The sequence below is a fragment of the Manis javanica genome, chromosome 12 (genome assembly GCF_040802235.1).
Source record: "Manis javanica isolate MJ-LG chromosome 12, MJ_LKY, whole genome shotgun sequence".
Lineage (NCBI taxonomy): Eukaryota > Metazoa > Chordata > Mammalia > Pholidota > Manidae > Manis > Manis javanica.
The window spans coordinates 9,713,485-10,001,842 of NC_133167.1; the positions used below are offsets into that span (position 1 = coordinate 9,713,485).

Consider the following 288,358-nt stretch of genomic DNA (forward strand, 5'->3'; position numbering starts at 1 on the left):
ATGACCCTTCTGTTCTTACTCTAAAGCCATAGGTGATAGTTACATCCCTAAAATTAGAACCATTGACATATTTCTCAGAAAAAGAAACCCTCAAGTATAAATTTATTTTGGTGAGAGTCAAGTCATTAAAAAAAATACTTATTGACAACTATAGTGACAAAATGATAGCTTCTTTGGCAAACTTTGAAGACTCATTATTTTAATATGAAACATAAAACATTTTGCTTATAGTGTGTTGAACTATCTGTATCTACGAGTGTTTCCCTTGTGTGCATATTAGCTACTGAATTAAAAGTTAACATTTGATTTTGCATAGGCTTATCATGTAACATATGCCCAGGACATTCTAAGACAGCAATAAATACTTACGGAATGAATAAACAAATGGATGGGTGGAGGGATAAAGAACACGAGCATCTTGCAAGTACTTGACTTTACACTTCAGCTTATACTTTCACATTTACTTCTGATCCTTACCAATGTAAACAGTCCCATCTATGTTAGAGAGTTTTAATAAATATGCCTATGCAACATTAAGTAAATCTAAATTTTAACTGGTAGTTATACATTTCAACATCAGTTCCTGTTTTGAAATATTGTAATTCAACCTATGAGGCCAACTTCTATGATACAACGAATAAGTACCTGCAAAAGTTACCTTTTGACGTAATTGTCAAAAGTACATCATAATTATTTAAATCATTACTACACAGCTCATATTCCCTTAAATTCAAACTAAACCTCACTTTATTTTCTTTAATGCCTATTTTTCCAAGGCTTGACTTAATTCATTGTGATTTTTAAACAGAGTAAAAATCAATGTTGGGTAAAATATCAGTTTCCTGAAATATGGAGTTTTTAAAGGTTCTACTGAACTTTTTATAAATTATCAGAAACCTTTGATATTATGAAAATTTGCTTTTTTCATATATGTTACAACTATTTAGGCAGTTTATAATTTGTTTGCCTTTTAAAATAATAATTTTGCATGAAGGTTTTATTTTTAACTAGTTGGACTTATAAATATGATTTTGTGGCTTGACATTTTAGTGACTGCTTAATCCAAGATTTTAAGGAAAATATTTCTCACAGTTTCTTCTAATGATTTTTGAATTTACTTTTAAGAAACATTTTTAGAAATAAATGTGATTTATTTATAATATGTTTTGGACTTCTTCAAATAATTTAAGATTAATATAAGATTTATTAAGATTTATAATATTTATTATTTGAAACATTTCATCATATTTCTTCAAATGCATATTAGATTTTTTTTTATAATTGAGTTTTGGCCACCTAGAATTTCCTTCAATGGGTCAAATGCAATAAAATGTTTTTACTTTTCTTTCTAAATAGCTAACCAGTTATACCTATATTAATCATTAATTAAATCCATGTTTTACACCAATAGTTTAAAATGTCAGTCATTATATATGAAATTTACTTCTCTTTCTAAATAGCTAACCAGTTATACCTATATTAATCATTAATTAAATCCATGTTTTACACCAATAGTTTAAAATGTCAGTCATTATATATGAAATTTTGACATATTCATATCATGGTCAGAAGTCCTCTTTCCAAGTGTTTTAGTTAATGTAAAAATTTAATGTAAGTCTAATCAAACCAGTGCCCTGCTCATGTTACTCCTCATTTCATAGTAACCCTGGATATTTTTGCATGGTTCTTTTTCCAAAAAACTTTTAGCTTCAATTTTTCTTTCTGAAACCCCATAAAACAAACAAACCCCTATAGACACTTTAACTGGGATGGCTTTGAATTTATGGACCATTGTAGGGAAAACTACATCTTTCCAAAATTGAATTTTCTGTTCTATGATCAAATATGTTTTTCCAGCTACTTCTATAATACAGTAAAAATGCCAATAGACTGAAGCCAAAACAGAACCTACCTTGATCTAATCTTGACTATGTTTGGGGGTGGGTTTAGAACAAGTCTGAAAATCTACTTATCTTAGACAATTCATTCAATGAAAATTACAGTGGTCAAGGACTTCTGTAATAATACTCTTTGGTAGTAAAGGGTTGACAAAATAACCTCTAAAAATGGACTGCAACTTTATATATTGAAGAAATGTTTCGATGATAAATTGTGCCAAAGGACAATATTGCTTCTCCTCATACATAAAGCAATTACTGACGCCCCTTTCTAAAGTGCAGGGAGCTCTTTCCTCCACAGCTGACTTGAATTTCACTGAACCAGCCACACTTTGTCACTTGATTCCCATTACAAACAACGATATGCTTTTGTCAGGAGGCTGTTTGGGGCTTGTCTGGGCAGGCAACTTGGGGCTCTGGAATTGATCATAACTAAAGGGCTACTAAGGGATTAAGCTGTTTCCCAGGACAGCAGTAGCTCTATTTTCTAACCCACTGAGCTAACCAGCCATGGATATCTGCTATAAAATTTTCTTTTCCTTCTTATTATACCACCTAAAATTTTCTGAAATAGGAATGGATGCTAACTTCCTTTGATCCGTATCCAAGTTTGTACAGAACTGTGAAGTTCAATAGATTCAATAGGATGCAGTGAAACATTTTTAAAATGTCAGTCATTGGAATTAGAAGAGTTACACATGCGTATTTTAATGATTCAAACCATAATTGCTTGAATCAATAAAATAATAAATGAATTTGGAAGATCCGAATTCATGCTGACCCTCTGAAGTACCCAGCTATATACTTGATTTAGATGCAAAAACATACACACATATAAAGATATAGACTTTCCATATATTTCACGAGGCATCACAATACATGTACTTAAAGGAGAGAACAACCAATAGGGATGATCTGCTGGCTGGTCCCTCACCCCTGGGCCCCTCATCTTTTGCACACTGCTGAGGCAATTGCCTTCAGCGCTCACAGTACAGGGCCAGAACCACAGCAGCCCTGAGATTTGAAATCCTTTTATGGTATTTTCCTGCTTCTGAGAGAAGGTACACATTCTCTGCTTTAAAAGAGACTATATGGTCAATCAACAGGCTTTTCAAATTCTAGAATCATACCACCAGATTGAGGATATACTGAAGAAAAACAAAGATATAGACCCTTCCAGTGAGAGAGTGGGAACCCCACTCTCTTCCTCTTTGAGGAGCCTCAAACCCTTTAGCCAGTCTTTCCTCTCTTGGTCTGATTAGGCACCCCCAAAACTCCCCTTATTATTCCCAGTCGCAGGAATGCACGACATTTATTATCTCTCAGTTACTTGATACTTGTCCTCAGTCTTTTGGAACTGCTTGCACTATCAATTTTCAATTTTATTTAACTTCCTGCATGTCTCTTTAGGATATAAACTCCCTGAGAAAAGGAACCCTGCATTTCACTTCTTTATATCTGTCACAAAGTCCAAGACACTATTATGCTCATAATAAGTGCTCAATAAAAAAATACATACAAGTAAGTGATCTACTGTTTAACATACGCACACACCCACTTGGGTGTGAGTCCCACTTTAACCATGGAATTTTAAGAGTCATTCAGTTTCCTCCTTAATAATATCAGGATAATATACCCACTTCACAGAATTGTTGTTGAGGTTAAATATTGAATATAAACACTTTACTACTTACTATATAAATGCCAGATACAAAAGTGGTTGATAATATTTGTTCAAAAAATATATATAGATCCTACTTTGTAATGATTAACATAATAAAAGTACCAGAATTGAAAGTAATTTTAGAGATCATCTATCCTAATCTTGTTTTATAGATGAGAACATATGCAGAAGTGGTATGTTTCAAGGCTACATGAGCAGTGTACTGCTATACATATTTAATAAAAGTTTTGTTAAATAAAATCCCACACCATCAAGTACATTTATTGCTATTCAAAGAAACCTTTTATTCATAATTAACCTATAGCTGATGCTTATAATCATTTTAGTAATCTCCCTGGTTAACTAAACAAAAAACTACAAATAGAATTCTAAGCAGTGAATTCGCTCAGTATCTTTACCTACTGCAGACAATAGGGCAAAGCTTTGTCTCTGAGCTGTTAAGTAAACACATAAAGCTAGGAAATGTGAGCATAGCTGATGGTAAATTAAAAATTGTATTTATATAACATCTAATTTATGCAGATTTAAACATATGTATTGTGAAATCAGCCCTATCTCCCTGATGCTGAGGAAGAAATACACTTTAAAGGATAAACAATGCCCTACAGAATACCCAGCTGCTTGTTATATAATAATTATATAACTAATTATAATATTGAAGTTAAAAAAAAAAACAGGAAAGAAACCTATTGTCTAGTTCTTCTGAATGTGTGGTTGAGAGCCCTAGGCAAGATATGCAGGCCAAGTATGGAGATGATGGACCCCTAAGAGGAGTGGCAACTGCTCACCCATTTGACAATTACGTGCTTTCTCTTGCATGCTCTAATCTGCATGATTAGAGCAGAGGCCGGCCAATGGAAAAGGGCTGGCCAAGTGCTCTGACAACGGCACATTCAGCCAGCCGGGAGTGCCCATGCGCGCTGCGGGATCTGTCGGCACTCTCTCATTTGCCAGGAAAAAGGGCAAGAAATCTGATCATTAAATACCAGGCTCAGAAAATCATTAGGTCATCAGCCCATTTTCATGAATAACAGACATGCCTTTGCCAAGGGAAAACAAAGCCTTCATCTTCAGATTTGCCTTTTAAAACTCTTTGATGAAGTCATTGTGAGGAATGTCTATTATACCACCTCATAAAAATTCTGGCTTCTGAAATCAGATGGAAGATAATTCCTGGGAGACTCATTGGAACAATTTTACATAAACAATCTCTGTTTCCAGGCCCAGGCTACCTGGAGAGTTTGGCTCTATTTTTTAAATACGAATCTGGACAGTGAACACACAGGAGGCACAAATGCAAATAGAAACGTCCAAGGACCATAGGAAGGGTCTCCCAGCCAAAATGCTACTGCCCCTCCTACCTTCCTACGGCCTGGCTCCTAAATCTTTTTTTCTTTTCTTTGTTCTCATAATTCAACATGACTACAATAGAAAAGGGATTTTTGAAGGGGGGGGGGAAACAAAGGCAAAAACATTGAATGAAATTTGATTATGCGGGAATGATCCCGGATCCATCTGTCTCTGCCTCCCCCTTTTTCTGAAAGGCAGTTGAGGCAGTAAAGAACCCACTTGGTGCTGGCGGCGTGCGTGCAGGTAATGGCTGCCCCCCAGGTAGGAGAAACAGCTGCTGAAAAGCCTTGCTGACAACAGCACAACCACATTTTGTCTGCTTTCTGATTCCTCTCAGACCCGGCACTGTCCAAAATATTTCTTTTCCAACGCAGCCTTCCATTCAGGGTTGAACTGAGGCCTGCAACGGTCTGGAAGGAGTGGATTAACTTAAAAGGGATAAAGGCAGCTGTCCTTTGTTTCCACGCTATGAATTCACCTTTCCAAAAGCAGGTGGTAGTTACTAACGGCAGCAATTCCTCTTCTCCTAGCCAAAGAGGAATTCCAAATTCAAAAGTCAAATTGAATGGAAAAACACAGACTTCATTTCATTCTGGATTTGAAAGGTTTATTTCATAAACAGGTCATCATCTCTGTTGTAGTTAAAACCATAAATATCCAGATGTTGTACAATCCCAAGGGCTGATATTGTGAGACTTTAAAATCAGGATCATTTGGGGTTATTTCTTAGGGAAATAGCAGCACACTCCTTTTTTTTTTTTTTTGGAATTTTTTTCACTGTATATGAATTATTCATAAGTATAAAATACTGAGATTTATTCCTCAGCATGAACACACACAAAAAGGAGGGAGGAAATGTATCTTAAGCCCCTGAATTTACATCTTCATAAATAGCTTGAGATCTCAAAGGATTTTTAAGGAAGAAAAACAGGACGATTTTCACATGACTTTTTACTGGATATTTCTACAGAAACTCCTGAGCAGCTCATCGGTATAAACAGACTCACAGAGGAAATTAGTTCTTTGTACCAAAAGTGAGATCAGACAAGGGTCAGAAACCACAGTACAGCTTTTCAGGTTTGTTTGGATGAAAGGAACAGATAGAAACGCAGCATCTGAATCCCATTGTGTATTGCTAAGCCAAATTCTTCTTTCATCAGTTGTTTCTCAGGGTTTTGGTGCCCATGGAAATATAAATATCTGGGAGGTCACATAAAAAATACTCCTTAGCTGCCCCAATCCCAGAGATCCTGCCTTTATAGGTCTGTAGCTGTGCCTGGCAATCTGTGGTCCCTAAGGGCCTCAGATCATTTCTTTCTTTTTTTAATAATATAAGTTATCTACTGGCCTCAGATAAATTTGATGCAACAGATCCCTGGACCAAATTCTTAGAACCTCAAAAGCATAAGAGCTTGAGACTTGGGTGCCATAGTCACAGAGGGAAAAGGGGGAGGAAAAATAACACCCTTTGTTCTTTTAACAAGACCTTCCCAGGAGGTATAAGCATTAAAGGCTTGCTGTAGGCAGAGCCAGAATCGACTATGACCCAAGTGAGGGGGTGCTGAGGATTGCAAAGCTCTCAGCAGGCAGTGACAGAGTGACAATGGTGCTGGTGTGGGGGACGGGGAGGAAATGGGGGGAGGTGTGCATCACTGATGACAGCAGCCAGGAAGTGAAACTGCCCATTCTGCCACTCTGGCCAGAAGCACACACTGCCTTATTGGTAGTAACGTTTACATTGGTACACAAATCCTTAAAAATGGAATCCTGCAGAGCATTGTAAAACCATCCCTAATACTTGGTACCTCCTAAGTACAAAGGGCAAGTCGTCAAGCCTTAAGAATTTCAATATCCTGTGATTCAGAAATCAATTGGGAATGAAGTAGTGTGAGCATATTACACTCTAGGGGAGGTTATCATGTAAGGTGTCAGGATCAACTTTTCCGGAAAGATTAAAAAGTCCAAGACACACTTATTTGTACGCTGTCAGATTCACTTCCCAGACATCTATGTGCTCCTCAGGCAGTGAATGTGCCGAGAAGAGGACAATACTTTCCTTAAGTTTTCCTTCTCTCTAGATTCCTTGACCATCTCTGTCGAAGTTGCCTCCGTTCCTAATCTGCCCATGGTGATACTCCACTTGACATGAAATAGGTGGAGAAACATTTAGAATTTCTCTATCTGGGTTCTTTCTTCTTAGAAAAAAGTAATGTGTTATGTGCTGTCAAGAAGATGGGAGGCACAGCTGACGATATTTCTGTCTTTGAGCTTCGTGTTTAGGGGGAAGTGGAATGGTTTACCCATGAGGAAAGCTTTGGGGGACATCATCTTCAAGTTATGGCTGTTTTAGTATGGCAGCATTTCAAAAATTCAAGAAGCCTTCATTAGCAGAGTAAAAAGAGGACAATGGAGGTAACTTTTAAGAGTTGTGTGCAGCTCTGTAGATGGTCAGGAACAGTTGATTCAGATTGTGTTTTATGGTTGAATGGAACCTTCTCTCCTCCCACTACAGTTCGACTTACTGAATAGAAGTTGATGTATAGTGACATAACACCAGTTATATTAATTAATGCACTAATTTAATAAATGTATGATGGGTCTTTGTTATAAGCCAAGTACCTTTCTAGGTATTAAAATTATATCAGTGAAGAAAGCAAGAAAGGAAGAAATACTTGCTTTTGTGAAATTTGCAAGACAGGATAAGGAACAGGAAAATATGGTAAGTAGGTAAATACTATACAACATGAAAGTGTGATAAATACTATGGTAAAATACAGCAGTTTCGAGGATCCATTCACCAGTAACTGCCTTTTGACCATGTTCTCAGTTAGGTACTGTGTTAAATGTAAGGGGTTCAACAAAGTCCAAGACAGGAGCCTGTACCCCTAAGGAGTGAATGCCACGTGCTGTCACTGTCATCATCCAGAGCTGACCAAGATGAGCATGTGCACTGCCACTCAGCTTGACCTGGCCATGGAGGGTGTTGCTCATAGATCGGGGCAATACACTCACTGGGCTTCACAGTTCACCCCAGTACAGTGTTCCAGGGAGTCATGACACATGAATCAGAGCGAGCACTTGAGAGGCATACAGTTTACACCCACATGAGGAGGGGAGCTGCGTAGTGCATGAATGTATCCAAACAGGAAGCCACACCTATCATCCCATTTCCCCACTCACAGAAATTAGCCCTTATTAATCTGTTAATATTTCATGATACTTAGTCAACTAGAGCTTTCTTTTAGTTACTCTGTTAATGAGGTTTATTAAAATTTTTCTTGAGTGATGAACACTATTCCAGGAACAAATTGCTTTCCCAAAGAATATATCTTTAATTATAAAATGATACATGATGAACTTATGAAGTCCAATTTACCAAAAATTCAAAATAATAAAAAGAACACTTTCCAGCATATGCTATATTCCGTAACAGAAGGGATGTTAGCAACATGCAATAAACTGTCTGACATTTTTTTCAACTGCTAAGGAACAGTGATGGTTCTGCTTGAGTTCAGAAACTGCGTGATTCGGTGGAGCCTCTACATATATACGTAAACACAACAGGGGAGGGACTTAAGAGAATTAAGAGACAGTTATCACGAATCAATTATTTTTAACAAAAGCATGGGACCTGGCTCCTCTAAATATAATAATAATAATAATAATAATAATAATAATAATAATAATGATAATAATAATAATAATCGGCAAAGCATACTATCAGATTATCAGTAGTCCATATCCAGGGGCAAGATCTGGTTTTGCAACACCTAAAACCCATTTAAAAATTGCAGAGGTCTTCTTTACAAAGAGATTAAGAACTTAGAAATACAAAGGTACATTAGAAAGGGAGTTGTTACTAAGAATAAGAAAATACAAAGCTGCATATTTTTAAAAGCAGGTGTATCCCAAACATCATAAAAATATGTAAAATAACATATTTTCATTAATCAGTTAAAAGTTTAGGGACCAAGGGTCATCTCCTGGGAAGTAGATGTGGACACAGCCAGCCACAAATACAGCATCATTTCACAAAGTTCCACCTTCCACTTAGTCATTGCCATGATAATGTATGGTCTTGGACTGAAGTTGTTATGATATATCTAATATTTTGACCTAGAAGGGAAACATTTTTAAACGGCCCTTTCCCATTAACCAATGAGGACACATTTTAAGCCCTTTTCACATTCTGATTTAGGCCAACGTGTTCTAGAATCAGATTGACTAAGCCCAAATCTCTAATTTCTCATTTAATTGGGGTCATAGAATAATAGAATTTCTGCATTTTTTAAGGATAATCTTCCACAGTTACTTTGTTTTTAATTTGTAGTTTTCAAGGAGGACGTGACTTCTAAGATTCTAATTTTAAAATAATCTTTACAGATATGCAGTTATTTTATTAGCTCTAGTCAGATCAGGGAGTGAATAATGAACTGACTTTCAGAAGGTTTGTGGATAAAGTCATTTCGGTTTGGAAGACACAGTTCACAACTTTGTGTAAATAAATTTTAACAAATCCAGTTGTCTTTAACAGGTATTTTCAATGTTAATAAAAAACAGCCCTTGAAATTATTTAAACAAACTTTTAGTCATACAAAAAATTCCTTTTTCTTTTCTTGTAAAAAAAAAAAAACTTCAGTAGAAGCTGAAATGTGTGCTTAGACAAAACAAATATGGATTAAAATAATTGCTGTAGTAATTTTATATAAATATTCACTGACCTTTTCCTTATCTATTTAGACAAACTATTATAGCTGGCCAAGTATTTTGTCTCCTGGAAGCACCTGTTATCAACAGCTTTCCTTTGTTTTGAATCATGCAAAGGATTATAGCTTATAGTCTCTGATATATTTTCTGGCCAAGACTGAATTTTTAAATGCAGATTTATTATTTTCTATTTCTATTAGCAATGGGACCCTGTACAAGTTACTTAACTTTGTTAATCCTTAGTTTCTCCTCATTTAAAGTGGGGGTGCTTGTAGTACTTATACCATAAGATTACAGAGAGAATTAGATGAGAAAATATTCCATGGTAGCATTTATCTTGGTGTTTTGAACACACAAAGTGTTCAATAAAAGTTGGCTCTAAAAGTTAATTACTCTAGGATATGCAAGAAATTAAAGCATGTAAAAATGGAGGAATTAATACAAAAAATATCTAACTGACTGGGACGATAGCAACATATAGTAGAAAGAAAAAAACATACTGTAAAACCGGGGCTCCAGGGCAAGTAGAGCCATGAATTGTGTGAAGTTAGAAATGTTTCCTAGCCACTCTTCAGCAGTTTGCTCCTCTTTAAAGAAAGTGAGACTATATGCTTTTAAAAATTCTTGCTAGTTCTGAAATTTAGCATCTCTCAAGAAGCATATGATATAACCAAATGAACTGTATAGACACTATCTAAAAGAGGACATCAGAATAGGAAAAAGAATCTACATTTGCAGTTATAAAATTAGATTACCTACCACCATTGTTCCTATAAATTATTTACTAGAATATTATTCCTGCAAGATATTCCATGGAAATGCCTCAATTTTGTCTCTCTTGGATATACACTTTAGTATATAAAAGCTCAGGAAAATACATCCTGTACTATTCTTATTTTTCGACTGGGTCTAAGGAGTAAGACATAGATAAGGTAGGACTTGATTAATGAGAGGACAGCAGGAGGTGTGACCTAGAGCTTCTTTGAAGGCATTTGGAAATAAAGAACTAGAAGGAAGGACCCAGACAGGGAATGACTTCATGTCATTTTTGTCATGGTCTGACCCTGTTACACATTCTACCCACACTTGGGTAGGAGATCATCTAATTTACCACACATGGGGGTAGAATGTAACAGGCTAGTGGGTCTTTTTGCCATGTTTCACTGATGAGATTTTATTACAATTGTATATTATTCTCATACCTAAAAAAAGAATTCCTTTTTTCCTAGTATCAAAATAATTATCTTTTAAACAAGACCTTGAAAAATTGTGATATAATTATTTTTGTTGTATTCTCTTAAAATCTCAATCAATTCTCTCCCATTTGTCTCTCAAATCTTGCCTTTATTGTCACTCCCACCATTTTTTTGTATCTCTCATGATTTATCCCAGAGAAACATGAAAAGGCAAAAAAGATTTTTCTAAGTCCACTATTTAAAAAAAAAAGATTTGAAAAGCAGAAGACAATGACATATTTGAAATGATACTGAAGATTCTTACTAACTAGCTTCACTAGTTACACATCTTTAGGCTAACAAGTTACAGAGTGGAGAATTACTTCCACTTCAGGCCAAGATGTAGTTACTGACTAGGTTTATCGTTCTGCCTGAACCAACTGAAAAACTGGGCTGAATATGTAAAACAATGGTTTTAAACATTGATATCAGGCACACCAGGAGGGTGGTCACTGGGAGGGAGGTAACAGGCTGTGTCCTGCAATGGCCGGGGAGAGTTTCCAGGTCACAGCATGGGGCCAGTGGGGTGGTGGGGATCTCAGCCTAGTGGTCTTCCTGAGTAGAGAAAGTGGGGTTGGCAGGCAGAGAGGACAAGGTGCCTAGACTCTGTGGGTGAGAGCATCTGAAAGGAGAGACCTACACAGAGAGAGCTCTGGAGATGTGTAGAGTTTTCCCCTTGAGTCTTCAGCTGAGTATAGCTAGGTGCATGCATGCAAGCAAAATGTCCTTAAGACAGAGAAAGAGCCATTCAAAAGAATTAGGGGGAGCTATAGGCAGAAATCACACTGAGCCAGAATAGCTAGTGTCCCCACCAGCCAGAGTGGAAAAACTTCGTAATATCCCATTCATGAGCTAAAGTATTCAGGGAAGTATTGCCCAAGCATAGTGGCAAATTAGCTCTGGGATGAAGGTGGCTCTAATCCCATCTGACAAAGTTTGAAAGTGTCAACAGATTAAATTATTTGCATGTGATTTAACTGCATCCCAGAACAGAGCAAAAGAATATTATAGGAATACCAAAGAACTCAGCACACAATAGGGTAAAGTTCACAAGGTTTGTGATTCAATTCAAATTCCAACATGCAGAGTAAGAAAAAATATGACCCACAATGAGGAGAAAAATCAATAAAAAAAGATCCAAAAATGACACAGATGAGAGAATTATTAGAAAAGGACATCAAAAGTTATTATACTTATATTCTGCATGTTAAAGGAGTTAGAGCTAAGACCATGTTAAATAGATACCTGGAAGATTTAACACTTTTTGTTTTGAGATAATCTTTAGATTCAGATAGGGTTATAAGAAATAACAGAGAGAGTCCTTAATAACCTTTACCCAGTTTGCCCCAGTGGTAATATATTGTAAAACTGTAGTAAAAAATATTACAACCAAGACATTGAGATTAAGGTAGTCAAAGTACAGAACATTTCTGTCACCACCGGATTCTGCATGTTGACAATTACAGGCACACTCACTTCCCTCCCTCCCCAACTTCTTCTAACCCTGGTAACTACAAATCTTTTCTCCATTTCAAGAATGTTATATAAATGGAATCATATAGTGTTAGCCTTTTAGAATTGGCTTTTCTCATTAAGCATAATTCTCTGCAGATTATCCAGGCTGTTGCTTATAACAGCAGCTCATTCCTTTTCATGGCTGAACAATATTCTATGCAATGAATATAAAACAATTCAACCTCTCACCCACGAAATACATCTAGGCTGTTTTTAATTTGGGGTTATTATGAGTAAAACTGCTATAAACATTCGTGTAAGAATTATCTGTGAACTAAGATTTTATTTCTCTGAGATAAAAAAAATGCCTATCAGTTCAATTGCTGGATCATATGATGGCTGCATGTTTAGTTATTTTAAAACCTGCCAAACTGCCTTTCAAAGTGACAGTACTATTCTACATCCCCACCAGCAGTGGATGAATGATCCAGTTTCTTCACAAGCCTGTCAACATTTGATAGAAATTATATTAAACCTGTATATCAACTTGGGGAAAACTGAAATCTTTGCCATGATGTTTTTCAATCCATGAACATGGCATGTCCCTTCATTGATTTCAATCTTTAATTTCTTTCATCATAATCTTGCAGTTTTCAATATACAAATCCTATATATGTTTTATTAGACTTATACCTATGTACTTCACTTTTGAGTGATTACAAATGCTGTTTTTAGAGTCCAATTTTTCATCACTGAAACGTAGAAATAAAATAGATTTTTCTATGTTAACTTTGAATCCTGTGAATTTGCTGAACTTAATAGTTCTAGGATGTTTTTTGAAGATTCTTTGGGTGTTTGTACATAGTAGTCATGTTCAAATAGATTCAGCTTTCTTTCTTTTCTGATCTGTCTGCCTTCTTCCCACATCCCTTTTCTCGCTTTATTTCTCTGCCTAGAACTTCCAGCACTATGTTGAAAGGGTGGTGAGATCAGATATCATAACTGTGTTTCTGATCTTAGGGAAGAAGTACTCAATTTTTCTTCTTTAAATATGATGTTAGCTGTAGGTTATTTGTAGATGTCCTTTGTTTGTTGAGGATCTCCTCTATTTCTATTTTTCTGAAGTCTGTATCATGAATGTGTGTTAAATTTTGTGAAGTACTTTTCCATATTGATTTATAGGTCATGTAGTTTTCCTTCATTTGGCTATTAATATGGTCGATTATACAGATTGATTGTCATATACTGAACCACGCCTGCATCACTAAAATAAACCCCACTTGGTCATGGTGTTGAATTTCTTGTATATGTTACCCAGATCTATTTGTTTAGATTTTTAATAAGGATTTGTCCCATCCTTTATTCATGAGGTATATTACTCTGTAGTTATTTTTTATTGTATTTGATTTTACCAGGGTAATACTAGCTTCATCAAATGAATTAAGTTTTCATTCTTCTGTTTTCTGGAAGAGATTGTATTGGACTGTTGTTAATTATTCTTTAAAAATTCAGTATAATTCTTCAGTAAAGCTATCTAGGTTTAGAGGTTCCCTTTATAGGAGTTTATCTTCATTATTAATTCAGTTTCCTCAGTATTTATAGGGATATTCAAATTATTTCATTTTGGGTCAACTGTGGTACCTCGTGTGTTTTAAGCAATTGTTTCATTTTATCCAAACAGTCATATTTTCATGTACAGGGTTATTTGTGGTTTCATTTTATCTAAACTGCCATATTTTCATGTATAGGGTTTATTCCCTTATAACTAAAAAATATAATAAACACAAATCAATAATAGAAAGATAAAGAAACTAATAAAAATAAATCTTCAAAATACATGAACAAGCACTTCACCAAAGAAGATCATTGGGTGGCAAATAAACACATGAAAAAATGTTCAACATCTTTATTCATTAAGAAAGTTCAGATTTAAACCACCATGAGATGTCATCTCACCCTTACATTGGCTAAAATTAAAAAAGACTGACTGTACCAAGTGTTGATGAAAATATGGAGGACCTAGAACTCTCATATTCTTCTAGTGAAACCATGAAATGGGGCAACTACTTTGAAAAATGGCAATTTCCTACAAATTTAAACACATATCTATCATATAACCTAACTATTCTACTCCCATGAGTAACAAACACATATCTCCACAGAAAAACTTGGATACAAGTATTCATAGCAGCTTTATGTAGTAGCTACAGGTTTGAAACAACCCAAATATCCATCAATAGGTGAATAGATAAACATAGGGTGATAGAGCTACACACTGGAATACTTACTCACAAAGAAAAAAGGAGTTAGCTATTGGTCCATTCACTAACACAAATGCATTTAAAAATAATTATGCTGAGTAAAAGAAACCAGTCAAAAAAAAAAGTACATACCATATAATATCATCTACATAAAATTCTATAAAATGCAAGCTAATCTCTAGTGACTAAAAGAACATCAACTGCTGCCTGGGGAAGGTGGCAGGCGTGGGGCAATCAGGGATGAGGGGATTACAAAGAGGTCCAAAGAATTTGGGGGCGATGACTCTTCATTAACATGATATCTCATGGATGTAAACTTATGTCACAATTTATCAAACTGTATACTTTCAATATGTGCAATTTATTGTATTCCAATTATACCTCAACAAAGCTGAATAAAAAACTTTAAAAAAAAAAAAAGCGTGCTTTAGGAGGTATACATCAATCTCCCTTAGAATCCCTTCCTGGCCAGATCCCTTCTTAAAGAAAATTTATGTGAAATTGGAGCTACCAAAAGTTTTTTAATAAAATGCACATGTTCATCTCCAGCAGCTAACAACTCAGCCACCCTACCTAAGAAAAGACATCATGCAAATAACAGCCAGAAAATAGTCTGATCATATTTCTTTTACTTGGTATTGTGATATTTCCTCTTTTTGCTAACTTGCCTAATAGTAAGATACAAATAGGAGGATGGAGTGTCTTGAACAAAACTTTTACTTAGGAAGATATTTTTACAGTCTGGCATCAGATTTTGGCATATGTGACATTCTTGAAACACAATGAGTGCCTTGTCGATCCTGTTTCAAAGTAGAGAGAAGCCTGAAACATTTCAGGTAAGACAGATAAAAATGCAAATGAACATGAGAAAACAGTATTATCACATTTCTATTTCAAAGATTAGTCATAAGAAAAGCTAGTTTTTATCCTAAGGGTTCTACTAACCGGGACTCAAAAGTATACATATATATATATATATATATATATATATATATATATATATATATATATATATATATACCATAAAACTGCTACCTAAGTGATTATTTTAAAGGCTGATGGGGATTCTATTTTACATTTCTACAGAAAATCCTTTTTCTTTAAAAAGTTCTTTTGAGATTTACTAGGTATCATATTGCTAACTGAAAACATGAATATGTATTTTCATTTGGGATGCCCTTGAAAGAAATAATAGATGAAAAACTATGTGAAATTTTCAGCATAATTATCCAAGCTAATACTATTCACCCATTTGAGGATAAAGGATATACTAACTTTCTAGTCATTATTATTCAGGCTATCCAACTGACCCCATATTCTCCCCCTGTGCACTTAAACTGCCTCATGAGTATCTTCCCTTCAGTTATCAGCAATTTCGCTTTCTTCCTCAAAGGTTTTCATAAGCCCCTGTATCATCGCCCTCGCCTAATGGCTCATCTCATACTATATGGAGATGGTTTCCTTACCGGGCAGGAGGAATGCGACCCTAGCAAATGAAATCAATCTTGGTGCCTGCAGAACTGATTTTGTGCATATCAGGACATCCAGGTGGTCCCCCAATCCCTTCTCAAAGTGTTAGCCCTTTTCAACCAGCAGTGATTCAGTGGAATTCTCAGGTTCTCTTTCTGGGTTAAACCTCTTCTCTAAGTTTTGGTAGCTCCTTGCCCTAAGGCAATCTTAGTATACTCTAATCATATCCATTAGACTTGATCATTGCTAATCAAAAAATGCAGATATCCAGATCTACCACCAGTGTCAAACCATTGAATATTCACTTTTAACTAAGATACAGGTGAATCCTGAGCATGCTGGCTGCCTGAGGTCTGTCAGAGTCCTAGGAAGCTTGATGAAGTCCCTCATATCCTTACTCTCACCTCACCCTATAGACAGCCACAGGTATTAAGAGCATTTTAGTGTCAGAGAGACCACGGACCATTTTCAATTCCAAGGATATGCATTCAATGGAAGATAAACATCACAGCAGGGAGGGAAATCCATAGGTCAGAACAATTCTGAATAAAGCAAAATTAGAACACGATTCTTTTCTCACCATAACATTGTTGAGTGTGGTACAGGTAGAGGTGAAGTGACTTTTTCCACTGGACTATTCATTGTCTCATGTATGAATATCAAGTGGACAATGTTATATAAAGAAGAGAAAATTGTGATAGTGTGAAGATAGCACAAAATACTTCAAGATTTCCAACATCACAAATTTTGTAAGACTATGGAAAATTTCCTCTTATTTCTCACAGTAATTTTTAGTTTTTATATTCATGTTTTATTGGAGAAAAATTCTGTTTCATCATATATAAATCCGGAGAGGGGAAAGTCTTGGAGCAAAATGCCTTTGAAACCAAAATCAGTCAAAGGGAGAAATAAAGTTTAAAATCAGTTTATTGCTTACAAGAAGTTGTCCTGCATCTCTCTCTCTCCTGCTGTGGCAGAAGTGAGCAAATATGACCCCACAACCTCTCAGGTCCAGGTAAGCCCTTGCTCACCCTTGTAATTACCCATTGATATGGAGATGGTACATCTCTCCCCCTCTTGGAAATGCCTGTTGATATGTAGATGCACTAAAGCCAGGTGAGAGATTCTGGAAATATTGCCATTTTTACCCACACCATATAAATGCCAGGTCTCTTTACTCAGCCACTGTGGTGAATAAAACCTTAAACTATGGGCCAAGGAAGGCTGTGACTCAGTTCCAGCTCTTCCACTTAAAACTATTGAACCCTGAGCTTTTTACTTCAATTCTAGTCTAGTTCTAATTTTTATCAATAATAAAGAAGGTCATGAACTGTTTCCTAAAGTCATGGTGAAGACTAAAGTAGGTCACCAAATAAAAGCAACTACCACAGCCCTCACACATTACCGCTCTCAGATCCTTGTAGTTACCCTCCCCTGCCTACGTGCAGCATCCTGAGAAGATTGCAGGAAGCCATTCAAGAATCTTATTCTTACCATTCATGAAAATCTATGGATCTGAACTAGATTCCAAAAGGTTAACTGAGATAATGACTTTTTTCCCTTATAATGAAGCTGAATATGATGCATATAAATATGCAATGACAGCGAAACCGTGCTTGGCTATTATTTGCTTCATGAGGAACTACCAAGTGGATAATGGCATAGTGAATACACAGTTGACTCTTGAACAATGTAGGGGTTAAGGGTGTCAACACCCTACCTGCAGTTGAAACTCCATGTATACATTTTGGCTCCTCTAAAACTTAACTACTGATAGCCCACCATTGACCAGAAGCCTTACTGATAACATAAGCAATTAATTGACACATCTTTTGTATGCTACATGTATTACATATTGTGTTCTTACAATAAAGTAAGCTACAGGAAAGAAAATGTTTTTTCCGAATTATTGCAAATCTCCGAAATATTTTCCAATATATTTACTGAAAATATCCACATGTAAGGATCATACTCAGTTTGAACTTAAGTTGTTCAAGACCAACTATTTATATATATATATACACACACACACACACACACATATATATTTGTGTGTGTGTGTGTGTGTATTATCTCCTTAATTTGTGCTATATATTATAGGACCATAATTAGAGTTTAAGTTAAATATTATAATTGAAGAATTGAGAGCTATTTTGGACTCCTTCTGAAATTTAGTGTATAAAGATACATTAAGTAATGTTATAGGTTTAGACCATGCTACTACAGTGCCCTATTTCAAACTTACTCAGGAAGTGAGGGTTAACCATTTATACTATAATTCTTGTATTTAATACCCGGAAGTAACTGCTTTTCCTTCCACTAAATAGGGAGAAAAATAATTTTTCTTTAAAGTATCCATGGTCCCCAAACTCTGGGCCTTAGCTAAAAATTATAGAAGCATGTACCATCTGGAAAGCAGATTATGCTAATTAAATTCCATAACCACCTTGTAAAACCTATTTTCTTCTTGTCAGATATGTTTATTATCTATACAAGTTGAGAAAATCCAAGAAACATAAAGAGTAGACGGTAACATCTTTCCAACTTAAAGCTGAGGAATGCTTATTCCACCACTTTATAGTACCAATATAACCAGCTTTGCTTTGAAAATTCCCAAATTAAATACTTGTTACTGGCTTCCATCATATCACCAACTCCATTCTTCTCAAATACTTTCTGTCAAGTTGTGACATGTACTACATGTACCTTTTTTATTAGTTTTTTATTTTCCATCAGCCTCTTAAATATAATTGCCTACCCAGATGTCATGATCATTACACCTTCATACTTATGCCAGCTAAAATAATATTTAAAAATTGTAAAATGAATGTTATTCACTAAAGTATTTTATTCTAGTTTTTTAGTGCTTTTCTAGAGATATTAAAATTTTGTCAATTTTTAAAATTTACAAGTCATACTTCAGTTACTACACAAGTTGTGTACAGTATCAACCTGAAATAATTACAAAATAAACTTGAAATATTTTGACCAACTAAATATGTAACATATAAGAATAACCGTGAATAACTATTACTTAAATGGCAATCTACTGTGCAGAAATCAGGGAAAACATCATGTCTGGGTCTTTTATCTTTAGAAAAGTCTGCTTTCAAGGTTGACTCTTGGCTAGCTCTTGGCTTGGCTTCTGAAACTTTCCCTAACTGATAGGGTTGTTTTGTTATGCTTTGACAGTTTGTACATACAATGTAACATACGGTTACTATCTGCTGGGAGTCAGGAATTTTAGCTGCTAGACAGAGAATGCCTATGAGACCATCTTCTAATGGCTTCCCCTTGGCAGAAACATCACACACACATTGCTGCCTTTTTGTGCTCTGTGTGGCCACTCACAGAACGGAGAGGACATAGAAAGGTGAATGTGTATTTATCCAGACGGCATTATTTTCCCTTACGGACCCAGCTGCGTATGTTTGCTGTGTTGATGTAATCAATCTTACGTGTACGTGTAACTGTGCTGAGTCTCTGAGCTCTCCCAGCAGATCACTTTTGGGCCTTGGGGACTTCCAAAAGAGTTCCCTAATAAAATAAAATACTGATCAGTATAAATAAAAGTAGCCTTTTCCAATCCCTCAGGACAATACCAACAACTTTTCCTCTTTTCTCCCATACCACATATGTTACTTCCCTGCTTAAAATCTGCTGTTACTACTCGCTGCACTCAAGATCCAAATTCTTCATGAACACCTGCTAATACTGTCCCCAACCTCATCTCAATTCCCTTATTCCTTTGTTCACTGGAATTCAGCTGTGCTCTCCACCCCAGAAGAGTCCTGCGTTATATCCACTTACCAGATGGGCCAGCCTCTCTCTTCCATTCTCCTAACGCCATCACAAGTCCACCGCTCTGCCGCGACCCCTAAAATTCCTTTATCTGAAGCACAGTTTAAAAATGCATTGGATAATAAAACTAACCTCTTAATCTGGATACTTTCCTAATAATTATTTATGAGCTATAGGATATCTGTGCTAGTTTAGTTGGCAATCTCTTTATCCACCACTGCAGTTGGTATGTCTGCCCAAATGTCAGCATACACCGTTTTTATCAGTCAAGATTTATTGACTGAACATAAAGGAACACATGACTACCCATGGCTTAAACCACAAAGATATTATAATTTACCTATCAAGAACTCTGGGATAGGTGGTCTCCAGGTCTGCTCGGGAGTTCTATGCTATCAGGCCAGTGAGCTGGTGTCCCTGCATTTCCCGTGGCCTTCCCCTTTTAGATGCAATTTGGCAGGTGCTCATTTCAGACATCACACAGCTATATTCATGCAGAAAGCAGCGGGTAGGTGATGTGTTGGTGGTAAAAATAGCTTATTCACAGGGCTGGCTCTCTCTTTTATCAGGGAGCAAAATCTTTCCCAGAAGAGGAAAGTTGGCTTCTCTTATAATGTACTGGTCAGAACTAGTTGGCATGTCCTCCTTTATGCCAATCCTGGAGGAGGTAAATAGCATTCACGAGACTGGGTAAGACCAATTATGACTTGTCTCCAGTAACAGGAGGGAAGACTTGAGCATGTTGCTACTTAAACAAAGTAGGAATGATGTTAGCAGTAACTGCTGGATAAGCCAATTGTTTGAATACCACATAGTACATGAGAATCACCTAGAGTACTTATAAAATCACAGATTTGGGGGCTGAACCCCTTGAGTTTCTGCTTCAGTAGGTCTGGTGTGGACCTTGAGCACCTACATTTCTAGTAACCTCCCAGGTAAGGGTGATGTGATGCTCTGGGGACCACAGTTTGAGAATGAAAGGGGGAGGCAAACCTCAGCTCTATCACACAACTCCATAGGTTCCAGGTGAAGTCAGGGACTATTTTTGGCTTATTCACAGGCACAGATAAGGATTAGTGTTGATCTCATCCCAGAGGTAGACAGAGTTTAGCCCTGGCCTCACCACGGTTGCAGGCAAGGATTAGTATTAACCACCATTTGGAGTGGAAACATGAACAGAATCAACACCAGTCTTCATAGTTTTAAAATCAATTTTGTGATGTGCTTCATCATGTCAAATATATACGGAAATCAACCATAAAATAGCAGACACTATTTGTGCAAACCAAATCAACTCTTTACATCAAAATATCAACCAGTCCAGATTATTCAAAATAAGAATTTCTAAGAAATGTAAATGCAATATAATATTTGTGTCTTCCCCAAATGTCTAAAGATATAAAGTAGAAAGGATAATAATGTTTCACGTTTTCTAAAATCATAACCTGGAAAATTGACTCTTGGCATGGATTAATCTCAAAACAATTAAAGGGCTAGGAAATTAATCTAGTGAATACATTTTTATGGACAAAGTTTAGGAAACCTGAGATATCATGTCTAAGAGACGACAGAACATATGCAAAAAGAATGATTTTATTAAAATATGTGTGTTTTTTAATTACAGTAGGCAGATATGAAAATAACAGGTAACAGTATTAAATAATATCAAATATGGCAATAATGTCCTGTTATGTGTGTGTGGACAATATATAGAGGCAAGAAGGTTGACTCCCATGAAGTCCCTAAGCAACAAAGAAAGGTACAAGGAAATAGGCGTTTCAATGGCCACAGGTCCAAGCACCATAATAAAGAGGATGTACATACCCTGGAGCACATGCGAAAGCCCCAGAGAGGAAGGTTCTGCCTCAGGTGGGATAGTGATTTAGAATTAAGAGGAAGGGAGGGAATGCCAAGTTAGAATAACAGAGCAGGGTAACAAAAAATAGGCAAGATAATATGTATGAAGTCTGGCTGATTCTAGGGTGAGAATTATAATTAAGAGAACACTAGCTTTTGAACTATTTGCTTTATCCTGGTGTGGGGACAAGCACTGTCCACTTGCAACCTTTTGTCCCAGAATAAACATGTGTCCCTATAGTCCCTTCTTCAGACCTTACACTAAGTATACGGTATGTTGACGGCCAGGGGCTGCCCAAATTCAGGCCCGCCTTATCAGTAGAAACATTTTATTGGGAGGCAGACCCCTCTGACCAAGGTTTTGTTCCTTGGGGTGCTGGTCACACAAAAATGATCCCTTCTAGCAAAGCATGTAGTCTTTGTCCCCTTGCCCCATATAAGTGATTTCCTTTCTGTCTACCACAGTGGCATGCAACCTGGTCCAGCCAGCTGCTCCTAAATTCCCTGTCTCAGTAAGCTTTCATGTTTCCTACACCTTGTCTGGGTCTTTTCTCTAGTCTTTCAACCGCTTTCCCATCACAACTCATCATTTGGGTGTGAGGTCAGACTTGTGATCACACACTTGGTGAACTACAAATGTGAGTCAACAAGCCTAAGGTGAAAACCTAGTTAACTAAGTGTTTTCACAGAGCAGATTTCTAAGGTTAAAATTTTAAGATCAAAGAGTTATTGAGTGCAAAAATAAGTTCTATATAAAATAGAGAAATGCTTTGCCATGCCATAAGGGACTGTCTTATAAACACACATCACATTTTATATGCGTGAGGAACCAAAAAGGCCCATCTGTGCTCAAGAAATTAATTAACCATCTAGAAAGAACTCAAGCTCTGCCTGAGCCCTAGAATTGGATAAACATTTATGATCCTGTATAACTAATTGCTCTTTTAACATGTATGCTTTTGTCTTTCTCTCTTTAATTGAAGCATTGTTGATATACGATCTTATATTGGTTCCAAGTATACAACACAGTGTTCAACAGTTACCCATATTATTAAATACTCACCCCACTACTGCAGTTACTGTCAACATAGGAAGATGTTACAGAACCATTGGCTATATTCTCCTTGCTCTGCCACCATCCTTGTAACCAACTTATATTATGATTAAGAATTTTTGTGCCCCTTTATTCCCCCAACCCTCTCTACACACCCACCCTAACTCCTCTCCCTGGTAAAGTCACTTGTCACGTCTATGAGTCTGCTGCTATTTTGTGCATTTTGTTTTTTTGTTTTTAGATTAGAAAAATAAGTGATACCGTATGGAATTTGTCTTTCTCTGCTTGGCTTCTCTCAGCACAATAGCCTCTAGGTCTGTCCATACTGTCACAAATGTCAGAATTTCCTTCTTTTTTATGGCTGAATAATATTCCATTGTGTATATGTACTACATCTTCTTTACCATTTATCTATTGATGAACACTTTGGTTGCTTCCATATCTTGGCTATTGTAAATAATGTGGCAATAAACATAAGGGTGCATATCTTTCCGAATCAGGGATTTTGTTTTCTTCAGATAAATTCCTAGAAGTGGAATTATTGGGTCATATGTATTTCTACTTAGTTTTTTGAGGAACCTCCATACTGCTTTCCACAGTGGTATCTTTCTACATCTCATATTTTTGTTAATTTTTACTAGCACTTCCTACACATTGCCTGTGCTCTTTACTTAAGAAGTCTGGGCTAATATCATAAAATTGGTTTAAATCCTAATCATTTCAAAGATAAAGAATCCTTGGAGGATTTAGTCAGGGAAGTGAAGCATTCGCCTTTTATTTTTTGCACCTCTGTAATGTTTGAAAATTTTAACAAACATTATTTTTGAAAAATATTTAAATAACTTTTCACTGTGATAAAATTTATATAACATAAAATGTATCATTCATTTTTCAGTGTGTAATTCATTGGCATTAAGTGCATTTCCACTGTTGTGCAACCACCGTGACTATCCACATTCAGAACTTTTTTCCAGACTGAAGCTCTATACCCATTAAGCAATAACTCACCAACCTTTCTCTGAGTTCCCAGAAACTATTATTCTGCTTTGTCTCCATGAATTTAAACCATCTATGTACCACATACAAGTGGAATCATGCAATATTTATCTTTTTGTGTCTGGTTTATTTCACTTAGCATAGTATTTTGAAGATTCATCTGTGTTGTATCACATACCAGAATTCCTTCCTTTTTAAGGCTAAATATTCCATTGTATATACCCCATTTTGTTTATCCATTCATTCATCAGTAGACACTGGGGCTACTACTACATTTTGGTTATTGTGAATAATGCTGCTATGACCTTAGGTATACAAGCATATGTTTATGTCCTTGTTTTCAATTCTTTTGAATATATATATATATATATATATATATATATATATATATATATATATATATATATATATATATATATATATATATATATATATATATATCCTGAAGTGAAATTTCCAGATCATATGATAATGCTATGTTTAATTTTTTGAGGAACATCTATACTGTTTTCTATAACAGCTGCACCATTTTGCATGACCATCAGCAATGCACCAGGGTCCAATTTTAACTCATCCTCACCAACACTTGTGATTTTGTTTTTCTGTCTTGTTTTGTTTTTAAATAGTAGCCATTCTAATGGGTGTGAAATGGTATCTTACTGTAGTTTTGATTTGCAGTTCTCTAATAGTGATATTGAGCACGTTTTCATGGGCAAATAGACCTATTTGTCTATCTTCTTTGGAGAAATGTCTATTCAACTTCTTTGCATATTTTTTTATTGGATTCTTTGTTATTTTGTTGGTCTTCATTCTCTTGCATGTGGATATCATTTTCCCAACACTCTTGGTTGAAAAAATTGCCCTCCCCCCATTGAATGGTCTTGGTACCCTTGTCAAAAAGTCATTTGACCATGTATGTGTTTTATTTCTGTGCTCTCTAGTCTTTTCCTTTGGTCTAAATGTATGTCTTTATGTCATTACACTGCTTTGATTATTGTAGCTTTTTGGTAAATTTTGAATTTAATGAGTTTGAGCTCTTTTTCCTTTCTTCAAATATGTCTTAGAAAGTAATAACTTCTGTCATTTTACCATTGGATTTCTACATGTCTTGTTGCTTTTCTGTCCCTCATTTCCTGCATTATTTGTGTTTGATTTTTTTTAATAGTTATATTATAAATTTCTTTTTCCTTTTTATGTATATCTGTAGCTATTTCCTTTGTGGTTCCCATAAGGATTACAGTTAATGTCCACAGTTATAACACTCCTATTTGAATTGATATCAGCTTGACTTCAACACAAACAAAAAAATTCTACCCCTATACAACTCTATCACCACTCCCTTTCAGTTACTGATGTTATAAAGTTATATATTTAGGCTTTGTGTCTCCAAAATATATCCTAATAATTTAATGCATTTGTTTTTTAAATCAGGTAGAAAACAAAAAGTCAAGTTAAATAAACCAAATATACAATAATACTAGAGTTGCAGTAGTTGACTCTAATATTTATACTGAGGATAAATCTATAAATGATGTACAAGCATCATTTATAAACATTTGATTTAGAAAATATGATATTAATTAATATCTATATTAGAAATTAAATATGAAATGGCAGTTGAAGCTTTGAATAGCTATTTATACAATTATTTCCTACTTCACTTGAAATTACATAATTAATAGAAATAAGCTTTTATTGAAAATATTTCCTCAGAACATATTTCCATATAAATAGTGGTCAGGTCCAATCACTCTATCAAAGTAAATCGATTATGTTTTAGTTTTAAATCTCTTCTGACAGGATGATTGACTTTTTTCTTTAACTTTTAATAGTAATATTGAAGATCTGCAAAATGTTTTCAGTTCTGTGAGAAATATCTTCAATATGTTTTGAAGTGTTAGGAACAAGTTATAAAAATTATATTAAAAGTCACTAGGAAAGAAAAAGTACTGAAATATGTATTATATTAGAGCTACAGTTCAGAAGGATAGTTTGACTTCGATGAATATTTTTCTATTACAGCAAACAGTTCTTTTTTAAATAAATTCCTAGTTTTAATTACTTGCCCCTGTTAAAAAGCTAATTCATTTTAGTTTCTTCCCTGTTTTGAAACATATGACAGTAACAGTAACTCAATATGTTTTTATGAGACTTCTGGTTGAAATATGTACATTTAGACCATTTTTATTTCAGAAAACTGCATAACTTAATGGACAAGTAGAATTGAGTCCTAACTTTTAATTTAGGCATTCCATCCATGAGTGTAATTGGAAAGTGGACTAGGAAGTAAAATCCTAATCCAGGATGAAAATATATTGTTTTCTAAAGGGAAATGCAAACAGGGATGTTCTATCACTGAATCAAAATAGAAATGTCAAAAAGCAGCTATCAAAGTCAAGTAATTTTCATAGAGAGTATTCAAATCGTATTAAGGCTGATAATTTAAAAAACCTTCACCTTCCAAAAACCTAGAACATTAATGGCACAAAAGAAAGATTATCATCAGACCCACAGTTAATAATGGGATGCCAGCCACATCCACAGATTTTCTTCCAAAGTTGAGTATATACACAGAGGAGGAAGAGAAATACATAAATATGGCTAAGATTCTAGGACTAAATTTCAATATAGGGGAGGAGGGAATACACACATACAAGCAATTCTCCAGACAGAAGCTGGGTGTCTCACGATCAACTCAGTTCTGATACTATCTACCTGGAGGCAGTACCAGATCCACATGTTAGGGGCTCAGTCCTGCAAGACCGCCACCCATTGCCTTCCAGATGCTAATCACCAATCCAGGTTGTTACCTACCCTTTTATGGATTGGAGGTTCCAACAACCCTTCCTTGGGTTTTACTAATCTGTTGGAGTGGCCCAGAAAACTAAAGGAAACATTTATTAACAGATTACTGGTGTATTATAAAAAGATATATCTCAGAAACAACCAGCCAGATAGAAGAGATACCTGGGGCAAGGTATGGGGGAAGGGCAAGGAGCTTTCTTCTTGGAATGTGTCACTCTCTCCAAATCTCCACATGTTCAACAACCCAGAGTCTTTCCAAGCCCCGTCCTTTTGGGTTTGGGGAGGAGGCTTCATTGCATAGACATGATTGATTATATCATTAGCCATTGGCAGGTGACTCCATCTCCAGCGTCTCCCTTCCCTGAAAGTCAGGGAAGTTTCAACGTTCTCATATAGGGTGGTTTTCTTGGCAACCAGACCCCATTCTTAGATGTGTTACAAAAGTAACCTTATTGACATAACAAAAGGTACATTTGTAGGTCTCATCACTTAGGACATTCCAAGGGTTTTAGGAGGTTTGTGCCATGAACAAGAAGACAAAGACCAAGTATATGAATTCCCCTTAAAAATCATAGTGTCCCAGCAGCGCTGCACAGATGTTCAGAGACAATGCTGAGTGTGGACTTTTCTTGCTCTATGACCTTGATCAATTTCTTAACCTATTTGTGCCTTAGTTTTCTCATTTATCAAATGAGCATAACAATAGCATCCACCCTAAACATGGTAAGAATTAATTAGTCAATATATATAACATATTTAAAAGGTGGCTCAGTATACATACTGGTGTTTCTAAAATGCAAATTTTATTATTATTAATTATTATTATATCTGAGGTAGATATTATTATATCTGAGTTTTGTTATTTATTATTAGTATTACATCTGAGGAGAAACACTTAAGAATGGAAGGGGGTAAACTGTTATGGGTTGAACTGTGTTCCCTAAACATTTTTATGTTGAAGTCCTAATATGTCAGAATGTAAAAATGAAATTCTGAATTTAAAAATTCAGTAGATAGTCTAAGTATCAGTTCAGAAATAGTTGAAATATTTAATAAATTAGAAGATACATCAGCAATTGCACAGGAAAAAAAATACCATATGATCTTTCTTATGTGTGGAGGCTACAAAAGATAAAAATAAGCTCATAGATACAGAGAAAAGATTGATTGTGGTTGCCAGAAACGGGTGTTGGAGGAGGAGGAAATGGGTATAGGTGAGTAAAGAAAAGAAGGTGAGTCAACAAAAAAATTCTTAGTAGATGCATTAGATGGAAACTTAGCTACTGGGAACACACAACAAACTTAATACTTAGTGTGTAAAAGCAGTATTCCACAAAGACTGGGGAAAGATAGTATTGTCTTCGATCTCTGCTACTATTCCAAAGTCTACTTCAAATCATACTAAACCAATAATCTCAGTACAAGAAAACAGAAAACTAGTCTACAGGTTGAAAGAAAGAATTCAGCTGTCACTATTTGGAAACAGATAGATACAATGTAAAATGAGTAGGATAGTGTCTGGCATACAGGAAGTAATCATTAGATGTTATTATTATGATGACATAATATAATTTTATAAACAAACCCTGGTTAGAAACCTGTGGATCTGATGCTCTCTCCAGGTACGTAGTATCAGAATTGAGTTGAATTGTTAAGACATCCAGCTTGTGCCTGGAGAATTGCTTATATTTAGGCACACCCCCTCTGCTCTATTGGAATTTTGGTTTTTACAAATTTAAACAGAATTTTTAACTGCCTTTATGCATTTCTCTTCTTCCTCCAAGTGAAATGTTCAATTCTAGTAAGGATAAGAGCTGTGGATGTGGCTGGCATACCATGGTATACCACAGTGTATGGAAAAATGTACAGAGATAGAAAGGGGGCTATGGTCAAAAAACAGCACAAATGATAGTGGCCTGGACTAGGGTGGAAAGAAAGGGGACAGATGCAAAGGATATTTGGTTTTCAGGCATTGATCACTAGATGGATATGAGGGGTGAGAGAGAGAGGGAAGTTAAAAGTCCATCCACTGGAATAAGGAGCCAAATAAATTTTTGTATCATCATCATGGAATATTATACAGCAGTGAAATGGACACATTTCTCCTACAAATGACTTAGATGACTTTGGAAAGTATCAAATTGAGTTAAACATATAAGACTGCATATGTCTCTCAAAGGGAAAACTAGGCATTGCATTGTCGAGCATAATTACATATGTGGTAAAATTATTTTTAAAAGCAGAGAACTGATAAACATAACACTAAAGATACTGATTGCATATAAGAAAGAGGCGGGAATGAGATGAGGAACCCATGAACAGATGGAAGATTTTATTCAAGAATATCAATCATACAATCACACCTTATTAGTTACAAGGGGAAAAAACCCTCTCATTTAAGAATCCTACATATTGGATTCCCATTCCTAAACACAGAAAATAGAGTTAGTATTTGGTTCCCATTTGGTAGAGTGGGAAACTCAGCCAAATGTTAGAAGAAGAAATCACCCCTTAAAGTGGATACATCTAACCAGCCTTCTTACTCCATCATGTGACATAATAGTATAAAAAGGCCAATACATTCAGGGAAAAAACATATGCCTTCCTAGAAAACCTACTTAAAATGATAGCATTTTCCTAGTGTTTTAGTTGGTTTTTCCAATTGGAGGCCACATGGTTTTAAGTGGCAATTAGTCTGGTCAAAGAATGCTGGCTCCAGGCCCGCATTATCAAGGATTACTTAAGACTGCTCATTTTGATAAAAGTCAAATATACCAAAACCATGGATGACTCACTGGGTTGGCCAGAAACGTCTGTCCCTGAAATAGTGGAATGTGGGGAGATGGAGTTCCTCCAAAGATTAAAAAAAAATTTCTATGGCTTTCAACAGGAATGTGTATAGCATGCAGTTGAAACATCAGTCATTTTATGAGAAAATCCATTGAAGCAACCTATAAATCATTTCCCAGATTCAAGGTTATATTTTAAAAACTTCAACTACAGAGCAAGAAGGGAACAAGGGCCTTAGTATTAACTTGTTAGGAATCACTGATTAATCTCCCTTTTTTACATTTCTCTCATATTTGGGGGCAATGATTTTTCTGTTGTTACTGCTCAGAAAATCATAGGGAATTACCCTTTATCTACCAGGCCTGGCATCATAGCTATCTTTCTTTCAAAAAAAATATTTATTTTAAATCACTTAGTGAAAATACAGATACTTTCTGAAGCAAGTAAACAAAACAATAAAAAGTACTTCTGTTCTTAAAAAAAAGTACAAAATTCTGAACACTCAGGAATAATTTTATATACAGTAAGAGTTTTTTTAAAATATAAATTTCTAAAATTAAGATTAAACTATTGGAAGCTTGCTTTGCAATATATATATATAATATTTAAATATTTTTTATTAAATATTAACATATTGGCTTATTGAATTCTAGTGTGCTCAGTGTTATTAAAAGACCGTCTAGAATTGTGCTACAAATCTCTGTAGAAAATATATAAATTTGCTTTCCAGGCTTTTTAAAAGTCAGAAAATTATGGGCATTTATAAACTTTAGAAGGCAAACCACACCATCATGAAAAGAAGTACCATATTTGAAAAGATAATTAATTATGCTGGTCACTATATATGGTGACGTTTTATTTATAAAACAATTCTTAGAAATCATCATTATTAATCACACTTTACAGATAAGGAATTCCAAGCTCAAAAAGAAACAAAACTTGTGTTTATAGTTTTTCAATACAAAAATGTGGATTCAAACCAACATTAGTCTTATCTCGAGACACATCTTAATTGTTCCATAATTAGGATGGATGTCAACACATTCTTACCAACGCAAGTCTCTAAAGGACTCATTTCTGACTTTGCTTATCTTCTGTTTATTTCATTTATTTGTCCCATACTTATTGAGCACTTCCTCTCTGCAAGTCACCACTTCATGGCTCAAGGATGGAGAATTGAAAATTATAGTCCTTTGGATTAGAGAGTATTTATGCATAGCATAACTCTGGGGTGAAAATCCCAGGGCAAAATACCTTTGAAACCAAAATCCGTCAACGGGAGAAAAAAGTGGGAAAAACCCATTTATTTCTTACAAGCTGTTGTCCACTTCTGCTCTCCTGTGTCTCTCATGACTACCCGGCTAAGGAAGAAGGGCCCCACCCAACTTCTCAAGTCCAGATATGCCCTAGCTCACCCTTGTAATTATCTACTGATATGGAGACGGACTACTTCTCTCCACCCCTTGAAAACACCTATTGATATGGAAATGCGCTAAGGCCAGACAAGAGATTCTGGAATTACTGCAATTTCACCCACATACAGCTGCTGGAAAATCTCTACAGGAGGGAGACACCTGGGACTCTAATTGCCCACAGATGACAGGCTGGCTGCCAAGAAGACCTCAGAAGACTGGCAGCAGGCATTCTCTGGGCAGTGAATAATGAATAAGCAGTTTGAAATAAGCAATAACCAGCTATAAAGGGCAGAAGGGGTAAGGGATGGTTCTGGAGTGGGAAACATTGGGTTTGAAATTGGAGCTCTGCCATTCACAAGGTGGGCAAACCTGGGCAGCCGAATCTCTCCATGTTTGTTTCCTCAGCTGTAAAACAGGAAAATGAAAATACCTAATTCTTGTAAAAATTAGAAGAAAACAGAGAGCACCAGACACACAGAAGCTACTCAAACAGTACTATTACTACTATCATTTTTATTGTCCCTAACCTTTCCCATCACATACCCAAAACTTACTCTAATATAATAGAACATCATCCACTCAGTTAAAGGGGAAAAAATATATATACAACCTGCTAAATAACAGCAGTTCCAAATTTTCCATTTTTGGAAATACAGATATGGAATGAATTTAAATGATAAAATACACGTTTCTTGAAATTATTTTTTTTCTCTTTTACATGCTGAAACACACAATCGGTACATTTGAAGTTGGTTCTCATCCTTTAGAAAAGTATAAGGGGGTTTTGTTGTCTCATTCTGTTTGTCACTAGGCCCCAGAGGTGGGTCACCTTGGAACTGTGATGTGGAGCGGAGGTCTCCCCTTCCCTCTCTCCAGTGAGACATCAGCAAAAGCTGGCCCCAGACGAGGGAGCACCAAAAAGATTTTGAAGACCTAAGTATTGAAGTTTCACTAATTCTGGAAGTCTCAAAATGGCCACCCTTCAAAACCCAAACTTTCTAACCCTATAGTACCATCTATTAATTAATACCAAGTTCAAAGCTAAACAAAGTATGCATTACCACGTCTGCTCTTTGCCCTCTGATTCCCGCTCCAGGCCGCCAGCGGAGCAAGAATGTTGGCCCTTCCTCTTAACACCCTTTGGTGCCAAGATGTATTTCAGTGCCCAACCCTTATTTTGGAGCATCCCATATTTTATGTAAATGTAATGTAACCCTTTGAAATTCTTTCTTTTTTTGCCTGTATCCCCAAGGGTATAAAAATGTATGTATGACTTCGGCTCCTTGAACCACTTCTCCTATCCATGCGAGTGCATGTTTCTGGGCTTGTAAAACTCTGTCTTTACTTCAAGGTGACTTTAATGAATTTTTTGTGGACACCAGAAATCCTCACGATCAGCTTCCCATTGAAATCACGCACAGAGCTTTTGAAATCACTGGTGTCTGGGTCCTCGTTCTCAGAGATGCTGATTAAATTGACTGAGATGAAGGCTCAGCACCATGACTTTCAAAGCTTTCTGAGCTACTCTACATACAGTCAAGACCAAGAGTCACTCCCTTGCTCATCTCTAAACAGCTTCACGATATACCTGACATTGACAAGTTAAAACCCCATGGGTGGCTTGTACTCGAAGAGAAGTGAACTATGTAACTATATAAGAGAGATGAACTACATACAATATAAATTATCAGAATGTAGCACAGAAAAAGAAAAGGAAAAAAATGAATTCAAGATTCATAGACATGGAGGATAAAATGACTGGCTCAATATGTTTTATGTTTCAGAATAAGCAGACAAATATAATAGGGTAGGCATCAGTACAGCTAAGAATTGTTCAATACAGCTAAGAATTAATCTTGAAGGAAGATTAAAAACCTTCAGTTTGAAGGTTTGCATCAAATTGGAAGAGGTAAAATCCTCAAGAGGACAGGATTTGACATCCTGAGATGCATTTATATCCAAAAGGGGTCATATCTAGATAGTAAATAGGATGTGTTTGTAATTTAGTCATAAATAGATAATATATACCATTAAATGGAGCAATAAAAATGATACCATCTATGCCAGATACCACATTAGGTGTTTATATTTCCACTTTGTTATAATAAAATCATTATTATTTCCATTTACAGTTCATAACACTAGATTAAGCAACATTAAATGTAGATGATAGAGGTTGAACACAACAGAAGCATAATTTGAGCCTAGATATATCTGGTTCCTGCAGCAAATGAGCCAAAGAATTAACTTAGCTCTGAGTCAGTGAGAGGACAATGTCTTTTGGAGATCACTGGCTACACAAAACAGAAAGAAATTGGATTTTCTCATTAAGTCACCAGTGCAACTCTTTGGAAAGCTAGTGGAAAACTAATGCCACTCTTCTTTCCAAGCATACTAATCTCACGTAGGACTACTTAAAGCTCTATCACGGTAGACCACACATCAGGTAAATAGCTTCAGGACAGAATAAAACTAAGATTGCATATTATATTCTGATTACTGGAAAGTTACATGACATTCAGGAAACACTTGGGTTTCATTATGATTTTTTGGCAATTCTTTCTTACAAGGGAGGTGAAATGGAATAAAATAGTCTCATTTTAATACATAAAAAAGAGCTGAAAATAAAGTGAAAAAAATTCTCAACAAAAAAATACAAAAAAATAATTCAAAACATCACTGGGAGACTGGCTGTTAGGTTGTAGCGGCGCATTGGGGATGGTTTTATTTAGTTTTGAGAATCCATTGCATCTAGACCCTTCGTATTTTTGTAGTCCTGAAAGCTGAACTGCATGCATAAATGTTTTTGTATGTGCTAAAATATTGCATATGTGTTGGAATTTCCTAGCAATAGAAATGCTGACTGGGTGTATATCTGGAATGGACAAACGGATCAACCACAAGTAGCAATAGATACGGAAAATTTGTCTTCAGGAGCCTAGCTATCTATGAGATTTCTTTCACAGCAAAGCTCTCTCTGCCTCATTCCCTTGGGTGTGGAAGTAACCTGGTGCTCTTTACCCCTCTGCATCACCTGTCCCAGGGCTGCTGCATTCCACAGCCCAGGAGACACTGTTTACAGTTGAACCGTGATCTACGGGTACCATTTCTGTCATGTATAGCGTGGAAGGTCCTCCCTGGGATTGTGCTACTTGCTGACTCTGACCTGGTCTCCTGCTACCTTCTCAGCCTCTTCTGGTACCATACTGGCTCTTTGCAAACTTGCCACATTGATCTCCTTTCAGTTCCTCCAATGTGCCATAGTGGCTCTGCTAGACGCTCTGCGCCTACTGCTCCATCATTCATTCATTCAACAAACATTTAAAAAGTGCTTTCAGCATGCTGTGTTCTGTGCTGGGCACTAAGTGTGGTAACCAAACATCAATGATATTAAGAAGAATTATTCATTTCTTGCCTGCATGGAAAAGTGTTGCCACATAGGCAAATGAAATGATCCCAAAACAAATATATTCAGAGTCCAAATAAAGTTAAGCGTCAAGCATATTATAAAATGGAACACTGTATTTTATATTATTATATTTTTGTCAGTATTTGCTGAAGAGAAAGCCCACCTGAGGAAAGAGTGTGCAGGGTAATCAGGACTCCTTATCTTTAGTAACAGAAATCCATCTTAAACTGGTTGAGTAGAAAAGGTTTGGAGAAATGCTCAGATAACTGGGAAAACCAAAGGTTGTATCTAAGACCCAGCTAGACCCAGGAGCTCAAATATTATATTCTGAGTTTTCCTCCTCACCCTCCTTTCCCTTTTATTTATCAGTTCCTCCTGGGATTGGCTTCTCTTTTCTCGTTGGTATTATTCCTCTCTGCTTCACACAGCTCTTGGTTTTGGGAGGTCATGACGTACATCTTTAGAGACTGCGTGCATCCAAAAGGAAGAGAGGCCTACCTCTCGATCAACCATGTATCGAATGTATGGCTAGACTGCTTGGCTCAATCACTGTATGAAGGATTAGGTACAATGCTTAATCAGGCCTGGGCCACATGCCTGTACCATTAAACTGCACAAGGCTGAGAGCGCTGTGACTGACAGTTCCTCCACAAGGTGGGGCATCTGTGGCTTCTCTTCAGAAAGGTGATACTCTTATCAAAAGCAGGGAAATGAAAAAGCATACTCTGGAAAACCTTCTGGCATTATCTCCTAAAGTTAAACATTCATATACCTGAGGCCTACCAATTTCACTCCTGGAAATAGCCCAAGAGAAATTTCTGCACAAGGACAGGAGGAATCAGTACAAGAATATCAATAGCAGTACTGTTCACAATGACAAGACCTGGGGACAACCCAAGCATCCACCCAAAGAGAGTGAATGAATAACTATTCACAGACGAACACTCAATAATGGTCAAAATGAATCAATTGTAACAACATGCAACAACATGGAGGAATCTTAGAAAATAAGAGTGGACAAAAATGAGTCCCAGAAGATCAAAAGATTACATGCCACATACAATTTTTATAAATTAAAGACAACCAAAATAAAATATGCCTACTTTTTAAGGAGCACCTATAGATGTACTCATACTCAAACTAGACAAAAAGGAAAGCAAAGAAATGATGGATATGAGACTCAAGATGTTTATATCAGGATGGACTACAAGGTTAGATGTAGATTACATCAAGAACTTCACTTTTTTTTAAATGATGAGCTTAAACATTCTCATACTATTCAAAATAATTGCTAAATAAATAAAAGGGAGCCATGCATTGCCCAAATGAAGAGATTATGTCATGATTACAGAATTTGTGATCACCCAATTCCATGCACATTAATTCCAAAGAAGTAGGAACAAGAAACAAAAATTAGGGTCCTTGCGGGAGCAAAAGATACTAAGACTGAGCAAAGAATAGAAAAGGACATTCCAAACTAAGGGCAGTGGAAGACACTGGCATGGTTTTTCTGGATTCTCTATGGTAATACCAGCTAGCCTTTTTCTCAGTGCTTAGGATGATAGATGGGTTTACATGTATCATCTCATTTAATCCTTGTTACTAGATACGTATCACTTTTTCCATTGGATAGACAAGAAAACTGATGTTTGAAGAGTTTATCTTGTGTAAGGATCAAACCCAAAATGCAGCAGAGATGGCCTTTCAGGGGCATAAACAATAGCTGTGACTGGGAGACCCCGAGGTAGGCAGATTGGGGCTCTTATAATGGGACCACTGAAAGAGAATGAAAGGCACTGCATTCATCAGAGTCCCAGCAGGAGAAAGAAGACATTTTCAGCTGATATTGTATTCAAACTTAATGAATGGAATATCAACAGAATTATAAGCAAGGAGACCAACAGGGGATGCAGAGTTTCTCTGGCAGTAGCAAGTTCTGCCCTTATTAGGAAGATCATCAAAAGCAGAAGACTTTGACATGTGGGACCACCTGACTGGGGTCGTAGTCTGAGAGAACTGCTACGGAGGCAAGTATTCCCCAGTCTCTCCCCCTCCTACACTCTGATCTCCTGCCAGCATCTTCTGTTAGCTAAACACAATATGAAGCAGGGTTAAGGGATCTGGATAGCCAAGGTAGTCCATTAGCAGTCAGTGCCCTTGGGCACTGACCAGGGCAGAGGAGAGAATGGATGTCAGAGAGAAGGGAGAACAAATGGAGAGTAAACAGCACAGACGCCTTAAATAAGCTGCTAAAGACTGGCTGTGGTTAGAGATTCCTTGTTTGATAAATACATAATGTTTACCCCAAAACCAGTCAACGGTCCATCAGGCTTGCTCCCTCTCTCTCCTTCATTCTCCCAGACACACACACAAATATTATGGTCCATTATTTCAAAATACACACTCAGTTCATAGCACATACTGCAATACATTTTCCTTTACTTCAAAGCCTGACCCTAAAGAGCTAGAAAGCTTACATTCTCTATTTGTCTTGTCACAAAATGACCATATGATAATTTAACAGCATGGAGTTAAGAATGGGAAGACTACCCTCTGATTCAACATTCTCAATGTATTTTAATTTTTGACATTTACACTTTGTGAGGGGAGAATAGTTGATAAGGGATTGGAAAATACTTTGCAGCTATAGAAGCAGCTAAGTTTGTAACCATTGTATTGAATCATGATAGTTCACAGGAAAAGCCTATCATATTTTTCCATTCATTGCACGTAGCCTTGCTCTGTTATATCTTTCTTGTCCATCTCTTGATGACCTCTCAGGCAGATCCTATAGCTTTCTGACCACTTTAAGTTACAACAGTCTCATTTTTGTGATAATACCAATCTTCAGATAGAAAGAGGTGCACTTATCTAAATCAAAAACTTCCTTTGCACATGCAGTTCAAATCTACCCACTTGCAGCTGAAGCCAACCATCTAGGGGACACGTGGTGGGCAGAGGCAGTGGGATGCCGTGAGCAAGGACGTGAGAAAAGCCTGCTCAGGATGTGGGCAATAAAATCGCTGACTAAAGGTCAGTTTGGTTTTTTATCATCACCATCCATAAGCAATTTTAAACAATGTTAGCAGTGGAATACTCCTCCCCGAAAAAAAAAAAACTTTTCTATAATCCTACGGTAAACACTTGCCAGGGTTACTGTTGAGTTTGAATAATACACACATAAGCTTCAAATGAGCACCTTTATCTTACTTTCCCTTTAATAAATGTAGTGTTCTACAGCTAATTTAGGGAACTTCCCGTTGCAGAGCTGACCTCCAACACACACAACCTCAGCAATACATACTAATTTCAAAAGCAAGTTAGCAAAGGTTTAGATTCAACCAAGCTCAATTAGGCACAGTTCATGTCTCCCACCCCTATGTATTCTTGAATGTAGACAGGAGATTCAGAATAAAGTTATAACTGTATAGTTTTTTCTTTTCTGAATTATTTTTTTTTTTGATGTGAAGTTTTAGATGAGGATAATCGGACACAAGTTTGCAGAAGGCCAGAATCAAACTTAAACAATGTGCAATGACATACTGGGCTTTGAAAACTGTTCCATGGGGAGAGTGCTCTTGACAATGCAATAATAAAATGTAAGGAAACAGAATTCAACAGAGAAAACAATCAAATTTTAAAGAAGAATGCCAGGAGAAAAAGACAAAAGATGATAGCCTGTATAGCCAGATAATCAAAAAGGCGATGTTTGAATGCCTCGATCATTTTCACCAAGAACTAGACACTTGTTCTAATCAATGAATAGTCAACCAACCATTTACTCTGATTTTTTTCATGAGAGAAAAAGTAAGAGCTGGGGTCTCCTTATATAGGCAGAGCATCCTGTTGGGGAAGAAACCTGCTGTGTCTCACTGCGTCCACAAAGCCCGAGGAAAACCCATGAACTCTTGCCGTCCCAAATGGCAGGAGCAAAGGCTGCCTGGATGTTGCCTGTTCTCCTTCTCCCGCTTACAGAATTCTCCAGAGCATCAGACACTTGTCTTGATTTTCCTGTCCACCCCAACCTCAGGATGATCCTATGAGGCTCTTCCAAAATTCCATGCACACTACTTTGTTCCATGGCAGCCCCAAATGGACATAAGTGATTTTCTGCAGCATGAGTTTCTAGCCAGAGAACAATGCTGTTGGTCTCCCATTCCGGCCCACAATCCCAGCCTTGCTCAGAGGTTTGGTGTGAGTGTTCATAGGGTCCCTCACTAAGCTGTTCACTCTCCCCTGGCTGAGTTCTCCTGGTCAGGCCAATTGGGCAGTGAGAGTCTCAGGGTTGTTATGATCAGCAGTTAGTACACCAGAGTGGTGAGTTTGTATATGCTCAAATTAACACGAGGGAGAACATCTCCACTTGTTCTGTTTTGTTTTTAAGCTTTGGGACCTTAGTACTCAACAGAGAGGAGCAGAGAACAGCCTCTTCCATAGGAACAAGAATGGCAGTGACTATTGGACTAGTGTGGACTCAGACTAACTCAGGTTTTAGGTGGGAATGGGGGAAGCTCTGATTTCATTACTTCTGTTTTCTCTGTGAAATAAAAGATGATCCTGGCTGGGAAAAGTGTGAAAGGAGAGGGAACATTAAGAGTGTTTTTGTAAAATTTGTGAAGATTGGGAGAACGAGCTAATATGGAAGAACACATCTAATTCTATAAATTGTCGAGCACCTGCTATGTACAAATACTACCCAAATGGAAGGAGTGAGTGGCTGCAGGGCTGCAACAATGAACCCCATTACCCAACATGGCCTCTGTAGACAGCTGAGGGGTCACATAGCCATACATGGAATTCCTGAAATTTTTCACCCAAATTATCCCCAGAAACTCATTTTTGAAATCAGATTATGAAAGGACACAGTAAAAACAATAAAATGAAGATAGAGTGCTCATTTTTAGTAACACAACTGTTCCTTTACTTTCAATAATAACATGGCTTCTTAGACATCACTCTATATATATACATCTACATGTATATATTTATATACACAGATATGCTTATTTATATTTATATATATGGTTTTCCTTCACTGTATTTAAAACTTAAAGCTTTCAGTTATGTTTTAAGGAGCCTATAGCATAGCTTAACTCTGGCAGCCAAATGGATCTCAGGTAGATGATTGGAAGGAAAAGCTCTAACTTTTTTTCAAGTTCAAGTGATCAATTTTCATATAGAGCTTCCTTTTGGCTGCCTCAGAGGTATTTACAGAACATGTTATGATCTCTTCTTAAATGCAACACTTCGCCTCTTCTATTCTTAGTCTCCTAATTCTCTTTTCAATTGCTGGGTCTATAGCTTGACACATCTTTGGAAATGATCCCTTGGTGGGCTTAATAGTTTATAAATAAGCAGAAAAGAAAACTTTTTATTTTCATGCTTCACATATGAGCTTCCCACACCTTAGATTTGAAATAAATAGCAACCACTTCCCATGCTCTAAGCGCCCATGATAACCAGTCTTGTCCTCATTTGCTTTTCATCAACAGCCAGCTCTGCACATTGTCAACAGCAGAGGCATCTTATTTTCACACATAGGAATGGGCACGCAGACCTTTCATGTTGCTCTCTTCAGTGACAAATGCTACTGTTAAAGAAATGCTATTTGTTCCTGGTTGACTTCCTTTCATTTGCAGGGAGAATTTTCTTTCATGAGTCATCTAGTAGGACTAGCACATTGCTTTCATTTGACACCTCAAGTAAAAGGCTGTAAATCCCATTTTCACAGAGGAATAATTTGCAGACGTTTCCTAATGGTAGGTCGGCAGCTATATTCTAAACCTCCTGCCTACAGGTACACTTTCTTTTCCGTTTGGCAGAAATATCACTCCAATTACCTATGGTTTCACTTCTAAAACTGTCTGTTGTGCAAGTCTCCAAACAGAAAAAGATAAAAATGAAAGAGGTCGTCTTTCTTTAAGCAATGGGCAACCAGAGTTATTCAGGTGAAAGGGACGATAGTGCATGGAAAGATGAGGAAATGAGAAAAAAAAGGCTGATGAAACAAGAACAAAAACTTGGGCCCAGAAAGGATAAAGACTTTGCTTCCTGGAGGCATTTAGGATAAAATGGTGCCCTGCCCTACTACTACCATAAGTCTCTATGTGGGCCCCAGAAAACAACATTCAAACCTTGGAGTTCAAATCCAAGAGGACATAGTGGGAAAACCTGAGGATTAAAATCTGCTTCCAATGTATTACACCTTGACTTGAGAGGTGGTTAGATAGGTATACATTTGTCAAAGCTCCCTGAATTGTGCCCTTTAAAGGAAGGTTTTATTATTTGTGTATTAGACCTTAATAAAGGTAATTTTTAAAGTATTTTTTTCAAAAACTATCAGCTATGTAGATGTTAGAGTCTATAGAATATGCTGGGATACAATGTTATTTTGTGAATTTCAATTAAGATACCATTTTTTTCTTTAGAATTTAGAAACAGTTGCTTAAGATAATTACTTCTGAAAAAAGTACCATATTCCTGATGTAATCAAGAGCAACAGAATTATCTCTTCTGGTGATTAAAAGAATTAATATTAAGAATTTTTAAAAATATGAAGCTTGATTTCAGTTCTGGGATCACTATTGAAGTTAATTTCTGACCCTTTCCTCATCCATGAAATGGGAATTAGATCTGTTTTACTAAGGTTACAAGGTACTTGTGAACATCACAGGTAATCCTGTGTATGAAACATCTTTATAAAGTGACTTAAAAATGTTTCTCTTTAAATGTGTAACCCATGTAATGATCTAATTAGATGAAAAGCCCTTTCTAGTCTTGGACTGGGTCTCATCCACATGGTAACCTATCTATTGAAATTCAGTGAGCATATACAAGGTGCTCAATAAAAGAGCATCCATTAAGCACCAACTATTGCCAGGGACTATAGCAGGCACAAAAGAAAATATATATATTAATCAAATCAAGATTCTATGTGAAAAAATAACATATGTACACATTCTTAATATTCAGTTCTTAGTCCTTTGAAAGGAACATCACCTGAACAACAACAAAAAAGGATTAACATGGAAAGAAACTGAACCGTCCTGACTCTTGGCTAGGAACATGATCTTTAGAGGAAAAAGGTAAGGATATAGGAGCAATGAGGTTTGTATTGTCCAAAATGAAAATGGCAAAGACCAGAAGGACCATTCATTCAATGCTAGCCAGACATACAGATCTCTTGTTTTCTCTGTGTCTCCACACAAACCCACACACAGAAAACTCATTTTCTCTGTATCTCTGAATAATACTAAAGAATGTCAACAGGGAAACACAAAGTTTATTGAAAAAGTATTAGTAAATTATTGATTTAATAACTATATGATTCCCGAGGGCATCTTCGAATCTCATATAAGTACTGCCAATAGGTTCTTTTCAAATTAAACCCCTAAAGAGTTATCTTTCATTTCCATTAAAAACCAAGCATTTCCTTTTCCTAAGAAGGAAGGAAGTCTTCTAGGACAGAAGGAACAACTCTTTTGTATTGAATTTGTCCACATGTTGGTACCTCTGGCTAAGGAGTTAGAGCTGCCAGCCTGCCAGCTGTGGCACAAGTTGCCACTGTTCTCAAATTCAGTTCAATGAGGACATTAAATTTGGACAATGGCTTCCTCGATTCCACCAAAGGCGTTTCCAATAAGGAATTTATGTAGCGCTTGGAGCCACAGATGAGTGTTTCAACTGATAGTAACAAAATTCCAGGAGTCCACAAGCAAATCCTTTTAGTGATTTTTCACAAAATTTTCATAGACATGCAAAGTGCGGTAATCCCTCTAAATCACTACATCCAGACCAATCACATTATGTCCTATATTTGGTATATAGGACATTCATGCCCTCTATAAAAACTGTGTTTTGAAGTTTGTATTCTATCAATCATTGTTTCTATAGCATAGTGGGGACACTTACACATTTCTTATGACTTAGTTCTATATAAACTAAGGAATGTCCCTGTTACCAAGAAAAGATCTAGCAGCAATATCCATGTGTACCTCTAATATGAGCTAAACTTTCATGTGGAGCTCAAATATTTGCATGCTGGTCTTCTAACAATTGAGCGCAGGGTGAAAAGTTTATCGTTGTTAGCTCAACAGACCACCATCTGTACTGAAAACCATCCTACACTGGTCAGCAGGTTGTGTTCCTAAGACAGCCTACTCATGTCATCACAAATATTAGGATCTCAGACAAAAATGAAAATCTGAAATTGTATTCAAGATGAGGACGACTCATTTCACTATGAATCCATCTGTGGCATGGAAATCAACCTCCTTTGTCTTGATTTTCAGCCACAGGAGACAGTTTGATGCCCTTGTGGTATTCCTTTGCCAGAAAAGAACCTAAATCTGGGATTTGGCAAGTTGTTCTCTGAGGCAAAACTCGGCTGTCAATTAGGGAATGAAAGTAGTTTACAGATGTGGTAGAGCTGAAGGTGACCTTCAGGGTCTCCGTCAAGGACTCTGGGCTTCATGCTGTCCCATGGGTGCATCTGCACAGCTTCAGTCAACATAAAAACTTTAGTTAAAATGCTCCCCAGTCAATGCTTAAATCAAGAATTTTCAGCTAGAGCAAATAAGAGCAACTTCTGACCTCTATTCCCAAGTAGCCTTGCTATTCATGGAGATTCACTCCATTTTGTGAAGATTTCTAGCATGACTAGTCACAGGATATCTTAAAGGGTCAAGTATTGTGATTTACAGCATTATTGACTTAAAGTCTCCTATTCATCCTCCTGGTCCAACAAAAGACATGAGGGCAAAAATGAACACTTATTGGCCATGTGATAATTTCCTAGGAGTAAATTTGGTTTGGTTAAATGTTCATGAAGCTGAAAGTTTCACAAAATGAAATACTTTTACAAATTAGGCTGGAAATCTTTCAACAACAGAACTTTCGGAAAGGTTTCTCATACTTCCAGATTTGAATGAATGCACAAAATCTGCACTGGTGGCTCCCAAGCTCTTACATCACAGAAGAGCACATTATACTCTTCCTCCCCTGGGGAGTCCAGGTTTGTTTACAGGTTACAGTGCGAGTTTGGGAGTGTGTGCAACACATCCTCCTACCTTGATTGGCTGAGATGAGTGCTCTCACCCAAGAGTTCCTGTCTGAAGACATGAACTATTTATAGATAATATCTCATTAATTTCCATTGAAAGGGAAACCATTTAAAGGAATGTACAGGTGCTGATTATCATACTAATTTGGTTGGGGGTGTATCATTGAAGAATTAGCATTGTGCTGAGAGTTCCCCGAGACTCTTGTTTGCAGATCACTTTCTAGTCTATTCTTCCTGTGCTGGATATAGTGATGGCAATCCCACCGCAATCCTTTCTCTCACAGGGATACCTGTAAACTCTTTCAGAACATCCACCTGTCATCAACCACTTAGCCATATTGAGTGGTTATGGAAATAGCATTAGACTTAAAGTAGAAGACTTATTGTTTTATCCCCACCATTTACCAGGTGCCAGGCACTATGCATTTCACCTGCCTGCTCTGATGTTCAGTCTTGTCATTCATTCATTTGTTCATTATTTATTAAACAAATAGTCATTGAGTGTCTACTCCAGGCCAGGTACAGTTCTAGATACTGACAATAAAATGACCCTGGACAAATTGTGGTAGCTGGCCACCAAGATGGCCACCATCAACTTCTGCCCTCCTCTTGTGCTCAACCCTTTCTCCCACTGCAAGATGGAGTTAATTTCCCCTCCTTGAGTCTAGGTAGACTCTGTGACTGTTTAACAAATAGAATACAATCAAATTGATATTGTGCCCAATGCCAGGCCCAGGCTTTAAGAGAAATGGAGGCTTCCACTTCCTGTTTTCTGGAACAGTAGCTTGTGGAATCCTGAGCCCACCATGCAAGGATTTCAACTATCCTGACATGGCTATTCATGAGACTATTTATAAGCCCAAAGCTAGATACATGGAGACACCATGGAAGAGAGAGTAGCTGGGGGTGGGAGGCAGGCTTGGAAGTCTCTGACTCTTTCAACGCCAGCAGCATAGAGTAAATCAGCTTTGAAATGAGTCTGGTCTCACTTGATATTCAACTTCAGCTATATGAAGGACCCAACACATGAATTTCCCAGTGAAGCCCACCAATTCCCCAAACTATAGGAAGTAATAATAAATCAGTCTTCTAAGCAACTAAGCTTCAGGATGGTCTTTATGCAGCAAACGATGGCACACATACTTGCTGCCCTGCTGGATCTTAAAGTTTGGTAAAGACAGCAGAAGACTAAGCAAATGATCACAAAAATCATTATAAAGTTGCACTGTCATTAGTGTCCTTGAGGAAAAGCATATGGGGCTGCAAACATATAACAGGGGAACATGGCCAAGTTTGGGGTGAGGGAAAGCTTCTGTGGGCAATTCAAAAGGCAGATACCCTGTAACTAAGCAAAGAGAAGGGGATGTTGTTTTAAAACTTTATTGCCTATAAAATTATTATCTATTGAAGGATGCGTGAATATACAGAGGGAAAACATATATCTTTCAGAATTTCTGACCAATTTTTAGCCAAAATTGTATATTGATGACATTCTTTCACTAATTTATCACCCATAAACTATGTTTCTTTCAAAGACTAACAGACTGTTCTTAGCAAAGTCACCAAGTACTTTGTTCTGTAATTTTTTAGGAAACACATCAGAACTGATCACTCTGTCTTATCAGAATAAAATGCTAATACTTTCTATAAAAGACTGACTAGTTCCACTGAAACAAACTCACTGTTAGTTTCTGGACTTAATTTCAACAAGGCCCTTAAAATAATTTATTGTTTTTACATCACCTTATATGCAAGTATCATACACCCTATTGAGAGATCTTTTCCTAAAGAAAGATTGAGTATTATCAAGCTATCTAATGTAGTTTAAGGTTTTCTATGTTTATGATGTCCTCAGTTTAAGTGAAATTTCAGGCCACATAGATCCTTCCATCATTGGAAATTATGTGAGTATGTATGAATAAATAGACATGAATTTCTGTAGAACCCTCTAAGGTCAAAGCTTCCTGCTAGATTAAAGTGAGACACATATGAACAACTTGGCCCCAAGTAGTTTGCAAGTTCACTTGAAAAGCAAACACATATGGAACTAAGTATAATGTAAACCTGATAGGATTATATCATGAAAGGGATGAAGTGCGCTTCCCAGACAGAAAGCATGGTGATGACACACTTCCAGACCCCAGTTCTGCTGCATCGACTCATAGAAATATCTTCAGGTTAAAACATGAGATCAAATTGAAGGACATTATCCAGGGGATAAAACAATATATCAAAGTGGTAATAAAAAGAAAAACCCACAAGTTTTGTATTCATGCACAGCTAGGTTAGTTTTCTCACTAGCATCCCTGATAATAATAGCAAGTTCTGTAATATTCTGGTGCCACAGCTGTAAAATGAGAATGACATACCTTCCTCACTCAGCTATTGGGAGGTAATTTTATTGAGAAAATACATGCACCATAGTTATGATTCCAGGAACATAGAAAGTACTACGTAAGTATTACCTACCAGGATAGTAATGTTGGTAGAATTTCGAAATGACGAGAATTAACATATGCTGGTGTCTTCAGGCCAATTGCAGCATTGCACACAGGTGATCCCTACTCACATGCTTTAGGCAATACGTAAACCAGCATGTTGCACAGGCAAACTCAAGGCCTCTGTTGATTGGACAGAATATACCTCTTGTGGTGGAATTTCATCAGTCAATTAAGAAATAGTGAAGATTATATTCCAGAATCACCACTTACCTGATTTGGTAAAATCTTTCCTCCACTAGTTAGAGAACTAGTCATCTTTCTTAATACCCATAACTTAACATCTCACATGAGCTCTCCTTTTCTTCAATTAAAGCTTTCTCTCAGATACCAACTTGGGAGTATGTATAAACAATTGCTAACCCATTATAGAGCTGTCTCCCCACAAAGATTCTCATTTTAAAAGATCCCAAAATTATAAAAGAAATGAGCAGATCTCTTATAGGCACCAGTTATTGAGTAAATAAGGAATTTTCAATGTTGGGAAGAAGACAGTTTCCCACACATGCTGAAAATTACATGTATTCATCCATGGTTTAAGACAAACTTAGAGACATTTTTTCACAATAACTAAAAAATTAACTGTCCTACTGCATGAAGTCTGAAGATGACATACGCTTACTGATGTATAATATATATAATCATGTCTGCTTAATAAATATTCATTGAAAATGATTCAGTTATTGCATGATGAGTTCTTAGTTGAAGGGGAATAATTCTGCTAGTATAGGTTTCTAGGTTCTAAAGGTAGAAATCCAAGAACCTTCTGGAACTTTTGCCTTATTACACAAATTTTTCATCATTATATAGGTGAAATCCAAATAGCTGTATGACAGGGTGCTGTATTTAAAATCTGCTTTTTAAAGTTATTGGGTTCTTATAAAGCCTCACTTCCATAAAAATGAAAATACACTCAAATTCCAGAAAGAGGATGTAAATGTGCATACCTGCCTGATTAAGTCATTAATCTCATAGAGAACAAATTATCTGAGTGCTTATATGTATGTGTGAATGTTCACAGAGCTGTGTGTAAATGCATTAAGCTGAGAGTTATAACAATAGAACACATGTCTCCCATTTGTCTGTTACCTCAGGGTTAACTGGCACTATCCTAGCTGCTTGGTATACATTCCTTCTCCCCTTTATAAAACACCTTAAGGAGAAGATATTACTGTATTACTGGAAGGAAACTGGACATAAGAGTAATGAATGAACTCCCCCCAAGTCATACAGCTAATGAGTTGCATATCTATGTGTCTCAGTTAGTAGAGCAGCAGTAACAAACACCATAGACTGGGGGGTTTAAAAAGCAAATATTTCTTTCTCACAGTTCTGGAGGCTGGAAGATTTGGTTCCTGGTGAGGACTCTTCCCAGTTTACAGATGGCTGCCTTCCCGCTAAGTCTTCACATGGTGGTGGGCTGGGGGGAGCTCCCTGGTGAATCTTCCTATAAAGACATTCATCTCATTCACAAGGGCTGCACCCTCATCCTCCCAGGGTTCCCACCTCCAAAATCCATCACACTGGAGATCAGGGCTTCAACATATGGATTTAGGGGAGGGCACAACTGGTCAACCCACAGCTCCCCCCACCACCCCGCCACCAGGTTTCAGTGATTTCATGGCATGTGCTCTTCTCATTCTGCCATACCTTCTCCTTATTCCCTTCTGTTAACTACTTTGATTATAACAATTACTTTTTTGTTTAGTTAGAAAAATGAACATTTTGCATATACACTATTACTTGATATCTTAATAAGGTCTTACTTTGCCATATTTTTTAAAAGTCAGGTATGATTTCTTTTAATCTAGAAACCATGCCAATGCTGATGTTAAGAATCTTACATTCCTAGCCAAATTTCAGTCCTTTGTGTCTTGTCATTAAAGATCAGTCTGAGAGACATTACATAGAAGAAAAAAATAACACAAAAGTAGATTTATTGACTTAATACAATAAGGGAAAACTCTGGTGTTAACCAAGACAAGGAGAAGATGTTTTTTGTAAAGTTTGAGTTCCCACTGAATGATTCACAAGTGAGTCTAATAGGAGCAGGATCTGTTCTGGATTGGTTGCTACTTCTTTTCTTTTTTCACTCATTCAGTCAAACATTTATTAAGTGCTTACTGCATGCTTTAACACTAGCTGAAACTTGTTTCTTAAAGATAACATTAGAGTAGTAATTACATAATGACCTATCATAAATACGATAGCAATTTCAAATATAGCAAGGTTTTAAAATTTTTCTTCTAATGTGTATTTTTAGAGATACAATTGACATAATACTGCATTCATTTTAGGTGTGCAACATGATTTGACATACGTATATATTGCAAATGATCACCACAGTCTAACATCCATTACCACAGTTACAAAAAAGGACTCCCTTTGTATACATATGCATATAAAAATGAAGACTTCTTTAATACTAATCCATTTTATTTTGAAAATTTGTTTCAAGAAGCTTATTTATCATACGGATTCCTGCGTATAATTGTTCTGCTATCTCCACCTTTTAAGTGCATGCTGCATTCACTCTAAGTATATAGAGGTCCCATCTGAAATCTTTCATTTACTTTGCATATTTCCAAAACAACTCCTGGTATCAGTCTTCCAGGAAAAAAATTTCCAGAGTTATCATTCTTTTATGTCAATCTCTTGCAACTTCTTAAGAAGTATATTTAGAGTTTGAATCCATTCTAGAAAATTCTAATTCACAGTTGAAAGGCACCTTCAAGTATTTACTATTTCTACTACTGTTTTTGTTCTGTCTCATGTTCTATTCAGTTTGGATTCTTCCTAGAAAGGGCCTTAAAATGTTATTTTGTCTACTTTCTGTATCTGAAGGAATTGGAATTGAGTTAGAGAAATTTCCGAGCTTTATCAAATCAATTATTTTGACAACAGATAAGAATTTTAAATACGAACTTCCTATCCTGTGTTTCTACCTTAGTCTCCTTCAGCTACTAGTAACAGAAGGGCACTATGTACTAAGCCAATCTTCACGGTAGTCAAAGCAAACTCCAATGCTTCCAATGAATGGCACATTGTATTTTTTCACCATCTAGAACACTCACTCACAGTTTCAAAGAAAACAAATTCAGAATCTTAGGTGAGGAAAAGCTTTGAGTTTTACCTAAGCTATCTGTGTCACTTGAAGCTCTTCCTTGAAACCCCACTGTCTCGCCAGTGGGTTTCAGCCCCCGGCAAGTTCACTATGGATTCAATGAGTCAGAGAAATGACAGTGGAATGTTCTTGGATAAAAGGTTTATACCTAACATTTCCATGGTGGCAGGTCAATCACTAAAATCCCATCCACTCAGAGTGGGTCTGCACGCAGCAAGCCAGTCTCTGCACCTCTGGGCCTCTCTGCCTGCGCAGCCATCTCAGTCTCTGTCCTCAGTGCTGCCACCACTCCACTCTCTGCAGCCCTGCAGCTGTGCCACCATGTCACACAGAGCACTGGGCGGAGCTCTTTATGTAGAGTCCATAGCAACGTATTGCCCACACATGTGTAGTGAGGAAGCCAACAGGGCCAGGTGAGAATTTGGGCCACAGAAAACTTCACTTGCTCCACATCCACCCCTCCAGGATTCTCACCTCTCTGTGTGCCCTTAATCTTCTGCAACAGTCCCCATGTGAGGAAGCTAGAACATTGTAACCAAATTGCATAATAAGAGCAGAGGCTACAATATAAAAACAACAAAAATTATGACAAATTATAAAAACCCTCAAGCCTGAGGGGATCCATTGCCACTAAGTGGTCATCCTGGCTGTATCCAAACCAGTTCTACTCAAAGGAGTGAACCAAAGGGCCATGGTGGGCCTTCCAATACCCGCCTTCTCCAGCCTCTGCAGCAGAAAGCCTTGCAGACACACAGGCTGGTCTTGTCGCTTTGTCTCTGGCTTCTGCTTCTTTGTCCTTGGTGGCCGAAATTGCTGCTCTGGTTTGAATTGTTGACACAGCTCCAAGAAGAGTCTATTTTCCTTTCCATCCTGTTTCTTTCTGCTCCTGCCTTTATCCCAAATGATGCCATTTCAGTCACCAACAAATTTTTTACCTCCTCAATGGCACCTCACAGCTCGTGTTCTCATGCCACCTCTTCTCATGCGTCTGACAGGAATGCACCCTTACAGCTTTCCTCAATATTGTGAGAAGAAAACTGCCCCCCATCCCTGCAGCCTCACGGGCACTCTGTTTCTCTAAGGAATTCCCTACTTTGCTGAGAGTCAACTTCACTGCCTCAGGTGTAGCCCCCACCCCTTCCCAGTCCTGGGGAGGGGCCCAGTCCTCTGGGAGGCAAGCCACGTCGGACCACACATCCACTGGGGGACCCAAATGTTTCCCCGTCCATAGGCACAGCCCCTGACACACTCCTCCCGTGAGGGCAGCCTGTTCTGTTCCTGTGACAACAACGGATCCTGCTGACTGTTGTCTTGCGGATGGGTTTCAGCCCCAGGCAAGTTCACTATGGATTCAATGAGACCAAAACGACAAGAGAACGTTCTGGGAGTGAAAGGGTTTATACTCAACTTTATTCCCATGGTGGCAAGTTAATCGCTGAAATTCTGCTCACTCAGAGTAAGTGTGCAGGCAGCAAGCCAGTCTCTGCCTCTGGGCCTCTCTGCCCCCACGGCCGTCTCAGTCTGTCCTCAGCGCTGCCATCACTCCAGCCTCTGCTCCCCTGCGATCCTTCAGCCGCTGCACAGCCATGCCACCACGTCACGCAGATCCCTAGGTGGAGCTCTTTATATAGAGTGAATGACAACTATTGCCCACACGTGTGTAGTGAGCAAGCTGATCTCGGCCAGGTGAGAATCCTAGTCATGGGAACCTTCACTCTATCCACACCCATCGTTTATTCTTCAATCTTAAATAGGCACAAGCACAATATTTTTAAATACATTGCCCTAGTTGTTCATTCTTCTCTGTCTTAGAGCACTTCAGTTTGCTCTCCATTGTCTTGACAGCTTGTTTCCTTCTTACTGTGATAGGAGAGAGGAGCACCGTCTTCTCCACCTTCTTTGTGAAACTCCCTTCCTGCCTACCCACCCCTGTGTTCCCTCCATCTTCCTCATGTTGACGCTCCTGACTTCCTTGAACAATCTAGGTCCCCTCCCAGTTCCTGTGCTGTTTCCTCTGATGAGAGTGTCCCCATCGTCCATCCTTCCTTCAGTTAATTACCTGGGAACATACCACTCATTCTCCATAACCCAGATCCAATACCACTTCTTCTTGGATTCTTCACTGCTTCTTCCAAGCAGAGTTTGTTTCTTTCTTTCCCACAACTCTGTTTATGACCTGTTTTGAAGCCTAAGGCATTGCATTGTAATACAACTATTTTCATGGCTTGTCCCAGCAGCCCCTGAGGGGCAGTGGAGGAGCCTGATGGCACTTAGGGAGCCCCAGTTCTTCACTTCTCCCTGGACTCACACGGCATTAGTCAGGGTTCTCCAGGGAAACAGAATGAGTAGGATATGGGTATGTAGAAAGAGATTTATTTTAAGGAATTGGTTCATGTGCTTATGGACGCTAGCAAGTCCAAAATCTACAGGGTACACCAGCAAGGTGGAAACCCAAAAAGAGCCAATTTTGCAGTTCAAGTCTGGAGACCTTCTGCTGGCAGAATTCCCTCTTGCTGGGGAGAGGTCAGTCTTTTTCTATTTAGGCCTTCAGCTGATTAGATAACACCCACCGACATTATGGAGGGCAACCTGCTTTACTCAGGTCCACTGGTGTCATGTTACTGTCATCCAAAGACACCCTCACAGAAACACCCAGAATAAAGTTTGAGCACATATCTGGGCACCATGGCCCAGCCAAGTTGACACATAAAATTAACTCTTACACAGATCATTTGCCTCTGTGTATGCACACCTGTGTGCAGTCATCTCCTCTTATAAGGGCCCCAGTCAGAATGGGTTAACACAACCTAATGACCTCATTTAGCCTTAATTAACTCTTTAAAGGTCCCATCTCCAAGTCATGGGGATCCTCGGATAGGTAGGAACTATTTGTTGTATACTGAACAATAGCTTCCAGGTGCTTAAATTACCCTGTCTTCCGGTTTGACAGACCTTCTACACCCTGAGGGAAGCACAGCCTCCAATGGTTAAACAGTGAAGTTAAATATTAAAGTTCAGACTGCCACTCCCAGGGAATAGCAAGATCATTCTCATCGTGGTCTCCAGGCATTTCCACAGGATCCAGACAGTATGGTCTTAGGCACCCTAAGGGCAAACCAGGTCCTAAGGAGGAAATCAAGGTATCATGCAGCATAGCATTTAGAGTTGAGTATAGTCTCATTCCAGAGTTTGCATAGCATTTAGAGTTGAGTATAGTCTCATTCCAGAGTTTGGGTTAAGTCAGTCTCAAGAAGTCACATAAGGAAAGCCTTCCACTTGCCATTATTTATCATACAGAGATTCTGGAAGCAAGAGCCTGGCTATGAGAGGCGAGATCCTTCAGCGATAAGAGGAACATAATGCAGGCATTATGCTGAACCATTTCACACACACACACACACACATACCTTTGAAAAAAAATTTTCTTTAGAAATGTTCTATCTACCAGATCATCAAATGACCATCTCAGAGTTGGTGAATTAAGAGGCGGCAAATCTTTAAGGATCATCCCTTTAGAAAAAGCTGGATGTTAGGGGTCTTCAAAATCACTCAGTCTAAATCCCTCATTTTATACATGATTAAACTGAAGCTCAAAGAAGAAGTTGCCTGAGGCCCACAGCTTTATTTAATTACCTTTTCTAATGTGACTGAGAAATGAGAAAATATGGTAAACTGCATCTTTACCATGAATTTCCCAGTTTTACCATCAAATTGTTTAGTTTTCTTGGGGAGGGGGATAGAAAACTATGTGTAAACCAAATATGTTAATTGCATCATTTTGGAGTCTAGAACCGAAGAAATTTCTTTTTCATTTTGTGTTACAATTTTTTGTGAGCTCAAATATGACTGGTATAATGGGCAATTCTAAACTTTATCAGCTAATTCTTTAAAAGGATGGATAGAAGGCAGCCAAGCAACGAGGCTTGTGACAAAGACATGCAGAGTAGCTGGGAAGGTGGGGAAAGAAGAGGGAGAACAGGTGACAGTGGGAAGGTCAACCACGGCTTGTTCACGACTTGCCCCAGACTGATTGGAAGGACAATCACGTGATGAGATACACTTTTCTAAAGTAGGTAAACTAACCAAATGTTGTTTTTGAGCCGAGAAAAACAGCCACACTTTATTCTTCCTGAGCCATCCCAACCTTCCAGCTGTCATTTACTGATACAAGTATTTTTAAGCCTGATTCAAATCAATTGTTCCTGGTCAGGCACACCCCCCACCGTGCACCTGCGGGGAAGAGAAACCACACAGAGACACCTGCTTTGAGGAAAACCTAGGGCAGTCAGGAAGCCCCAACCTGAGAGAGGCACCAGATACACAAACTTGAACTGGGCTAAGAGGTAGTGAAAGGCTTAAAGAATGTTCCTCTCTGCTCCCACCTGGAAAAAGACGATCTCTAATAACCCCATTGCTGTAATGAGCATTTGGTAAGCCCTTAGTATCTGCCAGGTACTGTGGGAAACTCCGTCCCTACCTTCTCTCCTGCAATCTTCTCAGCACTCCTATGAGGCAGCCACAGGGGAATTAAAACTCCTGTCAAGGGGTTGGCAAGAGGAAACTGCGACTCAGAAAAGGAAGGAAAGAGAAAAAGCTCTTTATCACTGAAGCTATTATGACTGGCTGAGTTGAGAAACGTGTTACATGAATATTATGAAAAGTCAAGAACACTCGGTTCTCAACTAAACAATTAAAGGATTCATAAGCAATGAGAGCTGCAAGAAATTTTGCAATCAGACCACTGGGAAGAGATATTTCTTGGAAGTCTGTTACTCTCTCAGAGATACTGAGGTGGCCATTTTTAGACCTGTGATGAGTGTCTGCCTGTGGCACCAGCCCCAGGGCAACTATTACAGATGGTGCACTTTGACGCCTGCCTGTTGAATACCAGACAATGACCTTATAATACTTTCCCCCTTCACTTTACTTTTATTCCTGTTTTTTACATCCACTTTGTCCCACCATCTTGCCATCCTTGTTTTAAACAGAATTCTACAACTGAATATATTAAATGCTCACCATCAGTGTTTTTGCTGAGATTTCTCCAGTTATCTCTTAGAGGATGAAACTCCTCATGTAATAGAATCCTTGGGAAAGGTCTGTGTGTTTTGTATTCCCTGAGTGAATGCATATTTAAAACTGCTTTTCTATGGTCTCAATATTTGAAGTACAGCTTGGCCGGGAATTACATTCTTGGCTTATACTGGCTTTCTTTCTGTTTCTTGAAAATGCTGTTCTACTGTCCCCTGCTTTACATTCAGTTCTTGAGAAATTTAATGCCAGCCTAATTTTTTCTTACCTTTATAAGTAGTTTGATCTTTTCACCAGAAGGCCCTGGGGATATTTTTTTCTTAATCCTTAAAGACTCACCGTTTTATTAAGAAAAGCCTTACAGTTTATTGCCAGGAAAATTTTCTCAGATGAACTTTCAATATCCTATTTCCAAAAAGTGTTTTATTTGATTATAGTTTTGAATATTAGTGCTGATCTATTTTTTATTTGTTTGCTTTGCATTTCTTCTTCAAGGACTCCAATTTCACATACAGTGGAATTTCTTTTCCTGCCCTCTTTTTAAATCACTTTTTCTCTGACCTGTTTTGTTTCTCTCCTTATCTAGTTTTCATTCTCCGGGCTCTTTTCATACCTTTCCTTGGCATGCCTTATTAAATTTTCCTTGGAATCGATCTTCCTTTGAGCTTTCTCTCTCTGACACATGCAACTGGTCTGCCTTTCTAAAGTCTCTGACCCTAGTTTAATTTCCTGCTTGCTCATCTTCATAGATGGCAGTTAAAATATTCTACTGTGACAAATATTATCCAAAATATGACTTCATGAACACACTACTATGACCTCTGCAAGGATGTGGAAAGGACCATTAAGGAGGAAGGGGCCTGGAAGCCTAAGGTTTAGGAGCATTGCAGTAATTCCACCAGTGATGACAGTTGGATGCCAACCACATATGAAGTGCTTTGCATACATTATCTCATCTGGAAGCTTTATGTACTACTGAGAAACCCATTCTTTAGGATAAATAGTGTTATAATTCCCATTTTATTATGAGGAAAATTAGGCTACAAGAGATAAATCCCAAGTAACAAAATTGAGATAGAATGCAGTGCCCATTACTGGAAGGCCTGTGTGTCCTCAGCCACTTTTCTTTGATGCTTCTAATTTAATCATTTCCACTATATCCTCTTGAACCTTGTTTGTTCTTTTCTGCCCCAATTTACCTCTAACTCTCACCTCCTCTCCAGAATTAAAAAAAAAATCCTTTCTAGGCACATGCATTGGGCTGCCTCTTTGAAGTCTCTGATTCTCCTTCAGTTTCCCACTTTCTCATCTTGGGACAGAAAACATTGGACTTTTGCTACTGTCAAGCCTTTATTGTCATCTTAAATGTTCTCAGCACCCTGACACCAGAGTTCTAAGAAATGATAAAAATAGCATGGAAGCTATCAACTCTTCAGCATCTCTCCCCCGATGCACCTCCTTGCTCACTGACTGCCCTCTGCCCATGGCTCCAGAGGATAAAGAAGACAAGGAGAGGGATCGTGGGTCTTAAGCTATTATCTTATCCTTCTGAGTAACTGAGTAACTATGGCATCATTTTCTGAGAGAGAAAGAGAGACAGAGAAAGCAGCTGCTTAGCGTTGGAGAATTTCTTAGTGCCAACAGCCTTCTCTTTAAAATGGAAACCTCAAAAAAGGAGCTAAAAGTTAAGACAGGTGTCTTGCAAGAATGACCACTTACAGAAAGATTTAATTTCATGCTTATTGGATGAAAAAGAAGAATTGAAGGCTGGATTTTAGTGCCATCAATAATCCTAGTAACTTAATTTTTTTTTAACCTGGGAGAATATGGCAAAGGAATTTTAATAATATGTCTTTTATCAGTATGTTTATTTGTTTATGTGTACATTTATTTGATGTTTGGGGTTTGTTTTGGGTTATTTGCTCCCAAACTAGGACATAAAAAATGGAGAAATGACTCCTGACTTCCTTGTTCACTTATGAACCCACACTACCAAGTGCAATGTATTTGCCCATAGTAGACTTTGATAAACTTATACTGAAAGAGAGAATAAAATAGCCATAGCTATCAAATGTTATAATGACTATGAAATATTTATCAGAAAATGGGTTAGATTCTGGGTTATTTGAATACTGGTATCAGTAAGCACTTTCATTACTGAAACCCACATTTAAACTATATTCTCAACAACAAAGTTATCTTTTCTATGGCACTTTACACTTTCATACAAATGCACAGTAAGAGGCTGCCGAACTGCTTGGTGGCTAGATTAATTCTGAGAACTCACTTCATTGCACACGGATCCACTTTCCTCTCTCGGAAAGCCTGGTGAGGTAACATGACTTCAGATATAGTGGAGAGGAGGACAGCAAGGGGACTGGCTGAACCTAGATGGTGGCAGCATCTTTTGCCCATATATATATAAACCACCTCTAGTCTGCTTGAAGATTTTGCTCCAGACACCCACAATGTCTGCAGCAATACTGCTGTATTTTGTACTGAAAGCACTTGTGTCTAGAGGACACGTAGCCGTTTAGTATATTAATACAACAGCTTATAAATTCTCACAGATAATGTATGACTATTTACAGTTGCTATATTCCCCTTTTCCAGAACTTCTAGCCACACCTGAAATGTGTTTAGGAAATATATATACATAGGCTCTTAACTTTTTCAGTTATATTTTTTTAATTACCCAAACTTCTATATGAATAATCTCCTGTGGTAGGTTGAATAAAGGCCCCCAAAGATATTTTTTGTCCTAATCCCCAGAATCTATGAATAATATATTCCCTCATGTGGCAAAAGGGATATTGCAGATATGAATAAATGAAGGACAGAAGAGGGAAAGATTATCCTAGATTATCTGGGTGAGCTCATATGTAATCACTGGGTTCTTGTGACAGACAGGAAGAAAGTCAAAGAAAGGAGAAGGTGATGAGACAACAGATGCAGAAACTAGAGTCATGCGGTCACCAGCCAAGGAGAGCTGGCAGCCGCTACAGAGCAAGAGACAAGGCAGAGATTCAGACTCTCCCCTGGGGGCTCCAGATTAACGAAGCCCAGCTGACACTGTGATTTTAGCCTCATCAGATTCTTATTGGACTTCTGACCTTCAAAATTGCAAAGGAATGTGTGTTGTTTTAAGCCATTAAATCTGCGGTAATTTGTTGCAACAGCAATAAGAAATTAACATATTTGCAATACAAATTGTATTCACACCCAACTGCCCTCTCTCTGCTCCACTAGCCAACTCCCTGGGTTCTCGTATCACTTATTTCTACCTGTGAATAATCTGGGAGCCATCCTAGGCTGTGCTATAAGTTTATTCAAGCAATGGCTTGACAACAGCAAACACCTGCCAGTTTCTCAGAGGTATTTCAGGTGCTCACCATATTCGTCTCTTCTTCCCGTCCATATTCTAATGTCAAGGAGGTCACTTTTCAGCTCATGCCCGGTACTCTTCTGAGAGTGTCCTCTAAATATGCCTTTGCTCACTCAGTCTGCCATTAACTTCTTACAGTATATATTTCTCCTACTGTTGTATTACACACATACTTGGAATGCAAGTTAAAACATGACTTTAGTAAACCTATTCTGGTGCTCATATCTAAGAAAGAAATACAGCCAGCTTGCCAGATCATAATAACTTTAAGATATTCAAGTTCCCGAAGCTGAAGTGTTTTAGGCAATAATTTGACTTATTGGCATACTATATTCCTATTACTTCTCTAACAAATCTCCATAAACTTAGTGGTTTAAAAGGACATACATTTCTTATCTTAGTTATTTTCTCTTATCTCCTTATCTTCTAGGGATCAGAAGTCCAAAAACAGATCTCATTGCTCTAAAATCCAGGTGTTGGCAGAGTTGCATCGCCTCCAGAGGCTTTGGGGAGAGAATCCATTTCCTTGCCTTTTCCAGAGTCTAGGGGACATTGGTCCGTCTCTGCTTTTTCTTTTTTTCCCATTAGGAAAATTTGAGATCTGAACCAGCAACTTGTAAGCTTCTTTGCAGTTGAAACGCTGCAAGAACTGTTTGTATGTAAAAGATGTCCAAAATCTAAAGTACATTCTAGGCTATAAGCAAAATTTGTTTAGGGCAAAGTCAGATTGCAAAGGATTCTGAAGTAACCTCTTACAAGTGAGACCCCCCTTTACTTGTAATTAGAAGCCTAGAAGCCTCTTCTGAATAAAGGTCTGTGGAAACATGAAAAGCACATCCATTAGTATGAACAGCCAATATCTTTTAAGCTGTAGAAATAAATTCCTATGATTGTAAGTTGTCAAAAATGAAAACGATAATTAAATCCCTCAGAAGTAGCAGGCATTGTACATTTGTTGGTGTATGAATTATTTTACATATCACAGGAAGTTAAAAAACAGCAGAGTATTTTCAGAATTACTCCATGAAAGAAAGAACAGAGCAAGTTGAGGGACAAATCTCTCTATCTCAAATCTCTCCATTTACCTGCTTCACAGTATTATAGCTGAGGTTATATTTTCTATTTTTTAGGTGAAGAAACAAGCTCAAAAACACTATAGGATTTGTCCAAGGTGACCTGCTAGTGATGAATAGAATTGGACTAAAGATCTTTTACTTCCAAAGCAATACTGTTTTCTCTACAAAAACATCTCTTACATATTTACCTCCTCCATTAAGTAATGGAGAAAAAACAAATCTGAAAAAATAAAAATAGGTATCCACTGCATTGATTGGTAAAGACAGGGCTTCCACAAGCCATTTCATTGATGGTGAATCAACATTTTGTTCCTGGATTCCTGCCTCTGTTTCAAGCCTGAATTGTTCATTTCTATCATTTGCATGATTTGTACAACAAAGGGTAGGAAGGACTGATGAGTATGTATTTGATTGAGAGCTTTGTATGGGTTAAGAGATTCTTTGGTCCCACGTCCCCAAATGAGTCTGTGCTTCCATGAGAACTCAATTTCCTGGGCTAATATATAAAGTTGTATAAAATGATGTTAAAAAAAGTTGTAGTGGATGATGAACATAAAAACTGATATGAGATTTTAGCACCATGAAGCTTCTTTCTTTATAAACAAACTTGACAAAAAAAAAAAAGAAAAAGGAAATTACATTTAAAGGAGTGTTTGCTTCCTGTTATTTTCTTGCAAATAGGTATATAAAAGTTGCTAGCTAAATTATATTCCATATTGATGGTATGTTATGTTAATTAATCTTAATGTTTAGTGATTAAGAAATAGCTAGTACAAAAATAAATCCTATGTTAAGTTAAATATATATTAAGTACATGAAGATATCTGAGTACACAGGATGAATAACTCTTCTATGTGTGGAACAGGGAGATGGTATCCCAGAGGCACTGGGTCTAAGACCTAAATAAGGGCAGAAGCCAGACATGGTGGAAATAAAGGGGAAGAGGGCGTGCAGAGGTATGGTAGTGACAGAAGAAATTTCCAGACACTTCTTATTTTGTGTCATCTTGATCAGCTCCGCTTGTTCATCAAGTGTCTTCCCAATTTGCTGCTTCCCAGCTGGCCTCCACTGCTTCATGCACCTGAACCAGGAAGAAACTGACACCTAATGTTTCCAGGGGGTGGCAGCCACTGGCTCTGAGGGACGGATCACAACAGCTCATCGTTTTAACAAGTAACCTGCAGGGTCAGTTATCCAGTATGTCCAAGGAGCGAAAAACTGACTCATAGTCTAAAATAAATTCACAGTCTCTCATTTATTGTTTTCTCTATTTTTACATTAAAATAATGCTTATTTTTTTTCTAAGAAAGTAATATGTTAGAAAAAAATTAGAGTGTACAAATCAGCACATAGAAGGAAAATAGGTTCCTTATAAGCCTAGTAGTCAGGATAACCATTGTTAATATTTTTATATAAATCTATCTAGGTTCTAAGACATAGTTTTTCTTTAGAGAGGCGTAGCAAGCTGAGAAGACCCGCATCCCCACTAAGGACAACAAAAGCAGATGAACAGTAAGCTTGCGGCTCTCTCTGAATGCAGCAGAGATCTGCGGTCACTGAGTAATCAGCTGACTTGAGATCTAGGACGAGACGGTACCTGGGGAAGTGGCAGGGAGAAAGCATGAGTTTACCTGGACGGAAGCTGCCAGGCATGGGAGGGAAAGTTCAGCCAAGATAGTTAAGGCATTATGGAGGCCAAGTGGGGTCTGGCAAGAGAGTGTACAGCTCCTGAGACTGTCGACGTGCTGAAAATTCTTACCCTCTTGCGGGCTTTTCTCTGTGGATCCCACAAAAATGTCTGGTGAGAGCCCTGGAAAAATTCCCCTGTGGTACAGGCCCTGGTGAGGAAAAAAAGGGCTGCTGCAAGAAGGTTATGATCTCCTCCAACCCCCAACCCAACACACACACGTTTTCCTCCCCGGCTACTCCAAGGAACAAAACTCATACTATTGCTGGGGATGGAAGGAGGACAAACCCACCATCCCCTGTAGGGCACTGTTGAAATCCATTGCATCTGCGGAAGCGGATAAGGTTTCTACCCCTGAGGGGGGAGCAGGAACACACTGGTGGGCCCAGAACTACCGCTGGGGAGGCAGCACTGAGGCCCAGTACAGAGCTCACCTGAGGCTGAGGCTTAATTAAAATGAGAAGAACACCCTCCTCGCCACCCTACACCACCAGAAAAACAGGTGCAGAGTAGCAGGTAACAGTGGGCTACCGCTTGGACAGTTGAAAGAGTCACAGACAGATCCAGTGAGAGGCACAGTACTAAAGGAAGATGGAAGCGTGAAGCTGGAGCCAACACTGACTGAGGCACTCGGCCAACCAGCCGCAGATACATAAGGCGTCACCACGGGAGAAGAACGGAGATTCCCCAGCAAGGAGGTGGGCGGGGAAGGGGCCACCACTCTCTTCACTCCCTCATGGAACTTCTAGGAATGCAAGAACCTGGCCTCCCAGACATTAGGAAGATACTTGGATCAAATAAGGAGGGAAAACTTGTTTATTTCACAGATTCTTAGATAATTTACCATTGGAACCCAGACATCATGGGTGTGCCTGGGTGGAAGGTGGACTTGCCTAGTGTCATTCAGCATGCTGGACATGGAGGGACAAGATATCCCAGCTTTGGAGCTCTTAGTTTTTGTTTCATGCTTTTTCCTGTATGCCATTCGCTCTCCCATAATTTACCTCAACTGTTTTCAGTACAGAGGGCTGCTGTAGACTCAGCACAGGTCCGTATAGACTTTGCACATTAGAATCACCTCAGAAACTTCTAAGAAATGCTGATGCCCGGACACCATCTCCCAAGATTCTACTTCAGTATATCTTTGTAGGGCTTAAACACTGACATATAGCCAGACCTGAAACACATGGACCCAAAGATCATGGTTCAAGCATGTTCAAGAGCCTTCGTCCACAGGTATAAGTTAATGTGTTCAGGTATTTACTGTTAAAAAAATTACTGCTTGGGTATGTTGGGAAGGAAGAAATTTTCTCTACTGTTCAAAGTTCTTTTAGCTGGTCTAAGAATTGACATAAGACAGATTAACAGGAGAAAATCATGAAGTTCAATTATGTATATGCAAGGAAGCCATAGACACAGGTTCCAAAGACACTCAGGGAAAATGAGGTATATATGCCATCCCGAATCAAGGGGAAGGAGGTATGGCTAGGAGACATCAGAGGAAAAGGGAAGGAATTCACAGGAATATGAAAAGAGTAAATGATAATTAAATTCCCTGCGCCACACAGAAACAATGGGGCCCAAAGAGGAAATTTAACAGACTTGGTCCCATGCCTCCCTGTCTACCCCTAGGTTATGTTATAATATAGCTATCTCGGGTGTTAACTCTCCTCCTCGAGCACGCCCTCTATTTAAATTCTTTTTAAGCTACTGTGGGTGGGAGGTCAAAGTTTCTTTTTGAGTTTTTTGGGACTTGATTGTTTTCAACTCTGAAATAACTGGCATGTCATCATGGCACATCTTGGGGCAGCCTGCCCGTGGTCCCTACAGGCACTCACTGTTACTTAAATGCTGAAGTTGGATGCAGATCACATCAAGTTGACCATATTGATAGGCGGTCCATCTGTTGAGTGGATCAATATCAGCAATATTTCTGCAAGCACCAGGCAGGGATGCTAAGAGGCTGCACAGAAAAAGGGCCCGTAGCTGACCTCTGGGGGTGCTTCTTGTCCTTTCATGCTTTCTCTGAGTACACTGACTCTTGATTTCCAAATTCGTTCAGCTGCTGAGTAAATGTCGCATCTCACTTGCTCCCCTTTTATACTTACAGCCTTAAAACTAAGTAGGGTCACTTGCTTATACCTACAGGTAGATCATGGTCTTTTTCTCACACTCTTGGGAAGTGTGCAGGAACTGTACACTATCCTTTCAAGTTCTATGACTGTCATTGAATCTTTGATCTGAAATGTCAGAATCCTTATACTAGCTTCTCATACTTGTTTGAGTTCCAGAAATCTGAACCAAACCAACTGATTTCTGACTTTGTTTTAAGACAACATTAAAAGAACAGCCCCTGGCACCCTCGCACACCTTTAGAAGCTCAAATTCTGGTGGCTGCCATCCAGAACCATATGCCTAGGCACCCCTCCCTCTTCCTGCTCTCAGAACTAGGAGAAGCCTACTTTTTGGAGAGCAGTGCCACAGGCACCAGAATGGAGATCCCTGGCAAAACTAAGAGATTGGAAGGGAAATTTTCAATCAAACTCATCTTTTAGGAGGTTCCATGATGTCATGTTCTCCATTTGCTTTATTAAAATTTAAATTTCTCAACTGTTCATTTTAACGTGACGCACAAAAAGTTACAAATACCTCTCATTAATTTTTTGGACTGTGGTTGCTTACTTGTTTTGACAGATGCAGTGATCAATGCAATTGCAAAACAGAAGAATGTTCTCCTTTGTTTTGTAAATTAAGACTGAGTCTCTGTCATAAAGGAATTTTTGGGACTGTAAAAGTGCACAGATATTTTCCTTGTCTGATAACAAGTACTCTATACTCTACTGTGTGACATATAATTTACAGACTGAACCACTTCTCTGGAGCAGTGATTTCCTTCCTGATACTTTTAGCTTTTTTCTTTATTTTTAAATGGGGAAATGCATTTTATGCATGTCACAGATCTTAGAAGAAAAACCTCAATGTTAGCCAGCAATGAGTCAATCATTAGATGTAGTCCTGGGTACACAAGGAGACTCACAGGAGGTGTGAGGAGGGAGAGAGGAGAATGCTGTGAGGCTCACTTCTCACACTGGGCTTTGCCTTTGTCCTGGACCTGAGGAGGAAGGGGGAAGTGCAAGCTTTCACTGGCCAAGCCCTACATAGGGAAGAAGGAGAGCCATCACAATGAAGAAAAGGTGTCCCAACTTTTTTTAGACTCCCCAAGCCACTAAGTTCATTGTCACATTGGGGACTGGTTCAGGAACAACTTCAGTCATTTTTCCCTCTTCCTGTTGGCCAAGCTCTTCCCCCTACATCTCTGTACATCTGGCTTCCTCTTGTCTGGTATGAGCTTAAATGCTCCTTTTGAGAAATATGTGCCCCAACCATTCAATCCAAAGTTACCTTGTGGCATGTCATTTATATTGTGCATCACTATCTAAAGGTATCTCATTTAATTTGCTCTCTTCTTCAAAATGTAAACTCCACAGAACAAGAAGAACCTTGCTATTCCTGTTACCCCGGAAATGGCTCAGCACCTACAATATGTTACCTACAGATTATGTTCAGTGGCTATTTCTTGAATGATGTGAACATGAATAGTCAGAGGAAAGGAGTGAAAGGAAGTCAACAGGTATAATTCCTTTAAATCTCCATAATTGGGGGGTGGGACCAGAAATAACCTGGGGATCACTGTAATAGTAGATCACATCTGAGAAACAAAGATCCTGGCATGCCACTGCATTTGAGATGCATTTCCCTTCCCATTACTCCAACACACCAAAATAGCTGATTGTGGAAGACAGAATAACAGGCCCCCAAGGAGGTTCATGCCTCCGTCTCCAAACACCTATGAATATATTACCTTACATGATGAAAGGGCCTTTACATATATGATCAGATTAAGGATTTTGAATTGAAGAGATTACCCTGGATTATGCACGTGGCCCAATCCAATTATGCTGAGTCCTTGTAAAGTGGAAGAGCAGGGCATAAGCGTGAGCCAAAGAGATAGCATAGAAGAAAGATTTGACCCACCATTACTGCCTTTAAAAATGTAGGAGGAGAGAATCAGACCCCCAAGAAATGTGGCAGCCTCTAGAATTGGGAGCAGCCTTGAGTTAACAGCCAGAAAGAAAATGGGGACCAGGGTCCTACAACCATAGGAACTGAATTCTACCAACAACCTGAATGACTAGGGAATGAATTCTTCCCTAGAGCCTCCAGAAAGGAATGAAGATTCCTGATACCTTGATTTTAGCCTTATGAGACCAATACCTAACATCTAACCTTGAGAACTATAAGGGAATAAATGTTTTATTGTTTTAAACAACTAAATTTGTGGTAATTTGTTACAGCAGCAATAGAAAACTAGAGAAACAATATAGTAGAGTGAAATACAAGTAACTGTTAGGCAAGAAAATAGATATGAGCAGGGTGGAAAGAGAATAAGGCCAGGAAAACCCACTAAAAAAGACCCCGAGTTAATGAGTTAATCAGTTAAAGCTCAAAAAGATAGGACTAACTTGGCCTGGAATGTTTGAATATTCCTCAAATAAAGGAGGGTACCTGAGCATAGCCCATGTCTTTATTGTGTTAATCATGACTGCCCAGGTTATTTTTTTTTAACTTTACCTATATCCTGTTTTTTTCTCTCACTGCACTAATCCTTCAGCCCTAATCAAGTAATTTGCAACCTGAGTAACTAATTTAGCGAGCTGGCCCAGTTGTAAACAACATAGGAAGGAGCAAGAATTCCATCTTAAAGATAAGACTGCATTGTAAAACCCAGGAAGTTAAGAAGTAAGATTCCTAACTTACTCTTTAGCAAACAGACAATAGCTCATCCCACCTTGGGGGCTGGGCAGGCAGTATTGTTTGATATACTCCCAAACCAAGAGCCCAGTATCTCAGAGAGAAATCAGAGCAGTAAATTCCTTGTGTTGTTAATTTTAAATATCCAAAGGCCACTTAACAAGTCTGCACCCCCAGCCTGTAGTCACATTCCTGAAAAAATCCTTAAAAGGGGGAACCCCCAACCTTTCAGTACACTCCTCTTTCTGAGGTCACCATACTTTCTAAGTGTGGAAACTTTTAACTTTAAATTTTCTCTTTTCAACCCTTCAGGGCGCTCCTCTCTCTGAGGTTGCTGCACTTTCTAAGTGCATAGACTTTCTCTCTTTCAATAAAACTTAAACCTTTAAGGTACCTCTCCTCCCTGACGTCACCTGCTGTACTTTTTTCTCTTTAACTTAAAAAAATACTTTTACTCTGCTTCACTACTGTGTCTCTGCTTTTCAATTCTTAGCTGTGGCAGGGACAAGACCGAGGAAAATACACAATGCTCCCCCCAACATAACAACATCATATGCATAAAGTTGGATGCAGACACTTAACCTTTCATTTGCTCCTCTAATGCAAAAGACCTATGGTTCAAATTACAGTGGAACTGGCATTTCGTAGACCTGCTCCAATAAAATACACCAAAATTGATAGCTGGAGGGCCTGGGAGGTGTAGTGGGAGCAGCATACAGGACAGGAACAAGGAAGGCCTCAGCACAAAAGAGTTGGGGGAGATTAAAGATGGTGGCATGAGAGGAGAGACAGAGGCTTCTTCCTAAAATGGGATACAATTAGAAAATTTAATTGGCACAACTAATCCTGAGAGAACAACAGGAAAGAGGACGCGTCAGACTGCACACACCTGGAGAAAACAGCAGACCTCAGCAAACGGGGTAACGTACCAGAGCTGTGGCTCCGCGGGACCCGAGCCCCTCCCCCACCCCAGCTCACCGGCGGGAGAAAGAGAAACAGAGCAGGGAGGGAGTGGAAGGCTTGGGACTGCTGAACACCTAGCTCTGGAGGTCTGCTCTGGGAGCACAAACCTACATTTCATGGTGCTTTCATGAGACTCGCATGACTACCGGGTTGGAAAGTTAATACAGGCAGAGTTCCTGGGGAGACTGGGATTCTGGCTGTTTGTGGAAAGCAGGGATCCATATCCGGCTGCTCTGGGACAAAAACTTATACTGGCATGACCAGCCCACTGGCTCAGGCAGTGGAGACAGACACAGCAGCCAGGAAGCGGGGAACAGCTCTTTCCTACCCCCAGTACCACTCCCCTATGACCCCTGACATTGCTTCTAGGGCTCAGCAGCTCCAGAATAGAGCTTCTGGACACTAGACAGCGCCATATACAAACATGAAATGACAAAGGAACCTTGTCCAGAGTAAAATTGTTAATACAACTCCCGAGAAAGATTTAAATGATATGGACCTCATGACTCTTCCTGAAAGGGAATTCAAAATAAAAATCATCAACATCCTAATGGAGGTACAGAAAGACATCCAAGAACTCAGGAATGAATTCAGGTCAGAGATCCAATCCTTAAAAAACACGATGGAGGGTATTAAAAGCAGGTTGGATATGGTGGAGGAGATAATAAATGAAATAGAAACTAGAGAAGAGGAATACAAAGAAGCTGAGGCACAGAGAGAAAAAAGGATCTCTAAAAATTAAAGAATATTGAGAGAACTGTGTGACCAATCCGAGTGGAACAATATTCGCATTATAAGGATACCAGAAGAAGAAGAGAGAGAAAAAGGGATAGAAAGTGTCTTTGAGGAGGTAGTTGCTGAAAACTTCCCCAATGTGGGGAAGGAGATAGTCTCTCAGGCCATGGAGATCCACAGATCCCCCTACACAAGGGACCCAAGGAAGACAACACCAAGACACATAGTAATCAAAATGGGAAAGATCAAGGATAAGGACAGACTGTTAAAAGCAGCCAGAGGCAGAAATAAGATCACATACAAAGGAAAGCCCATCAGACTAACAACAGACTTCTCAGCAGAAACCTTATAGGCAAGAAGGTAGTGGCACGATGTATTTAATGCCATGAAGCAGAAGGGCCTGGAACCAAGATTACTTTATCTGGCAAGATTATCATTTAAATTTGAAGGAGGGATTAAACAATTTCCAGATAAGCAAAAGCTGAGAGAGTTTACCTCCCACAAACCATCTCTGCAGTCTATTTTGGAGGGACTGCTACAGATGCAAGTGTTCCTAGGGTTGGATAGCTGTCACCAGAGGTAGTAAAATCATGGTAGGGAGAGTGGAGCAGCTGATTGTGAGGCAAATGCAAAATTAAACTGACTATCCCCAAAGCCAATCAAGGGATAGAGAAAAAGTATATAATCTGATACCTAATATATAAAGAATGAAGGAGGAAGAAAAAGGAGGAGAAATAGAAAAGAACCTTTAGATTGTGTTTTTAACAGCATACTAAGTGAGTTAAAAGTTAGACTCTTAGATAGTAAGGAAAGTAACCTGGAACCTTTGTTAACCACTAATCTAAAGCCTGAAATGGCAGTAAGTACATACCTATCGATAATTACCCTAAATGTAAATGGACTGAATGCACCAATCAAAAGACATAGAGTCACTGAATGGATAAAAAAAACAAGACCCATTTATATGCTGCTTACAAGAGACTCACCTCAAACCCAAAGACATGCACAGACTAAAAGTCAAGGGATGGAAAAAGATATTTCATGCAAACAATAGGGAGAAAAAAGCAGGAGTTGCAGTACTAGTATCAGACAAAACAGACTTCAAAACAAAGAAAGTAACAAGAGATAAAGAAGGACATTACATAATGATAAAGGGCTCAGTCCAACAAGAGGATATAACCATTCTAAATATATATGCACCCAACACAGGAGCACCAGCATTTGTGAAACAAATACTAACAGAACTAAAGAGGGAAATAGACTGCAATGCATTCATTTTAGGAGACTTCAACACACCACTCACCCCAAAGGATAGATCCACTGGGCAGAAAATAAGTAAGGACACACAGGCATTGAACAACACACTAGAACAGATGGACCTAACAGACATCTATAGAACTCTACATCCAAAAGCAACAGGATATACATTCTTCTCAAGTGCACATGGAATATTCTCCAGAATAGACCACATACTAGCTCACAAAAAGAGCCTCAGTAAATTCCAAAATATTGAAATTCTACCAACCAATTTTTCAGACCACAAAGGTATAAAACTAGAAATAAATTCTACAAAGAAAACAAAAAGGCTCACAAACACATGGAGGCTTAACAACATGCTTCTAAATAATCAATGGATCAATGAACAAATCAAAATAGAGATCAAGGCATATATAGAAACAAATGACAATGCAGCAAAAGCAGTCTTAAGAGGAAAGTATATAGCGATCCAGGCACACTTGAAGACATCCAAGAACTCAGGAATGAATTCAGGTCAGAGATCCCAAATGAACAATCCCAAATGAATAGTCTAATATCACAATTATCGAAACTGGAAAAAGGAGAACAAATGAGGCCTAAAGTCAGCAGAAGGAGGGACATAATAAAGATCAGAGAAGAAATAAACAAAATTGAGAAGAATAAAACAATAGAAAAAATCAATGAAACCAAGAGCTGGTTCTTTGAGAAAATAAACAAAATAGATAAGCCTCGAGCCAGACTTATGAAGAGAAAAAGAGAATCAACACACATCAACAGAATCAGAAATGAAAAAGGAAACATCATGACGGACCCAACAGAAATACAAAGAATTATTAGAGACTACTATGAAAACCTATATGCTAAGAAGCTGGAAAACGTAGAAGAAATGGACAACTTCCTAGAAAAATACAACCTTCCAAGACTGACCAAGGAAGAAACACAAAATCTAAACAAACCAATTACCAGCAAAGAAATTGAAGCAGTAATCAAAAAACTGCCCAAGAAAAAACCCCTGGGCCAGATGGATTTACCTCGGAATTTTATCAGACATACAGAGAAGATATAATACCCATTCTCCTTAAAGTTTTCCAAAAAATAGAAGAGGAGGGAATACTCCCAAACTCATTCTATGAAGCCAATATCACCCTAATACTAAAACCAGGCAAAGACCCCACCAAAAAAATAATTACATACCAATATCCCTGATGAACATAGATGCAAAAATACTCAATAAAATATTAGCAAACCGAATTCAAAAATATATCAGAAGGATCATACACCACGACTAATTGGGATTCATCCCAGGGATGCAAGGATGGTACAACATTTGAAAATCCATCAACATCATCCACCAGATCAATGAAAAGAAAGAGATCATCTCCATAGATGCTAAAAAGGCATTCAACAAAATTCAACATCCATTCATGATAAAAACTCTCAACAAATGGGCATAGAGGGCAAGTACCTCAACATAATAAAGTCTATATATGACAAACCCACAGCCAACATCATACTGAACAGCGAGAGGCTGAAACCTTTTCCTCTGAGATCGGGAACCAGACAGGCATGCCCACTCTCCCCACTGTTATTTAACATAGTACTGGAGGTCCTAGCCACGGCAATCAGACAAAACAAAGAAATACAAGGAATCCAGATTGGTAAAGAAGAAGTTAAACTGTCACTATTTGCAGATGACATGATATTGTACATAAAAAACCCTAAAGACTCCACTCCAAAACTACTAGAACTGATATAAGAATACAGCAAAGTTGCCGGATACAAAATTAACACACAGAAATCTGTGGCTTTCCTATACACTAACAATGAGCCAATAGAAAGAGAAATCAGGAAAACAATTCCATTCACAATTGCATCAAAAAGAATAAAATACCTAGGAATAAACCTAACCAAAGAAGTGAAAGACCTATACCCTGAAAACTATAAGACACTCTCAAGAGAAGTTAAAGAGGACAATAACAAATGGAAACTCATCCCATGCTCTTGGCTAGGAAGAATTAATATCGTCAAAATGGCCATCCTGCACAAAGCAATATACAGATTTGATGCAATCCCTATCAAATTACCAACAACATTCTTCAACAAACTGGAATAAATAGTTCAAAAATTCATATGGAAACACCAAAGACCCCGAATAGCCAAAGCAATCCTGAGAAAGAAGAATAAAGTGGCGGGGATCTCACCCCCCAACTTCAAGCTCTACTACAAAGCCATAGTAATCAAGACAATTTGGTACTGGCATAAGAACGGAGCCACAGACCAGTGGAACAGATTAGAGACTCCAGACATTAACCCAAACATATATGGTCAATTAATATTCGATAAAGGAGCCATGGCCATACAATGGGGAAATGGCAGTTTCTTCAACAGATGGTGCTGGCAGAACTGGACAGCTACATGTAAGAGAATGAAACTGGATCACTGTCTAACCCCATAGACAAAAGTAAATTCAAAATGGATCAAAGACCTGAATGTAAGTCATGAAACCATAAAACTCTTAGAAAAAAACATAGGCAAAAATCTCTTGGATGTGAACATTAGCGACTTCTTCATGAATATATCTCCCCGGGCAAGGAAAACAAAAGCAAAAATGAACAAGTGGGACTATATCAAGCTGAAAAGCTTCTGTACAGCAAAGGACACCATCAATAGAACAAAAAGGTACCCTACAGTATGGGAGAATATTTTCGTAAATGACAGATCCGATAAAGGCTTGACATCCAAAATATATAAAGAGCTCATGTTCCTCAACAAACAAAAGCAAATAATCCAATTAAAAAATGGGCAGAGGAGCTGAACAGACAGTTCTCCAAAGAAGAAATTCAGATGGCCAACAGACACATGAAAAGATGCTCCACATCGCTAGTTATCAGAGAAATGCAAATTAAAACCACAATGAGATATCACCTCACACCAGTAAGGATGGCCACCATCCAAAAGACAAACAACAACAAATGTTGGTGAGGTTGCAGAGAAAGGGGAACCCTCCTACACTGCTGGTGGGAATGTAAATTAGTTCAACCATTGCGGAAAGCAATATGGAGGTTCCTCAAAATGCTCAAAATAGACTTACCATTTGACCCAAGAATTCCACTTCTAGAAATTTACCCTAAGGATGCAGCATTCCAATTTGAAAAAGAGAGATGCACCCCTATGTTTATTGCAGCACTATTTACAATAGCCAAGAAATGGAAGCAACCTAAGTGTCCAGCAGTAGATGAATGGATAAAGAAGATGTGGTACATATACACAATGGAATATTATCCAGCCATAAGAAGAAAACAAATCCTACCATTTGCAACAACATGGATGGAGCTAGAGGGTATTATGCTCAGTGAAATAAGCCAAGCGGAGAAAGATAAATACCAAATGATTTCACTCATCTGTGGAGTATAAGAACAAAAGAAAAACTGAAGGAACAAAACAGCAGCAGAATCACAGAACCCAAGAATGGACTAACAGTTACCAAAGGGAAAGAGACTGGGGAGAATGGGAGGGTAGGGAGGGATAAGGGCGGGGAAGAAGAAAGGGGGTATTTGATTAGCATGTATAATGTGGGGGGTGGGGGAAAGGGGAGGGCTTTGCAACACAGAGAAGACAAGTAGTGACTCTACAACATCTTACTATGCTGATGGACAGTGACTGTAATGGGGTTTGTGGGGGGGACTTGGGGTAGGGGAGAGCCTAGTAAACATAATGTTCTTCAAAAAAAAAAAAAAAAGAGTTGGGGGACCATCGGCCTAAGTTTCTAAACTAGCAGAGCAGTGGACTTGAGACTTCCCCAACTACCAGGTCTTTACTGCCGCACTGCTTTGTTAGGTATACAGTGGAACTTAGGGTACTTTGTAAACAGTTTATAACACACAACTTGGAAGCTGAATTGTGTCACCTTATAAACCTATCATCCCTTCCTCTTTAAAAAAAAAAAATACACCAAAATTGTTTTATTCAAGGTAAGTCATTTAAAAAGTGTTTTAGAATGTTTCACTAGCTGCAAAAGTCATGATAGCCCATCTCTTTATCCACTGTGCTAAGAGGGCTTTGCATTTCTCTCTTGCTTTCTCAATCCCTCTGTCTTGTCCTCTCCATTTATTCCCAAATTGCCATGATTATGGATACTTATGGATTATGTAATCATTTTCTCTCTTTAGTGGAGACAGTATAATCTAGAAGAAAATGTCCAAATTTCTCTAAAGGTTCTATATTACTCTATATAATGTATTAGATGATAATATTAAATATTATATTTTAATTAAACATTTTTATTGTTAGGTAGACATAGTTTCACATGCAGTTGTAAAAGAGTTATCTCAGACACCCTTTACCCAGTTGTTGATTCACACCCTCACACCCTCTGGAGCTTCCCAAGGGAAATATGAAACTTGCCCCCCTATACATGGAGGACAAGGAAAGACTAGAAAAAGAGGTAGATCGCTCCATATCAGTAGGCGGCAGCTTAATGAGCAAGGGAACATACCAACAGGGCTCGTCTTAGGTGGCGATGATGGGGGAGAATACCCAATTTGCAGTGTCAAAGAGCTTTTCCTAACCATGACTGTTTGCCCTCAATAACCATCAGTGGCACTGAGGCGCCAGAAAACTTTCAAGGGTTACCATGTATTAGAGTACATTTGGCTCCAGTGTCCGCCCGAGCTGTCACTTTTTGTTTATTTTGGGAGGACCAGTGAACAGTGAGCTCAACATGAGTCCCTGATCACCTCCAAGGGCCTCATCTGGAGGAAATCTTGGCCTGCATCCTATCCCCCAGGCGAGGAAGGCACCCACTAAAAACAGCCTGCCCCGCCGAAGCCTCTGCTGGAGCAGGTGGGCATCAGGGATGGGAGGGGCAGAGTGGTCAGGTCTGAACTGTCCTTCAGCGTTTAAGGCTTTCCGCAGGCTGACCAAACAGCACTGGGTTGCCAGTCTATCTGTTTAGGTGGGTTCATGGCAGCAATGAAGCCAAACCACATTTACTTTGGGGTTATTTTTCATCAGAACTTTCATAGCCAATTGGGATAACCTCTTGGATTTTTGAGCTCCCTCTCAGTCTTGGGTCTTTCCCACAGCCTGTACCCATTCCCAGGATTTTTCAGTCTTCCCCGGATGAGCAATGGATTGCCCCACATCATAAATGTCTGGTCTCACAAGTGGGCTCAGCCCTGATGTCAGAGGCCCCTACCAGGGGCCACTGTGCAGACTGGAGTATCTTGGCTTTCATTCCTACTGTGCATGCGGCCCAGCTGGAGCCTTCAAAGACAGGGGCATAGATGGGCTATCTCCTTCCCAGCATCCTAAGAATTTATTGTACCTCCTTTATGGATTTCCAGGCTCCCATATGCCCAAGGAGGTCCCCCTCATTGGGGGCCAAGCCTCCTCGAAGGCTAGAATAATCCAATCCACAAGGGAGTGAGAACCTGGAATCCCCCAGTGCCATGCAGGTGCTGCTAGAGAGCAGGGTGACTGATGATACTGCTCATTTTCTCTGCCTCCTGCCCTGTCAGAGAAATGCCATCACCCCCTGTATCCCACCGCCACAGTAACCACACCTGGATACCTCCCCTGGTCTTTTGCTTGAATGTGGCAGCTCCATCAGTAAGCTCAGGCGTGAGCCCTCTCACCACAAACATTTCCTGAACTGGGGGTTGGCCTGCTGGCTGGGACTCTTGTCACTGTTTGGGCTTTCCTTTGTATGAGGGGTCCCAAGGGCAGGGGGCGCTTCCCTGTCTCACTGTCAGTCACCACAACATCTCCCCTTTGTTCTCCTCACTTTCCCAGGGATTCTACCTTTTAGCATCCCAATCAGGCTTTGTCACAAGTTCTCAGACTTTAATCCGTGGCAGTTTGTGTCCTCCTAATTTTGCAGAACATCCCTCTAAGGTCCCCACATTACTATTCTACTTTCCCACCTCATCTTCCAGACCCAGGGCTAGCAGAGAAGCAGAAACTGTGCATCCTGCCCTGACTTCAGCTCTTCTCCCAACTTTCAAAGCCGAGCTTCACCCTCTAGTTGGGCACCGGTGGCCTGCCGAACTGCCCACAGTAGAGGCCAGCCCACTGCGCAGCCACGCATCTCCCTTCTGTGCCACAGAGTGCTCTGCGTGGCTCCTCAAACAAGCGCATAGCTTCTCCCTGTACTCACGCCACCGTCCACAGGATTCTAACATATGGGCCACTTGTCCCCACAGATTTTCCACTCTTGGATTTCCCCTACGGGTGCCTCTCTCCCTGTGCCTGTTTCTTCAGTCTCCTGGCTGGTTTGCTAATTGTTGGGTTGTACCCTCAGGAGCTTCCCGAGTAAAATATGAAACTGGTCCCGTACATGGAAGACAGGGGGAGATGAAAGAAAGGGGCAGGCCTCGCTGGGATGGTAGGTAGCAGGTTTAATAAGCAAGAGAACTTACCTGTGAGGCTTGTCCTGTGCGGCCACAAGGTGAGCAGATCTGCACACTTGCCTGACAAACCTTAAAAGTTTATGTAGAGGTTTAACTGGGTTCAGTCACATATTCAGTCCAGATGGTCTCAACACCACATGACTCTCTCAAGGCTATGTCCTCGGGGCAGCTTCTGCCATAGAAAAGACAAGCAGAACGCACAATCCACAAACCAAGGACTAGAGAGAGTGAGAAGCCTCTGACTGCTCAGGTCCTGATAGTGGGTCAACCAGCAGTCACCACCTCTCGATGACTTCCTTCAACATCAATCTACCCCACTGGTAACATATTACAAACACTATATACAACTAGGATAATAACATATATGTAGTCAAGACATATGTATTTCCATAACCACATAGAAACCAACATGGATCTCTCATGTTGCCATCTGCATCCCACCTACTCCCAGCCCCTCCCTGGCAGCTATTTATCTGCTCTCTATTTCTATAATTCTGTTACTTCAAGTATGTTAAATAAAATAATGCAAACATGTAACCCTGGAATTGCTTTTTTTTCCTACTCAGCATAATTCACTGGAGATTCATCTAGGTTGTTACCTGTATTGATAGTTTGTTCTTTTCAGTTTCTGAGTAGTACTCTCTGGTAAAGATACACCAGTTTGTTTAACTATTTGTCCACTGAAGGACATCTGCGTTGTTTCTAGTTTTTGGTTGTTATGAAAAAAGCCACTGTAAACATTTACAGTTGTGTGAACATGTCTTCATTTTCTGAGCTAAATGCTCAGGAGTGAAATTACTGGGTCATGTGGCTCTAGCATGTTAACTTTTATAAGAAATTGCCAAATTGCTCCCAGAGTAAATTTGATAGTTTACATTTTCACAAGCAATGGATGAGTGGTGAGTGATTCATTTTCTCCACATCCTCACCAGCACTTCATCTTGTCATTATTTTGGTCATTCTGGTAAGTGTATAGTGAAATCCACTGTGCTTTTAATTTGCATAATGGATAATAAGTTGGACATCCTTTCATGTGCTTTGTCATCTGTAAATCCTCTTCAGTTAAATGTCTCTTTATGTCTTTTGCCCAAGTTCTAATTGGATTGTTTTACTACAGTTGAATTTTAAGAGGTTTTAAAAATATATTCCAGATACTAGTCTTATGTCAGATATCTGGCTTGCAAATATTTTCTCCCAAAGTGTAGCTTGTATTTGCATCTAAGTAACAGGGTTGCTTTCAAAACAAATTTAAATTTGATGAAGTCCAATTTATCAAATTTTCCTCCTATGGATTGTGCTTTTGGTGTCAATCTAAAATTTTGCCTAGCCCTCAACCCTAAAGATCTTTTATGTTTTATCTTTTTTATGTTATGAATTTGTATTTTACATTTCAGTCTGAGATTCAGTATGAGTTAATTTTTGTATATAATGTGAGACTTAGTCAAGACCCATTTTTTTTAACATATGAAATTCCAATTGCTCCCACATTATTTATTGAAAAGTCTATCTTTCATCCATTGAATTGCTTTTGCAGCTTTGTTAAAAGTGTGTGGGTCTATTTCTGATTTCTCTGTTTTATTGATCTATCTATCTTTCTACCTGTACTACACAATGTTAGTTAATGTAACAACATAAGTTTTGAAATCAGTAGAATAATTTCTACCACCTTCCTCTTTTCCAAATCGTTTTAGCTATCTTAGTTCTTTTCCCTTTTCATATACAATTTTAGAATAATTTTGACTGTACAAAAAAAACTTGCTGGGATTTTGATAGGAACTGTGTTAAACCTTTATATTTGAATTTGGAGACAGCTGACATTTTTACTATGTTGAGTCTTTCAATCCGTGAGCAGAGTATGTCTCTCCATTTATTTAGAGTTTCTTCAGTTTCTTTCATTTGTGTTTTGTGTTTTCAGCTACAAGTCCTCTATATGTTTTGTTAGATTTACAGCTAGGTGTTCTTTTTTTTTTTTGAGTAAATTTAAGTGGAATTGAATTTTTAATTTCAATGCCCGTGTGCTCCTTAGCAACTTATAGAAATACAATTGATTTATGTATGTTGATCTTGAATCCTACAAACTTGAAATTTTTGAGCTCTAAGCTTTTAAAAAAATTGTTAGTATACATTATTTGGGATTTTTCTGCATAGATAATCGTGTGTTCTGTGATAGGAGCAGTTTTATTTCTTCTACCCATCTGTATGCCTTCTATTTCCCTCTTCTATCTATTGCACTGGCCAGAACTTCTAGCATTATGTTGAATAAGTAGGGAAAGACATCCTTGCCTTGTTTCTGATTTTAGGGAGAATTCATCCTTTCACCATTAAGCATGTTACAGGGTTTTGGCAGATGTCTGTAGTCAAGTTGAGGAAGTCCCACTCTAATCTTTTCCTATTATAGTTTTTTATAAATGGCTATTTAATTTTGTCCAGTACTTTTCTGCTGTGATTGATACTAATGTATTTTTTCTTCTTACCTGTTAATATGGAAGACTGCAGTGATTGTTTTTCAAATTGACAACAAAAGCACAATCCATAAGAGGAAAATTTGATAAATTGGACTTCATCAAATTTAAATTTGTTTTGAAAGAAACCCTGTTTTTCAAATACTGAACAAGATTTCCATCCTGGAAATAATCTCTACTTGGTGTGAAATTCTGTTTATATGTTGTTGAATTCGGTGTGCCAATATTTTGTTAGGGATTTTACCTTTATACTCATGAACAATGTTACTGCAAAGTGTTCTTTTTTTTCCTCTCTGGTTTTGCTATCAAGGCCTATAAATCACACATACATACATATGTAAAAGGCATATAATTCCCCACTGGTTAATTATATCCCACAAATTGTGATATGTTGTATTTTCCTCTTTGTTGAATTCAGTGTGTATTTAAATTTTCTCTGAGACTTCCTCTTTGGCCCATGGATTATTTATAAGCATGTTTGTTTTAGTTTTCAAGTTTGATATTTTCCTCTTATATCTCTGTTCTTGATTCTTTTTCATTTCCACTGGTTGGGGAACACACTATGTATGACTTTAATACTTTTAAATGTGTTGAGGTTTCCTTTGTGCTCCAGGACATTTTATATATCCTACAGACACTTGAAAAAAAAAGTGTATTCTGCTGTTTTTAGGTAGAGCATTCTATTCATGTCCCTTAGACCTTACTGGTTTATGGTGTTGTTAAGTCTTTTTAAATCTTTGATAATTGTTTGTCTACTTTTTTGTTTTATCAGTTGAAGACTGCAACTCTAATTGTGGATTTGATTATTTCTCCATTCTATTCTGTTAGTCTCTTGCTTCATATATGTTATAGCTCTGTTTCTTGGCATGCACACTTTTAGGGCTGCTATGTCTTCTTGATAGATTGACCTTTTTATCATTATATAATCTTCCTCTCTAGTAATTTTGTTTGTTCTCAGGTCTACTGTATCTGATATTCATATACCACTCATATCTTTTGAATAATACTTGCATAATATCTTTTTCCACACTTTTACTTTTGACCTTATTATATAGTTGTATCTGAAGTGAGTTTTTTTTATAGAAAGCATATAATTGGATCATGTTTTTAATCTATTCTGCCAATTTTTGTCTATTTTACCTGTATTTAGACCACTTACATTTTATACATCATTGACATATTAGGGCTTCACACTGACATTTTATGTCTTTTGTTTGTTTTCTCTTTTGTGTCATTGTTTCTGTTTGCATTTTCATATCTTCCTGTGGTTCCTTAACATCTTTATTTCCATTCAGTTCATCTATAATGAGCATATCTATTTGCATAGCATTTTTTTAGTGATTTCTCTACATATTGCATTATATGCACATAACTTATCATAGTCTGCTGGTGTCATCCAAGTGCAGAAATATTATATTTCATGTCTCCTTTTATCCTCACTCCTTTGTGGTATAATTGCCTGAAATGTTTCCTCTACAAACATTTAGAAGCAGAAGGGGAGGCGGAGCCAACATGGCAGCGTGAGTAGGACAGTGGGAATCTCCTCCCAAAAACATATATATTTTTGAAAATACAACAAATACAACTAATCCTAAAAGAGAGACCAGAAGACACAGAACAACAGCCAGAATACATCCACTCGTGCGAGAGCCCAGCGCTTGGTGAAAGGGGTGAGATACAAGCCCCGGCCTGGTGGGACCCAAGCAGACCTCCCCCCAGCTCCCGGCAGGAGGGAGAGGAAGCCCAGGACTGCTAAACACCCAGCCCCAGCCACCCGCACCAGAGCGCAGACACAGTGCATGTGTGGAGGGCTGGAAACTAAGGAAACAGGGCAGCAAGACCTCTGAGCGGGTCCTGAAGCTGATGCCCCTGTGACAAAGAAAAGTGAGTGCTTTTTGAAAGTCCTAAAGGGACAAGGACATAACAGCTGGATGGAAACAACAAAGGTCACAGTCCAGTGGCACAACAGCTCTGAGACCCCTCACGGAGGTAAACAGTTAAACAACCAAACAACCTCCCCCCCCCCCCCCATCCATTACCCCTCCGGGCGCTGCAAAAGCAGAGAAGCAGCCTAAGGCAGGCCACGCCCCCTCAGAAAGGGAGTTTTCTCCATATTGGCCGGACAAGACACAAAGACCCAGTCTACACGCAATTACCCAACACAAGCCACTAGGGGTCTCAGGTGTGGCAGTAAAGAAAGGCCAGTAGCAAGTGAAAAGTATGGCCCTTCCAGCTGACAGTCAATAGCACCTGTCAACATGAAAAGGCAAAAAAATATGATGCAGACAAGACTAACCCAGACAGCTTCGGCATCTGCTACATCCTCCCCTGAGAAGGAATCTGGGGAGATAGATTTAGCCAGGCTTCCTGAAAAAGAATTCAAAACAAAAGTCATAACCACGCTGATGGATTTGCAGAGAAATATGCAAGAACTAAGAAAGGAGAATACAGAAATAAAACAAGCTCTGGAAGGACTTCAAAACAGAATGGATGAGATGCAAGAGACCATTAATGGACTAGAAAACAGAGAACAGGAATGCAGAGAAGCTGATGCAGAGAGAGATAAAAGGATCTCCAGGAATGAAAGAATTCTAAGAGAGCTGAGTGACCAATCGAAAAGGAACAACATATGCATTATAGGAGTACCAGAAGAAGAAGAGAGAGAAAAAGGGATAGAAAGTGTCTTTGAAGAAATAATTGCCGAAAACTTCCCCAAACTAGGGGAAGAAATGGCCTCTCAGACCACAGAGGTACACAGAACTCCCATGACAAGGGATCCAAGGAGGGCAACACCAAGACACATAATAATTAAAATGGCAAAGATCAAAGACAAGGACAAAGTATTAAAGGCAGCCAGAGAGAAAAAAAAGGTTACCTACAAAGGAAAACCCATCAGGCTATCATCAGACTTCTCAACAGAAACCCTACAGGCCAGGAGAGAATGGCATGATACACTTAATGCAATGAAAAAGAAGGGCCTCGAACCAAGACTACTATATCCAGCACGAATATCATTTAAATATGAAGGAGGGATTAAACAATTCCCAGACAAGCAAAAGTTGAGGGAATTTGCCTCCCACAAACCACCTCTACAGGGCATCCTACAGGGACTGCTCTAGATGGGAGCACTCCTAAAAAGAGCACAGAACAGAACACCCAACATATGAAGAAGGGAGGAGGAGGAATAAGAAGGGAGAGAAATAAAGAATCATCAGACCGTGTTTATAATAGCTCAACAAGTGAGTTAAGTTAGACAGTAAGATAGTAAAGAAGCTAACCCTGAACCTTTGGAAACCACAAACTTAAAGCCTGCAATGGCAATAAGTTCATACCTCTCAATAATCTCCCTAAATGTAAATGGACTGAATGCATCAATCAAAAGACACAGAGTAATAGAATGGATACAAAAGCAAGATCCATCCATATGCTGCTTACAAGAGACTCACCTCAAACCCAAAGACATGCACAGACTTAAAGTCAAGGGATGGAAAAAGATATTTCATGCAAACAACAGAGAGAAGAAAGCAGGTGTTGCAATTCTGGTATCAGACAAAACAGATTTCAAAATAAAGAAAGTAACAAAAGACAAAGAAGGACATTACATAATTATAAAGGGCTCAGTCCAACAAGAGGATATAACCATTATAAATATATATGCACCCAATACAGGAGCACCAACATACCTTAAACAAGTACTAACAGAACTAAAGGAGGAAATAGAATGCAATGCATTCACTCTGGGAGACTTCAACACACCACTCACTTCAAAGGACAGATCCACCAGACAGATCCACACAGAGGCACTGAACAACACACTAGAACAGATGGACCTAATAGACATCTACAGAACTCTACATCCAAAAGCAACAGGATACACATTCTTCTCAAGTGCACATGGAACATTCTCCAGAATAGACCACATACTAGGCCACAGAAAGAGCATCAGTAAATTCCAAAATATTGAAATCCTACCAACCAACTTTTCAGATCACAAAGGTATAAAACTAGAAATAAGCTGTACAAACAAAGCAAAAAGGCTCACAAACACATGGAGGCTTAACAACACGCTCCTAAATAATCAGTGGATCAATGACCAAATCAAAATGGATATCCAGCAATATATGGAGACAAATGACAACAACAACACTAAGCCCCAACTACTGTGGGACACAGCAAAAGCAGTCTTAAGAGGAAAGTATATAGCAATCCAGACGTATTTAAAAAAGGAAGAACAATCCCAAATAAATGGTCTAATGTCACAATCATTGAAATCGGAAAAAGAAGAACAAATGAGGCCTAAGGTCAGCAGAAGGAGGGACATAATAAAGATCAGAGAAGAAATAAATAAAATTGAGAAGAATAAAACAATAGCAAAAATCAATGAAACCAAGAGCTGGTTCTTTGAGAAAATAAACAAAATAGATAAGCCTCTAGCCAGACTTATTAAGAGGGCAAGAGAGTCAACACAAATCAACAGTATCAGAAATGAGAAAGGAAAAATCATGACGGACCCCACAGAAATACAAAGAATTATTAGAGAGTACTATGAAAACCTATATGCTAACAAGCTGGGAAACCTAGGAGAAATGGATAACTACCTAGAAAAATACAGCCTTCCAAGACAGACCCAGAAATAAACAGAACATCTAAACAGACCAATTACCAGCAACGAAATTGAAGCGGTAATCAAAAAACTATCAAAGAACAAAAACCCCGGGCCAGATGGATTCACCTCAGAATTTTATCAGACATACAGGGAAGACATAATACCCATTCTCCTTAAAGTTTTGCAAAAAATAGAGGAGGAGGGGATACTCCCAAACTCATTCTATGAAGCCAACATCACCCTAATACCAAAACCAGGCAAAGAACCCACCAAAAAAGAAAACTACAGACCAATATCCTTGGTGAACGTAGATGCAAAAATACTCAACAAAATATTAGCAAACTGAATTCAAAAATTCATCAAAAGGATCGTACACCATGACCAAGTGGGATTCATCCCAGGGATGCAAGGATGGTACAACATTCAAAAGTCCATCAACATCATCCACCACATCAACAAAAAGAAAAACAAAAACCACATGATCATCTCCATAGATGCTGAAAAAGCATTTGACAAAGTTCAACATCCATTCATGATAAAAACTCTCAGCAAAATGGGAATAGAGGGCAAGTACCTCAACATAATAAAGGCCATCTATGATAAACCCACAGCCAACATTATATTGAATGGCGAGAAGCTGAAAGCTTTTCCTCTGAGATCGGGAACTAGACAAGGATGCCCACTCTCCCCACTGTTATTTAACATAGTACTGGAGGTCCTAGCCATGGCAATTAGACAAAACAAAGAAATACAAGGAATCCAGATTGGTAAAGAAGAAGTTAAACTGTCACTATTTGCAGATGACATGATACTATACATAAAAAACCCTAAAGACTCCACCCCAAAACTACTAGATCTGATATTGGAATACAGCAAAGTTGCAGGATACAAAATCAACACACAGAAATCTGTGGCTTTCCTATACACTAACAATGAGCCAACAGAAAGAGAAATCAGGAAAACAACTCCATTCACAATTGCATCAAAAAAAATAAAATACCTAGGAATAAACCTAACCAAAGAAGTGAAAGACTTATACTCTGAAAACTACAAGTCACTCTTAAGAGAAATTAAAGGGGACACTAACAAATGGAAATTCATACCATGCTCATGGCTAGGAAGAATTAATATCGTCAAAATGGCCATCCTGCCCAAAGCAATATACAGATTTGATGCAATCCCTATGAAACCTCCAGCAACATTCTTCAATGAACTGGAACAAATAATTCAAAAATTCATATGGAAACACCAAAGACCCCAAATAGCTAAAGCAATCCTGAGAAAGAAGAATAAAGTAGGGGGGATCTCACTCCCCAACTTCAAGCTCTACTATAAAGCCATAGTAATCAAGACAATTTGGTACTGGCACAAGAACAGAGCCACAGACCATGGAACAGACTAGAGAATCCAGACATTAACCCAGACATATATGGTCAATTAATATTTGATAAAGGAGCCATGGACATACAATGGTGAAATGACAGTCTCTTCAACAGATGGTACTGGCAAAACTGGACAGCAACATGTAGGAGAATGAAACTGGACCATTGCCTAACCCCATAAACAAAAGTAAACTCAAAATGGATCAAAGACCTGAATGTAAGTCATGAAACCATTAAACTCTTGGAAAAAACATAGGCAAAAACCTCTTAGACATAAACATGAGTGACCTCTTCTTGAATATATCTTCCCTGGCAAGGAAAACAACAGCAAAAATGAACAAGTGGGACTATATTAAGCTGACAAGCTTCTGTACAGCAAAAGACACCATCAATAGAACAAAAAGGAACCCTACAGTATGGGAGAATATATTTGAAAATGACAGATCCGATAAAGGCTTGACGTCCAGAATATATAAAGAGCTCACACGTCTCAACAAACAAAAAACAAATAACCCAATTAAAAAATGGGCAGAGGAACTGAACAGACAGTTCTCCAAAAAAGAAATACAGATGGCCAACAGACACATGAAAAGATGCTCTACATCGCTAATTATCAGAGAAGTGCAAATTAAAACTACAATGAGGTATCACCTCACACCAGTAAGGATGACTGCCATCCAAAAGACAAACAGCAACAAATGTTGGCGAGGCTGTGGAGAAAAGGGAACCCTCCTACACTGCTGGTAGGAATGTAAATTAGTTCAACCATTGTGGAAAGCAGTATGGAGCTTCCTCAAAATGCTCAAAACAGACTTACCATTTGACCCAGGAATTCCACTCCTAGGAATTTACCCTAAGAATGCAGCAATCAAGTTTGAGAAAGACAGATGCACCCCTATGTTTATCGCAGCACTATTTACAATAGCCAAGAATTGGAAGCAACCTAAATGTCCATCTGTAGATGAATGGATAAAGAAGATGTGGTACATATACACAATGGAATACTACTCAGCCATAAGAAAAGGGCAAATCCTACCATTTGCAGCAACATGGATGGAGCTGGAGGGTATTATACTCAGTGAAATAAGCCAAATGGAGAAAGAGAAAAACCAAATGATTTCACTCATCTGTGGAGTATAAGAACAAAGGAAAAACTGAAGGAACAAAACAGCAGCAGAATCACAGAACTGAAGAATGGACTAACAGGTACCAAAGGGAAAGGGACTGGGGAGGATGGGTGGGTAGGGAGGGACAAGGGGGGGGAGAAGAAAGGGGGTATTAAGATTAGCATGCATGGGGGGTGAGAGAAAGCGTAGGGCTGTACAACACAGAGAAGACAAGTAGTGACTCTACAACATTTTGCTATGCTGATGGACTGTGACTGTAAAGGGGTTTATAGGAGGGACCTGGTATAGGGGAGAGCCTAGTAAACTTAATATTCATCAGTTAAGCGTAGATAAATGATAACAAAAAAAAAAAGCAGTTCCTGTGTGGTGACCTCCAACGAGTTCTACACAATGGTATAAAGGGCATATAAAAGGGTAGGCAAAGAATTTTTTTGTGCTTATACAGAGGATCAAAGCCTATTTTGGCTACCCCAAAAATGAACTAAGATACGATATGAAAAAGAACTTCCAACATCAGCACTCTCTGGAAGGCTCATGCAAGAAGATGATCATCAAAAAACCCCAAAAAAGATCCACGCGCTGCTATAGGTGTAGATGAACTCATCCCACCGGTTCCTGGACTTGCCATGGGAATGAAGAAGGAGATATCTAAGCTGGCCTGTGCATACAGTAAAACAACAAATTTGACTGGATCTACACTGTTGGAACTTAACCAAGAATTAGGAGAAGTGCAAGTTGTAGCGCTCCATAATCTTACAACTACAGACTATTTACTGTTAAAAGAACATATGGAATGTGAAAAGTCCCCAGGAATGGGTTGTTTTAAATTGTCTGATTTCTCTCAGACTGTTCAAGTTCAGTTGGACAATATCCACCATATCATAGATAAGTTTTCACAAATGCCTAAGGTGCCTAACTGGTTTTCTTGGTTTCACTGGAGATGGCTGGTAATTATAGATCTGCTTTGGTTATGTAACTGTATTCCTATTATGTTAATGTGTGTGTGCAATTTAATTAGTAGTTTAAAACCTATACATGCTGAAGTTACTCTGCAAGAAGATATGTCAAAGAAATAATCAATCTTCCCATGTTTTCTTCCGCCTGCTACTTCTATAGCTTTTCTTCTTCCTCCCTAATTACAACCCTAAATAGAATCCGTGCCTCTTATCGAATTTACCGTGTATCACAATTCTTCCAAGTGGTAAAGATACCTCAAGACAAATGCTGGGCATAGAAGCCACAGGGCATAAATATGCAAAGAAGTAAAAAACTAACCCTTTCAAACAATAAGGCTTCTCTCTCACTTACCAACTTTACATTTCCCTGTATGGCCCCGGAAGATGACTGGTTAGCCAGAGACGGGTAAGATTCCTCAAGGGAGGAACAACCTAAGACAGGCACAGTTGCAGGGGAGCCATCAGATGAGAAATTGGGGATCAATAAAATCTGCTGCATCCGTGGATGTCTTATTGCCCTTGTCTAGCTTGGATTAACACATAGTCTACAGGCACACACCTGATCATCTACATTTGCTCTCTTACAACACTAAACTATGTTTTCTACCTTTATCTTGCATCTACCTAACACTTCAGCATTTTATTAAAAATAATAATAAAGTGAGAAATGTAGTATCCACATATAAATCAAGTATATAAGTCAAACGAATATTTATATTTGAACTGACTGTTTATAGTTCATAATGCATGATCAAAACTGAAAGTTTCTATGATGAATGCCCTTGTACTATTCACCATGTAACTTATTCACTATGTAAGAATTTGTTCTCCATATAAGAACTTGTTCGTTATGCTTCAGAAGATTGGAGACTGATGAAAATTAGGCCTGGGATGGATTAATGATTATACATTGAACATTGAGTCCCCTATACAGAATTTTATTGTTGTTAACAACCATTTGATCAATAAATAGGAGAGATGCCCTCACAAAAAAAAAAAAAAAAAAGTACACACTTCCAATTGTAAAATAAATAAGTAACCGGGATGTAATGTATAGCATAAGGAATATAGTCAAAATATTGTTAACAACTTGGTATGGTGATAGCTGGTACCTAGAATTATCATGTATATAAATGTTGAATCAATGTGTTGTACACCTGAAACTAATGTAATACTGTGTGTCAACTACCCTTCAATAAAAAATAATTATCAAAAAAAATAAAAAAAACATTTAGAAGCACATCAGATAATGTTAAATTTTGGCTTTAAGTGTTAAATATCATTTAGGAAACTCAAGAGGAGAAGCAATCCTGTTGTACTGACATGATTACAGTATTTTTCCTTCCTAATGTTCCAAGATTCCTTCCTTGTGGTTTCCTTTCTGTTTAGAGAATCTCCTTAAGCCATTCTTTCAGAGTACTGATAACAAATTCTCTTAGTTTTATTTCATCTGGGAATGTCTTGATTTCACCTTCCTTTCTGAAGAATGTTTTCACTGGATAGGGGACTCTGTACTGACCATTCTTTTGCTGAGCACTTGAAAACTGTGGTGTCACTTACTTCTGGTCTCCATGGTTTCTGATGAGAAATCCATTGTTATTTGAAATTTTCTCCTGTGGGTAAGGTAGTGTTTCTCTCTGACTGCTTTCAGTATTTATCTTCATCTTTGATTTCCAGAAGTTTTACCATGATGTATCTTTATGTGAATTTCTTTGTGTTTACCATGTTTGGGTTTTGCTCAGCTTCTTGAACCTATTTCTTTATGCCTTTTGCCAAATCGGGGGATTTTTCAGCCATTTTTCTTTACATGTTCCAGAAATTCTGTTCTTTTTCTCCTGCCACTTCATAATGTGTTAAGTCATGCAATTAGTGTTTTGATAACTCTATTTTTAAGTTCTAATATTTCCGTTTGTTTTTTCTTTACACATTGTATTTACTTGCTGAAGACTTTTTTTTTGCCGACTTTCTAATTTTCATTTGTTTCAAGGGCGGTGATAATTGTTCACTGAAGCATTTTTATTACGGCTACTTTAAAATCTTTGTCAGGTAATTGTAATGTCTCTGTCATCTCAGTGTTAGTATCTATTTATTTTTTTTCCCATTCAGTTTGAAATCTTCCTGGTTCTTAGAATGATGAGTAATTTCCTACCAAAGCCTGAACATTTTGGGTATTATGTTGGGAGACTCTGAATCTCATTTAAACATTTGTTTTTGTTGGTTTCTGTTGCTTGTTGCTCCTGCGTGGCAAGGGGCGGGGGGTGCTGTGTCCTTACTGCCAGCTGGGGATAGAAGTCTGGGTTCTCCCCTTGACTTCCTTTGACACTTAGGAAGAAGGATATCGTCCTTAGTACCAGATATGGATGGAAGTCCACGTTCCTCACTAGACGTCCACTGATACCTCCCTCAGTGGAGTGGACGGGGTGCCTAGTTACTGTGTTCCATAGGCCTCATCACTTCCGGGCAGTGGTGGAAGTTCTGACTCTCTGCTCTGTTTCCTCTTACACTCCCCCAGGGGAGAATGGAAGGGGGCCTTGTTACTACTATGCTGAACCACACGTTCCGTAACACCAAGGCCCGGAGGCGGCTGCTTCTGCCTGACAGGGATGGGAATTTCGGCTCCCTACTCAGCTTCTCTGATACCACCTGGACTGGGGGGTTTGGGTGCCTCCTTGGTGCCTAGAAATAGTAGAATCTATGTTCTCCACTTGGCCTTTGATGCTATGGTTGGGATAGAGTCACAGGATTTTTCTTTGGTGTTCTGCCAGCATGGAGCCATTACTGTCTACACATTTTCATCTTGCTAGGCTGCCACTTCCCTGGTCCTGCGGCTAGAGAGGAGAGTTTTCCCGGGATGAAATTAGGTGGACACAGGACCAAGGCAAAGTAACCCCCATTGACATTTCTGATTTGCCAGCTTCTTCAGTTCCATGTCTGGGGTACAGAAGGCAAAAAGAAAGTCCAGGAACTCTCCACCATGTCATTCCTTGAGTTCCCAAAGTCCCAGATTGTCTGCTTTCTTTCATCTGCTTATGTTTGTTTTAAAATCTCCAGTTTTTAGTTGTGCTTACCATGAGGAACAAGGCAAAGCACAGATACTCTCTCTTCCCATTTGTGCAAGTTCTATGGTTTTCTTCTGAAAAAAATTCTTTTTTTAATTTTTTAATGAGAAAGGATCAGAGTCAACAGAACCACATCTGCTAATCATTTGCTACTACCAATGTCTTTCTTCTTAAAACAACTGTCATTTTTGCTCAAAGAGATACTGAAGCAGGCACTTAGGGATTTGCGACAGCCCTTCCTTCCAGGGCCTGGATGCCGGCCTCTGATGGATGACCACTGTTGTAGGTCTTGTGATCTCCATGTGCGCACAGGCTTCTAACAGGCCAGGAAGGAGTCAGTCCCAGTGAGGCAAAGTGTTAGATGACAAAATGTGAGAATCAAAAACAGGAAAGAAAGTCCAAGTAAAGGGAAAAAAAAAATAGTTGGGAGCGCCCAGAGCATTGGCTAGGTGATCAACCATGACATGGTAGAAGACGAACCAACAAAAAAATCAAATCCAGCCACGGGAATGGCCCGCGACCAGCGGGGATGCGGGCATTGCTAGAGTAGAGCGTTAATGTGGGAAAGTGGTGAACAACTTCAGGGCTCAGACCTGCTGTGCCCAAGAGAGACGGAAGGGAGGAGACGAAAGGGAAGGGCGGGGAGAGAGAAATTCAGTCGAATTTACCCCAGCTGGGTGCCAGGAGCGGCAGGGAAAGCTTGGGAGCCGCTAGCAAGCGAGCCGGGCTGCCGCGGGGGAGGGCAGGAGCCGGACACTGCGGCCGGAGCTCTAGCCAAGCGCCCCGCCGAGACCAGAGGGGGCGGCGGGGAGGGGGGGCCGCGCGCAGCGCTTCCCCGCCGGGGAGGGGCGTGGCTCCCGCAGCCGCGGCGCCCCACCTGCGCGCCTCGGTCCGCGCGCCCGCCGGGCGCTGAGTTCTCGGACCCCGGTCCGCTCACCCCAGGCGTGCCGTCCGCGGCCCCAGTTCCTGCCTGCCTTCCCCGCGCGCCGGCGGACGATGACCTGCAACTCGCTACTCTCCGTGCCGAGGTAAGACCCGCTTCCCGTCGCCCAGCCCAGGGCCCCTCGAACTCCGTGGTGCGCGCCGCGTCGCTCCCGAACTTGCCGCGGGCGCCCGGGTCCGAGCCGGGCTCCCGCCGAGGAGGCGGAGGCCCCTGCGCTGGGAACGAGTCCGGCCGCGGCGGGGCGCGGGGGGTCCTGGGAGAACGCGGTCCCTGTCCGCCGCCCGCGGAGCGCGAGGCCGGGTGCCGCCCGCGCGCCGGAGCCGCCCCGGTGGGCACAGCGGTGCCCGCCTCTGGGGCCGGGCCCGGGGTCTCGCTGCCGGCGGGAGCCCGCACCCGCGCTGGCGGCGGAGGCAGCCTGCGGAGGTCCCGCGCCTTGTGGGGAGCCCGCTTCCAAGGTAGGCATGAAAATAGGCGGGCGCAGGACCGAGGCAAAGTACCCCCTTCCAGTCCATCTGGACCTGGGCGAGGGTCGCGGCTGCTGGGGTGGAAAGCGAGGTGGAGAAGTAGAGGGGCGGATGGCCCCTCACCCCATATAGACCGCGCCTGTCCGTGACCCCAGGCAGGAAAGACCCCGGGCGGCTCCAGGACCCCCCGCCCCGGCTGCCCCTACGTCCCCGTCCCCCCTGCTAGCTTCTCGGAGACCTCTCCGGTCGCGTGCGCCCCCTGACCCCACCCTGCCCCGGTCCCTCGCGGGGTGGGTCGCGGACGCCACCTAGACTGCCGGGTGAGAGCAACGTGTTTTCCCGTCCCTCCCTTTGCCCCTGTCCCGCTCTCCTGCAGACTCAGTCCTTTGCTAATTTGAGACGCAGATTTTCTATTTCTTCTCTCCACAAAACCTCAGAGTAAGTTGAGGCTGTAGCGCTGGGTGTGCTCCCCGCGCTGGTCAGGTGGCTGCTACTGGCGCCCTTTGTGCTGCGCCTGAGATGGGGAGAAGGTGTCTCACTGCCGCGCGCACAGCCCATCTCACTAAGAGGCAGGGGGCTTAGTGCTCATCATCTTCATCCCTTATCGCCCCTTTTCCCCCCGCGAGCATCTAGGCAGCTCGGAGCCAAGGAGAACAGGCACTGGGATCAACATCTTAAGCTCACATTCTTGGAGAGCAGCAAACCCCATCCCCAGGCCAGGGCACACAGGTAGCTGACTCTGGATAGCTAAGGAGCAAGCTGAGGGTGGCAGAGGACGACACTGCTTTTCAAACGCGTTAAATGCTGCCATCTAGAGACTTGAAATATTTATATTCAGAAAAGAAACAGCTTTCCCAAGTCCACGGGCACTTCCTCCTTAAGCATCCCTTCGCTGTGAGGGTAGCAGAGGGCTCTGGAAAGGCCCGAGGTGGCTTCCATGCACGGCCTGAAGCTGCTCTCAAGTGAAAACTCTCTAACCCGGGACCCAAATTGGGGCAAACCACTACTGAGCCTTTCCACTCTGCCCTAATGCATGAAAAGGGCAAAAGAACCCCAGGAAGAAGTTTTTTTAAACACACACACACGTATATATTGCCACAGATCTTTGGGTAAAAGTGTTAGGTATTTTGAAAATCAAGCAAACTGGGGGGTCACTTTCTACACCATCCATTCTGCTCCCTAAGATCATTAGAATTGACATCATGAACTGTGATTTCCATACTCCAATAGAGACACTTTTGATAAGAGATTGTTTGCTTTAAATCCACTTTTGCAGATCAATATTGCTGTGCCTGAATCAGGGTTATATTCCTACTCAAAAGCTGGGACTTTTCTAAAATATTAGAAATGCCAATAATTCCTTAAAGTTATTTCTATTGCAGTACTGTAAGATGACCTTATAAAAACCAAACCAATTGCAATGATATCGCCCTGTATCTTTGTAGTACCCTATGAACATGTTAATACAGGTTTAATATCAGCTGCAGCAAATGAAACCATTTGAATATTACTGTTTATTCACCAAGGCACATCACATAGACACGAATCAGTATAGTAATTCAGCTGTTTTATTAGCATCCTTACTCATATAAAAAATTAACTTGAATAGATGAGTTAATTTGATCCTTTATTTCACTGAATACAGGAAACATAATTTCCTTTCTATAATATTTAATTGGAAGCCATAGGTGTCGATATGCAAAAAGGAAACTAGAATTAAAAAATGGTGTGTAGAAATATTGTATCAGTCATACCACTTGTCCACAAAACTTCGAATTTAAAGAATTGATGACTGATATGCAACACAAGCTTTTTAAAGAAAATGGCAATAATCAGGAAAAATTACATTGCTATCAATGTTTCTGTTATCTACATCTAAACCTTTTCAATATCTTTAAAATTAAGTTGGTGTTTATATCACTATTTCTCTTATAAACTCTAAAGCAATTCAAGACATTCTGCTTAACAATTGGACAGAGAAAACAAAATGATTTAATAATATATCAAGTTAATTATAGAACTTTTTGTGTTGCCTTCTACATTTTAAAATTTTCAATGAATCAAAGATGTGACTAAAATTTTAATGAGGCAATACCCTGTGAAGATTGATCTCAAAATTGTATCACATACTTTAGAAACTTCTCAGTGTGGTTTTTTAAAAAGGAATTGTTTATGGTTCTTTGAGTTGTTATACTGTAACACCTTACCTCTGTGAAAGCTCCAGTTGGTTTTTACAATGAATATTCTCATTTTTGAATGTACAGTGAGTTATGTGGATTACATTACAGATTTCTTAAAATCACTGGTTACCAAAGCTGGAAGGTGTCTCCAATAATAAAGCTGAGCTGTGGAGGGAAGAAATGTTCCTGTGTTAGTTTCATGATAGACCGAGAACCAAGGGTGTCTGACTAACAGTCCAGCTCAGGGGGAAAAAATAGAAAGGAAAAAATAAATTTAGATCTAGAAGTTTCAGTAGAGGTTCTTTATTCATTTGTTTTACAAAAAGTTTGATTTGCTAAGGTCACACAGCTAGGTATTATGAAAATAAAAGAGACTCCAGTGTGTTCTAGTGCTATAGTGCAGTTATGGAAGGAAAGTCAATTTCTTTTATATTGGTAGCTGGCATTTCTGTAGTAAGATTCATATTTTATCAAGTGTCCTTTCACATATTAAATTACTTGATCATCACCTCCTTGTGACTTCAAATTATGACAAATATAATTATTTCCACTTCCTAGGTGAAAAATTTGAAGCAAAAGGAAATTAAATGAAGAAAATAATTAGATTTAAAAATCCATACAATAGTATGTTAGCAGAGTTAGGTCATCCACCAAGTTCTTCTGGCTTCAGGTTCAGTTTTCTTTCTTGTCTTGATTGAAAAATTCATACTTCATTTCAAATGTAGGGGAAAAAAAGAAATTCTGATGCACAATTTGGACAAATACTGATATCATTAGAACAGATGGGGGCAGCCTCAAAAAGCAAAATCATCTTTTAAAACCAACAAATTCTGAAAATGTCATTTTTGCAAACAAATGATTTGTCACCTTTACCGTATGTAAGCTTGAACCTGAAGTCACTTGCCCTTTTTATCCTGTATTTTTTGTGGTTATTTTTGTTTTATTTGGCTTACTGGATTCTAGTTCAATAAAAAGGGTTTTATATGTGACTTTGAATAAGAAAATCATCAGAGATGAACTTTTGAAAGAGAAGGTATTTTGATTTAGACTTCCTAACCGAACCTAACTTTAACCTAAAATTAACCTAACTTTAACATTTTACTAATGCCCATGCTAAAGAATCTCAAGGTTTTGTCTCTAAGAAAGTTTGTTCTAGGGGGAAAAAATGGATTCCTTTTTTTAAATGGAGCAAGCATGCTAATATTTTGCAAACTAGACCAAGGTCTTCCACCAATGAGTTTTATTGAAAGATTATCTGTTTTCAAATTCATACAAAAGGAGTATATTTACATTTGTGTCCTATTTATTAAAAACTCTTCCAGGAAAGAAAAAAACCCATCACTCTTAATAAATTGAGGTTTAGGTACAAATATCAGATACTGTCTCAAGTATAAGCTTAAGATCATTCTCTATCCTAGAAGGCCTGCTCCCTCCAAGACCAGCACCGTGGCCACATCCCCCAAAATATAATTCTTTGGGAAACACTGTCCAGGAAGTGCTGTTTCTTTTAGAGAAAAAAACTGGGAACTAGCAAGTCCTGGTGCCCAGGATGCTGCAGGGTGATAGGCATCTGGAGAAGAGATGGGGACTCTGAAGGCAGTTTCCCATAGAAACATTATAAATAGTCTCGAAGCCCACCATTAATGCTTTTTTTCACATACTGACACTTTTAGGGGCCCTTGATCTCCATCCATGTGGTTCCTTGAGTAAAATATGCATCTGCTACCAAATAATCAGTTTGTAAATGAATTATTAGAACTCATCCCATTCACAATAGTCTAGTACTATTCCTTTCCATAGAGTTTTACTCTGTGTGTGAGCATTACAGCCACAACGACTCATAGAGAGGAAGAGAAAAAAGTGATGTATTTGATTCTAGGTGACCTGGTGTTTAGTCCTGTTTTGAAATTAGCTGCTGTGACTGCTGTGGGCAAGTTGCTTGACCTGTTGCCCCTCTGTCTCCTTCTGGTCATAACAGCACCATACCCAGAGTATATTGATCTTCTACAGCCCTTTGGCTTCTGACATTTCATAATGTCACAGCCTTTATTGTAGCAGGGACTTTCAGTTGGGTAGGATATGGATGAACATTTCATTTTCTTGAAAGAAACAGGTGAAGTCAAGGCATTCAAAAGAACTGAAGCAACACCCACCCATCTAAAAGAAAGCGCAGCTTAGAGAATGAGTTGGTTTATTTTTAATGTCCTCACATCGGAAGACCAGCATAAGGCCATAGAAGGCATAATAAAAGCTTACTCTTTTGTAAAGAATACAGCACAGTGATTAATATCCTGGTTCTACCACTTAATAGCTATTTGTTATGTACTCTGGGCAAAATGCTTCTTCGCTCTATGACTTATTTTTTTCATCTGAAAAGTGTGAATAATACAGGCACTTCAAACATCTGAAAAGATTGTTGTAAGGATTGCGATAGCGCCTGTGAAGTACAAGGACAGTGAGCTTTTAGCTATTGCTGACTATCATACTTAATATATTAACTCCTCTAAATATGACTGTTTCATGATAGATTTTTAAAGTCAATGCTGGTGAATAGCCCACATGACTCAGACATGAAGCCTACTTCTTATGTTAGCATAGCTCCTCCAGCTATCTGTGGGTTTACCTTTTCCCACCTATCTAAGTCTTCATACTTAACATTGTTTCTTGTGAAAAGGGTTTGTATCTTACTTCTTCTCCCATCTGATAATCTCTTTCTTTTAATTGGTATTTAGACCATTCACATTTATTATGATTCTCAAAAGTCTATATTAAAATTGACTGACTAGCTATTTTCTATGTATTTATATTTTGTGAATATAGAGTTTTGGGTTTAAATGCTTTTTTCTTCTTGCATTGTTTTAAAAATGTCACTCCTTTGTCTTTTGGCTTGTATGGTTTCTGCCAGGAAGCTGATTTCATTCTTATTTTTGCTCCTTTCTATGTCGCGTATCTTTTTCCCTGCCTACCTTTAAAATTTTCATTTTGTTTTTTGTTTAAAGCAATTTGAATGTGACATGCCAAGGGCAGTGTGTGTGGGTGTGTGTATGAGTTGTATTTATCTCTGAGATTTTTGGATCTGTGGATTGGTATGTTATTAATTTTGAAAAAAATTAAATCATGATTTCTTACTACCTTGCCTACTCTGTTCTCATTCTCTTTTCCTCGTAGAATTGCAGTTGCACATATATTAGGGTATAGCTTTCTTCAGATTGGATGCTTTCTTCTGATTGCTTTTGTTGTCGTTTCTTCATTCTTTTTCCCTTTTGTGCCTGTTTAGGTGACTTGTATTCATTCACCTGCTTCAAGTTCATTGATTGTTTTCTCAGTTGAGTTGATTCTACTGAAGAATTTGTTAAAGGCATTCTTAATCCAGTTAGTGTTTTGCATTTTTAGTGTTTCCATTTTATTTTTCTTATAGTTCTAATTCTCTGCAGAAACTACCCATGTGAGTTTGCATGCTGTCTACGTTTCCCATCTGAACCATTAAATAATCATTATTTTGATTTCCTTGCCAGATAGTTTCAACATCTGTGCATAGCTGAGTCTGGTTCTATTGGTTGCTTTATTCCTTGGAAGTCTTTTTTTTTTTTTCCGTATTGTATGGCTTATAATTTCTTTATTGAAGGCAAGATATCTTGTGTGGGTAGTAGTTTCCCCAAGGAAAAAGTGGAAGTCAGTAATATTATTTTACTTACATTTTAAGAATGAAGAGATTTAGACTTAGGGAGGTGAAATAACTTGTCCAAGATTACTTAGTTATTGAGTTACACTCAGAACTTGAACTCTGATTTTCAAACTCCAGTTCTATGCTCTCAGATTACTTCAGTGTCCCTCTCTATTTCCTAATGCATGTACATTCCCTGTCTGGGGACCTCTGAGATACTGTTGCACACCACATGAATTCATTTATTTCAGACATCTTGACCTCCTGTTCCAAGAAAGTTAATGAAGCATATATAAATGATGGTAAGAAATGGTTTTTGCCCTTGGCAAGTTTGGTATATAATTTTAACATGCCACCTTTTTATGGCTGTCTTTTGATTAAATCTCTGAAAATACTGTCTCTGAATCAAAAGCAGCTGTGAAGACAGGTGGTTGCTATAAGAGATTTAACACAATCATAAGAAGGCAATGGAAACATAGGGTGTGACAGTCAATGGAGTTAAGCACATGAATTAAAATGTTTGTGTCTGTTCCCAAAGAAGTCTAAGAATCCAGGCACTGAAATCTCTCCTGCACACCAAGCCACATTTCTGCTTGAGATAGATGTGATGTATTTGGACATATGGTTTGGGAGAATTTTCTCTTAAAAAAAGACATGTGGGCCAATGTACTTCTTTATATTCCTTTCACTTTTAAAATACACATTATGTGGCCAAATTATGGAACTAGTTAACCACTTCTGAGAGTAGCAATGGTTTTAGAAGTACAAGTTCGTTTAAAAAAAGGAATTGTATTTTTTTTTTGCTTTAACAAATTGCCGCAAATTTAGTGGCTTAGAACAATGCAAATGTATTATCTTACAATTCCATATGTCAGAAGTCTGAGAAGGATGTGTTGGCAGGACTGCATTCTCTTCTGCAGGCTTTGGGGAGAATCTGTTTCCTTGCTTTTCTAACTTCCGGGGGCTACTTACATTCCTTGCCTCCTGACATACTTCCTAAGTCTTCAAAGCCAGCAACGGTGGACTGAGTCCTCCTTATATGACATCACTCTGACTTTTGATCCATCTACATAATTCAGGATCATCTCCCTATATCAAGGTCAGCTAATTAATAGCCTTAATTTCATATTGAACCTTAGTTCTACTTTGCCATCTAACAACATATTCACTGGTTCTGGGGACTTAAACATGGACATCCTTAGGGCCCATTATTCTGTCTGCCACAGGGATTAATTTAACAAAAAAATTCATCATGCTGGCACTCCTGTGGCACTTGAGATTCTACCAGGAATGTCCACCTGCCGTCTTTCTTAAATAAAGGGGAAGAGTGGCGAGACTATTTGTTCCTCCACTGTGATATGTGAGTCATTCTGTGTAGCTGAGCTAGAACAACTGCCCAATTCCTGAAGTTTATTTGAGAACATAGGCCAGATCAGAGAGGACCTGGAGATCTGCAGAATTTACTCTTTGGCACAGCTGTGTGTTGCAATGGTTATCAGCTCTACTGAGCAAGTATTTCCCACTGTGTTCATAAGCGTAGGATAGGATTGCACCTGCTCATCTCCTTGTTACAAGGAATGCCACCTGACTTTCTTGGACCAATATAGAGTATGCAGAAGGGACAAGTACCTCTTCCAAGGAGAACTGTTAAAGAGACCAGGTGTGATTTAATTCATTTCTCCTGCTTTTTGCCGTGGCGTAGAACAAATTTCACATCATGACTGCTCCGCCAACCTGAGTTTCAGGATGAGCACAGCTTGAAGCAGAACCTCAGCCAATCCACTGTGGACATGTAGTGTGAACAAGAAATAAACCTTTGTGATTTTAATCCTCTGGGCTTTTAGAGTTGTTTCATGTGGCTGTATAACCTAGCCCATTGTGCCTGAACTTGCTGCCTTCAGGGTTGAAATGGTAGGTGGTCTGAGAAGCTGTTGACAGTCTCATGAAGGTTTCCAAGGGATCACACAGAATTCTCTAGACTTCCAAAGATCTTCATCACTAACAATGTTGTCCTCGATGTAATGATTTGAGGATTGGGTTGGAGAAAGGGAGGAATGGAATTCTCTCTGTCCAACTGCTGAAGCAAACAGGAGGCAGGTTCTGTGGACCAGCTCCAGATATTAACAGTAAGTACTGTGACCTGTAGGTCTCACCCTCTGGGTACGTGAAGTGTGAACTGGGAATCACACTCATCCTGACATCAATTCACCCATTGCTGATTTTAGTCTCATACATCTGATGCTATTTAGGGATATAATGGTACACCATACACACATTTAACCCATGCATATTCAGTGATACATGTTCATTTTCCTTCTTTAATTTCTCTCTCTCTTACTTGTTATTAAAAATATGGTTAGCTTATATTCAACTTGTGTTTTCTATTACATATTATACATGTATGTATAGTACACACACACACACACACACACATAAAACACATTAAAAGATTTTTTCACAATCCAACATGCCATAATTTACAAGCCTCTTAGGGATTTTCTAAGTTATTTTGACCTCGCACAATTTTCAAGACAGACAATGACATTAGACCCCCAGACCCCACATTAGTTGTTTCTGAGGCTGCACAGTGATTGGCAAGACACTGATTTGATAACATGTGAGCACGAGGAGAGGAGATTGGAGAGTCTGTCATTGGGCAACGATTACTGAGCAGACACTCTCTCCTGACACTTCAAGATTTTGGGATAGAGTAATACTGTGTTCCTGCCCTTCTTGATTATCACCTTGGAGGCAGTTGGGACTGTGAATAGAGGGAGATAGGCTAGGAAATAAGTAACCAGCACACTTTGATTCTAGCTTCTCTTTTTATTTCCTAAGTGGCCTCTCAGGCTAACCAAACTGATCAGTTCTCTTATTTGGTTATCAGCAGCATTTGACATGATTGCTTAATGACCCCCTAGCTTAAACCAATTTCCCCCTAATGAGAAATTTACCTATAAAATATGCCTGTTGAAATATCAAGTGCCTTTCTGTCTGTGCTGGAGAAATGGCAACCCATTGAACATGAGATTATTGGAACTACAGAAGACTTTGGTAAATGTCACCTTGCCTAAGCAACTCCTTTCCTTTACAGATAAAGAAACTGAAGTCAAAAGTTAAATGAATTACTAAAATCAAACAAATACTTAGAGATAGAGCCAAGAATAAAACCCTGATCAATGCACTGAATTTGTTTAAAATTATAATAATAAAAATATCCAAAACATAGTGAGAAGCTACTAGGATTTTTTGGTACAATCAAACATGAATATCACTCATGTCAAAATACCTTCTTTCCTTTTTCTTAAGAAACATAATATCTATATAACTGCTTATGTCTCCATTTCACTTCGGCTGCCAGAAACAAATTCAAAGTTCAACTGTGTAGGAGTTTATTACCTGAATATCTCTTCTGTTCTTAACCATAATACTGACCTCTTGTTATATTTGTTTTCCTTAGCCCTGAGTTTTAACTTACGTTTTACCATCTTATTGTATATATCTTTTCCATTAGTTGTCACAAATTCTTAGTGGAATAAGATGGAATATCCATCATTAAATCAACCATGCAATCAATCAATCATTTCTTTTGTAAGCAATGCAAAAGAATAATTTTCCTGTGTGTTGGAGTAATTTAATTCATCTGTGGCAAATTGGAACTTATATAAAATAATGGTAATTCATATCAAATTAGACTTTCATTAATGATAGACTGTTTGTACCTGAAAAGTTATAAACAGTTTCTTTAAAATGATTGTTACATTATTAAGATTAAAGTAAAACCAACTGCTTTAGAATACATATATAAAAAAATAGAAGTCTGGGGTTTTGAAATGTACTTCTCAATTACTATTAAACATGATTTTGCACATATATTTAAAATATGTATGCACATATAATGGATGTCAATTTGTATGCAAAGTACTAATGCCTAAAAGTGCCATTTTTAATTGGACATTTATATATTTTATTGCTCTTTGCTCAGGTTTTAAAATGCATTAAATAGGAAGAGTTTAAAATATTTAATTTTGCTTCCAAAGATACAAGGAGAATTGAAAATCTCCCTTTAAATTTCAGTAATAACGTAAGCTAACACACTTAATTGCTTTTTGTCCTAAAAATCTGAAATTCTGAACATAATAATAATATGAGAATATGATAAACGACTTAATAGTTTGTACCTATAAATAGACGTATCCTTTCATGTACAATTTTAGTAGCCAATTCTTCCACTTAAGTTATTCAGACATATAAACTAAAGAATTTTTCTCAATAGTTCAAACCAAAAATAAAATTCAGATAAAAAATAAATTAAAAAAAACCAATCAAAGTCATTATTTTCTATGTGAAGTCTTGGCCCCACATAATGTGCTCATTGCTGACTCATGCACTCAGTATAATCCTGAAGATTAATTTTTACTTTTTTTTCTGAATGAATCAACAGTACTTCAAAACAGCTATTTGAACGGTACATATACTTCACTTGTCTAATCATCAATAGGTCAGGGATCTGACCTGGCATTTTGTTGAATCATTTGTCTTCCTCTCTTGCAACGGTGAAAACAATGTGGGGACTTCATTGGAATCATGCCGATTAAAAAATGAGCTGCAGTTTCAGCACATGAGTCACTAAAGAAGAAGTGTCCAAGAAAGAGATTCAGGATCCAGAGAACATGGTACCCAGAGAATGTCATCCCAACCTTAATCACACTCAGCCTTGTAGATCATAGTCATTATTCATAAAGGAGAAAGCAAATATTACCAAGGACACTTTTCCCCAGTATTTCTACTGGTCTGATATTTGCTATAGGGTGGGTAAGGGCATACATATATAAAGAATGAGGTAAGTTTTTCCCTTGGAGTTTTAATCCAAGTTTTAGTTTTATGGGACTGGTATAGATGGTTGGGAGTGGGGAAAAAAATGAAGGGAGAAGGGGAGAATGAGGTTTACTTGCTTACTAGAAAGGACGGAATGAAATCTAGTGACTTGAATGCCATCTTCATCATGTGAGGGTAATTGGAACCTAGCAAAGGACACAGAAAATAAAGTCACTACAAAGAAGGCTAAATTTCATTAAATAGTGAATGAAATTAATATGTTTGATTGGAAATGTATCTTTAAAAGTCATAAAATATATAAAAATGTGTTCATTTTGTCAGTGTTTTAGAAGTATATATAAATTAGAGAACAAACAAATAGAGTTGGGTGTTGATTGGATTGGAAGATCATAATTTTCCCTTCAAATGTTAACATGGCACTTTTCATTACAATATCACGACAGTATCAGTCCTGTGAATATATTCAACAGCCTCTTCAGTTTTGCCAATGCTCCCTTTAATTCTTGGATTCTCAAGTCAGTCTCTTGTGAAATATCTGTCATCATCATTTTTATTGATTTTCTCTTCTTCCATTATTTACTGATCTCACTCTGCCAGATACTCATTTAGCAATGGTTTGACATGTGATAAAGGGTTCTCCCACATCATTTTCTTCTCCTTTCTGAATTCTTGCATCTTCTGAAAAATTTGTCATCCAGTTGATTATTATTTAAATAAAGTCACAACCTCTTAAATCATTAACAGGCAACAGCCACCAAAGGTGTTCATGCAATAGACAGAGAAAAACACTCACATTAAGTAGGAAGGAATCACTACTGGAGACTAATTACTAGCGGTCAGTCCATTTGCTCTCTTACAGTGTTGCCCCTGCAGGAACTGACTAATGAATAACAAAGACGCCTAATCTTTGGGGGGAAAAGTTCCAGTGAATTTTAACTTCACTGGATTTTCTCCCAAGAATGACATTGCTGAAAATCTTTTCCATTTTCACAAATGTTATCAGTAGATGAGTGAATTATCTAATGAAGCAGGTACAATTGAGTATTTCAAACAGTCTTCTGGAAAATAGTTAAGATTGCAGAAGTTTCCTGTTTCCAAAATATCTCACAATTTTTAGTCCATTTTTAATGCACAGATAGAAATTTGAATTGAATCTATGAAAAGCACTACATTGGGTCCCAGGAAGATAGCAAACCCTTTGTAAAGGCCAATCCCTTTCTCTTCCCTTTCTATAGTACCACAATGTTGATCAAAGCCTGAAAGGCAACAAATAGATCAACTGGATCAAAACTGTATGATGGGTCTTCTGACAGTGTTTGTAGTGACCAGAACCTTGGTGTAATAAATTGACGTCTGATCGCTCATAGTCACTGAATCACTGATACTTCTAATGGGTCTCATATGCGTCTCAGGAGGGCAAAACAATTTGCTGCCATGGAAAAATAGCTCCTTTTGTAGAGTTGGTCAAACGTAAGATAGATATAAGCCTTATTCACTTATTTATTCAGTACAGATATTGACCCCTTACTGTAATATCAGCTGGTATGCAATAATGAACACAAATAGAGTCAGCCTCACTGTTGTGGAACTTCAGGACCAGTGAGACAAAAAAGACATTAGTCAAATAACAACATCAATGGATATAAAACAAATTGGCACATGTGCTCCAAAATAAAAAGAACATGGTCTTTTTCAGCCATGAAAGTAACTAACAGGACTTAAAAGGGAGCAGTAAGAAAGGCCTATGAGCAAGAGTGCTTCTGATACTTAGAATAGTGATTGGAAAAGCCCTGGAGCAAGAAAGCAATAGAGTTTTTAAACAACTCTAGGTGTGTGCCTGTAGGAGAGGAAATCAGTAAAAGACAAATGAGACTTGAAAGTTAGATAGGGGCTAGAACACGTTAAGCATTGGGGGACCCTAGGTCTTCATCCAAAAAACAATAGGATGTCATTTAAGTTTTTCATGCAGAATTTGGCTAGAAGCCCAGATTGAGATAGTGCATATAAAGGAAATAATCTAGTGCCTGATTTTTGTAAACAAGAAAGTTGCTATTATTGCCTATTAATTGTTATTTCAATATCACAATGCTTGGAAGCAGAGGTAGGGAGGGGAATAGAGAACCAAGATCACAAGATAACCAGAAAAGGGTTATTCAAAAGTGGAAACTGACATTAAGAGGATACTTTAAAAGTATTAAAGTATTTCTTGAGCTTCCAGATACATAAGGACATCCTAAAACAAGATACATAAAGACATCCAACAAGTTGGTCATACATCATGAAGATAGAGAAGACAGCTCAGAAGATTCCAAATGGCTCCATGATATTGGTTGAGATATTACCATGTTCTTAACTGCATATACAAAGAAGGTGTCACTTCTACCCCTATGATTTGAATAGACATTTTCCCAAAGAAGACATACAGGTGGTCCATAGGTACATGAAAAGATGTTTACCACTAATCATCAGGGAAATGCAAATCAAAACCACAATGAGTTATCACCTCACACTTGTTAGAATGGCTCTTGTCAAAAAGACAGATCACAAAGACTGATAAGGCTGTGAAGAAAAGGGAACACTTGTGTACTGTAAGTGAGAATGTAAATGGGTGCAGCCATTATGGAAATCAGAACCACCACATAATGCAGAAATTCTGCTTATGGCCATCTATCCAAAAGAAATGAAATTACTGTCTTAAATAGATATGTGCATGTCCATATTTGTTGTAGTATTATTTACAATAGCCAAGACATGAGAAAAAAAGCCTGTGTTCATTCACAGATGAATGGATAAAATGTTTTACATATATATATGTATATATAACATACATACATATATACATATGAATATATACATATATGTGTGTGTGAATATGTATCTTATTCAGCCATCAAAAAGAAGAAAGTCCTGTCATTTGTGACAACATGGATGGAACTTGAAAGCATTATGCTAAGTAGAATAAAACAGAGAAAGACAAATATTTTGTCTATAAACTTACTTATGCGTGAACTCCAAGAGAAACAAACTTGCAGAAAGAAATAATAGCCTGGTAGTTGCCAGGGACAGGGGAACCGAGTGACAGCGGAGGAAATGGGTTCCAGTGGTCAGAGGATGCAGACTTCCTGTTATAAGGTGAATAAGTTCTGCAGATGTAAAGTGCAGCATGGTGACTATAGTTAACAATACTGTATCATGTATTTAAAAGTTGCTAAGAGAGTAGATTTTTAAAGTTCTCACTACAAAAAAATAAAAATAAACTATGGTGACTATGTGAGGAGATGGAGGTGCTGTTAGGCAGAAAAATAGATATGAGCAGGGTGGAGAGAGAATAAGGCCAGGAAATCCCACTAAAAGGGACTCAAAGAGTTAACCAGATAAAGGCAGAAAAGATTGACAGAGTTAATGAGTTAGTCAGTTGAAGCTCCAAAGGCCAGGAGTAACTTGGAATGTCCAGATATTACCCAGATAAAGAAAAATATCCAAATAGCTCATGTCTTCATTGTGTCAATTCGATCATGCCATTGTAAGATTTACTTTAGCCCAGCTTATTCTTTAACTTAACCTGTATGCTGTTTTTCCTCCCTCCAGCCTCTAATCAAGTAATTTGTAACCAGGGCAGGAGACAAACGTCATAGTTAACTGCTCCTGCCTCTGATGAAAAAAGCCCAGAGATGAGCAGGCAGGCAGTCTTGATTGATATGTTCCCAGAGGGAGGCCACTCTCCTGGGGTGGAACCGAATCAGTAAATTTCCTGTGTTAAGTTTGCAGAAGTACCTGGAGGACTGATAATAGAGGAGAGGAGACATGGTGTCTCTCTCCTGAGATAAGCATCTTGAGGCCACTTGACGAGTTCATACCCCCTGGCCCTTTGAAAAATCCTTAAAAGAGGGAATCCCCAACATTTCAGGGTGCTTCCTGTCTGAGGATACCCACATTTTCTCTCCCTTTAAGTGTATAACTTCAAATAAATCTTTTACTCTCCTTCACTGCTGTGCCTCTGCCCTCCAACTCTTTGTTGCAGAGGGACAAGAACCGAGGGAAATAAACTCAACAGCTCCCTAACAGTGTTACCTAAGCTTCTTATGATGATCATTTTACAATATATACACATATCACATCATGTGGTACATCTTAAATTTATACAGTGTTGTATGTCAGTTGTATCTCAATAAAGCTGGGAAAACAAGCCTGCCCACAACTGCAAACACTCACGCTGATGTAACCAGATGCAGTTGTATGTGGAGTATCTCCTCTTCAATATTAGGGAAGAGGGGAAGGGGCCAGAGGAGGGAGGTATAAAATGAGAGAAAGAAAGAATATAAAATATAGGGGAGGGTGAGTGAGTTACTTAGGTATCTCAAGCTGTATCTTAAATGATGAGTGCAAAAGCTAATGGAATTCAATCAAAAATATATTGCCCCTATTATTTGCTAAGTGTACAGTATGTTTAAAAAAAATCAATCTCCATCAGTCTTTCTCTCTTTCTCCCCCTATCTCCCTCCATCTCAATCTCTGTCTCTCTTGATCCTCATGCCACTCAAGCAGCTTAATAATCCATCTCAGCTAGTAAAGGTGTTCTCTTCCCCTTTCTGTGGTCACACAGGGATCCAAAGCCTACCAGAAAGAACTGGGTGGTGTCTGCAGTTGCTGCTGATATCCAGTAGTCTACTAATATGCAACTGTTTTTTGCTCACTTTGTAAGTAGGGCAATAGACAACAGACACATAAAAAGATGCTCCACATCGCTAGTCATCAGAGAAATGCAAATTAAAACCACAATGAGATATCACCTCACACCAGTAAGGATCACCACCATCCAAAAGACAAACAACAACAAATGTTGGCGAGGTTGTGGAGAAAAAGGAACCCTCCTACACTGCTGGTGGAAATGTAAATTAGTTCAACCATTGTGGAAAGCAGTATGGAGGTTCCTCAAAAAGCTCAAAATAGACATACTATTTGACCCAGGAAGTCCACTTCTAGGAATTTACCCTAAGAATACAACAACCCAGTTTGAAAAAGACAGATGCACCTCTATGTTTATCACAGCACTATTTACAACAGCCAAGAAATGGAAGCAACCTTAGTGTCCATCAGTAGATGAATGGATAAAGAAGATGTGGTACATATACACAATGAATTATTATTCAGCCATAAGAAAACAAATCCTACCATTTGCAACCAGATGGATGGAGCTAGAGGACATTATGCTCAGTGAAATAAGCCAGGCAGAGAAAGACAAGTACCAAATGATTTCACTCATATGTGGAGTATAAGAACAAAGAAAAACTGAAGGAACAGAACAGCAGCAGACGCACAGAACCCAAGAATGGACTAACAGTTACCAAAGGGAAAGGGACTGGGGAGGATGGGTGGGAAGGGAGGGATAAGGGCAGGGAAAAAGAAAGGGGGCATTACGATTAGCATGTATAATGTGCGGGGGGCATAGGGAGAGATGTGCAACACAGAGAAGACAAGTAGTGATTCTTCAGCATCTTACTACGCTGATGGACAGTAACTATAATGGGGTTTGCAGGGGGGACTTGGTGAAGAGGGGAGCCTAGTAAACATAATGTTCTTCATGTAATTGTAGATTAATGATAACAACAACAACAAAAAGTAGGGCAATAGAATGTTTGTCTCATCTGGGAGCCCCACTGCTTAATGATTCAGCCTCTCTGGGTACAATATAGCCACTCCCTCCAGGGTTTCGCCACCTCCTCGTGGTATTAGCTCTAAGAGCCAGGTTCCCTCTCCTAACAGGTTCTCCCAGCCTCTATACCCTTCCTGTTTCTTGTTACCTCTCAATCTGAAGTTAGAATAGCCACATTGATTATGTGTGCAACACAGTCCCTGTTGTCAATTAATAGTACATAGCTGATTTCATTGAATTCTTCTCATTATATAATGAAAACTTTGGAATGGATGCACAAATATATTTTAATAAAAATGGCAATTCAGTGGTCTTGTCCTTAAACTGTCCTTAAACTTAAGCTTGAACTGAGATGAAACCTACAAATAAGTAATCAAGGGGAAGAATCTAACTGATAGGGCCAATTAGTATAATTCAAATGTAAGAAGCTTTTCCACAAAATATTACCTATGTCATAATTAAAAACTGAAATGCACCCAAATTCCTCCATTTAACTCAAATTTTGATTCTCTAAGGTAGCTATAAAAAGGCCGCAAGCATGAAAATAATTTCTCATTCTGGGGATCTTTGTTTCTCTAACCTCATCTGTTTGGAAGTAAAGTGTATAGAAGTGGCAAACCTCAGCCTCTGAAGAGGCCCAATACCTGACTCTACATGACTCAATAGTAGTTTCTTAGAGAAAGAATACAGGTGATAACAACCAGCATGTATCAAAAATAAAAATAAAGCAAATTCCTAATTTGTAAACACCCTCTATTTTCTATCTACTCTTTCTGGGCCACCGTTGTTCATGATTTGTACTTCTGAAGGAATCTGAGCTATGTAATGTATGCTCTGATACAACACACGTAGCAAACAGAAAACCTAGAAACATTTCTGCATGCAGTCCTGACATTCCTATAAGCAAGGCATTTCAACCGATGTTCACACAGTTAATATAAGGACACAAACTTTTGGAGGTAAAGGTGGAAAAAACAAAGAATCAGGTTTTAATCAGGGGCACTTTGTAAAATTGGATTAGGTGTCAAGAGGATTTGTGCTTTTCAGCAAACATCTCATGAACTTTTTTCTGCTCACTGATGGCCAAAATTCATGGAGCCAGTGACAAATCAACCACTAACATTCTGAAGCAAAATACCGTTGTTTCTAGATTGGACCAACTCAGCAGCCTTCCCCCGAACTCTTGGAATATCCAAAAGGTCTCATCTGGACTCACCTTGGCCTTATTATCCAACCATTTTTTGACTTACATTTCCCTCCCTGTCTGTGCATCAGCCAGATTGCCCTACTTTGAGTCATTTCTACATAACAGGTCTCTTCACCTGGAATGCCCTCCTCTCTTCATCACCTGGTTAATTCCTACCATTCTTTAGAAGCCAAATTCTCAGTGAAGCTTTTCCTGAACTCCCTTTACTAATCAACCCTCCCACCACCAAGCATACCTCGTCCCAGTCCACAGGATGTATACATTTGTATGGTTTATTAGATTATAAGCTTAATGTCTGCCCTCTCTACCCACTGAGTTAGCAGAAAGCAGGATTCAGTAATTGGCACACTATCACTTTGACAACTCTTGTTAGATGCATGTGATTAAACCTAAATTTTACCTAATAGTCCTTGAGCCAAGTTTACCAGTGAAACATTCATCAAAGTATCTTTGACTGGTATACAAATAAATATACTAAAGTATTTAACTGAGAAGGTTCGCTTAGTTTTAACTAAAGAACACTTGAATTTCATGATCACAGATGAACATGATTAATACAATATTCTACCCACTGTGCTTCCAGGCCCACAAATGCCACTAACATCACCTCTGAGGTACACTCGAGACATCTAACTGCACTGAGTTTACTCCTCTTTAATCTGTATTTTGGCTCAGTTTGGTCTTCCTCAAGGTGATGAAGTTTAAATATTAAAGACCTTCCTGGCAGCTGAGGGGAGGGAATGTGAGGTTCCTTGGCTCCTTTTCATGATGAAGAAGATGCCTACAGCTTCGGGCTCCTAGCAGCAGACCACGTTCCCAGCAGCAGTCAACTGATGATAGATTAGTCTGGATGGAGATTTCAGAAACACACTTTTACAGAAATTACTTCCACAGTCATAGTGATAATGGCATAGAAGTGAAACGTGTGATTCTATGAGGTCGAGTAATGAGGATAGAGAGGAAGCAAAGGGCTGTGTGATGGAAGCCTCCACAGCCCACTGGCCAATGGCTTTAGCATTTCCCTTAGCTTGACTACATGTCAGACACCGTATTCCAGACTGTAGGCCCATTCTTCCCTTTTCTTAGAGCATTTTCTTTATGAAACCTGCTGGTAAAACCTTGCAAAACCTCTTGCTGGTTCTACAGCACAGGAATGTCTTTCTTAAGGACCTAGAAGCCATCTGTTTGGAATGCAAGTATCGTGGGAGATAGTAATCTCGTCTCCCAGTTTCCGTGGGAGGAGAGCAACCTAACTTCCTGTGGACACCTTTGCTCCAAATTATAAAACTGTCTCATGTCATGAAAAGAAAGTTAATTTTTCTCTTGGGTAAGACCAGTTCATAAACACAGATGGCTTCTGAGCCCCACCGCCACCCTCTGTGTTCTGAAAAACTCTTACCTTTTGTTTCAATGGAGCTGCTTTAGGCTCCATTCTCGCCAGTCTCCCCTATTTTAATAACTCTGCATAAAGTCTTCCTTACCTGTTTAGCTTTGGTGTAATTTTTGCTTTGCCGTCATGTTCAGGAGCCCGGACTGTGCCTGAATGAGTTAAGAGGCCAGGGGAGGGCTCTGACTTGGGAGTCCCAGCCTGGAATCCTGACTCTATCACAGCTCCTTTGTAAACTCCTTCACCCCTCAGTCTCAGTTCCTCCACCTACAACTCATGAAGAGGCTCTGAATTCTTTCACTGATAATAAGAATGGGATAGGATGCAAGACATATTTAGTAGAACTAAAAAGACAGTAAAATCGGAAGGATCTGGTAATTGATTAGATATTAGGGATGAGGGGAAAAGGACTCAAGGGTAAATCCCAAGCTGTTTTAGTTTAGATTATCTGGGTTGATTTTAACGGTAATAAAGGCTGAACTGAAAATTCATGGGGAAAAGCAGATCAGCTGGAAATAAACTGGATTTGAGATATAGGCAGAATACGTACAGCTGGAGACATCCAGCAGGCTGTTGGTATTCAGCTTAGAAGTTTAAGGGAGAGGGGCTGGAGTAAGGGAGTGAGTCTCGACTAGACGCATCAGTGAGGGGAGATCGGTCAGGTGAGCTGGTTAAGTAAGAATAGCTCCCCTTTTCTCACACCCAATTCTAATCCTCCTGAATTTTGATATTTTTCTTATTTTCTTTGTGGGATCCATGTTCATGCTCTAGAATTGGCAAGAGAATTCAGTCTCTTGGACTTGGATCTTTCACACGCCAACTTATCTTTAGTTCTTTCCACTCCTGGCTATTTTAACCACCTCCAGATCAGACCTGGGGCGGTTGGTCTCTTGGCCCAATTATAAGGGGTAAAATAGCACAGACTTTGCTGAAAAAGAAGTAAAATACAATCACAATTACCTTACACGTGCATATTTTATTTTCACTATATTTCATATTTAGCCCTCTGAGGAGTGAAAAAGGAGAAAGTAGGTGAAAATGCAACTAGTGGACAATTTGAACAATAAATAGGAAGTTATTCAAATGGATGGTCAACACTGAACATCAGCCCTGATTAACTTCACTAGATAATTGCTCGATTCTCCCTGTTTTGTGTTAGTGCAGCCATGGAAGAAACGGACCTGTGACTGTGTTGTCCATTCTGCTGCATGATCCCTGACCTTTTGCATGCCTATGAGTCCTAATTGGTTTCACTAAATGTGGCCGTGCTGTTGTACCCCTGGCAGTGCTACCTCAGTCATGTGCATTCTGCAGCAGGCTCGTAACTGTGGGTTAATAAAAAGCAACATACTTAAAATTTGTTTCCTTGTTTTGCTTGGTAACTTTCCTTTCCTTTCCTTTCAAGAATCACAATTATTCAACTTAGACAAAACAACTCCTGTCCTTCTGTGGCCATCTAAATAGTCTATGAAAATATTTCAGCCTAAGTGTTTATTTCCAAGACTCTCCAAAGAAGGCTTTTCTAGCAATTATCAAAGAGTCAGACTCACTCACATTCCAGGGGTCTCTGTAGGCTATCTCTGCCCTTAGGAACAAATATTGTGCCCTACATTTTTTCCACCACCTCCCCCCAGAATAATACACCTTTTAATCCCATATTAACAGGCCAAAGGAATAGAAGTGTCTGTAATCAGGAAAATTGCAGTTTCTTTAAAAACAGATAGAAAAAGAAAATAACAGGTGGTCCGTTGCTGATCACCCAGCTGCTTCCTTCTCTTCTCATCAGGTCCTGCTTTCTTGGAGCCTGTGAGGGGTGAACCCCGAATATTAGGTACACACTCAGTCTTTCAGATCATTTGGACATTTTCTTTATATGATCCTGAATACACAGCTCTTTGGGAACATTAAATTTACTTTTGATTCTGTGTAGACATGCTTTGTAATGGAAAATTCCCAAGGCATGGAACTGGAAGACCCAGGTTTAAGATCATATTCTTTGATGTATTATGTGATTTGGAAACATTGTTTCACTACCCTGAACTTGACAGTTCATCCATGTTTCTTGACGCAATTCTCATTAGCTGCACGCTGCAAAAACTAAGCAACCTATGGCAAAATTCTTACTTTATAAGAGTAATATTTTCCTTAACACTCTTACTTTATAAGAGTTATTTTCCTTAATCTTTTACATATTTTAATTTTATACATAAAATTTTATACATAACATTATGCATACATGGCATATCTTAGCCTAAATCTTTCACAAGGGAGGATGTCTCTAACTGCTTCTATATAGGACACACTTAGTTCCACTCTGCTGAGAAGCAGGCTAATAAAAGGGATGGCTGCCGAATTGCTTTTTTTGTGTCTCTCCTCCAACAACATAAACTCCATGAAGGTGGGGACTTGTGTTGCTTTATGCACTGCAGTATGCTGGGCGCTTCACACAGTGCTTGGTGCTAAGTAGCTGTTTCTTGAAAGAATAAGAAAAGGGAATGTGCATGCAGATTTCTACTTAGTTTTATGATGGCTTAGAAAGGATTGTGTTCTTTCTGATTTTTCTGCTTACGGAGTGACTAATGGCCTTATTAACACATTGTTAGAAGAAACCCTGTCTTGACTGAGCATTTCAGGAGAAATTGAGGGCTTGTGTGTTTCTAGCAGACCTTAGAAAATGAGCTCAGAAGTCTGAATCAATAAGCAGATGGCCTGGGATATGTAACTGACTGTTCATTGATGTTAGCCCTTGCACTTCTAATTCTGGTTGGAGGGATAAGTTTCATTCCATCTCCAGTGGAAAAGAATCAAGCCATTCATTCACACAGTACCCTTCAAGAAGGCTGCTGTTTAAGCTTTGTTTAAAGCCTCCGTGTGATCCTTGTTTTCCTAGTTTTGTACTTGAAATCAGGATATAGCTACATTTGAGGCATGCATGTGAGAGTCTTTGCAAAGTCATAATGTAGACACCATGTACATAAAAGATAAAATTCTTTTCTCAGAGTAGGTCTTGAGGGGGGAAAAAGAGTCTTGTTCTCTTACTTGGCATATCTTAGCCTAAATCTTTCTTCACAAGGGAGGATGTCTCTAACTGCTTCTATATAGGACACACTCAGTTCCACTCTGCTGAGAAGCAGGCTAATAAAAGCGAAGGCTGCCGAATGCCTTCCCAGAGCTACAATTAACAAGAACTCCTAAACTTTGAGGCTTTTCTCTGCCCTTGTGGCTGTGCCACATAGAAGTTCTATGTCTGTTTGCAACTATGATTTACAGTAAGTGTTGGATTTACAAGATTTTTCTCCGAAGTATGTTCATAGCACTTTTGGACAATTTAGAAATAAGATAATAACTGTTTTAAGGTTCTAAGCAGCTGGCTTTTGAGGCTCTAATTCTCTTTATACAATTTCTCTAGCTGGATTTGCTCCCTATCCACCCTCAGTTCCCTTTTCTCAGTGGCACTGAATGAGGCACTAGCAGAAACCTGCTGGGCCAGTGGCTATATAATCCTGATAATGATGAAACATGTTCATCTTCTCAGCCTCAGTACAATTCTGTGCTCTGATTCCCCTAGAAAGGATGAAATGTGATTTCTAAGCACAAGTCAAGGTTTCTTGAATCTTGGCTATTTGGGAATCTATGAGGTATACAGTCTGAAATGCATATTTATATCATTTATTTTATTGTCTTTTTAGTGAGTAACCTTCTTAGGTTGCTGTGATATGTGGCATCATACTTGAGGTTAATAATAATTGCAGGTTAATTATAGTTGCATATAGATTAAGCTAACAATCTGTGTTCCAATTGCTTTATTTTCATTGCCTACATTAAGAAAGTAATACCTCTAGGAGAACAAGGACAGACCTAGAGGATATTATGCAAAGCAAAGGATTCTCACTCTTGTTTAATTTTATCTCAGAGGTAGCTACAGGTAAATGAATAAAAAGAGTATCGCTAAGCTTCCAACAGAGAGATTGGTCGCAGCTCTAGGCCTTGATTTCTTCTTCTGAAAGCAAAAGGATTGGGCAAAGATAGTTTTTTTTTTTTTTTTGAGAGGGCATCTCTCATATTTATTGATCAAATGGTTGTTAACAACAATAAAATTCTGTATAGGGGAGTCAATGCACAATCATTAATCAACCCCAAGCCTAATTCTCAACAGTCTCCAATCTTCTGAAGCATAACGAACAAGTTCTTACATGGTGAACAAATGCTTATGTAGTGAATAAGTTCTTACATGGTGAACAGTACAAGGGCAGTCATCACAGAAACTTTCGGTTTTGATCATGCATCATGAACTATAAACCATCAGGTCAAATATGAATATTCATTTGATTTTTATACTTGATTTATATGTGAATCCCACATTTCTCCCTTATTATTATTATTATTGTTATTATTTTTAATAAAATGCTGAAGTGGTAGGTAGATGCAAGATAAAGGTAGAAAACATAGTTTAGTGCTGTAAGAGGGCGAATGCAGATGATCAGGTCTGTGCCTGTAAACTAAGTGTTAATCCAAGCTAGACAAGGGCAACAAAACATCCACAGGTGCAGAAGATTTCTCTCAAAACAGGGGGGGTGAGGTTCTAAGCCTCACCTCCGTTAATCCCCAAATTCTCACCTGATGGCCCCCCTGCGACTGTGCCTGTCTTAGGTTGTTCCTCCCTTGAGGAATCTTACCCGTCTCTGGCTAACCAGTCATCTTCCTGGGCCATACAGGGAAATGTTAAGTTGGTAAGTGAGAGAGAGGCAATATTGTTTGAAAAGGTTAGCTTTTTACTTCTTTGCAGATTTATCCCCTGTGGCTTTGAGAAAAGATAGTTTTATGAACTAAATTTAAAAACTATGTGAGTGAAACCTCAATACTTGAGATTAAATTGGATGAGAAAATACAGATGAATACTTTGCTAATGCAGAATGGTACCTGGAAAATGAACTTGTGAGTAGAAATATAATTTATACAAAAAGGAGGAATGTTGCTATACTGTTTTTAAAAACAATTTTTCTCAGGTGTGTTAAATAATAACCTTCCTTTGTAAATGGACAATTGGTTTAAAAACAGTTTACCTATAAATTGTGCAAGGATATGATTTAGCTAGTAATATTGATTATTCCAATTTCTTAAGTGCTGCCCAAATTAAAACTTAATTATTTTTGATAAAAATTTTTCCTCAAATATAAAAGATTAGAGGAATACTATAAAATCTCCCTAATATTCTTTGCAAGTTGAGAATGTCTTACATGTTGCTTTGACCCACATACTTTTTTTCATGAAATGGGAAATGCAGATATATTTTTTTCTTGCAAACTCAATGTCTTTAAGCATAAGACTTCATATGATGATCTGCACTTTGGCTGTATTTTTATTCATTCATTCATTTACTTTTTTAGTTGAATGAACTTAATGAGAAAAGAGAAAGTAGATGTTTGATTCTTTCCTCCATTTGTGCATCTCATTCTAAACCTGATCATTTTTAAGCTGCTTTTTTTTAACTGAACTGGAGTGAAGAGTCATAGTAAAATTGGTCATGCTACCTGTCTTTCTAACATATTGGATTCTTCTCAGCTTCCATTAGGGTAAAATGCTTTGTGAGGAAAGCAATTTAGATCTGGCAGGGAGGAAGCGTGAATCCTATTTGCATTCTATATGTGAGTCACTTAATAAGATTTTTTTTTCAAAATTAAATCTACAAACATAATGACAAAGTATTGTTATAATGAATTTATAACACAAAAATTTAAGTTCTCATGTGATTATCAATACATTTACATATTGTGTTTTCTCTGCCTGGGCATTTTAATATATGGTGTAGAGGTAAACTTCCTCTAAAATATGCCTGTTTTCCAAGCAAGATATTGTGTGCTCTATGTATCTACATATGAAAACCATGTTTTCCAAGCTGAAAATCAAGACACCTTCTCTACCAAGTATTTGTTTTTGAAGTACAGTTCAGCAAATGAATTGAAAGCCAGTCGATCTTGACCAATGTAAGTCACTTCAGCTAAGGATTAACCTTCATAAGAAAATGATTTTATTTGACTTCTAAGGAATGACATATGATAATTATTACTACTGTTGTTATTGTTTTTGTTGCAGCTTGCTTTTATTGTGTGAAATGTCTGAGTAACTCAATAGCTTTAGGTCATTTAATTATCTACTTCCTTTTCCGTCCAACTGCTTCTAATTCTTTATGAAAAGCTTTTTGGGAGACAGGTCAGTTCTTCCTAATTTGGTCTTCTCTCCTCAAAAACATTATCAGATTTGCCTTGTTCTACCCACATTTTTCTCAGTCTTGAAACCCATTGGTACTATTTTTATTTCTGTGTCCTTCTCAACACCACCAGATAACTGTTAAAGTCTTATGAGTTTTAATTCCAGTAAGAAAGCAAGGTTATGTATCAATGTTTTTGCTGAAAATGACTAACATTGTAAGAAAACATTTTTAAATTTACTAAAAGAAGTCAAGAGTTGATAAGACAATAAGAATTACTAGCTAAATATCAGCAGATCATCAAAGATAAATAAAAAATTTTAAAGCAGCAGAAAAAAGACATATAACTTTAAAAACTAACCATTAGATTGGCAGCTGACTTAACAGAAGCACAATGGAATTCCAAAGATAATGATGTGATATTTTCAATGTATAAAGGAAAATAATTGGCAAGTTAGAATTCTAAACTCAATGAAATATCTTGTAAGAATAAAGATATTTTCTTACAGACAAAACCTGGATTGTTACTACTCACTAAATAAAATTATAAAGGATTTTAACTTTAACAGCAGTTACGTTAAAAGTAAATGGACTATGCTCCAAATGAAAAACAAAGATGTCATTGGAATTTGAAAAATCAAAGAAACTAAGACATATTTAAAACAGAAAATACTGAAAAAGATGCAAAAAGATATATGATGCAATAGCTAACCTAAGAAAGCAGATGTATCTTTATCATTATCAGACAAAACAAAATGTAAAGCAAAGAACATTGTCAGAAGTTAAATATGTCACTGAATAATGGAAAAGGATGAATAACCAACAAGATATGCCATTTTCACTTTGGGTTCACATAATAAAATAGCCACAGAAATAAAACAGAAAAAAGAACGTACAAATAAAAAGAAATTATCCACAAATGTCAGTGTACACTTAGAATATCTGAATATCACAACTAACTTAATGTACATAAATAGAATACTGCAATGAAATTACTACAGTAGAATATTACAGAAATTGGCCATATGCTGGATTGTAAAGTGATTCTTAACATCCAGACCATTTTTATCTGAGTAAAATGCAATTTAACTAGAAGTCAGTAATGAAAAGATAAATTAAAATTTTCTATATAAATAGAAATGAACAAAAATTATACTGAAAAAGAGAAAGATGTTTAAAGAAAAAATATGCCACAAAACTTGTGTAATGCAGGTAAAGCTGTTATAAGACAAAAATTCATAGCCTTAAAGGCATACATTTAACAAAGAAAAGTGTAAAGATGATAGTAAGCATCTATCTCCTGAGATTTCAAAAAGAACAACAAAATGACCACAAAAAAAGTAAGTAATTATAAGACCAGAAATTAATACAATAGTAAGTAAACAGAGATTAAAAAGGAATGACAAAGGCAAATCAAATTGGCAAATCCTTGGTGTACTACATTTAAAAGTGGGATGGGTATGAAATACAAAAACATAATCTTTTTGGAGGAACTTCTGAGTGGATTTTTATAGGAGTAAGAAAAAGTGAGCATCATGACAGATACTAGACAAAATTATAATACTATTATAAAGCATTATGTCAATACATAAATATAGACAAGATTTAATGGGCAATTTTGAATAAAAATGTAATCTATCAAAGTAACTCAAAAAGAAATAGAAGCCAAGACAAACATTAAAGGTACAGATTCTCTGGTCAAAACCCTTCAAACAGGGAATCTCTACCCTAAGATAGTTTTGATGGAGAACATTTAATAATAGATAATTTCCATAGTATGCAAACTTCCAGCAAATAGAAAAAGAAGAATACCTTAAATTTACTTGGAGGTTGGCATAGCCTTGATACCAACTGAACAAGGGAAGAAAGGAACTAAAATCAATCTCATTTGTGATCACAGAGGAAAACATTTCCCAATGCAAAATTAGCAAGTTAAGGCCCACAGCATACAAAAAGGGTAATACATCATTTTTCTAATATTAAATCAATCTTGGAATTCCTAAAATCAACTCATTTTGGTAACAATATCAATTAACACTCTAGAGGAGAAAAACAATATGCTTATGTCACTAAATGTAAAAAGACCTTTGATAAAATGCAGTATCCTTTTATAATTAATAAAATAAAATAAATATTTGAAAAATACCAATATACAAGAACTTCCTTATTTATAAAAACTTACAGCAAGCATAATACATAGTTGCATAACTAAGAGTTTTTGCATGACTTGATTCAACATTTTACTGAAGCTCCAAGCCAATGCAGTAAGGCAATAATGAGAAACTAAAAGTAAGCGGCATGAAAAAGAGGAAACCAAACTTTAAGCATTTGCAGCTTATTTGATCGGTATACATTGAAATCCAAAAGAATCGGCAAATTATTAGAGTCAATATATGAGTTTAGCATGTTTGCTGGATATAAATCAAAGCACACATAAAGTACATTCTTCGTATGAGCTATAAACAAAAAGCAAAATTAGAGAAAGGAAATCACTTATATGCTATCAAATATGAGTTTTCTAGGACTAAATCTAAGGAATGCGTGCAAGATCTTTTAGGAGAAAATCATAATCCTTAGTAGATAACATAGACTGGAGATCTTCTTATGTGACCACAGATGTTCTCTCATTCACACCTGGTGCTATGTATTATCCCATGACTCCACACAAGGTATTTCCTGCTTTGATACTATGATATTTTCATGCCTAAATTCTTCTCTGGCATCTTTATCCATGCAGTAAAGTTTTCTTGAATTCTAATTATGTGCCAGTAACTACCAGCAATGGAGACAAAAACAATGTCACTTTATTCTCTTCTTTACCTTTTACTCCTATTAATAGATAGATGAAAAATAGGTAGGTAGGTAGATAGATAGATAGATAGATAGATAGATAGATAGATAGATAGATAGATAGATAGATAGGTAGATAGATAGATAGATAGATAGATAGATAGATAGATAGATAGATAGATAGATAGATAGATAGATAGATAGATAGATATTATTGGGTTGTTCACAGTTTTACAAACTTCATAGCCTTTAAGATTTGAGGTAATAAGCTATTGATTTGCCTTGAAAAAAGGATTTGAGCATGCCTACAGGTAAGCATTGTGTAGAAAAAATCAGAAGGCATTCAAAAAAGCTAGAACAAATGTCCACAAAAATCTGTTGCCCTGCTATTCTCTTACTATTAATTTTAATGTTAAAATATTAAGCTTGAGAAGGACAAACTGTGCTTCTCGCCAAGAAATATCCATAAGCTAAGTTGGAAATCTCTGAAATTCTTATCTTCAAGATGTCAGTGACCTTTTGCTGCATCAAAGATGTGAAGCCCAATCACAGACACAAATCCAGCGTATTGCCCAAGACAGATACTACCTGAAAATAGGCAGTCAGTCTTTGAACCCTTTCCTGAGGTTTGTTTTTTTATTGTTACAACTGCATCATCTAACTACCTTGTTCTTGTTACATGCAGCTTTTTGTGACTGTGTCTTTCTTGGTGAATGACACTAAAACTTCTGTTTCTTTTTCTTCCCCACCCTTCTCCTTACCTGCTTCCTCTCCAAATCTGCTGATGTTTGTAACTACTTTACTGTGGGTGTGGTCCCTCCATCAGCCATGTGGGTAGTTGAACCAAACTCACCTACCTGCCTCTCTGCTGCCTTGTCCACCAGGAGAGACTCCCAGGAATCCAGGTTGGTTGTGGGGTGTGGGATTCTGGGGATTATACAGCCATGCCATGACCTGGGCCTCCTCTTTTCTGCCAGCCCTCTGTGGGCCCCCTGGGTGTCAGCTCTCCAGCTTTAACCCTGACCTGGCAGGCTTCCTGGCTTATGGTGCCCCTTTTACTAAACTGCAAACCATGTTATGCACCTGGCCTCTTTTTTACCATCAAGTTTTATCCCCTCTGTGTCCTGTCTGTTCAAGATCCCGTTACCCTCTTCTCATTTAAGTGACTCTAAGACACTAGTAGGGATTCCAGCCTCAGGGGGCAGAACGTTTTAGTTAGGCAGAGCTTTCCTCATCCCTGAGATCAAAAAGGAGGATTTTTTTTATTCCACCTTCACGGAGGCCTAGGCCTGGTAGTGCGTTTGGTGATGCTCCTCGGTGACTCGAGTCCCCCTCTTCCCTCAACAGGAGTCGCCACCTAACTGGTGCAGCAGCCCGAGACCTCTCCTCGTGCTCACCCTCACCCCTTGTCTGCATTGCTATTCTCTGGGCCCCATGGCACCCATAAACTGGGGGCACCCCAAAGACAAACAATTCTTCAGAAAGTTAGCATGTGACAAAAGCAAGTGGTACAATGTGATGACAGCAGGGCATCTGGGAAAGAGCACAGACTGGGGTCAGGTCCACCTGGGTTTGGAGCCCAAATTAAATTACTTAATTAATGGTGTAACTGAGCAGATGCCAAACCTCTATCTCAGTCTCCATATGCATATATTAGGCTAAAAGCACCTTCCAATCTGTGATGCTGTGAGGATATGAAGAGACAGATGGAAAGGTCATGTCATAATGACTGAGGCGAATTTAAAAAAATCAATAAATATAAGAGCAAATGTAACTCACAGCATAATAATACAATTCTAAATATCTGAAGTGAAAAATACATCAGGGATGTTTGTTATCTGGAGGTCACATAATCAAATATTTTCCAGGCCAACACTTGTAATGAAAATGATTGCGACAGGCTCACAGCACATACTGAATCTAAGGGGGCCCCAAGTTCACCAATTACTGTGCAGTGTAGCTTGATTTATCAATGTTTCAAGAGAAGTAAAAAGCTTAGGCACTATTCTTTTTCCAGTGTTCAGGTGTTCACAAGTAATTCAAAATGTTTTAATGCTGTGCAGGTCGATATGGTTCCCAGTTTGTGAGCTCCATTTATACTCTCATTGCTAAATGTTACTGATGTGAAACTACTTCTGTTTAAAATTTATTCTATTTCAACTTACAACTTTTTGACATTTAACACGTTGTACTTTTGAAAGTCATAACATGGCTGCCTTGATCGAAGTAAGATCTGATTATCCAGAATCAGTGAAGAACCCCACAGAATTCTCCAGGTTAATTTCATTTTGTCAGTTACCTGCATAGACAACTATGAAGTCATTCAACATCCTCAAACCTCAGAGAGATATGGAAAGCAAGGTGTCAGCTCCTAGACGGTTATCTGTGATAAAGGATTCTTCTCTGGCAGCACTAAAGCTTTGCCATGGTGTTAGTTTACCTTTGGTTTAAGACAGCTGGTTTCGTTGGTTTTATTACTTCTACCAGTCAATAGCAATCAATCTAGGAGAACTCATCACTAAAGCAGTCATATGTTAACATCGCAAATTTGGTTTTGAAGGAAAAGGTTATTTAATAATAAGGGAAATTCCTCCTGACTGTAATTACAATAGACTTTTACACCTCCAATGTTTTCATAAGCACTAGGTTTCCAACAGAGATCACACATTTAAAAATAAAGATCTCTTTTGAGTCATACACATACACACTATATATATATATATATATATATATATACACACACACACACATATATGTATATATATATATGCTCAATGTAGAGAATTTAGAAAATGTAAAAAAGAACAAGAAAGAAAATGTCACAAGTCCATTTGCCTAAAGATAACTGCTGTTAACATTTTCGTATATTCCTATGATTTATGTTTTATTAGCTTATTGATGAAACAAACATTTGCCGAGATCCTACAGTATACCAGGCATTATTCTTGGACTTGGAATGCATCACAAAAAGTCAACAAAAATCCCCACCTTTGTGGAGTTTAAAACCTGTGGGGATGGGGGCCAGGGAGGAGAGATACATAATAAATGATAAACTTAGGACCAAGTACATTCTGTGGAATGTTGGAAGATGATACTTATGCTGAGAAACATAAAGCAGGGCAGGAGAGGTTGGCAAGCCAGGGGTAGAGACGCTCGGGGGGTAACTGCAAATAGTATGCTCAGGGAAAGCCACCCTGAGAAGGAGCATTTGAGAAAGACCTTTGAGAGGTGACGCAGTGATGTGTGCAGGTTTCCTGGTGAGGAACATTCCCGGCCGAGGGAAGAGCCAGTCAAGGCCCAAGACGACTGTGCCTGTCCTGTTCCAGGAGAAACAAGGAGGCCAGTGTGGCCAGAGTGCAGGGAGGGAGAGTGCAGAGGGGACAGGGTCCCAGAGGATAGGGAGTCCAGGCATGTCACACCTTGCACTCCACGGCAATGACTTTTACTCAAAGTGAAATGCAGGGCTACTGTAAGGTTTTAAGCACAGAAGTGACCTGATCAGTCTTATATTTTAAAGGCATGCTACCTATAATAGTTATACAGTATAACACTTTGTATTCAACTGTGTTCATTTAATAGGGGAGCATATTCCCATCTCCCCTCTTTGGGAGGAGAGCTATCATCTTAATGTCTACCTATTAACTCCACCGCCTATTGGTGAATACGTTATTTCTTTTCTTTTTTTCTATTAATAACATTGACTGAGTATCTCAGAACATACTTTATTTTGGTGTCTGTCCCCTAGAATCAATTCCCATAAGGGCATTACTGGGTAACAGGCATGCATGAGTGAGAGTACTGAAAAGCATGTCCATATTGTTTTTCATAAAAAGTCATGTAAATTTATGTTCCCAAAAACAATATGTAAAAGTATCACTTGTTATTTTAATTGACAGAATAATGTATCAGATTTCCTAATGTCAGAGATCAACAAAATTCATTCACTTGCTTATTTATTAGCAGATTTTTAAACATCTATGCTCTACACAATCACTAGACACATTAAAAGGACACATGCCAATATTCTTCAAACACATTTTTTCTTCTTTTACTTCCCTTCACTTCATTATGCTATTTTCATAACTGACTTTAAATGTAAATGACCAGCAATGCATGGTTCAATCCAGGTTCCCACCCCTCCAGTGACAATTCTTTACTCAGTTCCAGAATGTGATGTTTGTAATAACCGACACAGGGGTTCCACGGAAGCCTGACTCCCAGAGTCTCTGGAAGAAAGGATTTGCCAAGCAAATTAAGAAGGCAAACAGAAACACACAGGACAAATACATAAAATACCTTAAAAATCATTCTTAGGTATTTATTAATCACTTTTTTCAATTAAAGTAATATTTTAACAATACAACAACTACTTTTCACTAGAACTACTTTCAATTCCCAACAGTGTCAGATAAGTCTTTTATAAGCGTTGGGCCTTGGCTTCTATTATTTCGACATTTTCACCATGTTGAGAGAGAAAAAGCATGTGCCTGAACAGGCCTCATCTTTGTACTATTTCAGACAACTAGAATGAATTCTGTGTCTTCTTGGATTTAAAAAAGCTTTAATTATTCTTTGATTTCAAATCTCATGATAATAGTCAAGAGTCAGCCTAAGTATGGAAATCTTTATTGTATGTATTACAGGGTCTGAGAAGAGAAAACAGACATATTACTATAGCAAGTATTTATGCATTTATTCAAAAGTTTTGCATATGTTACATTTAATATCAAAATGTTGGAAAATCTAACAAGGAGGCTTTGATGAGTAAACAAATGTACAGAGTTTACTGTGACAGGATCCCTCAACTTAATAGTGAGTGAGTGTTTACCCTTTGCCAGCACTATGCTGCAGCTTTACAGGAATAACCCATTTAAGCACAGAATGGTACCATGACAAAGCATCTATTACAATTGGCATTTTACAGATGAGGAAACTAAGGTTTAGGAAGATTTGAGTAATGTGTCCAATGTCATCCAACTAGTAAGGGCAGAGTGGAAACTTGAACTTTGGTTTATCTGGTGCCAAAGCGCTGGGATTTGGCTACTTTAGGACTCACTTAGATGTCATGGCCACAGAAGCAAAGCATTGGAAGGAATATTATAAGTCACAGTAGAAGACAACACTCTGAGAGTCAGGTCAATTGTGAGATAGGTTATTTGCCAGTAATATAACCTTGGATTGTATGTTAACCAGCAATTTTTGATTTCTAATCTGTAAAAGGGTATCATTAAATGACACAGAGTACTTAGCACTGGCTAAGCATTCAGTGATAGCAATTTTTGTTAAAAGTAACAGAGAGAAGGTTTTATAACAGAGTGAGGCACATGGGTGAGGGTTTGGTGGAAGAACACAAATACAAACAGGAAGAACACAAGATGGTTACTGTAACATATTCTGAATGTATCTGAACTAAAGTCTAAATGCAGCAAAATGCAGTGATATACATAATATGCTTTGACGACCCAAACATACACCTAAAACATTTTTATAAGTAAAGTACTTGGAGATAAATTTAACTATTGAAACTGTACATATAACAGTGGTTTCTAAATCAAGGTTTGGATAGTTGTTTCCTCTGATACGTTTGTTAAAATCATGCAGAATTAATGAGGACTTCGTAGGTCTTTCAGCCACTGATGAGCTGGTGACATTTAATTTGCATAGATGACGTGATGAGAAAATCATGCTCTGATATCTTCACCTTAGAAAAGAAAAGCATGAGTATAGAAGAAAAAAAGAGTGAACTTCTTACATACGAGGTAAAAACCAGAGAAGGAGAAGGAGCAGAACAGCACACGAATTCACAGTGTAAAAGAAATTGAAAATGGAAGACTTTGTTTGAGCTCCTGGAGCAGGGAGAGAGACATCCATGTAGAACTGAGCTCAGCTCCAGATACAACAGGGACAAATGAGGTTTGTGGCCAGTGGGCCGAGTGAGGGGCTCTGTGGATGGCAAACTACCAAGCAGAGACATCAGGGGTAGGGGATCCTTGCTGAAAGTCCTAATAGGGTTCTTGCTCAAGGCAGACCTAGACATCAAGGATGAGGAACTTGACCAGATATCAAGGGTGGGGAAATTCTCCCTAGACTGACTCAGCAGGGATTCTTTGCTAAAACTGGGCTCAGCAGTCCAAGAGTGGGGGTGCAGGCCAAGGTCAAGTTCTAACTGAAAAGAAGGCTCAGAGGAGCTTGACTGTAGTTTGGTCAGGGAGAGAGTTTTTGTGGATTGGTCAGAAGAGGAAAGTAAGAAAAACTAACACATCACATGATTTTTTTAAAACCAAACCAGTTTTTTAAACACGAACCTAAAGCCCTGAGCTTCATGTAGCAAGCTGATCCCTTTGGCTGAGGGTAAAATAAGGACATTCACTTGAGCACACTTTCATTTTGAACCACACAGAGGTGTATTTTAAAATCCTCTAAATTCTTAGTTGTAGCATGTCATTAAATTGATTTTAATGAGAGCATCTCAATTCCTTGCTAAAGATCTCTTCTGATAGATGTGAGCTTTTTTTTTTTACCCCCTAGAGTTGAGATGAAAGGATTTAGGATAAAGTTCGGAGTAAATATCTTTAATAGGATAGAGACAATCAAAGGAATGGTAATTACTACATTTACTGAAAGCATTTTGTGAGGGGGAGGAGAAATGAGCAAATCTTATCTTTTAGCATCTAAAATGGTTTAACTTTTCACTGTGTTTACTTGACATTTTAGCAACAATGGCAGCAGGATTTCTTTTCATTAGAACTATCCTGGGAAATTCTTTAAATTATCTGCTCAGATGTGGCTGATCTCATCAATGTCACCCCTGCAGAAAATTTAACTTTAAATTCAAGTACTCTCCTGTGAGTAATCTTGTGAGGTCAACGAGGATACTCAGAAAGATAAGAACAGACAACATGAAGAAATACTAACTGAGCAGCCACCACTGCCAGGTCCTAAAGGGTCCCTGATCTTTTAGCACTTATAGCCTAAATGCGGAGACAGACAAATAAGACAAATTACATGCTTTTGAGAAGTGCTGTAACAGGACATGGTCCTGGGTGCTATCCGAACACACGAGAGTGTCAATGTCACTATTAGGGTTGGGTGGGAGTATGGGGTTGGCAGGGAAGGGTATGAATGTTTGTGTCTGACAGGGCACTGCAGGCTTGTGGGAAGGAGTAGTGGTGCCCTTGGTAGAGGGAGGGGACGAGGAAGGTGTGAGAGGCGATATATAAGTGGAGCCCCAAGGATGGGGTAGGAATAATCCAGGAAGGCGGAGGGGGCCCAGAAAGGGTGTTCCCAAATGTAACATCCTGTGCAAAGACTCAAGGACAAATGAAAAAGTGTATTTAATTCAATATGCCGGATAAGTGCTTCTCAAACTTTAATGGGCATATGAATCATTTAATGGGCACATGAATCACGCAGATTCTGATTCGGTAATGCTGGGGGGGTTGATCTAACACACTTCCTGGGTATCTAACACGCTTCCAGGTGAAATCATACCAGTTCACAGACCCAACTTTGAACAGCAACATAGAAACAATTTGATTTCCAGTAACTGGACACTCTCTCTCTCTGGGGAAATAAGGAAATGTTCCCCAAGACATTTTCACTCCCGTGGATGACCTACTTTTTCACACTGAATGAATCATTAATGATCGCAGAGTGGTGGCAACTCATACCTTCTTTATATGTGATATTTCTCTGTAAAGGAGCCTCCTTCTCTTCCCATAATATTTTTTAAGTCACTACTTCATATTCTGCTTTGGAACCTTCTTTTCTGCCTTGATCTACACCCTCATTGAAACACATTTAGCAGTTTCTGCATGAAGCCAGACTGAAAGGATGTTCTTAATAAATATTGTCAACACTTGTCAAAATCAGAGGAAAATGTCCCAGAAAAGAACTTGCAGCCTTACCCATTAGCAGCAAGTTATTAGGCTGTACTGTATCTTGACAGCAGTTCTTCTAATGTAAATTTTAATTTCTAATGTAAAAAGTAAATTAACTCATTTTAATAAATGCATGTGTTTCATGGTGCTTCTGTCCGTGCCTTGTCCCATGACAGCCAATGTTCTGCTTCTCGAGAGACCAAGACAGCATCTTTGCAAATACTCTTAAAATCCCGTCTCCAACCCAAAAGCATGGGAACAGATTGGGCTGTGGTATAAAGTCACCTAACATAAATTCATACCCATGTCACATGGTTTAGAAGATAAAGCTCTCTACATATAGTTATGGGTATTAGGCATCATTAAACTAATATATAATGTGTATCCAGAGATCAGGAGATGATGCATTCACTTCGAATATTGGCGCAATGTGGTTGCATCCCACTTGTTTTCAAGTAATGCCCTGATTTTAGTCCCACTATGCGACACTACAGCCTCAATTAATTCTCACAACAATAACAGATATATATGCATATTAATATATATAATTTATTTTAATTAATGTTATAAGGTTTAACATTAGAACAAATAGAGTGAACTTTGCAAACATTTAAAAATTCTTTTCTTCACCTTTCACTAGATATAGTTCACTTGACTAGCTCAGCAGTTCTTGAACTTTTTTGTGCATAAAAACTAAAACAGTTCCTTGTCTCCTTGCTGTCATATATAAAGTGCTTTGTGGGAAAACAAGGAATTTCCATGGGTTATCTTTTACTTTTTTTATGTTTCCATTGCCCCCTGATTTGGGACCTAACCAACTCTCCCCAAGTTAGATGGGAATCCTCTCTAGAGCAATCAGAGATTGCTGAAGCTGCATTTCTACTCTATTTTATATCAGGTCTGTCTCAACCTTATTTGTCAGCCTTCCTACTTCCCACTCCTAGGATTGCTAACCCTGTAAAGAGACATGCGAGATGTCCTAACATGAGACAGAAGTCTTGGAATGGCCTGGATGCAAGTGATCCACTAGCTCGCTGGAGGTGCCTGAAGGACATGGTAGCAGCAGGACATGTAGCAGTGTGGGCTGTTCAGCCTGTCCCCCTGTGCACCTGCACACCTGAGCGCCTGCATACCCGAGTACCTGCACACCTGCACAGCTGCGTACCTGCTCACTGCACACCTGCACACCTACACACAGGGCCTCGGCTACCTCCTAGAAGGAATAACACATGATTTCCTTGACTCACTGCCGAGTTATTGCAGGGCGAAGTAAGCTTGGTTGGTGGTCTTCCACATGTGAATGATTTGGAACCTAACAATGATAACTATTTGGCATTTGGGTAAAAGCCAAGTGGGCTTACGGCCAATAAAGCCTCCAGATGAACATCTGCACTTGGGTTTGAGATCCTCTCACACTTACATGGCAGCTTGAACTGACAGGCCCCACGTTGTGAGAAATCTGTAAAACTAAGGCTCAAAGCCTAGCTCGCCATGATATTTTGCAAGTGACTTCTAGAGCTAGGAAGGACCATAGACTTTACCCCAAACATTCATTATAAATAAAGAGAGATCCAGAAAAGCTAGGCAGCTTAGTAGCTGGGAAGTTATAGCCGGATCTGGAGTCAATTACCTTCCTCCCTCCCTGTCTCTTTTCCTTCCCTTTTCTCCTTCCTTCCTTCCTTTCTTCCATAACCTTTTCCAGTTAAGCGAAGATAACATGAATGCTACCTTCTCGCTTAAGTTAGGCCCATTCTAGTTCTTAGGTGTCGATTACTCAGAAAGTATTACATGAAAATCTAAAACAAAACAGATTTTACTTGAATGACTCTATTTTAACTGAATCTACGATCTGTTGCATGGCACCATCAGTAGTCATTTAAAAAAGTGTCATTCACAGTAATTAGCAATGGAAATGCTAACATTCTACGTCCACACACTTTTGACTTATGATTAAATGTGATATAATCAAAATGAACTAATTTAGAACTTAGAACATATATTAGTTAGAAATACATTTTTTATTTAACTGATTGCTATTTGGTGATTCTTTTACAACACAGAGAAAAAGTCTATGTGTTGTTTGATGATTACATAAAGAATCATTAGATCATATTGCAAAAAAAGGTATTGTAATGAACTATACATGGTCTGTGCATTGAACAGGCAGGAAAAATACAATGTATAGATGAGATAACAGTATTTTTTTAATTCCAAATTTTCCTCTTTTTGGAAGAGAAGTATTTAAAAATCCTTAAGATTCAGAGGGCTGTTTATATTTAAATAGGCTCAATTAAGAATCTCCTGGTCATATCATGAAAAGCAGGTTTGGTAATAATTTCACAGTATATCACCCATTGAAGAATGTAGAAATAATTTTAAAGACATAGAAACTTAATATCACTTCAAATACTTAAATAACTTTAAAGATGTAGAAATAATGTAAAAATATATAGATAGCCCCATTTGTAGTCAAACCCAAGATCTGAGAGAGATATTATGTTGAGAATTTGGGGGACAGAAAAAAGATACTGCCTGCAGCCAGAGATGACAAAGAGAAAATCTGTATTTTTTAATACCTACATTCTTTTCGTGGTATCATCCTGTCTGCTGATTAAAATTATGTGTTTTTCCCTCATTTAAAAAAATAAGATGAGTATTTTTGGTTTGGGCCAGGCAGAATTAATGTGGCAATTAACAAGTGTTTTACAGGGCTTAAAACTGGTTGCTTAAGAAAACATGTTATGTTAACAGCTGCTAGAAATCAGGCAGGTGCATCGTGTCCATCTCAGCACTGCGGAGGTCATGGGGTCACAGCTCCATAGTCACAATAGAAGTGTTCATAGTGGCTCCCCTGATCACAACAGGGAAGTCAACCAAGGAATGTCAGCGTCAGCAGGAGGATTTGCAGTGGTCAGCGCAAACTGAAAAGATGATCTTTGACAAGCCGTATAGTGTTTCATCCTTTTTTAGTACAGAGATGACTTACTGGTTGTGTTCTCTTTTGTGTCTCGGGGCACAAACAGCAACTTGGAGTCACCGCTGATGTACGAGGTTTCGGCCCCGCAGCCAGGCAGCGCCAGCAGCCGCTCTGGAAGCAGCCTGGGTGGCTCCATCACGGCGTGTAAGAAGGTAACCTTGCTGAGTGCCACCCTCCTCTCACCGACTGCACTTGAATGCTAGCTTTAGTTTGACTTTCCAGACACTTTCTTTAGAACAGAAACAACGACAACACTAAACAACAGATTGGCCCACAGTTTGCTTGCTTGGATAACCCCTGATGACATTTAAGGCTATAATTTGTGAAAGTGATCAGAAAGCTCAAGCAGTTCAGAAAGGTATGGCTCAAAAATTATAAGCCTCCAGTGCCTCTCCACCAGAACTCCAACCTCTTGTCAGACCCTCTTCCCAAAGTGAGCCAGGGTGACATCTTCTTGGTTTTGAGAAAATCTGCACAGGCTTTGAGTGGCTCACCTTATTATATTAAACTCCCAAGTCTTCATCCAAGAAAACTTTTTGGCTGTTCTCCTTTTAATATTTTCTTCAGGAGAAGAGTATGCTTGGCTTATTTTATTAGGAGAAACAATTGCATTTCCTAAAATAAAGACTTTAGAACTGATAAACAAACCTTGCGTTAACATACTTGCAGAAGGTTGTCATTTGAACAACACAAAATCATCCAATTTAATTACCTCATTTTCCCAGCCAATCCAACTGCAGGCCCAGACACTTAGAGCAAAAAACACCCAGTTTCCCACCTAATGTCTTTGTCACTGTTTGATGCAGAATTCTGAGAAAATGTTTCTTTTCATCCAGAGGATATCCCCTGGATTATTTCATTAACCATTAAAAAAAAGGTAAATCATAAAAAATACTTACATAAATGTAAGTTAAGGCAAATTCTGTTACTAAAGTATTGCATATGTATGTATATATATATATAATGTTCATATACATAATGCACATTATGTATGCATATATATTGACTTGTTGAAACCCATACCCGGTTAAACAGCCTCTTTAAATTCCCTGCTTGTGAGGTTTTTGTAGAATTTTCAAGTACTAAAGAAAATGATAAATTCCTGATTTAGAGAACATGCACTGATTATAGAAAAGTAGCATTAAATGTAATTTTACCAAAGTATTTGGATGCATACATTTATAGCCAAATATAAAATTAAACTGGTCTAATTAATTAAAGGTTCTTATTATGTGCTAATTGATCTAATGTTCTTTCTTCTCTTAAAAAATTCTTATAGAGGAATCTGTGCTATAAATTCCAGTTTTTAATGCAGGAAACTGAGACACTCTAATTCAAAATGATTTTAAGTTACTTATAAAAGAGGTAAACATGCAGTTCTTCAAACCCTAGGCATGCTCCAGTCAACTCTGTGACTCCAAATTATAAAGTCTTCACCAGATGCTCTGTGTTTCACAAGCCTAAGTGAATTTTCATTTGTTCTACTATGCCTATTGGTTAGAATCCATGTGGCATTTTAAGGAAGGACTGAGGCTGGACAGCCTGAATTTAACAGCCAGGTCAGTCATTACTAAGCTGTGGATTTCAATTAAATCACCTTCCCCCTTCATGCCTCGGTTTGTGTGTCTGAAAAAGGAAGATGATGGTGAGGATTCAGTCAGTTAATAGGTATGAAATGTTTAAGACACTGCCTGACATACATCAGCCCTCAAAATAAAAATTACCTATTACTAATGTTATTCTATAGAATAATTTTATCAAGAATAATTTTATCAAGCTAGAAAATAATTCAATGTAGGCATTACCATGCTGAGAGAGTCAGCACTTTGTGATCTGCCATTTCAGCTACAGTTATTGCTCTGTGACAAAGGCGGTCATATTCATTTCTTTAAAAATCATGCCTGGAAGTTACTGAACTAATATAGCTCTTTGGGGTGAAATATTTACTTGAAAAATTAGAGCCAGAAGTCAATCATCTATTCTAAATGATTCATCTATTCTAACTCTGTGTGTGTGTGTGTGTGTGTGTTAAAGTTTTAACCATATTTTTACTCATTCCACAACTATTTTCAGAACAATTATTAGTAGGTTGAACCATATGAAATTTCGTTTTGTACAGATCAAAAATTTTCTTTTTATAGGCGATTTCATGTGATCCAAATGAAGTACATTTAAAATTTTGTTAAGTCTTGAGGAGAGATAAAAGGACAGATAATAAAAAATACTTGTTTCTCATGTAAAAAGTCAAACGGTAATTTATAAGTTAAATAATTATGTAAGATAGCTATACATTAATATATCTAAATGGTATAAATTAGGTGCAAAATGAGTATCATGGGCATTTACAGCTAAGAAGAGAGAGACACTCTGGACCTGCAATAGTTAATAACCTTCAGAAGGAGAAGTGGATTAAGATTTGAATGAGTGAAGAGAGCATCCAATTTAATTTAGGAAGGGCTGATACAAATTAGTGCCGAAGTCAACACCTTTGTGTGCTGGTAATATTTTTGCTAATATTCATAGTGCATTCCTTTCATTTTAACTATTGTCTTAAGCTTACATAATAATTGCATAATAATTACAGAAAGTTCAGTAGCAAATATGCCATACGTCATAGACTTTGTGGGCTCTAATTGTTTTCCTTCCCTTCAAAAGAGTAGCTTACTAATATTTTCTTCTTTGTATCCAGAACATAGGCCCTCCATAAAGAGATATTGAAGATTGAATACTTTCTTGCCTTGATCTGCAAGCTAATTTATGTGATCATTGATTTTCCTAAGCTGGTTAATCACAGATAGTGGGACTGGGGAAGTGAGGATCTATATGTTCATAAGCACATATAATTTACATTCTGCACAAAAGAGACAAAATGAACAAGGACAGCTCTGTCTTCCAAACAGCAAGGCTGTCCAGCTGAATCACCTCTCTTCACAGTCAATCAGGCTTCAGTAAGAGTAACCAGCTTAATTGAAATCTACTGGAAATTCCCCAGATTCATTTCCAGTGATAGCTTCATCTTCTTCCCCATCAAACCTTCTTATCAGAACTGACATATTGCTAAATTAACTGGCTGAAGAAATAAAACAAGGGTCCAGAAGACAGTGCGTTAGTTAGATAATCAGCTTCTGAAAAATTGCAGATTTTTCACAAAATATCTTCACAGTGAATCTCCAAGGCATTCAGGGATCCTACCCAGGTGCAGTGGTTTCAGTTCCGTCTTTTTATTGAGTAGATATGGTCACTGGAAGCATAGCTGTGAATAAGCCATAGCATTGGGGGAAAAAAAGCTTTGGTGGATTGATTTGAAAAAGGAACTCCTTAATACATATTTTTGTCAGTGAAGGACAGCCTTTCCTGAGAGCTAAGGTGACCATGCCATCCAGTCACAGTTTATATAAATTGTCCTGGAGTTTTGTTAATAGACCCCCTTTTGCTTTCAAAAGTTCTCTATGCCCAGTAAGTTATATGGTCATCTGAGCTCCAGCTTCAGAATTATTCCTTCTCTCCCTTCTCTACTTCCTCTATGTGTTAGAAAACTTATCAAGTAAATTCACAGTGGGGGTATTAGTGATTGCATAGCTTAATGGAATTGTGATGAATGAAATCCATTTTTACTTAATGACTGGTACTGCTGAACTAGTACTACTGCCCCCTCCTTAACTGACACTGACAGTAGAGTCGGTTGAACCTGGACACCACACCAGAATTCTTCTTGTTGGAAGGCTCCAAGCAGACACTATGAGTCCATCCACACTGGAATGTCAACTAATCTCTACTCTGTCGAGTCATTTCTCACATTGCCTGATGGTCTCCCTTTCTTAGGACTAGTTCTCCTTATAAGACAAATACAACCATCACTGTTACACTGAATCATAGGGATCTTCCACTGAATGAGCTAAATGATTATAAATGTTATCCTTTTAAATCAGCTAAACACTCAATGCAAGTTTTTTTATATTCTCTTCACAATAAATGAGAATCTGCCACCTCTAGGGAGGTAGTGGGATATTGTGTGACAAACCTCAACCTGGAATCCAAACACCTGAGTTAGAATCCAGGTTTCTCTTCTTACTGTGTGACCTTAGGCCAGAGATATAACTTCTCTGACTAAGATGCCTTAGCGTTGGGGTGATGATTACATACAAAAGATTGTGTAAGCCCTTGGCTCATATAGTTGATGTGCAGTAAATACTAGTTTCCATATACATGATCTTATATACAAATACACAGGGCAAAATTTATTTAAATAGAATTTTAAAACTACTCTGAATATCACATGCAATGTCTCCTCATTAAGTTGAATATCTATTAGATTTTCCTTTACTTTGAAAGCATTACAGTCAACATCATATTTCCACAATAGCTGGACATTTTCAATCCATGCTTTACTTCACAGATTGCAGATTTGCTATTTGGGATATGGTGGAACCGAGTCTGAATAGGATTCATGGGAGGAAAGAATTATTGGAGAAAAATCAATACCCCAAATATCCTTCTTTTTTTAATGTCATATTAATTAAATTTGTCTTACACTTGGACCTATTAAAGGCAGCAAACTGAAAACAATTCAGGTTCCCAGAGGCAGATTCTGAACTTAACGTGACATCTGATCAGCTCTTTGAAGTTTCAAGAACATTCTTTGCCATGACTGGCCTCCTTTAAACTGACTTACATTTGTTTTCAACTGTGGCACAAATACATCTGAAGAATGACAGAATGGATGTCCCTTGATGTTTCATCTTATTCTGTAAGATACACTTTCATCTAAGCCCATATCTTTTTGATGACATATAATTAACAAAAGCAATTCAGTTAATGTGTGCAGGCATGGCATGCAAATTGAGAGGCTTTTTCAGAATCTGATCCATATCTTTAAAGACATTTTATTAGTCAGAATTACATTGCTCTTGGCCAAAAGCCACAATAGTACTTTCAGCAAGCACGGGATGGAAAATAGCTATAATATTCTGTATTTGCAGAAGCTGTTTCCTGAAAGGAAGGACTTAAAAAAAATTAATAAATAAAATTTAAAACACAATCAGCATAATTTGAGTATATTCACCTTTCTGTAGATGGGAGTACACTCTTTCAGCACTCTGTTCTGACCCAGCAACCCTAGCAATGGTCTTCAGGCTCAGCGTCTGATGCCAGAGAATGGCCTAGCTAAATTTTGTCAAATGGCTGGATGTCCTGTTTTATCTCCATTTTGCAGGAGTAACCAGAGGCATTGAAGAAACAGGAAAATTTTTAAGAAAAAATGTAGATAATTGTCTTCTTAAAAGTGATATGTGTATAGAAAGCGAATCTAGTAATTCTAGAAAGAATTCCTTACAGCAAAGGGAGATAAATCTGAGATGTCAGGAAGGATATACTTGGTGTGGATGGGGAAGCGGGGAGAGGACAAATAGGTCCTGCATACGGGCAGTGAGGAGAAAAACCAACTCAGGTGAGATGTGTGTGGAAGTCAAGAGCAGGAGGACGCCATGGCAGGGAGAGTTAAACAGAACCAGGAGCTCTGAATATTTGAGCCAGGACATCCACACGTGGTGGTACCACTGAGGTCACTGGGGAGAGGAGCTAGGCGTCAAAGTAGCAAAGGGAATCCATGGGTTCAGATTCAGCCCAAATACATCCAAACAGCCAGTCACAAAATACCCCTGGGGTCCACTTCAGGGACTGGATAAGGAAACCCATATGCCTGGACCACATCAACATCCAGGAGGCTTCCAGGTTGCCCTGAGGCCAGCACACAGATAATGACGGCACTGGCGGGACTCACGTCATCTGCCCTGGGGAAAAAAACAGGCTGAAATACTGACATGTCCTCTTGCCTTTAGAGGAGCCTGGTGCGCGCGGCGTGGTGCGAGCTCATTCTTTGGAAGATGTCTATTTGGCAGTCCGATGGGAAACTTAGTTTAAAACTATCAATTGTGGTTTATTTTGCAGTTTGAATATGATTTGGCTTCTTTTTTTCCAAAAGTCAGTATTTGAGAATGCCTGTTCAGGCCTCTGCACCACCTCTGCCTCCAGTTGCTGCTCCCCAACTCTTTGAAGTTCCAGCATGCTAGCTTATGCTGTCTCTGTGGCTCCATTCCGGGGCACCCCTTTTGTCATGTGTGAAGAATGCCTGGAAGGGTCTTGCTGTGCCTTTTCTTCTCTTTCTTTTTTTTAACCAAAAAATAGGACTCTGACTGCCTAAAATAGCTTAGGACATTTTATGGAATTAAGGGTGATGCTGTTCTATCAGAATGAGGGAAGCGATCTCTTTTTCCAAATTCTTGTAATGACCCCCAACCCTTATATTATGTATTAACTGTATCTAAAACTGGGAGGGCTCTAATATTTTTTAAAAGTCTAATCTGCCATTCTCCTTTCTGTCTTTGGGGATTTAAGACGAGAATTGCCATCCCTGCTTGCTTCACTCTGTCTTTTAAGCATCCCATCTAAGCAACTCTCTCAGTTTTGGAGTTAAGAGTAGGTACTGCATTCCCCACCATCTCAATGGCATCCCCTTCCCTGCATCCTGCCAGCTTGCCCTTCTGACTAACGTGTCCAGTTTTCAGTTCTGCCAATGTCAGAGCAAGAAAGAAAGATAGGGCTCAGATAGATTTGAACAGCCCTTTGAAGGGGCCACTGGCTCAGGAATGCCTGAGAATAAGCACCCCCATTTTTGTACTCACATTTACTAGGCTTATCTCTGTTTTGACAATGAGACCCACCCTGAAAGACCCATACAAGGACCCTGATCTGCAGGACCTAGAGCATCCAGGAAATAACTGTGTCTCTTAGCAAATTGAATGTCGATCTGCTTACATCTTAAAAGGTAGTTGTTTCCAAGAGCTTCTTCCAAAGAGTCATAAAATGAGAGTTGCCCCTTTCTTATAATTGCCAAAGGCCAAAAGCATGCCCCCATGCTTGTGGTATGTGGGCGTTAAATCCACTGTCCCTTTCACCAGTGGCAAATTTTACACTACCAATGCTTTGCATTCTTACACAAAATAATCCAAAGTCAATAGGAGGCCCTGATGCACATCAAATATTTTAAAAAATCACATTCCTCTTACTGATCATATCAACACTGCAGCACCATACTGCTTCTAAATAGCAATTAAATAGCAATAGTAATCAGCTGTCCTCTATTTATATGATTGATTTGATTCTGTTTAAAACATCGCTGACCATTCATAAAGTATACTATATTTGCATTTCCTGAGTATACTGGTTTTTGTAACTCTTGCATTTTATACTTGAGACTCAAACTCAGTTATTACTTTCACGTGGAAAAAGCTGGATCAACTTTCAAAGCATTCTTCAGCCAGCTGACATCTGTGTGACATGGCAGAAGTAAACAAGCATGGCTTCATGCTTCTGTATTGCTTCTGTGCTTTTACACCATTCTCATGACTGCTAGAGACACGATGTAGTTTCTAGGAGACCAGCAATCGTGTGGCACAAGCAAAACCGGGAGATACCAGAAACTGTCCCTGAAGCCGCTCACTTCCGTTCTTGCCGCGTTAGGATGCACTCTGGCCCTAGTTAACATACAGAATCTCATTATTACACACATGGGGGCATTAATTTCAAAGAAGAGAGACCTTTTGTTAATGAAAAATGTCTCCATTTTATACTCAGAAAGCTACATCCCTATGTGACATTTGTCAGAAGTGAATGCTCCATATATCACTGTATTCTGTGTTTATTTACCGGAGGCAAGCTTAAGTTAGACCAGGTACATATTGCTAAAAGTATTTCATAGATAAGGACTTTCCTGCTATAAAAATACAAGTTATCTGGAGGTCAGTCATTAGTATGTTTATAATGAGGCATGACAGTGTCATCTTTTCTGTTATCTGCGGTGTTCCCCAGGCCTCCCCACAGGAAATAAAGAGAGGCAATGAATTGCAGAATCACTACTAACCATTTCCTTCTCAACCTTGCCAACAAAGTACACCTTTGATCTGGTGCATTCTAGGCTTTTTCCTTTTCCTTGGTAATGGAGCATCGTTTTGTTCCAAGGCCTTGAAAGAACTGTTATTTTCCAATACTTTTCTAATAATCAGTTATAAGATTTCCAAAATACAGTAGGTGTAAATAGTGTAATACAAGAACACTTCTCATCCAACCAAACAGATAATCATGTTACAGAATGCATCCCAGAAATAGTCAAGCCTGAGTATTCATACACTGGAAGCTGTTTCTTAGGTTTGTCAAAGGAGACTAAAGAGACAAGAACTGAGTTATTCAGCCAGTGGAATCATCACTGAAAGAAAAATGTTATCTTAACTAAGTCTTCCAAGAAACTGAGACCAAACCACTGAGTTTTCTATGTTTATTTTTTTCTTCCATACAATTTTATATCCAGTGTGTATCATTGTTTCTTCTCAGGAGTTCAGTGTGTTTTGAATATGCATTATGGTTTCCCTAGGAAATGATGGAAAGGTATTATATCCCAGAGTGGAAAACAAAAGAATACAGAATTCTCAGAAACTTTGCTAAAGCACAGATTAAATCAACACAAAATTAACTGTGTAAAATTACACAAAATCTCTGACCTCTTGTCTAGTGTGTATGTGTGTTTGTGGAAAAGCCATAATAAGATTTAAATTAGCACTGAAACATTATTTAAGACACTGGCTAAATAATCCAAAATTATAATAAACAAATTTTGTAGAATCTCGAGAGGGCCTCAAGACATTAAACAATATCTGACCAAACTCAGCAGTTGTTTTCTTTACAATGAAGGTAAAGGTTCCTTCTCAGCACTTCTCCCACCACTCACTCTGTGCCAGCTACTGTGGTCTCTTTGCTGTTTTTTAAATACAACAAGCACACTCCTGCTTTGAGTCTTTGTTTTTGCTGAGGATCTCTGCCTGGGGTGCTCTTTCTCACCTGGGTGTGTGACTGACACCTCACTTTATTCAGATCTTTGCTCAGTGTCACCCTCAGAAAGGCCTGCTAGAAAATACTTTCCAAAATAGCACCTAGCATTCTTTGCTTCTTTATACCTTTCTCTGGCTTTATTAATCTTCACAGTAGTTTTCATTCTCTCTCTCTCTCTCCATCCACCCCCAACAGAATGAGAACAAGACTGTTTGTTTTGTCACTATTCATGTTTTTGTTCACCACTGATTGCCCAGTTAAATAAGCAACACCTCGTAAAAACAGTGAATGCTCCCCTACATTCATTGTGCGTTATTTATAATAGTCAAGATATGAAAACAAGCTAATGTCCAATGATGGATGAATGGATAAAGAAGATAGTACATATGTGCAATGGAATACTATTCAGCCACAAAAAAGATGGCACCTTGCCATTGGTGACATCATGGATGGACCTCGAGAATATTATGCTAAGGGAAATTAGTAAGATAAAAGGAGATAAATACTGTATGTTTTTAATTATGTCTGGAATGTAAAAAACAAAACAACAAAACTCATATATGCAGAGAACAGATTGGTAGTTGTCAGAGGGAAGTGAGGTTAGGGGTGGACAAAATAAATGAAGGAGATCAAAAGGTATACAAACTTCCAGTTATAAAAAATAAGTGTCATCTAATATACAGCATGGTTACTACAGTCAATAATATTGCATTACAAATTAGAAAGGTGCTAAGAAAGTGAATCTTAAAATTTTCATCAGGGAAAAAATAAATTTGTATGGTGACAGGTGGTAAGTAGATTTAATGTGCTGATTATTCATTAATTCATATAAATGTGGAATCATGTTGTACACCTGAAACTAATATAAAGTTGCATCTCCATCATACATCAATAAACAAAAAACACACAAAAACAGCAAAACACATACACACACACACACACACACACACACACAGGCACACACACACACACACAGGCGCACACACACACACACACACACACACAGGCACACACACACACACACACACACACAGGCACACACACACACACACACAGGCACACACACACACACACAGGCACACACACACACAGGCACACACACACACATACACACACACAGGCACACACACACACACACACACACACACACACACAGGCACACAAAACCAAAGCCAAAACCAAACTGAACAAAAATGAAACCGCAAGAGATGCTCAATAAACAGTTGTTGAATGAATGAGTAAATGAAAACCTAATATGGGCAGCACCCCTTCTGTCATACATGGCATTTAGCATCTAATATGATAGAGTCTAAGTCAGACTTCAGGGTTTTATGACTATGGTTTGCATCAATACAGAATTCAAATTTTAATTATAAGGAATCTTAAAAAGGAAGAAAACTATCTTTCAAAATTAAAAGAAATATAAACCATAATGAAAAACCACTATTCACCAAGTGGGTGACTAAAATTAATTTGAACACAAAACAGAAAACACCAGTCACTGTCAAGTACGTGGATGAACTTGGACTGTCTATACCTTGTTCATGGGGATAGAGAATGGCAAATCCACTTTAGAAGACGGTTTATCAGCTTCTTGCAATTTACCTGCAATCTCACCCCTGGATACTTAGCCAACTGAAATTCACATAAAAACCTGTAGGCGTATGTTTATAATAGCTTTATTCATATTTACCAAAAACTAGAAACAACCAAGTGTCCTTCAACTGGTAAATGAGTTTGAAAAATTCCGTGTCCATTCATACAATGGAATACCATTCAACAATAAAAGGACACCCACTTCAAATACACACAACACAGATGAATCTCAGGCACATTAGGCCAAGTGAAAGAAGCAGAGGACAAAGGCCACATACAGAACAATTCCATATACATGACATTCCAGACCAGGCAAAACTTTAGCGATAGAAATCAAATCAATGGCTGCTGGCGGGTAGGACTGGGGAGGCATTTGACTAAGAGGAGCAGGGAGCAATTTTGGGGGTGATGGGGCTGAACAGTTGTTTTACATTTTGATTGGAATGATGGTTGCACAACTGTGTTTTTCAAAATCACACGTCTTTACAATGAAAAGGGTGAATTTATAGAAATGTGATATCTTCATGAAGAAACTGTTAACTGTGGTAAATACATCATTATTATATTATGGAGCAAATAGGTGATAGTATCTAATGAATAGCTGCCTTCATTCTAATCTGCTGTTTGCCATATTTAGCACCTATTATGTAAATCTAATTGACCCACTCACATTACAGTCTTCATATACATGAAAAATTAGTTGAGTTTCTTAGGAGTCTAGAACAGCCGCCTTCTCCGGAGAGTCTTCTCTGAGCAATGCCCATGACTCTTTTCTAATGGGCTTCTCCTGCCCCCTTTGTTTTACAGTTCTCGCTTTTCCTTTCCTAACCTCCAACACATATTCGTGAAAATTGTGTGTCACATTTGAAAGGATGATTCCTTTAGACAGGGCTTCCAGACTCTTTCCACATCATGACACAGATATTTGAAATAATATTTGTCTGGAACCCCTGAGTAAGCAGATGGCCAGGGGTGTTTGCCCTTGAATGGCCGCCCCAGACCCTGTCCAACTTTAGACAGCTGAGAGCATCAATGTTATCATCCTAGCACACATTAACATCTGTGTATCCACCCCTTTTGGCAGGGGAAGAATAAATCTCTGCTTTTGAAGAAGTGAATTTGTTGTTCTGATGACATTCTTTAGTTAATTTTAAGCAGCATTCCATCACTAATCACAAAGCATACATTAGGCAAATGTAGCATCTGTGTGTGAAATTTTCCTCTTAGAAGTTTTAAGGCTGCTTTACATCACTATACTTAAAATTATCAGAAAATGCAATTTGATAATGTTTTGATAGCAGAGGACTCGAAAATGGGGATCTTGCTCAACATTAAAATTCTTTATTATCCTTCTATAAAATCCTTGAGGGAAATAAAAGCCTTGCAGAAATATAAAATATCATTATCTGCATAGATTTAACTTTTAAATTTTCTTCATATTGAATAGATCACATGGTAAAAAATACAAGTTTTCTTTCTGAAAACAATCATTGGAAAAAGGAATTACAAATCTATACTATAGCAAATGTAAAACGTTTTGGTGCCAAACAACTATATGCCCAGAGATAAATGTGGTAGCTAAACTGAATAAGATACTCATAGTGATATAGGATATCTATTTATAGGTATCTATCTATCTCTATAAAGTGATATAATACTCATCTATCATCTAATGGGAAGGAAAATACAAGTGTGCACATTCCAAAATTGTGAAGTAGAAATACTATTTTCATGTTTAGAAAAAATTCATAGGAAGAGAGAAATATTTGATATGAAGGAGAGGGGCTCAGTGTCAAGGTTTTGATGACTGAGTAAGAAAATTGATGAAAAAAGTTCAGGAGACAGATGTGAAGATATGTGTATTGTACAGACTGTGCTCTTTAGCAAGCTGGTGGACAGGGAAGCAGCTAAATTGGGGCAGATCTGGAAAACAACTAAATTGAGCATACTGCAATATTCTAAGCACTGGAGCTTGATAAATATTCATGAAATGATGTATACATGGGAGCTGAATGAAGAAACTTGAACGATACCCATTTGACAATAATCCCATACGATTTGGGGCTCACCCACAGCAACTATCATCCTTCCTTGCTTCCCAGGGCCTCGCTTAATCTCTGATAGGACTAGAAAGAAAGACACTCATGTCTATGGGATCAGTTAATCAATTGAAGTTAAGATCTTAGGAGAGAATTATCTAATATCAGTAATAATGTTCATGATGATAGTAACTACCTGTTTGTGAACACCTGAAATAATTAGTACTGTGCTTATTTATTATTTCTAATGTCTATTAAAAATCGCTCACTGTGAGTGACAACACCGACATCGTTTTGCAGAGGGACAGTTTGGGAGATTGAGTGAGGGAGTTAGAAGACAGAGACAATCACAGCGCGAATCACAGTTACAGCCTGCGGGTGCTCAGTCTTCCCCAGATGCCCTTCCCAAGTGTCGTCCCCATCCCTGTGCTTCTCTGTCACTGCACCATGTTGAATTTTTTCATACTACTTACCATAATTTATAATTAGTTGTGTATTTCAATGTTCCTCTATTTATGTTTGGCTCCTACGACAGATTTAAATTCCACACATGTGGAGATCTGTTCTACATTTTTCACTGTTGTATCACCCAGAGACTAGTCCCTAGTGTGCACTCAAATGTTAAGTGAATTAGAGAAAAAAATTAAACTTTGGAGAGCAGAATATTAGACTAGAAATAGACAAACAGGTGCTCAATGGCACAGGCATTTTGAGTCAGGGTAACTAGAATTGTTCTGCCTTAACTACAAATAGGGCAGTTAGGAGTCAGGTTTCTTTAAGGGCCTGAAATTGGGGAGGGAGGGAATTTGGGTCTAGACCCACAGAGTCTGATAACAGCAGGAGATCCAAGAGGAATAATTACTAGAAATGTGAAAAGCCAGGCTCTGGAGAATGGGCAAGGCTGAACTGGGGACCAGTGAGTCACCCCTCCAGGTGGTAGTTCATGCTCTGAGAGTCCGTGAGCTCGGCGATGACAAGGGTCAGAGGGAGAGCAAAGAGCAGTACCGTGAGGGCCAAGTAGAGAAAACACTCCCAGTTGGGGCATCAGAGGAGGAAGAGCTAGTGAGGGAGAGAGAGGCGTCCTCCCCACCCCCCACAGCATCCCCAGAAGACTCAGATGCACCTTCGGTCAAGTGCACAGCCACCGGCCCGCCCTCCCACACGTGGACCTGACCACTCCATCCTGGGTGCTGGCTAGCCTGATTGCCACTTACCAAGGCACCTGCTCTCCTCATCACAGTCCTGTGACTGCTTGTTCCCCTCTGTTATAGTTTGATTTCCAAAAGGCAGCTGTTATTTTTGCTCATCTTAATCTTCCCAGTGTTAAACAGCAAAAAGCTCAGCAAACCTTTGTTGACCAAATATTGTTGGAAGGAAGAGATTAGAGAAGCAGGAGGAAAAAATTAAAAATGCACCTCATAAGTACTAAATAAAGAGAAATGATCAGACGTTGTTCAAAGATCAAGTAAATGTTTAGATGGAAAACATTGTCATAACAATAATTCTCATTCGTTTCATAAGTATAGTTGTCCTGTTTACAATCGCCTGCTCTGTTAAGAGGTTAACTCTTTACCTGTTGTGGCTTGAGGCTTTGAACAGCTTTCTGAAGGGTTTCATTGTCCTCATGTAATAAATGCAAAGCACCAAGTCCCACAGAAGTGGTGACTTGCCCAAGTTCACTCATTAAGTGACAAGATGGGATAGAATTTCAATTCTGCCCCCAAAGCTCTGTGACTAATCAAAAGTTAATGCCTTTTCCAATCTAAATTATTATTTTTTTCTTTTATTAATTTGAAGACATTGTTCAGCAACGTCTAGGGCTGTGTCCAGGTTAGTAGGAGTCTGTGTCTCCTCCCCATTCCATAGTAATACTAAATTCCTGCAACTTGGTTCTCTAGATAAAAAAAGGAAAGAAACTGTAAAATAAAGCACATGCATCTTTCTTCATTGTTTAGGGCTCTTGCAAAATTTTAAAAGAAACCATGCCATGATAATTCACACTTTAATAATGAATGTGAATGCACAGCACATTCATTATTAGCTCTTCATCCAAAATAAGGGAACCTACAACTAAAAAGAGCAGATAAATAAATGAGCCATTGAAAGCCTGGTGACTTTTTCTCTTTTCCTCCTCAGAAAGTGACTCTCTCAGCAGGGAGATTTCATCCAGAAAGCTTCAAAATCATTACATTCTCAGGCACCACGTTCTTCCGCCCAGCCTTCCTCTTTTTCAAATGACTTATCGGAACGATTAAACCAAAACCTTTGCACAGGTTCAGACTGCTGAACATATGGTGCCAAGGGCCTCACTGAAGCCTGCCTTCTTCTTCCCTTTGCTTATTTGCTGCTTCATGTATTTGGGACAGGGAGGGGCAGGATGGGGAGCATCACATGCTGCTGGGTGCAGAAGGGGCCAACTGAGATGCAGCAGATGATTGCACCAGAGACAGTAGGATCAGGCCTGGAACCCATGCCTCCTGACCACCCAGGCCAGGGCCCTGAGATGGGGATGGCCCAGACCCGGGTTTGGTAGAACCCAAGGATGCAATATTATGTTATTTTGTCACCTTACAGTGGAGCACTGCCTAATGGCAGCATCAAGGACAGGCAGTCTGGCTCAAATCTGAGTTCTTCACCAAAAGACAAATTATTGACTGCTCAGTCTTTAAGCCTGGGCAAAGAGAATAATATATTTTATGATATCTAGTGTTTATTGAGTGCTTGCTATGTGCTAAGTATTATTTTCCAGCACATTACATAGCCCTTAAACTCTATCTCAAAAGTCTGGAGGTGTTATCCAAATACTATTAGGGCCTTAGCCCTATATCTTTCTATTGAGAGAGTTCTCAATAAATACAGCATCCTTTGGTCAGTAATTAAAGAATATAAGTATTAATTAATAATCACTAAATATTAATAAAGTGTATGGGAAAATGTATTTTAGTTATTGATACAATTGGATGAACTATTTTTTAAATTCAGATGAATAAAAAAATTCGAATTTTAAGGTTACATAGTGAATGCATACTCTCACCACACAAAGCTCTCTTTAGAATATTGCTTCTTGAAGCATCGAACTATTTAGTTTTCATTTTTAATAGCATTTCCTTACTCTACCATTTGTTTCCTCTCAGGCAAAGATGTACCTTAGAGAAGACACCCAGTGTCGCAGGGATATGGAATAGCCAGCTGAGAAGTCTTTCTAGCATTTTCCACTGAGTAAACAGATCAATAAAGCTGTTGACTTTTTCCTCACTCTTAGAAGGAAAAAAGACAGAACAAGGTTTTTATATATTTTTAGTTATTTATTTAAAAACTAGGTGCAAGAGTACCCTTAAAGTCTACTCCTTTACCATAGATTCATACCACAAGTTCTTTCTGTGCTCATGTCCCTATGTTAGAGGCGTTAAATGCAAGAGAAATCTGGTGAGTTAGCCACTCTGCTCTTAGCCAGTCTTGCCATGAGATGGCCTTCTAACACAGCTGCGGGAATCTTCCAGAGTTTAGTGCCAGGCTGATGCCTTTCGGCACCTCCATCTCTGCCTCTCTGTGTTTCATCAGGAAGATACGCCGACCCACATAAACTGTGTGTGAACTCTATGCCCCTTCTTGGGTTGACCTAGAATAAGAATAATTCATATACTTGGCCAAGTGACGTTTGCTTTATTCTGTTGACATATGTTTCCTTGTGACTAGAACACTATGTGCCTTGAATATATTAGAATGTAGAGGAGCTCCAGGGCCTAATTTTTGAAGAGTAGCTTTGAAATGGTCAAGAAGTGATTCTCTTCAGTCAGGATTCTGATTCTAGTCAGAGGATTTAGTAAACTGTATTTTAAAAGTATTATTAACTGGTATGTTCCTTTGATGCCTTTTAAATCTCTAACGTTCTTAGCATGCAGAGTAAATGAAGGCTTTGTTTTATTCACAAGTGTTCAGAATTCTAGAGATCATAGAAAGGCCAGGATCAGAAACATAACAACATCAGCTTGTTTTAATGTTAACTCAGATAGATGTAAAATCATGCTCTCCTTTGAGAAATTAAAATACTGATACTAGCCACATGGATTAATTCAATTATTATAATTTGCATCACAGAGATTTTCTTCTCCTTAAAGAAAAATGTTACCTCAGAGATTCATGAATAAAAAATAACTTTAAAATGAAAGTCCATAAGAAAATGTAGTTGTATTTACAAAAATAAGGTGCACATAGTTTTTCAGAAACATACTCCAAATTAGACTCATTTATACATGGGTATAAATTAAAGCACTGTTAAGCTCATTCGCTCACAGGCCCTGTGTCTTCAAAAACAAACCCCAAACTGGACTCTGAGCAACGTGGGGAAGAAACACTAATCTCTCTGAACCTCAAGGTCTTCGTCTTCAAAATGACGATTTCTGTGAAGATCCTTACTTTTAAAGTAATTCCTACCTCAGAGCATTGCAATAAGGATTACATTAAAAAGTAAAAAAAAAAAACTATGTATATATGAAAAATTTAGCTCATTTCCTAGCACATTTTAAGCCTACAACATAGTAGCTTTAACTATTAATATTACACAATGCAGAACTAAAATTACACCTTAGAGCAGAGTATTTGCTAAAGTAGATTTGTCTTCACATATCTGAAATGCTTTCAATTCACTAATTTTAAGGGAAGGCATCCAATTTTCTATTTTCCTTAGAGTTAGCAGGAGATAGTAACAGGGAAAACCATGTATTGAGAGGCTAGCCTGCCATCTGCTTCTCAGAGTTTGATACCCATAATCTCACTGAATTACCCCAGTGATCCTGCCAGGTGGGTGTTATTGTCTCCATTCATGTGTGTGGAAACTGAAATTCAGAATTTAAGTCATCTGCCTAAGACCATCTTGCTACTAGTGACCAAGTTAGGACTTCAGCCCAGTTAGGCCACCAACACCCATGCTCTTAAAGTTGGAATAACCATATTTTAGGTAAAATCTTTAGGACATTAGAGAAATTCCATCACCAACTTTAATCTGCAGCAATAACCCGAGTTCATCATTCAACTGCCTGTTCATCCACAACATATCCCTTTCTACTCTTTTGGAAAATGATGAAAATTTGTCATCTCTGGGTAATAATAAACATATAATGGAAAAAGATTTGAAAGTATACAGTAGTTTGACTAAAACAAAAAGTTACAGAAAAAATTCAGAGACAAAAATTAATGTATCTTTATCTTTACAGAATAAAATAGCGCAATCCTTTGTTGTACAAATGAAAGTGTCATTCTATTTTTGTGGCATTAACCAAACTAATTAAGTCTATTATGTTGCTTAAATGAAAGTAGTAGTCAAATAGTAGCAGACATGTACCCTAATAAAGTAAAGAGAACTGGAAGAGCTCAGGAAATATTACATAAGGTGAAGAAAACCTTACATAGAATAGTTGGAGAGTGTGAAGACACATTAGAATTTGAATAATTTGGTTATTTATGAGATTCCATCTTCAAAATGTATTGGCTCAAATTTTTCCTTTTTGCCCTAAACTCCAAGCCTAGAAACCACATTTGTAAATCGTGTTTGCTTTTGTTAATTCATGTATACTAGTTTGTTTTGCTTTACTATACTGTTTCTACATGGAAAATGATTGCTCTAATATACTTATTCCTAGTAATTTTTACACTTAACATAGTACCCTAGGTATTCTAAAAGAATTGTGTCCTCTTTCTCAGATGTGTTAACAAAGCTGAAGAACTGAAGAATCATCATTTCAGTAGCAATATTGTGCTAAAAGGAAAAACATGACTTTTTATTGAAGTATAATTAATATACAACATTATGTTAGTTTCAGGTGTACGATGTAGTGACTTGACAATTACATGCATCATGAAAGATATTTTCATCATACAAAGATATTATTATTGACTCTATTCCCTATGCTGTACTTTTAGTTTTTTGAAAATTGAAAATACTAAGTTTTTAAACATTGAAAATACTCACAGAGTGTGAAAGAGCATTAACACTAAAATGATGTGTGTGCCCCACTGCCAATTGAACCATACCCCCAAATAATCACGTGGACTTTCCATGTGTTAAACATTTACTGAAGTTTCCAGATGTTGGATTTGAAGAGAGAAGAAATATCAGTATAAACATTAAGTATCCATCTAAAACCAATTTCTGGTTGAATATTCTGCACATTCTAAAGGTGCTTTTATCCTGCACGTTTTTTCTAATATCCAGATGCTCAGAGGATATGAAAACACGTCCAGGTCTTTCAGAAAGAGCTGCTTGTTTAAATAGAAACCTTGTCAAACAGCACTGAGAAGGTTTTCTCATTTCCTTTAGGTTCTTTGTAGCAATAGCTTACTCGAGTCTACAGACTACTGGTTACAGAATCAGAGGACGCCCTGCCAGATTGGTTTTGTGGAAGACAAGTCTGAAAACTGTGCTTCTGTGAGTAAACACAACTCCTGGGATGCGGTCTGGGAAAGCAGGGAATCGGGCAATGTATTCAAACGAAGGGCAGAGGTTCCATAATTCATTAAATACAAGGTTGGAGAAGTATCCTTTCTAAAATACATAACAGGTTTGTACAGACTGTTGACAAAATAACACACAGACCTCATGTTTCTACTCCTATTTTCCTCATCAGGAGGTGAATTAACCTGATCAATTGTCTGAAAAAGAAAAATGATGTTTATATTTTCAAAACAGAAAAGAAAATTCAGAAATAAAACTGTATCATGAGAACTAGACAATCATTTGAGAGCTCTCTTGGATTCCTTTCAGTGTGTTTTGTAACTGCTGCTAATAGGTATTTTCCAACATGCAAACTGTGTAAAAATGTCCTACCATTATTATCAATTGTAGTCATTATTTGAAAACATTTCAACCTAAGAAATATACAGGCATGCATTTTAGTATATTAGAGCTGAGTTTTACATACAAAACCTTCCTCAAGGGAAGATTTGTTCTTTAAATAAGTACAATTCTTATGACTAAATGTGGTACGTATTGTTGAAATGAGATTCTCCTTCATATGTGAAACCTGCTCCTTTCCATATGTTATACAAAACTGTATGTTTCCTTTTAGTTAAAATCACCTAGCTTTTATGGGTTAATGATTACAGAAATTGGGGGAAAATATTTCCAAAGGAGAGAGAAATGTAATTCTCATGACTAAACTGAGAGCATCAGCTCTGAGCTATTCCTGGAGGTAAGTTGCATGCCAGCATTTCTGTTTAAAGGAAAAAAAAAAAAAGGAAACTGAAAATGGGGTAGAGAAGCTTTTTATATATAATGAGCAGAATCAGAGCTGGCAGACAGAGGATGTAGAACATTTCACACTGCAGTCTCCAAGCACAAGGAAAGCGGAGTCCATTCAGCAGACTTAATTCAGCGTCTTTATTTAGGCAAATATAATTTTGATTCTGCTTTTAGAACTTTTGATCTCTTGTCTAGAAAACTAGCTTATAACTAAAAATCTTTGGGGAAGACAAGAAAGATTAGGCCACAAGTAATTTAATAGTGATACTTCCTCGGCAAATTCAATTCAGAGGTGAGTTGGAAAATTCAGGCATTTGCTGCTACAGATCTCTAGTTACACAGCTATAAACTGTAAAAGGGAGAGAAATGAAGAGTAAAACCTATAAGCAGCTCCACTCGTCTAAGCTGTCATCTGAGCAGCTCCTATATTAAGAAGTCTGATTTATAGCACAAGTTCTGGAGTCAAGCTGCTTTGGTTTGAATCCCCTTCTAGCTTTATAGTCTTGGGCAAGCTACTTAATCTCTCTGTATGTCCGGTTCCTTATTTGCAAGATAGAGATGATAATAGTATTTATCTCATGGATTGTAAGGATAAAATTCATTAGCATTTCTAAAGTGCTTAAACAGCACACCCACATAATATGCTGCAAGAATTCAATAAAATCAACAGCACATAATAGCAAATACCAAAAAGATTTTGCATGTCCCACAGTAAAGAAATGGTTGAAGGAATGGTGGACATGTATACCAGGAAGAGTTATGCATCCTTTACAAACCAGGTTTGCAACAAATACTCAAGCACATGAAAATAAAGGATCACAATACAATCACATGTAAAAATATAGGTTACAAAATTATGCATAATATATTTTAAACAGGACATATTAATGGACTGGGTGAAGGAAAGAGAGTAACCAAGAATGACTCCTGTGATTTTGGCTTAAGCTCCTAGGTGGATGGAAGCTTCATTGACCACAATGGGGAGGACTGAGGAGGAAGGAAAGGCTTGGAGACAAGATGGGTCAGTGATGCTGAATGTATTTAGTCAACCAAGTAGAAATGTCGGGTTGGTAGTTGATGTACACATTGGAGTGGCTGACAAGATCAAGGTGAGAGATGAGAAATTTGGGGATCTTCATGGTGACCCTCAGAGGAAGATCGGTCAAGCCAGGGAGAGTATGCAGGTAGAGAAGAGGGCATGCTCCTGAGTGTGGGGTGCTCTGATGAGGGCTCATAGAGTGATCTCCAAGTCCCTGGGTGCCCTCAAAAGCAAGAGATTATTATTTAAGCATGGAAGCCTGAGTGTCAGATACAAAATAGTTTATGTATCTTGATATTTTTGCTACTAAAAATACAATTAGATGAGTAGATCTTAGTGTACTTTTAAACCTGGAGGCTCATACCATATCTCGTGTTTTTGAAATATATTTTGACAGAAGAATGAATTATTAAAATAGCTCTGAAGAGCTCTGAGTTTCAAATTTCATACAATTCTAGCTATTATAGCCATGTTCCTCTGAGTGGAAAGTCCATCAGTCAAGAAAAGCCAGCAACAATAAACAATGTTTCTCATTAAATATCTTTCAGCTTCAAGGATATTGGCCACATAATTTCTATTTCTTTTTAGTAGGATTATTTGTTTGAATTAACATGTTTTTCTTAGTTAGTTCTTCCAAAATATCAGGAACAAGTTGGAAGTCATAGAATTATTATTTTTTTTTTTTTACTACTTAAGAGTCCCAAGTCAAAAAAAATTTTTTTTTTAATTGGAAGAAATAAACAAATAGACCTGGCTAATGACCACCACAGGACGCCTGTTTTTCAGTTCGGAGCCTCTGGAATATTGTTTCCCTCTTGTAACAGTGAGACAAGGTTTATTAGGAAATAAGAAAATGTTAAAAGCAGAATTTCTACCCCCCCTATTCTTGGGTATTACTCTCTTTAAGATTAGAGGCAGCCCTCACTTTAGTTTCTAGACGGCACCCCGCACATCAGCTGGTACACAGCATCTGCCATGGTGGCTTTAATCAGATTATCTGGGAGAACCTAATTTACTTGCCAGAAGCATCTTAAATGGCTGAAAGGGTGAAGGAAAGTTTGCCCCTCGCTAAGTTATCCCTCAGGTTTGATTTGATACAAACAATCAGCAGGCAGCCTACGTCAGCAGGAGCACCGGTAGTTTTACTGGGCAGCCAGGGACGAATTTCAAAAGCAGGGTCTCTAGACCCTTGGCTCTATTGTTGTGTTAGGGGGGATGATTCCTTGCTGCGGGGACCTGCTCTGTGCATTGAACAGTGTTTGATAGCATCCCTGGCCTCTACCATGACAGGACAGTAACCCTCCTTCAGCTGCAGAAATGCTTCCCGACAATGCCAGTGTCCCCTGGCCAGGGGTGATTGGGTAAAGAGCAAAATCATACCCAGCTGCAACCACTGCCCTCCAGTTTCTCAGACTTTAACCTCTAGTCACCCCTGAGGTATCTCCTATTCGTGTGTTTCAACCCAAGCTGCATCTCACTCACTACTACAAATGCAATAAAGGAAAACAGCCTCCACTTCTCCCAAATGATCCCAGTCCACCTGTTGCTCACTTCAAAGGCCATATGCCTTAGGAGGAAAGAGTGAAAATGAAAGGTTCATAACAGGCAAAACCAGTTCAGGACCACAATGGGGAGGACTGAGGAGGAAGGAAGGGCTTGGAGACAAGATGGGCCAGTGATGCTGAATGTATTTAGTCAACCAAGTAGAAATGTCGGGTTGGTAGTTGATGTACAAATTGGAGTGGCTGACAAGATCAAGGTGAGAGATGAGAAATTTGGGGATCTTCATGGTGACCCTCAGAGGCCTGCAGGTCAAGGTCAATTAATTTATTGCTATTGCCTCAGCCACCAAATAGAAGCCAGTACTGCTGGAATATTGCAAGCAACCAATTCCTAGACTGAGATCTGTTACATTTTTTGTAGTTTATTTTATTTCTTTTATCACATACAATGCAATTACATGGCAGTGAATTTGAAAGCAATCAGACAGAATGGCACTCTCACCCTATTACCTAATGGATCTACTTGAGGCACCCAGGCTTGTCCTTCCACATTTTCTCCCACAATCTGGAAGGAAGACTTGTCAAGTCCCTTCTATTCAAATAGGAATATGAGCCCTGGGTTGAAGCTCTCCTAATTTTTTAAGAAAAGTCAGAAATCGAGTTTTCTGCATGAAATCTGACTTCTAGCTATTGCCAGCAATGAAATTTTCTTTTCAACATTGTGTATGCAAAACAGAGCACATCTATGGGATGAAATCAGCTGGTGGGACTCCATTTCTGACACCTGTGAGTTAATTTTGTGCCCTCCTGGCCTCATTCTTGTTACCTGACAACTTCTCTTTGCATTTAATTTAGCACTTCTGTCACTAAACAATCCCTCAAATACTTTCCAGTTCAAAAATTCTGTGAGTCTAGGACCGACTACATTACTACATCTCCCTTTCGCACTACCTGATTTATCTGGTCCAAATTTCACCTCTCCCCACAAATAAACACCACCCTCTGTGGCCTCACTCCCAGAATTATTTGGAAAATAAAGTCTCACCTAACCAGGAAAATAAAGGACAGTGGATATGAATTACATCAATTTATTTCTTTTATTGTGTGTGTGTGTGTGTGCACACACGTGTGTGTACCCTATCCAGCTTCTGAAAACTAGCTATTTTCCCCATGGCTTCAAAAACATTACTCTCTGTTCCAGTTATTTTCCTGCCTCTGGGATCATACTTCTTTGTCTTGCTCCTGTACTCCTGCTCCTCCCACCTGCACGTAAATGTGGCATTTCCCAGAGGTCGGGCAAAAGCTTGGTCTCTTCTTGGTCATTGCTCCCACGGGATCCTGCATCCATACCTCATCGCTTTAGCCACATCTGTATGACAGGGACCACCATGTCTGGACCATAGGCTGATTTCTAGGTGCCTGTTAGATAAACTTACCTGAACATCTCAGAAATAATCCAATTCAAATAACTGGAGGTAAATATTCAAGAACATGTTCTGCCTCCCAAACTTTCACTTTCTATTGGTGGTGTCATCTATACATTTTCCCCACACTATAATCCTTAGAATCACACTCATCTTTCGCCCTTACTTTTCCTCTCTAATTGGTTGTCAAAAAGCTGTTTTGATTTTGAATTCTGGCTTTGCCTGTTAAGTCCCACTGTCATTATTTCATTGCTCAAAGCTCCACATATTTCTTCCTAAGATTTAAGGTGCAAAAATCAACAGCAAACACAGAAAGAAAAATTCCAGTGAAGAGGAATCTCACAACCATGAAAGGCTCTGGTATTTCCTCTCCTGAAATCCTTTGCAGCACCAAATTCCTAGATTTATGTTCAGGTTTCACTGTTACAAATAATTACATTCCCAGTTCCCCCGCTACCTCAGCATCACATGATTCTCCCGGGGGCTGCTGAGTCAGTTCAGCATCTAATTCAAGACCACGGCTCTAGTTTTAAATTGAACTGAATGTGAATTCCAAGGGAGCTTATCCACCATTGTGATCCTAGTTATTAAAGTGCTACGCTAAATGACAGGCCAATGAAGAAACACTTTGACATTGGTACACTTTGACATTGGAAAGATGCACTCACAGTATTCATTTGCCAAAGTCAGTGGTAGCACCAAAATATAGTGTCAGCTGGCTAGTATATTTACTCCACATTGTAAGCAAACAGAATGTACTGGTCTCCTATTCTGGCAAACTGAGTAATTAAGCTTCCATTTTTTGAAATTGCAGGGCTCAAGAGATAGAATAAACCTGAGAATATATATTGCCCATTCCTCTCACTTTTCAGGTGAGAAAAAAAGATGGCAGTGAAGAGAAGGGATTTCTCAGAGCTCCAGAGTAAAGTAGCTGCAAGGGCAGATCCAAAGCCCAGGTCTTAAATGCTTGCATTATACCTTTTCGAGATTCTGACAGGTTCCCACTCCAGAAAATATTATAGTATTTTATTAAAATGTAATGAAAAGCACAATTTCTTCATTGTAAGATTATATTTTCTTGAGATGTGAAAGATTTGCATTACTAATCCATGATGAAGATCCTAAATTGATATTATCATAAAGATATTTGGCTTTTTGGTTATTTTTAGTAAGCTTAAGATCAACTGTTTGCATATAAATCACTGTCAAATTATGTATGACGCATATCTAAGAATATCATCCATAAGTATAAATGCCATGAGGAGCTGATATATCTATACCACTACGCCAAAGCAACATAGCCCTTGATCATCTCAAGTGGTAATGCCAAAACTTTTGTATCCACTCAGCATTTATTGGGTCTCATGATGTTCAGACTACCCCCAGAATTTCTGAGGGGTATAGAAATATGAGCAAAACTTGTCTGCATCTTAAAAAGTCAGAAGACTGGGCATTTCAAATAATATATCACAGCAACTCTGGGTACTGACTCCCCTCCTACGTACCCTCTCGTACCCTGTCCTGGGCTTGTTTCGTTGTTCTTCAATTTTTTTTTTTTTTTAATTTCACAAGATTGTTTTAGTGAAGTCTGTTTCCCCATCTGAGTATGAAGCCTTTGGTGTCACTGCTCAGAGGCCTGTATCCAGTCCCCTAGGAAGACATTGGTCTTAGCAGGTCTCTCTTTGACTGTGTCTCTCTCTAGTCTTTCGTTAAAGCTGTCTGCTTCATTTGGTATTAACAACCCTGCCTGTCTCACTATTTATCAGCTAATTGCTTTATTAATTTTACAATGCTCTGGAGAATAAATTTCTCAGCAGATCCATCCAATTAAATTTTGGCAGGCTTGGATTTTGAGACCCATTTTGAGTTATGTTCTGACCCCATGAGAGCTCTTCTTAAATATCTTTCCCTGGTTCTCACCAGTAAATTGGCTGGCCTATGGTTTAGCTTGTTGCTCTCAATTAAGAGGAGGTATTGCTTTGTAGGGTGCCCTTAGGCTTGAACTTCACCAGACTCTGTTTCAAATATTCTCAGTTTCTTTGGGGAGAGCTTTTGAACCCCCTTTTCTTACAGACTACCTCTCCTACTGGGCAACCCCTCTGAGCCACTACCTTGGGCCCTGGTGGGGCAGTAGCTTGTGGTGTTCTTGGATTGCCTCTCCCCGTGTGGAACCTCGGCTCTTTAAACAAGCTGAAGTGAGGCCGGTCATGGCCCTAGGAGTCTGCCTGCCATATCTGGGGTAGCGCCTGAGTAGAGCCTAGATGGAGGAAAGAAGCACCCTGTTTCTTGGCTTCATTCATCAGGAATTTAACCCCTTCAGTTTGGAGCTGGAGGGGATGAGAAATGCTGGCAGCCTCTGACTTCCTGTGAGAGCCGGGGACCCCTGTTTGGAAAGTGAGGGTGAGAGAACCCAGCCGGAGCTTCTGCCAAGTTAGTCTGGACCAAAGAGAGGCAGATGGAAGGAGAAAGTGAGCTGTGGTTTACACAGACGTTTTCTGTTCTGAGTTTTAGGAGATTTTCTTGAAAAATTGTTTTGTCATTTTTTATATATTGTTAGGACAATTTCTAGAGAATTAAAATATTTGCTTTTATAGTTTTGCTAGTTTTGCTCACTTCACTGGAGAGATGGTCCCCAGAGCTCCTCACACTGTCATCCCAGACCAGGAACTCACTCTGGTTCCCTATTTCCAACCCATTTCTGTCCATGTCACCTGTCTGGCCCTCGGTGGTGCTCAGGTTTGTGACCCTGGCAGGGCTTGCAACTCCAGAGTCAGGGGTTTCGTGTCTCCAGTTAGCCGAATATCCTTTACCATTCAGCCTTGTGTGTAGAGTTAACATTCATTCATGTTAAGACTGAGGAAGAGAATTCATTCATGTCACTGAGGAAGAGAATCTTAGTTTTATACAAAGTTGACAAGTGAATGTTTGCAAGATGTTCCTCAGAAGAAAAAGACTGGAATTCCTTGTAACTCATGGAGTCCAACTTCAGAAGATGCTTTTCTTAATTGTATTCTGAAAACATTTAACAGGTGTCACTCAAGGTACAGAATAGCCATTAAAAACTTCTTGAACAGCATTGACTTTTAAATTTTAGGGATCTAATTTCAGAATGAGCCCACAAAATAAACTAAAAATTTCCCCTTGATACTATGTAAATTGATTTGCAGTATATTTGTTGGCTGGACTCTATTTAGACATTAAAGGAGATCTGACAAAGAACGACAAATGTCAAATAGCTAAAACTGAGTCAGTCTCTATAGTATTAATTGCCTAACAGACCCACTTGTCTATATATGCCACTCATTTGTTCTCACATTAATTATGTTATCAACCAACAAGAGAATTTAATCATATGTCCTTGAAACCACCAGAATTTCTATATATTTGCAACTAGAAGTTCATGCATAGATATATATCTGTACCAAAGAAAATCGTTGGTCACTGCAGTTATTGTCTAATAGCATTTATAAATAATATGAGGTAGGTGCAGAATAAAACAACTTTTATTAAAATTAAAGGTCATACTTCATTTATAACGATGAATTCCCAAGTGACTTAGCCTACAGGAGCTCAAAAGTTCTTTCCAATTTTAAGACTCTTTTCAAATGCTTATTCATTGTTCTTGACAGTACAATATGGGAAGAAAGTGATATTTTGCTCAATTAGTGAGAGCAGCATAATTTGCCTGCCCCTTTTTGTTTTCAACACTGACCTTCAGCATGGTGTTCTGTTAACTCAGCAGATTGCTGTTATTCTGATGCTTAGTCTGTGAAAACACATTCTGTCTGAGTTATCTAAAAGGCGTAAGAACTAGAGGTAGCTATTTGGCTTACCTGTGTAACCTCACAGGGAACTCATCAATCATTGCCAAGGCTTCAAGCTATTCCCATGGCAACTTCATTGACTCTTTTTCTTCCTTCAGTAAGTTTGTTTGCAAAGATGCCCTTTTCCTCTGCCCATTATAACCCTTTCTTGTAGGCAGAGATCCTTTTGATCTAAAGAGAAGTGAGTTGAAAAAGGAAATGCAAAGAATTGGCCGTGGGCCCTCTTCATGTGCCTGGAAACTGAAGAGGGAATTAATTTGCTTAGGCAAAGTCCGTTTGGGTTTTTAGTTTATGAAAACATTTTCAGAACTAATCAACAGTAACATTTTAGGGATTGCCTAAAATAAAGTTCCACAAGACATTTAAGATGATACAGAAATAATGGATTCCTGTGGTGCATGAAAATTTATATCACTTGTGTTGAAGCAAAGCAAAAGAACCTTGACTAGTTTATGATATGATCTTATGTATGATTTAATTATTTTAATAAATTATGATATAATCTTATGTGTAAAATAGTATTATGTATGAATATATTAAAAAATGAAATGAATGGGCTCAACATTTTCTTAGCATGTTGGTAATTATAAGGAACATTCATGCAGGCTCTAAGCTCCCTTCAAATCAGTTGTGTAGTCATTTGCTTACCTTCCTATTTGTAGGCTTACTCTGTTAATAATATCATCTTTTGGTTAGAATTAAAAAAAATTTCAATACTAATTATCAGTGCCAGGAAGTAATTATTAACGCACACTGTCCATACAAGGTAAAATGGGCATTCATTTGACAGCCAGTCCTTCAGGAGGTAGATGAAAGAAAGCTTCCTAGCCAATGTCGCATTTTACAAGCTACTCCTGTGGGCAACATTTATTAAGATGGCAAGACACAGCCCATTGTTTTACTTGAGCTTAGAAATGTGTAGGAGGAATGGAAATAGACAATAAAACCCAAATACTACCTTATTTTTTCTATGAAGAAATAACTTTACTATATTAATGATTGAACTGTTGGATTCATTACCTGTACTGAGTTCTATGCAAAGTAATGAGCTTTCTAATACAAAGAGTGTTCAAATAGAAGTGGGGTGAAGACAGAACCACCATATCTTAGAGATGACTCCCATGTCTGATACATGACCTCTGTAAGCTCTTCTATTCCGATATTACATGACTTTGTGAAATTTTTAGTAAAAATGAACTGATGCCTATTGAATACTCACGGTCTGCCAGAAATCTCTGCTTAGAACAGGAGGAGGGAGATTCCTCCGTTCAGACACCTCCACAGAGTAGGGAGTAATACTTTCTCCAGACAAGGCTGACTTGCATTGTATTCCCAAGTCACACAGCTAATAAATGGTGGAGCCAGGAATAAGGCACAGGAAATCTATGCAAGAGCCCGGTTTCTCAGCCCTTTCTGCACTGTCTCCCTGCTGTGTGTCGCCATATCTAGCCCTCTGACTCCATGGCAACTGAACAATCTACTGTTCATTTTTATACAGAGACAGAGGGCCCCTTAATTCCAAAGTGACTGTTTAGTGATTTCATACATATGGGTTTTTTTATTGCTACCATTTTAGATACCTATCTAATATTTTTCTACTCACTTATCACCTGCTAATAATGAGAGCGTTATAATGCTTTAGTTTACAAATTGCTCCCACTAATAATATTACTGCATTGAGTTTTTGCAGAAATCCTATGATGTAGCCAGAATAGGTATCGTTAAGTGAAGAAATGTGAATGGGTGTTAAAAGGTTTAATGCTTATCCAGGATCATAAGGTGATGTAGTTGGTGAGTGAAACCAGGTATTTTGATTTACATTTTCCAAGCAACATCTTCCTGGTCATGTCACTTGCCAATGAAAGGATTAGTAAGGAAAGGAAAGTTTTGTGGTTTCATATTTTTTATTTTCTAGAGCAACAGTTGGCAAAATACAGTCCTCAGGTCAAATCTGGCCCACTTCCTGTTTTTATAAGTAAAGTTTTATTTGGACACAGTCATACCCATTCATTTACATATTGTCTATGGCTGTTTCTCCACCATCAAAATGTTGTGGTCTGCCCACTTAAAATATTTACTCTGTGGCCCTTTACAGAAAAAAATGGCCAACCTCTGTTCTAGAAATATGGCTTGCACTTTGGAAGGTAAATACTGATTCCCTCTATTATTGGTGTAGTATGGATAAAAAAAAGACCATTTCTGTTCTCTGGGAGGGATCTCAGGACTTTTTTCATCAAGTGTTTGAAGGACTTTACATTCTACATTCAAGACTTTACATTGATCTCTGCTTCCCATTGTTTAAAGCCATGATGTGTTTTGAATTTTTTGTCAAAATGACCTTTCCATAACAATTTCCCAGTCTTTTATTCTTGTTTCACTTTAGTAAAGTTTTTTATGCTTTACCTCCCATCATCTTCTAATTGAGCTACTCAAAGTGTCCTAAGAAATTACATGTTTCATAGCATTTTTCCCTGACTTACATCTGAGAATTAGATATGTTGCTTTTTCTTTTCCCTTCCGAAGAGTAATCTGGCATTTTATGGGAGAACAGTATTGCTTCCTGCATAAATCTAGCTTTTGTTTTACTCAAAGCTGTAATTACTAACAGCATTTTTAGTTCTGTAAACCCTAATTTGCCATCCCATTTTACTGTAGGTAGCCTGTTAATCACAGCCTACCAGAAATCGCAAAAGTCACGGTCATGACTGTTGAGAAATATTTGATGTGTGGTGTGCAATTCAGACAGAGGATCAACACTTGTCAGCAATCTAGCAAAGGAAAGCCAATCCTTGATTATTCTAAAAGGGTGTGATCAGAGGATCCACTTCCCTATTTCTGGACATAATATTTCAGGACGGAAGTTAACAATGAGATTACACATATACTGGAGCCCTAACTGAGTCATTACTAATTTTGAAAAATAGACACATCTGTATATAGCAAAAGACAATGTGCTAAGAGGTTGCTACCTTCGTGGCACAAGAGAAGAAATACAGATATTGTAAAAAACCTTTCGTCTTTGAAATTCATTTTTGTGATTACATTCTGTTGTTTTAATTTAATTCCATAATTATGTTCTTCCTTCCTTGATAGGGATTTTGTTACTCTTTGGAACTACAAGGGTGACTGAGATAGACATAGTCTGTGCCCTCTTCAAGCCAAATTCTTCTTGGTTTTTGAATAGATAACCTCTTTTTTCTGTGATAGCATTGATTATCTCATGCTGAGCAGAAACTTGATCAATAGGAATACATGAGAGTGAGAAAGAGGGAAGGAAGGAAGGAAAGAAGGCAGGCAGGCAGTCAGGCTCAAATAAAATAAAGGCAAACTCATATACTAGCAGGGGGGCACTTCTGAAGGCTTCAATAACTCAAGATTAATTTTCTCATAAGCATTAATACAGAGTACAGATAATGGACCTGGGATTAAATCAGTTAACCCCCACTATAGAATATTTTCGCATTTAAACACTTTTGATCATAGTATGTATTTACGGTAATTTTTACAATGCTAATACTTTTCAAATTATCACAATAATGTAACCTGCCTTAGTTCAGATAACTATTTAGTAAGGTTATAGGGGCACATCATGGAAACTTCGACCTTGAGGCTAATCTCCAGAAGTTTATCTTTGTCTGCTTGCATGGTGGTTTTTGCCGACTGGACATTGAACCTGCTTGGATTAAAAAAATATATATTGATATTGTCTCTAATATGTCACAGAATGGTTCTCTCATAAATTTACCGTAAGTCACTGGGAATAGTTCCTTGGTCTTCCTCATGGCATATTATCACTGCTAACTTCAGATCCAAAGTCATTGATTTTGTGCTCTAAAAATAGATCTTATATGATAATAGGAGTAACTGCTAAAATAACATATATCAGAGTCACTCACGGGGGAATGAGGCATGTAAACCTTCAGTCCACATGGTTTTGTGGGCAGCAGGGTTGTCTCTGAAAAGATAAAGTAGAGCAACTATGTGGTGATGGTTGAAGAGTTCACAGTGCCTAAAAATTATGTGATTGTTGGTATGTTGATTTAACTTGGAGAATGTCATGGGGCAATACATTCATGTGTGAAAATCTCACGTAGCTCATGCTTTTGTTTACATCACCATGTTTTAGCTCTTTCTGTGTGTTAAGCAGTACATTAATACTACATTTTTTAAAGACTATCCTAAATTTTCCAGACATGCTTCCACCACTGTCATACTTCTGGCTAAATTAGAGTTGGAAAGATTCCTACATTGACCTAACAACCCCCACTTAACACCCATATACTCATTCACACATATGCATAAAATACAGTCCAGACTAGGTCTGCCTAGTATATTATAAGGCATTGCAGTAACTTTGGGGGACCTCAGAGCCATTGGTCCTGTCTTACTACTCTGAGTATCTGGAACTATAGGATCCAACATTCATTCGGAGAGAAGGTCTTATCCCAACCCAGTAACTCATATGGGGTATTTCTTGCCAAACCAGCTCTCTCCTCATATCAAAAGGAGGGAAAAAACATTGCTCTGCCACTAATAAGCTATTAGATGGTGAGTCAACCATTCTGCCCTCTGAGCTAATTTTATCATCTGTAAAATAATTGTTTTGACTAGATGTTCTCAACAGTTTTTTCCCAACTCTGAGAGCCTTTGTTTCTCCAGTTATCTGTTTTAGTTAGTGTAGATGCACAAAAAATTACCCCAAACCTTAGTAGCATAAAACAACTTTTCAATATGCCCATAAATTCTGAAGGTCAGGAGTTCAGACAGGACATGGGATGTGGCTTATTTCTGCCCTATACTGTCTGGGACTCAGCTGAAGACTGGAAGGCTTGCTCTACTGGGCATCAGATAAGTTCACCAGGAGGCTAGGGGCTGGAATCATCTGAAAGCTCATTCACTTATATGTCTGACATCTGGACCAGAAAGCCTCAAACATCAGGGATCCCAAACAGTTGGGCCTTGTAGTTTATATCTTTCTATTTCCATGTAGCCTTTCCAAGTGGTCTTTCCAGCATGCAGTCTTCAGAGTAACCAGACTTCTTAAATGGTGGCTGAGGATTCCAAAGACTTGTGTACCAGGTGGCAGCTGTAATGCCTTTTTAGCCTATCTTCAAATATTGTTAAGATCGTTCCTACTATAGATACATCTTACCCAGATAAAAGAGGAAGGAACACTGACCCTGCCTCTCAATGGAGGAGTGTTAGTGTTACACTGTGAAAATTGCATGTGGAGTGATATATATTGGTATGACCACCTCTAGAAAATACAGTATCATATAAATCAAAAGTAACTTCCTAATATGTTTGATCTAGTATGGGTAGAATTAATCTGTCACAGTTCCCACCTGCATGAATTCTAGCATTAAAAAAACACTGATGTTCAATGATATGCTGCCTACAAAAGACTCACTTTAGCTTTAAGGACACTCATAGACTGCAAGTGAAGGGATCGAAAAAGATATTCTAAGCAAATGTCAAATACAAAAAAGAAGAGGTAGCCATAGTTATATCAAATAAAAGATAATTGAAGCTAAAATATGGTCACTTTTTAGGCATTAAATAAGGATAAAGGAGCTAATTCATCAAGAAGATATAACAATTGTAAGTATTTATGCAACCTGACATAAAAGTACTTATATATATATAAAGCAAATACTAATATAACTAAAAGAAGAGATAAATAGCAATCCAATAATAGTTGGAGATTTAATAACCTACTCTCAACAATGGATAGATCTTCCAGACAAAAAAATAATAAGAAAGCAGTGTATCTGAACAATACCATAGACAAAATGGAGCTAACAGATATTTACAGGACATTCCACGTAACAGAAGCAGAACATATTCTTCTCAAATGCACGTAAAACATATTGTAGGCTAGATCCTATGTTAGGTCATAAAACAAGTTACAGCAAGTTCAAGAAGATAGAAATTATATCAAACATCTCTGACCATGTATGAAATTAGAAATCAGTAACAGGAGAAAAGCTGGAAAAAAAATCACAAATAAATGCAAATTAAATAACACACTTCCTGACCAACCAATGGATTAAAGAAGAAATTAAAAGAGAAATCAGAAAATATTTAGGGACAAAGAAAAATGGAAAAACAACATACCGAAACTTATGGGATACAACAAAAGCAGTTCTAAGAGGAAAAGTCTATAGCCACAAATGAATACATCATGAAAAAAAAAAGAAAGATCCCAAATAAATAACCTAATGTTACACCTCAAGGAACTAGAAAAAGGAGAACAAACTAAGCCTAACATTAGCAGAAGGAAGGAAATAATAAAGATTAGAGCAGAAAAACATGAAATCAAGGACAGGAAAGAAATAAAAAAGATTAATAAAATGAAGAGTTGGTTCTTTGAACATATAAATAAAATTAACTAATCTTTAGCTAGACTAACCAAAAAAAAAAAAAAGAGAGGACTTAAACAAGAAATGAAAAAGGATACATGACAACTGATACTACAGAAAATAAAAGATCACAAAAGGCTACTATGAATAATTATACATCAACAAATTAGGCAGCCTAGGAGAAATGGATAAAATCTTAGAAATACTCGATTTACCAAGACTGAATCATGAAGAAATTGAAACTCTGAACAGACTGATAATGAGTAAGGAGATTGAATTTACCTACCGAAAACCTACCAACACAGAAAAGTCAAGATTTCTCTGGTAGATTCTATCAAACATTTAAAGAATTAATGTCAGTCCTCTCAAACTCATCAAAAATTGACAAGGAGAGAACACTTCCAAATTCAATTTATAAAATAGCATTCAACTGATACCAAAACCAAATAAGGACATTATGAGGAAAAACTATAGATCAATTCCCTGATGAATATAGATGCAAAAATTCTCAAAAAATACTAGAAAACAAAATTCAACAGCACACTAAACAGATTATACAGCATGACCAAGTAGGATTCATCCCTGAATGCAAGGATGGCTCAATACACATAGATCAGTAACTGTGATACATCACATTAATATAATACAAGATAAAAACCATATGATCATCTCAAAAGATGCAGAAAAAAACACTTGACAAAATTCAATATTCTTTTATGGTAAAAACTCTCAACATATTGGGTATAGAAGAAATGTAGCTCAGTGTGATGAAGGCCATATATGATAAGCCCAGCTAACACACTCAACAGTGAAGAGTTGAAAGCTTTTCCTTTAAGATGAGGAACAAGACAAGAAAAGCTACTCTCACCGCTCCTATTCAACATAGTACTGGAAGTCTCAGCCAGAGAAAGCAGGCAAGAAAAAGAAAAGGCATCCAATTTGGAAAACAAAAAATTAATTTGTTTACAAATGACATGGTGTTAAATGTAGAAACCCCTAAAGATGCCACCAAATGTTGTTTGAACTATTAGTTAAAATTCAGCAAAGTTGAGAATGTAAAATCAACATACAAAAAAATCAGTTGCATTTCTGTATGTTAACAATGAAGTACCTGAAAAAGAAAAGAAAAAGACTATTTCCAATAGTATCAACAAAAGCAAATTATTAGGAATAAATTTAACAAAGGCAGTGCAATATTTATGGATTAAAACTATACAACACTGATGAAAGATATTGAAAAAGACAGAAATAAATGGAAAGATATCCCATGCTCATGGATTGGAAGAATTAATATTGTGAAAATGTCCAAACTACCCAAAGCTATCTATAGATGCAACATAATTCCTATCAAAATCACAATAGCATTTTTCACAAAATTAGAAAAAAAAGGTCCTAAAATTTGTATGTACAGCATGGTGCACATACAATACAGTAAACAATAGTGTATTATATACTTGGAAGCTGTTAATCTCTTTGGGAAACACCTTCACAAACACAATCAGAAATAATGTTTAACTTGCTATTATGGCTCAGTCAGGTTGATGCATAAAATTAACCATCCCATTGTTGTCAGAGTTTCTATGACTGCTTAGCATATAAAATCCCTTCCTTTGTTTAGGGAATCTCTTAGTGTTTAATTCCTATAGAGGCAGAAAGGACAGGCAGGTACTCAGTCTCCAGCTAGCACACAGACATGTAACTTAAGCTTGGTCCATCAGAGGTCTTGCTGCCCTGTTTCCCTAGTTTCCAGCCCTCCACGCATGCACTGTGTCTGCGCTCTGGTGCAGGTGGCTGGGGCTGGGTGTTTAGCAGTCCTGGGCTCCCTCTCCCTCCCCTCTCCGACACCTCTCCTCCCGCTGGGAGCTGTGGGGAGGGGCGCTCGGGTCCCGCCGGGCTGGGGCTTGTATCTTACCCCTTTCACCAGGTGCTGGGCTCTCGCATGTGTGGATGTAGTCTGGCTGTTGTCCTGTGTCTTCTGGTCTCTCTTTTAGGATTAGTTGTATTTGTTGTATTTTCAAAAATATATATGTTTTTGGGAGGAGATTCCCACTGTCCTACTCACGCCGCCATGTTGGCTCCAACTAATTTTATGTTTTGTAAACTGTTAGCCTCACATTGACCTTACATCAATTTTATCTCATGTGATTTTAAGAATAGATCCATTTTTACTGTGGCTGGGACGACCCATCAGAATTTCCAGCAGGTATCAGTGAGTCAGCTGGATTCTAATAGTTGCCCTTGGTAGTGCACAACTACAGAAGGCAAATGCTCTGGCATTTCTTAGTTCTTACGCTCCTGTGCTGAAGGGAGAAGCAGATGGGCTGCCCTGATGTCATCACAGATGAGATAAGCCAAGGGCATTGAGTCTTTCTACACATGTTCTGTGGTCTGTGCTTTTTTTATTTTATTTTATTTATTTTTTTATTTTGGTATCATTAATCTACAGTTACATGAAGGACATTATGTTTACTAGGCTCCCCCCTTCACCAAGTCCCCCCCACATCCCTGTTCACAGTCACTGTCCAGTGGTCTGTGCTTTTAAAGTCACATCGATGAAGCTGACTTTTCAAATTAGGTGAAGAAGGACAATGCTGAATACCTTTTCCAAAAAAAGTAAACAGAATAAAGCAGGACAGATGAGTGAAGACATGAAAGAAAGCTTAATGGACAGGATAGTGTGTTAAAAAACACACTCACAGCCTCTAAAATATTGTCCCTTCCATGTACTGGCTTTGTTTAGTTGGATGCTAGAAGCATTGGGTGAATTCTGAGGCTATCTGCCCAGGTCCATTTGTGCTGTGCTGTAATGAGAATATATTACGGCGGGCTGGGTGCTCCTGTTGCTCCAGACAGCTCAGCTAGCTGAGAAATGAGTTCCTGAGAAATGGGGACACTTAAAGAAGAGTGCTTTTTCACCATCTGAACAAAGTGCAGCCTAGAAACTGCTCTGGCTCCATGCCAGGGCAGGGAGGGCCCTGCAGGGTGCCACCAACCTGCTCTGGAAGGGAAGGAGAACTTTACCTCTGCAGATGCAGCTTGACTGTGGCCTGAAAGAGGCACAAGGTAATTGGCTAACCTTTTTAAAAGAGGATGAACTTCAGAGAGGCACAAATTACCATTTTATGGAAAATAAATTACCCTGTGTCCAGGTGAGACCCAACAGAGAGAGGCAAGGATGGGAGATGCCTAGAGGACGTGACCTGTGGCTGATGATGAGGTCAGATGTGAGTACCAGGGTCAGAAGTCTTTGAAGCTTCTGCTCACAGGCATATTTCAACTATCAACTAAAACCACATTTTGCTGGGAAATTGGCTGGGGACAAAATGCAAGGGAAAACATGAGAAAGATGAAAAAGAACCACCTGGAGCTTCTCTGGCTCTCGTTCAATTGTCTCATTATTAGAAAAAGGTAAACGTTCCTCTTCTTGCTGGTACTACCTCAGGTTTTTGTTTTGGTCTTAGCCACCAAGAGCATATTTAAGTTCCTTTGTGGATTATGCCCATCCAGCCTAAACTGGGGAGTGGGGGGGGGGCCTGGCATAAATGCCCTTTGAAGTTTTGCCCCTCTCCTCACGAATCAGTCCCACTCAAAGTCTTTAGCCAAACAATCCCACTTCTCCAAACTGTTCCCCACTTCAGTGGCTAATAGCTCTTCACTGTTCATGTCTTAGCATCTCTCTCCCCAAGAGCCTTCTGGAACATTGAGGGCTGGAAATGCTTCTTCTACACCCATGTGTCATCGGCTGGTACTGTTCCTCGTGCACAGTTGACTCATGATCTAAATTTTGTGGAGTGCAAGCAAGGAGTCATCTTTACCGCTCAGGGCTGTTTGTTAAGTGACAGATTCACCTTGAGTGTCCCCTGAGGCAGTCTTGCCACCCTTCCTCAAATCAATATACTGCTTCTCTCCAGAAAACAAATATTATAACCCCACAGTTCTACCGCGACTAGAAGGTAAATGGCGCTCCCTGGAGTTATTCAGCACACACATTGCACAGCTGCAAGCAGCAAACTTAATAGGAATCACAAACACATCCTGGGGAGGGGACACAATGTAGTCATACATTATGCCAGAGATAGAATTCTCCTTTGACCCCATTTCTTTTTTTTACCAATTATCCTCAGCACTCTCATTATAGCCAAACTTTTTGAAATAGAGTTGACCCTTGAACAACCTGGGGGTTATGGCCCCCGACCCCTGCATAGTGGTAAACCACATAGAACTTTTGGCTCCCTCAAAGCTTCACTACTGATATCCTACTGTTGACCGGAAGCCTTACTAATAACATAAAGAGTCTATTAACATGTATTTTATATGTTATATGTATCACATACTGTATTCTTACAATAAAGTATGCTAGAGGAAAGAACATGTTTTTTCAAGTTGTTGCAAATCTCCAACAGTTTCTCAATATATTTATTGAAAAATATCCACATATACAGAGACCTGTGTAGTTCAAACCTGTGTTGTTCACGGGTCAACTGTAGTTTTAGGCTTGTCTTTTAAGCCCTCAGCACTCCATGGAAACTGTTATTTACCAAGCTTATCCAGGACCAATACATCCTTTTTGATGCTTACCTTTCTTGACCTCGCAGCAATGCTGTTACCACCCTCCTCGAATGAGTGTCAAGGACTGTGAAAAAGCTGATATTTTACTCTACTTTCAAGCTAATAAGCTAGACTGTTACTGTTAAATGAACACTGAGTGAAGACATGGAACTGCTGGGTCAGATATAAAGGGTTTATTACTCACAGCACAGCAGTAGCCAGAGAGTCAGTGTGCTTGTGTCAGCCCCTCGTGCCTCCCAAGAACCAAAGGGGCAACGCAGGTGGGCCCCAGGTATACGCCATGCACACAGGAAGTTTGCCTCACAACCAGGAAGTGCTGAGCTTAGACAATTCGCTGCTTTCATAGAGAGCCATAAGTGAGACTACTCTTTATTGGTGGGGAGGGGAGACATTATCTCATCCTTTTTTTTTTTAGTTACCTTTTTCATTTGATAATTTTAACATGTTACTATTTGTAAATGTAAAGTGTACATATAGAGTGTTACCTTGATACATTTATGTACTGTAATATGATTGCCATTGAAGTAATATTTATCATATTATATCATTATAGTACAGTATTACTATGTTCATTATACTGTGTATTAATGTCTAGCTTATTTGCTACTCGTTATAAGTCTACACAGTTAAATGCCAGCAACTATTACCTCCCTTCCCCCATCCTCTAGTTACCACATAATTTTACTCTGTTATTTCATACTCTTGACTTTTTTAGATTCCACATGTAAGTGATATTATACAGTACTTGTCTTCCTTTGTCTGACTTATCTTGATGAGCAGAATGTACTCAAGGTCTATCAATGTTGTCACAGATGGCAGGATATCTCCCTTTCTCATGGCTGAATAATAATTGTGTATATATCCCACATCATTTTTTATCCATTCACCCATTGAGGGGCATTTGTGTTTCCATATTTTTGGCTATTGTGAATAATGTGATAAACACAGGTGTGCACATACCTCATCAAAATACTGTTTTCATTTCTTTTGGATCTATATCCAGAAGTGGAATTGCTGGATCATATGGTAGATCTATTTTTCATTTTTGAGGCACCTCCATATTGTTTTCCATGTGGTTGGGCTAATTTACATTCCTACCAATGGTGTATAATGGTTCCCTTTTCACCACATCCTCATCAGCACCTGTGGGCTCTTGTCTTTTTGATGGCAGCCATTCCAACAGGTGTGAGGGGATATCTCATCATGGCTTTGTTTTGCACTTCCCTGATAATTAGTGATGTTGAATATCTTTTCACGTGCCTGATGGTCACTTTGATGTCCTCTTTGGAAAAAATGTCTCTTTAGTACTTCCACCCATTTTTTAATTGGGTTTTGTTATTGTTGTTAAGTTGTGGTAGTTCTTTATACACTTTGGGTATCAATCCCTTACCTGATACATGTTGTTCAAAAATTTCCTCCCATTCTGCAGGCTGACATTTCATGTCGTTGATTGTTTCTTTTGCTGTGCAGAAGCTTTTGAGTTTGATGTAGTCCCACTTGTTTATTTTTGCTTTTGTTTCCTTTCTTCTTGTTCCACATATTCTTTCCCCTTGTGATCTCACACTTTGATTAACATCGGTATCAGGGAAGACAAACTCCAAATGCCTACAGGGGCGAGGCAGGTAATGTAAATGACTGACACACACCAGGGATGAAGCCAGCATCTGCCAGAAATGTCATGATTTGCCATTCACTTTTACTGAATAGGGCAATAATATCTATCATAATACAGACATAATTGATACTGAAAATAACGCTTTGAAGTCAAAAATTGAAAACTGTACAAGCATACCTCATTTTATTGCACTTTATTGTGCTTCCAAAATATTGCGACTTTTACAAATTGAAGCTTTGTGGTAAACATGCAACAATGAGGTCTGTTGATACCATTTTTCCAACCGCATTTGCTCAGTTTTTGTCTTTGAATCATATCTTCTATCAAATACGATATTTCAAAATGTTTTATTGTTATATTTGCTATGGTAACCCATGATCAGTGGGCTTTGATGTTTTATTAAAACTGTTTTGGAGCACCACGAACCATGCCCACATGAGCTGGGGAACTTACTTGATAAATGTTATGTGTGTTCTGACTCTTCTGTCAGCTGCCTATTCCCCCACCTCTGTCTTCCTCCTTGGGCCTCCCTATTCCCTGACACACAGCAGTGCGGGACTTAGCCGATGAAGAACACGGCAGTGGACTCTAAGCGTTCCAGTGAAAGGAAGAGCTGCACATCTCTCACTTTAAATCGAACACCAGAAATGATTAACTTGGTGAGGAAGGCATGTTGAAAACTAAGACAGGCAGAAAGTTAGGCCTCTTGCACTGGTTAGTCAAGTTGTGAAGGCAAAGGAAAAGTTCTTAGAGGAAATTAAAAATATGACTCCAGTGAACACATAGATGATGAAAACACAAAACAGCATTATTGCTGATAGGGAGAAAGTTTTAGTGGTCTGGATAGAAGATCCGACCAGCCATAACAGTCCCTCAAGCCAAAAACCTAATCCAAGCAAGGACCTCATTCTCTTTAATTCCTTGAAGGCTGAGAGAGGTGAGGAAGGTGCAGAAGAAAAGCTTGAAGCTAGTGGAAGTTGATTCATGAGATTGAAGGAAAGGAGCGTCTCCATAACATTAAAGTGAAAGGTGAAGCAGCCATTGCTGATGGAGACACTGCAGTAAGCTTTCCAGAAGATCTAAGATAATTAATGAAGGTGGAGACACTAAACAGATTTTCAGTGAAGATGAAACAGTCTTGTATTGAAAAAAGATGCCGTCTAGGACTTTCATAGCTAGAGAGAAGTCATTGCCTGGCTTCAAAGCTTCAAAGGCCAGGGGCTAATGCAGCTGGTGACTCTAAGTTGGAGCCAGTGCTCATTTACCATTCTGAAAATCCTAGGGTCCTTAAGAATTATTCTAAATCAGCTCTATTTGTGCTCTATAAATGGAACAACAAAGCCTGATGAGAGCACATCTGTTACAACAGGGTTTGCTGAATATGTTAAGCCCACTGTTGAGACCGATTGCTCATTAAAAAAAAAATGTCACCCAAGAACTCTGATGGAGATGTACAATGAGATGAATACTGTCTTCGTGCCTGCTAACACAACACCCGTTCTGCAGCCCATGGACCACGGAGTGATTTTTGACTTCCAAGTCTTATTATTTAAGAAATACGTTTTGTAAGGCTATAGCTGCCATAGATAGTGACTCCTGATGGATCTGGGCAGAGGAAACTGAAAACCTTCTGGAAAGGGTTCACCATTTCAAGATACCATTAAGAACACTTGTGGTTCATGGGAAGAGGTCAGCATATCAATATGAACAGGAGTTTGGAAGAAGTTGATTCTAACCCTCATGGATGACTTTGAGGGGCTCAAAGCTTCAGTGGAGGAAGTGAGCACAGATGAGGCAGAAATGGTAAGAGAACTAGAATTAGAAGTAGAGCTTGAAGGTGTGACTGAACAGCTGCATCTCATGATAAAACTTTAAAAGATGAGGAGTTGCTTCTGATGGACGAGCAAAGAAGAGATGAAATTTACTCCTGCTGAAGACGCTGTGAAGACTGTTAAAATGACAACACAGAATTCAGAATATTACATAAACCTAGTTGATAAAGAAGCAGCAGGGTTTGAGAGGATTAACTGCAATTTTAAAAGTTCTACTCTGGGTAAAATACAGTCAGGCAGCATCACATGCTACAGAGAAATCACTCCTGGAAAGAAAAGTCAATCAATGCAGCAAACTTCATTGTTGTTTTATTTTAAGAAATTGCCTCAGCCGCCCCAGCCTTTAGCAATGATCGTCCTGGTCATCAGCAGCCACCTGAAAAAAACTTCCAACTCACTGAAAGCTGAGGTGATGGTTAGCAATTTTTAGTAATAATGTATTTTTTAATTAAGGTGTGTGCATTATTTTTTTTGGACATAATGCTATTGCACACTTAATAGACTACAATAGCATGTAAGTATAACTTTTATATGCACTGGAAAACCAAAGAATTCATGTGAATTTCTTTATTGTGATATTCATTTTATTGTAGTGGTCTGGAACCAACCTGCAGTATTTCTGAAGTACACTTACATAGTTCTAAAAACAGAAAACCTCTCATTATTACATTCTTATATTGGAAGTTAATAGAACTTGACCTGAAACTACAAATCTGAAACCTTCTACATAAGGTGTCCTTGGCAGGTTTCATACTTCAATTTACAATGTGCAATACCAAGATCAGCCATGATTCTCCTGCCTGGGTGTGATTACTTACTTTTTCTACTTTCTATAATGGAAAACAACTGTTCTCAAACACTGCTTCTTATTTTTAAAGCAGTTACATCTTGGGGATATGAAATTATGGTACCCCAATGTTATCATTTTTAGATTCCAGTACTTTTGTTTCTGTATTTCAGGAGCCTCGATTGGAATTCTTCCTTCACAATTTAAGTATTCAGAGAGAGAAATTTAACAATATTAATAATTTGCTTGCAGTTTAACATTAACTAGAGAAATCTTTTCAAACATCAGCCTTCAAAATCATACTTTGGAGAACATGGTTCAGTTTCATTTGGGAAACTGATTTCAGCATATAGAAGTGGACCAGATTATTTCCTTCCAAATGACATCTCCAAATAGATAATTTTAGGAATACTGGACCAATGAAATCTTGCATTCTGGTAACTGTTCAGTGGTTAGATGAGTGGTACTGGCACTAAGTGGCCGAATCTTTAATGCAACTGTGGACACAAGAGGAAGCCGACATCTTCCAACAATTAGAGCTTTCAGCCGCTCTTTGACTTACTGAAGCCACAGAAACCGTGCGGTGATTCCCATCCAGTTCATCCACAAATCTCACCTTGACTCAAGCTATGGGGACATATTGAATTCACGGAGTTCATCGCTATGTTCATAACATTGTCTACTTTTAACTTTTTAACCAAACAGACAAAAACTAGTTCATAATGTACCACATGAACTCAAATTCTGCATTCGTGAAATATGTTGCTGCCATGTATGTTAGTTTTGAAATAAGTCCAACTTTAACACCAACCATGGCTGCACCACTGTCTCTTATTAATTTTAACCGACCTACAATAAGCTATTCAATAAACAAGGTAAATGATTTCCTGATATTATGTCATCAGGAGCACCGTATCCAAAAGTTCTAGGTTAAGTCAATTGCCATCAACGCCAAGAACAAATAGAATTAACTGGATAGGACTACATAGATGACAGAAGGTAGGTAGGTAAATAGATTAAATACATAGATGGATGGATCTAGAACCCAATCTGTGTTTTCAATAGATACCGCAAATAATTTTTCCATGTAAATAATATAAAATCTTAGCAGTAGCTTCAACATGCCAAACAATATTATTTTCAGCCAGAGTTTTATTTGTAAAAACTTATGTTCAGAACACATGATTCAGCTGCACTCAATAGACTTTATTTAATAAACTTGCCCTCTGTAAAGCCACTCCCAGACAAGTTATTTTCCCCAGGCATAACTAATTCCACAGAAACATCAGTTATTTTACTCACATCCAAAACAAGTGCTTTTAAAATTTCAGTCCTTTTTTGCAGGTCACCATTTGTTCCATCATGAGTCCTTTTCTTCACATTTATACAGTTCTTTATGATGGATTGTTTCAATATATTATTTTATTTATTATAAAACTAACATACATGGCAATTGGTGTTAAAGTCAGACATTACAAAACACAGATTGGGTTCTATATCCATATAGACATTGTATTAGTACTAAATAATAGAGAAATTATTTTAGAACTGTTTTGCATATTAAACATGTGGATCCATTATCCACTTTCAAGAAGAAATAGGATCTCTACCAATTTTTCTTAAAACTCAGTCTTGACATTATTATTTTCTCATTTTTAATAAAGACATGGCACAGAGACAAATGCCATTTGCTATCAAACTTCAGTGCCCAGGACATTATAAGAAGTGGTAGAGACTGTGGAGAACAGCGGAGCACAGGCCCCATTTGCAAGGCTCTGGGGCATTGTTGTGATATGGAAATGGAGACTTATTGTCCCAGAGTTTTATCAAGTGGCTAGAAATTCAGACTTTTTATCTGAAATCACCCAATTGTTTAATGTTACCTGATTTTACTTAAAACACACCTGTTCCATACTGAACACATTTCCAGGCTAGATACAAGCTAATATTGGACTGAGAATGCCAGTTTGCAGCCTCTGCAAGAAACTGGGTGATACTCATTATAACATCAGGTCTAGTAAGGCTGAGTCCAGATTCAGTCAATACAAGACTCAGTTTTTCAAGGAACAAAGTTTTGTTTTGGCTCTGTTCTTCTTCTTTTTTGTAGTGGCCACAGCTGATGTGATTTTTCCAAGAAAATACATTTCCTGGAAATTCAGAGTATAAATACCTCAGCCTAAATATCACAGTTATTGCCAAGCAAAAATCCTTGTTTGCATCACATATTGTAAACTGTTATTTCCCAGGCAATGTCTAGCTAGTAGTGATAATGGTGATAATAAAGGTATTGACTTAAGCTCGTATCTCTGATCTTCCTATCCACACGTATATCGAGAACCAGCAGAGTCTATCCTACCTGCTTTTATTAGCCCCTATTATTATGTTGTTATGGATCAAGTTTAACATTAGGAAAAGAATATCCACATTTATATATTTGAAGTACACATATGAAAATGGAGAATTTCAAGTTTCCCCAAATGTTGTGCAAGGTTGGCCCTATATCCAGTAAGGTCCATGGAGCCTCTGTTACCAGCTCCAACCTGTGCTTTACTCTTGGAAATGAGGCCACTGCCTTCCTCTGTCATGGACCTTTCTTAGTAAAGTCTCTTCTCCGTTTCTCAAACATTCATCTTTCAGCCTCCCTGAGAGCTCTCACCTCCTCCCTGGGCAATGCCACTCCCAAGCTCAGCCGCCCATTTTGGTTCCTACTTCAGGCTCTTCATGGATTTATCCAAACCACCAACTGAACACAACATTAAATGCCTCTTGGAAAGAAGAATATTCAACAATGATCATGGATTAACTACAGATATACTGAAGTCCTGGAAGTAAATATCACCTTTCTATCACTAAGCCATGGTTTAAAAATTAAAACAAAAAACAAAACCTTTTTTGACTTTTAGAATAAAATGCTGAAAATGTATCCAATTCTTAATCAAATTAGAACCCTTGGCAGTCTATCCTATTCACCATCTTAAAAACAGCATAGCATAAGATATATAATATATATAATACAGTATGTTACAATATATATCATAGTGTATTATATAATAGATAATATGGCCTATAATTAATTATCTTAAAAGACAGCATAGCATAGCACAGACTTCAAAGACAGACTGCTTGGGAGTGAATCCTATATCTCAGCCTCTCTGTGACTCTGCACAAGTTACTTAACTTTTCTATATCTCAGGCTTTTCACAAGCACTTTGGGAATCATAACATCTTCTTTGTAGGATTTTTATAAAGACCAGATGTCTGGCCCAGAGGATGCATGATACCATATTAGTTCTGAAGGTCTCAACTAAGCACCTGTATAAATTGCCTTGTAACTTTTTCTAATTAATTTATGTGTAAGTATCAAATTTTGAAACTCTGTAGACATTTAATTAATTTTCTCCCTAAAGACTCCTTTTCATCATCAAAAAAAAAACCCCTCAGATGGGAGCAGTTAATTTCAGTTCTGCATAGTTAACACACAGCCAGGTCCAATATTACATGCATTTCGTGCATGACTGTTAGGAGCATAAAAAACACAATCTCTTCTTGGAGGATAACGTGATGGAAACCTTTAAATTGTGAGATTACTAAAAATCCATTTCACACCAGATATCAGTGAAGAGTACAAAATAAGTTCCAAAGAGTAATGTTTTAGAGCAAATCATTTTTGCAATTAAAATCATTAGCCCTGCCTCCCTTCAGGCACTGGTAACAAGGTATGAAACCACAGGTATGCAATACGAGTAAGCTCTAGAAATCTGCTGTCTACCATTGTTTCTGTAGAAGAAAGTAAAATAAGTAAAATCATTAGTTCAGAAGTGTTGATAGACCTATCAATCCCAAGGTATGGTGACCCTTCACATTTTACCCTACTCCATGTTCCAAAAATGCTTTTTGCAGAAGAGTCCATTCCAGGGAACATCTTGGGACATGAAATGTCCCTTAGAGAAATAGTTAGCCCAGCACAGGTCCATCTCCATTGCCAGTAGATTGGAAGGCACATCTAAATATTAGAAATTGTACTATAAGTAACCATCCTTCAAACATCATTCAAACTCCAAATCTGATGGCAAATGTGAACAACATTTTTCAGTCATGTCTTTTGACCCAATTCGCTTGAGAACTCCAGAATGCTGTGAATATCCTACTCGATATGGATGAGTATTTCATACTGGAAAAGACAACTTCCAGTTCTCTGTGTACTCTGAAATAATTAGAGATTTTCTAATAGTCAGAGATTTTCTCATCCTCCCTGGAGAAGATGTCAACTAACTGATTAGCTTTCCAACACTGATGAAAAGTACATTCTCAACTGATCTTTTTTTTAATGTTTAGAATAAAGCTAATATATCCTTCCCTATACTTCATTGAGAAATTGAAATTATGTACTAGATTCAAGTGATTGATCTGTACACATAAAAATTGGTAATTACTCATTCTCATTTCAAGATCTTTTTTTCCAGTAATAGAGGCTCTTGCCTCCAGGTGTGTAAATTCTCTCAAACAGCACAGTTCCTATTCAGCAACTTAATATATGATGATGACTAAGCAGTGGTTGGTGTTATTAATATGTCTACATTTTCATGTTTGTACTTCTGTGTATGTAATTGCTCCCTGTCTGCAGGCTATTGTATCATCCACCAGTTTTCTGACACACGATGACAAGCAGCATCCGTAACAGTGAAGTGCTTTTGGACAAGTGAAGTCATTCATACTTCTGAAAACAAGAAGGGAGGCATTTCATAATTAAATGTTTTCTAGTCCTGAACAACAACGCAGTACTCTGCACTAATACAGATCTGTCTCCAAACATAAGTAATAACAGTTAAAAAAAATAATTGGATGCTTTTCATCTGTAAATAATGTGTACATCATTAAATGGAAACAAATACTTATACCAAGTAAATAAGATTTAGAAAGCAAAGAAAGTAGCTAAAAGCAGGAAGCCAAATTTTAATTGCTTTACATTCTCAAATAGCTGCTCTTTATAAATATTCTATCCCAAATTATTTAGATGGAACCTTATGAAAGCATCATTTTTGTATGAAAAAAATCTAAGAACAGTAATTTCAAATAGTTCCTTATAGACTATAGCTCAAAAATCAATGTCATCTAATTTGCTCTATGTTCTTTAATTTTTTTAAATTAAAGTGTCATGGATATACAATCTTATGTTGGTTTCAAATATACAACACAGTGGCTCAACATTTACCCATATTATCAAGTCATCACCCTCTCCAGTGTGGTTACTGTCCATCAACATAGTAAGATGTTATAGAATCAATGAAAATATTCTCCATGCTGTACTACCATCCCCATGACCAATCTGTATTGTGATTGTGTCCCTTAACCCCCTGCCACCTTCCCCAACCTCTCCCCTTGGTAACCACTAGTCTCTTCTCAGTGTCTGTGACTCTACTGCTATTTTGTTCTTTCTGTTTTGCTTTGTTTTTATACTCCACAGATAAGTGAAATCATTTGTTATTTGTCTTTATCCACCTGGCTTGTTTCACTGAGCATAATACCCTCTAGATCCATCCATGTTATTGCAAATGAGAGGATTTCTTTTCTTTTTATAGCTGAATAATATTCTATTATGTATATGTACCACATCTTCTTTATCCATTAATCTATTGATGGACACTTAGGTTGCTTGCAAATAGTGCAGTGATAAACATAGGGGTGCATATGTCTTTTCAAATCAGGGATCTTGTTTTCTTTAGGTAAATTTCTAGAAATGAACAACGGATGGAGGCAGGATTTGAAGCTAAGCTTGCCAATAAGCAAAACACATCTTTGTGCTACTGCACTCCTGTGTCTCAAAGATGAAAGGATGTTCCAGTCAGATACGGGAGGTACATTCTCCCAAGGGCCAGCTAAAGAGTCACCATGAATAAGTCATTTGCTGTGTCTGGAATTTTCTTCATTGTCCTTTGGTGAAACTCACAGAATTTTAACATTCTGAACAATGAATATGTCCTCTATGTGGAAAACAGGTATTTTTTTTTATGATTTGAAAAAATTAGGTGTTTTTTGCAGCATAGCCTGGTTAGTTCTCCAGTTTTTTGTTGTTAATTCTTTTGTTGTGGTTGTTCTTACACTTTTGGGGGTCAGGAATGGTCCAGGCTTCCAGGATTCGGGGAGAGCCCTATTCCATCTGATATTCTTCCAGTAATACACATGAAGAGGGGTTAAAGTTTTGAACTAAAAGTGTCCAAGAGAGTGGTGAGAGCTTACCAACAAAAAGCAGTTTGAGTACAACAGATTTTGAAAGATGAGATATGAAGAACCATCATATTTAACTTGAGAAGAGGTAAGAATTTCATGTTCTGATCATGAGTGGTTTAGGATCAGGAAACAGAACACCTCACTTAACACCTCCTGAGGTCCTGCTCATCTATTCATGTCAGAAGAATCTTCTGAATATTGCCCACACCTGACAGTGTTCCATGTAGCCCAGAAAAAGATTTTCCCCATTAAGCTTGCTAATGATTACTGTGACTCCCTAAAACTCAGCTTAATTATGGTAGGCAAAGTGGGAAGTTGATTAAAAAAAATTTGTGCTGAATAGAAGATCCCCCACCATCATCCATGATGTCTATAATAATTCATCTACTTGATACTTGACCAACATTTGGATTTTATTTGCCTGCGCTATCCCAGAGCATGACTTCTGAGCCTTCAGAAATTTATCTCAGCTCTTTGTATATTTTAGTAATCTTTAAAATGACCTTTGTGAGAAAAAAAAAATAAGCAAGGTGGAGCTAGGTTTATGTATTCTTTTTCCTTTCAATTTAATGTGCAAACAAGGTGAAACTTCCAGATAAATCCTGTTCCAAGGGAAATTTGACTCATCTTTGCCCCCGCCATCCTTGGACATCATTTTTTTTCTCAACACCACACCTTTGTAGGAGGAGGTGATGAGAGAAAGGAGACATTACCAAGGAGACAAGAGATGACAAAATGACAGTCAAAAATCACTTATCCTGGGATTCCCAAATCCTGTCACCAGGGGAGAGATTTTGAAATATAATTTCCTTGGAAACAACCCAAATGTCCATAAACTGATAAATGGATAAATAAAATTCAATATATTCATGTAGTGGGATACTATTCAACCATAAAAACAAATGAGCTATTTTTAAACCCTGGGTAAATTTTTAAAACATTATGTTCAACCCATCACCAAAAACACATATGATTTTAGCTATATGAACTGTCCGAAACAGGCAAATTTAGACATAGAAACTAGATTAGTGCTTGCCTAGGGCTGGGGAGAGGATTTCTGGGGAGACTGACTACTAATAGAGAATATTTTCTTTTGCGGATGATGAAAATATTCTAAAATTGATTGTTGAGATGATTGTACAATATATGTGAATATATTAAAAACTATTGAAGTATACATGTCAAAATGGTAAGGCAGAAGGTATGTGAGTTAGATCTCAGTAAAGCAAATCTTTAAAATGGAAATTTAAAATAAATGTAATATATTCTGTGTCTGGTAAATGTGTAACAGATTTGTATATATCTTCCTGCTGCAAAAAAAAAATCTTTGAAATAACAAAAATTGTGGGGAAATAAATAATTATCTTGAGTAGCATACTTATTTTCTACTTATTTTCTAAGTTAGCAATAAAATTGGCTTGATGTCTGGTTAACTAAAATAACTATCATGGTTTAGAAATTTCTATAACTTTTATTGTCTTTCTTGTCACAAACTGCTTGAATAGCTACCCCCAAAACAGCATTTCAAAGATTTTTTTAAATATTGACAACAAAAACAGGAGAAAGGTTTGACAGTCTCAAGTGTAAAGAAAACTTTCTGTTTCACTTTGTGTGATTGCTGCAATCATTGTAAAACAATAATAACTGGATACAATTGCAGTATTATACCAAATAGTCAAGAGTGTTCTAGAATGTCTGATAGCACTATGGCATGGCAACATTGATGCATAAATTGCCATTTTTGTTATCATCAACCTAAAGTACTAATCAGGGAAAATGCCATACTCTTTAAAAGATAATTTTGGTCCAGAGTCCTGAATCTAGCAGAAATCTTCTGGTTGGGAGAAGAAAAGAAGCTGTTTTTTTCTTTAGAAGACTTGTGGTTCAGTATTTTAATACCATCAAATTAAGAGATCCTATAATCTGCACATGGCCAGATGGCTGCATTGTGAGAAGCTGCCGAAAGAAGGAATCAGGTGTTTTCTCAGATAAAGCATAAGTGTGTATTTGGTTATAGTAAACATTCAGATGCCTCGATTTTAAAAGGAATTTGACATCATGCTTTCTGTTAACATTTTCTAAGCAGGATCTTCATAAAAAATTATTTCCTTAGTAGATATCAGCTGATTTCAGACAAGATGAAAAAAATGCCCAGCAGAGGAATTCAGAGATCTCACATCCTGGACTAAAACCCCACTGTCATACAGCTTCTTGAATAGTGATTTGCCCTGAATGGATGCATAATGCAAACGCATTCCTCGACTATTGCACTTGACTATCTGAACGGTCCAAAATATTGACTTAAGTGAATACATGAAAAACCGTTCACGTACAATAGGAGTTTGAACCTAACAGCCATTTTCAGTAATTTTTCTGTGGCTTCAATCCAAAACATCAACCTGAATTTTTTATATGATATAACAAGTGTTTTTTTATGGCTTAATTTATATTGAAATAAAACTATTTATTAAATAGTTAACTCACAAAAGTTGCTGTGAGTTACCATCCACTTAAAATTATTTCTTTTTCTAATTTTACTAGATTTTAATGTCGTACTCTTTCTCACTGTAGCCCTTCACCAAAATATATCATATATCACTAGCTAATAAACTTTCATAGTGCAGCGTTATTTTTAAACATGCCTCCATGGCCCTCCATTTATGAAAAGGGCTTATAAGGCAATTTATAAGTAAATAAATAAGTGAGATTGCCTGACCATGTAATCCATAATGCTAAACAGAGAAAACAGCATATTACCTACTGACGTTGCACATTTTATTATGCATAAATAACTTTGAAGAATATTTCATTAGATTGTGTAAAAGTCAAAACCATGAAGTGGCATCATTTTCTCAGTGTTACTTAATCCAACAACACTCTTTTAAAGCCATAATGACAGAAGAGAGGCATTTGAATTTAAAGGCTATGTAAACCACAAAATTTGTTAAGTAGGCAGGTAAAGAGGTGTGTGTGTTTTCTGGGGGTGACGTGTTTCCATCTGCTTTGGATGAAGATGTGCAGATGGTCTAAGCAAGGACAAGCGCATACAAACATGAAAAGTATTTTATGTGAGAAGAAATTTTCTAAGAAAAACATGGATGCCTCATATGTGTATTTATTACCAATTTGGTTCTCAACTTTTTGTCTTTTTCTATTTTTTAGCCAACCCTTATTCATGGGACAAAGAAGCCAATCTAAGTACTTAGAACAGTATCCATAGTTGGATTAGCATTAGCCCAGTAAATTCTCCTTTATAACTTCTCTATTTTCTTATATCCTTAGTGGAAGAAAACTTCGTTTATTGACTGCTTTGGGACTGCTACATAAATAAGGCAGATAATCACTACAGTTATAATCACTGTTACACCTGCAACCTGAGACAGTGTTTCTACTTCATCCATGCATATTCACCTATCAACAAGCATTTATTTGTTGAGCATCACCAAATGCTGGGCTATACCAAACACTGAGAACACGGTGATGAGGAGAGCTGCCCTTTACGAACTAACAGTCCAGTGAAGGTGGAAAGAAAATAGATCATGTAAAGGAAAAAAAAAATGAATTAAGTAAACACACATGCTTTAAAAACAGTCGTTGCCTGGATCATTTGGCGCATGTGGATTTGCATTGAGACGAAGGGTCAGCATAGGTAACTCACTCTCAATTGGCTCGATCCAATCAGACACAGCCTCAGCCTCTCCACCCACCGCGTTCTCTCCAGACCCAGAGAGACCCCTTTCCCTACACAGCCCAGAGAACCTAAATGCAGAATCTTCCAGACTTCAATATTCTTGTCACATGTAACACTCACCCTAAACCCCCAGAAACTTATTTTCAACTTCCTGTCACCAAAGGTTTCCTTATAATCTCCTGTGATAACACAGGGAGCAGCCTCCCTTGCCGGGGGAGAACACCTAATTCTAATCCGTAGGGCTTTCTCAATTCTGATTGCACAAGGAATGTGTCATAAAATTATGATTTCCTCTTGCATTCAACTCTTTTCAAAGTCTGCTGATAAGGCCCAGAGTCTTCCTTGCATAAAGAAAGTCATTTTGCTCACCAACTTTTGTTCTCCTTCTGGAGCTCCTCTAGGAAGCGCCTCCTGCCTTCGGCTTCACAGCCTCTGTCTTCTCTCTCTCCTCAGCCTGTACCTAATACAGAGCCTTTTACCGTTACTCAACAGGTGCCCATTCAGGAAAATCACCCAGGGATTGTTTGTGCCATTTTCCCTATTCTGCTTTCAAAGGCGTCCTGCCTGCCTTCCAAGCACACCGCCAGTCCAATCTCCTCTGCGGTCCCTTTGTCGGCTCATCCCGTGCCTTCTTCCAACTTCCTTCTCCAGCACGCGGGCCTGTCACTTCTGTAACACTTGGTGATGATCTTCCTAGCGGGTTCTGACAGACCATAACTCCCTGAGGGCAAGAACATGCCTCATGTTTATCTTCTCGGAACCTGGTACCAACACCACACACCTTGGAGATATGGAGGCTCAGTCTCTCATGAACCCGCACAAACCTCCCACCCCATGTCCACCGTCCCCGGCTCCTCTAGGCAGAGTCTCGTCCTGTGTTCCCCCCTTGGAGTTCAGCACGAGTGGGTGCCTAAATCTCAGGGGAAGTCCAAGGTCATAGAAAGTGCATGTCTGAAGAGGGCAGTCCCATCACAAGGCCATTTCACCATGAAAGGATTTGCTGTAAAACTATCAAAGCTTAAACGTCAGGGCTTCTGGGCTGTCCATCTTCAGAGAACTAAAGACCCCACTCCCAGGTGCTCACACGGTTATGTGTTTCTATAAATTTCTAAAGGAAGATATTTTAACTATAATTGTCTTTTTCCTGTCAGACCCCCCACTATGTCTTTTCATGTCAAGGGTCACTGGAGTGAACCCAGGCATGCATGGGACATGGCTTAAGGAAATTGAGTGGGTTTGTGTTTATATGAGATGTATTTATGTGACCTGAGGTCATTTTCATGTCTAGTGAAGTTTGCTAGCCATCCACATGTGGTAACGGCTCCAGGAATATTCCTGCCATGGACACCAGAATGACAACATGAAGGTGTCAGGTCAAAGCTGGTTTCACAACAGGAGCATGTCCTACTGTCCCCAGCACCAGAAATGACAGATAGTGGAAGGAGAACATGGTTTGTGCCAGAAGCTAGTCTGTAGAGAATTCTTCCAGTCATCAGACATGTGCACTTACATACATGAAATTGGGATCTCACTGATATTTGATCAACACACAAGTTCTCTCCTGGAGAAAATTCATTTGACAATGAAACATTGAAAATTATAACTGCCCTGTGCATTTTTTTCTCTTTTAATGGGAATCAAACAAAAGAGAATTTATCCAAATTCTCATGTTCATAGAGAACAAATCTATAATATTACAAGCAATGAATATACCTATAGCAACTCAAATATGAAAGAAGTTTTATAATGATTTCCCACTAAATTTGAAAACTTGAAAAATATATGCAATACTTTCAATAAAAGTTTGTGAAGCTGAAAAAAATTCAATCAACAATATTAGAGAAAAAAATGAATTATTATCTTTCTATTCTCTCCAGAGAAAACGTTAGAAAACTGTTCCCTTATAAAGACTAATCAAAGAGTAAAGAGCCAAAAATGTAGGGAGAAGTGCATTGGGCAGCTGATTAATTAAAACACACTTTTTCTAGTTGTCATGTTAGTGGGATTTGTCAGTCTTTTAAAATTCGAGATCTGTTGTGAGTCCTTCTCCTTCCAAATAAATGAATATTCCTTCTCACACCTAATTTAGCATTTTCAGTTTTGTTATTCTTGTTCTTCAAGAGAGTTTCCTGAAATGTTGTGTACATCAGACCCTATTACCAAGATCATCCCCTACTGCAAAGATACAGAAAGATGTGTGTGTCGAGGGTAAGCAAATGGTTAGTTTACGTCTGACTTTGCCCCAGTCTTCGCCCTGCTGGCAGGTGTGGAGGGTTTCTCCAAATGTAGGCAGAGTCTCACATTGCAGCCCAGAATGAATGAAAAGAACGTCCATCTTCAGAAAATTAAAGACAATAGCAAAGGGCAGAGAAATCACTTCTACAGATGCCTTTCTTTGGTCTCTCTGCTTGGCTGTCTCCTGCTTGATAAAAATAGTAAGAGCCTTGTGATGTCCAGAGGAAGGGATTGCCCCTTTCTTTAAGGTGAATAGAAAGTTGTCTAATCAGCTCAGTCACTGCAGCCCCAGAGGCATGTTCGTAATAGCCCCTGAGTGCTACTGACATTGAACCAGTTTTTCAGTGGCAAAGTTTCAACTACTATAGAGGTGTTCTCAAGCTGCTCCAGATTGTGCACCCCTTCCAAGCACCACCTACTGTGTATGCTTCCATTTGCCCAATTCCTTCCTATTTACTTATTGTATTAGCCCAAAGGAGGAGAACCCCCAAATGAGAACGTGGGTGGTATTTCCTGCATTTTCTCCCCATAAATGCCCACCACGTTATCCTTAACAAGCAGATCATGTATCCCAGATACACTGCAAGGATATTGTGAGCCCAGAAAATGTGAGGCAATCTCCCAACTGTGGGGAATAGAACAGTAGTGATCTTTACATTTCAGCAGTGTATAACTATTTCAGTTTTTAATGACTTTCCCAAATCTTTTGATTGTGTTTTCTAACCAAGAAAGGAAAAGGATGGACCCTGAGAAACCATGACCCCAAACAACTGGCTGAAGTCAGAAGGCCCCACATGCTTTCAGGCATCTACATAAGTCCAGACATTTGACTAACTAGCCAAATAAGTAATGTTCTCGGTTTTATTGGGTCAAGTCAACTTGTTCAGAATAAAAACCTTTGGGTGACTTTTAGCAAAATATTGTAAAACATCATTTTCATTATCCCATTTCACATAAATTTTCCAAGACCTTACTTCTAGCACTCCCCTCTCTCCAGGTCTGGGCAGCCATCATTCTTTCTCTCTGTGTCTTTACAGAGTGTTGCATTTTCTTACCTGCAAGGGCTACTCATGCTCTGCCACCCGCCAGAAACGTGCACCCCACTCTCTACTCACCAAAACCCTGTTCCTCTTTCAAGAACACCTCATGCCCCTTTGAAACTTCTTAAGTTTTCTTCTCCCCATCCCTATCCAAATGCCCTTGGTAGATTTTTTTCTGTGTGGTGTGTTTGAGATTTAAATTATTGTTGTTCTGAATTATTATTTAATATTGTTGTTATTTTCATACCCTAACTTATTCAGGCACTTATTTAAAATGGCTACAAAGAGGCACACTATACAACAAGATTAAATAAATTAAAATTGACAAAAACCATGAAGCAGAGATATCCACTTATCACACCCCACATTAAAACTGGGAGGAGAAAGGGAATAGAAAATGAGAAGAGGAAAGAGGGAAATGGACAGAAGTCTTCACTGTGATTATAAACAGTATTATTACAGGTCTTACTTTCTGACTTCATGAGATGTGATACCCCTTTATAAACCTGAAGATGTTGTGACTATTAAATTGACTCCAATGCAAAGAGACTGTTTATTGGGCCCTGAAAGGAGGAGGGCATTTGGTGGGAGATCAGTGGGAATTACAGCGAGAGTGTTAGAGGTCTACATAGAAGCCCAAAAGTAAAAGGACAAAGAAAAATCGGAAGGAACAAAACAGCAGCAGAATCACAGAACCCAAGAATGGACTAACAGTTACCAAAGGGAAAGGGACTGGGGAGGATGGGTGGGAAGGAAGGGATGGGGGGGGTAGAAAGGGGGCCTTACGATTAGCATGTATAATGTGGTGGGGGGCACGGGGAAGGCTGTGCGACACAGAAGACAAGTAGTGACTCTACAGCATCTTACTACGCTGATGGACAGTGACTGTAATGGGGGTTGCGGGGGGGACTTGGTGAAGGAGGGAGTCTAGTAAACATAATGTTCCTCATGTAATTGTAGATTAATGATACCAAAATAAAAAAAAAAAAGTAAAAGGAAGGTTTCTGTGCCAGATGAACTGTATAGAAGGTGTAGGACTCTCAAATCTTTTGTGCCAAACTGATTTGTTTTCTTCAAAATGGACTGCCAGATTTGTTTGTTTTTTCCCTCTTTCCCAGGTTTGCTTTGTGAACCTGGATGTGAACAAGGATGAACGCCGCCTGGACCAGCTGCAGCAGGTAACTAGGACCTGAGCCCTCTGGCTGCCCGTTACCAGGCCGCTGCCTTGGTGGAAGAGCCAGCATGGAGGTCATTTTATTCACAGCCCATTTCCTGCCTTCCCCTGCCACCTTCCTAAGCAGTTTGCCTTCCGTCTACTTGTGCAACTTGCTTTCCCAAGAAGACAAGGCTACTTTCCTGCCCGCTAGCATCTTCCAGTGGTTTTTTCTGCCCTCCCCTTCTCCACTCTCAAACCCTGGCTGAGGTGACTTCTCCCAAACCTGCCTGAGGCCAGCTAGCCTTTCCCTCTGCCTCTCAGCCTTGCTCCTTTCATCACGTTTTATCTCTAGACTTGGTTTCCCAGCCCTGCACTCCTCTGGGGTTCAGACTTTTTGCACTTCACAGCAACTCAAATTCCAAGCTCATTCGAGGTCGTGAAGATCCAGATGTAAATACTTGACAACATGCAAGAACTTGAAGGCCCCTCAGCCCTTTGGAAACTAGAACCTGGAGATTCAATAGGAAGAAGTAATTGGGGTGAAAAGATTATCATTTCATGCCCAAGCTGGTTTGACCTCACTCTTTGGCACAGTACTGTGTAGTGAGTAACAGCACCCATTGCAGCTTAATTATCACAACAGCAGACCTGCAATTCCTCGGTTACTCCTGTGATTTTTTTCCTGAGAATGCTGCACCAGAAACTTATCAAACCCAATTGCCTGTAAGGTCATCCATTATAGATTCTCACTGAGCTCCAAATATCATTCAACCGTGTAGTACTGGTGGGAATTTTCCAAGGAAATTGCACACATGATTTCACATGATGGGATTATGGTGCAGAGTCCTTCAAACAGTGAGCAGGAAGGTCCAAAGCAAGGTGGCAATTTAAGAACTGTGCCTTTGAAGATTCATGTGAGTGAGTTGAGGCAATCTTCTGCTATGGCTAAGAGCAGACACTTGGCACTGACTTAACTGCATAAACTTGCACTACATACTCATCTTCTCTGGGCCTCAAGCTATGTATATATAAAAATAAATAGTGGCACCCAATACATGGAGGGGTGTCATGGGGATTAAAGGCAGTAAGAAGTAACATGTATAGTGGTTAGCATAGTGCCTAGTAAACAGAATCAATATTAGAAATTATTTTGTTATTTTTATTATTATTATTATTAACTTTATTAGAACAGATGGTTATTAGTCAACAAGTCTCTTACTCTAGGACTTAGAAGAAAAACTTCCCAAACTACTATGTATACCTATGGTGTGACCCTAATTATTAAGTGTTTCTTTTGGGAAAGTTAGAACTAAAGAATCGTTAAAACTTTATGTTTAAGGAATATTCTATTCCAATCTAAGTCTTTATAGATCGATTTCATAGAGTCTCTTCTGGTAATAGTCTTATAATATGAGTAGTTACATGAGTATATTGTATTTTCAAGTAAATAGTTTTGTTTGGAAGTGAAAAAAATCATCTAGACTAATAAAGATTCTTGCTCTACAGAAATTGGTCAACGTTTCACCAGATCTTCCAAAACTTATCAGCTCCATGAACGTCCAACAGCCAAAAGAAAATGAAATTGTCCTCCTAAGTGGGTTAGCATCTGGAAATCTGCAGACAGATTTTGAAGTTTCACAGGTAAGAAATTTAAGCTGTTGATAAGGTATAAACTAGTGATATTATATTTGGTTGACTCGGCACAAATCAGCACAAAATCCCAAATAGATACTACCTGTAAGCTCCTATACAATAAAAATCAAAAATGTCTTTGTATTCAAGAATGGTCTTCATTTGTATTTCTCTTTATTGCTGCTCAGAGTTGACAGAGCTTCCCTTACATCAACTCCTAACATTCATTATCCTCTCAAGTTCAAGGTGCTAAGTTGCACCTAAACTGGAGCAAACTCAATGGGCATTGATTGGTTTACTTGGTTTTCCACAAATCTACTGGACAATAAAAACAGAGTTGTCTTCTGTTTCAGAAACAATACCAAAATTCTGATTCTTGCCATGTGGTTCCCAGAAGCCCCCAATTTCTTCTTTCTAGATATTTTTTTGTTTCTTAGGCTATACTAAACCAGCCAAGCCAATAAATACAGAATAGCAGCCCTAAGGATAGAAAGGGATTTCCTGGGCCCAAAGAAAATCCCAGAAGAAAAGAATGCTATTAAAAATACAGTAAGAATTAAAATACTATTATTCATATTCAGTGCACTAATGCTCATTGTTACTAGATAAATCATTATAATGATTTTTGAAGAAAAATTTAAATTTTTTTAAATTAATCATTTTGCAGAAAAATCTTGAGATTTCTAAAAGCACATTGTGTAAAAGATTAATTTTCTGAAATTAAACATGTTGATAGTGATACATAACACAGCTACAGATTAAAATGATGAGCATTTGTTTTCCTCCAAATTGTTCTTTTTTGTGTTTTACTGGAAATTTTTTACATCTCTTATTCTTTAATCCTTCAAATTGTCAAGTCCATCCTCTATTTCTTGCTCTACTTCAGATGCTTGGTAAAAATCTACACCAAGGACCATTATAGTTTGCTAATTAAGACTAGAAAAAAATTCCTCCCAATCAATCTACTAAACACACTTCCTTGGTGAGAAAATTAATCGTCTGAAAAGAGAAAACAGAAATGGTGCTAAGTGACTTCTCTTTATGTCAGGCAAAACAAAGGTGCACAAAAGTAATTTTCAAACCTGAGTTTTAAGAGTATTTCTGCATCAGGCCAACTAGTTAGGATTTCTAATTACAAATGACAGGAAATTGGCTTAAGCACAGAGAGAATGTACTGTCTCTTGTAACTAAAAAACCCAGTGGGTAGATTAGATACAGGGACTTGAATCATATGATCAGGACACAAATTTTCTCTTGTGGTGTTCTTCCTACTTTCTCTGTTTACCCCATTATCAGACAAACTCCCTTCCCATTCAACATCCCTTCCATGTGGCTCACAGCTAGTCTGCTGTTCTGTTGGCCGTCATGGGTCACGTGTCCATTTTTAAACCAGTCACTATGGTCACTATGGCCTAAGGAATGCAATGAGCAGTTTTCTCTTTGTTTATTCAAGTCTTTGTCTTTTTACCTCAGCAAATGACTCTAACGCTTTTTTGTATTGCTATGTTTTTTTTAAATTAAATTATACAGTTGGAAAAATGTAAGAAAATATTCATAACATCCCTCATTCATTCATCTGTTCATTCATTCAACAAATATTTACTATGTACCTACTATGTGCTGAGCCCATACCTAGGTGCTGAGGATACAGTGGTAAATAAGTCATACAGGTTGTTTTCTCAGAGCTACTTACAGTGTGATATTCTCTTGGATGTTACATCTTGTGCATACTATTAAATATTTATAAACACATACACAACAATCCATACGAGTGAGCAATAAATGAGAAGGCAGTTACCTTTTCTTTCCTCAAACTTTCCTTAGTAGAGTAAGACTCACAATTCTTAAGGAAAATACTCATTACTATAGCCAACAGTCAAATAAAATGCTAAGTGGAAAATACAAGTAAAATCAATTATTTTCCTGCACAAGAACATTTTTCTGAGATGCTTATATGCACAATAATAAGATCTACTCCTGTGGCTGTCCTTTGTATGAGATGAACACATAATTTTACTGAGTACACGTGAAGATGAGGTGGTCCAGTTACAACCACCATCCTTTCCAAACTGCATGTCTTCTTTGGATGCTGGGCCTTGGCTGCTTGGATGAGGAGGCTATGGGGAGAATTGGAGAAGACACAGGACTTGGGAGTCCAACAAACGTGGATTGCAATGCTGGCTCTTCTGCTTTATATTTGTGTGACCATGGTAAGACCAGCTAGCCTTTCTGTGCCTGACTTCTCAACTGTAAAAGAGCAATGGAAACACCAGCCTCATAGAAATATTGTTTGCATTGATGGTAAAACTATACTCAAAGCACTTAATAGACTGTGACAAGAATTATATAATATCTGCATTTAATATTAGGCTATTTTGTTTGGTTTCATTGATCTAAGACCCCCAGGAAGTTTACTTACTTTCAAGATTGTTACAAAAATATGTTTCCTTTCTACAGATACCATACCTGTGTAACATTGCTCATTTAATAAAATCTTTTCTCTAAGTCTATCTTGAAATATTACCTAATTGTTCACACTGATGTGTTAATATCTCTTTTCATTCCTACTACAGTATCTATAACCTTATTTTATATGTATTTAATCTGAATGATAGGAGATGGCCAATATGTAACTATTTGGACCTACAAATAGGGTAACTTCCTAAGGCTCAACCTCATAATTATTTGTATTTATGCCTGATCCACTGATAATATATTTTGTCCCACCCCCAAGGCTGATTCATGTTTTGCACTCCCACCATACTTTGTATATACAATAAGCACTCTGAAAGTATCTGGTAAATTTTAGTTTACTAAATAATGTCTGAATTCAGTGGAAAGAAACATAATCAAACAGCTACTTTTACTCTATAGCCCCAATTCCTCACTATTTGGGGGAATCACAGCCCCTTTATGAATTTCATCAAAGCTATAAACCAGTGCTTCTCAAATGTTAACATGTGTAAGAACCACCCAAAGTTTCCTTGAAAATGCAGATAATGATTTAGTAGGTCTGAGAAAAGGCCTGAGATTATACATTTCTAACAATTGTCCAGGTGCTGTCGGGGCTGCTAGTCCACAACCCACACTTTGAAAAGCAAGATCATGGGTGCCTTCCTTGAAAAACAGACTTAATCACATAAGCACATCGATACATTTTTTATTTCTGAGCTGCTAGGGATCCCTGGATCCCTTGGAGAATAATTAAAACTTTCATTTTATAATCATCTGTCCTAGAATTGCTCTAATTATAATATTCAATCAAAGAAACTGATAAATGGTATTCATGTAAGAAAAAGTTATACTACTTTCAGAAACACTCACTATATGGGTGTCTATGTGTATTTATTCCTCTGCATGTAAACATACCACTCACATACTTACATTCAGACTCAAGGATTCCAAAATGGCAATTTAGCTAGGATTAGACCCGGTTAACTCTAACGACAGATAAGCGTATGATTTGAATAGTTCTTTCTATAAGATGAACATTTAAACATAACATATTTTTCCTAAACATTTCAAATTCTACTTTGAGATAAATTTATTTAGCTTCACCCCTACTTGCTAGCTCTTGTTCCCATTCAAAGAATTTTCTCTTAAAAATTACTAAAAATCAGCATATGGTTCCTCTTATAAAGATGAAAACTAGATGCACAAGACAAATTTATTATTTAGTAGTAATCTGGGAGCAAGCAGTTGAGACTTGTATGGCTGTTCTAATGTACAAGAAGTGAAAATGTGTAGTGAAGGATACAGGCTGTAATCTAGAACTGAACAGAATTAACAGGCCTCAGTGGGACAACATCCTATGATTTGCACCTTTTAATCGCTGCTCTCCCCGTATGCCTGTCTTTTAGAGATGATTAGTTCACTTCCAGCAGATCTCTTTAAATCTTGTTTTGGCGGCCTCTCCAGATGAGCTGTACAAATTACACCTTCTAACTGTAGCTGATAGAGCACCTGCTACACATCTGACATGCTGGCAGAGGTTTTCCTGAACATCACCAAAGTAGGGAAAGATGTTGGTCTGAGAAACTGGGACTCAATTCAATCAATAGAGGTTCCCAAGGCAGCCTTAATAATTCCTCTCAGCTAAACATTGGACAGGCTTCTTCCTGTCTCTAGGCACTGACCTCCCTTTCCTTAGAACATTTACTTTAGAAAACTTATCATTATAAATTATTTCTCTGCCCCTTTGAGATGCAAATCTTTTGAAAAGCCTTTTGCCAGTTTTGCAATCCAGGAATGTCTTTCTCAAGGATCAAGGAGCCATCTCTTGGAAATAAAATCATCAAAGAAGAGAGATGGAAAGATAGGAGCCTGTCTTTGTAGATGCCTTGCTCCAATTTGCAAAATTACCTCTTGCCATGAAGAGTAAGAGTAAACAAGAAAGTTTATTTTTCCTTTAAGTAAAGCCAATCAGCAAACACAGATGGCCTGCAGTCTCCCTCCACCCCCTCCCTCCAGCCCCCATTGCCTTCGGTTCCATGGAGCTGTGGCCCAACTCCGTTCTGGCTTCTCTCCCCTATTTTAACAGCTCTGAATAAAGTCTTCCTTACCTGCTTAACTTTGCCCAGGGCAATCTTTGCTTTGACAGGAGAGAACAAAAATATGGGAATCAGTTGCTCTATTTTCCCCAGAGTCAAACCTCCTCTTAGGTACCCTCTGTTCCCACCATCACTTGAATTTCTTTCAAGCAGTTCATCATGATAAGCCCAGAAGACACTGCAAATATTTTAAAGCACCCCCACTGCTTCTAACCAGGGAGACTGGTAAAAGAAGAAAGGTCAGAGGCAATGATTTTTTAATTTTTTCTTTTAATAAATGCCTTTTTTTCTCTCTGCCATCAGTGCCCTTGGCTGCCAGATATCTGCCTGGTGCAGTGTGCCAGAGGCAGCGGGCCAAACAGTACCAATTGCATCATCTTTGAAATCAACAAGTTTTTGATCGGCCTGGAACTGGTGCAGGAGCGTCAGCTCCACCTGGAAACCAACATCTTGAAAGTGGAGGATGACACAAACTGTTCCCTGTCCTCAATCGAGGAAGACTTTCTAACTGCCTCTGAGCACCTGGAGGAGGAAAGCGAGGTGGAAGAATATAGGAACGGTGAGAACTGTCCAATAATATGGATGTGTGCATCCTTCATTTAGTCACCCTATGAAAATGGCTGGGTGAAATTTCAGAAAACTTTCAGGCTGCCGCAGTTAGGCTGACACATCACAGCCTCCCCTCACTGAGTTCAGGGAGGGAAAGGGGGTAAAAGAACACTAGTGAAGGTGCTGTCGCACTCACGTTTAGTGGTTGGATGGCTCCATTCCCCCTCAGTGCCCTGGGGATCCTTTAAAGGGACATCCTCCTGCCTGCCAAGAGTTGGAGACTATCACTGGGAGGAAAGTTAACTTCCCTAATACTCTCAGTAGAGCCACCTATTAGTTGAAACCACATTAGACCATCCCAAATCCTAGCACTGCCTCTAGGCTAGGAAACCTGGGGCCAGTTAGCTGGTCTTGCTGAGTCCATTTTCTTATCCGTAATTTGGGAGTATATTAATGCCTCTAGCACTGTTATATTTATTTTATATATATATATATACACTTGTATTTCTTATTTAATGTCATTAATATATATATATTTATTCATCATATTTAATTATTGTGAGGATAGAAGGAAATAACCCAGAAAATCACCCAGGGGAGTGCTTAGCTTGCACTCCCTCGCTCTTCGGATGGACTCATTGATAGAACTAAGTGAACAGTGGTCCCTCTGCGCACTCTTAGCCACAGAGGAAGGAATCCTCCCGATGTTCATTGCCACTGTCCCTGGGGCAAGTCCTCTGCACACTTCAGAGCAAATCTTTGCAATAAGACGCACTACTGAGGCTGCTCTAAACATCCCCCCCTCCTCTCTCTGCACCCCCTGGGAAGCTCTACGACGCAAGGGCTTGGGTTACTTTCCCCGTGAAGAGTGGTGATCAACTCTCAGCTCTCAGCTCCCAAATGCTCCACTATGTGCGTTGGCATCCCACGCTGAAAGCCATTTTGTTGAGTGGTATTCCATAATGAAACTCCCTGTCAGTTCCTTTTTTTCTGAAGAAACATTCAAAATGCTTTATTTGGAAAAAAAAAAATACCTGATGCTATAAGGCATTTTTTAGCAAATCATTGCTGTTTTAGACTCATGAGAACCTGTTATCCATAAAGCAATCATATCCCTCATTTTCTTTCCACTAGGTTATGAAAATATAAATGTCTCAGCCAATGCTTTGGAGAATAAAATGACAAAGGAAGAAGCCACACAGGAGGAATGGGATTACCACAAGGAAAAGTCACCTTATGCTTTCAAAGGCCAGTGCAGTAGCAAATGTCACACACCGCCGATTACAGCAGAAGGATCTCTGGAAAGAGTAGCAGAAGACACAGCACTGCAGAGTCTGCATCCACTGGCCCCGCCATCAGAATGGGAAGTTGAAGCTGTGGGGAAGGAGAGGCCCCCCGCAAATTACCGTCATTCTGAAAATTGTAAAGGTCAAGTGGAAAAATCGCAGTTTCTGTATATTCCAGGTGATGCTTATTTCTCCAAGATGGTTAAGAAAGACAGATCTTCTGCATGTGGTACCATCACTGAGCATGCCAACAACTTAGGCCCAAGAACCCATGAAGATGGCACAGGCTCTCCTCCTGACATACAAGGTGGAGAAGCCACAACCGGCGAGTACGCTACAAATTTAGCAGAATCCGTGCTGCAAGATGCATTTATTAGATTATCTCAGTCTCAACCTACACCACCCCAGGAACTTGCAGTCAGTGTCTCTGCAGGCAGTGGTCTGTTACCCAGCAGCTGTTTCACAGAAGATATGGGGGTCCCTCAGTCCTGGAATGAGCTTCCCAAGATTGTCATTGTTCAGAGTCCAGATGGCAGTGATGCTGCCCCTGGGCCAGGCACCTCCTCACAGCCGAAGATGGACATGTCTGTTGAAGCCTTAGGGGTGCTTCCTGGGGAGAACCTCAGCAGAGGCCCCCAGAGTGCTCTGGAAGTAGCATTAGCTTGTGCAGCCACTGTAATTGGAACTATTTCCAGTCCACAGGCCACCGAAAGACTCAAAATAGAGCAAGAATCCCTGGTTTTAAACCATCCACTGGGAGACAATGAACCACTGCAAACTCAAATATCCCAAGTACTCAAAGAACCTTCCATCGGTAAATACTCATTTCCTTCTGCTTTGTGTGGCATGACCCAGGTGGCGAGTGCCGTTGCTGTCTGTGGCCTGGGTGAAACGGGGGAGGTGGGGTGCCCTGTGGCTTCAAGTGGCCTCTTGTTTACAGCCGAGACTCCTGCAGCAGTCCCCGCACTTTGTAGTTTGGGGACAGGGAGGAGCATGGAGCTGGGAAATGAAGCCATCGTAGAGGCATTGCTCAAGGAGGCCACTCTGCTCTTAACAAGGCCTGATACCTACAGCAGCACTGGCGACTTCATGGAATCCATGAGTGGGAGAATCATGGAAGCTGCTTCAAAGCCTCAGACGCTGTGCTCAGAAAATGTCCTTGGGAATGAACTGGCACAGACCCTGTCCAATGTTATTGTAAAGCATGCCATTGACGAAGTTCACCAGAAAAATAAAATAATCAACCCTAATGACAGCAGGCATTCATCTGAAACTCTGGACACCCTAATGGAAAGTATAAATCAACTGCTCTTCGATGTGATATGCTTCACGTTCAAGAAGATGAACCATATTGTACAGCTTGGTCAATGTTCCACTGCCCTTTCTAAGGAAACCATGAGATGGAGGGAAACAGAACTAGGCTGTCAGCCACCTGATCAGGCTGCTAGTCAAACAAGGACAAAAGCCACTGAATGTTCTAGCAGCCACCCACTTAGCAATCCATGTAGCACTAGCCTTGTTATCAATGACCTTGTAGAGGACACATGTCTGAAGCAAGACAGCAAGTGCCCAGGGAAGCCAAGCCTCCTCAAGCCCACGCTGCCATCTGAATTGTCCTGTAGTCCCAGAGCGCCTGATTATTTGACTGCTAACACACTTCCCAGGGAAATATATCTGAAAGGAGCAGGGGGAGAAGATACAAAAGACCCTCATCCAATGATGGATCACAGTGAGGATGAATGCAGAGCCCCTTCAGAGAAAGGAAGGACATTAACAGTTGCCAAGTGCAGCAGAATTTCCCAGGATGCTGAGGACACCAGTCATCCAAAGGCCCAAGGGAAGTATGACTGTGCCTCACCTCTGAACACTGAGGTTCAAGTTAACCTGTCTCTGTCAGGGAATGACTTGCTTCCTGCCCAGTCCATGCTCCAAACAAAACATGCCGAGGTATACAGCATCCCAGACTTTGCCGAAGATTTAGCAGAGATGATTGTCTCCATGGCAACTGAAATTGCAGCAATTTGCCTTGACAACTCCAATGGAAAACAACCCTGGTTTTGTGCATGGAAACAAGGAACTGAGTTTTTGGTTACCCCAAATGTATCCTGCAGATCCCTGAAGAGGAAAAAGGAAAGCCAGGCCGGAGGGGCCACGGTGAGGAAACACAAGCCGCCGCGGCTCAGCGAGATCAAGAGGAAAACAGATGAGCACCCGGAGCTCAAAGAGAAGCTGATGAACAGGGTTGTGGACGAGTCCATGAACCTTGAGGACATCCCAGATTCTGTCAATATTTTTGCAAACGAAGTGGCCACCAAGATCATGAACCTAACGGAGTTCTCCGTGGTGGACAGCGCCTGGCAAGCCCAGAGCAGCCCCCGGAACCGGTTACTCGGCGGAGACAGGTGGAGCCGCCTGAAGGCCTCCAGCTGCGAGAGCATCCCGGAGGAGGACTCCAACGCCAGGCCGTTTGCCAGTAACCTGGGCTTGACGAGCACCCTAAGCCAGCCAGTCAGCAGGGCCAGCTCCGTCTCCAAGCAGTCCAGCTGTGAGAGCATTACTGATGAGTTTTCCAGGTTCATGGTGAACCAGATGGAAAATGAAGGCAGAGGATTTGAGTTACTGCTGGATTACTACGCAGGCAAGAATGCCAGCAGCATCCTGAACTCAGCTATGCAACAAGCGTGCCGCAAAAATGACCACCTGAGTGTGAGACCGAGCTGTCCCTCTAAGCAGTCCAGCACCGAGAGCATAACGGAGGAGTTCTACAGGTACATGCTGAGGGACATTGAAAGAGAAAGCAGGGACAGCGCCCCCTCCCGACGAAGCAGCCAGGACTGGTCGGCAGGCTTGCTGTCGCCTGCTGTGCGATCCCCGTTGTGCTACAGACAGTCGTCCATGCCGGACAGCAGATCCCTGGGCGCCAGGCTGACGGTGAATGTGCCCGTCAAGGCCAACTCCTTGGATGGCTTTGCTCAAAACAGCCAGCAAGATTTCCTGAGCATACAGCCGGTCGGTAGCGTGTCTTCCTCCGGGCTCTGCAAATCTGACTCTTGCTTATATCAGAGAGGTGGGACTGACCGCATGACGGACATGCTGATTCATGAGACGTGGGCAAACTCCATCGAGGCTCTCATGCGGAAGAACAAAATCATCACGGATGACGCCGGGGCAGCCGGTGCTGAGCCTGCGGCTGATGGTTCCCGCTTGCGAGGGGACAGGAGTGCAGACAGGACGGCTTCCAGCAGAGGGCACCGTGGGCCGGCTCTTGGCGTTCAGGAGTCCCCTGCTCACCCCAGGAAAGGTTCCATTACTGAAAGCCAGTATCTCCCAGTGTCAGCTCAGAACAAAGCCGCTCCTCTTACAAACCACAGCAGTTTAGATTCTAAAAAGGACAGGTCCTCGTGCCACGATGCTGTCCGCCCATCCCACGCCAGGCCTCCACTTTGCTCCAGGGAGGTGCCTTTAATTCAGATTGAAACCGAGCAGAGAGAAGAGTGTGGTGGAGAACCTGAACACCTCCCTTCCAAAAGCAGCCCCCTGGAGGAAGCAGAAGAGGCTTCGAGAGAGGAAAACGTGCCAGATGTGGCGAGGGGTGGAGACGCTGCCGTGAGTGCATGCCAAAACCGCAGGTGAGTGAATGATCTCCTGGAGAAGATGAGGTGCAAGGGTCCGGGCGTTGCCCCTGGACTGGTATTTACCCTAAATCTTAGAGGCTTTATGAAAGCGAGAACTGAATTCCTGAGGCAACAAGTGACCTCCCTGGGCTAATATGCACCTATAACAGAAAGTTAGAAGTACTTTTTAAAAAATGTCTAGAACAAATTAAATTCATTTATATAAAGAGGAAGTAAGGTATCATTCCCTCCATTAACATTATTAATCTCTCATAGTATGCTGACTTTTAAAATTCTTTCATGGCAATTCTCAAGCAAAAAAGAAAATGATGTCAACTTATACATATTGGAATCTGACATTAGATATTTTGACATCCTTTTTCTCTAGTGTCTCAAGTTTTCCTATTTTGTCTTGTTCTGAGGATCTTTGCAAGGACACCGTGAGTGCCGGTCCTTTAGCTGCATGGTATAATCTTATGAGTACATAAGCAACCCTGTAGTATATGGTTATTTCAATAGTTCTTTTCTAGACAATTGTAATGTAAGTGACAGTGCATTTTGAATTTGAAGTAAGGTTTCTCTGTAGCTGCCCAAAAAGTGTTGATCCTTTTCCAACTTCTATTTGCTGTCGAAAATTCATGATGTTCTTGAATATGAGACCACTGTATCATTTTAAAAAAATGGTTGGTCTCTAGTTAAAGTCACATAAAACAGAAAAAAATAATAGTTAAGCTACTAGCTTCGGAAAACAGAAGTTGGAGAAATAGCCTGCATCATCTTTTCAGAGACATATGCATACTGTGCCAAGATCCTGTGATTTTTAAATGTTTAAGTACAATAAACAGGTTGAACACAGTCTTCACCAAATTTCAGCAGCTCTTGAAAATCTCCAGTACTTTCCTACCCCCTCAAGGGAAACAAAAGCAGTTCATCTTCAGATGCTGGTGCTCCCCATCATGAAAGGGCACGGCTTTGGGTGTGGGTGGTCCAGGTGCACTGGAGTATTTCCTTCTAGGTCACTTAATGTTGAGAACTTCACTTTCCAACTGGATGAAACCCTGGAAGAATGCAAGGGAAGAAAGCCTAGACACACACAAACAGAGGAACAAAGTTAATTCAAATGAGGTATAGGCCAAACTGACCAAGAAAACAAGTTCTTAAATATCAAAGATTCTCCAGCTCTAGACAATACTTACCAAAGTCTTATAGGAATATCATACCTCACTTAATACCCACGTTCTCCAGGAAGTAGGGAGAATTACAAGTGTTTTAAAATAACCAATGTATAGTTCTTTAGAATGACCTTAAGAAAATGGAAAGCTATTATTATTTAAGGTTCCAGGTGTTTGACTTAGTCAAAGGAAGTTAGTTAGGGAACATTTATGACCTAGTAGTTCAGCAAGATACACGGTTGTAGGCTTGAATCAAATAGTGATTGCCACTGAAAATAAATAACATTCATTATACAGTTTTGAGTTAAATGTCACTAATATGCTTAAAATAGGTAGTCTGAAGACTTTCAAAAAATTTGGGAAATACGTATGAATGAAGTCTCCAACTGCTTTAGGTTTGTGTTCCATATAACCCAAGCACACTTCCTCTCACCTCATGGTATGGATTTCTGATTCAGTTTTCTAACAGTGAGAAGAATGCAAAATCTTCAGCCTAAGAAATTCAAGAGCTGAATCTGCTTCGAAAGCATAGACTAAATATTGAATTATTTGTGGAACAGCATAAGAATTGTTATACAAACAAACAAACCAAACAGAAATAGACTCATAAACACAGAGAACAGACTGGTGGTTGCTATAGGGGAGGAGAGGGGGGCATGGGCAAAATAGGTGAAAGGGATACAGAGGGACAGACTTCCAATTATAAAATTAATTGATCACAGGGATGAAAGTACGGTATGGGGAATATAGTCAATAATATTGTAGTAACTTTGTGTGGTAACACATAGGAGCTGCACTTACCATGTTGAGAATTTAGTAATGTATATAATTGTCCAAACACTGTGTTGTACACCTGAAACTAATATATCAGCTATACCTCAACATGATAAAAGATAAAAACTGTTGCAGAACATAAACTCAAAATGGTTCATATACCTAAATGGCAAATGCAAAATTATAAAACTCCTAGAAGATAACATAGGAGAAAATTTAGATGACCTTGTGTTTGTCAATGACTTTTTAAATACAACATCTAAGACATGATCCATGAAGGAAATAATTGATAAACTTGACTTCATTAAAATTAAAACTTTTCCTCTGTGAAAGATACTGTCAAGAGAACCAGAAGACAAGCCACAGACTGGGAGAAAATATTCTCAAAAGTCATATCTGACAAAGGACTGTTATCCAAAATACACAAAGACCTCTTAAAACTCAGTAAGAAGGAAACAAATGCTCAATATAAAAAACAGGCAAAAGACTTGAACAGACACCTCATCAGAGAAGATACACAGAAGACAAACATGTAAAAATATGTACACTAGGAACCAAGACTTCCACAAAGAGTAAATATGTAGGATATGTATTTAAAAGATAATTACTTAAAACAAAAAGCAATGTTTTATGGCATATATATAGGCAAAATCTGTGTCAGTTATGGCACAAAGTTCGGAAAGGAGAAATGGAAGTATACTTCTGTAAGCGTCATCTATTCTATGTGAATTTATACAACATAATGTAAAGGTACACAGTGATAAATTGGAGATGCATATTGTAAATCCTGGAATAGCTACTAAAAAGATAACACAAAGAGCTATGCTAATATGCCAATAGGGAGATAAAATGGAGTGCTAAAATTTGTTCAATTAATCCAGAAAAATGTAGGAAAATAGGGGAAAAGAAGCAAAGAACAAATGAGACTAACAGAAAATAATTATCGGAAAGATATATTTAAATCCATCCTTTTGATAATTACTTTGGTGGTCTAAACACCCCCAAATAAAAGACAGAGATTGTCAGACTGAGTAAAAAGGCAAAATCATATCATAAACTGTCTATAAGAGATGTACTTCAAATATAAGACACAGATTAAAAGTGTAAGGATGGGAAAAGAAATGTCATAAAAACATGGAGTAGCCATATTTATATCAGACTGAGCAGTCTTCAGGACAAGGAATTTTTTGAAGGATAAATGAGGATATTATATAGTGATAGAGGGGCAATTCATCAAGCAAACATAGTAATTGTAAACATATAATCACTTAAATAACAGAACTTCAATCTATATGAAACAAAATCTTATAGAACTAGAAAACAAAATAGACAAGCCCATAGGTTGAAATTTCACACTCTTTTATCAGTAACTGATAGACTAGCAGACAGAAATTCAATAAGGATAAATGAGACTGGACATTCTCAATCAAGTTGACCTAATTAACATTTATTAAACAATCCATCAACAGTAGCAGAATATACAGTTTTTTTCAAGTGCACTTGAAACATTCACCAAGATGGACCATTAGGCCATAGAATAAGGCTTAATAAATTGCAGAAGAACGGAAATCCCGTAGAATATATTCTCTGATCACAAGGGAATTAAACTAAAAATCAATAACAAAGTCTCCCAAAACACTTAGACATTAAAAACACTCTTCAGAGTGACCTGGGATGGTTATTTAAAATGAGGGTTTCTTGGCCTCCCTACTGAATCATAATCTCAGGGAGGATGCTCTGGGTATCATTATAAACACCATTTTGCCCCCCAGTAGTTTTTTTGTATGCAGGCCAGGGTGCTTCATGTTTTTGAAATGCATGGAGGGAGTCAGTAGAAAGTGATCAAGTGAAGAAACGGGAAAACCAATGGCGAGTAACCCTGAAGAGGCAAAATGGGTCCTAGAGTCCCAGCAGAAGGGTTATTCTGAAATAAAGGCCGCACATGTGTCCAAGGACATCCTGCTCACAATGGCAGAGACTCGTGCTCATCTGAGCAGCCAGGGAGGTCTCGTGAAAAGTTCTCGTGCTTCCACTCTTGGTAATAATATCTTGCCATCTATAGTGACAGCCTTGATGCTGGAGATGATGTCCCAGAGGCTGAAGTCTCAACAGAAGGCAGAGCCCCCGATGAGCTGCCCACCCCCGCTGGCAGCAGTGGGGAGAGCACGGACAGCTGGTCCCAGCTCGCCAACGAGGAGGACAATCCAGACGACACAAGTAGCTTTCTGCAGCTCAGTGAGCGATCCATGAGGTACCTGCTCTTCACTTGACTTCCCAGGGAAACAGGTCTTAACACAGATTGTAAAAATGTATTTTAAATGATTCTCCACCAAGGGTCCCCAATAGAGCAAAAAGGAAAGCTCCACTTAGGTCAAGGTGTCTGCCTGTCGTGATTTGTGCTAAGAGGTATCTTAATGTCCCCTATGGCTTCAATTACTCTGGCCAAGGTTCAGAGTCAGCTATGTTCCTTTCTCTGCAAAACCCAGCTAGGGTATTCAATGACGACAGCTGAGAATTTCCTAATAAGAGCTGCTATTACACCTTGTGTGTTTGATAACTTCTTTCTGGTTCATTTGTATTTCAGATGCAACCCAGGCTGGGTTTACATGAGGCAAGTGGTTCCACACTGTGTTGTGTTGTTTGGCCTGACTGGTCCTCCCCTGTCTCCCGGCTGCTCTCTGTACTGGTGCTCTAGGAAAGCTAGAGCGGAACCAGTGAAAGACAAGATTTGGAAGGGCCAAATCAATCAGGAGACATAAACTAAAAACTATCCATCTTTGAGGTGGAAACGAGAAGAATCCCCATGTTTCTGCCCCAAGTCTCATTTGCTACAGGGCCAATAAGTCCAGAGACTTTCCAGAAAAGCCAATTGGAAAATGGGATTCAGATGCCTTTAGGTGTAAAGGCTCCTTGAAAGTTGTATTTCCAACAGTTCAGTCTGTTTAGGCTTATGTACATTTCACAATGTTAAATAATTTTCCTAAAATTCCAAAGACTGGTGGGAAGTATTACAATATGGAGATAGAAAGCAAAGGGAATTTGAATCCTTGCATGCAGAAGTTTACAGGGTTAATGAACTCCAGTGCAATGTATGAGTCACCAGATTTCAATCAGCGAATACATTTAGTGAATTGCATGAAACGCAAAACAGGAATTTAAAATTGAGGGAATCTAATTTGTTACTCATATTACTCTTGAGGGAAGACTGTCCCATTATATGGTACCCCAGCACTCCCCTTTGGGAAAAACATTCTTGGAAGAGACATCATTGAAAATTAGAGAATGTGTGAGAAAACCCAGTGGCTTTGGTGAAATTGGACGCATTCCATTTTGCAAGTACAGACAGAGCCTAAAACCTGGCTCAACTCCACTCTGCTTCAGCAAATAAGTTCCAGGTTAGTAACTAGACCATATGTTGATTGTGAAATCTATTAAAATGATGCCATACATGATGCCCCCTCCACGATACATAAGGTATCAGGTATTGCTCCTTCTCAAAGATTTCAAGAGGAAGGAACTAGAAAACGTTCGCATTGCCCAAATTGGTTCTTGTAAATTCTGTAATCCTATAGGAAAACATGAGCCAGGTACATACTGCATCGAAGGCCCCTCAGAAACCCTCCCACCAACCTGAAAGGCAAAGACAGAAAGTGCAGCTGCCGGTTTCCTTCAAAAGCCAAGAGACAGGCAGATAAGTGTTCTGGTATCTCCACCAGCAGGCTCAGAAATGTCTTAGTCCCAGGGGGCGCATCCAAGGAGTCCTTGCTGACAGATAAACATCCTCACTCCCACAAGGAGGAGGAATAAAGGACTGTGCTGACTGTTACCCACAAGGTGTTACCTACCGGGTGTGACCCCACTGCAGAAATGAGAAAATACTGACGATGATGATTGGCCTGAGACAGAAATGTCTTCTGTTGTGTTTTCCCCTGATTGGATCTTAAATAAGTATCAGTTTAGGAATCCTAGACACGGCGCAATATTCTTTTGGGAACCCGAAGAAGGACCTCTCGGAACAATGGCGTGTCAGTGTCGGCAGTGCGGCCAAGTGGCGGAGACTGGCATTAATGTGTAAACTTTTGCTTTGTCAGCAATGGCAACAGTAGTGCCACTAGCAGTCTTGGCATTATGGACCTGGACATTTATCAGGAAAGCATGCCATCTTCTCCCATGATTAAGTAAGTAGCCACTGAGATGCAGTGCTTGTGAGACCACTACTCCAATTCCATCTGGCAATCCATTTTGATCATTCAGGTTGGACCCACCCTCCGATTTCATCATGTCTGTACGGCCGTGGTTCCCAGGCACATGTGCTTCTGTGTCACTGGAGCAAGAGCTCAGGCCCAGATTAGCCCCACTCTACCACCACCTGCTTTCTGGATTTCAAATATGCCCCCTATAGAATCATTTTGGATAAAGTTTATTCATATAATCAGAAATTCTCATCATTTTACTTAGGCGGACACAGAGATGCAAAAATCTCTTAAGTTGTACCATGCCAGCCAACAAAGACTATTGCTTAATAGAATATACTACTGTGAATGGCTTTTACTTTACTTGTAGACACCTGGGCTTATCACTACTAAAAGTGCCTAATACCAAGCGGTGCTGTGATGGACATACATCACTGCAAGGCCCTGACTCAGGTCCCCACAAATCAGGATCTTCTAACAGACCAAGGGGAAAAGAGCATGTATAGAAGTACAGTATGTAGAACATAAAATGTGCAGAAAGGGAGGGTGACATGAAATCAGTACTACGTCTGGAATTTGTGATTCTTCTAGGAAATCAAATGAATAGAAATCTATTTTTGACCATTGTGACTTAGCTGATTATTTGGAGATTTCTGAAATTTCAGAATTGTGAAAATGAAGTATACAGCTAAAGCTGCCCCCTGACCCATTTCCTCAATTACTGTCATAGCTAAAGCATTTTTGCTTCACTATGCAGTCAGGTATCCTGCCTGCAGAAGGAGTCCTCAGTGACTGGAGGTTGCAATGCAATGCATCTTTTGTTGTTCTACATGACCATTTCCATATGCACTATCTGGATTTTGTTTTGTTTTTTAAAAGGAAAAAACAAAATAAAACAAACAAAACTACTTTAGGGTAAATGTATTTTCCTCCTTCAGGAAGCATTTGTTTAGCTACTTTTCCCCTCTTTCTCCCTGGCATGAACCTAGGAACCCCAGAGACTATTTGTATTCACAGAAGAACAAAACCACCACCACCCCTATCAGCGTCCTGCAGCTCCTTAATAACAGCAATTGTACCCCGTATGTCATTTCACTTCCTTCACTCACACAAAGATCTGCAGAAACTCTAGACCCTTGGGAAACTGGCCATGCCTCTGCAGAAAGTGTTTGAAAGAAAAGCTGTGCTCTCTCCCAACATCGGGAATGCAATGGGATCGATCAGTCAGATCTTAGCAGTAACAGAGAATATAATGGAGAATCTGCCCTCATAGAAAGATCCATTTTCAATACCATCTGTACTCTGATTTCTAGACAGGACAAAAACATTGGACAACAACATAGGACAACCACAAGCACAGGCTTCCCAAGATGGTCACTTCCTTTCAGCTGTTGGGCCCACATGTTTTAGATTCATTTTCTGAGTCTGGTCACTATATACAAGTCTCCCTGATAAGTACTCACTATATGAAAACATCCCAAATAATACATATGATCATATCTAATGAAATACTCACTTCAGTTACGAGTTTGTAATTCCAAACCATCTCTAGCCTGCTATATCCTCCCAATAAAAAGAAAAAACTTTTTTCAGCTAATTGAGATGCATTATTGTGCAGTTCAAGTTCTGCAGTTCATTGATTGACTTTTCCCTTATTTCAGATCAGAGACAAATGCATTATAAAAATATTTTCCTAGACTAAAATGCAAGTTTACATTGCTATCAATATATAGAAAAAAAATCCATGTATTAAGATAGAAACATACGGTCCTTTAAATGACAAGTTAAATACAGAAGGATAAGTCCTCAAATCAGACCTACAAAATCTCTCCTTGACTGTTCAAACCTGTGACAATTCATGGAAGGGGGGTTGAAGAGAATTCAGGACACATTTCTCAGAATCTCCCATACCAATTATCCCAACTAAAATCAAACAGCTTGTCCAGACTTTCTTTTAGGGGCAGGGGATATTTATTGTACACCCAACAATCCAACACTATAGCCACAATATTTCCCGAGGGTTAACTTCACTCAATGAGAACGATAAATCTAGAATGAACTTCCGAAGCTTTTAGATCAGTAAGACCCATCGCCTCATCTTCCATTTGCAGCTTACTCTTCTAAACATTACCAACCATATACTGTTGTTTTCTCCCAAAGTGAATTAGTAGAAGAAAAGGAGATACTTAAAGGACAGTCAGAAAATATAGAGGGTAAGCCACATTCCCATAATTTTGACACAATTTGCCTGCACTCTCCCTGTGGAACTCGGCTAAGCGTGGGTCCTGTCTGTGTACAGAACGTGCCCCTGGAGTGCCAGCGGGAGCAGCCAGCTGCCAGGGGAGCCTGCTGGTGATCAACTTCGACCTGGAGCCTGAGTGTCCCGACACGGAGCTCCGAGCCACTTTGCAGTGGATAGCAGCCTCTGAACTCGGCATCCCCGCCATCTACTTCAAGAAATCTCAGGAAAGCAGAATCGAAAAGGTATCGTGTCCCATGTGTGGCAGTCAATAAAGCTTTGTGTTTTTATCACTCCTGTAGGCTTGGGAGGTGCCTGGTTAGTCCTTCTGAATTCGAGTTATTTGTCTGGACTGAACTGTGACTAAAACTTTGAAACCTCCCACCTGCATTAAAACAGTCATGATAACTGTTTCTTTGACCCTCTGTCTGTCTCAAGTAGTTGGTGGTGATGAGAAAGAAAATTGAGGAAATGGGAACTTTTTCAACGAGTCTGGATTTTTTTTTAAGTTTCCTTGCTCTGAAACCAACCTCTTTGTAACACTTACTTAATAAAAGGTATATACTAGAAACCAAAGGGAGGCCACACTGATATTCAAAACAGACTGTAGTGTGGTGACAAAGAGAAGGCATTTTTCATTCCCTGCTGAACAGGTTTGCATTCGATGAACTTACTATCATGCTCCACCTACCAGAAATAGAAAGCTAGGCAACAGATCCTTAGACAACCTCTAAATTAATAGCAGCTATCACTCTAGTTCCCTGTCTCTAAGTCCTACCACTAACTGTTCTGGAATCTCAATTATTAAGATTAAAACATGAATCCATCTGCCAATGTCTTCAAGCTCAATTTTCCATAATTTAATAAGACGCTTCTTTTAAAATTTTTCAAATTAATAAGAATTAGACTTTATAAGTCTTTTATTGCTCTATAACAAACCACCACACATTTGCTAGCTTAAAACACCACCACCCAGCTTTTGCCAGAGTTTGGGTGAATTCTGCTGTGTTCTCTGCTCAGGGACTTACAAGGCAGAAATCAAGATATCAGCCTGGCTGGGCCCTTATCTAAAAACTGTGGGGAAGGAAAGCTTCCAAGTTCGTTCAGGTGGTTGTCCTAACTCAGTTCCTTGTGGTTGTAGGACTGAGGTCCTTGTTTCCTTGCTGGCTGTCAGCCAAGGACCACTCTCAGCTTCTAGGAGCTGCCCACCCTCCTTGTCTGTGGCCCTCTCCGTGTTCTCATGATGTCAACTTCACTTATTTTTCTGTACCAGCCAGAGAAAATTCTGTTTTCAAAGGGTTCATGTGGGATAATTTCCTCTTTGATTAACCCAATATTAACTGAAGAATCCCTTTTGCCATGTAAGAAAACATAATAAGGGCATATTCCCTTATCCCATTCTGTTCATGTTACAAGGATCAGGACAGAAAATCTTGGAAGCCACTTTAGGATCCTGCCCATCACTGTCACCATGCATTTTTTTAGCATCTTATTATCACAAAGTACCTTTACCTATTCATTATACTTGTTTTTCAACAACCCTATAAGAAGGGTAGAATGGATATTATTTTCCCTTTTTAACTAATATGCAAATCAGGACTCAGATAGCTTGGTCTGTGTGCGAGTCCTCAGAGAGCAATGGCTGGGTCCAGTCCTGGAACCCAGATATTCTCCACAAATACCTCTTACGTGTGTCTGTCTCAAATGAAATTGCCTTGGAGTTACCATTTGGATTTTTTTAAATGTGTAATTGCATCTTAATTCTCACTGAGAAAGTCTCGCAACCTGAAATGAAAGATCCTTTACCATCTTGCCCATTCACATCATAATTAGAACTGCTTCCCCAAATCTGCATTACTAGCCAATGAGATTGGCTACTGGAAAAATTGAAAAGGAGACCTAATTCATTTTCCACACCCTCTCCAACATCAACTTTCCTCTCCAACCAGTAATCTGTATTTATTTGTGCCTAGGACTACCTACCATTCTAAGCCATCTGAATCTAGATACTATCCTATACTTGTGATACCTTTGATGGCAAGGGGATGAGTGGTTAATTTAATTCTTTGATAAGTTCTCCTTCCATCTTAACACCCAGCCTGCCCAGTGCAGAGTGGAGTTAAAGAGCACTCCATGTTTGAACCCTCCTTCTGGCCATACACAGTCCCAGAGACAGCCCTGCTGTAGGTCGGACACCAAGAACATTCACAGGCAAATGCAGATTCCTGGGCAACATGAAAGACAGATTGGTTTCCAACTTTACCTCTGCAGCATTGCACAGCACATTTCCAGATGATCTCTTAATGGAGTACGTGTTTACACAACCCACCGTTTTGAAGAAACAATGTAATACCCTATATGAATATATGTCTCATAAATCCCCGTTGGGTGAAAGGACAAGAGTGTGTCACTAACATCTTGATTATGTAAATGATGCCCTGACTTGATATTTGCTTATCCCTGCTGATTTTCATTTCTCAGAGAGAATGGCTGTCTTTGCTGATAGTTACTTTTCTGAGAAAACAAACATTCTGCTAGTGTTATCCAGGGAAACATTAAACGATGTTTGCCATTCAATTTAGCATCCGCTCAAGGAGTTTATTTCTAAGTAATATAAGTTTAGGGACCTAATCTTCTAATTCTTTTTTTCATTGTCAGTGAGGGTTCTCTGCACACAGTGGCTTCTCCATAAATGGGCAGTTTGTTGGGTGAGACAGACCTGGTTAAATAAAGCAAACACTTCAGCAAAATTTTAACATCCTTTCTTTTATCGATAGTGCAATGGGAGGCCTCATTCTGATTGTTTTCTAATTAGCTGGATAGTTAAGTGGCCATTCTCAAGTGCTGTGGAAGAGACTGTGGCCTCCCACAAACGCTGTGTCACACATGAGGGGCAGGGTCTCATTAGCTCCTCATCAGCTTGGAGAAGGTTAAAGATGTGTCTCTATTAAGTGCAGAAATGTCATTTCCCCACCATCACTCAAGTATTAAACACCATTCACAGATGTATACCCTGAGTCCCTGTTTGTGTGAATTTTGAATTTTGGGGGTAAATTAATTTATCTAAATTAATATGTCTCCCTTTATGGTGTTTCCAATTCACAAACCCTCCTGCCTTGTGGAAATGCAGGCATGAGCTGAAAGGGAGTAGGATGTGATGAATACTGACGCAGCTCACCTCTCCCCCTCTGACCTTAGGGTTAGGTGGAGGGCACTTACAGCCAGCTTACAACGGATTCCAGTCCTACTTCAACTCAAAAGGCAAATTCCAACATCCTGGGTGTCCAAATGTACTGTCCCTCCTCTTTGATAAAGGACACTTCCATTTTCAAGCATTCTCTTCCACAGGGCATTTTCTCTTCATTAAAATGCTGTGTCCACATGACAGCTGTACACTTGGAACATGCATGCAATGTATATCAAGCATGTACAAATGCCAGGCACTGTTCTAGGCTCTGGAGAAACAGGGAACAAAAGAGAGAAAATGTCTTGCCCTCTTGGAGTTCACATTCTAGTCCAGGAAGGATGCAAGGTAGGGAGAATATGAACCAAGAGGGGATCAAGTTGTAAAGAACGACTTTGAAATATGATGGGACCTTGTTCTGGTCAAGGGAGATGAAAAGCATACAGAAAACAGTACTTCTTATACCTTGACTGTGAGCAAAATGCACATAATCAGCTGGGACACTTATTTATGATTCCCATTCCTGGGTCCTCTCTTGGCCCTGACCACTTTCTAGGTGTGGGGGCCCAGAAACATACATTTTTAACAATTTCTCTCAGGTGAAGTGCTCTGATGAGCGCTAAAGCTTGAGACCCCCTTCCTTAAGAAATACCCTGAAGGAGTGGCTGAATTTGAGGTGGTCTTTATGATTGGGGAAAGATTGCTGAGGATCCTAATGCCTGACAATCTGAGACAGTTTGTAAATTTAATTCACAATGATCTTGTTTAATCTACCTAATTTAAGGTAAATAAAAAAAAATCATGAAAGCGGTTATTAGTTAAAAAAAATGATGTCGATTGGCTAATTCGCCTGTTTTCTTGGACCCAAAGCATCCTTACTCTCTGGCTCTTTTTCTTCTGTTTAAAGTCGGTGAGCTTCTGTGAACTAGTGCGGGCTGATGACTGGTACAGTAAATGGCGTACTTTTCTCATGTGTAAGCCTGCTTTCAGAATTACTTCCTTTTCTTGGAGGCAGTGTGTGGAGCAGAGGAAACATATGCTTACTTCCTACAAAAAAGGGTCAATAGAGAGGCAGCCTCACCTCTAATTTCCTTTCCATTCTCTATGCAAAGTGGTGGAAAGAGAATGGGAGAGAACATGGTGTTACTGACGGCTAGCATAACTGTTCCCCAAATACTACATTGAGAGTTTCACTTTTGAAGAAATGCATAAAAAAGGAAAGAAAAATAAGGAAGAATTAGAAACTGCCTTAGCTCAGACTGACAATGAAAGATCGTGTACGAGTGGCTTAAACAGACATTTATCTCTCACAGTCTGGAAGCTTGTAAATCCAAGATCAAGGCACCAGAAGATTCAGCTCCTGGTGAGGGGCCTCTTCTTCCCTGGGTCCTCACACGGTCGAGGGCGAGCTTTGGAATCTCTTCCTCTTCTTAAAAGTGTGTGCATGGGAGCCCCGTGCTCCTGACCTCATCTACTCACCTACTTATCTCCCAAAGCCACCACTTCCTACTAGCATCACATTGGAGGATAGGCTTCTATTTTATGGATTTGGGGGTGAGGGAGACACCAACATTCAGTCTGTAATAAATACTAACTAAGTCTCTTCATTTGTAAACATAAGAAGTTGTCTTGGATTGAATCCTTTAGTCATGGTTCTTAAACTGAGTGTGTCTTAGAATCACCTGGGGAGGTTGCACAGACCCTGATGTTCTGGCTAATGAAATCAGAATCTCCTCTTGAGGTGAAACTCTGGCATTGGGTTTTTTTAAAGGTCTCTGGTGGTTCCAGGGTGCAACCCAGACTGAGATTCATGGCTTTACAGACTGTAAGTGCAGGAGCAATATAAAGACCAACTCACTTGTGCTTAATGAAATGGAATTGTGCCTTGGAGCCTAAAGAAGATAGCTGCTTTCAAAAATCTAAGTGGAATGTTCCAAAAAACCATGCAGTTGGCAGCAACTCCCTAGATTCTACCATATGATTTTGTAAACAGTTGATCTAACTAGTAAATGCACCTCAGAATATAAAAGTCATCTACCATGTGATACTTTTCTTCAAATGAGTCTATCAATGATACCCTATCACAGGATATAAAGTCTTCTGGTTTCCTAAGACAAAACATCGGCTCAAGGAAATGCAGACTATGATATATAGGAAGGGAACCTAATTATTATTGATTGTGAAATGGCAGGAAATGAAACATTTTTATTTTCATTTTTTAATGCATTGGAAAGTAAATCCCAGGTCCCTGACATACTAAAGCTGATTATGAGATTACCAAGGCAATAACACAGATAGGCACAGTGAAGGTTACAGGGCCAACTGCTGAATACAATGTGGTTTTTAAGGGCTATAGCAATGAACTTGGCATGTCCTCTTCTGGCTTCCTCACAATATTAGCTTCATTTTTATCTAGAATTAATTTTAAATAAAGGAAGAAAAGAAAACGTAAGGTCTTCCCTCTTTCCGGCTCAGCAAATGTTTCACGGTCTAGATGTCTGAGATGAGGTCAGCACAGCCTCAGAGCAGACTGTATTTAGTGAAGTCACATCACTTTTAAAAGCTGCTTTCTGGGATATCAGCCTGGAGTTAGAAATCATGGGAGATCTGCAAGCGGGTGGCCCTTCCACCAACTACTGGCAGGGTGGTCTCACTGGTGGGACATGTTCACAACTTTGGGTCAGTCAACAACATCCGTAATCATCACCACAACTGGGAGACGCTCCTTCAGCAAGTCCTAAATAGATGGAAAGAAGCTAATACTGAACTTCCAAAAAGGTCTGAGTCAGAAAGCCTTCTGGAAAGGGCTCAGCAAATACTAGCATTTGCCCCAGACGCCAATTCTCCCACAGAGCAATGACTCAGGGATAAAAGTCAGGAACGAAGTGGTAGCCTAGTGAGCCAGGGTTTACAGAAAGAAAAAAAGAAAGTCGTTAATGCTAATTTTATATTTGTTTACTTTATGTTGACCACATCTTTATGAGACGTCTTAAGGTAGAGGAGACACCCTCAAGGGATGAGTCTGGCCTAAGGCCACTGGTGACCTTTGAGAGAAATCTTGAAAAGAAGTTGAAGGCTCAACTTGCTGGCTTCTCTCAATGAGACCTCAGAAACCTGAAATTCAAGTCTTCCCCCTTGGGAGCACCTGCTTTTCAGACATCTAGGAAGAGCTGGAAAAGTCTGATTAATCAAACCACGCCATAATATCCTGGCCTTTCTTCCCCTTTCTCTGACGCCTTACGCTCTTACCACTTTGTCCAGAAGAAAACATGCGTTGGATCATTTATCCACACCGAGACAGAAGTAACAGCTCACAAAATTATTTCTATTTCCATAAATTACTAATTGCCACTGGGAATGTTCCCCCATCTGAGGGTATTTGCATTTTAAGAAAAATCTTAACCTAAAAGATCAAGTTTTCTAAAATTTCAGGAATCTGACAAACAGAGAGCTAAACAGAATTGTGAGGGGTTCCAGACAGCTGACAGTCCCAGAAATTCCATCACGGAGATGAGTGGAGCTGAATGGAGCTAACCTATTGTCAGAGTGAACGGTGAAGAGAATTCCCGGGTATCCCATCCCCAGGACCTGCGTGCCCACTGGCAATCACAGTGCAGTAAGAGACATGCCCCACAACCAGCTTTTACTGTGCTCCTTGATTACTGTAGGAGTGATCTGTTTACCTTTGCCTAGATCCACAGCCTCCAACTATTTTTGTGGAGCATTCTATCAATACAAAATTACTGAGTAAACAGCCCTCAAGGTATGCATGTTTATTTTTAAATTATATATGTGCAAATGCATTACATAAAACTCAAGAATGAATATTTAGGCAAGGTTCATCCTTAATGATTACAGATGTCACTTCACATTTCAAATAGTCTTCATGGTCCTTTTGAATGTATTTGATTCACATTTGGTCATTCATTCCTTCTGCCATTCAGCAAACTTCTACTGAGCACCTATTAGGTGCAGGCACAAGGTATTAAAAGATGACTTAGATGTTGTCGTTCCCCAGAGAATACTATCTATAACACAGTTGCCATCAGCCTCCCATCTGTCTCTCTTACTACATATTCCCAAAACTCTGAGATAATGTTTATATTTCCATGTATTAAAGTTCAGTATTTCATTTTCCAGTCTAGAAAATTGCTTTATTCTGATTAAGCCAACACAAGGCAAGTGAATACAATAAAGTACTGATTTCTGTAACTGTAAATAGTTGGTGCCATCACAGCTGGGAGAAGAAGTATAATTTAGTAGCAGCTCTCTATAAGACAAGTTCTTAGTAATTGAAATGAATTAACAAATTCAAGCTGGAGAGAGGGAAAAAGACAAATGAAATTAGCATTCCAGTTTCTGGCTGATCTCCAAAGTCTAAATGAAAATGAAAAAAAGAGCAGAGCAAAAAATTCTAGAAGGAAATACTGAGGAAATAGTAACTAAACCACAGCCCTCATCTTCATAACAAATAGGTCTTTTTTCCTCATAAAATTATATCAGATTCCCAGCCTTCCCTTTCTCTCAGGGTTCCAAATAAATATCAATGCCATATTCTCCTATCACCAAACGAATAAGGTGCTGTGGTAGAAAGAGCATTGGGCCGGAGTGTTAGAAAGGCGATCATGCTTCCTACTACCAACTTCTCATCTCTCCAGTCCTCAATTTTCCATCTAAAAATGCTGCTTCTTGGGGTTGCTGACAGAATTGAATGAGATCACATGCACGAACGTACCTCCTACAGATTTTAGCTCTTACTAAGTGTTACTTTTCTTTAAGAGTATCTGACTAAGGAGTTTGAGAGGCCTTCATGCTGGGCATCATCCCAGTTTCATGAAAGGAATGCTCTATAATGATTTCCCCATCTTCCCACTGCCCAGCTCACAGGCCACCTGCAGGCAAAAACATTCTTTTTAAATCATGGCCAGTGGAAGCTGGCACCAAAAACCAAGCGACGAATCGAAGGGGTTTTCCCAAAATCTTTCCTTTTCTTGTCACAGTGGAAAGCCAGTGTCTCTGAACATTTATTGAAAGGGAGGGGGCCTTTCCCGACGGAGTGAGGTGACTCTGCCCTCAACTTTAGCACTTGGCATATTTGGCCCAGATGTACATATGTAGTGAGAGGTTATTTGTGGTGTGGATAAAAGGGACTGGAAGCCACACTGTACAGTCCTGTCCCCGAGTGCAGACCTGAGGAAACTTCAAATATCTCAAAAACTCTTGAGAAGTATTCCATCCAGTCTCTCACGATCAATGGATGGCAACTGCTGTGAGGAAAAATTCCAGTTCAACTGAAAGAACTCTCTAGCAATCTGAACAGTCTAAAAAGGAAATAGACTGTCCTAGCACACAGTCTCCGTCCCTGGAAATACTCAGAAATAGCCCGGAGAGCCATTAAGTTTGGAAGAATGGTTGAATGAGATGACTTTGCAGATCTTCCATGGTACGTGAGTCCTAACTCTGCTATATCTTAGTTTCTAGATGTCGTGCGGCTGGTCCATCAGAAGTCCTGGAAAGTGGGAGATATCTTTCACGCAGTTGTTCAGTACTGCAAAATGCATGAGGAGCGGAAGGCTGGGACCCCGAGTCTCTTTGACTGGCTCTTGGAACTGGGCTAAGGCGGCAGCAGCCTGCCGGAGTACTCCTTCCCCCCATTCCAGCTTAGATGACAGTAGTTTGCTCTAAATGCTCTAAACTTTCTCAAAACATCCCATCACATTTAGCAGTGCTATAAAAAAAATCTGCTGTTCAAGGCTACTGCACATGGAATAAATCTGAGGAAAAGTACAGTAGAGGTCTGTACAGATCAATACAACCTGTGGGTGAGTTCAGAAGAGCTTGTGCTGAAATGGCTGGAAACACAGACATTTTAAAGAGGCCCAAATTAAAAGCATATAGCTATGCCCAAACTACCAGAAAATTTATACTTGCATATTTTTAGTAATAAAATACATAATGTCTCCAATTATGTGAATCAACTGGAAAAAAAAGTCACTGGTCAAAACTGTGTAAACTATGCTATAGTGTTTATTTTACATTTTTGAGCAGATTAAGGGGCTGTTAGCCCAGGTAAATACTTAAGATACAAGTGAGAAATTTTCAGATATAAAACATTTCTACCTTCAAACCAGTATCAATGGATATTAATGGAAATACAGGTATATTTATCAATGTTCTTTACTGAGGGGATTTCATTTATTCACTGCAACCCACTGAGAAATAGTTTTCATCGCCCCAACAGTATCTGGGTTCCTAGCTAACCAGAAAACTCTTGGTATTCAGCTGGGAGAGCAAAAGATTGAAGATTGTCTTGTTTCCATCTCTGTATTGCTTAGGTAACATAATTACAGAATTCTTGTCCTAAGGGAAAGCTTTCTTTAAAAAAAAAAAAAAAGTCTTTTGAGAGAAAGTCTCCTTGTGTATTAAATTATATAAAATACGAACTTTCATTTTATTTTTATTGTAAATTATGAAGAGATTGTTATCTTAAATAATATATTGAGTCAGCTTAGAGGTTCATAAAATATGAAGAGATTGTTGTCTTCAAGCATATATTGACACTTGCACTCAGTCAAGTTTAATTATAAATGTGTTTGTACCCACACAGCAAGCCCACTACTCGGATGACATTTATAATGACAGGTGCAGCATTCGACGTAACTGGTGAGGATCATACGCTCTTCTTGATTCAAAGATATTGGCATTTCATTGGGGAAAAATAAAACCTTATCACATTTAAGTATTTTAGTAACAGACTTATTCTTTTGAAAAATAAAAGTAACTTCTCCTTAAAAAGTCTTCTTTCTATTCAACTAAACGAACTAAACCAGCTTTTATTTTCTTAATCAAAGAAGGTGTTTATCAAAGATTTCCTGAAGTACTATGCTTTTACACTATTTTTAAAGATTGTGACATCATTTTAAATGTGTACAAGGCCCTACACCATCAGTACTGGCTTAAGTGCCATCCACATCTTGAAATGTTGAGAAAGCTTCCTTGTAAACCATACATCCCTCCCCACCACCCATCCCAGGAGTCCCTCCCTGCACTCACTAGGTATTTATTACATAAATGGTCCAATTTAGGCTATGTTTGATTGGACAGATTAACTAAATGTCAAATATGAAAATTTATCCGTCATCTCAAAACTGCAAATTCTTTGTGCTACTGAATGGAAAAGAATATATTTATTTTTTAAGCAATGCCAGAATATTGTGTGTAGACTTCTGTTGTGCGTGAATGAATGTTTACTTATCCTACAAAGCACAAATACTGGATTGTAACCCTGTGATGAAGTTAGATATGTTGTACCTAACATTGCAAACTAATCAATAAACTTTTGTTGCCAAATGTTGATCATCTTTTCTCCAAGATCTTTACGCACCTCATAGAAATAATAGACACAGTGTGATTGGATAAAGGTAAATTATCCCTTAAACAGATTTTGCTGCCTCACTTTCAATTTTTGAATAAGCAAATGTTCTCTGAATGAACGTGTGAGGGTCAGTAACATTCATGTAAATCAGAGTTTGTGAACCTTGGCGCCATTGACATTTGGGGCCGGCGTTTGCTTCAGGGGGTCATTCTGAGCTTTGCGGCATGTTCAGCAGCACTTCTGCCTCTCACCCACCAGATGCCAGTAACCACTTCCTCCCAGTGATGACAACCAAAAATGTCTCCCAAATTTGCCAAATGTCACCTGGGAGACAAAAATCACACCGGTTGGGGGCCCCCCAGCATAAATAATGCACTGAAGGAGCACAGCCTGAAGCTCTAGGAAGTATTAGGTAGAGAAGGAAGATCCTGTGGCCTCCAGGGAGTCCCAGCAGGAAGCTGCAAACCCCACAATCTCCCCTCCCCTGCAATGCACCCGCCCATATGCTGTGGCCCTTACAGCAAGTCCGGGGGGTAAAGGAGAAAGAGGCACAGAACAAAGAAGAAGCCTACAAGCTTGGAGACAAACCAACCTAGTTCAAGTAAACCAGTGGCAAACTGATGAGGCTCAGAGGTCAGTGGAGCAGTGCTCTTTGAATGCAGGAAGTAAATGATGAGAATTTATGCAAATAAGGCAATCAGGCTCCTGAGCAATTTATTTCATTCATTAATAAGAAGGCATGACTGTGCTGACATAAAGAATTCCCCAGTCAGCCAGTAGGCACTATCAAAAAAATAAACAAGGAACATGGGTAAGGACTCTATCTGGAAGGATAATACACAAGGAGGAGGCTGCTTTAACGGGAAGGAGGCCGAGGCCAATAGCGAGAATGCTCCCCCCGGAAGGTCTGCAAGGTCTCCAGGGCAAGGCAAAGAGTTTCTTTTATGAAAAGGAGTAAACAAGACTAGAAAATGTCCAGAGTGGGATGGACAATGAGCCAGCAGAGGTGGCGACAGTAGATGAGAAACGGTTTATCCTGAGCTCACCCTGTTTTCTGGAGGGGCTCCTTAAGTGGGGGCTGTATGCAGGATAGGGCTGGAAATCAAAGGCCTGGACAAAGGACAGAAGCCTAACTAAAATTTGATTAACAAGTATTTCCAGAAATAGACTCATAAACACAGAGGACTCACTGGTGGTTGCCATAGCAGAGAGGGTGGGGGAATGGGCAAAATAGGTGAAAGGGATAAAGAGGGACAAACTTCCAATTATAAAATAAATAAGTCACAGGGACAAAAAGTACAGCACAGGGAATATAGTCATTAATACTGTAATATCTTTGGTGATGATAACTACATTCACGGTGAGCATTTTGTAATGTACGACTATGTTGTACACCTGAAACTAATATAATATTGTATATCAACTATACTTCAATTAAAAAAATTTTGCAAACAAAAAAAATTAACCTAGCATGGGGAGGATATAATTTTAGAAGGGGAAAATTTTTAGACAAACGATGTAAAGATATAAAGGCTTAATAATTTCTGCCATTTATTGAACATTTAAAAAAAAGCATTTCACTCCAGTTATCAGTGAGTACAAGCAATTCAGGTAATCATTTAGGAGATAAAGCATGGGAATTTGGAGGGTCGTTGTCAGAGGTAAACAATGGGGGCATCCACAAGGCCAAGGCTCGGAGCTTAGCAGCCAGGAGCCAGCCAAAGGGAGGACCTGAAGAAATATGAAGGGTTTGAGCAACGTAGGCCTCCTAAGTTAACCTCTCCAGTACAAGTACTTATTGCCATCTGTCTTCTAGCATAAGTTGAATACATGTGTTTCCATTGATGATCATAAAGTCCTTGAAGATGGAGCTATTTTTACTCATCTTTGGATTCTGCCATCGAATGTCTTGTCCACAGTAGTTCTTGAATGAAACTGGGAAAGCTTATACTAGGCCTTGGACAACTGAAGCTTTTGTCACATCTAATGATATTCAGTCCTTAGCTCTCAGAACACACATTTACTCTCACTTTCTTCTTAGCTTACTAGAGACGGCCACCTGGTATATTTAGCTTCTCAAGATTTTTTATGAAATTACTTTTGGATTCATGGGAGTGAAACTGTCTATAAATACCTGCCTTTTATTTTAGTTGCATAAACATGTTTGGCTACAGAACTGAGAATGTTTTCATGCTTTTGGGATGAATTTAAGTCATACTCAGGATATTATCAACAGGGCTTGGAGGCCAGTTGCATGCAGGCAAGTTTGAATGCCATGGACAGGGGAGAAAATATCTGAGCTTCCCTTCTTATCAGCAAAAACTGTGCCCAAACAAAATGCTAATCCACTGTTATAGCTGCAAATCCTTAGACATCTAAAATTTTATTTCCTGAAAAAGGCCCCCATTAGAGCCCCATCGCCAACTTTACATACTTCTTTTCAGTTTCCACACTTCTTCTGTTTCTCCCTGTTCTGTTCTTCATTAAATACTTACCAACAGTTATTTATTTGCCTTTGGAAGATTCTCTCTTCTTCGTTGAACTCTGTCCCATTCTACTTTAGTCTCTGCTCTGCCTATTTATGGCTCAGGATGCTGCAGGGGCTCAATTCTACCATGACACTCTATGCACCCCAAAACCCAAGTGCAAAGATGGTTTCAGGGCCAACTGTGCTGCCCTGGGGCTGAGCACCTGGTCCAACTCTTCACACACACAAAACACACCCTTCTTATATCACATTACAAACAACAGCATAGGGCACAGCCAGATAGGAGCAGGAGTTTCTCTTCTTACAGAACAAAATGAATGAATTGCCATTTGTTGAGACCGAATGAAGGTGGCAGAAAGCAGAGAAGCCTCTGGTTGTGGGAGCACAGGATTCTCCTCCATGACCACGTGTGCCATTTCTGAAATTACTCTTTGCTTTTCCAAGCAACTGGATGATAATTTTGAACATGACAACAGTTTAGCTAGTGATAAAGGCAGTAGGTTACCTATTGACCTTTTATGAAATCCATCGAAATGTCTAGGAAAGTCTCACTAAATTAGATCAGTTATCACCTTCTGTTTCATTTTCGGCATTAAGATCTTCTTTTAAAATTAAGTGCAGGGAATTAAATCACTATGTTGTATACTTGAAATCAATAAAATATTGTTTATCAATTAAAAATAAAAGAGTGCACTGGAAGGAAATATTTCAGGGAAGCTAATTCCCCTTCTTGCCAAAAATAGGTGACCAGATCAATTACTTAAAACAAAAAACTTTAATTCATTATAAATGAATTCATGTTGAAAAAGCAAGTTCAAGGAATGAGTTCTGTATGTGTATGTTGGGTTATTTAATAGAAAAATTTTGATAGTCCTTATATATATCTTTACTAGAAATAGAAGAATAATTTTATTTAAATTCTAACATGAGTCATTAGATACAGGAAATAATTTCCTGACAAATATTAAATACATTGGGAATAATTTCTTCATCAAGGTTGTGAAACAGTTTTCCCTAAAATTTAGCATTTTCTATAACATTACATAGAAAAAAAAAACCCAGAATGGAAAGAAATGTAAATGCTCAGAGATCATTTAAGGATTGCAATCATTTTTTGTCATATTCCATTGGAAATAAATTTGACATCTATGGTCCCTCTTACATATTTATAAGTTTTTATCTAAAATTTTTCACTACAAGTTTATCTGTTTTCCAGGGATGTCATTTTTGGCATATTGTAAATGTTGACGTTACAATAATGTCAACATTTAAGTGCAAGTATATAGCAGGAAACACAGTAACATAGTGTCCCAGCTCCACATTCCCTCCAGTATATAACTAAATAAAGTATGCTGGTAATATGCCACACGAGATCACTTCCAACCAGAACATTCCACAAATTGCCGTTTGGCAGAAAGAAGGCTACAAGCGGTATCAATATGAAGAACAAATGGGATTTGCTATGGAATTTGTATGGAATTCCGTGTGTCAGGAAAATAAAAATTAGAAGAGACTTCCTTTTAAACGTCAAGCAGCAATTTGTTTCTTTGTTTCCTGAGTGCTTGGGGCAAGATGCACAGAAATCAAATTTTGAACAACTCTGGTTTAAGAGGTGAGGAATGTTTGAAAGGATTCAGAGAGACCAAGAAAAATGAAATTCTAATTCTTAACATTTTTGTGGTATAGGCTCTTTTGAAAATCTGAGGAAAATTGCACATATCCAAAATTCTGGGATTACCTGCACAGCTTCATGGGGATTATTATACATGTGCCACTTTCATAATCCTAATCTAGACTCTACCACTCCAAAAAGTAGCAGGCGTATTCTTTGCTATCACCTTCTAGACCCTCCCTGCAGTGCCTAATCTACCTTGGTACCCAATCGATCCTCAATACACATGTTTTTAAAGAAATCCCACTCTCTCAGAACTTCTGTATCTATGAGGAAAGCATGCCAAACGGTCAGACTCTAACCAGAAAGAAGCCAGAGTTTCCAAGGTCCTCTTTGGGAAATTTGAAAGTTTTGGAAGCCATCAAAAATTGTCACTTGGAATGGCCCTGACCACTTACTTACTCAGTAGTCAACATAAACACGTGATTTGGGGTACTAAGGAGGCATTGACAAGTCAGCTGTTGTCTGCACTTCAGCAGCTGAGAGGCTGAGCTGCTTTGTTACCGTCGCAATGTTGGCAAATGCCTCCAAGGGGCGGTGGTGAGAAGAGGGTCACATTTAACACCTCCAAAGAGCAGAAGTGCATGGTGAGCTAACACATCCCTATTTTACGGGCGGTTTGCCCCTCTCACCTCCATGTCTCTTGGGCTCTGTGTTTTTCCACCCTCAGCTAAGATCCCAAAGCACTCCCCAGGGTGTTTTCTGATCAGTCTCCAGCTCCTGTTGTCCCACATTCTGCATTCACTTGCCCTGTATGAGCACATGGGGTGGAGACACAGGAGCGCACGCCCTCCTGGGGCATGGAATCTCATCTTCAGAATGTCAAGGGCAGTATTGTCATCATCAGAGCTCCCCTGATGAATAAATAACATTTAAAAATAAATGAATTTGTTCCTGGAAGGAAAGTCATTTTCCCAACTCAGCATGGATGTTTTGGCAAGTCCTTGAGCTGGAAGATACTGACATCTGCTAACGAGCATTGGACCACACAGAGTCAACTGAAGGTTCTGGAAAGAGAGGGCAGCCTTAGCAAGGAGCTCCTGGTGTCAATTAGCCAACATTTTACTGATGATTTCTCCCTCTGTGCCCCCTGTTCAGGTCTGTATAATTCATCTCAGTGGAAAAAAATTACAGACCAAATTTTGCAGGTAAGGAAATTAAGATTCAGAGGTGTGAGGGGACTTAATCAAGGAAAAATAAGAAAATAACAGCAGCTCTTGTTGAGTACTTGCTCTGTTTGCCAGATACTATTTTAAGTGCTCTTATTTGTACTAACCTACTTCACCTCCACAGCCCTATGAAGTAGGTATTATTATTATCTTTTCATTATTGAAGATTCTGGGACATGATGAGAGTAAGTAGTTTGCTTAGGGTCACAGAATTAGAAACAGAAAGAGCAGGATTCATTTTTAATTGGCATAAATCTGAGACATGTGAAGTGGGAGAGGTTAAAGGAGAGACAATACAGAGAGAAAAGCAGCCGAGTGACAAACCACAAATCATCCCGAATGGGTTTGATCATGTTTCCCAGCTACCAATGCGCTCCCAAAATAAGGAGAGAGAAATGAACAAAGCTGTGTGCTGCTGTTTGACACTGACAGCAATTAAGGCTGGTAAAGTAGAGTTGATGACTGTTTGTTTGGTTGGGTTAACTGTGTGAGAGTTACCCCTGTGCAAGGAGACTCTACGAGATCCTTCACACGAGCTGCCTCCACGTAAATACTTGATTTAACTGCAAAGTGTGAAGATGTCCACCATCTGGATAACACCAGGTTATAAGATGTTTTCCAAAACAATAAAATCCCAATAGAATTTTCTTCTTAAGTCAGCAAAAAAAAAAAAAAAATGTGTTTGGCTTCTCTCATTTTTTTAAAAGCATTCAAAAAAGTTATATTTAACTTTTGAAAGTGTTATATTAAACATTCTCAACAATGTTTAATATAATGCCAAATGGTCAGATTCTAACCATTCATCTGTTCAAAGTCAAAGTTAAACAATGAACTAAAGAACAAGTCAATGGAATGCAGAGGAAGTGTGTGTCAGCCAAGTTTTCACACGGGAAGAATGACCGTCTCAGACTCTCTGGGAGATGAATTTTAAATTCTGTTTTTAAAGCTTGACTCTGGGAGGCTGCAAGAAAGAAGAAAAAGATTAAAAGGAGGTATTTTCAAAGTAACAAATGCCACAGTTGACTCATTATGGGCCTAGGAGTTAGAGAAACCTTCTCGTAATAGGGAAAAGGGTCAGGATGATGAACTGCCCACAACACAAGGCCCGTTGGTCACCATTTAGATGCTGGAAGTGACACCTGTCCTTCCCCTATCTGGACATGAGTGACTCCCACTCACTGTGAGGGATGGAGGAGATCTTTGGCATGGAGCAGCCCAAAGGAAATTGGCCAGGACTGCGTAGGGCCACGTGGGTCATTGCCAGGATGGCAGCAGATGATTATCACATATGGTGCCCCATCTAGCGCAGAGTTTTGGTGGCCTAGGCAGCATTATCCCTATCCCTTCCCCCTCCCCTCTTTACCTGACTTTGTATGGGAATCCACCTTGCTCCACATAACCCATGTACTGCAGGAGAAGCTCATTCCATCCCAGGGCCCAGGATGAATGGAGGCTGGACCAAGCACCCTGGAGCCCAGCCCTCCCTTATCAGAACCCTTAGTGGTTCAGGGGTGGACATGGGACATAAGTTGGCCCAAACCTAAAGGAAGGAATTAAATAAGAGCTCACTCTCTGTCTTTCTCTACAACCCCTGACAAAAATTGAACAGGAAATCATTTCCCTGGCTGCTTCTGGCAGTCAACTTGCAAATGTACATGGTTTATTAGACAATCTGGATTACTTGAAGCAAATAGAAACATGACGGTTTAAAAAAATTTTTTCAACAAGGCCCACTGTGTTTTGTTAAATTTTGTTTTGCCACCCCCTTATGAATCTAGGGCAGATGCCATAATTTCCAGTCACTCTTATTACTAAAACCTCCAGTCAGTCTCATTGAATTAACAGCCTGACTTTTTTTCTGCTAAGCACAAGCCAGGCTCTGGCTTGAGGAGCTTGAATTGGAAAGAGGGACACTGTCTGCTCTTTTTATTGCCCTTCCTTCCCTACCTTTTCTGGTTCAACCTCCCTTAGTGTTGGGCACTGGGAGGAGGGAAGGGAAACAGGGCAAATGTTTGTTTATCTGTGAGTGCAGCTGCCATCTGCTAACCACGACTGCTTCCTTAGTTAATACACCCCCCTAGCAGCACCTTCCTTGAGGCAGGAACTCAAACATCTACTTTCCCCATAGGGTGCATGTGTGAGTGTTCGGGGAGACCCTGTGGGTTACTTTTTAGCATTTCTCTGAAGTGGGAGACAGAACCCCAGCTCCAGCTTTACCTCTTCCTTCTGCAGCCAATGACCCACCCCCTTTCCCTGCCTTCTCTCTGCCCCTTGCTCCCATCCAAGCCTCTTGCACCTGGTTCCCAATAGCCAGTGGGCAACCTTCCTGGGTAAGGGTACCAGCAAAACCCTGAAACACAGTCACCTGCCACAGTCCCTCAGTGAACTTAGGCAAACTCACCATGCTAGACAGTGGGAATCTTATCTGCACCCGAGCTCTCCCTCTTCCCCGCCTCATCTCAGCTGGGTCCTTAAAAGCACTTAACTTGGAATTTTCTTCTCTGCTCAGATGTGTGCAAGGTAAAATGATCAAGTTTGCTGTCTCCACAGGCGGCCAATCAAAAGAGTAAGTAAGCCAGAATCTCTCTTTGGGGGTGATCTTGGTGTCCCCTCCCTTGATTTCAAGGAGAGGGAGGGAAAGATACCCTCAACAAGGAAAGGGAAAAAGGCGCAGGAGGGCGACCCACTGGTCATGAGGTTGGGAGAAAGGGTGGTGGCTAAATGGCTCAAGGGGCAGAGCTACCCTTCCCGCTTCTAGAGGTTGAATTTGGCCCGAGAAACCCTGATCACCAAGAGGGAGAGGATTTCAAAAAGCCACTGTTCCCTTCCCTCCCTTCAACACCAACTTGGAGTAATTGAAACCAAGAAAGCAGGACCAGCTACGTAATTTTCAGACCTCTGTGCAAAATGACAACGCAGGGCCGCTTGTTCAAAACTTATTGAGAATTTCAAGATGGTGACAGCAGAGCATTAAACCAAACACAAGGCCTTTCTGAGTGTGAGGGCCTGTGTGGCTGCACAGGCAGGTCCAGAATGCAGCGCACAGAGCCCAAGAGGACTATTCTTAAGCCCTAAGACCTCACGGAGTCGCCTTGTTAGGTTTTGGACTTGCTTAGTACCCGTCACGTCTTCCTTTATTGTCCTCCCTTGGAGTAGGAATGTCCATCTATGCCTGCCCCACCAATGTATTTTAGAAGCACATAACTTGTCTGGTTTCACAAGTTCACAGCTAGAAAGGAATTTTTCCATGGGATGAATCATACCACCAGTCTCACCCATAACTGATTTAGATGAGATTTTGAACTTTAGGTCTTTGAGTTGATGCTGGACTGAGATTTTGGAGGTTGTTAGAATGGAATGAATGTGTTTTTCATGTGACAAGGATATAAATTGTGTGTTTGTGGGCGGGGCACCTAGGAGCAGAATGCTGCAGACAACATTCACAAATGTGCATTATAAGTAGCAAGGTGCTATCCAAGGTACAATGTCAGTGTGATTCCTGAATCCTTGACTCTGTTTTAGAAAGATCACTCCAACTGATACCTGTGTGGAAAATGGCACTTAAGTCTTCAGAGGCAGAGTTAAAACAGGCTGAAGTATTTATAAATCTAGTTTTAAGCTGGGCAAAATATGCTTTTAACAGGTTATTCTCAGGGGAAGCTTTCAAGTTTCAAGTTCATGGGCCCATGAATTGAGCTTATAATTGACGGTAGTTGACTTTAGCTTGAAGTAAGTTGTTAAGATCTTGGAGGACATGATTTTTTAAATAAAATTTTCAAGTAATACTGGTAAATTTATACTCTCTGATTATCTGTATTTTCCTAGTCCCATATTTCAGGTCCATAAAAATACAAGTCCATGTTTTATTTTGAGAATGTTGATAGTGAAACAATTGTATTATCACCTTGCAGTATAACATAATTATAGCCTGATTCCTGTGATTGTAGGGACAGAACCATTCTTTGCCATTTTTCCTTTCCACAAGTGATCTATGATATTGCGGAACCTTATACAAGCTGTTTTCCTATCATGGACACTTGATAATGGCTCTTCTAGCATCTATTTGTCTCATTCCAATGATTCCCAATTTCCATCCTTCTATCTGCTTACTTGAAGGGAAACAAATACCTTCCTATCCTCCAGGAGACGGCATGCAACCTAGGCTAAACCAACCACAACTTTCTATGTCCTTGGCCAAGGTAGATTACTTGTGTAGTGCTGAATAGGAATACTGAATGGGAGTTGGGAAGGTTAACATGCTGGAACATGTTCCAAATGTATTTTTTAAACAATACGCTGCCTCAAATCAAATATGTTTGAATCTTTCCTTTATAATATATTAAATATGCAGGTACTGAGAGATTGAGGCATTTCTGAGAGTACTTGCTGCAGTGGGTACTCTGATTTTAACAACCATGCTTTTCAAGGAGCAAGAGGTCTATGAGTTAGACTGAGAAAGATGGCAGAGAATAGTGTGATATCTTCCCCACGTGCTACATCTCGCGGTCAGCTGTCTAAGCCCTGTGAAGGATGGGTCTGCAGATAAAAGCTGGAAGAACCAGTTTCATAAGGAATTATGAAGACACAGAGGTAAGTAGAGGAACATTTATCATCATTAGGCCCTGTGGCTTTGGGGGCTCTGGGAAGCCAATCTGGGACCTATTCTCAGTAACTGATACCAAGTAGGTAGATTTACAGAATGGATAGTCCCTCTCAGGTTCAGGGGCATATTCAAGGCAGCCCAGAGCAAAATACCATGAGAAAATTCAGCTGGCAAGAAGCATTTCCAGGGGCTTCTAGAAATAATTAGGATAGATCTTAAATGGAGATCATTCTGGACACAAATGAAGATAAAAATGCAGTGGAATTTGAGCAATTACTATTAATATTCACACACACATACATATGTGTATATATATATATATGTATGTATAATGTATAATATATAATATATACATCTTATAAAATACTTTTTACCATCTAGAGGCCATATACATTAAACTCCAAAATAAGGAGCAATTCGTAACTAATGGAGGGATGATGCACTGGAAAATGCACAAGATTTTTGAGCAGAACTTTAAAGGTTCAAAAAGGGGACCACTTTGGATCAGTTAGTTGCTTATCTTAAATTCCAGAGAGTTTGTGAAATTAAAGTAATAACATTTACTAATTACTTATGACATATTAGGTATTTAATGATAAATGTGAAGATTTTTACTTGTCCCTTCCCTCAATATCAACAACTTAAAACATTACCTAAATCCCAGGCCACAGCTTTATCCAATTAGACTTGTGATAACAGAAGATCTGGAATATTTGGACAAAAGGTGCTCTGAAAACCAGCATCACTATTGCATAAGAATTCAAAGCAACGGATATGTAAGTCCTCTTACTTCTCATTCCATTTTTAGAAAACTAAAGCACCAGGTCTGCAGCAGTGATTTATTTGGCCACATTATTTCAAACTTGAGGCATACAGACTTGGGATAATTAGCTAATAAATTTTGTTATTTTATAACCAACGGAAAAGGTAATCCTTCCATACTCTCCATGTAGGTCATTCTCAGGTTCTTTTTAGTACAAATGTGGTGAGAATAATTAGCCAAAAAGTTTTATTATTTAGAGAAGACATAAATGCCAAAAGATGATTATAATTTTCCCTATATTCTCATTCCAACCAGATCAGAACGTATTTATTAATAATCACTTGTGACATAATTCACAAAGCATATCCTCTAGAACAATAGTACATTTACTTATCTCAATAGGACCACATGCAGGTCCCAGCATCCCTGGAAATAATTATACAGCATCAAACGCAGTGAGTTTAAAAATCAGAATCCATCTTAAATACTGAAAAGTACATTTGCAAACTAGCCTCTCAAAATGCTCTCAATTTATGAAACCCTGAACTCAGAGGAATGCTTTTTTATATTGAAAATTGTAAATGAGCTCAGGAAAAAATATATTCTAAACCAGATACTCAGATGAGCATGCAAACATTGACAGCTCTAGCATTTCCATATAGGAAGTGTAGTTTAGTAGGAGAAAGAACGTATCATGCAGTGAAAACATACTTACTTTATAGACTGTTTATGTTTAGCTGAAGGTGCTTTCGGTGGAGGGGGTAACACTTCTGCCTCTCAAGCCCTTTGACATTCCCCATCTGCAAATATATTTTCTTTCATGGAAAACTGGGTGGCTCTTATGAGGAGAGCTGGGCCATTGTCATTACAACTCTCATCAGTTATTCCAATAAAGGAGAAAAATATGTTAGAGTTAAAGCCTGTCATTTGAAAATCCTTTTCTGGTAATAAAAGAGAAATTGTGGTTGGTTTGTATGTGTCTCTCTGTCCAGATCTCAAAATGAACCCAGAGAAAATCCAAAGATTGCCAAACCTACGCAAAAGAGGGCAGGAGAGTGAACTTTTACAATCCCACGTAACATGCCCTCAAAGGGCACTGAAAGGACCGCTTAATTCTTTGACAATGGAATCGGCTGCCTGACAGATTTAACTTGAATGCCGCTTTCATTGCTGAACGGACACTTAAGCACCCCTGAGCCCAGGCATTCTGGGAACAGCGGAACTAAGTACACGGTCCTTGTTCCCTAGGAAAGCATTCTTATATACCAATAACTCCAACACTCAGAGGCTAGTCATGGCAAATGACTCAAATATATATAGAGGTTCTTTTTACCTTCTTTTCTTCTTTATCATGGACAAGGATATCTTTCTTTCTCTTTTATCGTGTTCAATTTTATAGTTAATGAAACATTTGTGTGCTTGGATGTGTATGCAAATGAATTAGCTATTTCCTATGAAGAAATGCTAGCTCTCGATACAAAAAGATCCGTGCAGAATTATGGCCGAAACATAAACAGCAGCACACGAATCCATTGCTTCAAACTGGAGACTCTCAGCAGAAGACAGCAACACAAAAGAACAGTTTTCTAGCAGGGCTCTGTCACAGTTCACGCGTCAGACCAGGCTGTGTCTGAAAATCCCGTTATTTATTTGTCTTCCTTACTTTAAAACGAAAGACTTGAACTCAGATAAGAATTAGAGCTTTCCTTCTGGTTGGACTTTTAATAATATACACAAGGGACTGAAGATTAGGCCGGAAATGTAGAGTAGGTCCAGCTCACGGATGCCTTGAAACATAAGAATAGGAAATGTGAACTTCTTCAGACAGTGAACTATACAAATGCCTGATGTGACATACCTCACCACATTGGGCCGTTCAAAATTGAAGGTAAAGCCTGCTAACAAGATTCGTTTTTCATAAATTGTCTATCTATAATGTTATAATGTATATTTTCCAGCAACAGATGTCCCTCTAAAGAGACTTGCTTTCAGATATACAGACTCACATTCTTCTATTTCTATCCTCCTCCTTCAAACCAAATCTAAACGGTCCCTGTAGATATTTACAATGCTGTCTAAACAAAATGTTTACTTATATCCAATGCTTAAAAAAAAATTTTGGTTCACATTTGCAAGCATTAACTCAAATGCGTAAGAAAGCAGCTGATGCTGTTCTAAATACAGGCCACCTTCTTTTCCCACGGGCGTCAGTCAAGCCTGAGGGAGTGGCTGAGAGAAGCACCTTTGAGAAAGGGAGGCTCTCTGCTGCATGGTGAGCAAAGGGCCCTCAGAAGGCAGAGAGGCTGCCCTTGGGCTCATCAAGAAGGGCGGCTCATGCAAGAGGGCCTTTTTACATCGCACAAGTCAACACTGATTCCAACCTTGACCCAGCACATTCTCAATGAAACAGTGGGAGGTCAGGGACACTGACTGACCACCAGCTCTACCACAGGCCTTGAGCTAGTTTTTCTTTAGGTGTATTTTTTTCATTTCAGTCTTTCAGTATATTTCCATGTTATAGCTGAGGAGACAAACTCAAGTGAAATGACCTGTTCATAGTAACAGAATGATGAGCTGAACATTGTCTTTTTCCAAAGCCCACGCTCTTTGCCAAACACCACGTTAAGTGGGTCTTCTCTCCCACACTCCTGTAGGTGAGGATATAAGCAGCCTTTGTTTGAAACCTGCCGTCCACCCTCTGCAGGAAGGGGACACCAGGCTGTGGTAAGGGGCTGTGGGTCACCACCAAGGATCTGCTTGAGGACAAGCCTAAACTGAAAATCCCTCACCTTGTACACATACAGCAATCCTTCAGGGTGAACCACATGAAATCACTTTTTATAGGTCAAAACTGCCAATTTCATATGATTCAAACTAATTGTTTTTTCACGGTAATAATCCAAGAGTTAGTAACACTGCTATTCCACTTCCTGATGGAGATTTTCCTGGTCTAGAAAAGAAGTGTGTGCGTCCTTTTGCCTCAGGCACAGGAGAAAACAAGTCTCCTGTCACCTGGGGAGCAATGCACAGCACCATCCATCCCTCCAGCAACACTTGCTCCGCTGAGGCGACAGGAAAAAACCACATCTCGACTGAGCAGAAATTCAGGCATTCCCCCTTGAATTGCTTTTCCCATAATTAAAGACGTGTTTGAATCGTAGAAATACTTTTAAAGAACAAAGTGTATAAGATGAAGAAAAATACTAAACCACAGAAATTTCCAAGGGGTCGTTGCACATTTGGCATCAGCCCACACCTGACACTTGAAAGGTCAGCCCACTGGAGGGGCCGATGGGAAGCGTGTCTGCGCTTCCTCTTACTGAAGGGGCACTGGCTTCTTTGACTGACACTCTCAGTACTCAATTTACATTTGGGGGGCATTTGTCAACTCCCCCAATATGTATGAATCCCTGAAATTTTAGTAGGTACATCAGAACACCCTAGGGAATATTTCGACCTGTAAGATATTTTTAAGAAACATTTAATAAATTCTAGTTTTTCTAGTAAAAATACCTCATTTTCTTTCTCAAGGATTTCTTTTTCAAGGATTTCAAGAACAATTTTGAAATTCCACTTAATTGGTGGAATTTGCATCTTGCTGCTTCTCAGTAGAGATTTCCATGTCTGTGCAGGCCAGATGAGGCCTTAATTAGAAATTGACAGCTTTGCACAGGGGAAAATGTGCTGACAACCTGGCCTGATTCAAAGCCCTGACTATATTACGTGTTTACGAAGCCAAACCAAAATTTTATCCAAAGGCCTGAATCCACGAGAACTCACGAGAGGTGAGTGCTCAGACTACCCCCTGCATTTATTTTCCAATCAGTTGCCTAGGAGAAGGTGAATTGAACAGTTGTTTTGTCTAGTGGAAGAATGCCCCTAACTATAATAATGAAAAAATTTGCCTTGAGTGTGTGAATTCTTTCTCAACTGTTAAATCCTTCAAATCCAAACCGCTGATGCAGTGTCCACAAATAGTATTAACTACCCTACCAATGCATTAGGCTCATTATTATCTATTAACTTATTCGATCCTCACAAACTCCCCCCATACTATTATCTATTCCATTTTATAGATGCAAAAACTGAGTCAAACTGTTTGAATTCGCAAGGTCCCATGTCCAAGAAGTGATTGAGCAGGAGATTAAAACAGACAGGCTGAGTCTTAAGTCCATGATTTTAATCGCCAAAATACTGTCACTCATGAGAAACTGGCTGTCTGGCAGTCCCTCCCCCCACCAAGTAAGGATTAGTATGACAGTTTGATGGCCACAAAGCATAATTGCCCCCTACTTGTCCCAGGAAACTGCCCCTGCAGAAGCCCCTCCACCCAAAGCAATAAGCAATCGTTTGTTTGAAAAGTCCCCAAACTGTTTGCTTGCCCACTTGCAGCCAACCAAGAGCCACCAAATATACTTGAAGACCAACTGGAGAGTCCCCCCATTTCCAAAGCTCCCACCTGAAAAGAACACTTGTCAATCAAAGACCATCCCAGTATCTCATCTTTTCACTTTCTGAAACTCACTCCCCTGTGAAACTTTGAACTCTTGCTGAAATGAAGGTGACAGCAATTTCCCTTGCCACCATCTACAAATGAGCAGACTTTGTTAATTTAGTCTCAGACTTAATTTTGTCTTTGATAACCAACACCAATCGGCTGGACCCTTTTGATTTATGGTTATGTTAAAATAGCAAAATTCAATGTACTCACAATTCTTAGACTTTCAACACACTGAAATTACCATAAACTTATCAAAACATAAAGAGTCCAATCTAGTATGACTATTAAGAGGCATAATGGAATGTTAGATTCTTGATAGGTTGTGTTGTTATAATAAATCATTCTAACATGATTCCCAATAGAAGGATCCGTAAAGAAAAACAGAACTGTCTATTATTCACCTCACTAACCTGTGTCCTAATAAATAGGTGGTAAAATTTCTCTACACTGCATCAGGATTAATGAGTTATGTCATTTATCCCAGACATGCCAAGATGCTGCTATACTTTAAGTCATACCCAAATCAGCGTGGTTACGTATTCCCACATGACCCTAACTTTTAAGGACACAGAATAAAAAGTTTAGTCTTTGTACCCCCTTTTTGTAGCTGTAGGAAGCAAGAACTTATCTGCCAAAAGATAAACACTGCCACCTGCTGAGGTAAGACATTAAAAGCATGCAAGCTTCTGTACTTCTTGGAAAATAGCAACATTTTCTACTTACCTTTAGTGAGAACAGTAAAGAGTGTTTTCTTCTTAATTTCTCAGTAGAATACATGGACATCTGACATTGGCACATTCTTGATTAGGGTCTCACAGCCCTAAGAGAACAGCAGCAAAGCACGTTTGCTCACAGATATACATCCACCATTTCCCCAAAGGCAGAGTAAGTAACAGTCCTTATTCTCACGGCATTTCCAGCTTCCACACACTTTTCTGGGATTCCCGTCTCCGACACGCCCGTAAACAGTTATAAACTCATTTTTAAGTTCTAAGGAATACAACTTGAAACTCAACCCCTAAAAGAGCACGAAAATCCTAAAAGCAGCATTCCCAAACATCGACTGCTCTCATGTAACCAAGCCAAAGGCAAAAAGAATCAAACCATTGATTTTTATGAGAAAAATTTTTGAGGGCTTCCAGGTCTTGTCATTTCAGAAACTTTCAGTGCCGATTGCACCCTCCCTTCCTGGGCCAGATTTTATGCTATAATAAAAATATGTTTTTTTCTATCATGATTTAATTATTTCATTGTTCAGGTTTTATTTTTTATTTCAAAGATGCCAATTGCATTAGTTACAAGAAGCATCAGAAATTAACTGACGCGCTCAAAAGTATACTCTCGGTTCTAAAATAAAAGAAATTCCCAAACTTTCATAGCCAGCTTTCCCATCAAAAAATTAATCAACTTGTTTGTAAACATAGCTTCTAGCATAGTGTCTCAGTAAGTAATTGGTGAAAGATTTAATCCAACTATTACTATATCCAAAGAGTTAACAACCAACATCTTTATGGCTATGTCATTTTCCCGGTAAGGTCGATGCTTGATTTCTCTTTAAATAATATGCCTCCAAAAGGCAAACACCAAGTGTATTATTCTGTGAAGACCAAGAAAACTGATCACTTACCACTTGCAAAAGATTATGAAAATGGATTGAAAATTCAGTATTCTGTTATTGGAATGAAATTCACATAACATAAAATTAACCATTTTCGGGGCTCTCTTGTCCCCTCCCGGCGTGAGCCAGGAGCACTATTCTCTCACTTTATTTCTAAGTAAAAGCCTGTACCTTGCTCTCCTAAAAAAAAAAAAAAAATTAACCATTTTCAAGTGAACAATTTATTAGCATTTAGTATATTCACACTATTATGCAGTCACCACCACTAACCCCAAAACACTCTCATTACCCCACAAGGAAGCTGCATCCATGAAGCACTTGCTCCCCATTTCCTCCTATCCCTGGTCTACATTCTATCTCTATTGATTTACCTATTCCAGATATTTCATATAAGTAAAATCACACAATATGTGACTTTTGTGTCTGGCTTCTTTCATTTAGCATAATGTGTTCAAGATTCACCCATGTCACAGAATGTGTCAGTACTTCATGTTTATGGCTGAATAATATCCCATTGTATGAATATATCACAGTTTTTTTATCCACACCCCCATTGGTGGACATATGAGCTGTGGTGAAGAGTGTTGTAAACATGCATGTACATATGTTTAACTACCAGTGTTCAATTCTTTGGGCTATGAGTGGAATTGTTGGGTCATATGGTAAGTTCAGTTTGACTTTTTGAGAAATCTAAATATTGATTTTCAAATCAATAACAATAACAACATATAAGGTGGAGTTGCCAAGTAGCAGAGAATAAGTTCTGATTCCCATGAATCAAGTAATGACCAACCATAATCTAATCTAATCTAATCTAATCTAATCTAATCTAATCTAAACCATAATCTAATCTAATCTAATCTAATCTAATCTAATCTAATCGGGATCAGGGAACTCACCAGAATGAGTAGAGCTGTGGAGAGGAGACTTTTCTGGGGCAGAATCTATATTCCTTTTTACCAGATAGGTAGACCTGGTCCATATTTATGCTAAATGAAGTAAGAAAGATAAAGACAAGCATCATATGATCTCACTTACATGTGGAATCTAAGAACAAACAAAAAACCTACTAAACTCAGAGATACAAAGAAGATTGGTGGGTGGCAGAGGTAGAGGGTGGGGAGTGGGCAAAATGGGTGAAGGGAGGCAAAAGTACAAACTTACATTTATAAATTAAATCAGTCCTGGGATGTAATGTACAACATAGTGACTGTAGGTAATAATACTGTATTGCACATGTGGAAGTTGCTGGGAGAGTAGATCTTAAAAGTTCTTATCACAAGAAAAAACACACATCACAAAAATAGACATAGAATTCACAAAAAACTTTATTCAACAGATTTTAAATTAATAGTCTTCAAAGAGGAATTGAGGAGACACATTGTTATATTACTGTGGTTTCATCATCAGTATCATGATTGTACGAGAAATAAAATGGGGATAGCTAGTGACATTTGCTAAACATTATGCTCTTTCCTGTTGTCGTCTTCAAATAATATCAAGGATGATATAACTTCCTGAGTTTTAATGGTCACAATATCTGTGAGGCTAAAGAGAATGTATAAATAGTTGACTTGTGGAAAAGAGGAAATATGAACATAGCTTGCTCACTATCTGTGAAGTTCCGATTCTTGCTCACCACAGCAAGTTTGCTTGCCCATCAGCTCTCTTCAGTCAACGCCATATCCTGCAGGTATTATCCTTGCTGCCTAGTAAAACAAATTTCACAAAACTATTTTTTCTTTATTTTATGCACTTTCTCTTTTTACAAGCTGACATTTTCTGGGTCATTGTAAACTATCAGGGTGCCAACTGTGCTATATTCTCAGCACCCAGCTGCAGAGCCCTTGCACAGCTCAGGTATTTTGGGAGTCGGAATCTTTTTTGCATGATTCCTGTCAGTCATAAATTGGTCAAGGGCATGCCTACTCACACCAACAAGGTTCATGACCTCTTAGAATTAGAGAGGACCTGAGAGTGTGACCACTTCACCCACCTCCTTTGCTTATGCCCTCTGCGTTGCCCTAAAAATCGCCACCAATTTTTAGTGGAAATACAGTGACTTGGAATATCTCCGGGTTTGGGTAACTGGCTTCTGAAGAAGCATAACATTCCACTTTGGAATACTTCAAAATGTTAGCAGATTCATCTTATCATAAGTCAAAATGTGAGACTCGCATGCCCCACCCTCCCCATTACTATGATGGCCACTTTTCCAAGGTGGCCTACCCAATGGGCACCTGTCACATTCTATCTCTGACGATGACAACCCTGTGCGGAGCTGTGCTGGCCATTGCTGGCTTTCTAAACTTCAGGGACCAGGCACCTAACATCAACATAAGAAGTGTGGGGGCTCCTTGGACCAGGGAAGCTTGTGAAATATGTACATTCCACCAAAAGGCAACTTGTATTTTAAAAAATGTAATAACCACACTGGCCAGTTATTGATTCCAGTTGTGATTCTGAACCCCACCTCATGCAGTCCTTGAGAAATGCATGCAGTTAATCACCCTGGGGGTCCACGGAGAAAATAGGACAGAGCAATTCAACCAAAGTGACTGTTCTGCTGATGGCAGGACAGAGGTGTCCCCAGTCTAAGAAGCTCGTGGGCCAGTGGTTAGCAATTTGGAGCTTTGGATACACTAAATAAATCCATGATATCTTAAAAGAGCTCAGGAATTCAAGCGTCAGCATTAAAATAAGGCCAGTCAATATCCCTTCCCTAGACTCCCCAGAGTCGCTCCTGGTGAGGGAGGAGGCACTGCAGAGCTGGCCTAACGTGAACCACATGGACCAGGAGAGGCTGGACTCTGACAAACAGCCCTGGCGACCTTCTTGCTCCTTGGCAGGAGCTCCCTGAAGGAGACCCCAGGGCCTCTATCGCTGGTCCCACCCATTTCCTTGTCACGGGAAAGGATTTTACTTTGTGTTCACAATAAAATACATGACTTATTTTGGCACTGTCTTAGGAGTAACTAATTTTATTAACACTTGCAAATTGTAAGGACAAAGAAAGTAATCTCTAATTTTAGAAGTTATCCATAATTAGGGAGAAAGGAGAGGTATTTTAGGGCAAAAAGGAGCTTTTTCTCAGCACTCCAGAAGTAATACGACTAGCAAGCTACTTAGTCACCCAATATGTAAATCCAAACTTGCATGCAACATTTAACTAATTAGGCCAGTTAAGCAATTTTCAGATTTTCTCAGCACAATGAGAATCACTGAGAGCGGGCTGACCCAGTCCTCTGCACTCTGTTAGGGTGTCTCCCTACGCTGTGGCCCCAACTCCCTGCCAGGTTAGTCACTGCACTAACATTATTCCATGTTCTTGCCATTTCCTCCCTTTCCACAATCTAAACCTATCCTCAATCCAATTCCTGCTAAATGTTGCTAACATGATTGAATCACAATAAATTGCTACTGGTTGAAAAATGCTCAATATTTGTTCTCTTGCCCAAATAGTAATGTGCTAGCAAGGGGGCATCTGAAGAGAAAACAACTTAGCTCAGAATAAATCTCTAATGGGCTAAATCCAACTGCGGGAAACTCGGGGTACTGACTTGTTTTAGTTACCAACACTTACTGACATCAACTGAGTACCAGCCATTCCATGGACAATGCCAGGGAAACACAGTAACCAGTAAGGCTGGCTACCCAATTGCTACTTAGTCTACAGTGACTACCATTCAAACTTCACAAAGCCTTACAGTCAGCGGCAGAGCTCAGTTCTGTGGTTCCTCGATGCAGCTACAATTAAATAACGGATATAGAAGGCGCCAAGAAGAGCCAAGGACCCCAGAAGAGGGTAGGGGAACTCGTTGGCCTAGGAACTCTAACAGCCGATTTAAAAGGAAAAACGAGCTGTGGTGTTTCTTTTTCCAATACCTGTAATGATCATGTTGCCTTGATAGCTGAAAGCACAAGAGAAGATTTCGTCATTGTGCCCCTGAAGAATCTGCAGGCACTGACCAGTCTGAGCGTCCCAGATTCTAGCTGTTTTGTCAGAACTGCCAGTTAGGAGACGATTCCCCTGGGGGTTGAAAGAAATCTACAAAAGAGAAAGAAATATGTGTAATTTGCTTCCCAGTGTATTTTTAGTCAGCAAAAAGGGACATTACTAAGCACCTTTCAGCTTCCCAACCTGGCATATTTTCTTATATAAAACAGTCTCATCACGATGGGAAAAATTTGGCAGGGACTAATTCTTGAAAATTTAAGTCTGGACAGAAAAGTTTAATTGCTTACTCTCACAGTTCTCAGCAAAAGGCCCGGCTCCCTTATAATTCAAGTATTCCCCACCCTGCTTCTCTCCAAAGACTCATGATGCAGGTTTCCGCAGGCAAAGAGACGGAGTCCTGGTGTGGATGAGAACACAGCCAAGCTCCTTCATAGCCAAACCTTGATGTCATCTCTGCAACCCAACTTTCTGTGGTCAAAAGCTTATGGATTTACAAGAGGATTTTCTGTTTATTGCTGTTCAAAGTGTAGCACTTTCCATAAATGTGTTCTGAGTGTTCTGAGCACCTCCTAAGTGTCAAGGAATCATCCAATGGTGTGTAAGGCTTAGTGAGGTCTAGGCCCAAGGCCATGTCTTTTTCTAATCCCTGTGTTGCCCATATCTAGTACAATGTCCAGCACAGTGGAAGCTTTCAAAAGCATTTGTTGAATGAATGAATGAATGAATACCTTAGCTTTGCACCCCATAGAAATGCCATTACAGGTTGGCAATTCATTAAGTAATATATCACTTAACAAGCATAAAATGCAATAATAGGGAGTTTGAGAACTTTTTATATTCACACACATACATACAAACATGTGCACTTATTGAATGGGACACAGCACACCTGTCAGTAGCCAGCACGCCAAATGCTCAGAAATGTGGCCTGGGCTCTCTCCTCGGCCTGGGCTCTCTCCTCGGCCTGTCTCCCACGTCCAGACCTCACCATTCTCCTTCCTGCCAGCCCCCCTCCCATAAAGAGGATGTGCTGTGCACAGCCTCAGAGACCCTCCTGAGCAGGAGGGCATCGGCCACCAGCATCAGGTGCAGAGGCAGGAGGGAAGACAGCACAGACTTCAGAGACCAGAAAAAGCTAGGCAGAAAAATACATATGAGCCGGTGGATGGAGAATAGGCCAGTAAAGTCCACTAAAAAGGGACTCAAAGAGTTAACCAGATAAAACTAGAGAGCCAGAAAAGACTCATTAAGTTAATGACTTAATCAGTTGAAGCTCCAAAGGGCAGGAATAACTCGAATGTCCCGATATTCCCCAGATAAAGAAAAGTATCTGAGCACAGCTCATGTCTTCACTGTATCAATTAGATCATGCCATTGTAAGATTTACTTTAGCCTGCTGAAAGGCCCAGCTTATTCTTTCACTTAACATGTATGCTGTCATTTCCTCTTCCTTCAGCCCCTAATCAAGTCACTTTGTAACCAGGGCAGGAAAGTGTAAATAAACCTAGGTGGGCAAAGAATGCTGAAGTCCCAAACCAACATAATCACCTAAATAACCCTATTCTCAAGGGTTATTTGGACAAAACTCCAAATGAATTGTAAAATCACCGGTGTACATCATGCCTTATGCTGACCCTTGCCCAAAACAGCTCTATAAAACTCCAACCCCCAAACCCTTAAGCGTGCCTCCTCTCTGAGGTTGCCCACGCTCACCTTTCTTGAGTGTGTCACTCTCTCTGTTCTACTTCAGATAAGTAAGGAGGGGCTTCTGAGAGCTCTGATCTGGGGCTTGCAAGTTCCCGTCTCCTGGGTGACCTGGGCAGGACTGTAGCTGTACGATCACGCTCCTTAGCAGCCTGCCTGGAGGTCTCTTTTATTTGCCTTTGGGAAGTTTTCAGAACATAACCTCCCTCTATCCATTGCTCTGTGGCTCCCCCAAATCCCAGGGTGGTGAGGGACTCAGTTCCCATGTGGTGCACATGGCGGACACTGGACACCAGGTGACACTGGCTTCAGGTGTTGGCAGAGGATTAATCCCTTAGGCTGAGCAGCAGTTCAGTGAGCTTCCCTGGCCCCATTTTTACCTCCTCTCTGCTTTATTAAAGCAAATCTGCCTTTATCTTGACTCAGGCCCGCCCCTCTCCTGGAATGCATTCAAATAAGCTTATACTCTGCCTCACTGCTGGGTCTCTGCCCTTCATTTCTTTGTTGCGGCGGGGACAAGAGCCTAGGAGAGCAAACTCACCCTCCCCTCTAACAAAACCACAGGCCGATCTCTCACAAGCAAGGAACAAATCCGACCTCAGGCAGGAGACCCAGGAATTGGGCTGAGCAGGTTGGTGAGGGTCACCAAGTGCCAGCCTTCTCTAAAATTTTCTGAGGATACATCTAAACCTTAAATCATTGACTGGATGGCCCTGCTCTGTGAATAAGCTTTTAGGAGGAGCTTATATAAAAATCCTAAATTACAGCTTTAGAGTTTCGAAATAGGTCATATTAAACTTTGTCAAGTGTTAAATATTTCCAGGCAAAGCTTCTTCGATTGCATCTGATTTATAGAACACTTGATTCTTGCTGCACCACATGGATTGTGCATAATATAAACTTGTATGTCTACTAGAACCAGGAAAAGCACCTCATAAGCTTCTTAAATAGCTTTAATAAGCATTTTCAGCTAACTAAATCTTTTGCTGAGGCTGAGGAGAATGCTGTTTTACACATTTGAAAAGGTTTTAGAAATTATTTATTATGCTAAGTTAAAGGACACACTTAAAAATAAAGTCTTTAGGTAACTGATTTCTAGAAAGAAAGAGATAATTGGAGAAATGTAGTTCCCTCAGTGCCAATAGACCGATTTCTGCTAAGCATACTGTCTATTTTGGGAAAGTAAATAAACTGCTCCAAATGAGAAAGCAACTCACCTTTGAAATTTCACCTTCATGGCCTTCCAATTTGGCGATGCATTTTCTTGTGGCTGCGCTGAAAACTCTTGCTGTTCCTTTTTGAGAGGAGCGAGAATATACATAAATACAGAACTTTGAACCGCATGCCTTGAATTATCTGAACATCTACCCCTCTGACACACAAGCTTTGCACTAAGATTGTCTTCTTGCCGGCAGTGAAAGCCAGCCACTTACTACTGTAAGTATAAGCCGGTCCCACTGCCGGGAAGAGCAAGCGCCTCTCTAGCGCCAAGTTTCTTGGTAGAGATACCAGTTTCCAAGGCAGACGGTGGTGGGGGGATGGGGCAGGAATCCAGAAAGAAAAGGATTTGAAAGGGAAAAAGGGGAATCAAAACAAGTTTTGAGAGGCTGGGGATGAAATAAGCAAGACCAACATCATACAGCAAGTATGAGCCTAAGCTTACAGAGGTGCCAGAGGCCTTCTTGAGAGGGCACAGCAAACACTAGTCAACAAAGAATAGGTGCTAGGAAACCCTTTTCAATGCAAACGGGGATAGAAAGGTTTGTTGCCTATTGTATCTGCAGTGCCCAGAAGTGTCGAGCTCGTAGAGACACTCAGTAAATAGATGTACGATGGATGGATGGATGGATGGATGGATGGATGGATGGATGGATGAAATAATATATATATATTCCCTTAAAACTAAGGAATGGAGGTGTTAAATAAGCATAGGAGAAAAAAACAACAGTAGTGAAATTGCTGTCAGAAAAAAGTTACAATTTATCTGGCCAGGTGAAGAATGCTTTCTGATTGCAAAGTGTAGTACAACATAGAGGTAAAATTTGCAAGAATAGGGAATTTTGGTTATTCAATTTTCATTCAAAGAAAAGTAAAATATCATAGTAAATTTTTTGCTTATCTTTCTGACAATGCCAACTTCGGGAAGAAGTAGACAAAAATTGCTATTCTAGAATAATATGATTAAATATATAAAACTTGCTACTTAGCTGGACATTTCAAAAACATCAGAAGAAAGTGATCAACTTATTTTAAGAGTGGTTTGTTAATAAAGGAAAAGATAAAAATACCCTGCATAAAATAATACTCTAGATTTTACAAAAGCACTTCAGAAAGCATGAAAATAATACAGACTAAAATCATGATTTTTTTTGAAAAGAGATAAAAATATTAGTAAGGCACCAAAAAATAAAATTCACACTTGTGAGTAATGCCAGTGAGGAAGAAAAAGATGGCATATTTAAACAAACAGATTCAGCTGCACAGGTAACTAACTCTGTTGAGTGAGGTCCAATTTCAAGAAGGGAATGAGGAGCAAAGACCAGAGATAAATAAAAAAGATTGCTCAAAACATCAAGAATTCTTAGGAGGCACAGATTGAGGTTTACAAAACACATCTAAAGAAAGTTATTTTTTTAACTAATGTCTTATTGAACAAGGAAAGAATAGAGTCACTAAGGGAAATAACAAATGCTAGAGAAAATGAAACTAGAACTGAACTTGTCTTATTCTCACCCGTCCCTCAGCATTCCCCAATCCTGCTTGTTTCTGCCATTGTACTGACCAACTCCTGACATTCTATATAATCAAACATTCTATACAATCGAACATTCTATATAAAACACATGTGTGGTATTGTTCATCATCTCTCCCTCAACAGAATAGCTCCATGAGAGGAGGCAGTTCTATCTCTTTTGTTCACTGATATATGCCCTCTTTCTAAAGCAATTCTGAGCACAAAGTAAGTATGCCATACATATTTGCTAAATGGATTTTTTTGTGCCTAAATGAGAATTATATTTAAAATGGAAGGGCAGATGGATTGCAGTTAAAAGATGATTTTTAAAATCCAAGATCTGTGCGAACATGCAGAAGTCAGTAGTTATTTAAAAAAATAAAATTCTCTAGATTCAGGATGTTAGTATTCCAGGATACAAAAAGAATGTGTATGTACAATCAAAGGGCTACTTTTGAAAAGTCCTAGAAAATAGGAGAACAAACACGAAATTAATTTTGAAAGGCAACTCAACTATGAAATAAAGACTATAATAAATGAATCACTGGCAAACTTCTACCACTGCTTGTAACACAAAGGCTATATGACTACTTAAAAGCATGTTAGTCACAGGCAGCAATCACAGGCAAACAAAAAGTCAGTCATGCCTGGAGAAAGTATTCCATTTTTGCCAGAATTTCTTAAATAGCTGTTTAAGGAGTTCTACACAGACATGATGCAGAGCCACATACGGTCATTAAGGGAATAGACAGATGTATAGCATCATACATGTCAATGAGAGAGATGACTTAGATATAGTGTCACTTATGCATGCTGTCAGGGCAATAACACAGTTATAATGTATCATGATATGCATACACAGGGGGCGACAGATTAGTGTCATATGTGGTCATCAAGGAGATGATGTAGACATAAGGGGTGTCATGTGTGGTCATGAGGGAAATGGTGTATAGTTTAGGGTCAAATGTGGTCATCAGGGAGATGACATAGACATATCGTAGTGTCATACACTGTTGATAAGAAGATGACATGGACATGGTTTAGAATCCAGGAGATGAAACAGACATAGTGTAGCAACATACATGATCATCAGTAAGATGACTCGGATGTAATGTGGGATCACATGTGGAGTCAGAATGTTGATGCAGACTTGGTGAGGATTGTGTGAAGATATCAAGGAGCTAATGTTGTCATAGTGTAGCATGATACGTGGCTGTTGTGGAGATGAAAAGACATAGTTTAGCATCAGACATGCCATCATGCAGATAATGGAGACATGGTGTAAAGCCATCTGCAGACTACAGAAATGTCACATACACAATGTAGCAACATATGGGATCATCAACAGATGACAAAGACATATTGTAGCATCATACATGGCCATGATGGATGTGACACACACTAGATCATCACACACAGCTGTCTAGGAGATAACTCAGAATAGTCTAGCCCTCCACAGGGCTGCCAAAGAGGATATGTAGACATAGGATAGCATCACACTTAGTTTTCAAGGAGATGACGTGCATGTGGACATTCATAAGGTGGGTTAGCATAGAGAAAAACCTTAGCTGAAAGATCATACAGTTATCAAAGAGATAACACAGTCATAATATGCTTGTCACATGTGCTTGTCAAGCAGATTTTCCATATGCAGTGTTGCATCTCATATGGCTGTCGGGGTGATGACACCGTGAGGTTAGCATAGCATCATACGTAATTGTTAAAAATGATGTAGACATAGTGTAGTTTCACTTGCTATTATTAAGAAAATGATGCATACATAGTTTATAATCATACACTGTTGTCAAAGAGATGATCAGACATCTAGCCTTCAGAATTGTGAGAAAATAAATTTCTGTTGTTTAAGCCACCCAGCCTGTGTTACTTTGTGTCAGCCCTGGAAAACTAATACAGTTATCAAAGAGATGATGTAGTTACACTATGGCATCCCAAACACTTGTCACAGACATAGTGTAGCATCACATGTAATTGACAAGATGACACAATATCTTGCAGTATCATACATAGTTGTCAGGGAGATCACCCACATATAACATACATGATTACTAAAACACTTGTGCAAACATGGTGTGTTTTCATCCATTGTCAAAGGCATGATGAGGCACAGTATAGCTTCATACATGGTTGTCAAGGAGATGACCCAGAAATAGTGTAGTGTCATTTGTTTGTCAGGGAGATGGTACAGATACAGTTTGGTGTCATAGGTTATCAAGGAGATGACAGTGTACTGTCATATGTGGTCATCAGAGTGATGATGTAGACATCATTTTGTGTTGAATGAGGATACCATAGATTTGTCACAGACCTATTATAATGTCATAGGTGCTTAATAAGAATATGAGGCAGACATATTGCAAAATGATAAATAGGAAAATAACACAGAAATGGTGTATCATCATACCCTGTTTTCCCAGTGACACACAGTAGAGTATCACACATGGTTATCATGAACATGATGCAGAAATAGTTTAACCACATACTATAGCATCTTACAAGGTTGTTAAAAAGAGAATGCAGTACTAGTATAGCATCATGCCTACTTGTCCAGGAGCTTTTCATTATACAGCATGGTTGTCTAGGAAATGATGGATGTAGCATCATACATGGTCAATAGGGAAACTCTCACAGTATAGAATCATATGCGACTATCAAGAAAATGATGCAGACATAACAGAGCTTCACATGTTATCATGAAGAACATGATACAGGCATAGTATAGCATCATACATGTCTTTAAGGAGCGGACACAGAAATAGCACGGTATCTTTCTTAATTGTCAGGGAGATGGCACAGTTATTGGGATATGACACAGACACAGTTTAGCATCATGTAAGATTGTCAGGGAGATGGTGCAGTCACAGTATAGCATCCTAAGTGGAGGTTGGTGAGGTGACACATTTTAGCATCACACATGGTTATCAAATTACTGACACAGACATACAGCATACATGCCTGCCATGGAGATGACACATCATAGAGCATCATACAGAGACTCAAGGAGACGACATAACCAAGTAGAGTGTCATAAGCAGTTTTCAAAGAGATGATCCAGACGTAATGTAGAATCATATACTTTTATAAAAGGGGTGATGCAGACATAGCAGACCCTGCAGACATATACATCAAGGAAAAGAGGTAGAAATATTACAGTATCACACGTGGATTTCTAGGAAATGACGCAGACACAGAAGAGTATCAGACACTGTCATAAATGAAGACAGAGTGTAGCATTGTACAGGATTTTAAAGGGGGTGACAAAGATTCTAAGTTAAAAATAGCAGTCAGGTGTAATATATAGATATAATACAGCATCATACAGTCATTAGAGGGACAAAGACATTAAGCTGACATAGTACATATCAATTTTACATGGTGATCAAGGAGACGATGCAGAAAGAGTGTAACATCTACATGGTTTTTAAGGAAATGATGCGAGTATAGTGCATTAGCACGCGCGGCCACCGGGAAGATGAAGCGTACACAGCGCGGTGTCTTACTTGGTGAGCAAGAGATGGGGAGTGATATGTTCTCACCGAAGAAATAAATAGATACAGTAGTGTCATCATAAATAGCTATCAAAGACATGAAGCAGATAGAGCACAATGGTTATCAAATTACCAACAGACATACAGCATACATGCCTGCCATGGAGACGACACATCATAGAGCATCATACGTAGACTCAAGGAGACGACATAACCAAGTATAGCGTCATAAGCAGTTTTCAAAGAGATGATCCAGACGTAATGTAGAATCATATACTTTTATAAAAGGGGTGATACAGACATAGCAGACCCTGCAGACATGTTCATCAGGGAGAAGAGGTAGAAATATTACACATTGAACATGGTTTGGATGTGGAGTGGATGAAAACATAGTACAACAAGATACAGCCCTTTCAAGGAGATGAGGTGACACAATGTAGCATGGGTCCTGGGTGGATGAGACACACACAGTATAATGACGTACGTGGTCAACAGGGAGATAGCACAGAGGTATTGCAGCATCATATGTGGCCATCGTGGACTTGAGGCACACACAGTGCAGCACCAGCCCATGATTAACAGCAAGATGATGCGGACAAAGTATGGAGACACAGGTGGTAATCAAGAAGACGGTGTATAGCATAGCATCATATATATTCATCATGAAGATCTGTTAGACGTAGTGGACCAGCACATGTGGTTATAAAGGAGATAATGCAAATTTATTTTAGCGTCAGTGATGGTGGTCAAGTTGATGAGGTCAATATAGTGTAGCATAATGTATGATCACTAGGGAGGTGATCCAGAATATACCATTATACACAGTCATCAAGGAGATGATGAAGAACTGGTATCACATTATACATGGCTGTCAGGAAGTGACACAGACATGCATAGCATCACATGAGGTTATCGAGAATATGATACAGGCATAACATAGTGACACACATGGGCATCTCAGAGATGAGACTGATACAGTTTCTGTCACAGCTGGTCATCAGGGAAGAGCCCTAAAGTGTAGAATCCTAAGTGTTTATCAAACAAATCATAAATCCCATAAATAAATGTATGAATAGATTACTGACCATCTGCTGAAGCAGTTGCAATAAGCTTTCCAGCATAATCAAAACAGCAGTCTAGTATTTCATCATCATGGCCTGTTAATGTTGCCACACTTTTTCCACTTGAGGCATCCCACAGCTGCAATTTTAAAAAGGAAACTATGACCTCCTGTCTAAAGTATGAGGATGGCCAGAATTAATCTATATGGCATGTTTATGACTGGTTAAATAACTGTGTCAAATCTTGTGTATAATTTTTCATCTCCTGCTATTTTTACCTTGATTCGTGACCACAGCCCACTATCTAACCAGGCACACTTTGGACAAAGAGAAGACCAAGACAGACATTCAGAATGGGTAGTGCAAATCTGCCATGACATTAGGAAGAAAATCTGAAAGTGTATGCTTCACTGAGTCATTCATTCTATTCACATGAAGCTTGACCTAAATTACAATGCTTGAAAATGAAAATTACAGTAAGATTATAATGCATTTAACATATAATCAAATAACAATGCAGAATATAAGCTCTTAGTAATGGAGCTAAGAGCTTAAAAGCAGGGAGATATTGTGTTGAATCTCCTTGAGCTTCACTCATATCAGAGTTTAATAAGCGAACAGAAGGGAAAATAAGCAAAAGTAATGTGCCTTTTAAAATACACTGGATTAATTAAAACTGCTTTACAGTGTCATAATTCCTTTGAGAAGATATGAAACTTGAGATTTAAAAATTACTAATTACTATTTATAAGTTAATATCTTAATTTTACGGCACCTTTGAAATTTGTGTTGCAATGAACATCTGACACAGTAAAAAGTACAGACACAAGAATTATGAAACAAAGATGTTTCTTGAGCTCACCATGCAGGTGTTGTCCATAGACCCAGTTAATATCAGAGAACAATCCCAGTTGAATAAGGCACTGCTAATCTCAGCACAATGCCCAATTAAGGTGTACACCTTCCTGCAAAATGAAGCGATTCAAACTAGTAAAAGATGCCTTACTTCAGGATATGGGCACAAATAATGATGTCGAGTCCATCAAAGTAAGAGTCTAAATTTTAGTTTTTACAAAATGACAAAAAGAGTCAACTAAAATAGACTTTTGTGTCAGCAAGAATCTACTTAAATTGCAAACAATCAAGGGTAACAATATTACTTAAAATCAGACTCCTGAAAGGCATGGGTGAAAAGTAACAGAGGTAGTCTGAAATTCTGGACGTATGCTGCCGCCGGATGAGTGGATCCCCTGGCAGTTCAGGAAGTCCCCAACAAGTGTCTGAAGGGCTCTTCCTTGTCTCTGTTCTTGTCACATCCATCTCTTGATCGGAACCCTAATAATTGGCCCCTCTATCAAAATGCAAACAAATTTAAGAGTGGAGTTGTACAACACAATTAGACTGATTTAGTTAACTTCTTAGCAACTGGAACCAAAAATAATTAGGAAGGAAATTGAAGTTCTCGGACTAAATTACATTTGGGAAATTAGGCGTGATTTTATTTATTCATGATACCCATGCCTACCATAATGACAAGCCCTTGAAATCTGATTACATCGCACATGGAATAAATAATAGCTATATAGCCAGGCTGTTGCTAACATTTTCCTTTTATGTTGCTGTTTGGCATTATTTGCTCAGAGTTCCAAGGAAGCACATACTTTTTTGTGGCCCAGAAATCTCACTAAAGAATAAATTAATTTGTTTTCAATGTGTCCAATATCCAATGGAATCCAAAGCATAGTTAACAGATGCAAGATTAAACTAATTAATAACAAAGATTGTCTTCTTAACCCTCTGATCCAGGTTAAAAAAGTCTTAAAAATGAAGACTACCTTCCAGTACCAGGATCCCAGACTCCAACTGTGTGATCAAAAGACCCTGTGATGATTCTGTTTCCTGAGGTGTTAAAGGACAAGGAGATGATTTCCGCTGAATGTCCCTAGAAAGGAGCAGATGTTGTCATGTAGGCCTGCAGATAAAACAATCTGTACAGTATCATAGTCTAAAATAAAATGCTGGAAAAGGCAAAGCTCTATAGGCAGCAGAGATTCGTGGTTGGCCTGGGTGGGAATAGGGAAAGACTGCAACTGGGCGGGATGGAAATGTTCTAAAACTAGATTTTTGCTGATGGTTGCCCAATTCTGTAAGCTTACTAAAAATTGATTTACACACTAAAGTCAACTTTAACTCAAGGAAGCTGGTTTTTTTTTTAAAGGAAGAGGGAATGTTATGGGAAATCAGCTCCTTTCACATTGTCTTACAAACACCGAAAAGGGCTGTATGCTTTAGGGGCTAATGATAGGGGAGGGGCAAAAGAAAAAGCCTTGTGAAATAAAGTTAATGACTTCTAAAGAAGGAAATTCTTATGATAATTTAACATGATCTAGATTAATCTGACTTTGGCCTGCCTTTCACCTGGTTACAGTCTGGGGTATGAGACAAGGGAAGATGCCCCTCTCTACAGCAGACTCTGCTTGCACTGTAGCCCTCGCTCTCCAAATTTCTTACGTAAATTAATTAACGGAATTACTTTTCAGATAATGAAAAAATTCATTTACAAATTAAGTTGCTGGCTGATTCCAAACAGCAAAAATTAAATATAGCTGAATATTAAAATTCTGAACACATAGAACAAATGTATTTTCTGGTAGCAGATAGGCATGGGTGTGCAGGGCAAGACACATCCCTGCAGGTGCTCTTGGGCACTTGTCTGAAAGAAGCGGTAGTGAGGAGGCGATGCCCCACAGAAATGAGAATAAAGATCGGAAAGAGCGCACTTACATGCGTAAAGCTAAGCATTCCGATTTAAGAGAGAATAGCTTTTGTGTTAGTTAAAAACACTGCTTTTGCCTTTTAGTCCATTTTTAAATTCTCTTAGAAAAAGCTCTTCTAGGAAAGGAGTTCTATTTTTTAAATCAATTTATAATTTGAAAGGATGAAAAAACTGGATTTCCCACCCAGCCATTCGCACAGAGAATCATCTTATTTTTGCTTAGTCGTTTGGGCAGGAGCAGGAAGCAGCAGCGGGTGGCAGGTCCTAGGAGGGTGCTGGGCATGTGGGGGTGACATCTGCGGACATACATCCCCAGCTTTTACTCTGTGGGCAGTGCCATTTGGCTTTTCACCTCCTGTGCCTTGCCCCTTGTCACTTCAGATTTTGTAATACAGGCGCTTCTAAGACCAGAGGGTAGAGGAGAAGAGTGTTAACAGTCGTCCCTCTAAGGACTCCTCAGTCAAGGTTCTCCAGTTCTGCCCCTTCCCAAAATTGCCAGCCCCCATCTGCTCTACTTTTAGCGACCAGATAATGATGGGCACTGAGCCATAGTCAGCCTGGCTTACAGACTGCTGCTGGTCAGGACAGAAAGTCCGTCTGGCTTCCCCAGCACTTTATCCGGGCCTTTTGGAATACCCAGCAAACCGGGGGGGACACTCTTTAGGGCAGTCTGAAAACCAACAGCTCAAAAACACCTTCTAACTTACTTTGTAAGAAAAATGCAAATGAAAGCAGACACCAATAACAGTCTTATCCAATGGAAGGGCTGATGAAAATGTAAAGTTCCTGAATTTATTCACAATATCAACATACTGTTAAAGTGCACACTTCCTCTCCCCTCTGGATGTCCCACAGTTTGGCCGTTGTGTCCATACTTCCAGTAGCCACCAGTGTGCTTTGAGGATTGAATGATAAACACACCTGAATTATACCAAATGGAGGAGATTTTAGAAAGATAGAACTTTAAATTGTTAGTTTTATATAGGAAAGCTTTAAAGTGCAACTACCTTAGCAGATTCAGCCCAATTGTTTGCACAAATACAGTAAAATACCAAACATAAGTGGCCTGCTGTCTGCAGGTTGAACTCTGGAGCATTCTTGTCTCGAGGCTGCTTGTTCTCCCACATGGAGGGGCAGTGGCTTCCTCTGCCGCTTCCAGAACTCAGAAGAACAAGAACAAGAGCAAAACCCATCTCCTCTGAGATTCATGCTGACTGGCGCTCCGGTCTTCCTTGCTGCTGTCTTCACAGTCCTTTCAGTCACAGCCCCTGTTGGCTCACAGTCTGGGTTCCAAGTCCTAGCTGGCCCTCCCGTGGGTCATCCATCCACAGTACCCCCAGACCCACCATCTTGGAGTCGTTCTCATAATCACTCCCATGACCACACCCTGGACCCTGACATCACCTTCTCTGGAAGACGTACAACAAATACACCAATCTCTAGTTAATTTCGCCAGTACTTCTGTTTTTTCCATTCCTTATCAGGCTCTGGCCCCAGGATGTCTTCCATCTCACTGAGACCCCTTCCTTTTCTCCTGGCCCATCAAACCCCCACTCACCCTACAGGAAGCACCACTCTTGCCAGCAGCCTCAACATTCAGTCCCTGTCTTTCAACAGCACCTTCCATAAAACCCCTAACTACTTGTATCAAGCTGGGATCTATCCATTCATCTGATCTCCCTACCTCATCACTCAGCCAAGGCAACTTGAAGAAAATGGCATAGAAGAGCATTGGTGTTGCTCATTCATACCTCTGTCCTCAGCACCGGTCCTGATTTGTTCTGGCTCAGTCCATTCTCCCGTCCCCTACTCGTGCCCCCATTTCTGTCCTCATCCCTCCACAGCAGATAACCTTCTGCAAGAACTTCAGGTAGGAACTTCCTCACCATGCCATCTCCCAGCTGAAAGGTCTCAACAGTCCAGCATTATCTACAGGATGACATCCAAATTCCCTAGCATAGCATATGGGACCCTCTATAAATCAATAATAGCCTTGCCTGATTCTCCCACTTCAATCACACACACTCTAGCTTTGAGTGGGTTACAGGTGCACCTTTAACCCAGGCAGCTGGGCAGCTCCAGGTATCCTTGCCCACCACCTCCAACCATGGACAGCTTTCAGCTCCCCCCCAGTGCACTGCATATCATTAGCATATCCTGTGCATGGCATCGCAGGGGGAGCCTGAGAAGTGCTGCTCTGGCTACACAGAGCCACCTATGTTCTCAAGCACCCAGCTCTGCGGCACACCACCTCTGGGCATTTGCCAGGGCTGCTCCCTCTGCCTTCAGTGCACATGCCATCTTTCTGCAGTGTCTTTCCTGAACACCTTCCCTGCCAAGGAGACTTGACCGCTCCTGTCTGTGACCTCACTGAACTGCCCACCAACTGCTAGCACTCCTACAACACAAAATTGAACTTATTCACTGGTGCCTCTCCTCCTTCCCTCTACTAAACTGCAAAATCCGGAAAGGCAAGAACTGTGTCTGATTTTATTCAGTAACCCAAGCACATAGGCCAGGGCTTGATGCACAACAAATATCTAGTAAATATTAATTGCATTGATACTGTTGAGTGAAAAATATGAATGTCTTCTTGGGAACTATATATAAAGAAAACCTTTTCAAAATTCCAGGGGAGTATGGAAACCCAGCCACACTATGGGAACGAGGATTATGTCTTCCTTATGACTTTGGGCAAGTTACTTAAGTGCTCTATGCCTCAGCATCCTTAGCTGTAAAATGGGGAGATGCCTGCTTCTTAGGGTTGTCATGAGTGCAACTAAGCTAATTTATGTAAAGGAACATATAGGACATTGTTCAGGACAGTTCTTTGTGTACACTGAGTGCCACTGAAGGGCCAGTTACAGTCTCCCGCAGTGTCTAGAAAAGCGCCTTGAACAAAGTGTGAGCTTCTGGATGAATAAACCATGAACTGGAAGAATGACTATAAATAAATTTTAATCCTAAAATAAATGTCTATTTTTAAAAGCTATCAGTTGTTCCACAGGATGCTAATTATTTCACTAAGTATTACAAAACATAACATAGAATTAGCCAAAGGTGAGGGCTTCCCAATAGTAAAATCTGTTTAGACTATCAAACTATGTATGAATTTGTTCTAATGACATCCAGAAAACAATCAGCCTAAATATCTGTAAGATATAGAAAAGTTATTTTAAAAGCTTTTTAAAGACCTTCATCAACCCTCATCAAGTCAATCCTTTTAAAACAGGTCAGTCAAAAAGAAAAAATCAGGTTTATATTGGGCTCATATTTTTATCATATTACATGTTTTCTTAGTCAATGCAGAATATGGTTCTTTGACAACATCTGCAGATAGTAAAACTAGAATAGTTTGTAAAGCATATCAACATCACTATAGAAAATACATATAGACTAAAAATATTGGCTAGAATCACACAATTAATTATAAAGGTAAAATCACTACTTTTATAATGGAATCCTAAGAAATAGCAATGATGTGTCAATGTAAGTTCATCAGTTTTAACACATGTACCAGTTAAGCAGGGGATGTTGATAATGCAGCATGCTGTGTGTTGGAGGCAGGGAGTTTATAGGAAATTTCTGAACCTTCCACTCAGTTCTACTATGAACTTAGAACTGCTCTAAAGTCTATTTTAAATAAGAAAAACTTAAAGAAAAACAGCAACATAAAAAACATAATAAAATAAATATACTCACTATTTCAGCTCTATGACCCCTAAAGGTATGGTAACATTTTCCAGTTTCTACACTCCATAGTTTACAAGTCTTATCGAAGGACCCAGTGGCAATTTTGTCACTAAGATTTAAAAAAAAAAAGTGGAACTTTGAATAAATTCAACCGTAGCATATGATACACTTAATTAAGGCAAGTGATATTAATACATGAATCCCTATCTGCTCAGATATTTGTTTCACTTTTAAAACAATAAGCAACCCTCTATTTGTTCCAGTGGAAAAAACAAAGGGTCTAATTTTTTAATAGTATCAGTTTTTATGTTTTATTTTAAATACTTTACATTAAATCTATAAATTTATGTTTAGGATTTCAATAGTTTTTAAAATTAGCACAATGAATATAGTAAAAGATCAATTTAGAAAACTACTAAGAAATGGAAGTTAATCACGTACCATATGATTTGTATGAACATGGTCATATTCTGTTAGTAGGTCTACTGAAAAGGACAGCACTGAGTTCAAAAAAAAGAAAAATGAGAAGGTCCAAACCAATTAACATACGAACTTAGACAGTGAGTTTCTCCTTGGGAAAATAATACTTGTATTCCTCCAGTTGTAAGGTCTTTGAGTTAGAGAGGGAATATGATAAAGACTTCAGTCGCTTTCAGGCAGGAGGCTTCCCCGTGTTTACCATGGAGCTACTGTCCACACCCAACAAGGAAGAGCAGGTCAGCCTGCTTACCCTTTGGTCATGGAGCTAAAATCCTTCCCTTTTTCCTAAAAACTAAAACCTAGACCCCTACGTGCTGTTAAAGCAAAGCATCAAAATGTCCACCCAGTTGGGTCGTCATTTACAGTGCAAGCTCATTATTCAAAAATGTGAAGTCTTAAGACCTAAAGCACATATCCCAGAGTAATTCTAAGTGTTCAGCACAGCTGCAGATTTCACACTTGTCTACACTAACTCGAATGCCTTGCATCGACCTCTCCTTTGTTCTCCGGCACCCACACAGTGTTTCTGGGGTTTCTAGCTTGCACTGGGGCATGCCCATCCCCCAACCCCAAACCCCCTCATGCGCAGGGCTGGTATTCCAGCCAGTCTCTGCACTGCCTCTCTCCCTTGACATCCAGTCTAAGGCATTTCCCATCAGACGTGTTTTTCATGTCTTTCCGTTTATTCTGCTCAAGATATGCTGGCAGCCTTGTGAGCTCCCAGCTCTGTCCCTCCATCCCCACTGCCCCTCAAACATATCAGTCTCAAGTTGCCATTGTTTCTTGATCAGTTTCTGTTTTTGTCATATATTGTTCTCTTTGTGCAAATGACATCACATTATAAAAGATACTGTTTTCGATTATTTTTTAGAATTATTTTATTGAATCAAAGGCTTACTCTTGACCTAATGTATACTACACATAAACATGAAACTTGAAGTTTGTTTCCATTCTCTTTCTCTCTCTCTCTCTCTCTCTCTCTCTCTCACACACACACACACACACACACACACATTTCCTCTTCTTTGGTGGCCATCTTGAAGCACTCTGCCAAAACCCCAACATCTCTAAGTGCAATGAAAAACTGTTCTTTATCCCATACATCCATCATCAGACCATGTAGGTGGACAAGTGAGTTTCCGTCAGGAGCTCTTAGTAGAATCCAACAGAAAGGCCACAAGGTAAGGTGTTCCATCCCTTAAAATCTTTGTTCTCAGACAGACATCCAAAAATACCATGTGTGTTAAGCAGACTATGAAAGGATATGGTATTATGGAGACTATACTTAGAAAATCCTTTAAATATCATTGCGATTCAAGTAGGAATTGTACTGGAAGTAAAACAATATAATTTATAATTTCAATAAAATCTTTCTCTCCCAAGTTGGTGCAATAACGTATTATAAAATTTTTTATACTTTACAATGTAAAAATGAATACATGAAAGTTAAATTTTCTGTGATTTAATTGGAATATTTATTCATTTTAAAGTACCAATAAAGTATAATTGAGCCATCATGATTGATGTGTTTTTAAAGTATCCTATATTCTCAAAAGACATAATGACATTAGCAAATTAGGAATGAAGTTTTTTAAATCAGTGGTATATCTACTCTAAGTTCACTGAATTTTTATAAAATTTCTTCCATTGCATCTGCCCCTATTTCATCATCTCATGAATTTATTATTTTACCTGCCTCTAAAGTAATCTCCCTGTCTCCTGTTTTTTCCCAGTCCAAACCCTCTGACCCCTTCCATCTGCCAGGGCAGTCCTTTCGAAACAGCGCCATAGCGTGTCACTCCTTTGTCCACACACCTCTCCGCACAACTCAGTCCTCTAGAACAGAGTTCCAGCTACACAGAACGCTTTGACCTCACCCGTTTCTGTTTCTTAACATGAAATATTCACTAGAGAGACTGGGGCCTCTGAGGTCCCAGGACAAAGTCCCTCCCCAAATCCTGAGCTGCTAACATCCTCTCGCCCAGGGTGTCCTGGCCTCTGCTCTATCTCCCATCTCTCATTTTCCTGCTTCTCCTATAACCCTTACAGACTTTCCAGAAGAGATCACAATGATCTTTTTCTTCTTAACTTTTAAACCATTTACTGTTTTGTTCTAGTTATCATAATATCGTAGTAAAAGAACTATATTTATTGAACTAGCTTGGTTAATGGAAAAAGTCAGTTAAAACAGGCAATCATGAAAAAGGTACAAATGTTTAAAATTTTTATTCAAATACATACAAATATATATTCATTTGCCAATCTTTTGACAGGAGGCCAAGGCCTTTTCTTTGGCTATGTGTCAGCTAATTGGAGTCTGTTATCTGTCTTACAGAAATCAGATCCAACTTCTACAACTTCCACTATTTTCTTTAAAATGGCATGAGAACTTAAATGAAATACAATCTATAGTCTGCACAGAAGTACAGACTTTTTCTAAATTTTTACAATGTGTTTTCTACTTTCTATATCTCATCTACAACTTCACTTAGTAAAATTTTTAATTACTTTATCTATGTTTTATAGAAAACAACAGCTTTATTTTCACACTCATCTCTCTTTAGTATAAAGCTGCATTCATTTAAATTACATAATTATAACTGAAAGCCCAACCAACATGACTAGGTTTATGACCAATGCAACTAACTCTTGGTAAGGTCAGAACCTAACCAGTGGGGGAGAAGTTGAGCGCACTAGTGGTAGCCTGGTTGCTGGAAGTGTTCAGGCCGCCGGGGACGGCAGCTGTATGTTGTGCAGAAGGATAGAGAACGTTGATTAATCTACTAAATCTCTTAGAAGTTGGTTTAAAAATGCATCTATTGCATTTTGTACTGTTATTTAGCACATTACTTTACACTTTTTTTCCTACCTGGAAAAAGTGTAAATTACCTTCTAAACAAAGCAAACGTGTGACGTGTGTATGCCACACTCCTCAGAAGCGTCAGTCAGAACTGTGAACATCACAGAGAATCCCTGCCAGAGACCTCGCAAAAGCAGAGGGTCAGCGCACTGAGCTTGAACTTTCCTCTCCGCTCTACTACTGTGTGATCCTGGGAAGGTATTTGAACTTTAAATACTTTATATGAGCACAGTAATACCCACCCAAAGGCTCCTTCAAGCATTGAAGGAAGTATTTAAAGGACTTTCAAAGCATACATTAGGCATTCAATCAATTTTAGTTCTCTGTCTTCTCCCTTTCTTCCCCCAGTAGGTTTAGGGAGAGATGAATAAATGAATTGGTGGACTAAGAAGTAATAAGTGAATGGTGACTGTCTTTTTTACCCATAAGGATTGTTGAACGCTATGGCATAGACCACATTCCTGTGGCCCTCCAGGGTGAGAAGCTCCTCTCCAGATGCACTATCCCAGAGTTTGCATGTCCGGTCATAGCTTCCTGTGATAAAGCTAACACAGGGGATATAAATAAATCACAAGGTGAGAACATCAGCGTGTTAATAATGACCTCGCTTTCACCCGCAAGATTGTAACCCCATTTATCTTGTTTTGCACAATGGAAGTTGTGTATGAAAAACAAACATTTAAATTGTGAGCAAAATCTAAATCCTTTGACTCACAGATATTCCACTTTTATCCCAAACCCAAAGGGAAGTCATTAAATAAAATAAATAGTAACCCTGTCAACAATTTTTCTTATAAATAATTATGCATTTATTTATAAGAAATAATTTTCTTTAATTAATCTTATAAATAATAATTAATCTTATAAATAATTATGCAATTAATGTTAATAATCAATTACATGTTAATAATCAGTAACATTTTCTGAAACTCTACTAGATCTCAATGAATAGCACCATTCTTCCAGTTGGTCAGACCTTAAAATTTTAGCATCATCTGATTCCTCTCTTCCCCTCACATTCCATGCAGAGTCTATTAGTAAATTCTGTCAGCCCAGTCTCAAAACACATCCCAACTGTAGCCACTTCTCACCAGGTCCATAGCCTCCGTGTCTTGCCTAAACAAATGAAACCATCATCTCATGGGTCTTGGCTCACATGCGGCCCTTACAAATCCATTTTCCTCACTGAAATTGCAGTTACTTATCGGCCTTCCTTACATGGAACTTCTGCTCATGGTCCAAGGCCAGCAGGTCTGGCTCTCTCTGGGAATGCAGCTTCTCCCAAAGCACACCCACAGCGGTCACACTCACCTTTTTGCTAGTCACTCAAGAACTGGATTGTCTGTGTTATACGTGCTAGTCTTTCTACCCACCTGGTTTACCACCATCATTGCCAGGACCTGGAACATGACTGGTACACTAATAATAAATGTTCAATAAGGGTTTAAAATTTAGAAACCCTTTAACATGACTATTCTACTGCAGGAATATATTTAGCATATTGAGCTCTAATATTTTAAAGTAAACTAATAGCATCTTGGTTATTCCTTAAATATTCCATTAGGCAAGATATTTCCTCAACACAGAAAAAAAAATACACAAAATTGATATGTGTGCTGAATGTCAAGTGGCAATAATAATAAGTGAAAACAAATTCTGATATTTAAGCTCAACCAAATAGGAAGGTTGGCAAGGTAGTGTATCCCTGATTCTTCTCTAGGCATTTTCTCCTAGCTTCTTCAGGAATATAAATCAGTACAGTCATTGCAGAAGACATACGGTGGTTCCTCCCGAAAACTAAAAATTAACTACCATATGATCCAGCTCCCCTACTTCTGGGTATATTTCCAAGGAAATGAAATGAGGATTTCATAGAAATTTCTGCACTCCCATGTTCACAATAGCCGAAACATGGAAACGATGAAAGTATCCATCAAGGGATGAAAGAAGAAGGAAAATGTGGTGTGTGTGCATGTGCACAATGGAATGTTATCCAGCCATGAGAAAGACGGAAATCCTGTCATTTACAACAACTCAGATGAACATGGAGGACATCATGCTAAGTGGAATAAGCCAGACACAGGACAAACACTTTACGATCTCACTTATATGTGGAATCTAAAAAAAAATGTCCAACTCATAGAAGCAGAGAGTAGGCAGGCCAGCAGTTGCCAGAGGCTGGGGGGAGATGGTCACAGGGTACAAGCTTGCCGTTACATGGGATGAACAACTCTATAGATCCAATGTACAGCATGATGACTATAATAATAGTTAATAATACTACACCAAATACTGGAAATATGCTAGAAGAATAGATTTCAGAAAAAATGGTAACTGTGAGGAGGTGATATGTTAATTAGTTTGTAGCAGTCATTTCACTATGTATATCAAATCATGATGGTGTGCACATTAAATATAAACAACTTTTATCTAAAAAAGGAAATTTACATCCCTTGATTGTTACAAATTAGAAGTAATGAGTAGAAATAGGAACAGGAATAGAAATAGAAACAGAAACAGAGACAGAAACAGGAATAGAAATAGAAATAGAAATAGAAACAGAAACAGAAAAAGAAACAGAAACAGAAACAGAAACAGAAACAGAAACAGAAACAGAAATAGAAATAGAAATAGAAATAGAAATAGAAATAGAAATAGAAACAGACATAAATAGGCAGAGCACAGAGGATTCTTAGGGCAGTGAAACTACTTTGTATGACACTGTAGTGGATACTTGTCATTATACATTTGTCAACCCCTAGGACATATGAAACCAAGAGTGAGCCATCATGCAAACTATGCCCTTTCAGTGATAATGATGTGTTAATGTAGGTTCATGATTGTAACAAACGTATGACTCTTCAAGGATGTTGACAGTGGGGGGGAGGCTGTGGGTATGTGGGGACAAGGGGTATATGGGAAATCTCTGTATCTTCAGTTTGCTCAATTTTGCTGTGAACCTAGAATGGCTCAAAAAAGTAAAATTCAGTACAAAAATATTTTTAAATAAATAGAGAACCTTACCAAGAACCCGATTTATTAAGGCCAACATTAGTCAATGGCAGTAAATGTGCTCTGAGAACCTTCAAAGAAAAGAAAACACCATTTGTTTTAAACTCAAACAAAATTAAGTTTAATTCATTAATTTTAATTTCAAACCAATGAAGACATTTGTTTGTCTTAATTGTATATAGTAAATGGACAATACCCAGTATCTGAACAAATGAGAACAAATACATTGTACCTTCTATTATTAAGAACAATAATACAATTGGTAGTTATAAATAACTACGAAAACATAATCGGATCTCTGCTTTCCATAAGTTTACTTTGAAGATAAATTACTGCTATTTAATAAGATATCAAATAGCACTAATCTGCAATATTTTCTTTACACATTGCACATGATTTTGTATATAAGTACGAACAGCATATAGAGAAAACACACTAAATATGTTTCAATTATGGATTTTACAGTGCACTATTGCTTTTTGAATCCTTAAGCTTCTTTAGAGTCAGGACATGTCTTATTTATCTTTCAGTCCCTACATTCATTGTCCAACAGATATGGATCTTTATATTTATTAATGAATATACATAAATTGGATAGTCTGTTTACATACAGTGATTGGCCAAGCTGGGACAATCCTAGTTCTGTGTACTGACAGAGCGTAATAATTAGTAGTGTCCCCTTTCACTACCAAAAGTGTTCCCTTTCAAAGATAAATTACAGTACCACTAGTTATAGAGCTCATACTTGAAGTTAAATAGTGCCACCTGCCGGAGGAAGAAATATTACAAGAATAACCTCGTGCTCTCAGTAAATTGAAAGGTTGAACACAAAAGGTTGCCTGGGTATTGTCTATCAGATAGAATATGCTGAGTTTATAAGTAACAAATTACATTTTATGATAATCATATTTAAAACATAAAATAGTGTAATATGAAGCAGTTCTAGAATATACTGTTAAATATCATTAAAATATACAGAAAAAATAAAAGCTGTTCTTGAATAGATGCCTACCTTTCTTTAACTATAGAGAAAAATAAGCAATTTGCATTGTATTAAAACTATTACATTAAATATTATAAACTGTTAAATAATTTAATAAAATATAGTTCAGTTTATATAGAAGCAGAAAATCTGAAATACTGATATAATAAAACATAACTTTTTAATAATACTTTAACTGAAAAAAATTTTATTTTTCAATAACTTAAAATTACCTTAATGACTATCCTTTAGGCTTACCATTATGAAGAACAACTAAACTTACTACAAATTTTTATTTAACCTCATGAAATAAATGTTTGAATCTCATTCATTCATTCAATGAACATTTATTGAGACTTAGTCTTAACAAACATATTTGAGACACTAAGGGAAAGAGAAAATATGACTTGTATTTTACCTCAAATTAATAGGTTATCAACCAATTCACTGAAGTCCTCCTACCTCATCTTTTAAAAACACGCATTACCTTAAAAAGATAGAATTTGTGGTTGCTGTGCTGTCCGAGTTTATCTTGTAATCTGTGTATTAAAAGTTTCACTTGGTCCGATCGTGAAGCTGTGATCAGAGGTTCTGCTTTCTGTATCTCTTCTACTAAGGCATTGACATCAGTACTGAAATCCACACAAAAAGCTACTTTTTGCTGTGCCAACAATTGCATGTACCTTTACTACATCAAGAATTATATTGTGTTATGAAGCACAACATTTATACATACAATGGCGAGAACACCGTTATCTTTCCCAAGAGATTTCTGGGAAATAAAAATCACACAAATCAATAAAGAGTACTGCAGCATGGATGAAAGCAGCTCGGGTTCCCCAAAAGGCATTTTCATTAACTAAGACTTCCCCTGTGGAAGGTGTGTGAAGATTCTGATTTGTTTACCTAAAAAGGCCAAGTACGGAGGTTCTGAAAATGAGCTCTTTCTCTTTGTTTTTTCCCTATTTTTAATTTTAAATGAACATGTATTGAATGTTCCTGGTATGACTATTCTTTCCACCTTACATATGTTCTCTCACTTAATGCTATACCAACCCTTGCAATGCTTTCATCACAACTATTTGAGTGATGAGGAAACTGAGGTTCAGAAAGGTTAGGTTTTAAATACTTTTAGAGAAAAAGAAAGTATCTAACCAAAAAAATATTCAAAGAATGAGGATAATGATGGTAATATTTCTTTTGAGCTATACTATGATTTCCCTGAAAGGGACCTGGTCTGAAACATACAGATTCCAAGTTTCCTCCAGGATTCAAATTACCTACAGCAATTCTGATAATTTGGGGCTAGTCCAAAAGAATCTTACTTCAAGAGAAATATTCATGTCTATCAACCTCAAAACATCCAAAATAGAAGCAAGAAGATAATCACAATGAAAGATTGCTTATTTCTCTGGGCCACAACCGTACCATGGTATTTTTGTTCTACTTTTAGTTTTTTCCCATTCAGAATGTCTCCACCTTATCTGAATATTGGCTCCTGCAGGTATAGTTGCTGATCTGACTCGGCCTGTTGAAGCGGACTTTTGCATAAGATTGCCTAAAGGGAAGAATTCCCGTGGCAATGTGATCTCATGAGAGTCTTTCCTCTGGCGCGCAACAAGCTTGAGAGACAAAGATGGGGTCACCCAGCTCCACCCCATGACAGTTAATGAGGAGGATCATGTACCACAGGCCCCACGAGATATTATCTACTAAGAAATTAACAGGCTCTGTAATACTCTTAAAATGCAAAAACAAGTACTCCTCAAAAGTATTAAGGTCATGGGAAATAAGGAAAGTCTGAGAAACTCTCACCCCATGAGGAGTCTAAGGAGACCTGCCAACTAAGTGTGACGTGGTGTCCTGGGGGAGGGGCCTTGGAGAAAAAAAAAGAGAATTAGGCAAAAAAAACAAGGAAAACTGAATAAAATACAGTCTTTAGTTAATAATAATGTATCGATTTTGGCTCATTAGATACGACAAATGTACCATAATAATCTAAATTCAACAATAGGGGATACTGGGTATGGAGTATGTGAGAGCTCTGTTTTCACAACTTTTCTAAAACCGTTCTGAACAGAAAGATTTATTCGTAAAAAGGTGTCTATTTGGAAAGGGCAGACTGCTGAGCTTTTTTCCTCTTGCTCCTCATCCAGCAGACACTCGAGTAGAACTCACTGAACCAATCAGGAAATAACACCCCACAGTACAGTATTTGAAGCAATTTGTCGTCTGAGTTTATGTGGCTCATGTATATATCAGCCTACGTCAGGGTTCTCCAGTAAAAAATTTGGATATGAAATACATGTTGCATGGTATAGCTGGCTTACCTGGGACCAAGATCAAGCAAATCTATGGATTTGGTCTTTAATTCTCCACTCTTTTCATATTCCAACATAATTCCTATAAAAACAAACACATTATAAACCACTTATGATGACAACCTATGTCAGCAGTTATTCTACTTTGACATAATTTTTTTATTTTTATTAGTTAATTTTTCAACATAAAACATGCAGTGTTGTGTGGTTTTAAAACAGATTATATAAACTCACTTTTCCTGATTCTTCCTCTAACTAAAAGTATCTTTGAAATTATTCAACAGGCAATGCTAAAATAATTGAAGGTTGAAGAGAAAATGGTACACCGGCTAGAAGCCTCAGAACTTGAAGAATGACAGCGTGGCACATCCCCTGGGTTTTATGTCCCACACACCCCCACCTGGGGCCCAGAGCACCTGCTGCCTGGAACCACCAAAAAGCATAGACAACAAAAATCAACCAGTAACAACAACGAAGCTTCCTCTCTGTGGCCAAAGGACCAGTAAAAGAGAAGTCAAACAAAGAACTAATGGGGGCCTGTGAAGTAAGTTGCAGAATTTCCAGAGAACCTCAGCCTAGCCTTAATTCACTTACATACCAACAGGTGTTTACCACTGCAGAGCCTCCTGTAGATCTGGGGCAAAGGGTGGGGCGGGAGCTGGCTGTTCTCTCCTCCCCTCCATTCCTGGTATGTAATTAGTCTGGTGTCTGCCAGTCACCAAGGACCAGCCAATGGAGTTCCTCCCGGAAGGAGCGGGAAAGAAGTAGAGAGCGCCCCATCGTGGTAGAGCGTGAGCAGTGGCTGGAGGAGACGGTCGGCCTGGACCTGGCTAGCGAACTCAAGCAGCAATAAGAAATAAAAGCCTTTCTCCTGACCTTGACTTATTTCCTGACTTCCTCTTAACTTATTTCGGTTTCACAAGTTTCATGGGGGATTCACCCTGGACCAGAAATCCCTTCTCCCTGGAGCAAGTCTGCTCCACAACTGGGGCCCCTGCAGGGGGTGCGCTAGTGGAGGCCCTGGGCTGGCCCAGTCCCCACGGCAAAGCTGGATCTCAGCAGCTTGTCTGATCTGCCTGCAGCAGGCCCAGCAACAAAGCGCCAAAGAAACTGGGGTCCCAAGGGGCCATTTAAACTGTGTACGGGGAAGTCCCAAGATCTCCCAGACCCCACTCCACAATGAGGCCATAGCTGGCCAGTCTCATTTCCCTGCAAAAGAGGTGCAATGAAGTCTTGGGACGTCCCAGATCCCAGCCCACAGCCAGGCACCAAAGCAGTGTATCCCTGCCTTTTAACCAGTGACATAACCAGGCCCAGACCCTTGTCCCCCACCACCAAAAGGTCACCCAGTGAGAGCAGGCATATTGGGGTACCTTCTGCCCCTGCAGGTGGTATGAGCAGGGACTAAGCAGGAGCCTCAACAGCACTGGGAAAACAAAGCAGACCTGGCTAACATTGAAAGGGCAAAGAACACTACACTGCTGACTCCGAGAATGAACTAGTGGTTACCAAAGGGGAGGGGTGCGGGAGGGCGGGTGGGGAGGGAGGGAGAAGGGGACTGAGGGGTATTATGTTTAGTACACATGGTGTGGGGAATCACGGGGAGAACAGTGTAGCACAGAGAAGACACATAGTGGATCTGTGGCATCTTGCTGCACTGATGGACAGTGACTGCATTGGGGTATGGGGGGGACTTGATAATAGGGGTAAATGTAGTAACCACATTGTTTCTTCATGTGAAACCTTCATAAGAGTGTATATCAATCATACCTTAATAAAAAAATTAAATAAATAAAAAAGAAAACTACACTGCTTTGGACCTAACAATCACAAAAGTAGACCAGAACCTATATACATTAAATCTAAATATGGTGACAGCCTGCCAAAGTAGATTTAGACAGGATCAAGAGTCTCCTGACATAATAACCAAAATATCCAGGGTACAATAAGCAGGAAAGACGATCAATAAACTCCAATATCCAGGATACAATAAGAAGTTACCAAGAACCAGAGAAAGATAATCAGCAAACAGCAACATAGAGATGAATCGGTTGCTGGGATTATCTGAAAGGATTTTAGAAAAGGTGTCATAAAAATGCTTCAGCAGCGATTTACAAGTTCACTTGAAGCAAATGAAAATAATGAAAAATTTTAGAAAAATGGAAGTTACTAAAGAAATGGAAGTTATTAAAGCAAACCAAATGGGAACTGTTGAACTAAAAAGTCCAATAACCAAAATGTTGAGTAGGCTCAGTAATGGAATGGAGATGGACAAAGGACAGACTCAGAAGACATCAATGAAATATATTCAATTTGAAACACAAAGAAATAATAAATATAAACAAAAACTGAACAAAGCCTCCCAGCCACTTTATTGTACTACCTCTATGGATACGGACCAGTGGATCTCCAAAGTTTTGGTCTTAGAACCACTTTACACTCTAAATTATTGAGGACACCAAAGAGTTTGTGTTTCTGTAATATTTTCCCTATGAAAATTGAGAAACTTTTTAAATATTAAATTGTTTTTAAATAGAGGTAATAAGTTCATGGCATGTTAACATAAATAACATATTTTAGAGAAATGATTATATTTGCCAAAAAATAGTAAGAAGCGCAGGACTATTTTATACTTTTGCAGATCTCTCTGATATCTGGCTTAGAAAGATCTGGATCCTCCTCCACTTCTGCATTCAAGTTGGTGCTGTATGTTGCTGTGGATGAAGTATAAGAAAAAAAATCTGGCCATATGCACATCTATATTTTAATATTTTAATTGCCTTTTCAGATAATCATGGATAATCTTTTCTTATAAGACTACATTAAAACTTAACAAGTGGTAGGTAGGTTCATAAAGATTGGTTGTAATACAGAATCTGAAACCACATCAATAAACCCTTCATACTCTGTTACATTAAAATCCATTTGTCTATCTCACACTTTCAAAGGATATTTTATCCACGTGTGATTTATGACATCATATATCAGACATCTGACAATATTAGTTTACTGAGTTATGTACATCTTCTAAATGTTGGCATATCTCATTATGCAATGCCCCCCCCACAAAATCACAATTGTCAATAGCACTTCCCATATCTATCAGCACAAAACTCTTTTGGTAAGCTATTGAGTTCATCGTAGTTTGATACAAGTCTCCTGAAATTCTACTTTTTTCTTGAAAGTTCAAATTTCATCACTGGCAAGAAACACTGACAGTTTTGCTTGAAAATTTTCTGCTTTGTTCAGTTTCAAGAAAACATCCTGCCAAATGTCCAAATCTAAAAACCATGTTTATTTTTCAGTTAGTCTTGCAAGAAAAAATGGTGTTCCATGAAAAATATGGCTGGTTCATCTCTCAACTCAAACAACTGCACATGTGTTTCCCTCAAGACAATGCTCACACATCACGGCAGCAGCTCGAGTATTTCCTTTTCCTCAGCAAGAATACATGTACTTCTGTGTCAGTACTTACCTGATGAATAGGCTCTGCTTCATCACGGACTTCTCAAGGGAAACTGAACTGAGGGGATTTTTCCTATTGCAAGTGTGTGTTTCTAAGGAATACAGTGAACACTATTGGAGTTGGCGTCACTACTTTAATTTGTAGTAAGGTGCCAGCAGTTTCAACGCCTACTGCGTTTGCACCATTAGTGCCAATGTCAATACCCAGGGAGAAAAGCAAATGATATGGTCATTATGAAAAGAGACTTGACCTTGAGGACCCCCAGCCCCAGAGGTCCCCTGACACTTGAAGGATTACTGTATCGGCTATAATTTAATTTTAGAACAGAAAAATCATTCCACATTCTTCTTATGACACAAAAAAAAAACTGATTAAAACACCACAACACAGCAGGCAAGCAAGTCAGATTCTAACTGTAACTGTAAGAGGCTATTGGGCACAGTTGTGTTTTGTTTTCTTCCCTAAGAAGTAATTCTTTCATATAAAAGAAATGAAACCAAACTCTGGTTTAAGAAGCAAATTCACAAAGAATAAAGAAAGGCTCATGGAGATCTGACCATGGCAAATATGGTTGTACTTTCCACAGAGTGAAAAAAGGCTTCTTGTGCCATATCATACGTCTCAGCAAACCATGGATATTATAACACTGTTAAAGTTATTTTATTGAAGTATAGCTAACATACAATATTATACTAGTTTCAGGTATACAATATAGTTATATGACAATTATGTAAATTATGAAATGCTTTATGAAATGCTCACCATCATACCTGTAGTTACCATCCGTCACCATACAAAGTTATGATAACATGATGACCATATTCCCTCTGCGATCCTTTTCATGCCTGTGATTTATACATTTTATAAAACCTGTTGATATGATAGGCATTCCAGAAAGGATTTAGGGGGACTTAGAAAGATAAATAGAATGCAGAAGGTAAGATTGGAAGTAGATAAGACATGCATATATTGACAAGGAAAGATGAAATTAAAGAAAAGATCACATTTATAATTGCATTGAATACCTAAATATAAAATTAACAAGGAATGTGCAATATCTAGCTGCAATATTAGATATCAAAGAAAATCATTATAAATGGAAAGACATATTACTAGATGAGAAAACTCAATATTGTGAAAATGTCAAGTAACTTGTGGAGTTAAAGTGATTATGATGATTTTATTTCTTAGAATTTGAAAACGTACCAAATATTATAACAAACTATAAAACAATAAAGTGTGGTTCTGATACAAAATTAGATCAATATTATAGAATCACGTATATTTGGGAATTTAAAATTAAGTGAAGGTAACATTTCAAATTAATGGGGAAAGTTTGGATGATTCAATAAATAATGATGTATTCTAGAAATTCTAGAAGGCAAAGTTTCACTTTATTCACTTCACTTACTTATGAGGAAAGAGCTAAAGAATGTGAGAGCATCAGCTAGGCAGACGCGCAGGAGAAGATATTCTAGGTAAAAAGAACTGCAGAGACTGAGCTGGGGCCCAGCGCATTCGGGGAACATCAAGGACAGTGGTGTTGCTAGAGGGGAAAGCAGGGTGAACTCAGAGGCAAAAGGGGGTGAAGGTCCTGTGGGACCTGGGGGATCATGGCCCTTCTTCTTGAAGTGAACTAAAAAGCCCCTGGAGAGCTTGAGCAGAAAAGTACTAAGATCAGACTTATATTTTAACAGAGTCACCCCGCTGCTGTGTTGGAAACAGGCTGAGGTGGGGCACGGTGGAAGCCCTAGCGAAAGACAGAGGAGCCATCATCGTGGGGAGAAGTGGCTGGATTCCACATATATCTGGAAGGTGAGCTGGCAGGTTTGTTACTGGACCACATGTGGAGTGTGCAAGAGAGAAGAGGATGAACGAATGTGCAAGAGTGTACAGGAGAGGAGAAAAGGGTGAGTGCAAGGTTCTGACACGAGCAAATGGAGACACGGAGCTGCCTCTGACCGAGATAAGGGAGGCCACAGAGGCCCTGTGTGAGGCCCAACGCACATCTGAAGGAAGAACCAGGCTGGCAGTTCAGTACTCGGGGCTACTCAGCATGGCTTTAAGCCTTGAGAAAAGATGAAATGGCCCAGCAAATGCATATAGATAGAGAAGACCAAGGACGGAGCTCTGGGACACTCCAACATGAAGATAAAGAGGCGGAGACGCAAACAAGGAGGAGGGACAATGGGGCAGGAGTAAAAACAGGGTGTTGGTCGTAGGCCAGAAGAGGACAGAATAACCATTTGGGCCAAATGCTGTTGTCACGTCAAGAAAGGCAAGGACTAGGACTTGGTCAGTGGGTTTAGCAATGTTGAATCACTGGGGATCCTGAAAAGGGCAGTTCCAGTGGAGAAGTGGGGGTGAAAACACAATAGGAGTGAGTTCAATACTGAAGGAAAGAAAAATCGGGACAACATTCCCCCAAGGAGGTGTATGTACTCTGCCGGGAACGAGGTTAGTGAGAAGTAGCCGGGAGGGGTCATAGCCCCATGGGTGCTGCTGTCACGCTCTGACTGACAGCTTGGCAGATCAGAACAAATGGCCCAAGTTTCAAAATTTTTCTTTGGTGAGATTATTTATTATGATCCCAGAGTTCATGGTTTTCATCTACACTCCACAGGGAAGGATGAAAGCAAGACATCCGTGTATCACTCTATTCCTGGGAACCAGTGCCAGTCCACATGCAGGCACAGCCAAGGGAAGTTGTGGACACCTTAAAGAGAACAAGCTATTCATGTTAACTCACGATGACCTCTCATATCTAGAGAGTTTCCATGTTTCATGTCGTTTGGTACAGCTTGATGAATTTTGACATGGGCATACATTCAGGCAACCATCACCCAGATCAAGATATCAAACCTCACGAATTTTTTTCCCCCTCTCACCTATTTCACTCTGTTATTTTAATTGGAGTTCTAATAGGGAGAAAATGAGTATTTTTACTACAAATGTCAACTTCCCATGGGGGAAAGTTGCTGTCCAGGCCCAGTGTTGCCAGGAGGCCCAAATTCTTCAGTGGGCTAGTATATTTGGTCATCTACTGCTTTGTGACAAGTTTTGTAGACTCTAATTTTATATTCTTCTTGTTTTTAAAGTGAGTTCTGAATTAGAATCCAAGTGTTCTGCTCCTATTTCTGTCCCGTACAAGTGGACATCACTTCCTCTCTAAAGGCGACTGTGTCCTCACCTTTGAAACAAGGGAGCCAGACAAGTTTATCCTACTTTAAAACTACGGCATTCTGTGGACTTGTTTCATAATTCCGTAACTCCCTGAAATGAAGGACTGTGCCCTTCTTTAAAGCCCGGTGGCCTGGGGCACAGAGCGCCTGCGCATAAGCCCTGAAAAGGGCGTCGATCAAGTGATATGTCTGGAATATAGTCACTAATATAATAGGCTTTGTTGAGTATGCATTTTTCTTTTCATATTCAACACACCTTGACTTGATCACTCTGGTAAGTTTAAAATAAAAAGTAATGTGGTTGGTCCTTGTGTCTGCCTTTCCAGAAACCAGTATCCCAGGACAGCACCAATCGCCACCCCTCCCTCCCCGTGCGTCCCATTCTTAACTAACCGGAAAGCATTCTAACTCCGCAGTTTAAAAGTTTAGAGACTTTATGGAAGAGCCTCTTAAAAGTCTCGAGGAACAGGGGCCAGCATCTGAAGGAGCGAAGGGCCGTGCTGGGAAGCGCCCCTCCCTGTCGCACCGGGATCAGCGCCCCGGGGACCGCGCCGCCCCCAACCCCGCCCCCGCCCCTCCCAGGGCCTGAGCCCCGGGCCCCAGGGGAGGGCGAGGGGCCCGGCCGGTACCTGGCGGGTAATACCGGAGCAGCAGGCTCTTGAGCTTCATGTTCTCGCTCCGGGAACCCCCAGTCCACCGGCTTCGTCGCCATGGAGACGGCCTAACAGCAGCGGGGCTCCGGCGCGCGTGCGCAGCCGCTCCGCGGGCTCCTGCGCGGCGCGTCCCGGCCCTGCCCGCCGGCCCTCGGCCACCCGCTGGGTGGCGCGCACTTTAGCCCATTGGGTTTCCAATAAGGAGGGATGGAAGAGAAATCCCGCCCGGCGTGACCATTCACGGGCCCTTTTCATGCCCTACTCCTGTACCCACAAAGGAAAAATGCCCTCAGTGTAAGCCTGCCTTTGCTTACACTGCCAGAAGCGGTTTATGCATCTGCACTCAGAGTCCAACAAAGGTATGAGTTATGCACCGTTTATCACCTCCCTCATCTCAGGGATGAGACCCCTAAAAATGGGAACTACAAGGTGGCAGTCTAGTGAGTGCGGAGGTGGGATGGGAAGGCAGGGGTGTTGGAAGTCTATCCACCTGGCACCTGTGTTTAAGGCTTTCCAGGCCCTTTGGTCTGTTGGATTTCTTGCCAGCACTGGTTCTTCGCCAGTTTGAATGTATATTTGACTTTTTTTAGAACTCAAGATGAAGTCACACTTGTCAGACAATCAAAATGGATTCAAGGGACATTGCTGAGACAGGGCCAAATACGTCCTCACTCCAGTGCAAACTTGAACTTTAAACTGCTAAACCACAACATCTCAAGGACAAAATGGACTGCATTCTGCTGACTGCAACCTTGGAATTTTTCCAAATACCAGCTGCAGTCCCCACCTAATAAGCACCTTTACCTCAGGGCAAGCGCCAATCATAATTTTCGATGAACAATGATGTGATTCTCCTTAACCTGTGGTTTTTACCTTTATAAGCCTCCTCCATTTCGTCATTTAATGGAACACAATTTAATTGCATCTTGAATCTGTATCTCCCAAGCTGCACCCCTAACAAAGTCTGAATAAAACTTTGTTTAACCTGCCCAGTATCTTTGATTCATTTCTTGGGCAACATTTCTCAGCATACTCAGCAGGATCCAGAGCAAGTACCCGGGACCCTGGCACCACAAGGACAGATGCAAAGTATGCCCAAGACAGCAGGGCCCTCGGATGTCTCCACCTGAGGCCTCCAGAGCTCAGGCAGTAGGTCCTTCTGGGTCTGAACCTCCCTGACTTCGGTTGAGGTTCAGACCAGACCAAGTCATTTATTTAGGGTTTTCTGGGTATAGTCATCTCCGTCCTCTTCCATTTTGGAAGGATTCTGCCTCTACCCCCTCTACCCACAGATAGGAGGTACAAGTTGAAGGTTTTTCTATCTCTGTCATTTAAAAAGAGGTTCAAGTTTAAAGACAGACAATCGGCTCATCTTGTTCTGAGAAAAATAATGGAGATATACCTCCGTCAAGGACCCCAGCTGGTTTTATGTTTGTTTCATCCCTATGGACCACCCCTCTGTAAATGTTTAACAATGAATCCATGTCATCCGGGATGATATAAGACTACATTAGCCAAAACGAGGAATATTTGAGATCTCCAAATTGGTTTATTTGCATGCACAATCAGAAAGAGGATATGAGACCAAACAAAATGAAAGGCAAGCTTATTTTAACTGGTACCTAGAGGCTTCTGAATGCAATGCTGACAAAATTGTTTCCCTCCAGGCTGTTTAATCAGAAACTTCCTGAGACTCGCTTTGAAAAACTCACTGAGCCTTCTGAGCTCGCTATGGCAGATTTGGTTTTCCCCTTCCCTCTCCTGCACACCAACTCTAAATCCTTATTTTTGTCTCTTAAAACTACAAAACCAGAAATATGGCTATTTTTATCAATGTCCATCTGTCCCTATTCTTCTCAAAATGCTTATAGATATTATAAAAGATCAGGATATTGAAATGGAATTGTCCTATACTTAAGGAAGAAAATTTTAAACAGCAATTACTACAAAACTCTTAAAAAACAAAATAAAACTTGCCATATTTCTCTTGAAGCTGTAAGTCTTATCATGTCTTTGAAATATAAATATAGCCCACTGTGGCCAGAAACTTGGGGGGGGAGTATAGGGGAAGGAAAAGGCTTTTTTGAAAACACAAACTCCTGAGAGGGCTCTTATGTCCAGACTCTAATACCTCTGATAATAGATAAATATGCCCCCAAACTCCTCCTTGCTGAAAAATTGGGTACATTCTTTGCAGCTTTGTTATATAAATATTCTACCCCCATTTTCTCTATGACTTGAGCCATTCTTTAAAATGCAAACTTTAAGGAAAAGTTTCTCATCAAAAGGAAACAAAAAGGGAAGAGAGAAAGAAGGAATATTTGAAAATAAGGCCTATAATGTCCTTTCCACAAATATTAATAAAAACACAAGCTGTAAAAAAAAAAGCTATAAAGTCTATGTGTTTGTATGTGTCCATGTTATAAGTGTTATATATATTTCTATCTCTGGATAATATTACTAACATTAATTTGTAAGAGAGCTCTATTTAATTGGCTTAAAGAAAATTTAGTGCTTATTTAAATTTAGTATTCATAAAAATTCTCAAAAAAAATGAAAACAATCCAAATAAACTTCAGATTCACATGATCTGGGAAAATATTAAGTATTAAAGCTAATTTAAAGTTGTTCATTTAATTAAAATAGGCATATCTCAAACATTATCAGCATTAAAATTAAAACTTTTATTCTCCTTGAGTTTATTTAAAGTCAAATGGGTTGAAGTTATTTCTGTTATAAAATATTTTCCAAAAATAAAAAAAATAGCTTGGAAAAATGACTGACTGATGTCTCTCAAGGTTTCTATGGGTAATCTAAAAATAATTATGTGAACAAGTAATTCAAATAAATATAAGCAAGATAAAAAGGTTTATGGTAAAGTTTTGACATAATTTCCCCAAATCTTTTTGATAACCCCAAACTTTAAAGTTTTGCTAAATTAGGTTAAATGATAAGTTAAATTCATCAAATATCTAAGCCATTGCCAAATAAGATAACATAATGAAACATTAAGTATTGAACATAGGTTCACCTACTTTGGGAGTTTTAATTTTCACAGAGAGACAAGGGATATTTGGGTCTGTTAATAAACATGTTTATGCCACATTAGGAAATATCCATTATGAGGAAAATCCACTTCTAAAAATTTTTTGAAATGTGTTTATCAGGTTGCTAATCTCCTCCAGGATGCTAATTCATGACAAGCAGTTCACAATTGCCTGCTTCCTAGCTTTGGCTGAAAAGCAAAATTATAAATAGCTAGAAAATTGGAAGATGAACTGAGATGAGAAGGACATGTCCACTCATCTGCTAGCTTTGGGGCAGGCAGACCCCGGGGGGCGGCATAATAAGGTGGAGGCCTTAATGTGTTATTTTGCACTTGTGGCAAAGCCTGATTCGGATGCTAAGAGACAGAACAAAGAATGGAGGATGTTCCGAGGACTGATGAGAAAAATGAATTAAGGTTTTTAAGGGTTAAAGAAAATAGAATGTGTGTTGTTAAGAAAAGAAGGTATGAAAAATGGAGGTACATTTTTGTTGAAGGAGAAAAAACGTAATTTTGTCCTAAAATAAAATGATTGTTCCAGAATAAGCCTCCTCCATTTTATAATCTGGTGGAACATGGTTCAAGTGCACTTGCACCTGTTTTCCCAGGGCTGCGCTCCTAACAAACCCTGAATAAAACCATCTCGTTTAACCTGACATCTTTGCTTCATTACTTGTTCATTCTTGCCAAGGTGAATTTCCATTAGGAAGACCATCAACAGGAAAAGATAGCTAGCCAGACTGTCAATTCCCTGTAAGAAATTTGGCCTAAGTCCCTAAATCGGACTTTCTCAAACCTCAGCAATTCCCGTGTTATCCTCACAACTGTGGGCCACATCTCTTGATAACTTCCATGCCTCCATACCTAAGAGTTTTCTTCAAATTCTTATAATTTCTCTAAATTGACTCACTTGTTTTATGTCATGTTTTAAAATGTAATCTAAAGGAATATTTTTATTAACACTGTAAGTTAAATTTTCCTATCATTTTCAACAGAGAGCAGCAAGTATCTATAAAAATAAATGAGATTTTTGAAAATGCTATTGGATTACTCAATGCCACTGCCTGCCAAAGACTGCAAAACAAGGGTCTTCCCTTTCATTAAAAAAAATAAACCGGCCACCATTAGAAATTTTCAAGACAGGCTAGCCCCCAACTGAACCTTTTTACTTCATGTACTCAGAAGATTGGAGGTGTCATTGAAATGGAAAAGCCTTTTTTCCTAAGTGATACAAGTGAACCTACTAATGGGCAGCCCATAAAAATCATCGCATCCTCCAGCAGTAAGCATCCCACACTTGGAAAAGTGGAAACCAGATGAAACCTAAGATCTCTTCCAGCTCAAACTTTCCCCTAATTATTAAGACTCTGGAAAAGGTCTAAGTAGGGAGGGGCAAAGGGTGTATCTGCAGAAACCAGGTAGTCTTTAGTAGATTTTGTTCACCTGTATTATCGCATATGCTCATGCCATTTAAACTGAGGCCTTTGGAAAAATAACTTTACAGTGGAGAAATATGGTAGATACCACTTAACCATGTGATCAAAGTTAACATTACCGATACTGGGGCAGAATGACATCGTACCCCCTGTTACAATGCACTGGAAAGGACTCGGTGATTCTCTGGAATTCCAGCCCACGAGGCATTCATTACCTATCTCTAGTCATAAGGAAACATGAAGTCGACCCAAATTGAAGAAATTGTACAAAATAACTGTCAAGGTCAGGAAAGAAATAGACAGACTTGAAAAACTACAGCAGATTAAAGGACACTAAAGAGAACAACCAAATGTGCCAAGTGATCTCGGATCCTGGCCCAGAAAAGAAAGTAGCTATAAAGGACATAATTGGGACAACTGGTTAAAATTGGAATAGGGATTGTGGTTTAGATGATCTTATATTAATTTATGTCCTATGAAGTTGCCTGATTTGGGTCATTACACTGTAGTTGTGTAACAGAACACCCCCATCCTTGGGAAACACACTGATTTATTTAGGGGTAAAGGGGTATCATACCTGCAATCAACTCTCAAATGGTTTTAAAAACAATTTTAGGTTAAGTATAGATGTGTGCATTTGGATAGGTAAGCAGTTAAGAAATTATAGAGTCAGCGAGCAAAATGTTGAATCTAGCAAAGGGTTCTTTTTGAGGAGTTCCTAGTATTACTGCAACTTCTCCATACATATGAAATTATTACAAAATAAAAAGTGGCCTTCATTTCCCACAGTGAAAGCCAGGCTTCAGAATATTCCAGGAAATAATCACAATCACAGAACTATCTGACTCCACTTTTGTTAAGTGAGCTCCAAGTTCAAGGTCACTTCCTGTATCACCCCCAATTCCACCTCCATCTTCCTCTAGTTATGGGACTAAGAGCCTACAGCATCATTACCTACCCTTCACCACTCCCTCCGTTTCCAACAGCTCCTGGCCCTGCTAAGTGGCCCTTTTATTCCTGTTTCAGGTGGAAGATTTTATCTATTTCCTTGAACCAAACTTTTATGGGTTGTCCTTTTGCTTCTTAAAAAAAGCAGCTCTGCAGCTTTTGACATCTGACACTGGGCTCAAAGAGTTTAAGCCAAGTTCTCCCACATATCCAGAGCCTCCATTGCCAACTCTGGGACACAGGCCCTTGGTGCTGAGGTCCAGTATTCTCACGGCCCATTCCTACCAGTGGTCAGCAGCCCTCACCTCCATCTTTGCTTGAGAGTCATTTATCTGGACCTCCAAACACCCTGACTGCCTATTCAGTTTCCAAAGTTCTTCTGCCTAAGTCCTCTCTGCTAGTAGGACTCCTAATGTTCTGACCTGATAGCCCAGACTCCTTGTTGTAAGTACCCAATGTAACTCCCCTTGACCCCTTTCTAGGAAGGTATAGGATTGTATGCAAATGAAACATTTCTCTTTTGGCCTTGACTTAGGTTGGGGTGAAAGCCTGGCTTAATTGACTCTGCATCTACTCATTCCCAGCAAATCACTGTTGCATTCTAAGTGACCCCAGTCCAGAGCCATCAATTAGGAATGATGTACAGACATCTGCAAAAACAAAGCTCCCATGTTGCTCAGGCGATGGGTGCTCATCCTGCTGTGTGGCTGACGGGGTATAACTTCCTCACAGGGCCACTGTAGAGTGCATCCCTAAAAGTTGTAATACTTTTAATCAATTCACAGGATTCTGTGTTGACCTGCCCACTGATTCATGAGATCAATCGTTGTCATTCACTATGAATCTACACATATAAATGTAATATTTGACTCTGGGTATTTTTCCCACTGAGACCTGCCTCAAACAACCAGAAACTAAAAAATGAGCAGCATTAATTTTATTCCCCCAAACCTACCCTGTCTGTGGCATTGAAGCCACTGTGCTCCGTTCTCACAGTGCATCCCTGGACCAGTAGCATCAGTACCAACTGGAAACTTGTTAGAAGTGCAGATTGTTGCCTCTCTGCATCCCTATGGAATAGAAATGCTGGTGATGAAGCCCCAAAATCTGTGTTTGAACAAGCTTTCCTGGTGATTCTAATGAATGATGAACTCTGAGAACCGCTGCCCTAGTGAAACACGTTACATTGTCTTGGCCACCCAGTGACACTGCGTGTCCTCCTCCTACAATCAGGCTTTGTGGTTATTCTGAAGAGCCCTTCCCGATCACCAGGGACAATCAGCTGGTTGCTCAGCCACAGCCAAGGATGTGACTAAGATGCGGAAACCATGTGGGGAGAAACTTGAATGCTGTACCTGATTGGGCTTCCAATGCCTCCGTACGCGAGGAGAGACCAATGAGTATCGGACTGGAGGAGGGATAGGAAGGTCCCTGGGAAGAAGGGCAGGAGGCAGGGGACTCTCTACAAGTGGGAGAGAGTGAGAAGGATGGCGAGGATGAAGGGAGGAAGGCAGCAGTTGTTCTGGGGGGTCCCAAGTCAGCATTGATGGGGGCCAGGGGCAGGGCTTCCAGCCACAGCAGGCTTGGTTCCGTCTGACCCAGCACCTCCTGAGCAGAGCTGTAGCATCAGTGAGACACTGTATTACTAGTCTCTGGGGACCTCAATGGGAACAGTAGATAAAAAGGAGAGATTCAGTTCTCTCCTGGAGAGAAAGACAATAAAGAGATCTGAGTGTTCAGTGCCTGGAGGTGGAGGTCAGCCATGCCACCCAGTTAGCAGTGGCCCTACCTTGGCAGGGCCCCAAGAAGGGGGGCTGCATCAGTGAGGGGCACACTGATGACACGTCACAGTCTACCTTCTTCCCGTGCCTGCCTCCAGAGTGATGCCTGACTCACAAAGAATCTGATCTTCCCTGGAACCAGAGAACCAGTGGGACCAGGAACCACTAGCTGAATCATCCAGTAAGTATGTGCTGAGGACCTACATGTGCCGGGCATGTTCCAGGCACAAGGTATCTAATTCTGATAGAATATTTCAGGGAAATCATCCATAGAATCCAACTTCAGGTGAACTTGAAACTATCATATTTATGGAGAGGGGGCATGTCTCTAGGTGTGACCACATTTACATTCACTGACTTACTACTGGGACATGCAGGTCACACTAGCAGGGCTGTTAAGTAAGGGTTTTGCCACTTGTAATTCTTTAGAACAGAATACCTGACTTGACCATCTCCCAGCCCCGCGATCTTGAGCAAGATCCGTAACCTCGATGGCTTCAGTTTCCTCATCAGAATGATAGGAATGATCCCAGTATCCAGTTAAAAGAGCTGTTATCACTAAATCTGGCTCATTCAGAAACACTGCTAGTACCAAGGGTGGTGACAATAACAATTAGCATTTATAATCTTAAGGTGGTTTGTCTGAAATTGGGAAAAGGGTGTATTCATATTGTTACCATTTAAATTGATCATCTATATCAGCAATTATCCTGGTAATAGCTACACTCAATTTGGAGTCCTTTGTATGATACCTGACAACAGGTGTACCTTAGTAGTTATATTAATTAGTATTAGGATAGTTAGTACAAATATTAAAACCAGTTTACATTCCTTTGGGAATAACTACCTTCTCTGTAGATCTAAACTAATCTGTCTTTTTAAAGAAATAGCCTATGAGGTTAAAAGTGGGGAAAGGGTTCTACATCTTAACAAGTCCAGAGGTAGTCCAGGGAAGAATAATCAAGGTATAAAAGGATCTGAGAATGTCCAGAACATGAACAAGGGGACCTGGGGTTGGCATGACCCTACTTTCCTTTCCTGGCATATCGTCCTCCATTGACGCTTGATGGTTGGGAAGCTGGACTATCCATTTGCAATAGAAAGAAACTGCTTGTGTGCAGGTGGAGGGCAGGGCTAAGAGCCAGATACACAGAGACAGATGTCAACTCAATATAAGAATCTTTGTGCCAGCATATCCAGTAATGGACGAGGCTATCTCAAAAGTACTGAGCATTTCCCAGCATGGGAAGTGTTCTTGCTGAGCCAGTTTGACCAGTTTCCAGGATTTCTGTAGAACACAGCCTGAAATTGGATGAGAGACAAGACTAGATAAGAGGTCCATTTTCCCCTTCAATGCCACGATTCTATGATTTTGTGCTGTCTGTGTGTTTTCACAGGACAATTAATGTGAAAAAGTGAACAGCAGTGGATTGCTGGTTTGAAGACAGAAGTTCCAATCCTGGCCTCCCCATCAATGGCATTTACAGGGTCCTTTGTTCTGGTAACCCTCGGTTGTGCATCTGCAAATTGTTCCCTTTTGTTCCATTCAGCTACAGCAAACCAGGCTAGCACATTCGTGCTCCAGGTAGTCATTCTTGTCATTCCTTCCACCTGACAAGCCTTCCACTTCATCTGTTTTAAGGTCTTGCCAGGCTAAAATCACCTTCTCCACTTGCTCAATTCCATTTAATGCAATGGTATGCGGTGGGTATGGGTTTCACATCACAGACTCTGAAATATCTCCACCCAGCAATTCCTGCCTCAAGCCCCCGATTCCAAGTACTGCATGCGGCCACTTTCAGGTCAGGTCATGTGACCCCGTGGCTCCTCCGGCATTTCACGTTCAGAACTGCTACCTGCTTTTTCTTCCGCCCACAGAATTTCTTCCAAACTCCAGAGGGATCATACACAACAGCCACTTACTGATGGAGAACAACCACCGACGGAGAAAAGCCTGATATTCTCAGTCTTGGTCGTCCTTGGTCCTGTGCCCCTGATGGCTTTTATGACCCCCTCCCTGCTCATCAAGGTGTTCTATGCCGGCTTCACGCAGTCAGTTGCTGAGATGTATCTACGCTCCTGCTTAGAGCCCAGCGGGAAAGTCTACCGCACACCACTTCTGCACGTCCTCTTCTAGGCCAGGGTCCCTGCAAGGCCTTCTGACTCTTTCCATATTAACTTCCGTGCTCCACCAGAGAGTCCTGAGAACTTCCAAATATCAAACTCCTGCTTGACCAAGAGAAACTAGGGGGTGCTGTCTAGTCGAGTAGGAGAGAAGTTTCCACCCAGTCTTCACCCATTTCTGTGATGCGTGAAATCTCCTCCCTAAGACTTGTCCGACTCCACTATCATCTCAGAGAAGCTTGGTATCGTTCTTTCTACTTGGATCCCCAGACTCCAAAGACATCCTCTTCTACCCCCCCACACCTAAGTGCAGTGAACTGTCTCCATCCTTCCTCCCTCTACCCAGATGAAAAGGTCATTTTCTAAATCTGGTGGTAGTGGTGCTGGTGGTGGGGGACTGGCTTGGAAACAGTTAGCTGGTGCCCTCTGCCTGCTGGGACGGGCCGCTGCGAGCCTGATGAATAAACTGGCCGGCAGGAAAATGAGTCCAGCGGCGCTTTAGGAGTGCCGTCACTAGCACAAGCCATGCCTTTGAGCAGACTGTGATCTGGGTTCGAGGTAATAACACACAATGTCCCTTCACCCTGCCAGGGCCTCTGAGGCCAGGCTTAGTGGGGGCGCTCTGCAGCTGGCCGGCCCAAGATTAGCACACGCCAGGTTCCCAACCCCTACCGTACCCCCACTCCTCCTCCCTGGCTGGGCTTGGTGAGCTGTCCAGACCGTCCACTGAACTCAGCAGGCCGCCACAGTCCTCCACGTGAGCCCACGGGGCTGTTGATCCTTACAGCCTTGTTCACAGAAAAGCCTCTGCCCTCTCAGCTTCCCTCTTTGTCACGTACTCCCCCGGCAGTGCATCTGCTTGCAAGGTGCATTTCAACGCAGAAGTGGAGGAAAAGCATGTAACACGTGATTGGGTCAGAATCAAACTTTTAATGCTGTTGAGGAGTATGCCCCCCTGAAGGAGGCATCATGGTTTAGAAAGGACACAAATATGGGTCAGAGGACTTTGCAGTTTGAATGCCAGTTCCACCACTTACTAGCAGAACCACATTTTGAACCTCAGTTTGCTCCAGGTAGAACAGGAATAATAATAGTACCTCCTTCATGGGCTTCTGCAAATTAAATGATGTAGATTTGCAATGCACTCTATATCCCTTTAAGTGTCCAGGCACCTAACATTTTTTAAACATTATCATTCTGTAATTGTTTGACTCTATTACTGAATTATCTACCTCTGGGATACATACATGCACAATATAGCTAACCAGTTATTTAAAATAAACTATCCCTTGGAGGGATTTTTAAAGTCGAGTGATGGTTATTTAGCTGCTAAATAGCCCATTGGCAGTAGGGGGCAGCAGTGCACCTATGTGATAAATGAGCAGTACCACTATTTCCTTTCAAATTCCTGAGCCTGGGTCAGACAATGGAGCCTGTGCAGAGAATACGCCTTCCTTCTGGCTCCCTGAAATCTGTCTTTTAAGGTCATTCCCCAGATACACCAAAAAAGTATATAAGATAGATTCTTGCACGTTTCATCTTTTTATAATTTTGTATCCATTCATGTATAATTCATTTGTCAAGGTTTTGTAAATTGCTTAGAAAGAATATTCAAACTTGGTGACCTAGATTTATTTGTTGTTTTCTATTGCACTTAACATTCCTTATGTGTTACTGCTGTTCTTAGTCACAATCTCATATATTTGCACATTAGTTTCCTTAGTCACAATTTCATATATTTGAAAGAAACCAAAAAAAATCAATTTTTAAATACACAATAAAATAGTGGTATTTGTAGGTAACATAGCAATAAGAAATCAAAACGTTTGGTTTGAACAGCCCTGCTAATAACTCCCCAGTATGCTAGCAATGGTAACAATAGCAATAATTAACATTAGCTCAATGCTTACTTTGTGCCAGGCACTAGGTTAAGTGTGTTAAACAAATTCTTACCTGATTTAATTTTCACACAAAACCTCTGTGAGGTAAGGAGCAGAGTCCCCACCTTACAGATGATAAACTGAGGCTCTGAGAGGGTAAGAGAGCTTGAGCTTCCGTCCCTCAGCATATGGCCTTTTTAAGTAGTTCTTTTAATGAGCTGACTTTTCTGCTTGCCTTTTAGCCTTTTTTTAACAACCTAAAATTCTTTTTTCTCTTACTTTTCATTTTAGCAATGCAGCATCTCACCACGAGTGAAGAATTGCTTATAATCCTCCTTCCCTGAGGTGAGACAGTGCCAACCCAGCAGCCACGGGCCCTGCGGGACTCACTGTGACACGGGACAAACTCTAGGCTGATGACAGCTTGGCCAGCTCTCAGGCAGGATTTTGGCTTCATGTGTGCCTATTGAACTGAATGTGGGGTTGCTATAAAGTAATCTTTTGAAACAGAAAAGGAAAAAAATCAACCTGCCCTTATTTTCTTTTGTTTTCCATGGGAATATATACAAAAAAAAAAAAACTAAAAAAATAGAAGTCTTTGAGACCTAGAGTGCTATTATGATTGTTTCGCTCCCTGTTATCCTTTTTCCTAGGACTTAAATTCCCCTAAGTTGCCTGGCATCTCAGAATAGCACTATTTGTCAGTAATTACCAGAAAATGGAGCTGAGCATATCTCAACCGCTCTACTGTAAATGGGGCTCCAAATCCCTTCCCCCTGCCTTCTTTTTCTTTGACCTCATTGACAGCCCCTTTCCTTCTCGAAGCTTCTTTGGCCTTCTCCTGTCTCTCTGATCTATTTGGTTCTTTCTTCTCAGCCCACATTGCTGTCTCCAGTTCACCTATGTCACAGCACTCTTTTCCCAAATCACCTCCTCTTCAGACTGCCCAGATTTCCTTTTCTCATTTACCTCCTGTTTAGTCAGCTGGTAAGTCCTTCTATTTCCCAAGCTCTTACATGGCCCCTGTGGTAGATCCAGCAGGTTGGCTCAAATATCAGCCCTGTTTCTTCCCCCTGGTAGGTGGGCGAGCGGCTGCTGGGGACCGCAGACGTCCTCACAGCCCACGTTCCAGGTGTGGCCTGACCACCAGCAAAGTCTGTGCCATGTGGAAGCAGACATATGTCGGACTGTGTGCGGCATGCAGCCAGCAAGCTCAGTCAGCCTCAGGGAAGCAGTGTAGTTCTTCTGCAACAGCTTTGCCAGCATTTCCACGTCTGCTCTCTTAAGCTTCGTGGATGTTGAAAAATGGAGTGCTGGCCATCCAGAAGGTCTGCAGTCCTGTGGTCCCAGTAGCCCTCAGCTCTGCGCCGGTGTCCTGATTCCTTGCTCCCTGATCAGAGCAGAGCTGGCCGCAAACTTGTTTGACTACTTCTGCAATGTTGTTTTGGTAGATCTACCTGGAATTTCTGCTCAAAATCTGTTCTTCTAGCCCTCCAATGACTTGGAAAACTTCCTTTTCCCTGTTTTACTCACTTTCATGCAAACTAATATCCTTCCCAAGCATTAACTGGTAAGAAAGGTGATGAGAGGTAACACATTCTCCAAGATAAGAGTGTGGGAGTAACTACCTGAAATGCTTGAGTCAGTTGACCATTACAGGGTGAAATACGGAGAAGCCACAGCATTAGGGACTTTGATTATCTCACCCGTCCACACGAGACCACGGTGGATTACTAGGTGAGAACACCAAGCTGATAAGACGGACTGAGAAGGAAGGAGCAGGATCCCCGAAGACGGCCCATGGATGCAAATGATTCAAAGATAAACTCCATTAAATGCAAGGATCTGCCACCTCACAGGTACTTCTGGGAGACCAGTATTCTCAAGCTCATTGGGATAGATGCCTCCAGGAGAAAGGTAAGATGCTGCACTCTGCCCCCCATTCAACGAAGAGGCAAAACGCTTGGTGGGAATGTCAGGACACTTTGAGTTGAAAGCCTCTTCTACTTATTGAGTAACCTCTCAGGTAGCTCACACTGAACAGGACTGAGCCTCAGGAGGGTTCTCAATTCATCCAGGCTGCAATGGAAACAGCTCCACCGCTTGGTCCTTGTGAGTCGAAGAATGCTCGGGATGATGCCTAGAGCCTATGGGGGCTCTGAAAGAACAGTCACAGCTCACACCCCCTAGGTTTTAAGGAAAATCATGTCCTCTTCTTAAAGGAAATCTTTTGAAATATAGTTCTTAGTTTGCTGTAGGGCCCTGATAGAGACTAAACACCCAACAGAAGGACCAGTTGGCCTTAGAGATGAAGGTGTTGTCTGGTTCATCAAACTGTAAGTCAGGGGTAACCAGCAGCACACTGTCAGTAAGAGGATGTGGAATTTATAGGGTCCAGGTGGAGGAGATTCTGAAGGAATAAATCAGTTGTACGAACAAAGCTTATACCCCTCGTGTGCCTACATTATTGCACTAACATCTTTTCCTCTGCCCACACCTATGGCCACATGGGGAGCACCCATCAGTGGCCTGAAGGAAAAAAATTCAAATAGTTTAAATGTGACTTTAAGAGCTGAAAGAGAACTGCACAGTTATGGTCCCAGGCAAAGGTAGCCCCCCAAGGACAGTGGAGGATGGAAAACCATGCTAGAGACAGAACTTGGAACAAAGTCCACTTTATATGGAGCAGGAAAGATGGTGTGGTTGTGAGCAATTGCTATAATTTGGACAATTGTTCAGGGATTTGGAAGGAAAAGATATTGCAATTTGGTGACAAGTCTAGAGAAGAGAAAAGTGGAGCAGTGCCTCAGAATGAGCCACATTTTGAGAATATTTTTCTCCCATATGAACACTTGCCAAAGACCCCACTGGAGCGAAGGTTCTCAATCACCAAGAAAAAAAAAGTAAACTCAGATTGGAGCTGTCAGTCAGCCTCCAACCCACCAACGCTGCTTTTTGCTCAGTGGCTCATGAATAAAGTGGCTCCGGAGGCAGGGATGAAGGTAAGGCGTGGTCCAGAGAGAATTTCTTTTTGCCAAGGCTGGGCTGCCTCCAGCCACTGCCGAGAACCCAGATGACCCACAGCAGCAAGCAGCCTGGAGTCCCGTTCTTGTACAGGAGCCTAAGGAGCAGGCCGGCAGTGTGAGAAGGTTTATTATATCAGAACTCCTTATTATATCAGAGCTCCATTATGGAAGGACAGAAAATTGCCCGAAGTGGAAAAAACAATTATGCTAGGTAAAAATATTGGTTCTCTACCTACCGTGCTCCCTCCTACAGCACAATCTGCTTCCTCATTCCTGTAGGCTGAATGAGTGCCCTGTGTGCATGCACACACAGAAGTCAGGTTGAAACCCAAGGCCCAATGTGATGGCAGTAGGATATTGGGCCTTTGGGAGGTGATTAGGGCATGAGGGCAGAGCCTTATGAATGAGAGAAGTGCCCTTATGATCTCCTCATACTCCTGAGACAGCCGCCTGTCCTCTTTCCCCATGGGAGGACACAGCAAGAAGTCTGTAGTCCAGAAGAGGGCCCTCACCTGACTGTGCTGGCACCCTTGTCTTCCAGCCTCCAGACTCTGAAAAATAGATTTTTATTATTTATAAGCTGCCCAGTTGGTGGTATTGTGTTACAGCAGCCAAACAGTCTAAGACATGCCTCGTCATGATATCCAGACAATATTGTTTCTGAATAAGGCATCATGTCTGTGCACCAGAAATCAGGCAAAGGGTTCCTGTTCCTACCACAGCCTCACCACCTGGAAGCAGGCAGCCTGCAGAGCACGCAGTTCCAGGACTGGGGGTGGGGGTGGGGGGAGGCAGTACTGGGTTATACTGGGGGTTGGTGTCCTGATGTGGTTATTTGCTTTGAACCAGCCCCCATCCTGGGTTTGATTCTCCCATAGTCTGAATGCATTGTTCGGGGATCCGAAGGACGGAGATGAGAGAGGCATCTCTGAACATTTCACCCAATAATTCATTCACAAAAAGTTTAGTTTATCATCTTTTTGGTTGTGGTTCTGTTGGTTTAGAAGTCTGAGATCCCAAGGACAAAATTATTCCACCATTAGACACAAACACGCTCCCATAGCTAACAACTGCCCTCTGGCCATTTCGGGTTCCTTGTGTCCCTAGATAAGCAGACATAAAATGAGGGCTACCACATTGAGTGGAGTGACTAGACTGGTTATCAAGAGACAATTAGGCAGACAAAGGGTGAATATTCCTTAAATGAAGAAACCCTATTGAGTGACCCCATGTCCCGCCATTTCAAGTAGTAGAAGTCAGTGGAGACCATGAGCACAATATAACATAGACCTCCTTAAGATTCATGCTTTTCAGGATTGAAAGTTTGGATTGCCCCTTGCATAATGAACTCTAACCTGCTGAGGGGCTGGCTGACGGCAAGGGGAACACAGAATTGTCGTGGAGTAAGGAAGATACAAAGAACAAATAGAATACAAAGCCTTGTGCTGTTGCAGAAATGAACATCACTGTAGCTGACATGCCTCTCTCCAAGCTGTGTCATATTATCCTCTCTCTTCCTTTTCCCTCCTGGTTTACACAGGGCTTGTTTGTAATTTTGTCCATAGATTATAGTTTAACAACACAAGACTGTGATGGACCTACGGAGGGAAAGACCAACACCTGGGGAGGGTTGCTGCAACTGCTGGCATTCTGGGTCTCTATTAGGCAGGGAAAGTTGAATGGATGCCCATTTGCATGGGGGATGGTCTTATTACAGTAATGAGAGCAATTTGTTCTTGCTGTTCTTATGGTCTGAAAGTTTAAGTGCAGGTAGAAGGGCATTCATGGGTGTCACACAGCCAAAGGTGTGATCTGTGGCAAGCAAGGGGTAGGGGCTTCATCAAGTCTGTTCCCAACCCCTTGTATCATATCAGACTTTACTGCAAGCTGCAGGCTGACAACCCAAAGACCTCATTCCCCCGACATCTTTCCTGCTCAGGCTTCTCATTCATGTGACCTTGCTGTCCTAGCCCTCTCTCAAAAGCAATGGGGGAAGAGATGTTTAGACCCACATTTGGGCTATGTTCTCAGCTGCAGCAGAAAGTTCAGGGGTGTCAGAGTCAGAAGGATGGAAGTTTGAATCCCTACTCTGCTACCAAATCCCATGAGAACATAGGCATTTTCCATACCTTCCCAGAGCTGAGCCTCAGCATCCCATGCGTGTGCAGAAACCCCTCCCTGGAAGAACTATCGTGAGAAATAAATGAGATCACGACCGTAAACCACCTAGTGTAGTACCTGGCATGCCTCACCAAATGCTGGTTCCCCATCCCTTAAACAACTGACAGATTTGTTTGGCAACTAGTCGTATCTTTTCCAGAAATATATTGAGTAAAAAAATGTACAACATGGCAGGAACAATAAGAAAAGAACTTAATATGTTATCTAACAGGGCACGAAGCCAAGGGAAATAGCACTCCAACTGGGATCTGATTTCTTTTTTAGTGGTAGAAAATTATCTGGGCAAAAGCCCTCTTTAGAATTCAGAGGTAATATCACATTAAAGCTTCCAGCCTGCATCACTGTCTAACCAGGTGTGTCAGTAAGGGTGGTAGACCCTGTGTGCAGCCCCCGGCTTCCTCTACCATCCTCATTTCTCTCTTGGAGGAGGAAGTGCTATTCAGTACATAGCAGTTACCTAGAGTGGCCAGTATTTTTTGTACTTTCCAAGTTAAAGTTACTAATATATGTTGTTATGTGCCCTCCCCATTCCTGCTCAAGCAGAACTATTTGAAGTGCTTGTTCTCAGAATTCACCTGGGACTTTATCCTCCAGAGATGAAAAGAATAAACACTCGAACTGTGTTTCTTCACAGAGGAAACCACCACTTTTGAAACAATGTAGTGAAGTTAGCTCTCAGGGCTGGCTGTTCTGCTGAGGCTATTGTTCTAGAAATGTCCTGTACCTGATAATCCAAAGCAGAACAAGAAAGCTATTCATTTTTAAGTATCAGAATATACAACGCGGATGATGCTTTTTCTGGTGTGAAGTGCTCAGTACTTTCCGTGGTGAAGGTGGGAGGAGGAAGTTCATCTCGGAGAACTTGCTTAGAGCAGAGACGGAACCTCTTTTCTCTTTCATTAAAATGTTTCATGAACCTGATGCCTACTTAAATATTTGCAGACTATATTCACTTGGTTCCTCTAATAGAACCAGGAATATAAAAGCAATTTACAGATATTTAGGTGTATATCCATATTAGTACTTAGATATTAATATATGTACTAATTCCACCCATTTATTAATGAGTGATAGGAAGACAAAGAAGGGAAAAATTGGGGATAAAAGAGAAAAAATAAGGAAGAATAAAGGAAAAATAAGAAAGTGCTGAAAGTAGACAAAGAGGGAGAGAAAGATATAGGGCATATGAACAAAGGAGGACAGAGAGAGCTTAACTCTAAAATATAATAGGAAACAGTGCTAAAAAACCTGAATCCAAATTCTAAGTCCTGGGAGCAAGTGATCATAAGTGTAGAAGTGAAGCTGTTTATTTCTCCCCTAGCCTCACCCTTAACCCAAGGACAATAAACCCTTCCTTGTTCGGTGATGGTATAGGAATGAGGAATCATCACAAAACCACAGAAGGTCGGCTGCAAGGACCTGAACAGCAACCCCCCACAGTCATGGCTCAGCCTATCTTGGTTCTTTCCAGTAATAAAGAATACACTTCCCAAGGCAGTTAAGGACAGCTTTCTTCTTATAGATTAATCCTCAGCCTGTATCCACCAGCAATTCAGCCCTTGAGACTGAACCCAGCAAATCCTCTTTCTCCTACAGGACAGCCCAGCAGAAGCCGGCCGTGTGTATCCTTGCAGCCTGGCTGGTCCCTCACAGCAGTGTCCAGTACCCTCTCAATATGGCCCTGCCTTCTGCAAAGGTTCCCTCTTCTTCTCTTCTCCTCAGCAAAGCATGGCTCATTCTCTTGGTGTGGTCTGGAAAGGCACAGACATCTCCCACGTTCTAGAGACCACATTCTAACACTGTACCTTCAATTCAGATGGCTATTCCTTGGGCAGCCACATGATACTAGGAAGAGCTCAGCACGTAAGAATAGCTTACATGTCTTCAGCTAAAGTGCAGTTTCCTTCCCCTTCTCTGGGTACAAAGCTCTGGGAAATTGCTGAAACAGGACAGGGGCATTTGTCTCCGGCCCAGTCCCTGCTCCTTTCCTGTGCGGGTTCTCCTTCCCACCACGGATGTTCTCAGATGCTCTTTTCCTTCAGCATCTGCCAGTAGGCAGGACCTCTCTGGACTCAATCTAATTGCCAGTGTGTAGCACAAGCTTCTGCATGAGCTGCTCTCCTCAGCAATTTTCCTCCTTCCCTTTCCCAGCCAAGCTTCTGCACAGCATTCTGGTGGAGATGGCGAGTGCTGAGCCAGGCTGTGTCCTGTCTGACTCAACTGTGTGAACCCAGGCAACTGAATTAACCTCCATTTCCTCTCCTGCAAAACGAGGGCAATAACAGTGCCAACCTCCTAGTGTCCTTGGGAAATGGAGCCACACATGTAAATGTCTAGAACAGGGCTGGTCCCTCAGGAACTGCTCAGGAAGCGTTAGCTTCTCCTCAGATGCTTACTCTAGCTCGGCCTCCTATGACCGCGTGATTCATAGAGTCAAACTAAGGAGGCTGACTATTGGCTACAAAGCGTCATGTGCAGGACTCTCTAATATTGACTTCCTGAAAAAGTATGCAAAATTATGTGGACATTTTACTCCTGCAATTCTCAACCGTTGCTGCACACTAGAATCTTCTGGGGAGTTTTAAAAATGACTGCTGCCCAGGCTCCCCCATATATTCTGATTTAAGTAGTCTGAGGCGGGGTCCAGGCATTGCTTCCCAAATAAGTATAATGGACATCCATGGGTGAAAATCACTGAGGTGTGGTGCGGTCCTTCATGAAGGTGGGCAACAGTAATGTTTGTATGCCAAGACACCCTTCCCAGAGACGGACCCTATAGGGCTGAAGCATAAAAGCTGCACAGATGATTCTGATGTGCTCTGGAGAACCTTGGGCCAGCAAATTTTCATCATCTTCTCCAAGTAGCCTGAGATGTGGTATCGGTCAGGAATGAGGTTCTCCCCAGTCCAGACCTCTCTTCTGGACTTTGCATGCCCTCGGCGACCCGGGGTCCAGCCCTGAGCAGAAGGGACTCCCAGGAAGGGAGGAAGTCCTGGCCTTTGGCTCTTTCTTTCACAATTGGGCAAATTACCAAGCAGAGAAGCTTTTGTCACTGAGAATGGGGAAAAATCAGAAAGATGGCTGGAGCCAAGAGGTTCCT

At 39.3% G+C, this 288,358-nt stretch overlaps 2 protein-coding genes across 9 annotated transcripts; one reads left to right on the forward strand and one right to left on the reverse strand.

Annotated features, from left to right (window-relative positions):
• Nucleotides 1-88,360: 88,360 nt before the first annotated feature.
• SPHKAP (SPHK1 interactor, AKAP domain containing) lies at nt 88,361-215,613 on the forward strand. Of its 8 annotated transcripts, none has more exons than XM_073218032.1 (13): nt 88,707-88,846; nt 117,980-118,058; nt 128,057-128,162; nt 146,842-146,949; nt 185,029-185,088; nt 186,573-186,707; nt 191,552-191,807; nt 192,932-196,712; nt 200,706-200,894; nt 202,735-202,821; nt 204,997-205,049; nt 205,136-205,320; nt 213,734-215,613. In XM_073218032.1, exons 2-13 carry the CDS (start codon nt 117,982-117,984, stop codon nt 213,875-213,877), a joined length of 5,181 nt encoding a protein of 1,726 aa, XP_073074133.1. In that variant the 5' UTR covers nt 88,707-88,846; nt 117,980-117,981; the 3' UTR covers nt 213,878-215,613. The 8 variants fall into 8 exon arrangements, with proteins under 8 accessions (XP_073074131.1, XP_073074130.1, XP_073074132.1 ...); XM_073218033.1 differs by lacking the exon at nt 88,707-88,846 and adding an exon at nt 89,090-89,216; XM_073218034.1 differs by lacking the exon at nt 117,980-118,058 and having other exon boundaries at nt 88,676-88,846.
• Nucleotides 215,614-233,806: 18,193 nt separating this feature from the next.
• DAW1 (dynein assembly factor with WD repeats 1) lies at nt 233,807-268,929 on the reverse strand. The gene is made up of 13 exons (XM_036997707.2): nt 268,813-268,929; nt 261,545-261,617; nt 259,702-259,846; nt 258,245-258,303; nt 255,643-255,765; nt 251,890-251,989; nt 249,001-249,108; nt 247,247-247,353; nt 246,274-246,376; nt 245,436-245,550; nt 239,328-239,404; nt 236,334-236,496; nt 233,807-234,157 (listed from the first exon to the last, which is right to left on the reverse strand). The coding sequence occupies exons 1-13, from the start codon at nt 268,850-268,852 to the stop codon at nt 234,123-234,125; spliced, it is 1,248 nt and encodes a 415-aa protein (XP_036853602.1). The 5' UTR covers nt 268,853-268,929; the 3' UTR covers nt 233,807-234,122.
• Between the last annotated feature and the right edge of the window lie 19,429 nt (nt 268,930-288,358).

Bases quoted from the DNA above. Each gene is read 5' to 3' on its own strand.
- DAW1 (XM_036997707.2), bottom strand. From the start codon at position 268,852: ATGAAGCTCAAGAGCCTGCTGCTCCGGTATTACCCGCCAG. The intron at 247,354-249,000 runs GTATGTTGATAT...GCTCCTTTCTAG, and splicing joins AGGAAGTGTGCACTTTAACA to GGACATTCAGCGGAAATCAT. The intron at 239,405-245,435 runs GTCAGTAATCTA...CCTCTCAAAAAG, and splicing joins TGCAACTGCTTCAGCAGATG to GAACAGCAAGAGTTTTCAGC.
- SPHKAP (XM_073218029.1), top strand. From the start codon at position 88,376: ATGTGGGAAAGTGGTGAACAACTTCAGGGCTCAGACCTGCTGTGCCCA. The intron at 185,089-186,572 runs GTAACTAGGACC...CTTGCTCTACAG, and splicing joins GCCTGGACCAGCTGCAGCAG to AAATTGGTCAACGTTTCACC. The intron at 196,713-200,705 runs GTGAGTGAATGA...TGCCATCTATAG, and splicing joins AGTGCATGCCAAAACCGCAG to TGACAGCCTTGATGCTGGAG.